Genomic DNA, 266,439 nt, shown 5'->3' with positions numbered 1-266,439 from the left:
TTCTTTCAATCTCAAGTGAAGAGAAGCGCAAGTAGCAGTTAACGACATGTTATCCTGAAAACTGCTTCTCTCTCGTCCCCACTCAAAGATATAAGAACTCTTCCTAGAAACTTCACAACCCAAAATGCGCTGCTGCAGTTTCAGTCTTCCATGTTTCTAGAAAAATTTGAAGAAAAGATGAAAGCTTGACACAATATCCATTTTATATCCATTATGGCTTGTATTGTCGTTGCCATGAGAGGTTGCTGTGTTGATCCCGGAAATATAAAATTCAAGCAAGAATTATATATATATGAGAACCGCTGTTATTACTGCGGGATATCCGTTATTTATTCAACATATATGTATATATACATATATACTTTAACTGTTATTATTACTATAGCCTATAAACACTTGATGAAAATTCTCTCTGTCAATTAAAACTAACCAACAAACATCATTATACATTACGCGTCATGTTTCTTGGCTCATTCCCTGTGTGTGCACTGAAGTTAGTTTCAAAAAGTTTCGATTAGTTAGGAGTTGGAAAAAAATGCAATAAACACGTGACCGAAAAAGTGACTTTTAGCATAAATAGGTCCAACATATGGCTAATGAGTCGTACAGTACTTTATTATAGGCAACCTGGCGCCAACAATGTTTATAAAACCATTTCAAAAGCACGTTCATTGGCGTGGCTAGAACTGCATTTATTGAGGTTTCTTACTTACTGGCAGATAAGATACTTCAATGCGGTCGCTGAAGCGAGGTTATAATCACATCACATGATAGTTATCACACACAATTTCTGAAACAACTTTTCTAGCCTATCGTCTAGATCTTTCGTGGCAAATATCGAGTCTTTGTAAAACACTGTTAATGTTGACGAGAACATTCAACAATAATACATAACGTATATTATTACCCTGAGACATTCCACCTTAGATATGAATTCTATAACGAGTAATTGTGAAATAATCTAATGTTATATATATATTATTCTTTCTAAGCTTGCATGAGGAAATTCTATCATCTCCGTTCACGAACACACTTTATATATCGTCATGCTTGGGTGCATGGCTTGATAAAGATTTGAATAAATATTTTCCCTAAATGTTCTAAACTTTACCTTGACATTAGGAGAAGGAATCTAAAGACTGTCACAATAACATAATACCTCTTGGTCATAAACTTCTTCAACGTCGCCATTGCGGCATTGCCCAATTCCCTCACAATGGTCTGGTCTTTTTGCCTTTGGTCAAACGATAGATTTCTATAATTGGAATCCAATCCAAATTCTATCCCTAGTATATTTTGTTACTCTAATATTGTATCTGTTGTTGAATGCGAATATAATAACCCTTTAGAGGAGAGTAGTTTTGATAAATTAAATATAATATTTATGACACTGCCAGGTATGGGCGATAAAACTGTTTTCATAAAAACCGTCAGTGAAGAGAACTCGCAGTCCTACTGTAAGCGTTCGTTTGTGTCACGACCTTTCAACAACTGATCATACAAACTTTCCAAGAATTACTGACATAAGCGTAAGTCTGAATACCTACCTCGCGGATCTTTTAAAATTTTTATAGCCCTTGGCAGTGTTGTGAAGCGAGGCACCCTGTGAAATCCTTGTGGCTAATCTAGAAGAAGAGACTGGCGTATGTTTCATGATGGTTCTTCGTTTATCAGATAACCCCACTTCGTCGTCTTGTGCGATGAGATTGCATTTAGATGCTGTTGATAATCGAGAGGATTCGATCTTTAAGAGCCTTATGCAGACGTTTCGTCATGCGTGTCTATCGTTTTTGCATGATAAAAGAAACGATGAACACGCAATGTTAATGTATTATTCTCTGTGGATCATTCCTCCTCGGCTTCCTACTGGCGCATCTACCAGACTTTAAAAGACAAACGGAAGTATTTTTAAATGCAAATAAGCACAGGCTACCGCATTTTGTTATGTTATAACCATGAAATGACTTTAAGAGTAAGTTTCATTGCGTGTATGTTCCATAATGCTTGTTTTGTCTCCACAATTTGCATCAATCATTAGTGATGTTTGAAATACCCGTTGACACAATTGGAGCCGTCACGCGATGTAAAAAAATGAAAGATGAGGGAGAATTACAATTGAAAAACATTTTCGATGCATCCCAGCATGTTTTACAATGACCAATTGATTATATTTTTAGAGGTTTTCGGGTTTTTTCAGGCTTCAAGCTTTAATCTTCTTTGCGTGACTTGGATCAGCTTTTCATACTGGAGACAATTGCAACTCGTTATGCAATCACCTGTTTTTTGGCGGAGACAAAATGAGAAAACTTTCAGAGTTGATTGCATCTTTTTTTCATGGCTGTTAAGATAACTTCTAGAATTGCGCGAAAGACCCACACAAGTTCTGCGCTGCCCCAAAAATACCCGTGCAAGAAGTCATCAATAGTACTAAAATCCTTGTGCGCAACATACAAACGAGAATCCGTCGTGGAAAAGGAAGGGAGCTTCATTTCGAAGGGCCTTTACAAAGAGCTATTTTTATTTTGTTTTGTCTACGAATGCATGCAATTTCCACCAAGGAAACAAAGAGACTATAATACCATTATGGCTTGGGCCATCTGTGTTTTCGCTTGAAGATACGAACAACGACGATAGGATACGATCTCCCTGACTCGGGGTCAATCGTTGTGATTTCGGATTTCGTTTTTCGCGTTCGTTCTCACGTGTCGATGATGTGTTGGGAGACCTGTTAGAGTGATTTAAATTTTATATAATTTTTGATTTCTTTTTAAAATGGGCTATCATTTGATAAGTGTTGAACCACTAGTAAATTTGACTGGCCTGGATGGCGCTGTAATACGACTTCTTACTGGAATTTTTATTGGTAAGTTAAAAAATAAAGATTTCACATTGTTTACATTGATGAGACCATGCCGTCCTGACTATTGATTGCTGACGGTCCCGTCAATGGTGTCCTAAAAACAATGCCTTTTTGTCCAAGATACATAGATTTAAGAATAAATATAGAATCCTATAATTTTATTATTTTGGGAAGCAATTATGTTACGCATTATTTTGCGGTTTTGTGTGACCAGGAAGTGCCCTACTTTTATTTTCGACACCTTGTTTGACAGCAGACAATTTTAATCACGAGTAAACACGATTGCTGTCAGTTTCTAGGTCAGAGTCTGGTCAGTTCTTTTGTATTTCGCATGCATTTGTATTTCATTGTGACTAATTCCTGATGCATTAGTGGTTGAGCTGATGAGCTCTAATGGTCCACTACAACCCAACAAGTTGCAAATCACAGTAACAAATTCAATGGTTCTTAAACATTAAACAAAAACAAGTTACTACAAGGCAATCGTTTTAATCATGCACTTAGTCAGGTTAGAGCTTTGCATGAATTAGTTGTTTCATGATTGCATGTGGCAATAATCAAAACATAAACTGTTCATATGTTTTTCCAATAGCTTATCCTTTGGCATTTGTGTATGGTCTTATCTTGTACAAGAAGAATCCAACTCTTCAGGTACCATATGCATATACTTAGTCATTGACTCATTGACCTCTTGTTTATAGAAAACACTGCTTATTGTATATTGCTGAACATTACCAGTTAAATTCCTCTCAAAAGGAGTTGATCAAAATTCTTCTCAAAATGAGTTGATCTTGACTGTGCATATATATAGGATGTTAATTGTCCAATCCTCACCATGCATTTTATCTATTCAACCATCCTTTTATGATTTGTTTTTAGCATTTTTTTCTAACAGTATATGGTGTATTTCTGGCAGTATTTCTATATGGTACTGTACAATATATTATTCACTAATTATGATATCTGATTTTTTGACAAAATTTATTGTAATAACGAATCAAAATCTTTCTCCCATAGGTCTTGAAGGTCTTCATACCGTAGTTGCTATAATAGTACAGTATTTGTTAATTCATCTCATTGGGCCAAACTCTATGATGATTATAGCAAGCTTCGCCTTTCAAATGGTAAGTTTCTAGTACTAGATTAAATATCACTTTGAGCAGAGAGTAATTTGTGTTTCTTTGCTTTTTTTTCAGTGCTACCTGATTATTGGTTATTGGGTTTATTCAACAGATCTATATGATATTGCCTGGACAACAGCCCAATGTATTCTAGTGTTGCGTTTACTTGGTAAGCAACACCTAATACCACATTATTTGCTAGAGATAACCATTTAGAGTGTATACACATGCACAATTCCTTTTTATCATTTTTTTTCCTATAAAGGTGTTGCATGGGATACCTATGATGGGGCTCAAGATTTGGTAAATGAAATAATTATTATCAAAGGCCTTTGTTTAAGCATTATAATTATTAAATTATAATTTATTTAAAATATTAGGAAAAAGCTTCAGCTGATACAAAAGAAATGGCTTTAAGAACTCCACCAGGCTTTTTAGAGGTAAATTACTAAGTACATTACTCCTATAACATGATATATTATTTCTTGTTTTGTTGCATTATAATCTTAGTTGAGTTTCTTCTCCTTTCCTTCATGATATCCAGATGACTGGCCACGCATATTTCTTTGGATCATTTATTGTTGGACCACAGGTAAAGTCATCAGTTGTGGTATTTAGTCAAAGACAAACGATTCAACTTTATAATAATTTTACTTATTTGTTTTAGTTTCCAATGTCTCGATACCTTTCATTCATTAAAGGAACATTAATCCCTCCAGAGCATGATCAGCAAAACATTAAGTATGTATACATACATCACAGACCAAATCATATTGAACAAGTCCTTGCTCAAGTACCATAATAATTTATTGACAGGATTAAGAGAGGTCTTCTTCGTTTGGCAGCTGGAATTGTTTATCTGACTTTTCATGCATTGATTGAGCCTAGTTTTAATAATGCATACTTGGTTTCCAAAGAATTTGAGGTAGTTAGAAATATGTAGAATTTTTTCAATTTTAACAGTAATTATGGGAATGAATACATTATTATAAATTTTGTATATATTTTTTATTTTTTAGACTTTGTCATTGATAAAGAAATTTGCATATATTACAGTGTGGGGTAGAGCAGCTCTTTGTAAATATTTGGCAGTTTGGCTCATTGCAGTAAGTTTAATTTTTCAACTTTGGGTGGAATTCAGTGTTAGCTTATATATGGGAGGGGAAAACACAGGGAGTTGATTGCAAGATAGCAGTTTCAAGAACAGATTCCCATTATTAGAGTTTTACCATGCACACTCTATTCTAAAATGAAGATTGTTTTATAGGAAGGCAGTTGTATTATGAGTGGTCTAACTTATAATGGCAGAACAGAATTAGGTGAAGCACGTTGGGATGCTCTAAAGAATTGTAAGATAACAATCTATGAGACGACAATCACACTGCAAGTAAGTATTGATTGTCAGACGTTAAACAATGTTAATTGGACCACTTCAAAACTGTAGCTAATGTCCATTGTGTATTTTTCTAGGGTGTCATTGATTCATTTAACGTCAATACCAATATGTGGATGAGCAGGTGAATATATTTTCCAGAGTTCCTAAAATGTGAAGTTTTGACATATTACATTTTGTGTTTTAGATATTTATTCAAACGGTTAAGATTTTTGGGCAACAAGACATTATCTCATGTGATCACATTGATGTTCCTAGCCATATGGCATGGTGTATATATTGGGTACTTTGTGTGTTTTTCGTCAGAGTATTTTTACATCAATGCTGAAAAAGAGGTTTGTTTATGAAGTTTAGAATCTATCAGTATATTTTTATTTCGTTTAAAAATGTCTGTTGCAAATTTTATTTATAAAGATTCTCACAGTTCTTGGTCGAGGTGAAGAAAAGATTAGCCCAACTAGTTTGATATTCAAGATAAGATGGGTTATTATGTATCTCCTAAAGGCATTTATAATGTCGTATTGTTTGTTGCCTTTTGTACTTCTTACATGGACCAGGATTTTTCAGGTAGGAAACATGTTAACTGCTTCTGTTAAGTTAATTATAAAGTGGTCTATGTCTGTTTTCAAAGCTAGCTTCTTCAAAATAGCTTTATACTAAATGTGTCGTGCACATAATAAACAGTAAGTGTATTTTATATTTCAGGTTTACAAAACAACATATGCCCTTCCACATCTTTTTGTTCTGGCTTGGGTGATATTTTACAACTTTATTTATCCTTCATTGCGAACTAAGGAATCAAGCAAGAAGAAAGAGTAGTATGAAAAATGCATTTTAGTGATTTTGTTTCCAATCTGAAAGTTACCAAATCTTCTATAACTACAATATGATTATACGAGTTTGTCTTGAGTGCTGTCGAATATCCACGTTAGTGTCTTGACAAATGACAAATGTTAAAAGTCTGTTAAATTATATATTTGATTAGATTGAGGTCTTTACAAAGATTGATCCCCACCAACCGATATCCTGTAAAAAATTTAATAAATATTCAAATATAGACTTCAGGGTTGTAAAAACAGTTTATTAAAAGCATTCTTTTACGCTAAATTATTTTAAACACAAAGTTTTTTAATTGTACACTTTTCCTAGTCTTCTTTGGTCTTGCTTTCATTACGATGATACAGGAAAACGAAAGAGAAAAAGAACAACCCAGCCATCATGGAGAATGCACTGGTGTAATAAGGATAGGCAGAGAATATGAAACGTTCATACTGTGTATGTTGCAGAGGTCGAACTGAAACCTACGAAAAAAAGTTGAATCAACAATTAGGAATCATCCTGAATATTTTGCTAAGAAGAGGAAAACTGCAGTCATGAAATCAAATTGGCATTCTTCTTGGTATTTCTTCCATACCTGTCTGTGACTATGCAAGAAGGAATACCCAACACGTTCATAATCAACTTTAAAGGTAAAAACGCCATAGACATCAGGAAGTTTGAACTGAAGATGGAACTTGTTATCTTGAAAAAAATAAAGATATATTTATATCTTTCAAATATATTTATTTCCCTGAAATATTGCAGAGGTGACAGTACCTTTCCTTTTCAATTTGGTACGAACAAATGGGTCAATTCTGACAAATTCCATCTGGACATCATCTCCTTTGAATGGGATCCACTTTCCATTGACACGCTCTTCTATCTCAATTGTGTAGACCTTAATACAAAATTCACTTCATCTATAGTGCTAGTATTGAGTGAGGAAAACAGGTTAGTTTTCCATTGACTTACAACAACATCTCCAATAGTATATGCAGCAGGTGGGGATGTCTCTCCTGCAAGATGATGTTTTACTTCCCCTACGCGAAGTACTCCACTTTCCTTGAAAACCCAGTTAGCAAGGGATGTTGCCACTTGCTGATTTCCAGATTTAGAAAATCTGAGTAGAGAAATGGAGAAAAGAGGTGAATGATTGGTTTATTTGGACATGTCATTTTCATAGCTTTTGGATTTAACATTGCCTACCTTGCTCCTCCTGTAACTGCAAACTGGACAGATGATTGAAAGTATCTAAGAACAGAGATTGCAAGAATCATCAGATTTTGGTTTGTTGTGAAGTAATGTATTACTTGTACAAGTGTGTGAGAGGCTTATCTGGAGACTTGCACTACAATAATGTGATTTCTTACTCATCACTGAAGAAATCTAAAGAGCCGGCAAACACTACACGAGCATTGTTTCGAGCTTGCATTGCTGTGATCAACAAGGTGCTCTTGCCCACAGCATGAGGGTATTCTGATATGGGAATGTCAATGTGATAGGAATATGACGACGATGAAGCTGTTAGCACTTCCAAGAGAAGAGGATTGTCTGGATCAACAGTCATTCTAAAAGTATATGTTTGAAAATTAAAAGAATTGTCTTTGATAAATTACTAAACAAACCCTGCCAATCAATTTGCTTACCCAACACCTTTAAAAAGAAGTGGTTCTGCTGGGGCTTGTCCAACAATCAGAGGACTTTTAAGAAGGTTTGAAGGAGCTGATAAAATCTTGGTGTGCTGTAAAGCAATGATATAACTCTAGAAATGTTTCTCTCCACAAAAATGTCTTTCACTGATTGCTGTATTTAAGTGTATGTATTTATTCAGCATGTAATAGCTGTACATACTTCACCCTCATCTGAGACATCATAGCTGATGTGATCAATAACAGCTGTTTTTTCCTCATCAAATTCAACACCGCATTCACCAGCAAGTTCTCGAATTGGATCCCCTTGGAAGATCAAATTTTCCATTATGTTAAAACTGAATGAGCACTAGCAAAAAAAAGAGTCTTGACACAAGACCATCACCTACCAATATCAGAGCTTCCAACAACAAGAACATTGCGGCCAGCATCGATGAATTCAGTTATAGCACTCACACTTACAGAGCCTCCAAATTCTAAACATTAGAATCATTTATGGTGAAATACAAATACATGTTTCTGTATAAACCACAGTTTAACAAGTGTACAACTCTTCCACTCTACCTTCAACAGATGGGGACAACAACAGCAAGTGATCATACAAAAATTCTCCATATCTGCTTAGGCTAAGGGCTGCATCATCCGCTAGTTTGATTTTCACCTCAAAACCTTTATCTTAAAATAAAACAAGACGAAAACCTTATAGTTCCTAGATACTATAGTAAACGGAGTAGTATAGCTTACAGCCTCGGATACTATGCAAGCTGTGTTGTTAAATGCACGAATCGCCTTTTTCAATTCCAGCCTGTAGTTTTTATGCAAAGCATATTTGCACTACAATATGCAACAAATGGCAACAAAAGTTACAAAACAGTACACAATAGCATGCTTAAAACTCCAACCTTTTAACGAGTTTAAAAAAATCGAATGTGTATCCTGCGTGTTAATATTATCGACTAGCACAAGGATTTTGCCAGCACTATGGACAAAACTTGCAGAGAAGAGCACGAAAAGGCAAAAAACAGCCAACCCCTTTGTCAAAAGACACGTGTCCTTTCTCGCCATTTTGGAAAAGAACTTCCAGTTTGTACAGACGATCGGAAAATGCCGGAATCTCTCGGAATTTGTCAATTTGATCTCTTTTAAACTGGAGCCACTGGAGCATAGATCCATGCCAGTGAGCTGTAAATATCTGGAGCGCTGCCTCCAAAATTTGCGAATTGCGATACATTTTATCTATGATTTTACAGCTAAAAATTATGAGAAAGTTAGATGATATATCCAAGTTCATCTATATTTTGCTATTTGGCAGTGTTCTTTTTTAGGGCTTGCATGTTCATAGATAATAGTTCAAAACATTTTTTTTCGTTGCGTGAAAAGACTGGACATGACTTGATTCACTTCCGGTCGAAGGTCGTCACACGTGCTTTCTACACACTCAAGCGCAATATGCAGAACATTTCATCATTTTGATATAAAATAGCAAAAGTTTCGTTTATTGTTCAGGATGTCGTGGTTATTTGGCGTAAATAAGCAGCCTGGTTATTCAGGTCCCCCACCTCAATTTCCCCCACCTACTGGTGGTGATGATGGTAATGATAATTCACCAGGGGCAGGGAGTGGTGAGGGTAAGGATGGTGATAAAAATGGCAAAGGTGGAAAGCCCCCTGTATGGGCCAATTTTGATCCAACTGGACTTGAACGGGCTGCACAGGCTGCCAGAGAGTTGGACAAGTCTAGTACGTATAAAAAATATCATATCCGAAGATATTTGTTGTGGATAAATTGTTCAATCACCTCAATGAGTTGAATGATACAAAAGGATAAATTTTTCATACAGGACATGCTAAAGATGCGCTGGATCTTGCTCATGTTCAAGAATCAACAAAGCAGTTGGAAAAACAAGAAAAAATTAAGGTCATTATATTATTGTATTGAATTATTGTAATAATCAGTATAGGTTTGTTGGTATATTTAGGCAATTTTGCTTGTCATATGTAGTTTTATCAAAGTATGTATGTGGTCATTTAGGAGTATGAGTTGGGTATCAAACAAATTGATATTGAGAGAATGCGAGCAGAACAGGAAGAACGGAGAAAGACAATGGCAGAGGAGGCAAAACATAACCAACAGGTAACAAGGGATCTCCTACAGAATGTATGCTGATCATACACTTTATAACCCAGAATCATTAAGCACTTTAATTCTCTTTTTAGAAAGCCCAGTATCAAGATCAGCTGGCAAGGAAGCGATATGAAGATCAGTTGTCCCAACAGGTATTAATGTGAATATGATAGATTGTCCTGTTTTACCTTTCAGTCATACCCACATGTAGATGTGATTGAAATTATAGCGGAGTGTAAATGAAGAGAATCTGAAGCGACAAGAGGAGTCTGTCAAGAAACAAGAAGCTTTGAGAAAAAGTATGAGACAATTTACAACTATACCATAATTTTACGTAGATTTTAAGAACTCGTTAAACTATCAGGTTGTTTAATAATTTTGTTTTCTAAAGAAACAATTGAGTATGAAGCCGAACTGAAACATCAAAATGAAATGAAAAAACTTCAGGCGGAGCTAAAGGGAAAGTAAGTTCTACCATGATCAATGTGTAACATTCATGTTCTTTGAGTAAAACATTTAAAACCTTTACTCAAATGTAATCAACAACCTTGTGTTATGATTAGGGCAAAAATTGAACGTGAAAATCGAGATATTCGCCTGGAACAAATCAAAGTTGAAGCAGCAGAAAGAAGACAAACTATTTTGGAATCTATAAAGTAAGCTCTAAAACCTGACAGACACCTCAACTAAATACATTCTGACCAGAATCCTAAAACTAAAATTCTGCAGCTTGACTATTGCAGCATGCAGTATTGCATATATCAACCAATAAATACCAACTAATGTATTCATGAACATTTGTTAGAACTGCTGGCAGTATATTGGGTACAGGAGTAAATACTTTCATATCAGATTGGGATCGAGTAACAGCTGCAGTAAGATTTTTTTTTCTTTTTATAATATACCGATAAGCCATTGAAGTATTTTTAATACCAAGTGTTGTTATTTTAGGCTGCAGGAATAACCCTTTTTGCTTTTGGCATTTATGCTGCAAGACAAGCTACAGGGGTTGTAGGAAGGTAAGTTCCAAGACATGAAGCATTTTTCAAGTCCACGCAGTTCCTGAGTTTTTCTACAATTTCTATTCTTCACAAGATACATTGAAGCAAGGTTAGGAAAACCATCCTTAATTCGTGAAACATCAAGACTAACTGCTGTTGGGGCAGTCAGACATCCCATTTTGGTAGGTTTTGAAAGCTTATAGATATTATTCACTTGCTGTTGTGACTGGCAAACAAAATAAAAATATATTCTTCGCAAATCTATCCAATTAAGATGATAAAAAGATGGCTTCTGCGACCGCAAGATACGTTGCAAGGAATAATCCTAAAGGTATTGGCATTTTTTTATTTCTTTTTTTTATCGGCAATACTTGCACTACAGAAACGTTCTCTTATTTAGCCCTCCTTAGAAAGCAGACTGCAAGAAATATCACGTGCAACTGCCAACACTAAACGCAATGGCGGAGTTTATCGTAACTTGTTATTTTATGGGCCGCCAGGCACCGGGAAAACAATGTTTGCCAAGGTAATGAGCAGTTATCAGCATATAGCAATTAGTTGCATTCGTCTTCAGCGAATTATTGCGATCATTTTAGAGTCTGGCAAAGCATTCGGGCATGGACTACGCGATTATGACAGGAGGTGATATTGCTCCTATGGGAAGAGAAGGTGTCACTGCAATGCATAAAGTTTTTGACTGGGCATCAAGCAGTGGGAAAGGTGTTTTATTGTTTGTTGATGAATCTGATGCCTTTCTAAGAAAAAGAAGCACAGTACGTGAACTACGAATTGTCTATTTTTGTTGTTGTTTTACGTTTTAGTTTATCATCAGAACCTGTTTTTTCCAGGAGAATATAAGTGAAGATATGAGAAGTACACTTAATGCATTTCTTTATCGTACAGGAGAAGCATCAAGAAGGTAGCCATTAGCAGTGATTCTTTTATAAATCTATGCTATTCATATTAATAATGCTGCCCAAACTTTATTACGGAGTCCGACTGTTTCTTGTAAAAATCACAATGTTTCTTCCCGTAAGGTTCATGCTTGTCCTCGCCAGCAACCAGCCGGATCAATTTGATTGGGCAATCAATGATCGTTTAGATGAAATGGTAGAATTTTCACTCCCTTCAACTGATGAACGAGAAAGACTTGTTCGAAAGTACTTCGAGGATTATGTTTTAAATGCTGCCGTCACAGGAAGAAAGTCAAGGTAAGGAAAGCATAAAATACAAGGCTTAGATTTAGAAGCTAGCTATCAAAGAAGTGGAAGGTAGCTATATTATAAGGAATGGTACATCACCACGGTTTCAATTATTTATCATCTGAAAATGCATAGCTAGCAAACTACAAATAAATCAGTTTTGTTTTACAATTTAGTTCGCCTAGCTTGACTTTCACATCTTTTAGGCGGCTTAAAATCGACAATTTTGACTTCAATACATTGTGTCGAGCAATTGCTGAAAAGACGGAAGGATTATCTGGTCGAGAAATCGCAAAACTTGCTGTTTCCTGGCAGGTATGTTTTGCAAATGATGAAATAAAAAATGGTAAAGAGGCGTCTTTTATTTAATCATTCGTTAAATTCATTCAGGCGAGCGGTTTTGGTTCAGAAGATGGTATTCTAACCGAAGCAATGATAGAAGAAAGATTGGAAGAGGCTATATCACAACATGGCCAGAAAGTTGACTGGCAGAGAGGAGATACAATAGCACCAACTAAACTTATGATTAAAGGTTCTAAGAAAACTCCGAGATCATCCGATGAAACTAGTCTAAATGTTAACGGTTAGAGAGATTCCTCTCTTGAAACCGTGAAAACGTGTTGTGTCAGGAAGATTGGAGAATAGAATGTTCAGAGAAAGAGTGTCCAATCCAGTCCAATCCAACTTCTTGATAGGACAAATATCCTAGATAGGTTTTATCCAAAAGCATTTTAATTTTATTGGTAATATTTAATTAAAAATACACAAATATGGCAATAATATATAAGAATGTGAAATATTGTTATCTTCTAGTCCGCCTCCCTTTTTTTCTAGATGCAGGCGGAGGGTTACGTGCGGGCCGGCGCAGGCAGGGACTGAGGAGAGCTTTAAAACCTGAAACATCTCTTCGATTTTTCACCTGAAAATGAATTTGAAAAATAGTAAAGATAAAAATCTGGTTACATTTACGACGTGTGGAAAGATTAAAGAATATTTGGTAAAATTCGGAAAGAAAACGTAAGGTGATATGGTGGAAAATAATTCGTAGTCGGCAGGATTCGAACCTGCGCGGGGAGACCCCAATAGATTTCTAGTCTATCGCCTTAACCGCTCGGCCACGACTACGGTTGAAGTAAAAAGGTCAAAATTGATGAATAAAACGTAGTGGACACTCCCCGGATAATACAGTGGGGTAATATTTTGGAAAAACTGATGTCAAACATGAAATATTTTGTAACATCTGGCCTGCGATCAGGCAGAATAATATTGTCATGCCGCTTGTAAGCCGTTGTGTGACGTAATACTAATTAGGCGGTCAAACATGCGAGAAGATCGGAAGGAATTTATGTTCATCGGCTTTCACATTTATTTTCCTCCGTAAGATCTGAAATAAACAACAAATAAAAAATGTAAGTACTTTCCTTAATAATAGATCTTTCATTTTGAGCATCTGACATTAAATGCGACGAGTTATCGTCTACCATAAACGATTAAAAAACATGATAATGGTAGCGTGCCACATGAATATATCAGATAGTTCTTGAGTGTATTTAACATCGATTTTGCTGTTGACTATAGGTCGTCGGATAGACTAAAGCAGACACAACGGCAAGTAGATGAGGTGGGCTTTATATTATAATTTTGTTGTTTGAAGCAAAGTTTAGATACAAATAGATTATTGAAACAAGTTACAAGTCTGAACTTGTATGCACCTATAAACTGACCTAAAAAACATTCTATTGTTCGAGCATATACATATTGAAAGTATAAATATATATGGTTTACAGTATGTTGAAATTGCGTATATTGTCAATTAAACGAAATTTTGGCCAACAGGATTCAATTGATTCTTGTTATTTTGGCTTACCATCCCTACCCAAGTGCACTAACCCCACATATTGGTAAATAACTGTTTGGAAATTGGTAATACACTGATTTGTGAAGGCATCACTTCTGTTTTGATAAATAGATTTAATCTTCAATTTTGATGCAATATGTATGCTGCATTGCCACAAGGCATTTTCCTTTGGGAATATCTTCAATATGCAAATATTATGATAGATGTTTACCTATGTTATCTCTAACCAAGTTAAACTCATTTTTACTGCCCGGGCATTGCCAAAAAGAAATGGTATTACCCAAATGATCCAGGTTTCACAAGAAACCATTTTCCACTTCCCTATAAGTGCCGTTATATTGTGCTGTCATTTGAATTGTGAATGAATAGATATTTGTGTTAACTCGTTGTATCTAACTAACCCAATTTGTGCTGTAATTGTTAATCAATTGATTTTAATTATTTGTGAAACAATAATTACAGGATGTGGTTGTACAACAAAAACTTTCAATTTCAATATTAGGTTGTTGATATTATGAAAGTTAATGTTGACAAAGTATTAGAAAGAGATGCGAAACTTTCCGAACTTGACGACAGGGCAGGTATGTAAATTTCAAGTTCAAATATTCCAAGGTTGTGATAATCTCCGCAATTGTTCGCTTTTGTTACCAATTAATTTTTTGGTGCATTTTACAGATCAGTTACAAGCAGGTGCTGCACAATTTGACACAAATGCTCACAGACTTAAAAGAAAAATGTGGTGGCAGAATTGCAAGGTAATGAATTGAAGATGTTTCAAACAAACTGTAGTCTGAGGCGCCACATTCTCGGCTGTTAAGACAGATGGGAAACAGTCAAACTAAAAGTGCTTTGCTAAATAGTACTGTTTCTAACTACAGATGTGGATAATCCTCATTGTCGTGATTATCGTTATAATCGCTGTCATTGCAAGTAAGTATCATTGTGCTCTTTCTATGAGGCTCCTGTCCAATCTTAAATAACCCCTGCATCCTAATAATTCCCCCTTTAGTAAGCCACTTCTCTGTTGACACCCTTTCTAATATGTGCCTAATTGAAAAAGCCTCCTCCTGTGAATCCTTCTCTCAATATTTATTTATTTATTACTTTGCCAATGAACACGTCACTAATAATACATACAGACATAAACACAAACAATTAGCTGGGTACACGCAAGCAATGCCTCACCTCAAATCTGACTCTTTTATATTGCTTTCTAGCCTGGCTTCACTTTTCACAACTGTCATAGATCTGTCACATTAATATATAATACACATGCAAAGAAATCTTATTTATTGTTTGGTATTTCTTGTTTTTAGTTTGGGTTGCCGCCACACAATCAGACTAACATATTCGATGTTTGCCTTAACCTTCAGCTGAGTAAGCAATTTCCTGAATGCAGACATCATCATAGTTTTATTCACATGTACTTAGTTTGATTTATATATTTATTAAATGATAGCATTGTTTAGTACTGGTAGTAAAATGGTATCAATAATAAATATCTTAGAAATGTCACTCCTTTAAATATTCCTCAGAAATGTACTGCCCCAGTCTGCGTTAGGAACTGCATGAATGTCAGAGCTGCAATTGTAAAATGTGTGGGGAGTAATTTTCACCTAAACTCTGTATTAATACTCTCGATTATATGTATAAATAACTGAATAAATAAGTAATAATTATTACAGTTTTTGTTTCTTTATTTCTCCTCATTTTTTAATGCAACGCCAGCCACTGTGGTGTGATTATTGGCACCGAATACTTTTAATACACGCTGAGTCGGTCCACAGTGGTGTGACTTGTGATCCTCAAGACCTCAACCGCAGTAAAATTGACAACGCGGAATTTAATAAACGGAAGTATTGATATAACAATGTAATTAACACGCAGTGCGCAATTTACTAAACACGCAGTATGGTTAGAATAATGCGCGTTGTAACTGAAGAAGGTTTTGACCTGAAAAGTCGTTATAGTGAGATTCAGATTTGACTTTCAGTACGGTTAGCTTTTGTTTGCCTATTGCATTCGTGATGGGTTTCTGATTGTCGCATTTGTTTTGTTCATGTTTCCACAAAGGTAGCGATGATCCAGTCTGACTGAACTTGGCTAACAAAATATTTAGGAAGACAAATCAGTTTATAAACTCAGTGGCCAACTCGCTGGAAGGTCAATATCAACAAGAAAACCTTCAGTCTGTTCCTATAGTAGAAATATTTCTAGACTAGCAAAACCTGTGTCTTAATGGTACTTGTATCTTTCGGGCCCCGCCCACAGTGAGTACCATCGACCAGGAATTATCACCCTCATTTCAATATGCATATTTTTATCAAATTCTTTATTGCATAGTTTCTTGTTTATTAATGTTATTAAGTGCTTTATATCATTAAACGGTCTAGTTAGTGAGCATTGGTTGTACGTTGCTGTATCGCTGTTGAATAATAGTCAAAAGGTGATCTGCAAGGTTGTTAAATCATGTAAGTTTGCTTGTTTTATGATGAACTTTGGTGTGAGGATCACTTGGCCTGAATATTGCACTCATATTTGTAATGCTTGATGAATATGTACAAAAATACTATAGAATCATGCTGACATTGACGTGGGCTTTAGAATCATCAGACAGACGATAAAAATAACAGCAGATATCTTTATTTTTACGTTCAATAATATGCCTAATTATGTGAAGCTGATCACAAACTTTCGTGGCCTTGTGGTTTAATTTAAATCTGTGATAATTGATATTACATACTAACTAGATATTGTCAGATATTATTCGCCGGTGGCAGGGCCTAATAAACATTCACTGAATTGTTGTTGCAAATATCGTGAGAGCTAGAGGCTTGGTTTGTTTTTAGGGAACACGCTGAAATGTTTCAGCGAACTTATAAATTCAATATAAGTTATGTAAGAGAGCCGGTTGCAGTCAATTCAAATTTGCAATCGGGTAGCGTGCTGCAAATAGTCACTTTTGGTATGTATGACCATCAGAACTCCTAAGTAAACCACATGCAATTTTTTTGCTAACTGTAAAAGTGAGTAAACTAAAACACAGGCAATTTCATATGCTTGTGGAGACCAGAACTCTGAAATATTATGCATGACATTTTCAGCGAAAGGTGTTTGTGTTCTTTATACGGTTCAGTTATCACAAACAAAAAATCTTCCATTGGTAATGTCGATGACAAGTGTCCTAGCTCTTAGCCTCTTATAATCTTGTCTTTGAAGGGAGAAAACCAGATTACTTGAAACACAACAACAAATGGATGAGGTAAATATTTGTAAAAGGATGCTATAAAGAGAAGATATAGCTACAATTGTTGAACAATTGCTATGGATGCAATCAAATATTTTGTATATCCTTTGAGTTCAGAGAATGTCATATCATGCAATTTTTTTTCATTATCAACGGTGATTATTTTTTCCACCTTCAGGTTGTAGATATAATGAGAGATAATTTAGACAACATAATAAAAAGAGACGATAAATTGGAAAAACTGGAAAGAAAATCGTGTAAGATAATTTGGTCTTTTTGGCCCGCGTGCAAGGGGAAACTTTATTTTAAAAACCGGATGGGGTGTCTCAGGCAGTAATGGCTAGTGCTGATAAAATTTACTAATGCAAACTCTTCTTCTATTCTCCCTTAAACTTTTTCAAAGAATAAACCATCCGCGAATAATTTTTTTCAACAGGCGTGCGTTCATTGACTTCGGCATTTCATTTTTTGCCCGAGTCCCTGAGGCAAATGGATCCTTTACTAAAAAAGTCAGTCTTTTTCCTATAGATCAGGTGAAAGAAGATGCAAAGATATTTAAACAAAGTGCTGTTGGCATCAAACGCAAAATGTGGTGGAGGAATCGAAAGGTATAGCGATAAAATACAAATCTTTTCACGCTTCTCAGTTTTCTCCGTTTATGACGAAGAAAAGTGATAATTTTGGGAACAAAGAAAATGCCACATTATCTTTTACGAACGGTCAAGAAACTGAACATATCTTCTCCCAAAGTCTACTTGAGAATGGTTTATCCTTTTTTATTTTGTTTATAATACACTCTCTTTATAGATGTGGATAATTCTTATTGTTGTTGTGCTCGTAATTATCGCTGCCATTGTTGGTAAGGACCATAATGAAATGTGTAAACGTTTATAGTTTTTGTGTTCCTAATTTTCGCATCATTCCACTCCTTTTTAGTTTGGTTTACAGCTTTGAAGTAAACTAAGTTGCTCTGAATTCCGTGAATCGGTGGTTAATTTTAGTTGGGTTTTACATAACACCTTCGGTGTTTAAATTATTTAAAACGGCTTACAGTCAACTGCAGAGTTTTTAGACCGAAATCACGGCTCCTTCACAATGAATAAGAAGGAAACAGTGAGCACGTCGGTAGCGTCCGTCGAAACTCTACGGACTATGATATGTAATTGTAGTGAGTAAACTCAGTTTAGCTTGTGCGAAGGTTGTGAGAACTATGGCAATGCATGCTTTTTTGTGGACATCGAGTGGCAATTTCATCTTGTTTGTCTTACATAATTAAGAATTTTTTTCTTCGACTGCTTTTTATAGACAGATTATATATCGCACCTGTATCAATTCGGCCCGATTTTTGATACAGGTCATATTGGGTAACAATCCAGGTATATATAAGCATTATTAGCCAGGGCGGTTATAACAGCAGGGGCAGGATGTGTGTGTGTTTTGGCGACTGTTTTGACCTTCGTCAAAATGCAATTGTGTCAGTAGGGTTTTAAAAAAAACCATTTAGTGGCTCACCGTGGCCCTAGTCCCTGTTGCGGCGAACCTCGGTCATCATATCGCCAGAGCGTTGTGTGACGTCAATTGGTTAGTATTGTTTGAAAAAAGAAAACCGGAATATCACAACAAGGGCGAATCCAAAGCAAGCGTTTTAAGTCAGTACTGGTTAAATTTTTCAATTCCCTAAGTTATAAAACAAACAGTTCCGCGCTAGAGATTTTACTGACAGTTTTTTAGTAAAATTACGTGATAACTATTTTGTACATAGCGTGTATATTCACGAGGAAATAAAATAAATTGTATCTTAGCATACTCACTTCAGTTTTGACCTTAAACACTAAAGTATCATACCAGCATCCTCTGCTCTGTGTCTGCATTGATTTTTCAAAAAATATATATATTGCTGAATAATGCGAATGTATCATATCGCAAGTGGAATATGAAATGATATTGCACGAAGAGACAAGATGATTCATTAACTATTCAAGTCATATCAACCACCCCCCGCAACGCTAGGTTGGCAAGGCCAGATTGGAGACGCCATTGCAAAGATGGCGGAATTAAACAGTAGTCTAACAGCTATGGATTGGCTCCCAAAGCTCAGTGTTGGCGGAGCGATGGGAAACGCCAATGGATGTGATAGTATGGGTCTTCAAAAACCGTCGTTGCGAAAAAGCCCTGGCTCTCCTGTTAATCCATATGCCACACTCACCGAACAAGAAGCCCGCGAACATCAATTGCGGGAAAACAAACCACCGTATTCTTACGCTAACCTCATCACATTCGCAATAAATAGTTCAGATAGCAAGAAAATGACTTTAAGTGAAATATACCAATGGATCTGTGATAATTTTCCGTATTATAGAGAAGCTGGAAGCGGATGGAAGGTGAGAATAATGTAAAGAAATTATGTAATGTATATCAGTACGATTGAACACAATATACAAATTCATCAAGTGCGTTCAAGTATAATATTCTGAATAATCAATTCTGTTATTGTGCTGTTGGATTCGGTTTGTTCACCATTTTATTTGAATATGTATTTGGCAAAATATTCCGTCGTCACCTACAATCTCTCGTGTTGTTTTATAGAACTCGATACGACACAACCTCAGCCTGAACAAATGCTTTCGAAAAGTTGCAAGAAGTAAAGACGATCCGGGAAAAGTGAGTGTTTTAACCAGAGTGGCCAACCATTTATACGATTTCCGATAACGGTATCACCTCTACCAACACATTTCCACATAACTATAATATATATCCGTCAACAACGTTATATTTCCCAATAGTAAACATTAATTTTAATTGTTTTTGTATCCCCAACAACACGTTAATTTGTCCCTACAAGTTTTCAAGCTACGTTACGTAGTGGATGTACGTGAATTAAAACGTATATAGAATAGTTGAATTTTATTTTTTGTAAGGGATCATATTGGGCTATCGAACAAAATCCCTCAGAGGATGTACTACAACCAAGACTCAGCCGTAAACGTGGCCCGAACGGGGTGAGTACAGAGTTCTGATTCTTTTTTATCAGAAAATATTAATCTTCGTTGCGAAATATTGGTCGAGCCGGTTACTATAGAGTACTGAGCAACTGTTGGACCGTAAAAAGACCACAAATTTCAATCGAAAAGCGGTTTTTTACTCATGTGGTTTATAAAATACCTGTTGACATTTAATATTTCATAAAGATTTAAAACCGCAAGTGAACTTCGTGTTATTGTTCAGTATTTACATTTTTGTGTCCGTGTATAAAATGGCCTCATCGACCACGAATTTTGAAATATAAATTCCCCATCGCGAGAAGATCTGTTACTATTTATGTGTTATGAATGTAAACAATCTTTTCCGATTGGTGTCTAGATACGTTCAAAATGGATTTACAATTCGATTATAAAAACCTTCACGAGCTTTGTTTTATCAGAGGATCGTGTGTAAACTGAGTATTTCACTTCTAACGAGAGAAGAGAGAATGTAATGCCTGAATATTTGTTACAAAAATGTTACAATTACGATTAAGAATGTTCCATTTATTGTCGAAAATATTGCAATTATTGTAGCAAGTGTTGCAATTTGCTAGTTTTAATGACGAAGAAACGATCTGAGGGAGGCACGTAAACTTTCAGACAGCTTTTCGTGCACTATATCATAGGCACGGGAAGGTGACATACTATTTCCGGCGTGATTTGAAATTTTTGGCTATTCAATTTTAAAATAGTTATCACATTCATATCTATTGCTTTTATCATATATATCTGTTCATATGATTTCTATGCTCACAGCTGCTGTTATACTATTTAGAATTTTTATTATTTCACTTTGGGTAATTTCACAAATTTGTTCATTGTTCGGAAGTACCCAGTAAATTATGTCATATCTCACATGCCTTCCAAGTATTATTGTCTGTATTGAATTATTTTATTATCAAAGAAACCGTTTACAATTTTTTAAGACATTGTTAACACAAGTTATTTATATAAATTTTTTTGGTACACACATTTGCAGCAGCTTTTTTGTTCTCATTATTATTTTTAATATGTATTATCATCATGAAGACAAGCACTGGGAAAAATATTTGGTATTTTAATAATTTACTTTAGAAGAGCCAATATATCTTTAGGGTAGGAACCTTCCTCAAGCTGTCCTGTGTTCCTTTAATGGGGTACTTCACTGCCATATAGATGCATTATCTCTTTATCTCATTAATTCTTTTCGTGTAGTCATTTGTTTATGGTGATGAAGATTGCCAATACTCACCTGGTGGTATGTCACAAGATGGTATGTCCCCAGACCTCTCACCTATGCATACCTCTCCGATACCATGCGCACCACTAAATCCCTCTCAGTCACCCTACGGCACCTCACCTTCTGCTGCATCACATATGTCCCCAACCAACAACCAACCTGGTAGCGTTCCATTCAACAACAATAACAACAACAACGTTGGTGAGCCCCCAACTAAAGTCATACCTGACATTAGTTTTGATGATTTAAGTGCATCATTTCGAAGTTTGTATAGATCAATGTTTGATGCAAGTCAGAACCAACAAAGTTTTGGTGGTAAGTACTAACACATCACATAAATTGATTCCTAAACTAGTAAATTAAAACTAACAAATGTGCATCACTGGAAGTAAAAACTCTGTGTCATTTAAGGTTCAAGCTCCTCCTCATCCAATCCAATAATCGGTGAAAATCCAAGCCTTGGTAACACAAGTACCAGCCAGCAGTCCCTAAGCTTGGTGCAAAGTCTTGAGACCTTGCTAGAGAGTATGAACTCTGGTAACTGGCAAAATGTTGACTGGGGACAGATGCAATCTGTTATGGAGAACATGCAAGGTTTAGATGCAAGCTCTTTTGGTGTTGACCCTGTCCAGTGGCAAGAACTGACTCAATCATTTAACCAGCTCCTTAATGCCCAAGGCATTCAAAGAAACTTTTTTAGCACTTCTAACCAATCATATTCAAGTAACAGTAGCAGCAGTCACTCAGGAAATAATTTTTCTGGTCGAAGTTTTTTGAATCTTTCACCAGGAAGTGGTGCTCATTTATCAGCGGGTAGTTTTGTCGGTTCTGGAAGTCCTGGTACAAGTGCTGGCTCATATCGTTCAACTGGTAGTGTCCCAGGAATTCGAGTGACACCACCAAGCTATAACATTCCAAGAAGAAATGTAATCGATGAAGAGGAAGAAGAAGACGATTTTGATTGGTCAACAATCATGTAGTTTTCACGGGTTAGTAACAGAGGCTGTCAAGAGGGGCAGGGGGGGGGTTGTAGCAGGGAAGAGGGCAAAATACCCAGGTCCAGGAGTACTCATAGGGACCAGGGCCTGTGTCATGTTGGGAACAAGTTGACATATGTTTCTTAAAATGGCCAAAATTAGATTAGAGCTGCATATCAATGATTGATATCAATAATTGGGTTGGTTGATATCATTGTTTCTTCATAAATGATAAAGTTTTCTTTTTAGGGTTGTTTCCTGTGTGTATATAACTTATTCTCTAATTGGAATTAACTGCACCAAATGTTGATTTGGCTAACACGCAATATTTGCACGTTCAAAATAACGCGAAACTGTGCTGAAGATGCCATGAAAATATGAAGTCGTGGGAAGATTCATATTTAAAACAGAAAATCAAGACCGGCTCTGTTTACAAATCTCATTACGAGAAAGGTCATACGGTATAGTTTGTGTTATTATAGCCAATTATGTGCGTGCTTTCATTTAAAACACTGTAATATGGCTTCCTGGGGTTAAAACCTTTATGTATGGTATTAATCCACTGGAAGATAGAAGGATGTTCAGTCTGAACGACGTTCTACCTTCCTGGCTTCCAGTATCAACTAATGCTCATCGATTTTGAACTGACTTTGTATTACCATTGGCGTTGATGTGAATCTTACTCTTTAGTTGTAAAGTTTGTATATTTATTGCGAAAACAATGTTTTTTATGACCGAGTTGATCTTGGTACCAAGTTGAACTTGATAGTGATTTCATAAATAAATAGGATCTGAATACGCTTTGTTACAAAAACGTTGCTGAAATTGATAAAATACGCGAGTCTTGATGCGTGAACAGTTGCAATAAACACGACGTATTCAATAACTTGCAAAAAATCCCAGTTTTTCAGCTGCCAGTTGACTGTGAATTACTATCTTTTGCCTATCAAACTCAAAGCGCATTCATGTAACTATTTGACACCCATCCTAGTCTTTTTAGATTTTACAATGAAGTTGTACTGAACTGTTAGTGTATTATAATAATAATAGTTTTTGCAACATATGGATTATTTTCGCTAGATTTGTAGCGTTCTGTATTTGTCGATGAAAGTTTTTTTGCTCTACTATGACTGAAAATAAGAACCGAAGAGTATTACCTCTGCATGGCACCACGCGACGTTGGTGATACCGACCTATGGTATGGTATATTTGACCAGTCTTATGATTCTAATCACCCAGTCAAAAATGAATTGAAATAGTTTAAAAGGTATGAAACAAAATGACACAAAAAAATAGTCGAAGGTCGGTGATATTATCGGGGTATATGCATGGCATGTATGAAGTATGGTCGGGAGCAGATCGCTCAGTGCTTGCAACTTGCAAGTATGGTCGAGTACCAGAAGTTGGAGATACCAACTTCTGGTGGTGCCTTAGATGTAGTGTGGTTGCTGCTGGCTTACCACATGTGAGATTTTGGTTATTGTACATCTCACTTCTCTTGGTCTGGAGTCTCTAGACTGCCTCCCCCCCTAATAAGTTTTGGCTTTTGCTCTGTCCCCCCCCCCTAGTACTTCGCTTGGAATTTTGGATTTTGGAAAACGAGAATCAACAATGGAGGAGGAAGATTTGGAAGAAATGAAACAGTTGCGAGGTAAGATATTTGACTGATTATGTGCTAAAGTTAGACCACATATTATTACATATATATCGTATGTAAATGCATTTACACATGTTAGTATGAACTGAATATGTATCTGATCGTAATGATAGTAACCGTAGTGTATTTATTTATCTTATTTAAAAGATGGTAAAGTTACTAAAGTAGCACTGTATGACTTTTATAAACTGTAATAGTTTAATTTGATTGTGAAGATTGTATGTTTTGCTGTAGAAACGAAGCAAAAGAATGTGCCTTCAAATGTTGTATCACAGCAGTCACCAAGTTCTTCCAAAGGTATTAATGTGACATTGATTATCATCACTGGGGAATTTAATGACATTTTAGTAGAGTTTTCTCAGTAGAACTAGAAAGATGCCTGTATGATGCTTATTGACGTACAGAATAGTGTAAAAATATGATAGGCTGTGTTTGATAATGATTGTCAGCCAAGCCAAATGGGTAGTGCAGTATTATGGGTCCAACATTTTTTAAATTTCATCTTCATTAATAGAACAAGATGGAAATGCAAAAGGAGTTGAATCCTTAATGGGATTTTCTGGCTTTGGTAAGTTTTCTTTAAAGTGTTCACAACTTACAAGTGAAAAGAAAGAAATAGGCATAAAATAGTTCCTCTTGTATGTATAATTATAAGGCAACTATATTTGATCTCTGTTCCTCGTTCCTAATTAAAACAGGAAAGAGAGCTCGACAGTTTGATATCAGTGAAATGATGGCGATAGCAAAAAGAAGAGCTGCTGATGTTGCTGAAAGTTCACAATCTAAAAGTATAAACAATTATTCAACACTATGTTTTTTATTCCATGAAATAATTACTCAAAATGCTCAAAATCATTACAATAGAGAGGGGTTAAAATAATACTGTAATTACAACTTTTTTGTAAGTTGAAGATGAGGATGAGAGTGATGATGAAGCTCCATTTGTCATAATGCCACCAGGAAAAGCTACATCTGAAAAAAATGACAAGGTATCATTTCTTAGTTTTAGATGTAATTAGACTGAAATAGTTTAGATTGTAAAGTTATTTTTTTTCATTCAGAGTGCTAAAGAAAGTGGAAAACAAACTAAAGATAGTGATGATGAGGATGATGATAATGATGATGGAAGTGACAATGAAGTAATGAAAAGTAGCCAAATTTCTGGGATTGTTTGAAATTTTTAAACAGTTGCATAATTATATGTACTGTCTGTATTATTGTAGAGCATGGAGTCATTCATACCTTGTAGTCATGAAATAACCCTGGAACATGGTGCAAAGACTGTAAGTTTGTTGAAGTATAAATTGTTACTGAAGTGTGTTTTAATTATAGGCACTACTACAACTACTTGCCATGAAAGTCTCACATCATTTTTTCTTTTTATCTCCAAGGTTTCTGCTTTATCACTGGACGCAAGTGGTTCCCGAGTAATATCTGGAGGACATGACTATGATGTATGTATAACAATTAATTTAACTGTGTTTTAATTGCATGTAGTCTCTTTCATTCTCCAATCATTTGTATCTCATTTCAATAGATCAAATTTTGGGACTTTAATGCAATGGGTGCATCATTATCTGCATTCAGAAACATCCAACCTTGTGGTTGTCATCAAATTCGTTCATTGGAGTACAGCTCAACTGGAGACACAATTCTGGTTTGTTCTGGGAATGCCCAGGTAGGCATTAGGAACTAACTAGAATTTTATTCAGATATACTGGGTATCATAAAATCCTTTTGATTCATACTTTAGGCAAAGATTTTGGACCGTGATGGATTTGAAGCTTATGAATGTGTGAAAGGATATCAATATTTATTTGACATGGCTAAAACAAAGGTGCCTCCTATATTGTTTGTTGTATCTCTCCTTTGGAATAATTTTATCTTGTATAATGTTTCTTTTCTCAATAATTGACTATTTTGCTAAACCTCATAGGGCCATGTTTCCATGTTGAACGGTGGTTGTTGGCACCCTAAGGATCGTGATAAATTCATGACGTGTGGCGATGATGGGTAAGGCTGAAAATACATTGGATTATTGTTGATATCTTTTGTCTTATTTTATTTCATATTTGTAGTACAGTAAGACTATGGGATGTAAACACACCAAAGAAAAATATTGATGTACTGAAAACAAAGAGTATCCAAGGTAAATTGTATTTTTTTTCTATTTATAAGCTTTTAAACATGATTTTCCCAAATTTCCCCAAACAGTCTCAGATATAAACATTGTAATTCAGGTAAAAAGGCCATACCAACTCACTGTGCGTACAGCAAGGATGCAAGATATATCATTGCTGGTGTTCAGGTATGCAATACAAACATTTATCAGCCATTTGGTAGTCTTTACTGTTTTTCACGCTTGCCAAATGCTCAGGTATTGTAAAATAAGTTCACATGTTTTTGTTTTCTAGGATGGAACGATTCATGCATGGGACACAAAGAAACCTTTTGTGAGTGAATTTCCATGTCTAGAAATTTTTTTTAAAATGAAAATATTGTAATGTACATTCTTTCATTTGAGTGAAGGTCCATCCTACATTTTTGATCAAGAATGCTCACACAAATGGAAGTGATATTTCATGTCTGAAATTCTCATATGACAGCAATATCTTTGTTTCAAGAGGAGGTTGGTTAGAATAATACAGTTAAATTCCAGCTCATAATTACAGTCCTAGTTATACTCCAATTAACATTTTCTCAGGAGATGACACAATAAAACTCTGGGATCTTAGAAACTTCAAACGACCAGTGAATGTTGCGCTTAACCTTCCAAATGCTTTCCTGACGTGAGTAGATCTATGCAACCACCGCACTGAATTGAAGAAGTAAAAGAAGAGCTTTTTTATAGGTTCACGACTGTGTTTTTTCTTTTGTAGGACAAGTTGTTTCTTCAGTCCAGATGAGAAACTTATAGGAACAGGAACGTCTGTACGGAAAGGACAGGTCAGCAGTCATTAGCACTGACATGTTCGGTACCTCCGATGAGCTCATTATATACTATATTGCGCTGAAATTTTTAGGGAAATGGGAAATTGGTATTCTATGAAAAATCGACGTTCAAGAAAGTGTACGAGTATTCGGTCACAGATTCTGTAAGAATGCTTTTCTTCAAACATTTTTATCTTTCATTACGTTTTAAGATACAGTTGCCAGTTGGCCTGTGAATTCCAACGAAGCGTGTGTCCTCACTCCTCCTCGTGTGTCCTCACTCCTCCTCGTGTGTCCTCACTCCTCCTCGTGTGTCCTTACTCCTCCTCGTGTGTCCTCACTCCTCCTCGTGTGTCCTCACTCCTCCTCGTGTGTCCTCACTCCTCCTCGTGTGTCCTCACTCCTCCTCGTGTGTCCTCACTCCTCCTCGTGTGTCCTCACTCCTTCTCGTGTGTCCTCACTCCTCGTGTGTCCTCACTCCTCCTCGTGTGTCCTCACTCCTCCTCGTGTGTCCTCACTCCTTCTCGTGTGTCAGTGTTTTTATTTTCTCTTCAGAGTGTTGTGAGCTGCATGTGGCACCCGAAAATCAACCAAATCTTGGCTGGTTGTGGAAATGGAAAAGTGAAAGTCTTCTTTGATCCACAACGAAGTACAAGGTAAATGAGATTTTCCTTTTAATTGATTCACAAATGTTGAAAATATTAAAGATCAGCCTGAACTAGATCAAGTATTTTCCACCGAAACGATTGTCAATTTTTTCCAGGGGGGCGATTATGTGTGTTTCAAAAGCAAAGAAGAAGAGTGAAACTCGTGAAATGAAACTCCCACCAAGGATTATTACACGTATGCTATTTTCTAAGAAATACTGCTAATCACCAGTATACGACAGCATCACTATAGTCGCATTTCTCGTTTTCAGCCCATGCTCTTCCGATGTTCCGACAGAACCAAGGTGGGGCCACGATGAAAAAGGTGAAAGATAAAGAAAGAGCAGATCCGATTAAGTCAAGGAAACCTGAAACTCCATTGACTGGTGCTGGTACGTCCTTCACAACGATTATTATTTAAAACAAGCAATTTTATTGCAGTCCTTCTCACTGGGCATTAATTAAACAATTTATTGTCATTTCATATTTTTAGGAAAAGGAGGCCGTGTTGCATCTGGGATCAGTTTATCACAATTTGTTTCTAAGAATTTGGCCGTGAAGAATCTCGATGACTCGAATCCTCGGGAATCTATCCTTCGCCATGCCAAAGTATGTGTTGCGTATCTGGATGGAATACATCCCTACAGAATTTTTAGATTCGTGCGATGCTTTCCAATTCTTACTTCCGTGTGTCTTGTATTTTTGCAGGAAGCTGCTGAGAATCCTTTCTGGGTGAGCCCCGCTTATTCCAAGTAAGTATTCGTTGTGATACTTCATTGCATGTCTTTCAAACCATCGGCTCCGTTATCCATTGAATCCTCAATATCAATTGCATTGTGTTTTAGAACTCAGCCGCGGACTATTCTTGCTGAAGAAGATGAGGAAGAAGATGAGGAAAACGAAGAGAGTAAAGCGAAGAAATTAAAGCTTTCATAAAACGCCAGGTAAATAAATAGGGAGGCGCAATTGATTGCAGTGACGAGGACTCTTGAAGGAATTGGACAAACATTGTAAGTTCTTATACCAACAACTTGTCATGCAAGAAAGAGGAAAGGATCGCGAACATTTTAAGCAGAACTTAAATTATTGGTAACAATGATTCGTAAGGATGAACACCTCTGGATGGAATACCTAAGACACTCGCAAAGAATCGTCATAGGAGCTGGTTGGTATATCCACGGTATATCGAATTCCCAGTGGGAGGAGTAACCACTTTACCGATACCTCATTGAATCATCCAACTTCTAAAAATCCACTATGATCAGTGAATCTACACGAGGTAGCTCACACTTTTGAGGAAAATATAAAACATTACGACTCCTGTGGGTGAAATGTTGCGATTTTCTCTAGAACAATGAACAGTATAGATTAAATGTGCAGATATGATTAAATAACACTGTCATATTTACATATCCAGGCACTTGTGACACAAACAAAACACGCCTTTATTTTATGTCACTGCGTTTCCTTTGCATATTTGATAGATATTCTTTCACGTCCTCTATACACAATATTAGCAGTTATAAATATCCTACTTTTTAGGTTCTATTTACAGAAGAAGTCGTTGGGTTTTTTAACTTGCGTATAACTAAGACGTTGTACCGCTGTTCAACGATTGCCAATGTCTCTCGCGTATCAATCATAACAAGGTTTATTAGTAAGTACCTGCGTGACAGAAGCGTTTACTTGTGTCACCGCAAGAGTTCAAGGTACAAGGAACATGACCTTGTTCAATCACGCCAGATATCGTTTCTCGAGTTCTTGAAAACACGTGCTGCTAAAACGAGGCTAAGACAAAATGAAATCTGATCGTGGTTAGGAATTTAGATTGTCACTGGGTTTACTTTGTCGGGTCAAGCGTGTCGGGTTTAGCTCTCCAATTACACGGAAGTTGCTTGTTCTTGTGAGTTATATATGCGATTGTGATTGCACAAATACGCTTGTTTTTTACTCGTTCTTTCAATTCACCGTATTTTGGGATTGAGGAAGAGGAATTGCTGGGTCCACAATGCCACCAGCCGCTTTCTTTGGCTGGACATCGCCGAATTTACCGAAAGAACTGACAGTGGATTGCTTCCTACCAACTGGCGTACTGGTTCCCCTGCAATGCAATGTTGACGCAACTCTGGCCGAAATCAAGACGAGACTGTTTGAAACAGCGCAAAACTACCCGCTTTTCAACCGTCTTGAAGCAAAAACGAATTACTGGTTTCTTTGCATAAATGAGAAAGGAAAAAGGGAAACATTGTTGGATGAAAGTTTGAAGCTCACAGATGTCAAGCCATTCCGTCCTGTGCTAAAACTTCTCGAGAAACATGGAGACGACAAAACTGACAGCAAAATTGACGCAAAAATTAAATTTCTAATGCGACAAACGCCAGCGGAACTTGAAGGAAAACAAAACGAAGAAGTAGATAGCTTCAGACAAGATTATTTGCGGATAACTCTCAAAGAATCGCGTGAAAGACGAAAGTCTAGCTGGGAAAAGCGTGCTATGGCAACGTATCCAACTGATATCTGTGAGGACCCGCTCCCTGAACATGTTTCAAAGAAACTACGAAATGGTAAATTCGATCTCATCGTGTATCTACCACCTAGCGATGATTTTGAACGTCTTGATTTGCCGATTGGTACGAATACGTCCGATGCCATTTTTATATTCAGACAACGTTCAGAGGGACGAAAAAAAGCCATTCCAAACGACAATGATTACGTACTAAAAATAGTAGGAAAGGATGAATATTTGTTGAGAGATGTTAACCTGGAATATTATAAGGTTTGTATATTGGTACGTGGCATGTGCGTGTTTATTGAATAATGAATAACCTTGTTTTAATCCATTGTCATTGAATTTACCTGCTTTAAAATACTATTATTGTGCATGCAATTAAATAACAATTATAATGGCAATGTGTCCTGATTTATACAGATCTACATATTAAATTTATATCTAGTTTGTTACTAAATTGATATCTAGTTTTGCTGCAATTTTCAATGATATTTATTGAATATTATGTATCGTATTCCTGACACTTCCTGCTTGAAATTATGCCAACATTATTCGGTGACATGTGGGCTGAGTTCTCAAATACCATTTCTTTTCTTTGTCTAAAGAAAAGAAACGAAAACTGGCATCGCAGGCTTTGATATGAAGCTTCCATGAGAACAATAATTTCCCTCTCAAACTCATCATTTTAAAAAAACGTCAGAACGTCACTAAAATTAGCGCTGCAGAACTTTTGCATTTCGATGAGGTCATTTTTATATCTTGACTGAGGGAGGGGAGGGTCCGTAGCTGATTTGTTCCAAGAAGACAAACACGGAAGAAGAAAGAGTTCTTCCGCTTCAGAGGTATTCAACTAGTCTGATGGTATAAATCATCTTCTAAGTCGATAACCATGGCTCCCGCTATGGATTTTATCGAATGGAACTCTTGCGCAAAAGTCGAAGTGAACTGTTTTCTACCAACTGGCGTTTTAGTACCAATAATTTCCACTGTAAATACAACATTAGCCGATATAAAGAGCCAGCTGTTTTACGAAGCTCGAGCGTATCCTTTGTTCAAGAAATTGCTGGCTCCAACCACGTACAGCTTCGTCTATATCAGTAGTAAAGGCAAGAGAGAAACGTTAGAAGATGAGAGATTGACGCTTCGCGATGTCAGACCCTTTCGTCCATTCCTAAAACTGGTCGAACGGCAAGGTGTTCGTGAGAAAGAAATACAAGACTCCAAGATAAAATTCCTTATGGGCAAGCAACCGAGAGAATTTGATGCAACGGACGACATGCAGATATCGTTGTTTCGTTCAACGTACAGCAACATTGCTTCGAAAATTTCTAGTGAAAGAAAGCAAAAAGAATGGGATCGTCGTTCCATGTGTGCATATCCTCCAGATTTGTATGATTCTGTTGAAAATATACCAAGACATGTCACATCTAAACTAATCGATAATACATTCATTATCTCGATATATAAACTAATCGACCCACATAATAAGGACGATACGCATGATTTTCACGCTCATCGTGACTGGAAAGCTGTCGATGTGCTGGCAAAAGCTTTGCAAATCAGGGCCGAAAAGCTTAATCGCGGGATTGATGATATAACTAATTTTACTTTGAAAATAAAAAGAAAGGAATCATTTTTGTTGGGAAATTACCCTCTATTGCAGTACAAGGTATTATGATGTACTTTATATAGAATGATTTGCCAGTACGCTTATGTTTGTACGATTAATCAATAAGCGTCTCTTAAGAGATTATCTGATTAAAAGAAACAAATCATAATTACATAATATGTAAACAGAATGTACAAATACAATATTGAATAACAATGGAGGGAATTGCGATATCTCTTAGTACTCTTGTAGATTTAAACAGATATTGCAAAAGGTATAATATGAAATCAGTATTTTTAGGGTAAAGTTTGTATTTGGGTAAAAACACAATTTTTTGCCCCAAATTTCTTTAAACAAATACTGTTATGCTGCAGAAATTATTTATTATGATAGCTGCTAGATACCAATATAAGCAGATAATATTGCTATTATTTTACCGGTGCTATATATAAAGAGGAATCTATGAAATAAATTGATATGTTTCCCTTTTAGTATATCCGTGACTGTATTACAAAGGACATCAAGCCAGAATTATCCGTTGTTCCGAAGAGTACATTAAAGGTGGAAGATTATGCGCCAATGGTTGCAGAGGCTACATCTCCTCCTCCAATACCACCAAAGGCATGTCTCACTGTTTGGGATATTAACGCCAGATTCAAGTTTAAGATCACATCAGCAACAAATATTTCAATTGAGGCTGGAACTGAGGTATGTGTAATTCTTTTTCAATTTTTATCATAATCAATCAACAGGCCTAGGTAGTTAAGTGAGTTATTAGCCAAAGCAAAGTAGCTTATGAACATATTCAATCTGAATTAGATTGGAGTTCGTGCTGGTTTGTACCATGGAAGTATGTTGCTGTGTCCCATTAAATGCTCAAGGGAAAAACAAGGACCGTCGCCAGTGTGGAATGAGTATCTTGAATTTGACATTGAAATGTGTGACATTCCACGAATGGCAAAACTCTGTCTTACAATTTATGCCAAAAGAAAGAAGGTATGGATTTTTTATGCAATCAAATGTATTATTAAAAGTTCTGAAACATTAAATTAAAATGGTAGCTGTACCGCCGAAAAATCACAATTACAAAAATAAAAAAATATCTTGGTGAATGGTAACATTTGACGATTTGCATGTGATAAATATAGTTGCTAAAAACATTTGCAAATGTTTATCTAGGACAGCAAGATACCTCTGGCCTGGGTCAACATGACATTGTTTGATTTCCGGAACTACTTAAGACAGGGTGCAATTAAACTCCATGCATGGCCAGTGAAGGATAATCTTCAAGATATTAATCCGATTGGTACGGTTGTGTCAAACATTAATACCAGCACTTCTCCATGCTTGTTAATTGAATTCACACAATATGCAAAGCCGGGTACCAGTGTGGTTTATCCACCATTTGATAAGGTGAGTTAAGGGATAAAATGTTCGAAGAAATCCACTTGTGTTAAATCCACTTATGAAAATTAGGATACAGAAATTATTGTCTGCGTTTTGTGCCCGTAGGTTCTTGAACTGGCATCAACCCTGGCAGTAAATGAGAAGAATGACATATTTGTAAGTTTTTGTTTTCATTTTCCCACAGAATCTACATCGTTTCTATATCCGGTATATGGGTATCTAATATACTATATCTAATTTATATCTTATTCACTGACTACATGCAGAGAGCTGGTGAGAAAACGAACATTGATTTGCAACTGCTAACTCAACGTGAACCTTTGGCAGAGTATACTGAAGAGGATAAGCACAAAATATGGTTTTTCAGGTAGTATATATATTCTCAATATCTCAGATAAATTGCAGTTTTATCCATTTGTCAGTTCAATGTAGGAACAATATTATGTTATACTTCAATTTCAGATTTGAATGCCGTGATAACTTTCCAAACTCATTACCAAAGGTTTTGTTGAGCATTCAGTGGAATCTTCATGAGGATGTTGCAAGGGTAAAATTACTAAAGCTTTTCATTTCCAATGTTTTCCATTTTTTTATAAACAACTAAATACAAACTTGTTTTATTAATTAGAATCACGAATATTATTTGGTCAATACAACTATGGTATGTCTTCCATTTCAGATGCATGCCTTACTTCAATGCTGGCCTCTCATTCCCCCAGAACAAGCCCTGGAGTTGCTTGATTACAAATACCCTGAGAAGGAAGTAAGAGAATATGCAGTGCGATGCTTGGAAGAATTCTCGTGAGTTTCACTTCTTAACATAGTTTTATAAATATATTTGCTATTTATGATAATAGATATTTGAATTTCACCAACTTGAATATACTGTATATTTTCTGTGTAATTATGCAGTTGTAATGGTTGTTAATTTATTTCTAGTGATGGCCAGCTTCACCTGTACTTACTTCAGTTGGTTCAGGTGTTGAAGTATGAGGCATATTTGGATTGTCATTTAGCCAAATTTCTTCTAAAGAGAGCTTTATGGAATAGGAAAATTGGTCATTCTCTGTTTTGGTTGTTGAGGTATATAATTTTGCATAATTTGCTCCAAAAATTTGTGTTAAGCCACTTAATAAAGCAAAAAACCTGTATAGAAGATAATAGAAGAAGTGGAAATCTTTCTATCTATTTCAATAAATCTCAATTGACATTGTCTTATTTTTAAAGGGCTGAAATGCATGTACCAGAAGTCTCAGTTCGGTTTGGTTTGCTACTTGAAGCATATTGCAGGGGATGTGTTGCACATATGCCCTCATTATCCAAGCAGGTAAAAATAGGAAAAACCATTTGACTCTTAAAAACACAATACAAAGTGCACTACTTGACATAATTTCAGATATTTTTATCAAGATATATTATTGTTTTAGGTTGAAGCAATGAACAAACTCAAAGCTATTACAGAACTATTGCAGTGTCAAGCTTTAAAGAAAGCAGAGGTATTGAACAGAATGTTACCACCCAAAATATTTAGACAAATGTGAATTTGCTTTATACATCTGACATAGTATACAGCTGTGTATGGATAAATGAAAATGAATAAGAAATATTTTCTTCTTTTTTTAAAATAGAAAGAGAAATGTGTTGAAACTATGAAAGAATGCTTAAAACAGGTTACTTTTCGTGAGGCCTTCTCTGACTTTCATTCTGTTGTTGATCCTGCCTGCAAGTTGAAAAGCCTCAGGTAACATATCTATGACTTACTAAAAAAATATGTTAACTGAGTTATTCTGATTTAACTTAGCATCATCAAATGTGGTATAACAACTGCCTAAAATAGACAAAACACTTCTCAACGTTTCGACCTGTGGGCCTTCGTCAGGAAAGTCAGTTCCCTGGTTATATTGAGTTATTCTAATTGTTTATCTTTTGATTTATTGTTTTTCTTTTGTATTTTCCAGAGTTGAGGATTGTAAAATGATGGATTCTAAGATGAGACCATTGTGGATGGTTTATGAAAATGATGATGAAATGGGAGAAGCGACAACTTTAATTTTTAAGAATGGGGATGGTGAGTTAACATACATACATACATAATTTATTCAAGATAACATTCACAACAATCTTGAACAGGAAATCGTGAGGTTAACCCTATACTATGACAATTCCCCCAAAAAATAACTTAACTAATTAATAATAAGTTAACTGGTATTAAAATTTTTTGTGAATGAATATTCCTATCATTCATCATGATTTTATAATCCTGTTAAAGATCTCCGCCAGGACATGCTAACTGTGCAAGTCTTCAGAATCATGGATACTTTATGGCAAAGAGAGGGTCTTAATCTTGAGTGAGTAATAATTTATACTTCAAAATATAAATGAGGTTTTTCACCTTGTTATTAACTTGTCATTTGCGAGGGAGGGTATGATATGTATTTGTGTGTTTTATTAGAATGACACCTTATGCTGTTTTACCCACTGGTGATAAGATTGGGGTTATTGAGGTTGTTACAAACGCAACTACACTTGCGAACATCCAGAAAAAGGAAAAGGGTGTGGTCAGGGGTGCTTTCAAGAAAGCAGTTTTATTGGATTGGCTGAAGAAGAAGAATAAAACAGATGAAGAGTGAGTTTTGTAATTTATTTACTGAATACATACATTTAAGAACATTAATTTGCAACAATCTTGAGTATATTTACGAAATTCGTTTACTAAAATTTCCTTTTTCTCAGGTTGAAGCGTGCTGTTGAGACCTTCACCATGTCATGTGCGGGTTATTGTGTTGCGACCTATGTGTTAGGTGTTGGTGATCGGCATAGTGATAATATTATGGTGAAAGATACTGGACAGGTATTCAATCTTAAATACTTGTATTCAATCTTAAATACTCGTATTCAATCTAAAAAAAAGCCAAACCATTAGCCATTTTTCCTTAACTATGATCTCTTATGGTTTTTTAGCTTGTCCATATAGATTTTGGGCATTTTCTCGGAAACTTTAAAGTGAAGTTTGGTGTGAATCGAGAACGAGTACCATTTGTTCTTTCACGTGATTTTGTTTATGTCATAACCAATGGTCAGAAATCTGATGCTGACAAATGTCCTGAATTTTTAAGGTTAGTTTAACAAAGAAATAAAAAATGTAAAAGCAAATTCCACCTCATTAATTGTTTATTATTTTTTTTAGATTCCGAGATATATGCGAAAAAGCATATTTGATCTTAAGAAAACATAGTTCTCTATTCATCAATCTCTTTGCTATGATGCTTTCAACAGGTTTGATACTTGTCTTGTCTTACAAAAACAAAGAAGTAGGATATATTCTCCAGAATTGATGGCTAATATTTTTTAAAACTTTAGGTCTTCCAGAACTTGGTTCAGTCAAAGATATTTCATATCTTAAAAAAACTCTCGGTTTGCGAATTGGAAAAATGAATGCAGAAGAGGAGGAGAGAGCTGCCTTAGAAAAATTTCGAAAGAATTTTGATGAAGCATACAAAAATAGTACTAGCACAAGTTTGAATTGGGCCATCCACAATTGGGCGAAGGATAATAAATAGAAATGACAGCAGAATGAATCAATAGAATGAATGTGTAAATGTAGACGTAGTTTGATAAGTAATCTGAATTGGGCATTTGCCTATTTTAAATATTTTAAATAATAAATTTTCTTATAGAACCTATAGTTAGTGTGTGTGTGAATGCAACATTATTTGTCAGGCCCACCCTACAATATATGATGTGACAAATTATCTGATAAATAACCTTAATGTTAATAAAAAAATGTCTCCTAAAAAAAAGCAATTGTAACGACTAACGTTTTATTTTGAATCTCATTTGTTCACAATAAATACAGTGAAGTAAAAATAGAAACTTTACACTCAAACCTTAAAATATATCCATTTACTTAACATTTAAGAAAAAAATTGTAATAATTTTCTATCTTTCACCACAAATTATTATTCCTCAACTTTTTAATTTGTGTGATTTCAGGTGAAATTAAAGAAATAAAGATTTTTAGACTTATCAAGAGTAATTAAAAGTATTGTAGCTGAATATTTAATATCCAATGATAAGATAATTCCTTTTATCAGGACTATCAAATGAGCTATCAATGGTTTAAAATTGATTGTTATTTCCATCTAGGTTTCTGTAAAAAGTTAGCAGTAGCTAACTAGGAAGCATTTTCCAAAATGTGTTCTGGTTACATATTCTTCTATTAATACTGGTAAGTGCATTTTCCAACTTATTTCTCCACTTCAATGCTTCTTTCTTTTTTTTAAGAGCCAATTTTAATTGCTGCTTTTCATATGCTTCTTTTTGTCTCAGAGCAATCTTTAATTGTTTCATTGCAATAGCCTTCTTTCGTTTGCGGTCCATTTTAATTTGTTTCTTTTCAAATTTTCTATCCAATTGCACTCTGCAGTTTGTGTTTGGTGTTATCTTTCTAATCTTTTCACTAGATGTGTCATTTACCTTTGGTGTGCTGTGGAATAATCGGGGTTTCCTCTTCTTTATATAGTTTGCCTGTTCGAACATAAATGGGATAAATTGTTTGCGGTCTCTCTTGGGCCTTAAAGACAAAGACTTTATTTTGTCCCGGTCATTTCTTGTGTAAAGAATTTGCAACTGTTGAACTGTTGGCTCAATCGAAACCAGTTCAACAATTAATTCTTTCTGTTTATCCTGGTCTGTCAAAATTTTATTGTCAACATTATTGTTAAGCTCCTCCTCAAGTGAAGTTGATGCACTGTCTTCAATTGGGCTCCTACTAGATGCAATACTACATGGCGGAGTTAAATCTAGTTCAACGCCACTGCTATTTCCACTTGTAAGTGGTATTTTTACTTCGCACTCAACTGGCTGTGTAACTCTTCTCCAGTATAACGTAGAGTCATTGTCAATTATGCCGCTTGTTGCCGTATCATCATTCTCTATTGTGCTTGTGATTGGCAAGTCCAAAAACAAGGACTTTGTCATATTCAATGTTTGTGGAGCAGGTTCATGTCCAGTTTGGTTGGAACAATCTGAACTGTCCTCTTTACTGTTAGGTAAGACTGGATCAGAAACGGATACATTCTTATTCTGGCTGTCACTAATAAACTGAATCTCCAAGACCTCATTGCTTGTAATATTTGATGATAAACCTTGTTGGGTATCACATCCACAATTCTTATCTTTACGTGGAACATCTTGCAAACAATTTTCAAGTAAAACAACCAACTTATTCTTTTTTATGGATTGCACAGAGTTAGCACACTGTTTCATGATTTCCTTGCTTGTGGTAGACATTCTTTTATTGTAAATCTAAAAAAGGGACACAAGAAATTTAACCCTTTCTATCTTTGTTCAAGAGGATGTAGTAGTATTTCAAAATATCAACATACTGGTTTTCAAAGACACTGCACCCGTCTGGGTAGAGTTTTGACCAGCTCGTCTGTTGAAGATGTTTATTCTTTTATATGTAGTTTCTTGCCGCACGTGACGGAAAGACCCCCGAGGGAAACTCGACCGGAAAACAAAAGGGTAACGAAAAAGCTTCACAGTGTGTGCATTTTCGTACACATGGAGTAAATATTAGACGCTTCAGATACACTATAAAATTCTATAACGAATGATGTTATTTAAAATAACACCGGGCGATCGGAAGGGTGAAAATTTTTGAACCAACTTTTCATTAATATGAAACCATGCTCTCAAACTGCATATAATATCGTTAGTAACAAACACTTACCAAGTAGATGATTGTGCTATCTGTTTTGTTCTCTCATCGACTTGTGTGATTTGGGGGGAATTATAAGGACGGTGGAGTATATTATTATTCCCTTTGAACAGTAAATATGAATATTTTTGTGATTTTGTTGCGAGATTTGTGGCAGAGTATTAAAAGAATCGATTAACAATTTGCAAAGTACATCCGGGAATTCTCATTTTCTTAATTTATGCAATTACATCATTCATTCAAAAACGATAGGGGAGGGGAGGTAAGAATAAGAATTTTGATATTATCATTTACCATATGATAATGAAAAGTTTCTTGAAAATTGTTAGTAAATTTTTGTGTTGCATGGACAATGTAAATTTGATCGGCTTCTGGTAAAGCAACAAACATTGTTAAAGGCCTATTTGAAACTATATGAGTGTGACTGATGGGGGGAGGAAGCGTGTACCAAATATATATCATCGCTCAATTTCAAGGTGAATGTTATTTGAGAAGTAGATTACACCAAATATAAACCATAATACACGGCAACCATATAGCCAACGTACGTTGCATGGTGGTTTTACTGCGGTTTTTTGAGAGGTTTTTTATCACTTCATTGCAGTCCATCATCAACTAAGGCTGGAATCTCAGTAATCAATCTGGCCAGCGGTGCAAAATAGTATGCGCAGGCGCGCGGAATCAATTTATCAATCAAAACAGAAAACTATGTTTAAAATGGTCGTATATATTTTATGATTTTTATTGCGTTCATAGATTTTATAAATGTAATATACTGTTATTGAGTAATTTGAACATAATTAGTTAGCAAAAGACTTGCAATGGGAGTTCCGAAATTTTACAGATGGCTCAGTGAAAGGTACCCTTGTTTGAGCCAAGTTGTGAAGGACTATCAGGCAAGATATATTTTTTTATCATTTTAGTTGCTTTAGTTCCTCTGCTAGAAATACTCTCTTGGGCAAATATATTATATCGTCATTTTCTAGTAAATGTTTTCAGCAAATTTATTTGTTATTTCATTTGTTATCACAGTCATTTGTAGCAATCCACGTGGCCATTATGTAATAGTGGAGATTACGTATCAAGCCTGCTCCCAGACCCCACAAGGTCTAAGGGTTCATTAGGGGGAAGGGAACTTACCGTTTTATAGTGGGTTGGACAGTGTCCTCTTCAGTACTTTTAGTCTTATAGACCATGTAATTTGATTTGTAATTGCAATTTGCAACTGCAGTTTCTTACAGTTGCAATTATCAAAGCTATTGGAATGGTTGTACTTTGAATGGGCATTGATACCAGACTAATAGTTTGCTGTAGGTTAAAGAATTTCACGTAAATTGTTGCATCTGAATAGTAATATAAACATTTTACAGATTCCTGAATTTGATAATCTGTACCTGGATATGAATGGCATAATTCATCCCTGCTCTCATCCAAATGACGATGATCCACATTTTAGAATCACTGAAGAACAAATATTCTCGAATATCTTTCACTACATTGAGGTATCTTGTTTTTCGGGATAGTCTAAATACCTGGGCCATCATGTAATTTAGTTATCTTTTATTCTCCAGGTATTATTTCGAATTATCAAGCCTCAAAAAGTGTTTTTCATGGCAGTTGACGGGGTTGCGCCCCGAGCTAAAATGAATCAACAAAGAAGCCGGCGATTTAGGTACCATTGATTTTTTAAATGTTGTATTTTGTAGGAGGATCTATTAAGAATCTCCTTTGATAAGTATTAGCAAACATAGAGTACCTCTTGCCAAACAATCCAATTTATCTTTATCCAAAGTTCTACTTAACTTTTGACCGTAATAAAGTTTTACAAACCACACTTTTAAGGTCTGCCCGGGAGGCTGAAGAAAACATAAAGAAAGCTAAGGAAAAGGGACAAACTTTGCCAACTGAAGAACGTTTTGACTCAAACTGTATCACGCCTGGTATGTGTGTATGATATTTGAATGTACTCCATAGTTATGAGTGCATGTTCATTATTTTGGAGCACTTGCTTTTTTGATATGTTTGACATTCAACATTTTAGGCACAGAGTTTATGGTTAGGCTACATGAACAACTTAAATATTTTGTGAACAAAAAAATAAGCACTGATCCTGGTTGGCAAGGTTTGAAGATATATCTTTCTGGTCATGAGGTAATCCTAAGCTCTGAAATAGATGAGGTATTAATTTAATAAACATTCAATAAATAATTTGGCAATTTTGTTGCAGACACCTGGAGAAGGTGAACATAAAATAATGGACTTCATTAGATATGAAAGATCACAGCCAGGTTATGACCCAAACACAAGGCATTGTTTGTACGGACTTGATGCTGATTTGGTGAGTGAGAAGACACCTTCCTTCTCTTTGATATTTCACAATCTATAATTATCTACAATCTTCAAAGAATGCATTGTAAAAAGAATGCTTCATTTGTTTAGATAATGCTTGGCTTAACCAGTCATGATCCACATTTTTCACTTCTACGGGAAGAAATTAAATTTGGCAAAAATGTAAAAAGGTATATCTTATAATTCTGGTCCTCTGCCTTCTTGATCTTTTAGTACCATAAAAGATAAATCTCAATATCCATTTTTTTAGAATAAATAACCCTGAAGATATGACTTTTCATCTTCTACACCTGTCTCTGTTGCGAGAATATATTGATTGGGAATTTCAATGTTTAAAGGTATTGTGCAGTATCCATCTTGATCATCCCAATTATTATAGGTCCTCCTAACTTTAATTTTCTCAACATTTTAGGAGAAAATTTCTTTTGGTTATGATCTGGAGAAGATCATTGATGACTGGATTCTGATGGGTTTTCTTGTTGGGAATGATTTCATACCTAACCTCCCTAACTTACATATAAATCATGTAAAGTCTTATAAAACTATGATGAAATTTATTGGTAAAGGTTATGAATGAGTGGCCAATTCTGAAAATTTCTATTTTTGTTTTTCTATAGGATGCTTTGCCATATCTTTGGCAGATATATAAGGATATTATGCCATCTCTTGATGGTATGTTTACATATATTTTTTGGAACAATAAGCTGGCACTTGCACCCTCAACTGGACTTCATTACTACTGTTTAAATTGAAAGTGACAACTAGAATTAAGTATATGACATTAATTTCAGGATACCTTCATGATGGTGGGACACTCAGTTTGCAGCGTTTTAAAAATTATATTACCACCCTTGCAAAGGTGATGAAACCATTGATGAGACTATGTATTTTACAAACTGTTGTATTCTTGTTGTTTCTCTCAATATTGAACCTCATTTGTTTTGCAGTTTGATCTTGAAACATTTGAGGATAAATATGTAGACTTAAAATGGTTAGAAGGAAAAACAGCACAAACAGATGAACAGGTAATCGTAAAACTTTAGTGTGAAAAAGTAGGGGTGTACTCTTTGTGGACTGTTGATTTCAGCAATAGATTACTTATAACTAAATATATTGAAAGGTAATTCTTCTTGTGTAGGAGCTGTTATCAGAACAGTCAGATGTGGATGGCAATGTAGCATCAACATCAAGTGCATTATCAGATATGTCATTAGAAACTGGCGAAAAGAAGAAAGGAAAATTGCTAGATTATCTTGAAGAGAAAGGAGAGTTAGATGATGAAGAGGATGACGGAGATTTCACAGAAGAACATGAGAAATATAAATTAAAATATTACAGAGAAAAGTTTCAACGTAAAGATGATGATAAGTATGAATGTAGACTGTTGATGATGTGGACTGTTTTCTACTGGCTAAAGAATATAAGAAACAGAATTTTTTCACACAATTTATTCGTAATTTGTTTTATAGCTGTGAAGAACTTGTTAAACAGTTAAGCTTCAAGTATATTGAAGCCATCCAGTGGATTTTACATTACTACTTCAATGGGGTTCCATCATGGGGATGGTAAGCTATCTCAGTTCACTTCTCTAAATCTGCGCAGCTTAGCTGGTGGTTTTTTCTCTACTGCTGAGGTCGTTACTGCTTCTTTTCCGGACTACAGGAAATTTTTGAGAATGTACTTATAAAATATCTGACCATTTATCTAGGTTCTATCCCTTTCATTATGCACCGTATGTATCAGATGTGAAAGACTTTCAAGATCACCCACTCTCCTTTGACATTGGCAAACCATTCCTACCATTTGAGCAACTCCTTGCTGTCCTCCCTGCTGCTAGCAAGACACTTCTTCCAGAACCATTTCATAGTCTAATGATCATGGATAATTCTCCTATCATTGAATATTATCCACCTAAATTTGAAACTGATCTAAATGGGAAAAGGCAGGATTGGGAGGCTGTAGTGTTAATACCATTTATCGATGAGGTATGTCACTTGCCATATGCTGCAAGGGAAATGTTGAATTGGCTATTAAAAACTATTTTAGAAAACATAATGAAATGACCTTTATTTCAAACTCACTTCACTTTTAACATCTTAGGAAAGGTTATTGGAAGCAATGGAACCTTTGTATCCTCGACTAAAAAAGAGTGAAAAAGATCGCAATAAACACAGTTCGTGTTTACTTTATACTCATGAACCTGAAAAATCTCAATGTTATCCATCTTCTCTTCCTGGTGTTTTTCCTGACTTGGAATGTTGTCGTGCAAAGTATGTTTTTTTAAATTAATACTCATGGGATAAAAACATGTTTGTTTGCATTTGTGTTTGCCTTTTTGTTAAACGAAAATTTCCTCATTTCAGTTGTGAAACTATTCCAATTGATAAATATCGACTGCCAAGAAGTGAAATAGTGAAAGGTTGGTTATGGAAGTGGGATATACTTTGCCACATTGCTTTGTCTAATTGATTCTTCTTGTTACTTTTCATATGTAGGTATCTTGCCGGATGTCAAACTGGATGTGTATTTTCCTGGATTTCCCACCTTGAAACATGTTTCACATTCAGTAGGTGCATTATTTTTTAAATGTTTTGAAAGAGTTACAAAGTTGGTTAAAATTTAAACATTTTTTAAAAGGGTGAACTAAGAAAAATTGGTGTGAAAGTTTTCCAAATGCACAGTCGAGGTGAAAGTATGGTTCTAAAGATTGATGAAACAGATGAACTTGTAAGTGAAGTTATTTTGAGAAAATTTTGATAGCAGCTGAAATTGTCCTTTTAATTCTATTAACCATTCTTTGCTATAGAATTTAAAAGAGATTGCAGATTCATTGTTAGGCAAGCCATGTTATGTTGGTTGGCCTCATCTGATTGAAGCTTTTGTAACTAAAGTTAGTGATGATAGTAAAAAGTAAGTCTTAGGTCATTGTTGAAGATGATTTACAAGAATCTTTAAAAAAAAGCTATTAACTTGAGCTTATATTGATTTTCGTAATTAGATATATCATTGTAAAAGATTCACCAGAAAGTAATATCTTCAAGAGGTAACATTAACTGAAAGTGATTCATCTGCTTGGAGAAAGCAAGTTTCTTGTGAGAAGCAAATGTAAGTTTTAACCTCTTGAATAATAATGCAGTTGACATGAAAAATATTACAGTATGTGTACGCATCTTTCACAGGCATATTGAAAGGAAAGGGGTTGACATTGGTATGACTCACATTTTAGTTGAGGCTTGTCAAATACAGGGAAAGAAGTATGTTTGACTTGAAAATATCTTTCTGTTCTACTAGACTATACTTTAATTTCATGTACAATTTCATTCCTTTCTTGATTTCATTCATCTTTCTGATTTATTTTGTTATTTGTCAGATATGTTTGTGGTGCCAAAGGAGATGTTTGTTTAGAGAAGAAATGGTCTGACTGGGCAGTGGCTTATCCTCTTCAAGTGACAGTCAAGGTACTGGGACTGGGGTCATCTAATTCTCCCTTTTCTGAGCCCCTTTAAATACAAATATATATTTAGATTGTAGATTTCCAATTAGACTTTCTGTGTTAAGTAGTCAGTCATTTCTTCCAGGATATCAACGTTTATGATGAGACTGATGCAGGGACTCAATGTGCTACAGTTGCTGATCTATATCCAGTTGAAACAGAGTGCTTTATGATGGCAATTCCACATTATGGATCATCTGGAAAGGTCTGTGGCTTCATTGCTTAGTCCTGAACATTTTACATGTGTATCATTTAGTTTATCCAGTTTTTCTTTGAGCAGGAATCAATTTCATCTGCTTTGCCAATCTTCTGGACTACACTCTATTCTGATTGTTGATCAAATATCTCTGATAGGTTATTGAGGTTGATTCAAAGACTAAAACCGTGTTAGAGTGCAACTGACGGTGATCCCAGAACCAGACCTTGTGTCGCTGATTGTTAATAAAGATGATTATGTTGAAAACTACATACCTGCTCGCATCATGGCCAAGCGCCTGGGAATCACGTCGCAGGCTCTTGCTCAGATCACTGGAAAAGTATTTCTTTCCATTAGCGAGAGAGAAAAGTAAGTTTTTATGACGTTTCCTTTTACGTTATTAGTCGTTAACAACAACAGCAAACTTGTTATCACTTAAACTCATCTTTAAATTTCCATCGTAGTTCCAGCAAAGTTGATATCGGATTGAATTTGAAATTTTCCAAGCAAGATAAGGAGGTAAAATCATTGTTCTCGTCTGCTGTGCATCTGGTACACCGAAGTTAATCTACATTTTGATTCTGTTTTGTCAGGTTTTGGGATACGCTCGGAGACATGACAGTGGCTGGAGTTATTCACCTAAAACAGAGAAAACAATTTCCGAATATCAAGAAAAGTATGCTTCAGTTTTCCAGTTCCTTTTCTTCATCTTTTCACACAATCAACTCCTTTTTAACCTCAAATTTCTTTCGCTAGATTCCCGCAAGTCTTCGATGTTCTTTCAAAGCATTCGTCGGACACACTTAAAGTATCAGACGTGTTTCCTGATAACGAAAAGTACGTTTTAACGAAGCTAATTCCTTGCACGATACTCTTCCTGTATCAGTCATTACTAAATTACTTTTATTTGGTATAGTATGAGGGGCAATACAATTCACATGAAGAAAATCAAACTTGAATTATACGAATTAATCGTTTTCTACTGAAGTGTTCATTAATTGTCGATTCAAATACATTACTCTCGTACAGGTCTAAAACTCTCTCTGAAGTAGAAAAATGGTTAAAAACGCTCCCCAGTCATAAACAGAAAGCTGTAAGTTGTGGAAGCTCTACTCTAGACGAACCAATTGTGAAACAAATCGAGGAAGCGATCGAAAAACTAAAGGTTGGAAAACTCCACTTAAAAAAAATTAGGCTCGACTCGTACAGCACTTGCTGACAATTCCAATATTACAATTTCTTTAGGAGGAAAAACCGACTAGGAAAAATGTAAAAGTTCGAGTAAAACCTTCTGTTTTGTTTCGGGTAAGTTCATAAATATTGCTCTTAATCTATACGGTGGTAAAATGCACAACGCCAGATCTTAGTGGCATTGATATACAGATGCTTATTCAGTATACAAACGTATTTATTCAAGTGTTTATGTTTTAATATTTAGCCGATGAAAGAGTTGGGACAAGTTCCTCCAGATCCAGCTGCTGATTTTGAACTTTTCGATCGAGTTGTTAATGTTCGGACATTAGGAGTAGCTCCGTATGGCTTGAAAGGAACTATTGTCGGAATACATAAAGGTTTGTCGTCTGTTATCGACCTGTCGTTTGTTAGACTTCAACTATTAAGATCCGCACTCAACGAACTTATTGTGTTTTTTTTCAAGAATACTTAATTTGTTTAAAACTGGTGTAAAAGATTGGGAATATCACCTTTTACATCTAGGTAAAGCAGAAAACGAGCCGGTAAATTACGAAATTTTGTTTGACGAGCCTTTCATGGGAGGTCACTCATTAAGGTAAGAATTCCCGCCATGTCTAATTGAAGCACTCTGTAAAAAAGTCGCGATACTCAGTTGTCCTTGAACTTGCATCTTCTAGAGGTTCAAGTGCATTTGAAAACAAATTATATGTGATGCCGGCGTGGTCGTTACTCAATCTTTCATATGGTACTCGCTTGGAATATAAAAAGAAGGGTATTCCATCACCACTAGTCCAAGCTCGACAGAAGCGTCAACATGGTTCTGGACACCACAGCAAGGGGGTACCGGCTGAATACAAGCCTAGTAATAGAGGGGGCTCGTATCATAGAGATTTCTACTCCGCTTGGCAAACGCCACCGACAAACAATGATCGACAACATACGACTCCTAACGAGCGAACTCCGAACAGCAAGGAGCGAGCTCCGAAAGGCAACGAGCGAGCTCCGAAAGGCAACGAGCGAGCTCCGAAAGGCAACGAGCGACATTCAAGTTCACGACCCCGTTTTGCCAGCCCAGAATTCAACTCCTCTGTTAATCGTTCTCGCTTTTCTCCACGATGGAACAGCCCGCGGTATGTTTATAAAAGTTTGAATCTTCTCAATATCGTCCCAAATTAATCCACAAAAATTGATGAAAGAATACTATCCAATTAGACATTTAACTATTTCAGACACCAACCATGACAGTTTAGTTAAATAATTCATAATATATTTTCTTTTTCAGGAACAACCTGGGAAATAATCCACAAAATCCTCAGGTGGGTTTCGCATGCAAGAAAGCGAACATGTTTTGCTTGTTACGTTGCATTTAAGATTCTTAATCGCAATATTTTTTCAGGTTTCTTCTCAAAATTCACGTGGTTTTCAGAAACAGTCACAGCCATCACATGGTAGGTGCAATGAAATACACTTCGAGTTCGAGGGGGATTTCCACTCTTGCAGAGATCAAATGTTTCGCTTAGCGAAATAACCGTGTATTTTCGTTTGACATTTTCCTTGGCTTTTTACTGATCAGGTTTTGTTGTAGATTCTAGTGCGGCAGTGGACCCCAAAGATCAATTATCCGCACAGGTTAATATTTGTGCCTTTTCATTGGCGTTCTCATGTGTATGCTTGCTTGTGTTTTGAAGATTTCTTGTTTTTCTTTTTAGGAAAGTGAACGCGTCATTCGTCAGCTTCTTAACTTGAATGGTTCACAAGGAACACAGTCAACACCCAGTTCATCTCAAGTCGTGTTTAACATGCCGGGTGGGTGAAACACGTTTATAATAGTGATGATAGACTATACAAGCATTCTCTCTACATTGCAATTTTATTTTTAGATAACGCCTTTATGACTCCTTCTTTGTCGCCTGTTTCTCCATTTTCACCATCAAGGTAAACAGAAGTACAGTTTTATATTGCGGTCTGTGACATGATGGACATCTATGGATACCAATGGATACGCACTGCAATTAGCATTGGTCTCAGACCTCAATAGGGTCTGGACCACAAGTCTGGGTTATCGCGTGTAGCTCTACAACTCATCTCATCTGATGTGTAGGGGGAGACGAGCCATGCACAAGGAGATATTGATTTCTTTTCTCTATTCCAGCAACCCCTCTGGCTTGTTAGTATCCGCGTGTCGTCAAAATCGTTGGCCAGACCCTACGTTTAATCATCAACGTATAGCTCAGGTACGATAGCTTGATGTTTCCTGATCTTAAAAAACTAACTGGAGCATTCATGCCATTCGGATGGGCTGAAATCTGGTAACATATGAAATGAAGCCAATTTTACCTGACGTATACTATATTGCTTTCACAGCACGTGATTTCAACAGTTTGCGTGGCTGGGAAGTTATTTAGTGGACTTCCATCCCCGACAATCGAAGATGCAGTAAAGAGTGCCGCGCATTTTGCTTTAGTGGTATTTATGTTTTTATTTCTTTAAATTTATTATAAATCATCATAATGATCCCAATAATACCAGAGTTGGTTTTTCAATGTAGTTAAACGTGATCAAAGAAATTGTCAGTCTTATGAATTATGATATTGTATTTCTCTAGTCGCTCTTTCCCCACCTGAGTTCGCCATTCGTATTTCCCCCATCACCCAATATTCCTCCTTCCACAACGACACACCAGCTGCAGCACACCAGCGTCAACCAACACCACCATGAAAGAACTTCTTCCAAACCAACTCAGGGTTCCGAAAATAGAAAATCAGAAAAGCCTACCAATCCTTCCAGTGGTCAAAACCTTTTCATACCTCTTCAGGTCTGTACACAATTTTTTCAAGTTGAACGAAGCAGTATCCAGAAATGATTGCAATCTGATTTGGCAATGTAGGTCTCATTAAAGAGGAAAGATGCAGTTAGTACCACACCAAATAAAACATCTGAAGGCAATGAGACAATGGAGCAAAAAACATCTGCAGACCAAAATTTAACAAATATTCAGGAACCAATGAATATCGAGCAAGACAGTACCCAAGATCCTGCCAAAACCAAGAATCAGGAAAATGCCCAGGATCAAGGCGATAAAACCCAAGATCCAGATAAAACCAAAGATCCTGACAATGCTCAGGATCCAGGCCATAAAACCCAAGATCCAGGTAAAACCAAAGATCCTGACAATGCTCAAGATCCAGGCGATAAAACCCAAGATCCAGATAAAACCAAAGATCCTGACAACGCTCAGGATCCAGGCGATAAAACCCAAGATCCAGATAAAACCAAAGATCCTGACAACGCTCAGGATAAAGGCAATACAACCCAAGATCCAGGTAAAACCAAAGATCCTGACAATGCTCAAAATCCAGGCCATACCAAAGATCTTGAGAACACCAAAGACAGCGATAAAACTCGGGATCCAGCTGAAACACACGAAGAAACAAACACATTAACAGACATTGATGTGACAAGGAGACCAAACCAGAGCGAATCCCATGTAAATGAACCGAGAACAACGAAAGCTGGCGCAAATAAGGAGAAACCAAAATTACTTGCACCAAGTTTTTTTAAGGGAAAGGAATAACAATTGTTTTATTTTGTACAAAGGGTAGTTATGTATTTTCACAAAGTAGGAAGGGACGGAACTTAATTATTGTTCTTAAATTTGATTTTTAAAGTTTTCACGAACAAATATTTGTCAATTATATAATATATAGAAGCAAAGCCTTATTAATGAACAGTTAATTTTACAATGAACAGTTAATTAAGTCCAGCATAAATGAGATATGGGCACTTTTTTAATCCATACATTTTCTTGTTCATCTCGTTTGACTTAGGTTTGCACCTATCAATTTTCGTCTACAAAAGGGGGGATCTTCTTTGACAATTTTTCTTCTACGGAGAGGGGGACAACAAGGGGAGATATCTTCTTTGCATCCGTCCACTAGCCCCACCCATAGATAAATAATGAATGTTTAAAGAATATCTTCAACTTTTTTTCCCAAAGAAATGGATAAGGGATGCTTTCCACCTCCACCTTACCGTAGCAACGTGTAGCGTATGTCATTCTTTCCTGGGCCCTCTAATGACTTTGAAACAAAGGAATACGCTACGGCTCTCTACTATACAGATGCTACAAAACAGGCAAAAGTCTACGACGTTTTATTTACTTCCGCAAAATTTGAACACTTATTGCAGTACAATCATATACAATATAATTATCGTTTATCAAAGTTTGTTTCAACAGAATCGTACACAGCTGCTTAGAAGAATGTATGAATGTGTCTATGCCAAATTGAAATCGTATATATAGTCCTTCCACGTTTTTTGTGAAACACTAGTTCAATCCACTGTATAATAGAATTTAGTCGTGTTGTCGTTCAGGCTGCTCTCTGTAGGTATGGCGTAAGGATGTTCATGTTTCACATCGCGTTGATGTTGTTTATCGAAGAATTTCTTCTTAATCCACAATTGCACACAGCAGTATGTTCCAATAAAAGATGCAGCGAAAACGAATTCTAATACAACCATGTCTTATTCTTGTTTCGTGAATTCTAGACCAAACAGTCCTCATAACATTTAGTAATGCTTAGTTGAGTATTGTTATTGCAATAAAACCTTCTTGCAGTAATGGCACCTGCGGAATTACATTTTTTGATGCAAGCTGTTATCATGTGTTCACTGGAAGCAGGTCATTGATGCAAATCAGGGCCCTAACAACCCTGACGCCACGCTACTTTTCAGCCGAATATTTCAATTTTTCAAAAGTAGTAAAACTTGTGGGTTGCAATATTCTGGAAGGTTACCTCGTTATGATCATAACGTATTTTTATTTAACTGAGAAATTGGAGGCTACTTCATAGCAAACAAGGATATCGTGCTAACTCTGCGTGTTTATGCAGGTAGCTTGTCATCCATTTTAATTCACTGTGCATAACTTCAGTCCCAAACTCCCCCTCAAAATCAAACTTATTTGCGTCCTAAAAAGTGAAATTTGCGTCGCGTTGCGGCACCGCCTTCGGTCTAAAGAGTATACTGGCCCAAAACAATAGTATCTCTTTGAAAATCAAGCTTTTGCTGGAATTTGTCTCGATGTAACGATTCCCCTTTTTTAGACACCCTGACATGTAATAACATAAAGCTACTATCCAGTGACCAGTTTCCACTAAACAAATTTGTTCGAACTGATTGTAATAAGAGAGAAAAATAGAAATCCTGATATACTGGGAGTGGAGGAGGGCATTCTGCAACGTGAATTGGTCAAAATTTGTTGCTTGTTTTTTTTGTACGATTGTTATAGAATCGTGAGTATACGCAGACTGCGCATGTTTGTAATCAGTTTGCGGTTTATGTATTTCGCATGGTGTGGTGACACCCCTTGGCTGAAATAGGGGAAATGTATCTTGACGTCATTTAGTAGTACTAATGAATAAGGCTGGTCAGACACTCCTTCCGTAAACTATAAATAAAGTTGTTAAAGTCTTTTTGAAAGCAACCATAAATCAATATTGTTTGTTGCCATCAGCAACATAGAATACAACAAATAACATCTTTATTAAAGATCAAGATTAACGATGCGTCAATCACGTCCTCAGAAATAATTTCTTTTCAATTCAAGTCAATAGTTATTGTACAAAGACGCTTTCTAATCAATATGCCTGAAAACATGAACCGTATGTCAAACCCTTGGTATGAACACAAGTTCTCCTGGTAAGAATTTATAAAATCATATCAGTTACCTCTTCTCATTATCCCACTATTCAACTTTGTTATAAACTTTCTATGCAGGCAATATTTTAATCCGCCCTACTGTCTAGTATCTTTTCAAATTCACCAAATCACTTGCTAATGAGCAGCCCTATAACAATGCGTCCTCATAATTGAATGCTAATTAGTACCTCGTTAAGACATAAATGTTTGTTGAAATGCAATATTTCATTTTCCACGTAACAAAGGCAAATAATTACACTTTGCATTTGTACGATTTGAAGCCATTGAACAGAAGTAAGACTGCGTCGGTATATAGACTGATTAGTTACGATATTATGTCTCACTTTTACATTGAAATCAAATGAAACCCTTTCATAATAGGATTCACAACGTGTTATCAGGTTTTTCAATAGCGCTCCAGTCATCGCACTCCCAGTCCCCTGGTCACTACGGGCCATACTGCGGCCAACAAAAAGCACCCAGTGAAAAGCGCGAACTCAAAGACACGAACAGAAAAAAGTTAAGACAGTACTCATCACGTTACTCAGCACGGAAATGATTTCAATTGGAAAAGTCGTAGCAGGTTATAACAGCAACAGCCTGTAGCAATGCGGCAATAAAAAAGCTTCAGCGGGCATGCAATTAAAAAAGATGCGAAGCGTCGAAATGAGTTTGCTTGGAAGCAAAATACTTTTCATTTGATATCGAGCCAATGTTGCTAATTACGGAGGATTAATCCGCTAAATCTTCTTAAACAAGTCCTCCAAAACTCTGCCCACGATAAAAAAAATATTACTGAAAGAAAACAGTGTACCACAGTGCGCAAATGTCACTCAACTTAGCCTTTATTACACCGCATTTTAATTAGTATCTGTTCCATTTAATCCATTACCTTTCCGTGGGCCCTTGCAGAAAGCATCGTCAGTTTCACCAGCGAATGAGCGAAAAAAGCAAGGCTTTTACGTTGCGCAAAACTTAAATATAGCTCTAATCCCCTGTAAGCATTAACTGTTCATAGCTATAATTATACATATATAAAAGATTTACTTAGTTGGTTTGTGGTTTGTCAATTTTAGCAAGGCAAAGGCTCCGAAATAAAGAAAATCAAATAATACTTGACATTTGTACTGCAACATACGGAATGAGCAATTAAGAAGCCACGTGACGACCTTGGCCAATCAGAGCGCGGCATTTTGCTAACCTAAGGTCATAATCAGGCTATTTTCTTGAGCAGAGTAGCTTTGATGATGGCGGATGAAACGAAGATTATTTATCATATAGATGACGAAGAAACGCCGTATTTAGTAAAGATATCAAAAGGCCCCAGCGATGTCACCCTCGGAGATTTCAAGAATATTCTCAATCGGCCAAGTTATAAGTTTTTTTTCAAGTCTATGGACGATGATTTCGGGTAGGTTTGAACCGAACACTTTATATTTCCAAAGGATGCTTTGTTTATCAAATGTTTAGCTTTCGGAAACGCGAATATGCCAGGAAAACCGGTCCAAGAAATGAGGGATATCTTCGGTAATATTAGTGGCAGTGAATTCTACAATTATGGGGTGCTTGACAATTTGAGATCGCCTCGAGACAATGTATTAGTTGCAAGATATTGCGATAAATTTTGGTGACCCCTTTAAATGTAGCCTTGCGTTTTGTACAAATTTCTAAACACATTGCACTGATGCTTTTTTCGTAAACCACAAATGGACTGGTGATCTTCCCAGTTTAAAGCAAAAATCTTTAAAACAGTCAAAGATTACGTTAAGGTCGAGTCGATTACATATAAAACGTTACTTCTGTCTCGATGTCAGGGTTTTGATAGTGCATAATTTTATATCTCTTTGGCATTTACTCTAAATAAACACTGCATATATTCTGTGCTTCATACAGGGTAGTTAAAGAAGAAATAACAGATGACGAATCCGGCTTGCCTTGTGTGAACGGCCGGGTTGTTGCTTGGGTATGTATTGAAATTAACACAGCCTCTTATTTCTTAAATACAATACAATATGAAACAGCTTTATGTATATTTCACGGGGTTATAACTTAGGTCTTTATCGTAAATCTGTCATAAAGTTTGTCTCGCACAGCGATCGTATTCATGTGCATACGAATGATTTGTCATATTTTTGATATGAGAAGGGGAAAGGGCAATGTATTGGCTCACAAATATGACAGTTCCCGTATTGTAGCATTGTGTTGTTTACGCGTGAAAAGTGTGCTTGAGTGTTTTTGGATGATTATATTTCGTTTTGCAAATATCTCAAATTACTCGCGTTTTTCCCGGCTTGCTTATCTCAAAAAGCCTGCACGACTGTTATTTTTCATCGTGAAAAGCACAGAGAGCAAATACTTCCAAGGGAGGTCACTATTCGCCTTGCTTTGCGGCCGTTTCTAACTTGTCCCAAACTAATTTAAAAAGCTCTTACTGTGAGAGACAATGCTCAGCCGTCTCCGGTTCTTTAGATGTAGATATTCCTTTTTTCTACAGGAAATCGTGCCAATAACCTTACTAGAAATTATACTTATAGTCTACATGAATGTATATTGTATTTCGCTAACTAAAAGCGAGACATTTGCTGTTGTTTATACTGAAATATGTCTCATGCTGTTTGTCAAATCATCTATAAAACTCAAACGGTTTGTTTGATTTGTAAAATTGCGTTATATAGGGCACATTCCAAGCTTGCATTAACGGCGTGATTTGAAGGAACTAAAACATTCCAACATTCTGTTACATTCAATGTAGCAATTAACTATATGAGTCTTCTCATTTGTGTTTCGAAATTCCATAGACGCCTTCACGAATATCAATGAAAAATTTATGAGCGATCAAAATGAAATGATTTTAATAATCTATCGAACGATCGTGGATATTATACATGCCTGGGATGTACGTTATTTGAATGAAAAAGTGGTGAAAATGTGTTTTTGGGATTCCATGATGTATGATATGCCAAGTCAAATATCCTTCTATCTAAATGCAGCTTGTTGATTGAGGAACTGCCTAATATGATGGCTGTCTGTATCTCTCAAGTGACCTCAGCATCATATCCCATTTCAACATCTGAATTGCCCTTCAAATCAGCTGTTTAATAGTGAGAGCCCTGTAGTTCTCGTAGACTCTTTAACGCCTAAATTAGACTCTTGCAAGCCATTAGTGGTGGGAGTTGTTATTTTTCTCCTGTAGGGATCCTGACCACCAAATACAATTGTATCTTGTTTGTGTTTATACTGGAGTAGTTTTCATCTGATGTTCGACAAATTTGCATGTGCAATATATTGAATATCTAGGTATTTTAAGTCCCATATTACTTATTACGTACATGGTAATTCTTCACTGATCCTCTTTTGTCAAATTTGATGCTTTGCCATGGTGGTCTTGAGAATTAAGATATCATATTCCAAGATCTGAAAAACTGTTATCAATTCAGACAATGTTGTGGGCAACAAAAAGTTGTTTTTTTACATTATATGTATTCATATGTCTAGGTTATTAGAGCACTGATTTCTAATTGCCAATTGAATTAGCTGAAAACCTAAAATGTCAGATTGTATGCCAATTGAAACACAGTGAAATTTGTTGTTTTCTTCTGTTAAATTTTGTCATCCTGTTGTATAACTTTTAATTCAAATTCTGTCTAGTAACTTATAACCCAAAACATGTTGTATATCTTGGAACTGCCTGATTAGGTAATTGTTTTGAATGTGGTTTCTGCCTCCTCTCCCTTCTCCTTGTGTTTCCCTAAACATATTGCTTCTTCTCATTGTCTTATATTGATCTTGTCTTAATGAGACTATCAGAAAGCCAAGTCTTTTTGCAAACAACAATTTGATTTTAAACACACAGATGATGTTTTACTGCATGCACATTTAGAGATCTATGTGTAATGGTTGCCATATTTTGCAAAGTATCAACCAATGTAGTGTTGTCAGAAGTTTTAGTCGCTAAATCAGTCTGATACATTTCTCAGAGTTCTAAACAGACTTTTGGCACCTATTCCTCTTATTCTCCTCCCTGATCTTCAAATCTTGAAGTAGAGGTTATCCATTCCTAAATTAGAGATTCTGGCACACAGCCTGCCTTAATAAGTTCAGATAAAGAGGTTATCTTTATATCTCTCCAGACTCTCCAACAATTTATCTTTTATATAAAGAAAAAATTTGTCCAAAAAACTAGTGAGATCCATTGAGATTTTACTAACACAATTTTCAAATATTCATCTTATTATGATTCCATAGAGAATGATGGATGCCAAAAATGTAGCTATAATCCCTCCCAAGAATATTTTCTTATAAATCCCAAAAAGATAGCTCTTAAAAATGAAAAGTATTAAGACCTAAAAATGTCTTCAAGGTAGGAAAAAGTTTTAAATGATAAATTTAGTTCTCGTCTTTATCCAGTCTTTAGAAAACATAATTTCATCATTTCCAATTGTGTTATAAAGTGAACGTCTTTCTCAACTTTACTACGATGCCAAAGATCGTTCCTACTTTGGTTTTACAGTTGTTTCCCGGTGACGGTGGTTAAAAGGGTTTGTTTGCTTCGTCAATTTAAAAAAATATCGAAATCAGTGAAGATTACCAAGTATTATCACATTTTGAAATCTCTTTGACCAAATCTAATCGATTTCTGTCTTCATCTTGCCATCTTCAGGAAACATGACAAGCCTCTACTAGACGAAATAAATGTCTTTAAAACGAGGGTTACTATATTGCTTCATTTCTCTACCATTGGAAACATCACCTTATGTTCGTGCGGTTAATTCTTTAATATCACATTGTATATTCACGGGAACAAACAGCAATAACTTTCCAATATCTTTTGGCATTCTTTTATATCTGTCCCACATATATGAACAAAACTAATTACATTTTCTTCGACCTCAAAACTCCACCCCGTTCCGGTTAAAAGTTGCGTTACGTCAAAGTTAAGTCTACATGATATCAAGACTTAATTGTCGCACAAATGAACCGCAGAGGCGAGAACAAATACGCTGTTTACTGTCTTGAACGAAACTCGGCCAACTTTTTAATTAAGTTTAATTTAAAAAATGAATGCACAAAGAATGTCAAAGGATGTGCTAATTTATCTGCATAAAAGCATGTCTTGTGAAGTTATATGAAGTTTTAGAGCTGTGCTGCATGTGTTGAAATCATAAATATAGAGACGTTCGTCACCTTTATTGCGGCTAGTAATATTTCTTAATTTTCCAATATTTCGACGGAAACTATCGTTAAATATATTAAAACCTTTCGAGTCATCTTCATATATATGAAAAAAAAAGATGATGGACAAGTTGAAGACGCCTTGTCTATAGTTAGCTTTTCAAAACGAGAGCAAAGGACACTGAATACCACTCGTTGGAAATGGGGATCTACAGTTTGCTTGTGTGAAAAATGCGCATTATAATATCCGTTGAAACTTTGTGTTTTTCTTTTTACAGAGTTAAAAACTCTGTGAACTATTAACAGCTCTTTTTCGCTGATTGACCTGATCTTATATAGCTAGAAAAAATAGAAAATACTCTAGATTTTTGAAGCCACGTAAAATGCGTGTGGTTTCCGATCATATTTGTGCCCGGGTTGGATGCAGTAAAAGTCTCCAAAGCAACACAGAATTCACGTTAAAAACTGCACCTATATCTTTGTCATGTCAGACTGTATGACGCGACTAATTTGTTATCTTAGCCATAGAGGAATGTTAAGGAGAACGTCCATCTTTTTTATTTATGTAATTGGATGATCTGGAAACGTATCTCAGAATTGCAATAAATCTGTTTACACAATGAGCAACACTTGTAGTAGCTACTTCGCTAGTTATCTAGACCAGCAATTTTCCCACGGAAGCGTGCATGAGTGCTGTCTTGAGTTATTTTCCATTATGTCTACGGCTTTAAACGCACGAGTAGCCAGAATACTCTTCTGTAGAGTAGAATCTAAGTACAAAAATTATGCATATGTCTCAACAGCAGAAAAAAATAATTCGATACTAAGTGGTTTTATATCTTTGTTGGTATTTTAGTTGGTGACGTCATCAGAAGGAAGCGCCAGCGATGTTGGTAGGACGTTCTCAGAATCAGGTTCAGAACCACATGATCAACAGTCTGTTTTGTCGGACCCAGATTCCACAGGAGCGCCACGGACAAGAGGTCCTGGATCCGGTGAATCGAGGCCACCATCTTTTCAGTGAGTCAACATTTTTACGTGTGGCCTGGGGCCAAGATTGTGATTTGGAAAAACCTCCATGAGATCGCTACCGCCCAAAATGTTCTTTACTTTAACATAAAACTGAGGCTTATTGCTTTGTTGCACATGGCCGTCGAATAATGTTCCACTTAAGCATGCCTTAAGGCATGGCTCCACTTACACCAGGACAAAATAAAGGGGCTCATGCCGCCATTATGAAGAAAGTTAATGTTTTCATTTTTCCATAACTCTTAAGCAAAACCTGAAGGTTTCCGGTGAGATTTTCAGTAAAGTAAAGGTCTTGTGGCCTTAAAAGATTAGTTAGTAATTATTGTGTCTAACGATGGTTGGTTATTTTACTGCGTGTAGCGGTCGTACTGGATTGAAACCTGAAAAGAATACCGAGAATTCTGATCTTGAATCCATCAGCTCGAGACAGTCAAGTAGAAGCAGGCCTAGACGTAAGTATGAGACAGACCCGTATCTTCTCAGTTTCAGCTTAAAGTCATTGATCCCCATTGTGTCGTGCAATAAGGTACGTGTACCAATCAGCGTGTTTATATTCTCGTGTGTCTATGTTTTCAGCGCACCGCAATAGCAGTCACCGATATAAAACACCAGCAGATGACAGCTGTGAAGAAGAGTCTTCTATATTCAGCAGTGACCTAGAAACAACAAGCGTGGCCGATTCTGAAGATGACCGTAGAAGCAGGTTTGTGAAGAATTTTGGGGATTTTTCTTTTGTTATTGGATAGGTTTTACATCGTGGTAAGCTCTGCACACGTCTTTACATGCATAAACCACTTAGGCTCACGTTTGGAGTGATGTTTACAAAAGAGAAGATACAATCTTGTGAGACTCAGACACGTCATAGTTATTTATGTTTTCGTTAAGAATCTCTAGCATAACTGACGGATCAAGCATGTATCATGGTCGACATAGGCGACGTCGAAGAAGACCCAGAATGCCACACGTTCAGAGAGTAAGTTGACGTAAACGCCGTAAGAATTTGGTACAAATGACACGGTGATTATCGTGCAATGAAATTCGGATTATAAGCAAAGAATTTAAACCCGTCAAAGGCTTCTTATCTAAAGAATGCCGATATATCTGTTAGAAAATCCAGCTGACCCGGAAAAAACGGAAGAGGACTGGAAATAGTCTTCAAGTATAAATCCATTTTCATGTTACAATATCAAATTTCTATTTTGTGGATAAAGGATATCATAGATTGTCATTTCCATCGCAAAATATTAACATTGTATCACTTAGTTCTTGCTAGTCGCCTGACCCAAATTAGATGGAGATTTGCAGACGTTTGATGTCTTAAATTTTGACATGACATTGCTTGGAGTTGAAAGACGATATTCCGTTGCGATATCATGGGAACTTTTTGTGCTCTAAATTTATCCAACATGCATGCCCATGTCAGGTCTTAGTTTGTTTTGTCGATATTCAGGCATTCGTGAATTCGTCTGTTTGGTAAATTCAACAAAAGAAAGCGTATTAAAAGGAATATTTTCGTGTTCTCAGATTACTCAAACATTTTAAACTGAATATTTCACGAGAGAAAACTGAATATTTTCCTTGTCGATGTTTTGCATGATAGAACATAATATATTTACGATATCGTTTTGTACATAAACATTTTCGTTGCTGGCGTTAAGTGGTCGAAATTTACACCACGTATTTTTCTTTTTTAGTGCACTTCGTTTAGTACCATTACGGAATCAACAATGTCCTTAAATATCATCACTGTCACCTTAAATATGGGTAAGAAATTGTGATTATTTGAAGTCGTCATGTCTTTAAGATTCACATCATGGAAGGAATTCTGCCACGTAACAGCCTTTGCGTTAAAGCAGCTTCCCTCTGGCTCACCCAGTCCTTACTCTATCCCTGGCTGTTCCTAAAGCTTTTTTTTAACCTTACACCACCACTAAACGTATACTAAATATGTATTTCCAACAGATAAAGCGAATTTCTTGGGCATCAGTATTGTTGGTCAAAGTGGAAGCCGTGGAGATGGTGGTATACATGTTGGTTCTGTTATGAAGGGGTGAGACACCATATATTTATTTATCGTGTCTTGAATTTATTATATCTAAATTTTTGTTGTTAATTTTTTAGCGGTGCAGTTGCCTTAGATGGTCGTATAGAACCAGGCGATATGTTGCTTCAGGTGAATGACGTGGACTTTCAAAACATGAGCAACGATGACGCTGTTCGGGTACTCAGGGAAATGGTTCATAAACCTGGTCCAATCACATTAACAGTCGCAAAGTGTTGGGATCCATCACCACAAGGATATTTCACACTTCCGCAGAGTATGATGTTTCTTTTCTTCATATCTCTAGAAGTCTCTTATACAATTGTACAATACGACTCTCGTTTTATTAACGAATCACCTTCCTTGTTCCCATTGAATAGGCGAGCCTGTACGACCGATCAACACCGAGGCCTGGGTTCAACAGTTAGCTGCAATGCGAGGTATAACTTCTTATTTTAATATATTTGATTAACTTAAATCCAACCGCTTCAGGTACAAAAACAGGAAATATGGCATTCGAAGAGATTTCAACCTTCCTGGTTTGGTTCTAGCTGATAGGACCAATTATCTATAACATGCATAATCTGTCATTACAGAGTACCAAGCTAAAGAGATGGTTAATCAATCGTTAGGAACTATGACTTCGACAAGTTCATCATTGACAAGTTCTTTGCCAGAATCTGACCGTAAGTCTAGGCTGTGAGATCGTGTTTAGGCTCTGATGATTCGCACATTTTATTTCAGTGTCAATGTTCTCCAATTAGTGTTGTTAATAAAAGGGTTTCTCCGTAACGTAAAATATGTTAAAGTGCCAAGCATTGTACACTTAATGTGCTGCGTTTATTGTCAGGTTTCACAGAAGATAACTACCTTCAACTTCATGTAAACAGTGATATGAGCCTCGTTGTGAAAGCCTTAGCAAGTACTGATTCTGGTTTGGACGTACGAGATAGAATGTGGTTAAAGATTACTATTCCAAATGCTTTCATTGGTTCAGATCTTGTTGATTGGCTATTTACTCGTGTCCAGGGCTTCACTGATAGAAGAGAGGCTCGTAAATACGCTTCTAGCCTACTTAAGGTAAATCACCAGCGATTGGTTTGTCAAATTCTTATTGCGATTTGACTTATTTGTATATTTTCCTATCTCTTCAGGCTGGCTATATCCGTCATACTGTGAATAAAATCACATTTTCAGAACAATGTTACTATGTGTTTGGGGATCTGTGCGACAGTGAGTATAACTTGTTGAAATGTATTCTAAGTGTGCACTTGCATCGTGTTGACACATCATTCATCTTGTTTATAATCCGTTACAGAAATGGGCAACATGTCAATCAAAGAACACGAAGGAAGTGATCAAGACACCCTAGCCCCTCTTCCTCAGCCTAACAACTGGGCGGGTAATGTCCCACCCCAATATTCCGCAGGGTGGCGCCCCCCTTACCAAATGCCTCAACATTTCCCCGACTTACACCCGTATAATCCAGCAGCATTTGCACCCCCCTCCCAAACAGGCAGTGGCAGTCCTCGAAGTTTAAGCAGTGGTTCTCAAAAGAGTCGTGAAAAGGAAACGGACGTGCAATCTCGAAGTAGTGGGGGTAGTAGTGCCAGTGATAGGAGTGGCAGTAGTAAAGGGGACAGGGCCTCAATCAAAGAACGCCCAGCCACCGTCACACCCACAGTGCGAGATTATGGACGCTTGGATCAAGTACCTGACCACATTGGAGCCAGTAGGAGCAGTTTTCAGATCGCTTTAGCAAATCCTTGCGAGTTGTTCGTAGACGTCATGTAGGGAAGCTGTAAGGTCTAGAAATTTAGTTGCTGATATTTTTACAAATTATTAAACTGTGGAGAGCATGTTGATTTTAAAATGATGAAATGCTATGAAATGAAGTCACCATTAGAATGATGAAGTGATGTTTTTGGTAAATATTATACCACTCTCGTTTTTGGACAGCGGAATAACCTTGAATAAACGAGTTATAATATATCATCAAACGAAGCTTCACAAATACCGAGCCGAATGGAAGAAGCCTGGGAGTTGCTGGACATCATCAATGCAAGACATATGACGCCATTGTCGAAAATGATGGTAAGTCGTAGGAAGCTGATGGACGCAATATAAAGAGGTCAAAGACAACGGTTCGTAATCGATGTACAAGAGTTTTGCCATGATTGTACCTGGAAACGAGATTTACTGTGTCGGGACCTGTACAAGCAAACTTTCTTCAATGAAGGAAATGATATAGTTATTGTATATAAACAAAAAGAACAAACTGTAGTGTGTTGTATATAATTAATTTTTAATAGGTTTTCCCCTGCAACGTTTTCTAACGCGCCAGTTACTTGTCAGTTACTAAACCTTTATTGTCCAGTTAATATATGGACAAATAGCATGTTCTTTTCTCAGAACAAATGATCGTAACAGTTCTTGAAACAGACAATGAACTTGATTTATTCTGATATACAAAGCCAAAGGCCGTATGCGTGTTAGAAAATGGTGCAGAGGGACGCCTTTAGCCTTTCGATATAGTATGGCAACCATCTTTTCCCTTTGTGATATGCAAAGATCTCAAGTAGATTAGTATCTATTTTTTACGTCATTAGTGTGTCTTTGCAATTATCATTTCAAAATACAGTTGTGAATAGAATAAAACACGTGTCCGAGTTTGATTTCATTGTTTTCCTGTTAAGTAGTGCAATTTAGAGAATGCGGTATTCAGAATGTTGAGGTAGACTTCAAGCATTAGACTTTTCTATTGTGTATGCTTAAATGATACTTTTAAAATGTTCTCATAAGAATTGATACAAGCCTGGTAACCTCTGATAATTGCTATCGATTTTCGGGTCTGTTTCGTGTAACTGACTTCGAACTTTGTTTTGAAAACATCAAGGTTGTGTTTGACAGCGTGATCAGCATTTAGGAACGAAGAAAAACGACTCAAATCGTACATCCATCAACAGTAAACCACTCGTCATTCAACGTTCAGTGTTTGCATCTTAATTTATACAAGGAAACGTCTCGATGTTTAGAGCGAAGGAAACAAAGTTGAAAGTTGCTACGCTGCTCTTAGTGGTTATCTTTTAAAACACTTGTGTGAACTCAGTACCGATAACGTCGTAGACACTGTCACATCGGGAAGCTAAGGCTGCAGCGCCCATTAAAATTTTTTTTATTAGATATCACTGAATGTTTTGTTCTACGTCAAATACTTGCGTCAGTGAGTAACATTTCAATCTTCATACTATGTCATGCACTATAATCACAGAGTGTGATATCTCTTATCGGCCAGATAACGTTACTTTTGTACAATGAAAATACGTTGTCTGCATTTTCTTCTTCCCTTGGAATCGTCTAGACTTCTTTGTATCAACTACCTCGTCATGTTTAATGATAACAAGTACTTAAGTGTACCCACTGAGAATATCAGTTAATTTAGTTCTGGATTTTTTATTTCCGCGCATAAAAGCCTCATGCCGAAAGTATTAACAAGTTTTAAGGAATTTGCGGTAAAATACTAGTGAAAATCCCTCGGGTCGTTTGTCTAGAAATCAAATTCTACAACGAGTTGAATGAGTTCTCTTTGAAATCTTATCTAGTCCAGAGGTATTTTTTGCTTGAAAGAATTGAAATGCAGGAATTCATTAAAGAGGTAGATTGTATTTTTCTCATGTAATAATTACTCTGTCTTTAGACAACTGATCTCACCGGACGTAGAGTAACAGTCGGAGGATAACGTAATTGACCGTCATTCCGACATTTACCGAAGACAGTGCGAAATATTGGGGTGGTCGAGCTTCTCTCGCAGGGGTTTACGGATGTAAAGCAGCAGTCACTTGGCTGGCCTATTTTGTAAGCGAACCACTCCCAAAGTTTGAGCCAAATATTTTTGCTATTTTTTCACTTCGATTGCAGTTTGGAAAGAAGAAAGTGCTTTCCTAATACCCTTTGGTTGTTCCTGCAACTATTTACGGGTAAAGGGTGACGTTTTCTCGGTGGAAAATCACTTTTTTCGGGGTAAACCAGTACACGTTTTGAGAAGAGCAAGAGAGAGATCAAAGTGTTACAAGACTTCAACCTCCTTTATACTCGATCGAACAGCTTGAAGACGGCGAAAGATGAGTGGAGAAATTGAGAGGCTTCGGCAAGAAGCCGAAACACTGAGGACCGAAATAAGAGTACGTACACAACGTTTATATACTATTTTTCCTTCTCGATATTTCGATTGCAGATTTAAGCTTCAGCATATATATTGTGTCTTGTGTCTCGCGAATGACAATAAATGTTTCTTGTGTTCCCACGGGTTCTCTTATTCACCGGGCTTGATGATAGCAGTCTTCATTACATTGTGACTGTTTTTAGAACAGATCGACTGTTTCATATTTTTGCCTTACTAAGGCAAATTGAAGACGGTCGACGGTTTCCATAAACAGAACTAGCTCATTACGGATGCCTTGTTAGTTGTAATATTATTGAAGACAGCTGAACGTCGTGTTTTTCTACCAAGGCTATTGAAGGTTTAAATTTACAGTAATTCACTAAAAAACGTTTCAAATCGCCAAGAGAGTGTGTATTGTGGGGTCTGTATCTTCCTTTTATGCCACATTTTGACTGCAAATGTTTGCCGACTTGTCCTTGACTTTGTATTCGATTTTCCTTGTCTTAGCTGTTTTACATATGGAAATAAGGCGTCACTCGGCTTCAATCTGAAATTAAGCCCAGCGAAAAGCAGCTTTGATGAATGCTTTTTTCGAAATAAACCTCGGTAGTGATGTAACATCGCAAAGCGAAGGATTCCGAAGAATTCTATGTACACATTTTGCCTGTCCGATTGGGAAACTTTTTCAAATTTGTCTCAAACGGAACTGCCTTTGTTTTCACACGTCGTGCATTTTGTTTGTGACAGATTGCTGAAAAAATACTCCTTTTTTCGATTTGTGCATAATCAAAGCGTTCCACATCGAATTTCGGTTTTGTTATTGTTTTGAGAAAGTTGCAATTTTCCTTGAGGTAAACGTTCCAATGATGTTTTGGCCAAAAATTCTTACGTTCGTTCATCTTTGATATGTTGCAAGATGCCGCTCTGCGAATCTCAGCAAATTTAAACTGTTTCTTCACCGATATTTCAGCTCAAAATTGCAGAGAAATAGTCTAATATCTATGTCGTTAGAAATAATAAGATTTCGGGTCATTTGACTCATTTCAGCACGTCGTATTTTCTCGGCCTTGTTGTTTACCACCGTTCGGGAAATGCATACCTGCGTTGTTTTTGTTTTACAACAAAAAGTGGCTTTTTGAAAACAGATATTTTAGCGAAGTACAGTCGAAACAGCCTCAGTAGATTTCTAACTTTTTACAGATATTTTCATTTGCAGTAAAGCTGTGTTTACTCTTGACTATTTGTTGCTATGATATTTGAAACAGCGATCGAGAAACGTTGAAGGCCCTCGTATAAGTTGTTTCTTCCCAATATGAAGTTTGCAGTTCAGAAACGATCCGAAAAATTATTTATACAGCGGTATATTCACAGTCGAAGATAGCACACTAGGTGTTTTAACAAAGACCAGATTCTGCAGATGTTCCAATGCCGTTGTTGAACATACTCAAATATTATTTCTTGAAGTAATAAATGTGGGGTGTAATTAGAGTTGATAAAATTTTATACTCAGTATTTGGTCATCTTAAAGGTTCAAACTTTTCAATACTTCATGGATGAACGAAAGTGTCTTCTCAGAATATAATCACCTTTATTTTTGTAAAACTATGGCAACTTATCTCTCTGGATTTTTCCATGAACTTTAGGACAGTACAATTTGATCTCACTGTGTCACTGTGATACTTCATACTCCTAAAGGAAATATTGCCTCTAGCCTAAGCAACGTATCGAAAATTGCATCTTTTTTCAAATCTGGTTGAAAACAATTTAAAAACAAGTTATAGAGATAATACTTTCATCCATATTGTATAGACTAGTTGGTATGCACTGAAAATTTCAAAGATTTTAGGAAAAGATAATTGATTACTTGGTTATCTATTTAGGATGCCCGTAAGGTGGCTGCTGATACAACTTTGATGCAGGTACTTTTGTAATTTTTTTTCTTGTAGTTTTGAAATAGTTTGCAGTTTTTCCACATACCACTTGTATAAAAACCAAACATATGATTGTGTCTGATAATGGTAGGATTATTATCACTAATCACTGCTAAATATGATGCTTAAAAGCATGGCATAGGAAAAAGGATTATTGTCACATTGACATACAGCAGTACATAATTTTCTATAATAGGACATGTCTGGTTGTCTTCATATATTTTTTGATATAATCTAGGTTGCATCTAATGTTGAAGCAGTTGGCAGAATACAAATGCGCACCAGGAGAACTCTTAGGGGTCATTTAGCAAAGATTTATGCTTTACATTGGGCAACTGACTCAAGGTAAGGTGGAAACTTGTAACTTGTGAAATTTAAGACTTCTAAGTGTTCAGTTTGGACAGTTTTGAAACACAGACCAATATGGGAGCAAAATAAACTGAATCTGATCTTTTAAAACAATGTTTCACTTATATATGCTTATTTTTCTCGACATGAAAAACAATGTTTAAAAAAATTTTTTTTTCAGTTAATCGATAAACGAAATCGAATATTTTTTTATAGAAATCTAGTTAGTGCGTCACAAGATGGCAAGCTTATTGTTTGGGATTCATATACAACAAACAAGGTAAGTAGGAAATGAATTCCTAAATAAATTTTGGCATTTATTACCATTGTGCAATGTATCAATAATTCTAATCTTCGATCTTTTCTCTAGGTTCATGCAATTCCACTAAGGTCCAGCTGGGTTATGACTTGTGCTTACGCTCCATCAGGAAACTTTGTAGCATGCGGTACGTAAATTCGAGAATGAACATTAGATATATTACTATGTTAACAAGTGATTGTTGTACGGTATGTTTTGATAAAAAATATATTTATTTTTTTGGCAGGTGGTCTTGACAATATCTGTTCCATATACAGTTTAAAAACTCGGGAAGGCAATGTGAAAGTCAGTAGGGAGTTACCTGGACACACGGGTGAGTAATATATTGATCATGGATTGGGCATTTCCCCAAGATGTAAATTTGAGGTAATCAAATGAATGGCATTATATTTATTTCAGAATGAAGGTGTATTTGTTTTATTCTGATATTAACATACCGGTATATATTATTTTATTTTGTTAGGGTATCTTCCATGCTGTAGATTTTTGGATGACTCTCAAATTATCACCTGCTCTGGTGATATGACCTGGTATGTGTGAAAATAAACTGAATTTCTTGCATTTAAAGTTTGGATTAGGTTGCAAAATGATAGAATAAAATAACATTACATTAACAGATGTTATGTCTCTGTATTTTAGCTGTTTGTGGGATATTGACACTGGTCAACAAACCACAACCTTTCATGGACATACTGGAGATGTTATGTTTCTGTCTCTTGCTCCTGATGGACGGTCGTTTGTTTCCGGAGCATGTGATGCTTCTGCCAAAGTAAGTCTACAATCCTGTTATTAGTTGAGCAATCGATTATTGATAACTTATTATCGGTGCTAAAATTTCTTTTCTAGATTTGGGATATCAGAGATGGGATCTGTACACAAACATTTACAGGCCATGAATCAGATATCAATGCTGTATCGGTGAGTGCTGATTCTCATAGTATAGTGAAATGTATATTTTATGTTATTGTCTAAATATGATTAATATTTTTAGTATTTCCCTAATGGCAATGCATTTGCAACTGGTTCAGATGATGCTACGTGTCGTTTGTTTGACATTAGAGCTGACCAGGTATGTTCTCATCGACTCATATAATTTACTTCCATTCCTTATGTATTTCAAATAAAGACAAACTTTTACATTTCATTTACCATCACATTTACCAACATTTTTCTCTGTTCAATTATAGGAAGTCATAGTCTATTCTCATGACAATATTATCTGTGGCATTACATCAGTTGCCTTCTCCAAAAGTGGTCGTTTACTTCTGGCTGGTTATGATGATTTCAATTGTAATGTGTGGGACACATTAAAAGGAGAACGGGCTGGCGTTTTAGCAGGACACGATAATCGCGTCAGTAATCTTGGTATTACTGAAGATGGCATGGCAGTATGCACTGGAAGTTGGGATAGTTTCCTCAAGATTTGGAATTAACACATTTGGACTGAAAAGCCAAACTTTGAGACTCTGCGACGAGTATATACATTTATTTTGTAAAATGTACATCAAAAAACACTGATCAGTTTACCATCAAAATGCATTTTGATAGTCAGTACATGGAGGTTATGATGGACAGCACAGACAAAGATGACAGGTCATATTGTACATGATATTTAAATGAGAATTTATAGGGTAAAACACTTTACATATTATGATATTTGAAGTTGGTTTTAAGTTGCCATTATGTCGCTTATTGCATGAAAAAAGTCTAAAGAAAATTATGTTGCAGCTTTTTGTAGTCTACTATGTGAAGCAAAAAGTTGTTAACATAATTTGGAGTCGATTTTCTCTGCTGTTATTGGTTATAACCTAATTGTATATGGCTTGCATTAAGTCTTGCCCAGAAATGTCAGGGGCATACATAGCAGTCTCTTAATGGCAATGATGATGGTGCATAACTAATTGTTGTAAAAAATCTGGGGCTTCCTCTCTACATGTCAATGACAGCACATTATTGAAAAACATTGTATTAGTCATCTTAGAATTTCCGTAGCAATTGAATTAAGAAAATTAGTTTTGATGTAGGTAATGGTGTGCTTGATAGTTGATTATCCACTTTATTTAGCCATTTTCAATAACAACTGTGGTTATCTAGTTATCTGATTAAATCACTGTAAGATTTTCCAAACTACTGTAGATTGCTTTTAAAATTGTGGTTAAATGATAGCACTTAGGGCACACCATTAGGGTAAGAGCATGTGTTTGTATTATTTTGGTTAACAAATAACCTTAGTGCAGACATGTATTTGGTAGATATATAGGTTAGTAAATTATCACAAATATGCTGTATTTGAATATAAATGAAAAGATGAGACTTAACATTATTTGTGTCATAGTTCAATTTGTTCCAAGTAATTGGACCTTATAGTCCTTATTTCAACATTGAAAATGCATGTTTTTTACATATGAAAAATGCTGTTTTACTACCATAATTTATGGAGTTTTGTTAAGCAAAAGCAAACAGAGGTATGTTATCAGGAAATAGGAGGAAATTAGATAACAAAGGCTTAATAGGTCAACAATGACTTAGCCAAAAATTATAGTAGCCACAAATATAAGAACGTTCTGAAAATTCAAAGTATAGCTAACAAGACAGGTTAAGTATACAGTATGTGCTAGCCATTTCTTGGGGGTGTTATGCATAGTGATCCAAAATTCTCAATGTTCTGCTAAAGGACCTTATACCAGGAAATTAAATGAGCTTGCAGTCATGGGATCAAAGAAAGAATCTTTAAATTCCTTAGGCCTGTCCTGTTATTGCAGACTCCACCTTGAAACGTCATCTTGGTATGATTACAATAAATGGTGTAATACACCGATGTGGTTGCACCATTCTGTTACAATAATTAGACCATACGACATTATGTCATAACATAATAACGTCATTTTGAAGAAGGTTAATACTGTGGGTATCATATGCCATAGGATTGGGTTTTCCGATCGATCCATACTGTCATACATTCTAGATTTTAGCTTATATCACTCTAGTGTAAACCACAAAAATAATCTATTTGTGAGATGGAAGGAGTTATAAACGACGCAGAAATATCGCCCATTATTGAGGACGAAGTAATTCAAGCAAACCAAAGTTACATGACGAACGCAGCTGTGAATATGGCGAGTGATCAGAGTCCTATAACGTTGACATTCAATAATTTACAAGTTTTTATCGACAATCGAAAGATTCTGGACAATATTAGTGGATCGGTCAAGCCAGGAGAAGTTTTAGCTGTGATGGGACCAAGCGGTAAGCATAAAAACGTTGTAAAACAACTAGCGCAGTTTAGTTTACAGATGAAAGCTTTTATTTGTTTTTTTCCTAAGTAAGAGAACACATTTAACTTGTGTTTTAAAAGCTGATAACTTTGCAAAGATTAGGCTGACAAGTAAATAGTGCACATAAAACCACGTGTGGATTAAAAGTATTAAAATTAATTATATTCATAGCCTATTGTGAAAGTTTGTGTCTGTTTGATTATAGATTTAATAGATGTGTATTTATCTCGTATGTAATAGCGAAATATATGACTTATTCGAATTCGAAAAGGCCTAGTTCTGTTACATCTTGTACAAATTTTGGCCATTTTAGACAACTACTGTAATCAAAAAATGATTTACTTTCGGTTGCTAGGATTCAGTTAGTAGGAGTATATTTTTATTTTGCCTAAAGCCAGGGCAGAGTGTGGAGAATGTCTGTTAGTGCAGTTTTATGTTGGAAAATATTGTTTTGGCAATTCATTAGATAGACTCAGTATTTTTCATTAGTTTGCTAAAAGTAGAAGAATAGAGTAAAAACATAAGTATAAATCATATCAAATATTTCAAACTACAGGTTCTGGAAAAACAACCTTGCTAAACTTTCTCGCTGGTCGCAAAGTAGGTGACACAAAATCTGGCGAGGTCTTGCTAAATGGCCGTCATGTGAATAAGAAACTGAGAAGAAAAATATGTTATGTTTTACAAGAAGATCTATTCTTTGAAAATTTGACATTAAAAGAAACCTTGACTGTAAGTAGGCTCATTGTGCATTTTTCACCAGATATATTATATATCTGATTACCATCAATTATATATCTTATCTCCAATGCAATTACCCTGGTGTGTTTTTACAGGACAACAAAATAGGTTTGGTCCAACTTAACTAAACCTAAGTTATACTTTTTTTTTTCCAGTATTCAGCGTTACTAAGATTACCAGATAAAATGCCAAAAGCAGAGAAAATAAAGAAGGTAGAATTATTTGTTAACTATTGCCATTATATCAAGGCAATTTAGCTATTGCCCTAGAATTTTACATTAAATACTTGTAGACTATATTTTTTATAATTTGGATAGGTTGATGAATTATTGAAATATTGGATCTTACAAAATGTGCTGACACTAGTAAGAATTTCCTCAAATATTAATTTTTTTAATGATTTTTATTTGGATTTGAATTACTTTTTAATTGAATATATATATTTTTAGAAATGGGTAGCTCTCTTAAAAGAGGTCTTTCTGGGGTATGTATTTTATAAAGCTGTCATTGAAGTCGGTGGAATTTTGTGGTCATCAGTATTTTATACTTCTTTCTTTCATCTTTTTTTTTAGGTGAAAAGAAACGAGCAAACATCGGCTGTGAACTCATCACAAACCCGCACTTCTTTTTCTTGATGTAAGAGAAGTATATTTATAAAATATGAATAAGTTTCATAAGCTAAATTCACAAATACAAAAGTGAATGTTTTACGAATTTAAAATTACTCTTGGCATAATTGTTTTCAATGAATTCACTAGGAACCAACATCAGGTCTGGACTCAAATAATGCATACAATCTCGTAAAGACATTGGAAAACCTTGCTGAAAATGAGGCGAAAACAATTGTTATGACCATTCATCAACCTTCGAGCCAAATTTTTCATTTGTTTGATAAACTATTGTTACTGGTAAATGGCCAGGTGAGTGACATAAGCTAAAACAGGAAATAATTTTTAAGTTTATTCTATCGTTCAGTTAATGTGGTTTCAGACAATGTCTTCATTCTCTCTTCAGAATTTTCCAGTGAAATGCAAATCAATCTCACTGGAAATATCTAAGTACAACATTTTTGCTTTAAATAGGTTGCCTACTATGGTGATTCTTCAGATGTTCTTGATTTCTTTGAAAGAGCTGGTTTTCATTGCGAGGAGCATTATAACCCTGCTGATTATATATGTAAGCACATGACAACAAAATATTGATTTTATTATAAGCTTGTGTCCTGGTTTAGATTGCCCATTTCAGTCATCTCAAAGACAATAAGTAGTTAAATGATAATTTAAGTAATCAGGAATAATCTCATTATCTATTGTCTTAGTTGTGTTATGATTTATTGTCAAGTCTTTATTAAGAAACTTAAGTGAGTTTATTATCTTCCACAGTGGAGGTTTTGTCAAGAGGTGCTGAAGTTGAAAAGACTATTGTATCAGCTTGTGATGAATGGTTAGTTGTGTACTCCTTGTTATATCTGAGGTTTTTTTAATGCATACGAAATGACGTTCTCTCCCTCTCGTCCAGGATAAAAGGAACTCTCCCCACCCCTGTATGTGTTGACAGACGAAGTATCGCCTTAAGTAGCGAACGGGAACGGGACAACGACTCTGTCGTATTACCGCTGGACTACTGTTTGCAGAACAGAGCTAGTTTCCGAGAAGACAACGATTCTCAGAATTCCAGTCCTAGTCCCCAAAAAAAGGTTGCGTTATCAAATAACGTCGAACACACAGAAAATGATCTCAGTACTACCGGTGAGAAACTGAATGGATATACAAAGAAATTACCTGCGTCAGAAACTTCTCATTCTTCAGTCGTTCAATTCAGACCAAAACAGGATATATCGGTACAAATAGATACATCTGGGACAAACCGTCACTCCATACGCAGGAACTCTATGGAAGAGATCAAACGCATGATGGATAACACTTCTGAGGATAGCGATGACGATTGTGGACACAACGGGTTTCATTTGGATCACGGGGATAAGTGGCCAACGTCATTTTGGACACAACTATGCGTGCTCAGTCATAGAACCTTTAAACAATCATTGCCAGTGATTTTATCCAAGTTAAATTTAATACAGGTTAGTATGAGTTTGTCTTTCGTTAAAGAAGCTTGCATACACACTACTTGTAAATGAGCTCAGTACCATATGTTGATGACGTCATGCGTCTTCTGTTTAGAACCTGCTGTTAGCCATCATAATTGGCTTAATCTGGTTCCAGTTACCACACAAGGAAGAGACTATTAATGACAGAAGAGGCCTGGTATGTAAAAGGAACTCTTCCCACCCCTCTCTAACATTTTCAAACTTTCCAAATCCCGTACAGAAGGAAGTACTGCATGGGTTTATAACTGACATCCAAAAAGATTTAATGAATAAATCTTTTCTATTTCTTACAACAGCTTTTCTTTTTCATAACGTATTGGAGTTTCACGCCGCTGTTCCATGCTTTACTCACGTGTAAGTATTCGAAGAGAATTGTATGGATGAAACTTGGAATTGAACTGATCCAAACCTGAAATGTGTTTCGTTCATTTTTAGTTCCATCAGAGGAAGTGATCATTAGAAAAGAAAGATCGTCCGGAAGCTATCGTCTCTCGGCGTATTATTTTGGTAAATGTCTCAGTGAAGTTCCACTGGTTATCTGTTACCCCTGCGTGTTTTTATTTGTTTTTTATTGGCTGTGTGGTCTTAATCCAAGCGTGGCATTTCTCGGTCAAGCCCTGAATCTGGTCGTTAACGCGATTTTATCGCAGGTATGGTAGTATATTAGGATATATTAGAATTATGTTTAGAATTTCTCTCTAATCTTGTGTTGAAATTTCAGTCAATAGGACTTGCCATTGGCGCGACTGTGATGTCATTCAACAAAGGAATTGTGGTCGCTGCCGTCACAATGTTAACCTTTATGCTTCTGGGAGGTTTTTATACTGATAGAGTACCATTCTGGTTGGAATGGGTGCAGTATTTATCATTTCTCACGTACTCGTACCAGAATTGCCAGATTATGGAGTTCACTGGAATTGCAGATCAAAGGTAAGAATATTTAACCGCAAAAACCTTCAGACAATAAGACTGTCTCCCCCAAAAAACTGTCTGAAAACTTAGCAAAGTTAGACAGAATGAGAAAGCTCTTGACCAGTGTTTTTTAGTTGTGCTGAAATAACCAGCTTCATGCAGTGCAAGAACAATGCAACTGTCATCACAGGTAGTCAAATTTTGAAACATTTAAATGTGACAAGAACATACGGTGAAAACCTGGCAGTTTTGCTTGGATTTACTATCATATTCAGAGCAATTGGGTATTGTTCATTGAGATTCCTTCATAAACCCAAGTAAATATATAAATTTCATTTGTTCAGTTTGTTATTAAGTACCAGGGTATGGTACATGAGTGGGTACCATCCAAGGTAGGAGAGAAACAAAGAACTCTCTTTAAAGTTATTATGGTGTACAAGATAGTTATTATTTTGTAAATTTGCTGGAGGTGTCTCCAGAAACAGAATGTAGTTAAGTTTGGTTGATTTTTAATGCCAGGTACTGGGTAGTAGGACTAGATGTACATCATTTTCATGGATCAGTTCACAGAGTTTACAGAGAGTCGTACATATAATATATGGCAGAGTTATATTAAAATTATAAGAAATAAAATTATTGAGTTTATAAAGAATGTCTTCAAATATTTGTAATAAAAAATTATTATATTATTTTTATTATATTATTTTCTTTATTCTCTTTTTTCTTTTGATTCTTCATTGCAAGTTTTGTTTATTATTGGCAGTTACAGGTCAAGGTCTGATAGAATACACCATGATAATCACTTATATTTTGCTGATATTATATTTCATACAAATTATTACAATACAAAAGACCATAATTACATCAATCCAATTAGGGTGATTTACAAGACTTTGCCTAACAGATATCATTAATGGCTTTTATAGTGAAATACCAATTACAATCTGGGGCCTGTGTTGATATTGATATGTATTTGTGGCAGCCTTAGACATGTCATCCATAACTTAAATGTGAATTGGTTCTCAATTAAATTTGGCTCAGATTGGAATGGTATTTCAAAAAGAAAACTAGATAAGATGATGGTTTGTCATCCTATTTCAGTTATCCAAAAATTGATGTAGACCTCTTTATACAACACTGATGCTCTTTACATTAATCTTCCTCAAATATACTGTTTTATAACTATGTTATTCAACAATGTTGTTTCTGTGCTGTACCAAGATCCATTGCTTGTTGTTTGGTGAAACAACAAGCATTTACCTGAAACAGAATATTTAAAAAAGTTGGCATGTTTTTGATTTTATTATGGGTTTTCTTTTTCTATTATCAACAGTTGTCATCAGTTGATGGGTTTAGAAAATGACACTGCCTAAAATGATCATTACCTTCCTCATCCCACCAGCCATTGGCGGGGGACTAGGTCCACCTAAACACAGAAATCATGGTTTAAAATTTTTTCATTTATTGGCACAGCACCGTTAATATTGGTACCCATACCACCCAATTTTATAAGTGCTGATAAATTAAGCGTAGTGTAGCTGGACTAAAGTCAGTTATTATTCAGCAAATACCAGATTGGTATCTAGTATAGCTGAATAATAACTATGACTTTAGACCCATTTACACTGGTTGTTACCAAGAAGTTAATAACTACCTCCTCCGCCGCCAATCCTACCCATTCTGCGTCCAGGTGGCCTGGGTGGTCTAAAATAATTGTCAGAAACATTAGTACAAGACTGACACCAAGTCAAAGGTTTGATCTGATAACGTCTTACCCTCCACCTGGTTTTGATCTATAGTCTGACGTCTGTGATACTCCTCTCCTGGTCATATCAGGCTATAAAGAATAAACAAACAAATTGCTTGCGTTTTGGATCTTCGTGTTTTATTTTAGGCATTCATTGAAAATACATTATTGTAGTACTTACTGAAAACATCGTTTGAAAGCTTTAACGTTTGAGGAAATATAAAATAAAATCAAGCAAACACCAATTAATATTTACGTTTATAAAACATTAAAAATATACAAAGTAATCATTTTGCTACGAAATTTACTCACAAGAGTACGACAAAATTTATTATCCCCCAGACCGCATCTTGTATGATCGTTAGCCGCCATATACTGCGGCTTTCTTGTACGTTTCCTAAACGTAGAATATGAGTTGAGAAAGCTTTCAAAAAGTTGTATTTAAAAAGATGAAAATTGTATTTTCATTTACCTCCCGACACGTACGGCATTTTGAAATGTTTTTGTTGTTCCCAGGACCTCTCTCCACAGACAAATAACTACTCAGAGACCACTGATTACGTCATCACCACAACTAAACCTGTATAGCACGTCCCACATTGAATCTATTGTTAGTTTTCTTTCTGAGGAGCAAATTTTTGAAGTGTCTATTCCTGCCTAGCGGCCTTTCGTATTCAACTCTAGCGAAATTAGGTGACGTTTTTATGCAAAATATACCCTGGGCTACGCTTCTATTGTATTCCAAAACGCATTAGAACAATAGTTAATCGCTTGCATGTGCGTCACTGAGCCATTACCACACATCTTTGATGAAGATGAACGTGCATTCAATTTGGAATTTCAACAAGAAGGAAAGGCAACATATGCCTTAGGTTTCGTCGCTTAAAATGCTTTCTTTGCATCATTTAAAAAAGGGTCTTTCGTTCCTCGTTCATACAGCAATCCTGGACGACTCTGTGGTAATTAACTACCCTTATTTCGCCTAATACTCGCGACAAGTAAGTGACTTTTAATTGATATTCTACTTGCTTACTTCTTGCGCTGGGAGCGGGCTGTGCGAAGGCCAGATCAGCTAGTTTCAAACGCTAGAAGAACAATAAAACATTGGAAATGATCCGACAATTGATAAAGAGAGATGCTAAGGTTAAATCTAGGTTATACCAATAGTTGGATAAGGATTAAAAACACTATCCGGAGAATAGCGCTTCCAGCCTTCGTTCAACTGTCTTGTAATAACCTCATCGCCCGTGGTTATTTTCACAGTTTATTTTTTTAATAAATTGCAACATAATTCGACAGAACAATATCATGTCATAGAGAAGAAGAGACACGTAGTTTCCGCGTAGTAAACCAGGCGCACAGGACGCAATTTTTCTCGGCTTTAAACAATATTTTCAGTTGAGATATAGTGTCGGTGATCATTGCATTTCGCTGTGAAATACTCAGTGATTGAACAATCGTTCTCTGAAAGCGAGGTTTAAACTTCTTAAAGTTATATGCCACTTCACAATTTATTTTGTTGGCAAATGCATTACTGTCACTGTCAGGAGGTTTTAAACTTCACCGATGTTTAGACCTGTGAGAAATACATATCAATATACAATCAAAATCAATACGTGAGCGGTCGTAAGCCAACAAAGCATATTCGACTGGCGCTGCAGAGGGTGCAGGACCTTGATAATTGTTTGTTATTCATTACAACTTGACGTTTTTAAATGTCATTGACAGTTTTAAGAGTAATTGATGATCAGTAGTGGTATTGATATAAGCTGTTTTCCTTCCTGATTTACTCTCGAATGAGTGGTCTGTTTTCACCAAAACCCGGTTTGATTTCGCATGATACGAGCCGTGTAGTTTCGCGAACCAGTCTGACTAAAGTCTAACCTACACTGGCCAAGATATTCTGACATCCATCTGAGGTAGTGGTCCATAAAATGCTGAGTTTGATTCGAACAATTGCCACGCCCAACTCCTTAAAGTGCGTCTGTGAGACGCTTGATTTCGAACTCGAGATGGATGAAGTAGCTTATGACCTAATCTGAGTTTTCGTGAAAAAATTAGAATTGATTTTTTTGGGTTTACAAATAAACTTCAACAATTGTCAAAGGGATTGGTATAATTTAGTTTTAAGTACCAAGATTTTAGAGACCCCAAGTCAAGTCTAGGTCATCATTGTAACGGGTTTCAAATTACGACCAGCAGGGTTCGACTGTTTGTCATCAGCTTATTATTCTGGAATATCTACCTAAATAAACGCACACGTATATCACAATATCTATTTCAAGAATCATTTGAGAAAGGAAAATTTTAATTTGTTAAAAAATGGCATTTCCTTCAAGGTCAGGGTAGCCCACATGACTTGACGCTAGACATGCAAATCATGTTGATAAAAGTTTTCTGACCACACGCGCAGTTCAAACCAGTTCTTTATGTATTTCCTTATCCTCTTAAATTCACATATTATTGGTTTAAAACTAATTCTTGTTCATTTAAAACGACAAACTGACAAATTTTATGTTATTTTATTTCCATCCAATATTACTTTTAAAAAGCCAATTAATATAGAACTGATGGCTAACTTTTAGTGACCTTCATGCAGACGCGCGTTATTTTAATTGGACAAGGACGCACAGCACTTCCGCACGCGCGCAAAATAGACCATTGTTAACATCCGAGTGATCTGTCATTAGCTAGCTGGCTGCGTTCGTGGTTGAAAGACTAGAATTGACAGCGTTGGTAAGCAATCCACTTGATCAGAAGTATACTGTATATTCACGCGTGCATTACATTGCGAAGTATACCTTCGATATTTGTGGTGTATTGTCTGGGAGTATAGTCTGCCGAGTCAATAAAGCGCCTCTTATTTCTATCTGTGATAAAGTACCAACAACAAATATTAAGAAAGAATTTGGAGGAATCAAGTTTAGCCGCTTCAGCGGCAGGCCGTATTATGGCAATGTCAAATCTTGGGATTGAGCTATCAGTCCTATGTCTAATACTGATATCAATATTGCATCTCTCCCATGGAGATCCATGCGGACTTGTGAACCTGAACGAGCGCAGTATAGTTCTTGTGGGTGAGGTAAAAGCTGAAATCCGCACGAACTATTCGCATGTACTGCTTATTCGCGTATTGGAAAACGTGTACGGTGAAAACATTGGACAATGAAGTGAACGCATCTCAAGTAGATAAAGCGCGCTCTTGTGGGAATCCGCTTGAGATCGGTGATCAAAGAATTTTTGTAATTGAGACGCATCCTGGCAATAAGAAATACACGCTAGCCGCGTCTCTTCCGTTGGCTTTAAAACATCTTGCAGTGAATGCAAGAAGGGGTAGGTCTTGGTCAATATTTATACTTGATATTGTTTGTAAACAGTTGTATTTTGAAAGTCGTCAACTTTGAAACATGAGACCTGTTGTGGGAATGAGTATTTTTGATAGATAATGTAGAATCGCCTAAAGTTACATTTAAATTAGTAATCTTAAATCAGCAAGAATGCCTCAGAATGAATACGAAATTTGCGCAACTATGTGTACAGCGATAGACAGTGAAGTCCTCTGATATATACTAGTTTATTGTTGAAGTATGTGTTGACAATACAACCTCGGGCCCTATTAGTTAATGCATGCTTTTGCCAAAAGAGCTACAATTCATCAGACTATCATTGAGATCTCTGCAGTGAGTTGAATGTCTATTTGCTTTGCGCCTTTCGACAATTTCGTGATAAGAGATGTTAACGGGAAATGGATGCCTGTTAGGAAGGAAAGATAAGGAGGCATTTAATCTTTCTTTGAACTTCTAGACGCACGCAGCGCAGACATGCAGAGCGAAATTGCGCACAAATTCGCACGCTATGTTGAATGCGTGCGGCCAAAGTAAATACAATTGTTTATTTTGGGAGAATTATATTTGAGACAGCTTAGTCCAAGATACATAACCTGTTATTGGATTACTTATACTACCTTCGAAATACTGCAAGAATCATGATTTAGCTAGAACATCAATGTTGAAAGCGAAAGTATATTTCCCCCCCCCTCACATATGTTGAATTCCCACAGCTTTGAACCGTCAGACTTCCGGAGCGTTGCTGCTAAATTGTTTCTCATCACATCGGAGAACAATTCTTCTCCGTTTTTGATTTTTCTGCGCGTCAATAGTTGCGAAAATATACGAGTTTTAAACGATTCTGTGGTGCTTACAAGGGCGAATAGACTATTTGTTTAGCATGATGTCGCCAACTGCTGAGTATCGCAGTACGGTTCAGGGCGGCATAGTTGACACCTAACTCTTTGGAAGCATCCAGGTCTGTGATGTATCCAGTGGATGTATCTAATCAACGATCGAAGCAAATCGAATCAACATGATCAAACTTCTGGCCTTGGTATAGAACTGCTTTTTTACAACCAGGCTTCCTCAAAGCTCAATTCTTGCTTTTTAAATGTTTTTTCTTCGCCGTGAAATTTTTAGACGCCTTCGACTGCTTTTGATTTGGTCAACAAAATAACAATAGACGAATGAACGTCTAGGATCAGCCAGCGGGTGGGAGGTATAATCTGTGATGGTTAAAGATTTGTGATCATTTGACATTTATCTCAACGGAAACCACAGACTTGTCCAGTCTCAGTAGGGTAATCGTTATACCAGCTATGAAAAACAATTTTCTTATCTCGTCATCAAAGTCAACGCAAATTTACAATTAAGAAACTGCAATTACCAAGATATGGTAAACAACTGGCATGTATTTTGAGACCTATTATATACAAACATATGATGGGAAATGATTGCGCATCAATAAGAACCCTTCCCTATATGTTATTTTTCATCAAACAACACGAAATTCTAGAACTTAAATATTCGTAAATGTGAAGAATTTGATCTCGTGTGATTAAATAAATTTCTCAGTGGGAGAGTGTTACGTAATATGGTACTGCTCTGACATGCGACGTAGTTGTTAAACTAAATTAATTTTCACTCACGTTTTTTACGTTATTGTTTTAGCGTAAGGCTGTTTGTCACTAGTGCGTTTTTTGTATTCAGTTCTATTTATTTATCTCGACACACGAAAATTACAAAAGAGTTCAAATGCTATTATATGAGACAACAAAAGAAATTAATTTTAAAGCATCGACTATTTTAGATGATTTAGTTTCGATGTGATCAGGTTTTTCCAAAAATTAAAACAAGAGATTTCGTGCGTTTACAGATGTATGAAAAACAGATCAGTAGAATTGAGCCCACCATATCCTGGATTAGAAATTTGCGCACGGAAATTGCGCGTATTAATGCAAAAAGCGCATGCTTAAGTTTATAATGCGCAACACACGTGAAATGCCTTATGGCATTTATGGCGTTTTATCGAGCTGTAGAACTATGTCATTTTCAGTTGAAAACACGCATTGTGACGTTCGTTCTCTTATTGTATAATAGCCTCGGTTTTTAATAGAAGATCTTAATTCCAATCTCAGGTTATTTAAAGCATTTTGCGCGATATTTTCCCACCTATTCGTATCAGATAACATCTTTAAAACTATTTTTTAAAGCGTGGAATGCAGAGATCGTTGTGTAAATGTCAAAGAGATGCAGACGGGGCAATTAATGTTTACCACACCAGTTTGTTTTCTTGAAATGCGTTGATTATCAAATTCTCGAAGTTCTAAATCTATTACGTATGAAAATGCGGCTTAATTTAACTTTTAACTTGAAGAAAAGTTTCCCGTTACAGCCAATAAAATAAAAACAAGTACATATGACCTTGGCTCGCTTTTTTTAATTCTGGGCATCTATTTTAAGAGAGATAGGAAAACATGAATTGTCTAATCATATTTGTGGTTAGGCTCGGGACATTGATACGTTCGTATACTTGTCATCACAATCGCCTTCGTCGTTATTTGTTAAAACATGTTTTTTATGTGTTTCACATTATTATTATTAAATAACTGCACAAGACCAAAGAAAAGAGTGATTTAAAGAATCGTATTTTGCCTGGACTAAAAGTCGCTCGCTCTTGTCATTCCCATCATTCCAAATATGCGTGCCCGCTTGACTCCACTCAGAATAACAAATACGTATACACTTATAATAATCTAAATCCTCTATCATTACGTCACGAGTAAGGAAGCGAGGCGAATTCACAAGGGCATGGTTTCCAGGCCAAGTTCACCTGAGCTCAAAAACACCATAAGAATCATATCCGTCATTTCTGGCTCCCTTGAGTTTTTCCAGAAGGTTAAAAAAAAATTAAAAACATCATAAATTATATATAATTATTCTGTCCATCTTAATCGCACGTTTGTTCAAATAACACAACACGTTTTATATATAACCGCAATTTGTTGCATGACAGTGCCGTTTTCAACGAATTAAACCGACCATCGTATATCTTTTAGAAAAACTTGAAAGTCGTGAGGAACTTGAAACGTACTTTGCAGCAGACGATGAATCTGTTTGTAACACTGATTTCAAGTGCCACAATGGGGGATACTGTATTGTTATTCCTACTGGAAAAGCAATATGTCGTTGTCCTATTGTTTGTACCAAGGAATATGATCCAGTTTGTGGCTCAGACGGCAGGACTTTTCCAAATCCTTGCGTCGTGAAGTACGAATCTTGTTTGAAACAAAAGAACATCACTATTGTTCACTATGGTCATTGCGGTAAGGAATCTACTAATCAAGGTTTAGGTTTTATGATTAATCCTAATCATCGGACATTTAGAATATGGCTTAATCTTAATCTTAGGATTAGGTTTAATCCTTTATGTCTAATGCCAATATTTATGCATGGTATACAAATTTTTCAATTCAGTTTAAGGATAGAAATATTGTTGCAATTCTCGATGTACAATCTAGGAGTCTCAAGTTGTAAGGACGTCCTCACGGAAGAACTAGGTAAAGATGACGGGGAATACGCTCTTCAACTTAACCCAAATTGCCAGCTTCCCGTTCGTGTGTACTGCCATGGCATGAACACATCACAACCCAAGGAATACCTTACCTCCCCTCGTGGGACGAAAAATAACTACGCCCATCGTCTATGACAGAAGATTACCAGCCTCTCTGTGAACATGAGATATCGCTGTGATGGAACTCCTGGTGAACACGTATACTCGCGAGCTGGTGTGACACGGTTTAACAAAGTACGCCTGGATACGAAGATGTCCGTGATAACAGATGACTACACCTTCGCTACAGTACAATCTGGGAGATCCATCGAATTCGGTGAAGCTGGAGATTGCTTTTCTGCAAATCCGGACGGTGTAGAAAGGGGAGTTTTAAGATCGATCTTTCTGATACTGGACTTCGTGTCGATAGTCAGGTGGCATGGAGAGCAAATGGGTTTCCACTTGGTATACGAATGAGCAAGATTTCTATAGATCAAGTACTGGCCATGTTATTTCGGCAAAATGTGGAGGATGGTGTGGTCATTGTGGACCTGAAGGTGATCTCCAGTTAACGCAAGATGAGTGTCTAAGACAGGAAGGTAAAAACGAAATGAGAGTGATTCTAGCTGGCTTCAGACAACTAATACCGATAATATATTTATTTTCAGATCCTTGCAAAGCAACTCGTTGTCCTTATTATTCAATCTGTTTACCACATCCTGGCTCTGAGCTGGGATACAAGTGTGTTTGTCCAAGCGCTTGTTCTCAAGCGATTTCGCAAGTTTGCGGGAGTGATGGTCGAACCTATGATAATGAATGCTTGATGCAACAAACAGCTTGCTCTAGTAAAACTATGATCACACTGGTTAAGCTCGGAACTTGTGGTATGTCCTTGGAAATAAAACAAGATTTGCTGCCTTTCTTAACAAAGGAGATATTGACCAGTGTTCGACTGATTTTTCTGTTCTGATATATTTTATTTAGTCAGTGGTCATTCTGTTGACATGGTTTATTTGACGGATTTCAGTGGAGAACAAAGACAAGCAATGCTGACAAAAACATACACTTTCTTTCAAAACTTATTGAACTTTTTTGACTTTTCCTCGTCCCGAAGTCGACTGGGGGTTGTGAAGTACAGCTCCAGCCATTCCTGGGTAAGAATGTTTACCAATGGTCAAGATCTCGCAAGCTTACGATCTTTTATTCAAAATACACCAAACAATCCATATCGCAAGCCGTTGGAAACAATCTTATCAGAGTTACACGGAAATTTTACGACAATGCTAAGCAACGGGTATCCACGCTCAGCCATACCAAAAGTATTGATCGTTGCCAGCGATGGACGATCAATCGTGGATCGCCAACAGTTTGAACAAGCAGCAAAAGCCTTAAAAGATCTTGGGGTGATGATTGTGATATTTGGTGTTGGGGGTAGAAGTTATTTTGATAAGATGAGTCCGGCTGCTTCAAGTGATAGGTACAGATTCTGGGCAAGGTACGAAATACAAGTCCCATTGGAGACAGCAAATGTTGCAAACGCTATTATCTTAGGTGAGTGTAATTCAATAATTACTTAGATATTGTATCAAGCATGTATTTCGTCTGTGGCTGAACAAACTGAGAAGTGAGAACCTTTTTGCCATGTAATAATTTGTCGCCATTTATAGGTTTACAGAGCTGTCAATGGATGAGATGTCAGTATCACAGTTATTGTATTCAACATCGTATTGGGCGAGCCGAGTGTGTTTGTCCACTGGCAGGTGACCACGTCGATCCTGTGTGTGGAAGCAATGGTAAAACATACATCAATAATGAAGTTCTTATTCAAGACTCGTGTCGTAGAAAGACGTTTATTACGTCACAACGAGGAGCTTGTGTTGTAGGTAAGAATATATTAGTTTTCCGGAGGAACTTCGTGCAAACATCATCCAGTCTAACCATGAATTGCGCGCAATTCTATCATAACCAGCACACAATTTTAACACGACCTTATCCCCACCTTCGCCCTTTGTCGTGCGTAACGTAAATCAACCCAAAGCTCGCTGGAATTTGCTTGTGTTTTAATTTACTTTATTGCTCAAAAAGAATTACATTTCTTCTTTATTTTAGGCGCTTGCAGAAGTTTCACTTGCAACCACTATTCATTCTGTGAACTAAACAGCGTACGTGTTCCGAAATGCGTGTGCCCGACCTCGTGCAGTTCACGACTAGAGCTTGTCTGCGGCAGTAATGGACAAGTTTATGAGAATGAATGCGCGTTACGAAGATGGTCATGTCAGAATCAGCTTTACGTCACCGTCGCTTATACAGGACCTTGTAAGTAATGTCCTAGTTTGATATTTTTGTTTCGCGTGTCACAAAATGAATTTCTTCCACTTTTTGTTGTTGAATCTTTACAGGTAAATCGGGTCCAATCGACGTTGTTTTTGCTATTGACGGCTCCAGTAAAACAGATCCAAGTCGTTTCGTACAAATGAAGAACTTCCTAAGAAGCATCGTCTCTTATTTGCCTTTATCAAGATCGGAAGTCAATGTCGGCGTCGTGGAATACAGCGATAAACAGTACGAAGAGATTAAACTAAATGAATACTACAACATGGAGTCTCTACGCGAGGCAATACGATTAATAAAACCTAGCGAAGGTGCCACCTCAAGAATAGGAGAAGTCATCAAATTCGTGCGAGAACAGATTTTCCTTCGAGATGAATCAAGTCGTAGCGGTGTTAGGAAAGTTTTAGTCATTTTGACAGACGGTAATGAGTATACTGAAGACAACCCACAATCTGAAGCAGATTTGATAATGAAATCTGGCGTGAGAGTACTTGGTGTAGCTGTTGGTAACCAACCAAATTTAAAGAGTTTCAGTAGAGTTATTAGTCCAACTGAAAATCTCTATGCAGTCAATCAAGCTGGTAGTTTGGGTCGGCTCGTTCCCTCTGTTGCAAGAGATATTTTGAGAATTACCAAAGGTGAATGTCATGATCACGAAGCATTATATATTTTACTCAGCTGCATGTATACCTCACGTATGATAATCGGTCGCAACCAAGTCGACTCTAATTTTACTGAATTTCGTTTCAGCTGCGTCGGGTTCTCTTCTGGATATTGCGTTTATTGTTGATGGTTCCGGTGACAGCAGTCCTCAATTTGAAGACATCAAATACCTCGTGAAAACATTTGTGTCTACACTGGACGTCGGCAGTGACAAAGATCATGTTGGTATTGTTGAATACGGAAATACAGCAAGAATAGTTCTACCTTTTGATTGGCTGAATAATGTCCAGTCAATCAATCAGTTTATTGACGGTATCCGATATAGCGGTGGCTCGCCGAGACTCGACCGAGCTCTTGCAAAGACCAGAGAATTATTCAAGATTGAGAGAGGGTATCGTCCTGGAGTAAGTAAGGTTGCAGTGTTGGTGGCGAATAGCCAGTTTGATGGCCAAGACACTGCTTTACAGCAGGCAGTGCAGGAACTAAGAAGAGATGGTATAAGGTTGTATGTTATTGGTTCCAACAAGCCAGATGAGAATCGCTTACAAACACAGCTCCCAGAAATGATATCAGAAGGATTACGAGGTTCCTGGATGCAGGGGATACAGTAAAGGAGGTTGTAAAGTACATAGCAGATCAGGACAAAGGTGTGAGATTGAAGATATTTTAGTAAAGGAATCATCTTAGCTTATTTTCTTCTATATTCTTAATAACGTTGTTATCTTTTAGCCAACACTCCTGTTTACGATATCGTCTTCGCTCTGGGTGCAACTGGCCAGTCTCGATCCACCATATTTGATCTGCAGAAAAGCTTCGTAGAAAATGTTATTAACTTCCCTTCAAATGCTGACCGCAATTACGGTCTCATCCTGTATGGTCCCTCTAGCAGCATTATAAGACGCCTTGAACAACCGAAAGATGATCAAGCATTTCTACAAACAATGAACAGGCTTACATTGCCAAACTCTGAAATTACGGACATGATGTCTGTTCTAAATTTGGCTCCAGACCTCTTTCGATCCAGGTCTTCTGATTCCAACAAGATCTTGGTGTTGTTCACGAACAGTCCGTTGCCACAGGACGTCAGTGCCTTAGCAACAGCAGCACGCGGCTTAAATCGTCGTAATATTAAAGTGGTGGTGGTCAATATCGGGTTGCGAACCGATCATTCAAACTGGTTACCAGATCCTACCTTTGTTATCAATGCAAATCCGAGAAATTCCGATCAAAGAAGTACAACTCATAGAATTGGAAGTATCGTTTACAGAGGTAATAAAATTATTTGACACGGTAAGGTAAAGCACGCATTCCTATTTATATTCTTCATTTGAACCTGCCATTTCATCTTTAATTATTCAGCGCCATGTTATGCGTCCACGTGTCGTTATTTTGCTACATGTATCCCTCATCCTGATAGTTCAATTACCTGCGAATGCCCGACATCTTGCCCGCACATACCTGACGTTGGACAGGTCTGTGGTAGCAATGGACGGACGTACGAAAATCACTGCGCTTTAAGAATCGATGTTTGCCGCAAACAGATTGATGTAACCGTGAAGAATACTGGACGTTGTGGTAAGGGCATGCGCTGTGAAAAGATTTAGACAGAATAGCACAACCTGGAAATGATATTAATATTTTCGCGTTGACATCATCGTCTCTCTGGATCATTCATCTTGCCAGAGTAATATATACTATCCAAAACGTCTCCGTAGAATAATCCGTCTTACATTTAAGAACAAATCATTTCAATTCCCATTTGAATTCATTCCATACAGACCGATAATTCGGCAAGATCGTTCATAGTACTTTACAATGTTTCTTTCTTACCGCTTTCTGTTTATTTTGTATATAGTGATTCAAACTCCAGTGGACATTGGTTTTCTTCTCGATGGCTCTGGTAGTGTGGGCAAACAAGGTTTCCGTCGCGTCTTAAACTTCGTCAACCAAGTCGTGTCGGCCTTCAACATTTCTCGTGATACTGCCCAAGTTGGCGTAACTGAATTCAGCAATAGTCCTGTCATTCAAATCCAACTAAACGATTTTCAGAACTCCAAGTTGCTTCAAGACAGAATTACCAACATCGAGGACTCTGGTGGACGGACAAGAACTGATACCGCCCTGAGGATTATGTCTCAGGAATTCTTCAGCCATGACAAAGGATCCCGAGCAGGGGTACCAAAGGTCCTTGTTGTTGTAACTGACGGAAAGTCGACAGGAAGTGAGCCGCTCTCTGAGGCTGTTAAAGGATTGCGTCGAAAGGGTGTGATTGTATATTCAGTCGGTATAGGAAAGCACATTAACATGGAAGAACTGAAGGATATCAGTAGAACGGAAGAAGATGTTTTTAGGTCGAAAGATTTTGACTCGACTGGCTTGCTTGCTCCTGTATTGGTTGAAAAGATTGCCAGTGATCTTACAGGTGGGTTAATAGTTCCTTGCTTTTCGCTTGTATACATCAGTTGTCTCTGAAACATTATTTCTTTTTGTACAGATCTTTCAACATCTAACATGGACGTAATATTCGCCATGGGAGCTTACGGATCTACAGCAAACATTGCGTTCAACCAAGAAAAAGCTATCATGAGCGCCATAGTTGATAAGCAAGGTTCTTCAAAAGTGAAATATGGTCTCATACAGTATGGTATCGACTCAGCTGAAACACTGAAACGTTTATCACAGTTCACGAGTAATTTGGACTTCAAAAGATTTGTTGCGGCTAGTGAACTCAAAACTCGTGGTAGGGCATTAATATCGGCTATGGATAAAGCTAGTGAGGAGTTCTTATTAAGCAGTGCAAGACGGAAGGTTCTGGTCGTGTTTGCGAATAGTTTGCCGTTTGCGTCCTTCAATGATTTGGTGACTGCATCAAGATACCTTCGCTCTCAAGGTGTCAAAGTTTTGGTGGTCTACTCAGGAAACAGTGGAGATCGTACGAGATTGCAACAGATTGTGTCGAATACTAACGATGTATTTCCTTGGAGCTTTGGGACAAGTAGTAGTCTCACTGGAAGCAAGATAGCACTGCAGTTGTTCAAAGGTGAGCTCACAGCTTATTGTCTTGCCTATTATCGCACTAATTTTGCACTGATGATTAATTTCTCGTACTTTACTTGCAGATCCTTGTCATTCAGTCAAATGTCAGTTCAACGCAGTATGTGTTAATCAGCCTGACGACACTGTACTGTGTGAATGTATGGAGAAAGCGATAATGGAATACGCTCCAGTCTGCGCTAGCAATGGTCAAACTTATACGGACCTTGCCTCTCTTCAATTTGCCTCGTGTCGACTTCGCAGACAACTCACAGTGAAACACGATAAAGCTTGCGGTAAGTGGAATGACTGGACAATTCGTCTGATTTAGTAAGCTCCATTTCAGAACGAAATAATCTGTCCGATTCTTCCTTTAATTAGTCTCGTTTGCCGCGATTCCTGCTTTATAGCATGGTTAGACCATCCTCAGCATGGATCATGATCTGCTCAATCAGATGTATAAAAACGAACAGCAGAATCTCACATATTTCTCCTTTCAGAAACAAGACCAATCTTCGATCTTCTCTTTATTCTTGATGGATCATCAAGCCCTGCACAACAACAATTCAAAGCCTACAAGATGTTTATCAAATCCATCATCGATTCTTTGGACATTGATGAAACTTCAACCCGTGTCAGCCTTGTCGAGTATAGCGACAGAGCAACTCTAATATTCCCATTAAATAGATACTATGATCAAGGTGAACTTAAAGATGCCGTTGATAACGTTCAGGCGTCAGGTGGTGAAGGAGCCGTCACCGACCAAGCTCTACAACTCGCAGTTGACCAAGTATTTACCCGCAGCGGTGGAGATCGGCCTGCAGTCCCAAATGCAGTCATTTTGGTCACCGATAGCAAGTCGACTGGAGATGTTTCTCTATCAGAAAGAGCCAAACGGTTAAGGGAAACTGGAACAGATATCTATGTTGTGTCAGTTGGATCGGCTACAGACAATCAAGAGCTTCAAAATATGACCATGGGCGCAAATAGATTCTACGTCGTCAAAAATGTTTACGAACTGATTCGGCTGCCAACACGTTTGGTGAGGAATATTATTGGAAATGCTCAGCGAGGTAAGTGCGAACAGATCTTTCCACTTACTTGAACTTCACAAAAATTATGTAATCGCATCGTCTTTTACCACAGGTCCTTTAGAAAAAGATGTCGACATTGTGTTTGCTCTTGGTGCAAACAATCCTAATGGTGCGCGCGTATTTGAACAAGAGAAAACACTGACCAATTATCTGATCAGTCAACAAAAAGCCATCCCATCCAGATATGGTGTTATCACATATTCTAATATCTCCACCATACGGATTCCGATTCAAACGTCTTCCGATATTTTCAAACTTCAAGATCAAATCCGAAACCTGAAATGGCCAGGAGTTGGTTCAGGTGTTGATACAGCTTTACGCCAAGCAAACGCCGTATTCAAGAACTCCAGACCCGCTTCCCGTAAAGTACTTGTGATTTTCATGAGCGGTATGGCTTCCGCTCCATCGTTAACACTTCGTGAAGCGGTAAGGCCTTTACTAAATCAAGGAGTGCGGGTGGTGCTGGTTGGTTTTGGTGATCAGCTGGACGACGGTCAACTACGAGGAATATCCGAAAATACGAAGAATGTAATTAAACCAAGTGGTGATCAAAATGATGATAGTTACAAGATTTCAACAGCTGTGTTTAAAGGTAGGATGTCTGGACACAAATGGAGACAAGAACATAACATATACCTGTGTCGGATTGTTCATTTTCTTCGACAATATCCAATCCATTCATCAATTTCTACCTCTTCATTTTGTAAAATATCCAACTGCCTGCTTTAACTCTTTCTATAATATGTTTCTGTAGATCCATGTTCTGTAGTAAATTGTCTCTACGAAGCTGTCTGTAGAGTGAACACTGATGATTTGGTATCTTGTGAATGCCCCGATGTCCACCATTGTCCATCAACCAAGAGCACGATCTGTGCAAGCGATGGAAAGTCGTACATCAACGAATGTTATCTAAAAGCAGAAATCTGTCGAACCCAGAAGGTCTTGAAGGTTGTCAATGGCGGACGGTGCGGTAAGTTAGACATAACAGAAATTATGACTGATAGCACTATTGTTCATGGTTATACCAATGGCTGCTCTCGCAGCTTCCATTCCTCACCTATCACAAAGTTTTAACTCGCAATTCCCACTCTCCGCAGGTCTAGTGCAACCATTAGATCTCGCATTTGCGTTCGATGGATCAGACAGCTTGACGGAAGAAGAGTTTGAAAGCCTGAAATTGTTTGCAACATCAGTTGTGGAGTCGTACAATATTTCTCCTCTCGAAACACGTGTGGCTGTTTTGGAGTATAGCAACACACCACGAATGATCTCCAAACTCAGTGATGGCACATCTCTCACTCAAGTCGTACAGACCATAAGAAACATTGCCCCATCACGTGGGACAGGCAGTGTCACGAGCGAGGCATTAGACAAAGCCGTGAGAAACGTGTTTGTTCCACAATCCGGGAGCCGAACAGGTGTACCTAAAGCATTAATTCTTATTACCCACAGCAAGTCGTCAAGCTCAGTTCCAGTTTCTCAAGCAGTACAACGTCTGAGAGCGGCTGGTGTTCGTGTTTATGTGGTGGGTATCGGTTTACAGGTTGATATGCAAGAGATGAAGAGTATTGCAGCAGGAGAGAGTACTATTTATCCCGCACGAAGACCAGACGAGGTTCCTGGAATGGCGAACGATGTAGTCAGAAATATTAATCAGGATATCAGAAGAAGTATGTATCTTATTAAACTATCATATCATGGTTGAAATAATCAGGAAGTAATAGAGCTTGATACAAAGATATACCGTGTTTAACACTATACCTTCTTTCTAATTTAATCTTTTCTTTTTAATGTTTGAAGGGAGTGATGAAAGTCAAATGGACATAGCTTTTATCGTTGGTGCCAGTGAACCTGGAGCCAGGCAATTATTTCAATTCCAACTGGATATTGTAAAAGCTTTGATAGATCGTGAGACACCAGTAACAACCCGCTATGGCTTAATTACTTACGGAAGCCGAGTCAACGCGCGAATGTCTTTCGGTGATTTCCAAGAAAAATCCAGAATGAAGCAAGTTATAGATTTGATACGATGGACGAAGAATGGCGTTGCCCTGGACGATGCTCTTGAGAGAGCTCAAAATATTTTCCAGGAATCGTCTCCGTTACATTCTAGAAAACTTCTGGTTGTTTTCATTACGTCACGAACTGGTGTATCCGTTTCGGAGTTGGAAAATAAATCAAGGAAACTTCGTGAAAGCGGCGTCAACATTCTTGTAGTACCAATTGGTAACAATGTTAATGATGGTGAGATATCTGGGATCTCCACGCGACGTGATTACGTGATTCGTGTATCTCCCGCGGGTGGCACGCAGCCTGTAGTTGACAAGACGGAAGAAATTATTGCGACTGATCCATGTAGTGCAGTGGACTGCGATTACTATGGTATATGTATTGCTGATGACCAACAAGCCACCAGCTGTGTCTGCAAAGAGACGTATCCTGATTCATATCAACCAGTCTGCGGCTCTGATCTCAAGACATACAGTAATCTGGAGGCAATGCAAGTTGCCTCTTGTAAATCAAGAGTGAAGATTACCCAAAGATCTGCTGGAAGATGCAGTAAGTAAAGTTTGCAGCACAAATCTTTTCAGGTCCAAATAAATTTCGTTGAAGATAACTTGTTCTGGGATTGATTTTTGCTACTCTTTTAGATTACCGTAAGCTGAGGGTTACTGACTTGGCGTTTGCTCTGGATGGTTCTCGCAAGTTGTCTGTGCAAGAATTCAACCGGTTGAAGTCATTCGTAAAGACCATAATTCAAAATTACGAGATTTCCGAGCATGGAACTCATGTTGCCGTGATAGAATACAGTAAAGATGCCAGAGTCGTGATTTCATTCAAAGATACCACAGATATCGATAGCTTTAAACGAGCCATTGATCGCGTGAGGCCTTCCCAAGATACTCCCGCATCTGTGAATGAAGCTTTGAAGTTGGCACAAGAAGAATTGTTCAGCCCAATCGGCGGAGGACGTCCAGGAATAGCGAAGGTAAGAATAAATTAGAGACAGTATTACATTTCCTTTCTGCGTCTTCACGACGAAGTTACGTCGATGAACAACTCATCAGAAAAAGCAGTTGAGTTTACATTCATTCCGATTCTTATTGAAGGTTCTGGTGGTTTTGACAACGGATGGAGAAGACGACCCACTGACTGGAGAGACCGCACTTCGCTTACGACAAGATGGGGTTAAGGTGTTTGTGGTTGGTCTTGGAAGGGACCTGGATCAGAATACGTTAAGAAACATCTCTGGTAATAGCAATCAAGTCTACATCGTCCCTAATATTCAAGGATTATCAACTGTTATTCATGATGTGATAACTGATATCGCAAATGGCGAGAAAGGTATTTGAAGAGTTGCGTGGTGTATAGCATGGTTGTATGTGCTGTGGTAGGATTTCATCTCATGATGATTTCCATCAACCTTACGATAAAGCAACCTCTCTTTATTATTCATTTATAGACACAGATAGCAAACTGGACATTCTCTTTGGTCTTGGTGCAACAGGAAGAGATGGAAAAGTTATTTTTGATTTCGAAAAACAAATTGTAAAATACATCATTGGCCTACCAAAAGCTGCCAAGACTCGATACTCGCTGATAGATTATCACAACAGTTCAAGAGTATTGGTTAACTTTGATGATTTCAGAGATGAAAACAAGCTGAAGAGCCAAATAGGCCTCATCACCTGGCAAAGAGATGGAAACGATTTTGCAAATTTACTTATCAAGGCTAAAGAAGTTTTCGAAATGACGAAAGAATCCAGGAAGATTTTCATGATCTTCATAAACGATCAATTAAATACTGATCTGAATGTGATAAGGAATTCTGTACGAATGTTGAACTCCCGTGGTGTTAAGGTGATTGTTGTCCGTATTGGGGAAAGAACGAATAATCAAGAAATATCTGCAATAACATCATCGGCGGTCGTAAGTGCTCCGACATTGGATGACGTAGCAAGAATCGGGGATTTGGCTGGGACGGCGACACTAAAAGGTATCGATTTTATGATCGATTTTACCTTGGTTGAAAAGGACTATAATTATTGATTTAAATTATGAAGAGTCTTGTGGAAGTTGACTTAATCATTTATGAACTTTTTTAGATCCATGTGCTGCAGTGAAGTGTGCTCATCATGGTCGTTGCGTCGCTGAAGCAGATGATTCGTACAAGTGTGAATGTCAGGACACAAACTCCTGTCAACAAGATCAACATCCTGTTTGTGCCACAAATGGAAAGACGTACATCAATGAATGCTTCATGAAAGTCTTCTCGTGTATAAACAAAGTTACAGTTAATGTTAATCATCAAGGAGTTTGTGGTGAGATGATTTTATATAATGAATTATTTTAATTAAAAGCTAAAGGCATTTCTAGCTAGATCCTGCCCAGTTTATGGGACAACCATGCCTTCCATGCAAGTAACCTGATGAATGTCTTTTTAGAGTCAAAAAATGTCGCGGATATTGCTTTTGTGGTAGAAGGATCGAAAAATATCAGTCCAAAACAATTCGATGAGTTTAAGAAGTTTATAAAATCCGCAGTTGGTAAATTCCGAATCTCTGAATCAGCGAACCGTGTGGCAGTTGTTGAATATAGTGATGTTCCTACGATTGCAATCTCGTTAGCTGATAACACGAATTCTGACCGCCTGAAGAAAGCAGTTGATCGGATACAACCCTCACGCGGGGAAAATGTTGCAACAGACAAGGCACTGAGATTTGTAGGAACTGACGTGTATACTTCAGAGCGAGGATCTAGAGTTGGGGTACAAAAGATTGTTGTAGTTCTCACGGGCAGCAAGTCCACAGGGAGTGAGGCATTGAAGATTGCTGCTCAGCCACTGGTGGATCGCGGTGCAAAGGTTTATGTTATTCATGTTGGAAAGAGTGAAAATCCTGAATTGAAAAATGTCACCACCGAGGGTGAAAGTGGAGTTGTAACTGTTCCAGATAGAGATCCACTCACAACACTTGGTGGGAATATTGCAACAAGGATAGCCTCTGATGTTGAGAAAGGTAAAAGAAGCGTCTTCTCCTTTTTCAGTAGACAGGAAAGGATTGAGATTGAAGTTAAGCAGTTCAGGTTTTCTCATACTGTTAGGTTTTTAGTCCGACCAGAATTGTTTTATGACAGGTTTATCTCTTTTGTCGTTAGGTAACAGAGAGAATCTATTGGACATGGTATTTGTGATTGGTTCCAGTGGAGCCAATGCTCGCAGCGTATTTTCGCAGCAAAGAGAACTCGTGAAATCTTTGATTGACAAAGCTAAGCATATGAACGCAGCATTTGGAGTTGTACAGTACGGCAATACCGGTCAAAGGTCCATTGGTATCAATCCAAAATCCTCCAGAGAAGACCTTTGGCAGTCTATTGACAACCTTCAACCATTAGGCGAAGGAACTCGTCCTGATGAGGGTCTAAAGCAAGCAATTGCCATGTTTAATGAAGAAGGAAGAGCAGGTGCTCGTCGTGTGTTAATATTATCCGGAAATAGTCCAATGGCGGTCAACAATGCTGAACTTACAAGAATTGCCCAGTCTTTGGCCAGAGAGAATATTGAGGTATTCATGGTGGGATATGGGTCACAAGTTGACCAAGAACAAGTGAATTTGATTGTCCCAAATGCAGGCAACGTGCATACCGTGCAGCCCGGAGAAACGGTCGAAAATACAGCTGACACCGTTGGCGAAAAACCTCTCACAGGTTTGTGTTTTTTTTGAGGACTAAGAGAACTGATAGCTATTTTTATGCGTGTTTCTCACGAGTGTTTCATGCTTTATCAAAACCTTTTTCATCCCAGATCCATGTGCTAATACAAGATGTGAATATGGCTCTAAGTGTCGTGTCTCAGGGGATCGTTCTGTCTCCTGTGTATGTCCATCTTGTCCGACGCCTTCTGAAGATGATGTGGTATGTGGTGATGATGGTGTTTCGTATGCTGATATTTGTACAATGAAGGCACGCTCATGCACAGATAAGAAGAAGATAAAGATGGCATACACTGGACCGTGCGGTAAGTCTAATATGAAAGGTAGAAATGAAAATATTCAGTTGTCATTTCACAACAATTACCATTACAAACGTGGACGTTTACACGTTAACCACAGCCTTTATATTTACTTGTTCAATTTTATTCACAGCACCTTTCGAGCTGGTTTTCGCTCTGGATGGTTCCGACAGCTTAACAAGATTGGAGTTGAACACTGCTATGATGTTTATTAAATCTATCGTCGAATCTCTGCCAATTTCAAGCCGCGAAGTTCAAGGTGGAATGATAGAATATAGCGATAAACCTAAACTTGAAATTACTCTGAATGAAAGAAACAACAAACCTTCATTAACGTACAGTGTTTTACGCGTCAACCCTTCTCGTGGCAGTAAAGCCTCGATACCTGAGATGATTGGGCTTGCTACACAACAAGCATTCAGTCAGGAGTCCGGTGCTAGGCCAGGAGTACCAAAATACCTTCTTATCATAACCGATGATGACGTCTCTTCAACTAAAGAACTTCAAGATGCCGTGAGGGAGGCTGAGAAAGCTGGTGTACATATTTACATTGTTGATATCGGAGATAAAATTAACATTGAAGGATTGAAGCTGCTTGTCCCAGTCGCTAAGAATAGATACGCTGTGGATGACGTACCTTCTCTGAACGGTATTGTCAAGGATCTTGTGAAAAACATCCTGAAAGACGTAGCTGAACGTAAGTACCCTTTCAATGATCATACTCTCTCTGTTTGTGTCCGCATGTGCGCCAATTCATTGAATTCAACCATGCTTCTTTCTATAACACAGGTAAACGACCCCTTGAGATTGTATTTACCATGGGATCCTCCAATCCAAATGGACAAACTATTTTCAACTGGCAAAAAAATGTCGTCAAAGAAACCGTCAAACGTTATACTCCAGCATCCACTTCTGTTCCACCCAGTTCCTCTGGTGTGAGACCTTTCCAGAGTATTGTCTATGGTATTGCACTTTACGGAGCCGAGACTGTTCCTTTTGTTAACATTAGAGAAATACCAGATGCGAGGAGCTTTTCAACGTTTGTAGATAACTTAAGATGGCCAGGAGATGATACATCATTTGAAGAGGGTTTACAGCAAGCGGAGGAACTATTTGAAAATTCCCCTAACAAAAATCCACGCAGGGTATTGGTGTTGTTTGCGAACGACAGAGCAGAGGTTGAACCATCCAGACTAAAGGCATTAGCTGAACGATTAATGGTGAAAGGAATAGAACTTCGTGTTATCTCTGTTGGTGGTCGTGTTGATGATGGCCAGATAAACGTCTTGACTGGTGGTTCAAGAGATGTTGTTGTTGAGACCTCACATACCGAAGAACCGACGGATGTCGCCGAACGTGTTCGTAGCATAGCAGATAAAGGTAAGTTAATGGGGAAACGTATGTCAGAAATAGAAAAAAAACAAGACCCTTGCTCTGGTATCAGGGATATCATTTGAGGAGGTTATAATAATAATCATTTCAATTCTTGTTCATTTAGATCTCTGTGAGGCGAAGGAGTGCAGATATAACGGTCTATGCCAAGTTGTATCTGGAAACAGCACAACTTGTGTCTGCCAACAAGAACGATCTACGGTATTTGAACCAGTATGTGGAACTGATGGACGTACTTATAGCAATGAAGATGAAATGAAGTTTGTCAATTGTCATAACATGAAAACCACTGAGATTAAACATCATGGAGCTTGTGGTAAGTATGATGTTTGGGCGTGGATTGTTTTGAGACCATTGTACTGATCCTAAACACAACAAAGGAAAAACTATTTTTTATCTTTATCTTCCTTTCCAGTATCATCTCCGTATCCACAACCCAAGAACCCCCTTGACCTTGCATTTGTCCTGGATGGTTCAGACAGTCTGACCAGAGAACAATTTGAAAGCATAAAGAAACTCGTGTCTGATACTTTGAATCGTTACACCATATCACCAAAGGAAACACAAGTCGCCGTCGTAGAATACAGTGATACGCCAACTATCGTCGTGTCTTTGAATGATTTTAAAGATCGGGATACTTTACAAGAAGCTATAGATGCCATTCGACTTTCTCGCGGTGGGGATACTGCTACAGATGACGCATTGAAGTTAGCTGCTGATCAAGTCTTCTCGCCAGAACGTGGATCACGTCCTGGTTTTCCGAAAGCTCTAATCTTGATTACCGATGGTAAATCGACCGGTCTCGAAACGCTCCGTGAAGCAGCGGAACCGCTACGAAAGAAAGGCGTTCCTGTCTACGTCGTAACCATCGGAGACGGTTATGATGATAACGAAATACAGGAACTCGTACCAAGTTCTGATCACGTGGTTTCTGTTAATCGTCCAGAAGAGGTGGAAGATCTCGCGCCAAAAATTACCGACACTATTGACAGAAATATCGAAAAGAGTATGTACAACATGTTATTGAAATAGTGCAGTTTCGCAGAGAATTTCTAAGAATCTTAAGATAATTCTAAATCATAAAGGATTTCTAAGTTGTCTGGTTATTTAGACTGTTTTTGTTTCTTTTTAGGAAAGTCGTCTCACGTTGTTGACATGATCTTCGTGATGGGTTCCTCCGATCCAAATGGCCGTCTTATCTTTGCGAAACAGAAAGAAATATCGAAATCCATTGTGAATCTTCCTAATACTGCTGATCAACGTTACGGTGTTGTACAATATGACAATTATCCGTCAGTACCAGTTCGCTTGGGTTACATTCGAGACAAGGACGCCTTGGAAGGAGCTATAGATAGTATCACGTGGAGACGAAATGGAACGGCATTCCTGCATGCAATACGAAAAGCTGCTGATCAATTTAAGAAGGAAGGGCGTCTGGGTGCAGATTCTGTTCTAGTGTTGTTTAGCGACGGTAAACAAAAGGCAACGAACCAAGAATTATCAGAGATTGGTGCAATGTTACGTAAGCAAGGAATTATGATCAAAATTGTGACCACTGGAGAAGAAACGGATACCTTGAGACCCCTAGCGCCCGGAAGCAACAGTATTGTGACTGTCAATACAACAGATCCTATTTCGGGTGTCGTAATTGGTAAGATTACTGGAGATATACTATCAGGTATGGCGATGATTATTATTATCTTGTACACCCATTATATATCTGATGCTGTTTAAATTTTATTCTACTCGTTTTGTATTTATCCTTTAGATGTCTGTGCGAGCACAAACTGTGAATTCGGCGCAAGGTGTATGAAGCAACCTGACGGTAGTGGCAAATGTGATTGCATTGAATCATGTTTCCAAGACCGCTATCAACCAGTGTGTGGATCAGATGGTAAAACATACAGTAATGAATGTGAAATGAATTTGAAAACATGTCGAGAGAAACTGGAAGTGACTATTAAACATTCTGGCCAATGCAGTAAGTGAAACATCGAAGTGTTAAGAAAAATTGTGTTAAGAATTAAGAAACATTACTAATTTAGGACCATCCTCTTTCCATCATAGTCCCAACGGTCGGCACAAACTTGGTGATCGCTTTGGATGGCTCACGGGATGTCAATGCAAAAGACTTTGCAAAGATGAAAGAGTCTGTAAAAGATATAGTCAACTCACTTGTGGTATCTCCCAAAGATAGTCGTGTCGGTGTGATGGAGTATAGTGATCTAGTGAACATTGTTTTCCCTCTTAAAAAATATGAAAACAACAAAGAAGTCGTGAATGCGATCGATGATATTCAACCCTCACTTGGAAATGGCCGAGTATTAGATGAGGTATAGCGGTAGTTTACTTACCACTTGAGTACGCAGCTTGGAAACGTGCCATTATAAATGAATCATTCACCCTATGAATGTTTAATTGTTGTGTTTCCTTTGTAGGTACTAAAGTCAGGGGCGATGGAAATGTTTACAGTGAAGAATGGTGCTCGTCCTGGACAACCAAACGTATTTATTCTGTTCACAAATGGAAAATCTACTGGCGTCCAACCACTACATCCAGCCGTAAAACAGCTGCAAGAACTAGGTGTGACGACCTACGTCATTGGTACTAGTGATGAGGTCGACCGTGATGAATTGACTGCTGTTGCTCCTGGAAACGACGATGGCGTATTTGTAGTTAATGACGCTAGTGGTATTTTCAGAGTGGTTCCAAAGGTTATCATAGAAATGTTGAATCGTGATCGAAAAGGTGGGGCCAAGTCATTCCTGGATTTTACCATTCTTGTGTTTCACCATTCACGATTCTTCTTCACCACTCACCATTCAAAATCTTTTAAATCTTTTTTCACTCTGCTTGTAGCTAATAATTCTATTGATGTCGTCTTCGCCTTCGGTGCGTCCGGACCCACAGGACAATCTCTTTTAACGCTGCAAAAAGAAATCGCTGAGAACATGATGAAGCAATTGGAACTACTGGATGTGAAGTACGGAGTCCTTGAGTATGACCAGGATGCCAGGGTGTTGTCAGAACTTGGTATAGATTCAACGCAAGTTAAAGATGTGCTAGAAAGAATGTCATGGAGAGGCGATGCAACCGGGTTGTCAAATGTAAGGTTTATCTAACTGATAGCAGTGTAAAGTGACGTCTTTCTTGTAATATCTCTTAAGTTTAAGCAACCAGAAATGACCGTATTTCTGTGCTATTATTAGGTTCTCAAAGAAGCCTTCGTCAGTTTTGATGAAGGATCACGTGAGGGTGTTCGCAAACGACTGATCCTCTTTGTTACAACCAAATCAAACTCACAACCACAAGATATTCAAGATGCTGTTAAGAGCCTGACTGATGCTGGTGTTGACGTCACTGTAGTTGCTATTGGTAACAATGTTATAAACGCCATACCAGAATTAGAAACTGTGACGCACAGGGATAAGATTCTGGTTGTTGATCCAAGTGACTCACCCGAGAAGTCTGTTCCAAGTATAACCGAAAAAATCATAAAAGGTAACAATAGATTGACATGATGTTGCTTAAGGACATTTTATTAAAGGATAATCCTTTCTCTAGATCCTTGTAACACTCTCAAGTGCTCGTTCTACTCAAGCTGTGTTCTTACATCCGCTGACACTGCCACATGCCGCTGTTCCTCTCCATCATCTTCCACCACGCCAAACCTCAATGATCGTTACACTCTGTGTGGTAGCGATGGAAAACTGTATGTGAACAAAGAGGAAATGCAGTACGAATCATGTCGGAAACAAAAACAAATCACAGTGCAAGAATTTAAGAATTGTGGTAAATATTACGGTTTTTACTCCAATATTTTCTGTGTGTCACATCAATATTTAATTATTTATAGTCTGTAGAAAAATGCACTGTCCACAACCGTCGACATTCAGTAAACTGTCAAGATCGCAATTCAACTGTTTAAACACTCTTTATATTTTTCCGATAGATCGGAGTCCAGATTTGTTGCCTGTGGATCTCGCGTTTGCGGTGGATGGATCAGACAGTATGACAACATCTGATTTCAATAAGATTCGCCAGTTTATCAAAAACACTATAAATCAGTTTCCAGTTTCAGCAAATGACGTCCACGTAGCGTTGCTAGAGTATAGCGACAGGATTGATCTTAAATTCGGATTTTTGTCTCACACGAGTAAACCTGAGTTATTGAGAGCTGTAGACAGAGTGACACCATCCGGCGGGCGTGGTATTCTTACCGATCAAGTTCTAGCAGAAGCTAACCAGTTATTTTCACCTGAAGCTGGATCTCGTCCAGGTGTTCCAAAAATATTAGTGGTTATAACTGACGATGAATCATCTGGGACCCGGCCTTTGAGTCGCGTTGCTGAGCCTCTGAAGGAAGCTGGAGTGGAGGTAATAGTGGTCGGTATGGGATCCAGGGTAAACCCCGGCCAGTGGAGAGGCGTGGTGCCGTCTGAGGGTAACGTGATCAAAGTGGATGGACCGGGTCGAATTGGTGGTGTTGTTGATGATATTGGAAAGAAAATAAAACGTGTTGCTGAGTCTAGTAAGTAAAACAAATTCCTTTCACCAATACGATGTTCTTTCTGCAATTTGGGCAAACTACATCTTTATAGTAAAAGAATCTTCTCTTTAATTAGAAATCATCGTCGAAAAAGAAGTTATATTTGTTATTGGATCAAGTACCGCTCAAATATTTGATAAGTCCTTACAAATTGTCAATAAGATTATCGACAAGGAGAGTTTGCCACGAGTGCGTTATGGAGTGGTGTTATTTGACGAAGACGCTTACACAGTTGTCAGTCTGGATGAGTTCCCCAACAAATCAACCTTAATGGGATTCGTTTCTCAGATTACGAGACCGCAAGCTGGAAGAAATTACGAGAAGGGAATACTCAGGGCCTCAGAAATGTTCATTGAGCAAGGGAAACCTAATGCTGAACGTACTATAATGCTTCTCACCGATAGTAGATCTAATGCCAGCCCGAAGGAGATGGAAGATATTAAAAATCAACTGTTGAGGACGAGGACTAGATTGATAGCGGTGGATATTGATGGTGTTGGAGGTAATCTAAGGAACGTTGCACCAATGTCAAGACATTTCCGTGTGTCCGAGAGTAATCCTGATCTAAAAATTAGTGACGATGTCACCAACGTTTTTGTTAAAGGTAATTTTTCCTATTTTTCGTGCTAACAGGATCGTGCAAAATGTATGGTTTGAGACTCGGTTATTCCTTTTCCACTAGATCCCTGTTTCTTGGAAAAGTGTGACTTCTTTGGTGCATGTTTGGCAAACCCTGATGGAACAACTCAATGTACATGCCAAAAAGAATGTACGACAACTCAGAAGTCTGGTTTTGTCTGTGGAAGTGATAATAAAATCTACGAGAATGAATGTGCGCTCAGGAAATACGTCTGTGCGAAGAAGTTAAATGTGACTATAAAAAACCACGGAGTTTGCTGTAAGTTTTGTTAGAAAATTGACGCAAAAATGCAAATGAATGCTGTTGATACATGTCAATCGTGTGGTTAATGTCTAAACATTGACTTGATAGAGGTTTCTTGTGTAAGAGAACGTTTCTATTGGTTTAACTACAAAGCTGCTAACTTCTTATATTTGTTTTCTTTGTTTAGTGTATGAAAAAATCGCTGATGTCTTAGTTCTTTTGGATGGATCTGCAAGTGTTAAAGAACATGATTTCAAACAAGTCAAAGATTTTGTTAAAACTTTGGTGGACTCCTACGAGATCTCTGAGAATGGCATTCGTTTCTCAGTGATTGAATATAGTGATGAAGCAAAAGTTGTTATTCCACTCAACCGATTTTACAATGCCGTGCAACTGAAAGACGCAATTGATCAAATCCAGGCCTCTGGTGGAACATCACAGATTGGCAATGCACTGGAAGCAGCTCGACGAGAAGGATTTAGTTTGGAGAACGGAGCAAGACCTGGAGCTCCTAAGACAATCATTCTTATAACTGATGGAAGATCAACTGGAGAAACATCCGTTGAAGATGCCGTGTTACCTTTAAGACAGAGTGGTATTGTGGTTCATGTTGTTTCCATTGGCAACGAGGCCAAAGATCCCCAGGTGACGTCAGCAGCTACCAGGGATGATTACGTACATCCGATTGACAAACCTGATGACATCACTTCCATTGTTCCTGGCCTTGTTCAGAAGATAAACGAGAACTTGGATAAAGGTTAGCGATATATACCAGGTGTATCAATAAATGGTAACCTAATTTAAGCGCAATATTGTGTGAAAATCTCTTGATTAGCGAGTGCAATTTGTTAAGATTAGGATGGCTCAGGCTTTTTGCTGTTAAATGATGTATAAGCTTCGTTGAAATATTTATTGATGATTGATATATTATTTTTTAGCAAAACACCAACAAACTGATATGATTTTCGCTTTTGGTTCTGACGGCTCTTATTCGATATTTAACGTTCAAAAGAAGATTGCAAAGGAAATAATCGACTCCCACCAGGACAAAGATGTTAAGTATAGTGTCATTAAGTACGGACGGATTGCTCAGATTGTTTTACCTTTCAGAGATGTGAGTAGTACATCAATGCTGAAACAATTCATTCACATTATGCCCTGGGAGAGCGCTGGTTTAGCTGTGGATGATGCAATCAAGAAAACCCTTGAGAATTTCGAGAAAAATGGTCGCCGCCAAGCACGGCGAGTTTTGGTGTTATTTGTGAGTGGAAGAGCAGAAACGGATGAGCGACAATCAAACGAACTCAAGAAATCTCTTGCTGAAGCCGGTGTTAATACTGTTGTGATTGCTTTGAATGTTAATAACGAAGAAAACATAAAGCGTATTATCCCTGCGGGTAAATCTATTGTCACTACTGATCCTGATGCAAACACGAAGGACGTTCTTCCTAATGTAATCAGCGGTATAACCCAAGGTAGGCGCATTTGGCACCGGAACTATAGGAGAAAATTACACTAAACACGAGTTTAGTTTATAATAACACTGCTTTCCTATGCATTTGATTGATAAGGTTTTTGTCTAATTTAACCAGATCCTTGCAGCTCCGCCGATTGTCATACGCTTGCAAAGTGTGTTTATAAAGCATCAGGAGAACCAATGTGTGAATGTCCCAAAGAATCTTCGTGTCCCGAAACGAAGTACACTGTCTGTGGTTCTGACGACAAGTCGTACAAAAATCCATGTGTGATGAAAGCAATTGCTTGCAAGGAGAAAAAAGACATTCAAGTAAAGCAGTTTGGGCCTTGTGGTAAGTTGGCATTGTCGATTTCAGTCATAGTAGCTTTAACCTCAGTACATTATGATCCGTTTGCATTATTTTACATCCTTTTTCAGATCTTCGCTTTCTTCAGGTCTCTTGCGTCCTTCTTCGTGACCTCTAAGATCTATATCAACGCACTATGTTGAATATTTTTAATTTCAGAACCTATCGTGGCATTGGACATCATATATGCCTTAGACGGCTCCGTTGGTATACGCGAGAAAGATTTTGAAAAGATGAAGGACTTCGTTAAGCACAGTGCAAGAGAATACCCAATTTCTGAAAAGGGTCCACATATTGGAGTGATTGAATTCAGTGATAGAGCAGACTTGAAAATTAAACTATCGGATCACAATGATGTTAGCTCTTTCATCGATGAATTATCTAGTATTAAGCAATCTTCTGGTCAGAATACAGTAACGGATGAAGTGCTACGAATGGCAGCCAGCGAAGCATTTAAGTCCACGTCGGGTGGTCGACCGACGGCGCATAAAAGATTGGTGATTCTTACCGGAAGTAAATCCACCGGGTCAGAACCACTTCAAGAAGCAGTCATACCGGTTATCACTAATGGTATTCAAGTTTATGTTGTTGCTGTGGGTAGCGGAGTTGATCAAAAAGAGTTGGAAGGCATCGTGGGGCCGAAAGATGATCGGTTGTTCAATATTCCTGGTGCGAATCAATTGGGTCCATTGGTAAAGAGAATTAAAGACAAGCTAACGAACGAAGCTACACGAGGTTTGTTATTATATTTACTATTTTATTTTTCCAAATAACTCAAAATTACAAACTAGAAATTTTGGATCATTGGTAAGTGAAATACTGATAGTACATTGTTTTACTTAGCTGAACGAGATAGCAAGTTGGACATTGTTTTTGTTCTTGGCGCACGCAACCCACGAGCATCTCTTGACTATGACACGATGAAAAAGTTCACACAAGAAATTCTTAAGCAACCAAGACCAGACAACACCCGATATGGCTTCGTGACTTATGATGATAACGCACAAACGAGACTCACCTTAGATGTACCTAAGCAAATCTTGAAGCAACTTCTAGACATCATCCCCTGGCTGGGAGAAGGCACGAGGATAGATAAGGGAGTCGAAATGGGAATGAAGATATTTAACCAACCAAGTCGTCCTGACGCTGAAAAAGTCCTTGTTGTGTTCACAAACGATAAGACAAGCTCGTCAAATCAAGCTCTGGATGACGTAAGAAGAAAAGCCGACGAAGTAGGAATCAAGATAGTTCTTATCGCGTTGGGATCACGTGTTGATCCTACGCAGATTAGAAGATTGGTTCCAAATAATGAAGATGTCATACTTGTTGATGTCATTGGAGACGACGATGAAATCAAACGTAAAGTTAAGGAAACGGCTGACACGATTACGGAAGCATCAAAGAAAGGTTTGTCACCTGATAAGGTTTCTGTACGATGAAGCAACTTTAATCGTAATGCTTACAATGATTGTTCTGACTTTCCAGTACCATCACCCTGTGAGAAACTAGATTGCCATGTTTATGCTCGCTGCGTAAACGGACGGACTGTTACCTGTCAGTGCCCTCCAAAATCTGAATGTGCAAGCACTTCTGAGTCGATATGTGGCAGTGATGGAAAGAAATACGACAGCATTTGCATCATGCAAGCAGACAGCTGCGAGAGGCGTATCATTGTTACTATGGCTCAACCTGGAATATGTGGTAAGAAGAATTTTATTACTGTATATCCACAGTGGTAGATCCTAATATTCGTGTTTAGTAGCTTGATTTAGTAGCTTCCTCCATTAATGAGACTCTCTCCAACGAAATTACGAAAATATAGATACATTTTAAGTGTGTTTTCCTGTCTCATCTCTAGATGGAGTTAGACCGGTTATTTCTTTCACAACTCCCCCGGAATGGACAGGCAAGTCAGCAACAATTCAATGGAGATCGTCTGTTCCCGCATATTTCAAGTGTTCGCTTGATAATAAGCCGTATAGCTCGTGTGGAGGACCAAGTATGACAGGTCAATGGATTGGAAGCAATTTACTTGAGGGTCCACATACATTGGACGTCAAAGCTAACGATGTTGATGGAAATGAAGAAGGACCAATTAGACATTCTTGGAATGTTGGTAAGACGCAAAATAAAACCATATTGTATCAAAACCAGATATTACTGTGACTCTGGGTCTCCAAGTGTCTCATTTGCTCCTCATCGTCTTCATTCTTTTGCAGATTCTATTCTACCCATTATCCGTTTTGATGATGCACCTTCAGTAACAAATAACTATCCACGATTTACATGGAGCTCATCTGAGCCAGCTGTGTTTGAGTGCTCGTTCAATGGAGGAAGATATGAGACCTGTGGGAACGGAGTGGAGGGTGTTTGGAGTAAAAATAATGTTCGTGATGGTCGCCATGCTCTTCGTGTCAGAGGTAGAGATTCTGCTGGAAATTTGGGCAGACCAACTGAACATTCTTGGACTGTTGGTAAGATATTAAATTGTGATCTTATATTATTATAATTTATCTGAGCATGTATTATGTATTGTCAAATACCACATGCTAACAGATTCCCCTAAATTTACCTTGCTTTAAGATAAGGCTCTTTACTGTAATATATTTATTTCCACAGAAACGGGTCCGGTTACAATAACATTCATACAAGCTCCTAGAAGATTCAACGTAGCAGCACCCGAAATAAAATGGAGGGCTACAGTGAGTATGACGTTTGAATGTTCATTGGACAACGAAAATTACAGATCGTGTGGTGAAGGAACAACTGGGCAATGGGTTGGAAACAATGTTCCAGATGGATCACACAGTTTCAGAGTGAAAGGAACTGACAGTGTAGGTAATGTGGTAGAAGCTGAGGTTACAGGATGGATAGTCGATACTGTGGTTCCAATTATCACATTCACTAATCCTCCGGGGAAAACAAACGGTTCACCAACAATTACCTGGCGTTCATCAGAACAAGCTGACTTTAATTGCTCACTGGACAGAGGACCATATGTAACTTGTGGTAAAGGTATATCTGGACAATGGAGTGAAAATAATATGCGCGATGGTAGTCATCGTCTGTCTGTCAACGCAAGAGATGCTGCTGGTAACGTCGGAAGAAATACCCACACTTGGATCGTTGGTAAGATTAGAGGTTCTCGTGCAATTCATATCAAAGGCTTCAGATATATTTATGTTTTTGAAATTTTGCGATACATAAGATTGTGTGTTAGAAGAGTAGATATTCCATCATTATAACCTCCTTATCTTTTCATCCTTCTTAGATACGATTCTTCCAGTCATCACATTCAACAATCCACCAGCAAAAACGAACCGTTTTCCTCAGTTTACTTGGAAGTCATCGGAACAGGCTGACTTTGAATGTTCGCTGAACAATGGACCATATGAAAATTGTGGTCGTGGAACAGAAGGAACGTGGAGTAAAAATAATCTTCCTAGTGGTCGTCGTTATGTTCTCTCTGTCAGAGGGAAAGACACTGTTAATAACGTAGGAAGACCAACCACTCATTCTTGGATTGTTGGTAAGATTTTATTTTTTATTTCTTATTTAACAGTAAATGATACTGCATTACAAACAATTGAATTTCAACCAAACTGCCTAATAATAGAAAATGTCATGGATTTTCAACGAAGCTGAAAAGCTCTATTATTTTTTTTCGTTTTCGTTATTAAAGGACAATATTTATTATAATATTTGTATTTTAGATGGGGATGCTCCTGTTATCACCCTCAACCCACCCCGAAAAATAAATGGATTCACTGAGTTTAGCTGGAGGTCATCAGAACAAGCTAAGTTTAAATGCTCCGTTGATAATGGACCATATGAAGAATGCGGTCGTGGGATAACTGGACGATGGCTTCGAAACAACATTCGTGGCAGTCCTTATACATTCTCTGTCAGAGGCGAAGATAGTGTTGGCAATTTGGGAAGACCTGCAAAGATTGTTGGTACGGTCTTATAAATCCCAAGTGTGATATCTTATAGTGGTGTAGTTTTACAGAATACTGAATATTTTTCTACATTAAATTTTTTTTATAGAAACAATACCACTGCAAATAAACTTCACTCTAGCACCAAACATTGTCAAAAGTTCGCCTGTCTTTGAATGGATTTCATCAACCACTATGACGTTTGAATGTTCATTGGACAACGAAAATTACAGATCGTGTGGTGACGGAAAAACTGGACAATGGGTTGGAAACAATGTTCCAGATGGATCACACAGTTTCAGAGTGAAAGGAACTGACAGTGTAGGTAATGTGGTAGAAGCTGAGGTCAGAGGATGGATAGTTGATACTGTGGTTCCAACTATCACATTCACTCATGCTCCGGCAAAAACAAACGGTTCACCAATGATCACCTGGCGTTCATCAGAACCAGCTGACTTTAGTTGCTCACTGGACAGAGGACCATATGTGCCTTGTGGTAAAGGAATATCTGGACAATGGAGGGAAAATAATATGCGCGATGGTAGTCATCGTCTGTCTGTAAAAGGAGAAGATGCTGCTGGTAACGTTGCAAGCAATACCCATACTTGGATTGTTGGTAAGATTATAGTATCCCTTGCAATTCATTTCAAAGGTTTTAGTGATGATGGGCTACTATTAATGACTGATTATGAGTTTGATCTAATTCTTAGTATATATCAATTTCCACAGAAACGGGTCCGGTTACCATAACATTCATACAAGCTCCTAGTAGATTCAACGTAGCGCCCGAAATAAAATGGATTTCATCAACCACTATGACGTTTGAATGTTCATTGGACAACGAAAATTACAGATCGTGTGGGGAAGGAAGAACTGGGCAATGGGTTGGGAACAATGTTCCAGATGGATCACATAGTTTCAGAGTGAAAGGAACTGACAGTGTAGGTAATGTGGTAGAAGCTGAGGTTACAGGATGGATAGTCGATACTGTGGTTCCAATTATCACATTCACTAATCCTCCGGCGAAAACAAACGGTTCACCAACAATTACCTGGCGTTCATCAGAACAAGCTGACTTTAATTGCTCACTGGACAGAGGACCGTATGTGACTTGTGGTAAAGGAATATCTGGACAATGGAGTGAAAATAATATGCGCGATGGTAGTCATCGTCTGTCTGTCAACGCAAGAGATGCTGCTGGTAACGTTGGAAGAAATGACCACGCTTGGACTGTTGGTAAGATTATAGGATCTCGTGCGAATTATATCAATTGTTTCGGTGATGTAGTGCTTAACAACTGATCATGAGTTTGTTTTAATCATTCAGATATATTTAAAAACATGTCTTTTTAAGTTTAAAGAGTGTATTAACAGAAAAGTTTTTTAAATATTATAAGCTCCTTAAACTCTGTCATCGTATTTAGATACAATTCCTCCAGTCATCACATTCAACAATCCACCAGCAAAAACCAATCGTTTTCCTCAATTGACTTGGGACTCAACGGAACAAGCTTACTTTGAATGTTCGCTAAACAGTGGACCATATGAAAATTGTGGTAGTGGAACAGAAGGAACATGGAGTAAAAATAATCTTCGTAGTGGTCCTTATGTTCTTTCTGTCAGAGGGAAAGACACTGTTAATAACATGGGAAGACCAACCACTCATTCTTGGATTGTTGGTAAGGTTTCTACGCTGGTCATGCACTACTTCAAGTTTCTACAAAGAATTGATTATTTATGAAAACATGACATTGATCTGAATGTTCGTATTTTAGATGGAGATGCCCCAGTTATTACATTTACTAATCCACCTCAAGAAACGAATGGTTCACCTCAGTTGAATTGGAGGTCGTCAGAGCAAGCAGAATTTACATGCTCTTTTGACAATGGACCATATGAACCTTGTGGTAGTGGAACAGAAGGAACGTGGAGTAAAAATAATCTTCGTAGTGGTCGTTATGTTCTCTCTGTCACAGGGAAAGACACTGTTAATAACGTGGGAAGAGCAACCACTCATTCTTGGATTGTTGGTAAGGTTTTTAAGCTAGTCATGCACTATCTCAAGTTTCTGCAAATAATTTATTTTTTATGAAAAGATAACATTGATCTGAATGTTCGTATTTTAGATAGAGCCGCACCAGTTATCACATTTATTAATCAACCTCAAAAAACGAATGGTTCACCACAGTTCACTTGGAGATCGTCAGAGCAAGCAGAATTTACATGCTCTTTTGACAATGGAGCATATGAACGTTGTGGTAGTGGAACGGAAGGAATTTGGAGTAAAAATAATCTTCGTAGTGGTCGTCATGTTCTCTCTGTCAGAGGGAAAGACACTGTTAATAACGTAGGAAGACCAACCACTCATTCTTGGATTGTTGGTAAGGTTTCTACGCTGGTCATGCACTACTTCAGGTTTCTGTAAATAATAGATTATTTATTAAACGATGAGATTGGTCTGAATGATCGTATTTTAGATGGAGATGCCCCGGTTATCAGATTTATTGATCCACCTCAAAAAACGAATGGTTCACCACACTTCACTTGGAGATCGTCAGAGCAAGCAGAATTTACATGCTCTTTTGACAATGGACCATATGAACCTTGTGGTAGTGGAACAGAAGGAACGTGGAGTAAAAATAATCTTCGTAGTGGTCGTTATGTTCTCTCTGTCAGAGGGAAAGACACTGTTAATAACGTGGGAAGAGCAACCACTCATTCTTGGATTGTTGGTAAGGTTTTTAAGCTAGTCATGCACTATCTCAAGTTTCTGCAAATAATTTATTTTTTATGAAAAGATAACATTGATCTGAATGTTCGTATTTTAGATAGAGCCGCACCAGTTATCACATTTATTAATCAACCTCAAAAAACGAATGGTTCACCACAGTTCACTTGGAGATCGTCAGAGCAAGCAGAATTTACATGCTCTTTTGACAATGGAGCATATGAACGTTGTGGTAGTGGAACGGAAGGAATTTGGAGTAAAAATAATCTTCGTAGTGGTCGTCATGTTCTCTCTGTCAGAGGGAAAGACACTGTTAATAACGTAGGAAGACCAACCACTCATTCTTGGATTGTTGGTAAGGTTTCTACGCTGGTCATGCACTACTTCATGTTTCTGCAAATAATAGAGTATTTATGAAAAGATAACATTGATCTGAATGCTTGTATTTTAGATGGAGATGCCCCAGTTATCACATTTATTAATCAACCTCAAAAAACGAATGGTTCACCACAGTTCACTTGGAGATCGTCGGAACAAGCAGAATTTACATGCTCTTTTAACAATGGACCATATGAACCTTGTGGTAGTGGAACAGAAGGAACGTGGAGTAAAAATAATCTTCGTAGTGGTCGTTATATTCTCTCTGTCAGAGGAAAAGACAGTGTCGGTAATTTCGGACGTCCTACTGCCCATTCGTGGAGAGTTGGTAGGTTTACTTAATATAATTCCCAGCAATTTACTTCGCTCTTAATAAAGCTGTATTCTGTTTTCTAATGTTTAAATTTAAACATTTTAGACGCGGTTGCTCCAATCATTACATTTATTGATCCCCCTGAAACAACCAGCCGTTCACCCGAGTTTAGCTGGCGATCTTCGGAACAAGCAACTTTTGAATGTTCATTTGATGGAGGAAGTTATGAAAATTGTGGTAGCGGAGCGAGTGGAAAATGGACACAAGATAATATTCGTGATGGTAGTCATTTTCTTAATGTCAGAGGAACAGATGTCGTTGGTAACTTGGGAGAAGCAACCACTCATACTTGGATTGTTGGTAAGAATTTAAATTGCAGTATTAGTAAAAGACAACAACGTAACTATTCTAAAAATGATAACTTTGTCATATTGAACTTAGAATCCGCATTGCTCTCATATATTGAATAGTAATATTATCATTTCAGGGAAGATAGTTTTCAACAAAGTACCACAACATTCAAAAAGTGCCCCTGTGTTTGAGTGGAGTGCACCAACGACTATGTCGTTTGAGTGTTCTTTAGACAACGGGAGTTACAGACCTTGCGGTAGAGGAAGAACCGGGCAATGGGTTGGAAACAATGTTCCAGATGGACAGCATAGTTTGAGAATTAAAGCAACTGACAGTGTAGGTAATGTGGTGGAAACTGAAGTTAAAGGATGGATAGTTGATACTGTGGTTCCAATTATCACATTCACTAATCCTCCGGCGAAAACAAACGGTTCACCAATGATCACCTGGCGTTCATCAGAACAAGCTGACTTTAATTGCTCACTGGACAGAGGACCATATGTACCTTGTGGTAAAGGAATATCTGGACAATGGAGTGAAAATAATATGCGCGATGGTAGTCATCGTCTGTCTGTCAACGCAAGAGATGCTGCTGGTAACGTTGGAAGAAATGACCACACTTGGATTGTTGGTAAGATTAGAGGTTCTCGTGCAATTCATATCAAAAGCTTCAGATATATTTATATCTTTTAATTTCACGATACATAAGATTGTGTATTAGAAGAGGAGATATTCCATCATTATAACCTCCTTATCTTTTCATCCTTCTTAGATACGATTCCTCCAGTCATCACATTCAACAATCCACCAGCAAAAACGAACCGTTTTCCTCAGTTTACTTGGAAGTCATCGGAACAGGGTGACTTTGAATGTTCGCTGAACAATGGACCATATGAAAATTGTGGTCGTGGAACAGAAGGAACGTGGAGTAAAAATAATCTTCCTAGTGGTCGTCGTTATGTTCTCTCTGTCAGAGGGAAAGACACTGTTAATAACGTAGGAAGACCAACCACTCATTCGTGGATTGTTGGTAAGGTTTCCACGTTAATCATGCACTACTTCAAGTTTCTGTAAATAATTCATTATTTATGAAAAGATGTCATTGGTCTAAATGCTCGTATTTTAGATGGAGATGCCCCAGTTATCAGATTTATTAATCCACCTCAAGAAACAAATGGTTCACCACAGTTGAATTGGAGGTCGTCAGAGCAAGCAGAATTTACATGCTCTTTTGACAATGGAGCATATGAACGTTGTGGTAGTGGAACGGAAGGAATTTGGAGTAAAAATAATCTTCGTAGTGGTCGTCATGTTCTCTCTGTCAGAGGGAAAGACACTGTTAATAACGTAGGAAGACCAACCACTCATTCTTGGATTGTTGGTAAGGTTTCTACGCTGGTCATGCACTACTTCAGGTTTCTGTAAATAATAGATTATTTATTAAACGATGAGATTGGTCTGAATGATCGTATTTTAGATGGAGATGCCCCGGTTATCAGATTTATTGATCCACCTCAAAAAACGAATGGTTCACCACACTTCACTTGGAGATCGTCAGAGCAAGCAGAATTTACATGCTCTTTTGACAATGGACCATATGAACCTTGTGGTAGTGGAACAGAAGGAACGTGGAGTAAAAATAATCTTCGTAGTGGTCGTTATGTTCTCTCTGTCAAAGGGAAAGACACTGTTAATAACGTAGGAAGACCAACCACTCATTCTTGGATTGTTGGTAAGGTTTCTACACTAGTAATGCACTACTTCAAGTTTCTGCAAATAATTGATTATTTATGAAAAGATGACATTGGTCAGAATGCTCGTATTTTAGATGGAGATTCCCCAATTATCAGATTTATTGATCCACCTCAAGAAACAAATGGTTCATCTCAGTTAAATTGGAGGTCGTCAGAGCAAGCAGAATTTACATGCTCTTTTGACAATGGACCATATGAACCTTGTGGTAGTGGAACAGAAGGAACGTGGAGTAAAAATAATCTTCGTAGTGGTCGTTATGTTCTCTCTGTCAAAGGGAAAGACACTGTTAATAACGTAGGAAGACCAACCACTCATTCGTGGATTGTTGGTAAGGTTTCTACGCTAGTCATGCACTACCTCAAGTTTCTGCAATGAATTGTTTATTTATAAAAATATAACATTGGTCTGAATGCTCGTATTTTAGATGTAGATGCCCCAGTTATCACATTTATTGATCCACCTCAAGAAACGAATGGTTCACCACAGTTCACTTGGAGGTCGTCAGAGCAAGCAGAATTTACATGCTCTTTTGACAATGGACCATATGAACGTTGTGGTAGTGGGACGGAAGAAACGTGGAGTAAAAATAATGTTCGTGATGGTTCTCACGTTCTGTCCGTTAGAGGGGAAGACAGTGTTGGTAATTTGGGACGTCCAACTACCCATTCGTGGAGAGTCGGTAAGTTTTCTTAATTCCAAGTTAAGAAATTTGGTTGAACTACAATGGTATAATTCTTTAATCATAGAAATCATCGAGCCTGCCATCACCTTTATCCAGCCTTTGGCAGTTACAAATCACTATCCAACTGTGAGATGGAGCTCAACAACCAACATGTATTTTCACTGCTCATTGGACGAAGACACATACAAGCCGTGTGGTCAAGGACGTTCTGGTCAATGGACAGGAATTAATATGGCGGATGGATCGCACGTATTGAAGGTTCAGGGAACTGACCGTAATGGAAACATTCTTGTTTTTAAAACTCATACCTGGACTGTCAGTCGAGGTACGTAGGTTCTGTGGGATAGATTTAATATCATAATTTTTGTGAAGGCGACCACAACACTATCATCATATGTTCTTCAAAATCATATTTTTTAGTCAGTACACCAGCTCTTGACCTTATATTCGCACTGGATGGCTCTAGTATCTTGTCTTCACAACAGTTTAACAAGCTCAAGGGCAGCATAAAAAAAATACTGGATTCTTACACCATCTCACGCATAGCAACAAATGTTGGTGTGATTGAATTTAGTGATAGGACGAGCGAAGAAATTCGTCTGACGGACAGTTACGACAGAAATCTCATATACTCCATGATTGATGATATCAGGCAATCCCGAGGCAACCGAAGAGTTCTTGATGAAGTAATCAAGATGACTGCTAACGAGATGTTCGAGCGAAGTGGAAGAGTTGGAGCCTCGCGTGCTTTAGTCATACTTTCTTCAGGAAAATCAACCGGTTCAGAACCACTTACGGAAGCCATAAAACCACTACAGAAGAAAGGTGTTCGTGTGTATGTTGTAAGTATTGGTGACGAGGTCGATAAGGATGAACTTAAAAATGTGGTTCCAACAGAAGACAATATCTTCCCAACAACTCCGGAAAATCCTGATGAAGTTGTTGATAAAATTTCGCAAGTTATCAAGGAGGATGTTACAAAGAGTAAGTATTGTTTATCGTTTCAATTTATGATGAAGATCATCACAATGGAATATACTTAAGTTGTTTTTACCGCAATCAACTTTGCACAAGATGAAGCAAATACATCGAATGTTTTGTGAACGAGGGGATCAATATAGGACGATAACGCTTTTTACTTTGCTTTTTAGGACTTTCCAAAAACTTAGTGGATGTAATTTTGGTGGTGGGAGCTCTCACACAGCCCTCTTTCGATAAAGAGAAAGAAGCAATCCTGGAAATGGCTCGACAACAACAAAATACAAACCTTAACTATATCTATGGCGTTATACAGCATGGAGACGCCGCTGTTGTTAAGAAAAGTTTGAAAGACAGAATGAACAATGAAGATCTACAATCATTTGTTGGGTCATTGGTCATGGAAGAACCTGGTCGAGCGTTTCTAGATGCCATTCGGAAAGCAAAACTGTCATTCGAGCAGCACGGTAGGCCTAAGGCGAAAAAGGTTTTGGTTGTGTTCTCAGATGCAGGAGTCAACAGTTATCCGGTAAACATCCTTCAAGAACCCGGTGAGGAAATCCGCAAAGATGGTATTAAAATTATTGGAGTCACAGTTGATGATTCAGGAGGCGATCAGAACGATCGAATGGAACGATTAACAGGAAAGAAACCATTAAAGATAGATTCAGTTAGTGATGATAATTCTCCCGAAAACACTGGAAAGAAAGTCGCTGAACAAACTGTAACGGGTTAGTAATGAGTTATATCTAGGATGCGTAACATCTTATCAAACCAGAATGATTTATTACTTAACCAACTAGGAAGACTTTCTGCGTGGGAATCGCGTGATTTTAAGATGTAAATTTCCATTTAGATCCCTGTTTTGCTAAAGAATGCAAACCCAATTCCAAATGCCAAGAATACAGTGACGATTCCACCATTTGTGGTAAGTGAAGACATGGTTTTATGTGTAACAAAAGTCCTTCTTTCAGTAAATGTTTTTTATACAATCCACTGAACTTAAGAGAAAATCATAGAACATTTGATGAATTAATGCATTATTATCACATCTTTTTAGTGCCAATCGACGCTCTGGAGATTGTAGTTTTATTAGACGGCTCTAAATCTGTAAATGAGGAAGGTTTTGAAGAGTTAAAGGAGTTCGTAAAGAAGACGATAGACTCGTACGATGTCTCACCAGAAGGAACACACATCGCTGTGATCGAATTTAGCGACCAAGCAACGGTGACAATCCCACTTACTGAGTCGTTTAATCCTGACGTTCTCAAAAGTTTAGTTGACAAAATAAAACCTTCCAATGGTGAAGGAAGAAATGTAGACCGTGCCTTGGATATTGCCAGAGTTGAAGTATTGTCACCTAAAGGTGGAGTTCGTCCAGATATTCCCCGAGCTGTTGTGTTGGTTACCGCAGGGAAATCAACAGGACGTGTCTCAGTTGAGGATGCAGCAGAACCGTTGAAAAAAGATCGAGTAAATATCTATGTTGTTGGTATTGGAGATGATGTTGATCCGGAGGAGTTAGAAAAGATTGTTAAAAATACCAGCAATATCCATCAAGTTGACCAACCGGAAGATACCCCAGAAATTGTCAAGAAGATCGTGGATAACATCAAAAAAGATAAAGAAAATGGTTTGTTTGTTTGTTTCTTGTGTCGTATTGGAAGTGGTAAGGATGTCTTACAATTTTTATATCTCCATTTTTTTTGTCAATTTAGCCGCAAGAGAAGTTACACCAATGGATGTTGTTTTTGTTTTGGATGGATCTGAGAATATTGGCCAAACGGGTTTTGAAGAAATCAAAGATTTCGTGAAGCTCACTATTGATAAGTATGCAATTGGTGAAGGGAAGACTCGTGTTGCATTGTTAGAATATAGTGACACTGCTAGGGTTGTGTTTGACCTTGAAAAGTATTATACAAAACCACTTCTAAAGAAAGCCGTTGATGCAATCCTCCCTTCTCGTGGTCGAACTACGGACACAACAAAAGCTTTGAAGCTGGCGAACGATGCGCTTGACATAAAGAATGGTGGCAGACCGGGAGCAGCTAAGGTTATCATTTTGGCAACGAGCGAAACAGTGAAAGACAGAGAGCGTCTGGAAAGTGTCCTTGAAAAGACAAAGGCAACTAAAGGACGACTTTATGTTATTGGTATTGGAAATGAAAATGTGAATATCGGGGACGATGTGGTCAATGTTGATGATCCGAAAGATATCAGTGATGTTGTGGACGATATTGTGGAAAAAGTTAACAAGGATGTGAAGAAAGGTAAATATCGTCTCGCAGGCCAAATCCCGCTTGTACATAAAAAAACATTCAAAACAAAAAGCTTTGGATATTAGAATACTCTAGATAAACACAAACAAGGATCAAATTCTTACTAGTTACTCCATTGCTCTTATATAGACACCAAGGGTGAAAAGGCTGATATTGTGCTTGTCCTTGGAGCGTCTGATGATGAAAAATTAGAAGATACCAAAAACCTCGCCATAAAACTCATTGACATGATTCCAACGAAAGACACGCGATTTGCTGTAGTGCAATACGCGTCTTCCGCAATGATTATATCTGAGTTTTTACAATCTGATGAGAAACCCGTTCTTATTGAGAGAATTCGAGGAAGAGTTCGGTATGTCCGAGGCTCTAATGTTAACAGTGGAATGTTGCAAGCGAACAGCCTCCTGCAGAACTTCGGGAGATCAGATGCAAAACAGAAAATTGTATTGTTCACAAGTGGTCCATCTTCATCTGGGACTTCGCAACTGAGGAGTATTGCGGATTCTCTTCGAGATAAGAATGTGAAAGTGGTTGTGGTGACGGTTGGAGACAACGTTGATCAAAGAGTAGTAAGCACAGCAGGAACCGACAGCGACGTGGTCAATGTGTTACCTTCTGATGATGAAAATGATAAAGTCAAAACCGTCACTCAAGTTGTGTTAAAAGGTGCGATAAAATACTATTCTATAAAAATTACTTGCTCTGTGATAAAGTCGAGTTTTCTTTAGATACTCCATTTCTATAGCTGTCCAATATAACAGCAGCTTTTGTTTTTTTTTAGATCCTTGTTTCATCACGACTTGCAATTCATTCGAACAATGTGTTGCTTTGGCTAACGACAGCACTGTGTGTGAATGCCGAGAAAGATGCTCTGACTTAAAAGAAAAGTATTTCTGTGGTAGCGATGGCCGTTCGTATAAAAATCCTTGCGGCAACCGTTTGGTAAAGTGTCCAACTATTCCTGGTGTGAACTGGAAACATTCTGGGATGTGTGGTGAGCAATCAATCTCAACATTCAAGAAATATTGCATTTATATATTTTTTGGTAATTTGTTTTCCTTGTTTCTAGTTTCGGATTCCGCAGTTGACATTGCTATTCTTCTGGATGGATCGCAAAGCCTCAGCGAAGAAGATTTTGAAAAGCTCAAAAACTTCACAAAAACGCTGGTTGACAAGTATGGCGTTTCGAGGTCTGGACCTCACATTGCGGTGGTTGAATTCAGTAAGGAACCTGTCATTGCTATCAAACTTGATGATTACTCTGACGCAACGAGCTTGAAGAGGGCAATTGACAACATCAAACCATCTGGTAATGTACAAGTAAAGACAGACGAAGCGCTGAAAACCGTAGTTGACGAAGTCTTCAGTTTAGAATCAGGTGGACGGCCCTCTGTTCCAAAAATTGTCATTCTTGTAACCGATGATGAATCGACGGGAGACCGATCTTTAGAAGAAGTAAGAAAAGATGTCCAACGTGAAGGTGCTCGGGTGCTGGTGGTTACTATTGGACCGAATGTTGATAGAGATGACTTAAAGAAATTGGTGCCTAAAGATGATAATATCATCAGTGTCCCAGATGTCGATGATCTCAATAATATTACATCACAGGTTGTTGATGTTATCAAGACGGACACAGAAGAACGTAAGTAAACCGAAACAAAATTAACAGCAACACAAAGGGTTCGTTTCTTTTAGGAAGTGAGAAAGTGGTCCATTCCCCATTTCACAAGAGAGGGTCAATTTACTACAGATAATCTCCATCATTTAGATTTTATTTCGCCCATGAATCGATTTACAGTGACCAAACTATTTGTTTTAGGCACAGCAAGACGCTCTGCAGAAATTGCATTTGTGATTGGAGCAGACAACCCAGGTTCATTTGACCGTGCAAGAGATGTCGTGATCTCAATGATTGAATCGCCCAAAGATGTTGTAACAAGATATAGTATCGTAAAGTATGGCAAAGATTCAAAAGTGGTTGTAACTCCTGACGGCTACCAAGATAATTTAAAGCTATTAGACATTGTTAAAGATATGGAATGGCAGTCTAGAGGGATTAACATACTCGGTGCTGTGAATAAAGTTAGAAATATATTCAAAGAAAGTGGAAATCCTAAAGCGTTACGAAGAATGATAGTGTTCGTGGACAGTATTGCTGGTTATAACGAAATGAAGAATGTCAAAGAAGACGTCGAGAAAAAAGACGGCATCAAAATTGTCACTGTTATAGGAGATGAAGCAAGAGATGATGTTATCCCAGATGATGTCACCCCAGATGATCCATCCACTGTTATTGATGATCCAAATACTGATCTTGGAAACACTACTCTCCCAATCAGCAAAGTGGTATATAAAGGTGGGTAGATATAAAAGATTACCTGGTACTAGGACGATGGAAAGGTCTTTCTGGAGAAACAGAATTCCAATACCTCTAATTGCTTACCTGTGCTATATATTTGTGTTTATGTATTCTTTGTAAATTATAGATCCATGTTTTACAAGTCATTGTACCGATAGTCATATCTGCGTAGTTTTATCTGACGATTCAACAAAATGCGGTAAGTGTCTAAACTACGATTAATACAGTAAATAATAAAAATGTCAAACGTAAAATGTGTTCATTAACTATTCTTTTTTCCCCAGAACCTCGCGAAGTTCTTGACCTCGTGTTTGCCATCGACGGTTCTAACAGTTTGACTGACGATCAGTTCGATAGTTTAAAGGAAATAGTCAAACGTACGCTCAAAGATCACACTATCTCACGGTTGGACACCCACGTTTCAGTCATAGAATACAGCGATGAACCAGTGGTATCATTCTATCTTAATGATTCGTTTGATGCAAAGAAACTCAATGCAATGATCGACAAAATAGTTCCTTCGAAAGGTGAAAATGCCTTGGTTCACAAAGCAATGCAGAAGGCCGCTATCGACGTCTTTAGTGTCGGCAAGGGTGGAAGACCTGGAGCAGCAAAAGCTGTTGTCATAATAACTGATGGCGATTCCAGCAGTCCCAACGATCTTGACGTAGCTTCAAAATTGTTGAAAGATAGTGGAATTCGAGTATACGTAGTGACAGTAGGAGATGATAAGGGTAAAGATGGCATAAAAAAGATAGTAAATGTACCTGAGGATATATTTCCACCTGTTTCTCCTTCAGACCTGCCAATATCAAATGTTGGAACCCATGTTGGTGAAAAGCTCAAGAATGATGTAAAGAAAGGTAATTGAAATTGTAACAAAATCATAGCTTTGAAACAAGAATCAAGCTGAAGTTATTGAAAGATTTATATTCACTGTAGAATCATGCAGCATATTTATTGTACAGCATTGTTTCTTCACTGCAAGTTTTTGTCTTTTTATAGCGCGCTCATTCAACCTCCTTGATGTCGTATTTGTTCTTGGATCCAACACTCCGGAAGACTTTGAAAAAGCGAAGAATAGCATATTATCAATAGTCGAAACTCAAAGTAACAATGATCCAAATTATGGCGTCATTCAATACGACAATACTGTTTCCAAGAACATACCCATTGACCAATTCACAAACCTAGACCGATTTAAATCTCAAGTTAAGGAGCTAGTGTGGAGAAGCTCTGGGATCGTAGTGGAAAATGGGATTGATGCTGCTCGAAGCATGCTACTTGAAGAAGGCAGGCCTTTGGCTAGAAAGCAGATGGTCGTATTCACCGATGGGAACATACAATCAAATTCCTCTGACTTACAAGACAGTGTGGATGATGTGTCTGGGAATAATATAAGAATTTCTACAGTATTCTTCGGAAAACCAACGGATCAAACAAAAGTCTCTATACTTACTCCTAACGACAAAGATCCATCTGTTATCTTACCGAATGATGATGGTGAAAAGGTTGGACCTGAAGTCACTACAAAAGTCTTCAAAGGTGTGTACGTGTTTCCATGAGAAGAATGATAGCGGGGCCCTTATCATCTTTAGTGAAATGAATGACAGACTATTATAACAGTGTTTTTCATCCTTGTTTCTCTTTAGATCCATGTATGTCTAAAGAATGTGGCAGCGCAAGAAAATGTTTAGTGACTGGGAATAATGATGCTGTTTGTGGTATGATTCTTCATGCTTTCTTCCACCATTACCGCTTTTAGATAGTTTGAGTATATTTATTTAGGCACTCTTTTTGAAGGTGAAATATGAAATCATAAAAGCAGTAATTTTTGTTTTAGTTTCATCACACGTCCTGGATCTTGTCTTTGCTTTGGATGGTTCGGAGAGTTTAACAAAGGATGAATTCGAAAACTTGAAAGAGTTCGTCATCAAATCATTGCCTAGCTACAGCATTTCTCGGGAGAAGACTCGTGTTGGTGTTATTGAGTATAGCGATGAAGTTTCTATTAAGTTGCCATTACACCAGTATTTTACTGTCAAACAAATTACGGAAGCAATAAGAGCTATTGAGCCATCAAGGGGACAACAAGTTGTGACCGACAAAGCCCTAAAAACAGCTGCAGACGATGTGTTTAGTATAACCTCAGGAGGCCGACCAGGTGCTGCGAAAGTTCTTGTGGTGTTAACTGATGATGCATCCACTGGAAATCAAGCAATAAGCGAAGCTGTAGTACCTCTAAAGAAGGCAGGCATACAAATTCATATCGTAGCTATTGGTAACAGAGTCCCACGAAAGGAACAGGAGGACATAACCTCCGGAGATGAAAATATTCACGTTGTCCCGAGACCGGACGAAGTGCCGGGAAAAGCTGGTGATGTTGCGGATGTTGTTGATAAAGCTATCCAAAATCGTAAGTGAAGTTGATTCAGTTATCTACACTGCCGGTTAAGCCTTGATGGCTAGAAGAGAGAGATTTGGATAGTAAAAGATTAAGGAGATAAATATCCTTAATAAGTTAAACAACAATAGCATAACCCGCTCCTTCTATTTTGTAGGAAATGCTAAGAACCTAATCGATATCGTTTACATCCTTGGTTCTAATGGCAACAAAGCTCGAGAGATTTTCAATAAAGAGAAAGATATCATAAATGAAATGTTGGAAAAAGGATCAAATGCGAACATCAAATACAGTATCATTCAGTACGGTCAAGAGCCTGAAGTCAAGGCACGATTTTCGTATTTGTCTCGACCTGAGGACGTAAAGCGTCTTCTTGAGCAGTTAGAGTGGGAAAATGAGGGTGTAAATATCGATAAAAGTCTTAAGGTTGCCTCAGACCTAATCAAATCTGACTCGCGTCGTGATTCTAAGAAGGTGGTAGTGGTATTCACGGGAGAAGCAGTTCAACCTACAAGTGAAAATCTCAGTGACGCAATTGAAAGTCTTGCACGGGATGGAGTTAAGATTATTCCTGTCGTTGTTGGCAGTTCACCAGATCCAAGCACGTTTGACAGTTTGAAACCAAATATCCAACAACCAATCACGGGAGGACTTGATGAAAACCCTAGTAGACCTGCTGATAAGGTTGGAAAAGGTGTATTTACAGGTAAATTTTGGAGACATTAATTTTAGGTTGAAAATCTGATGCAAAATTTGAACCTGGAAGTAAAGTGTGTATTTTTGTGTTCTAGATCCATGCTTTGCGACTGAATGTGATGAAATTAGCGTATGCCGAAATGAAAAATGTGGTAAGCATGAATTTTTTTCTAATATATATCTAATTACCCAAACTTAATTTCTTTTATAACGAAAATGTATGATGAAAAATCTTTTGTAATGTTGAATTCTTTTCATAGAACCAGTTGAAGTTGTTGATGTCGTGATTGCTCTGGATGGTTCATCAGACCTGGATCCAAGTGATTTTAAAAAACTTAAACAGTTGGCTAAAAACATCATTGACAAATACACAATCTCTGAACGTGGTACTCATGTAGGAATCATTGAGTACAGCGATGGTATTCGTGTTAAAATACCTCTTGATGCCACTCACGATCCGACACAGCTGAAAAGACTTTTAGATCATATAACACCATCCCAGGGAATTCAACGATTCACAGCGAAAGCATTATCCAAGGCTGCCAAGCAAGTATTCCCTGCATCATTCGGTGGAAGGCCAGGAGCTCACCGTGTTCTTATTGTGGTAACCGCTGGACCAAGTTCAGACACTGAGGATATTGACAGTTCTATTGACGAGACGAAAAAATCTGGAGTTGATGTGTTTATCGTAACAGTCAGAGAAGGAGAAGAGGATGCTGGAAAGATTGTACCTGATAGTAATCTTGTGGTTGTCAAAACTATTCATGATCTACCATCCGCTGCTGATGAGCTGGACAAGGTTATTAAAGATTCTATAGACAAAAGTAAGTCCAAATTCGGATGTATTCGACCTTCTCTAATTTTTAGTACTAAGATTGGATACACCATCTTCCAAAATGTTTTACATCTTGCATTTATTTTAGGAGAAGAACAAGACCTTCTTGATGTCGTGTTTGTCGTGGGTTCCTCTAACCTTCTATCCTTCTTGGAGTACAGAGACCTCATAATAGCCACCTTGAAAACACCACAGACAAAAGACAATAGATACGGTGTCATAACATACAGTTCATCACCCACAGTTTTTCTCAGTTTAGACGACTTTGTCTCAAAACAAGACTTGATTGACCGCTTAAGAAATGTACCCTGGCTAGGAGCCGGTTCAGATCTTGACGGAGCCTTACGAAAAGCCGACGAGGTCTTTATGAACGAGGGAAGGATACGAGCTCGTAAAGTTCTAGTTGTTTACGGTGATGGTCCTTTCACTGATACTGTGGATGAATTAAGAAATCTAACGGAATCGCTACAAGAAAAAAATATTAAGATAATCACTGTGACGAATACGGATAACGATGACAGCAAAAAGAAACTGGATGAAGTGACGAGCTCTGATGAAGGGCCTGTTATAGTTAATCCTGGAAGACCAGAAGAATCAAAAGATACCGTAAATGAAAAAGTACTGAAAGGTACGCTAGATTCATGAATCTCTGTCTAAACAGTCTTAATTTTATTACAGATATAATAATATTCACTAATGTATTTGGGCATTCTGTTTTTTCCCTAACAGATCCTTGCTCTGCTGGAGTTTGTGGAAACAACATGCGATGTGTTGCAAGACCAAATGATCAAACTACTTGTGGTAAGTCGAAGTTTATCTTACCCGAAGATTTATTTGAAACAAGTTCATTAATATGCTTTTCAACTATGAAAAAAATTCATCTTGTTTAGCTCGGCAAGACGTTGTGGACATCGTGTTTGCATTGGATGGTTCTCGTCCTCTTACCAGTGAACAATTCTCGAAACTTAAAGAAGCCATATTGAACATGCTCAAGAGATACAAAGTTTCAGAGAAGGATACTCATGTGGGAATTATTGAATTTAGTTCCTCTGTGAAAATTGTATCACGTCTAAATAATGATAACACCATTGCAAGAATCAAAGATATTCTTTCGGCATTACAACCATCCAGAGGTTCTGCAAGAGTCACGGACGAGGCTCTTCAAGTTGCTTCCAAAAAGCTGTTTGATATTTCAGCTGGAGGTCGTTCAGGAGCGTCAAAAGTTTTAATTATCCTTACCCATGGTAAATCGACAGGAGATATACCACCAGCTGAAGCAGCCAAGCCCCTCAAGGAACGTGGTGTTAATGTTTTTGTGGTGAACATTGGTCCTAATTCAGATCCTAAGGAGGCTGGAGAGATAGCAACGTCTGGTGGACATGTTATACCTGTTGATAATCCGGACGAGACTCCTGAAGCTATGGGAAAAGTTGCAGATAAACTTCAAAAGGACTTAAGCAAAGGTAAAGTTATCATTCTTCTTTGTGTTTCCATTCAAGATGAACATTTACTGATAAGCTTTATAAGATAGGATAAGCTACGACGCTCACCTATGATCGAAGATTACTGACCTGTGCTAACTTGAAGCTTTCTTATTTGCATAGGAACTAATCTGGTGGATGTAGTCTTACTTCTGGGCACAAATGAAATGAATATACCTCAAGATGATGAAAAATTGAAACAACTTCTTCTATCTTCCATCGACCAACCCTCTAGTGCTAATGTCAGAGTTGCTATTATTCGCCCACGAAATGATAAAATGGCGTTCCGAGAATTCCAAGACTTTAAGGATACCATTGATCTTGTCACCTTCACCAAAACGTTGGATACAAAGAAACCAGACGAAGCCTCGGTTATTATATTCAAAGAAAATGGTCGGCCAACCGCCAGGAGACTCATAATTCTGTTTGTCAACGGTACATCGTTGCCCAGCGAGGAATTGATCACGCAGTGGAATAAAACATTCGTGGAAAATGATGTTGTTGTCATACCTGTTGTGTTTGGTAGTCCTGGTGATGGTGATAGACTTTTACCAATTGCACCTGATAGTGGTATCCATACCTTGGAGCCAGACGACGATCCAGTGAAGAAGGGAGAACAGATAGCACAAGATGTCGTTAAAGGTAAGTTTAGATATTCATTTACGGAACTGATTGATTCGACTTGATTGAAAGATATCAACTTTATTCTCAACCCTGTTTAATTTTAGATCCATGCTTCGCAGTAACGTGTGCTGATAGTCAACTCTGTAAACAAGGCGTGTGTGGTATGTATCATTTGAATAAACATTCTTATAACTCTCTCCCAATTTATGCTTATTCAATTACCGTCTATTTTACAGTTTCTGTTCCCATCGTGGATCTTGTATTTGCTTTGGATGGATCTGATACTCTCACTTCGCGACAGTTTAAAAATCTCAAAAATACAATAAAGAAAATCCTTGATTCTTACGTCATCTCGCGTTCAGCAACGCACGTTGGTGTGATTGAGTTTAGTGATAAGAGCAACGAGAAGATTCGACTGACAGACAGTTACGACAGGAATGTCATATACTCTAAGATCGATGAAATCGAGCAGTCAATGGGAAAGCTCAGAGTTACCGACGAAGCGCTCAAGATGGCCGCTAACAAAATGTTTAGTGTTGATTCTGGTGGTAGACCAGGGGCATCTCGAGCTCTGGTAGTACTTACTGCAGGGGAATCAACTGGTCAGCAGCCATTGCCAGATGCTATAAAACCGCTTGAAAACCAAGGTGTTCGTGTTTATGTTGTCAGTGTTGGGGACAAGGTCGATGAAAAAGAGATTGATTCAATCGTTCCCCCAAATCAAGTTTTCCCAACAACGCCTGATAATCCCCAAGATGTTGTGTTGAGGATCGTGAAGACAATCAACAAGGATGTAGATGATAGTAAGTAACTCTTGAAGTTAAGATTGTTGCTGCAAAATATCTTGTTTCGGCGTCGTAGTGGCAATTCTTTCTGGCGAACTTCATTGTCTCTCTCCCCTAAAGCATTCTTCATTTTTTGATAGAAATTAAAGAAAGCCTCGTCGATGTCATTGTGGTTATTGGAAGCAGTTCTAGCGAAAACTTTAACAAACAAACGGAAACCGTACACGAGGTTAGCAAACAAGAGACGAACTCTGATGTAATCTATGGAGTTATTCAATACGGGGAGAAAGCCGAAGTGAAGAAGAGCTTGCAAGAGAAAATGAATAAAGAAGCCCTACAACAATTCCTACCTTCTCTATCCTGGGAAGAAGCTGGCAAAGCTCTTCTCGAGGGTCTTCAACTGGCCAATGAAACATTCGTAAATTACGGTCGTCCTAATGCTAGAAGATTGCTTCTGGTATTTGCTGATCAACCTTGGAACGACTCTATGGCTGTTGATGATATTGGAGAGAAACTACGGAAGGCAGGTGTCAAGATAGTCCCAGTGTCAGTGGGAAATAGAAGCGATGATAAGATGTTGAGAGAACTGGCTGGAAAGAAACCTCTGAAGGTTAATGAAGACAATGAACCGCGCAGAACGGGAAAGAAAGTCTCCGAAGAAATAATGAAAGGTAATGAACTTAAACAGAACACTTCCTCCTATCTGAATCTTAGAAGAAAAGATCATTCTGGTGTTGTAGTAATCGGTTAGGAATACCTTGATGTACCTCCAATCTCTAAATAGTTAGATTCTCTAAATATCCAGTTAGCCTTACTCACATTTGCCAGGTCATGATCATAGTATATTTTATTTTCAGATCCATGCTTCTCGAAAGTTTGTGGATCAAATTCACAATGCAAACTCGAACCGGATGACTCTGCAATTTGTGGTAAGTCTTTTGAAGTTGTTTATGCTGTGATTTTCAGAGAAAGAGTTGTAAACTCGCGATTTTCGTTAAATATAGTTCCTGTGGATACAATTGATATTGGCTTCATTCTGGACGGTTCTGAATCGCTTGGAGAGGACGGTTTTGAGGAAGTCAAAAAGTTTGTAAGAGATATGATTGACTCATACGAGATTTCAAGCAAAGGAACTCATGTTGGTATTGTAGAGTTTAGCGAGAGAGCAAGAGTTGTAATTCCGTTTGATAAGACGTTTGACTCAGAAGAACTAAAACGTCTTGTAAATGAAACGAAACCCTCGAATGAGAAAGCGAGAAATGCCGACATTGCGTTTGAATTGGCAAAGAAGAAATTGTTCTCTGAGAAAAGCGGATCTCGTCCTAGCGTACCTCGTTTGGTGATCTTTGTAACCTCTGGCAAATCAACTGGTCGTACGCCAATGAGGGACGTCGTTGAGCCGTTCAGGAAAACTGGGATGAGGGTGTATGTTGTTACTGTTGGAAACCAGACTGATCCGGAAGAAGTTGCTGACACTGTGTCTGATGGGAACGGGATTATACCAACAGATGAACCGCAAGATTTACCTAGCATGACTTCTACTGTCGTGGACAAGATTGGCAGTGATATTAGGAGAAGTACGAATGGATATTTTACTTCATTTTTATTTCCTTCTAATTTACCAAAATGTCCATTAACACCATAAGAACTGGGAGAGTGTAAAAGATATGTTAAAACTTCTGTTTTTGTCTAACTTTTAGATAAGAAGAGAAAGGAAAAGATTGACATCATAATCGCATTTGGTTCACAAGGAAAGAATGCACTGCCTCTGATGGAAAAAGAAAAGTCCATTGCCACTGCTAAGATCGATTCTATTGAAGATTCAAGTGATATAAGATATGGTTTGATAAATTATGCTGACTTTGCAGGCATTTATTCAAAACTTGGAGAATTCAAAACGCCTGTTGAAACAAAAGATGCAATAAGGAACATGCCATGGGCGGGTGATGGAACTGCTCTTAATGACGCCATATCACGAGCTACCAACGAATTCCGGGAAAACGGAAGACCTGAGGCATACAAAATATTCATTGTTTTTGTTACTGGTCCAGCAGTTGCAAGTCCTGAAAAATTGAACATGTCTGCTCAAGAATTGTTCGATCTCAATGTTCGTGTAATACCAGTCTTGCTGGGCGATGATAGTGACGAGGAACAAGTCAAGAATATTGTATTAGATCCAAAAGATATTGTCACGTCTCCAGAAGAAGACGAGCCTACTTCTGTTGCAAAAGATATTGATGATATCATTGCACAAGGTACGTCCCTGTTTTGTGCCATTGATCTTATACGTGATTGTTTGGATTACAAACAGTGTTCACATGTTTATTTTCTAAAACGTGTTTCCTTTGCAGATCCATGTGACACTGTAAGCTGCAAGTATTACAGTACCTGTCGTCTCGGTCCAAATCATGCCGCGAACTGCGTTTGCCAGAAATCATGTTCCGAGAGCAAGGAACCTGTGTGCGGAAGTGACGGGAAAACTTACAACAATGATTGCCTCATGAAACAGAACTCGTGTAATAAACGTGTGGATATTCGTCTAACTGTTAGAGCTCCTTGTGGTAAGTCATAGTTTTTGTACTGTTTTGAATGACATCTTTTAAACGTTTCCAAACCTTTTGTTGTGATGCCATTTCGAGGGTGTCTTCACAAGAAGCCAAACGTCGTGAACGTTCTAATAATTTCTTTATTTTTTTTTCAGCATCAGTTCTTGACCTAGTCTTCGCCATCGACGGCTCGGACAGTCTCCTACCAGAACAGTTTAACCACTTAAAGCAAATGATCAAAGAAATGATTGACGAATATACTATTTCTTCAGATGCAACCCGAGTTGGTGTTTTAGAGTACAGTGATGAAGTTAGTGTTGAAATAAACCTGGGCGACTACAACAAAGCGTGGAAACTCAAAGATGCTGTGGATAAAATAGAGCCTTCTAATAACAAGGGTGCTGTGACAGATGAAGTACTACGAAAGGCGGCTGAGGAAGTCTTCAATCCAGAGAAAGGTTAGAATATATTCCAATTACCAGGGCTGGTTGTGTTAAAATGACCTACCCTATTCCATTCTACAAGTTCTTGAATTTTATAATTATCTTCTAGGGGGTAGGGCTGGTTCCTCAAAGGCCTTAATCATAGTCACGGATGATAAATCTAGTGGTAAAGTGCCTGTTAAAGAAGCGGCTAAGCCATTACATGATAAAGGAGTCAGAATTTATGTCATAAACATCCGACCAAAGCCAGATGAAGAAGAAACCAAAGACATAGTACCTGATGAAAACAACATCATGACACCAAAAACTACTGATGATGTTCCATCACTTGTACCTGGGTTAGTTAAAAAGATAACAGATGACGTGAATGACCGTAAGTTCTGGTTATATCTTTCTTCAAACAATATCGCACAAACAACTACTCTTTCTATCCTATTTGCCTCATCATGGTTGCCTCTTTTGCAGGGCTTGGGAAGAAATTGCTTGATGTGATATTTGTGCTTGGATCGAGCGGTCTACGTGGTAGTGATGACTTAGAAACGCAAAAGATGGCGGTAAAGAATTTCATAAATACCCAAAAGATTGCGGATGTAATTTATGGTATTATTTACTACGGTAAAACACCCGTGGTTCTTCTTCCACTAACGGGTAGATCCCGTGATCCCGAACTCAATGACATTCTAACGAGAATTACTTGGAAAGATGAAGGCGAGAGCTTGCCAGAAGCACTGGAAAAGGCCAATGATATGTTTAAGAAGGAAGGCCGACCTCTCTCAAGGAAGGTCTTGGTCTTCTTTACAAATGAAAATCCGCAGCGTCCTTTGCACAACTCCTCGATAGTTTTAAAAGACAACGATGTTAAAGTGATTCCTGTTGCCGTCGGTAATGCAGTTGATCCTGATAGTCTGAGGAAAGCCAGTCCAAAGGATGTGGTGGTTGTTGTAAATACAGGAGGAAAGCCCGAAGAAGGAAAACCAACTATCGAGGAAGAAGCTTTAAATGGTAATTTTAGAATTATAAATATCAAATTCAATGTATACTATGGTTTCATGATATACGTAAAAATATCTTTAAAATCTATTTGAGGTGCTTTGAGGATGACATATTGATTGTAGGAACTAATTCTTTTAGATCCATGCTTTAACAAGAATTGTGAGCTGTACGAAAGTTGTGTTGTTAAAGCTGACGATACGACAATATGTGGTAAGTGTGTAATCGTGAGATGGGATTAAAAGTTGCTGAAAGCAAGAGTTTCGTGTTTAGACTAAATTAAATGTTGTTCATTCTCCTGTAGATGCAATTCCAGTTCTCGACCTGGTCTTTGCTTTGGATGGATCTGATAGTTTAACGGAAGAACAATTTACCCAGATGAAAGAACTTGTGGAGAATATGATAAAGAAATATCCAGTATCGAAGCATGGCACACACCTAGCAATCTTAGAATACAGCACAGGTGTAACAGTGCACGTTCCCCTCGACTCCGGCTTTGAACAAAGTGAACTGTTAGATGCTTTACAAAACCTCCAGCCTTCGCGAGGATCCAGAGTCAACGTTGAAAAACTGCTGAAGGTTGTATCGACTGTATTCAGTTTCAAAAATGGTGGTAGACCTTCAGCTCTCAGGATGTTGGTTCTGTTAACCGATGAGAAACCAAATAAGGACTTAACCGAAGTGGCTAAACCGTTAAAGCAATCTGGAGTTAGAGTGTATGTCGTTACTGTGGGTGATAACGTTTCTCCCGATGATTACGTTGATGTTACACCAGGAGACTCCACAACGTATCCAGCAAACTCAACGGATGAAGTACCAAGCTTATCAGGAAGAATTGAGACTGACATTACTAAAGTTGCTAGAGAAGGTAAATGAAAAAATTATGGTGTCCGTTACACATGATGATGATCATTATCATAACTAATGATCACTTTAATTTATTGAAATTTAGTTCGTGACAGAAGTAAAATTGATGTGATTTTCGTGATGGGTAGCTCAGAACCGGATGCTCAGAATGCATTCAATGAACAAAAAGATATTGTCAATAAGATCATCAGAGATAATGAACCGAAGGACGTCAAGTATTCCCTTATTCAATACGAAAGCGAGGGAAGGAAACTTTCAGGATTTAACGATTTTACAGACGTCTCGAAATTCAAGAGGTTTGTTGAGATTTTGACTTGGAAAGGTGATGCTGTTGGTCTTGAAGATGCCCTAAAGAAAGCGAATAGTTTGTTTAAGAATGAAGGGCGACCATTCTCAAAACGAGTGTTGGTAGTGTTCACAGATGGTCGTGTTGATAGCTCGTCAGCTGCGCTTGAAAAAGTGGTGGAACCCCTGAAAGATAAGAATGTTAAGATTATCCCAGTTGTGTTGAAAGAACCTGTTGATGAATCAATTGTTAAAATTCTGCTTCCCAAAGGCAAGGAGCCTGTAAGCAAATCCAACGACACAGACGACAATGTAAAAGAGGAAATGTATAAAGGTAGAGTTCACTGCATCTTCACTGCATCTTCACTGCATCTTCTTTTTTTTCTAACACTTTCTCTTCGCTCATCTGTGGTTAGATTCTTCTTGTTAGATTTCCTTTTTGCTTTCTAGATCCATGTTTTACCAAATTATGTCAAAGCAATCAAAGATGTGTTGTTTTATCAACTGATGAGACACAATGTGGTAAGTGCTTTCCATTAATAACCGACTAATGACATTTCCATTTGTTATCGTTTCCTTAGAGAAAATAGAGAACATAAATTTCCACTCACTCGTTCATATTTTTAATTTTAGTTCCGGTTGAAGAGATTGACTTGGTTTTTGCTATACATGGTTCTTCTCCTCTAAAGCAAGATGGTTTTGAAGATGTGAAGATGTTGATTAAAAACATCATTGATTACTATGATATATCCGAACCTGGTACTCATGTCTCTATTCTTGAGTACAGCAAGAAACCTGTTGTCTTGTTTAAGTTTGACAAAACATATGAAGTGGAAGAATTGAAGAAGCTGGTGGACAAGATGAAACCTTCTGGTGCGGCTGAAACTGTTACAGGGGATGCAATTGAGAAAGCTGGAAAAGAACTTTTTGGTGTTAAGAATGGTGGTCGGCCGTCAGCCAGTAAAGTTTTGGTAATTATAACCGATAGTTCATCTACAAGTGGGACGCCACCAAGTGAAGCAATTAAACCATTGAAAGAAGCTGGTGTGATCACGTATGTTATCAATATTGGTGGTAAACCTAGTTCGAAAGAAGCTGAAGAAATAACTGAACCTGGTAATGTCATCACTCCAGAGGATAAAGAGAGCATTCCTGATGAGGCAACGAAGATTGTGAAGAAAATTAACAAGAAGATTGATGACAAACGTAAGTTTCTTTCGTGAATAGTAGATTGTTGGTGAGAATGATGTACATTTGTAATCAAACCGTTTATTCATCCAATTTTGTTTGTTTCATTGCTTGTTAAATTTATAATCATTGTCCTAAAATCTATCCTAGGGAAAGAGCCTAACGAGATTGATATTGTATTCCTAATTGGGGCAAGCAATCCTGGTGGAACGCGCCATATTGTGAACGAAAAGCGACTGATTGAGGAGATTGTCCAAAGAAACAGCACGCCAACAACAAGGTTTGCAATCGTCCAGTACGAAAACACCGCAACAATTCGACGGTCGCTGAATGATTACACCAACACTGAGACATTCATCCATATCCTGAACACGCTTGATTGGAGAGGAGACGCCACTAATCTGGAATCTGGGCTTGCAAAAGTGAAGATCCTGTTCGAGAAGGAAGGAAAACCAAACGCAAGAAAAATCTTAGTTGTTTTATCTGACGGAAAATTGCCAGTCGATGTCAAGGATATTGCAGGTTTAAAAAAGCCTTTAGAGGAACAAGATGTAAAGATAATATCAGTTACGGTTGGTGATAATGTTGATGAAGATAAGTTTAATGAACTTTCGAGTAAAAACAAAACGATCCAACACGATGATGAACGAAAATCCAAGGATACTGCTGATAGAATAGACGAGGAGATTTTGAAAGGTTTGTTTGTTTTGAAAACGCTTTGAAGATCCTTTTGCATGTGCTTAGATTTAGAAAGTCTTTTGTTCCGTTCGTCCAAGCTCAAACGTTCCTTCGATTTTCAGATCCATGCAATTCTAAACAATGTGACGAAAAAGAACGCTGCGAGGTGAAATTTGACGATACAACGTCTTGTGGTAAGATTGATTTAATGAATTTCTTCTACCTGGTTTCAATGCATGCCAATTGACCTAACTCTCGCTGTTTGCGTTTTAGCTCCTCGCGAATTCCTAGACATTGTGTTTGCCATGGACGGTTCCAACAGTTTGACCATTGAACAGTTTAACAATCTTAAAACTTACGTGAAAGAAACCATCAAGAAGTTTTCAGTATCAAAAGACGAAACTCATGTTGGATTGATAGAATACAGTGATACAGTCAAAGTTTTATTGAAACTAAATGAGATCTTTGATAAAGATTCGTTGAATGCCCTTGTTGACAGGATCACGCCATCCCGTGGGTCGAGAGCAGTCACTGATAAAGTTTTGGCGGATGCAGCAGATGTGATCTTTAGTGTAAACAAAGGTGGAAGACCTGGGGCTAGTAAAATCTTGATTATACTGACTGATGAGAGTGTACCAGGTAATTTTGTAATGATTTATAAAAATAGCAATATACAATGAATTCTTCTTCAATCCAGTTGTTTGCTGCCCATAATTGTGGTAGATACTTATTGTGGTGAAGTAATTGTTTTGTTTTGTTATTCCCAGGTAAAAAGCCTGCTAAAAAGCTGGTGGAACCACTGAAAAAATCTGGAGTTCGTGTCTACGTGGTTACAACTGGAGATAAAACAAGCAGTGATGAATATGAAGATGTCGTTCCGAATGAGGAGAACGCAAAGCATGTTCCAGATACAAACGATCTTCCCAATCTCGCACCGTCCATTGTAGAAAACATCAAGAAATATATCAAAAAACGTAAGTTTGATAACCGCGTAAATAGCTAAATTCATTAAACAGATTTTCGTGTAATTTTTTGCATAACTGAAAAAAGAATACTTCAATTTGTTTCGTAGGAAAACCTCACGACATGTTAGATATTGTGTTTGTACTTGGATCAAGACCACCAAATGCATCCGAGATATTTAAAGAACAACAGAACATTGCGGATGCGATGATAAATGAGCCAAAGACGGCTGATACATCATACTCTATAGTTCAATACGGTAAGACAGCTGTACTACGGGCTCGTTTTGACACATCGCGTTCAGATGAAGATACTGTAACACTCCTGAAATCGTTGCGCTGGTTTGAAGATGGAACTGCTCTTGAGGAAGGAATTAAAGCTGCGGGTGACGCTCACGATCAAGATGGACGTATTAATGCCAGGAAAGTTGTCGTGGTGTTTTCAAATGGCCCCGTTGCGCCATCAGAAATAAAACTAAAGGATGTGTTGGATCCTTTAGAAGAGAAGGGCATCAAAGTGATTTCTGTAGTACTAGGTGATATCGTGGATCCAAAACTGAACATAATTGAAAAGGTTATCAAACCTCAGGAAGACGAAGAGGATCCTAACGGACCTGTCAAAGAGCAAGCATTCAAAGGTAAGTGATGCTGGGCATATGCGACTTGTAAAGATTACCTGTTTCATAATAATTCCATTGTGTGAAAGAACCAGTGTTCAATTACTTGAATTAACTTCCTCTTCAGATCCATGCTCTGCTGAGGAATGTACACCGAGTGAAAGATGTCATGTGAATTATGGCGATAAAGCATTATGCGGTAAGTTGAGTAGAGAGTGTATGATTTTCTATCTTCACATAGATTTTCATGCATGATTTTCCGGTTATTTAGTTCCAGCCGAGGTTGTTGATCTGGTGATTGCATTGGATGGTTCGGAAACTTTAAAACAATATGGATTTGACAAGATAAAAGAGCTTGCGAAGAACGTCCTGAAACGATTTATGATCTCGAAGCGCGCAACACATGTTGGACTTCTAGAATTCAGCAATGAAGTCACTCGTGTGCTACGTCTGAATGAGCTTTATGATGTAAATGAAATTAAAGGTGTTATAGACCGCATTAGTCCTTCCGGTGGTGATGGAACAGCAACGGATGAACTGCTCAAAGAAGCAGCCAATGAAATGTTTGCAGTGCCTTCGGGTGGCCGAGCTGATGCAGAGAAGGTTTTGATATTGATCACAGACAGTAAGTCAACTGGAAAAGACTCACTCAAGGTTGCCGTGAAACCTGTTCACGAGAAAGGAGTTCTGGTGTATGTTGTGGATATAGGAGACAAAACAGATCCTAAAGAGCTTCGTGACCTCACACCCAGTGAGAGAGAGGTGAAGAAAGTGAAAAATCCGGATGATGCGCCTAAAATCTCAGATGATATTGTCGATGATATTCAAAGGGCTCTGAAAGAAAGTACGTATAATGATTCAAAGAAGTTTCTAAGATAAAATTTTTAGTAATATATGGTTATGATCTTGCTTGTTTAGGAGTTAATGAAAAAACGAAAGACGTTGTGTTCTTGGTTGGCGGCAGTTCAGTCTATCATTACAACACAGCAATGGAACTTCTACCGAAAATTGTTCAAGGACAACAATCTTCAGATACATTGTTTGCATTAATCAGATATGCCAGCGTAGCAAGTCTTGAAGTTCCTTTCCAAACGAAAGATAACTTTACAAGAAATATTGCTGATATTTACTGGACTGGAAAGGGAGAAACCTTGAAGGATGGCTTAGATTTAGTATCCACTGTCTTCGTTGAATATGGTCGTCTTGATTCAGAGAGGGTTCTTGTTGTATTTGCTAGTAATAATGATGAAACTCCATCTAGTGAACTTATCAAAAGCAATGTGAATTTAACGAAGAATGGGATCAAGGTTGTTCCAGTTGTGATTGGTGAACCAGGTAAAGACAATAAACTGACGGACATTCATCCGAAGAAAAAAATGCCGTTGGTTATTAAACCAGGAGATGATCCAAAAGACGGTTCAGATAAAATTAGTGAAGTTGTCTTTAAAGGTGTGTATAATCTTGTCCTGGTAGATGTTGTTTCCTATATTGATATTAGTAGCCGTAAGAGCGGGCTTGTCCATGATGCCTGTGTTCATAATTTCCTTCTCATAACTTTGCATAGATCCATGCTTTGCGAAGAAATGCGAAAACAATGCAAAATGTAAACCATTACCAGATGATCAAACTGTTTGCAGTAAGTACTGTAAAAAGACATGTTTCCGTCACTGTCAAAGTGTTCATAGAAACTCAATCTATGCTTATATTCGTTTTAGTTCCCCAAGAGGCTGTTGACGTGGTGTTTGCTATAGATGGCTCTGAATCTTTGAAGAACGATTTTGATTACATAAAAAAACTGGTGGTGAGAATGCTCGACCGTTACAAGATTTCACCAGATGACTCTCATGTTGGCGTTCTCGAGTTCAGCGATTCAACAACCACAGAAATACGTCTGGATGCGGCATATGATGTGGCAACCTTGAAGAAAATTGTCTCTGAAATTAGACCTTCAGAGGGTGAGAATGTTAATATCGACAAAGCTCTTCATGAGGCGAGGAGGATGTTTACAGTAAAATACGGTGGCAGAGCTGGTTATCCAAAAATATTACTTCTCATTACTGGATCTAAGTCAGATGGAACGGAGTCTTTGAAAGAAGCAGTTCAACTTTTGAAACAAGAAGGAATACAGTTGGTAGTTATTGCTGTGGGAAATAACACCGATCCCGAACTACCTGCAGTTACACCACATGTTGACAAGGTCGATGATCCGGAAGACTTACCAGAGAAGGCTGACGATCTAGTCGATAAGATCAATAATGAAGTGGAAGAAGGTTCGTTGATTGGATCATTTGAATAACTAGTGATCTTGTTTCCCACTCTGCCCCACATCTTTCTGACAGTTCTATACAGCCTTTCTATGAAAATTATCTTTTCGTTTTATTTCTTAGAACAAAAGAAAAAGAAGAATGTCTTGGTGGATGTCATCTTCGCTCTTGGCTCGATGGGCAAGGATGCCGAGTTACTCTTTGAACGTCAAAAAAAAATAACATCGAGTAAGATTGACAAACAAACGTTCCCTGATACCAAATATGGTCTTATTGTCTACGGTGATAGCGCGAAAACGCAGCTGACGATCAATAATGATCTGAGCAACAATGAAGTAAAGAATCAGGTGAAAGAACTCACTTGGACCTCAGCAGGAACTCGACTCAACCTCGCACTGACTAGAGCTTACGGTACGTTAACTTGGTATGACATTTCTATGTGATATTAAGAATTTTCCTTAAATGTTATCGTTGTTATTTAAACTACATTCTCTCTTAGCTATGTTTAAAAAGGACGGTCGCTCAGGCGCACGACGACAGTTAATCATATTCATCACTGGGAAGGACGATACCATAACAGACGAAGTGAGGAATGCCGCCGAGAAACTTGAAGAGTTGGACGTGAAAGTGATCTATATTAAAATGGGAGATGTGGATGACTTCAGTCATCCGCCTAGTAAGAATGTTATCACTGATCGTGGAACTGACGAACCCGATAAAGTGGCCGAATTTGTTTCCGAGAAGTCTGACAAAAGTAAGTGTTGATTGTAATATATAAAGGTACAATCAGTTTGGAAGCAGTATTGGAGTCATTCTCTGTCAGTAACTCAATGAACCGTGCACGATCAAACAATCTTTTATTCATAGATCCATGTGCAGCTGTAAACTGTAAAAATTACGCTGAATGTAAAGTTTCATCTGACGACCAAACAGGATGTTTATGCCGAAAGACTTGTGGCAATGAACCGTATCCTGTTTGTGGTAGCAATCGTGTGACATATCCAAACCTTTGCAGCCTGAAACGTGATTCTTGCGTCAAGCAAGAGCTTATCTCTGTTAAACATTCTGGTTCTTGCAGTAAGTTCATTTTCTGTTTGTTTATAATTACATAAAGTAAATGTGAATGCTAAAACTACTGCTCTTTTACTGCAGAACTTTTACTTGATCTCGTGTTCGCCTTGGACGGATCAGAGAGGTTGGCTAAGAAAGGTTTTGAAAGGATAAAAGATCTTGTTAAAGCAATGGTCGATAACTATACCATCTCCGAAACTGAAACTCATGTTGGTATAATAGAGTTCAGCGATAAAGCTAACGTAATTCTGCCACTTAATAAACTGTTTAAACCAACTTCAATCAAGGATCAAGTCCAACGTATCATTCCATCTGGTAGTAAAGACAGGGTCACTGACGAAGCCTTACGAAAGTCTGCTGATAATGTGTTTGACGCAAAGTCAGGAGGTAGACCTGGAGCTTCAAAAGTTCTAATAATAATTACAGATGGCAAATCAACAGGCAAAGAACCACCTAAACATGCTGTAAAACCTGTGAAAGAAAAGGGAGTTCGAGTTTATGTTGTAAATATTGGAGACGATACTGACAAGGACGAACTGAAGGATATCGTTCCAACAGATGAAAATATTTACCCTGTAAAGAATCCAGACCAAGCTCCGAGTGTCGCTCCTAAATTGGTAGAGGATATTAAGGAAGATCTCAAGAGAGGTAGGTTTTGCATTAATGTTTGCAAAACGATTTTTTTGTCTCACTATTTCAGTATTTTACAAAATAATTGCAATATTCTTTTATTTTACCATCCAGAAAAACGTCTGGATGTTATTTTCGTGATGGGATCTGCAAAGCCACAGGCTGGAGATAATTTTGATGAAGAGAAGGAGATTGTTATCAATCTAATTAAGACACCGAAAGACGCAAATGTTAAATATGGTATTGTCCAGTTTGGTAAAATGGCTGAGACGAAGATTCCGCTCGGCAGCGAAGATGACGAAAGAAAACTTGAGGAGTTTGTGCGAATATTGCACTGGCAGGAAGAAGGAAAATCGTTGGATGAAGGAATAAAAAAAGCTGCGGTGGAATTCAAAATAAACGGCCGCCCGAATGCTCGTAAAGTATTGGTTGTCTTCGTTGATGGAAAGGATGCCAGCAGTAAAGATGATTTAGCTCAAGTTACAAGACCTTTGAGAAATAAAGATGTTGAAATTATTCCAGTTCCCGTGGGAGACATAGATGAGGACAAGATAAAGGTTTTGGTCCCTAAGAACAAAAAACCTATAAAAGGAAAAAATCCAAAGGAACTAAGTGAACAAGTTGCGGAAGAAGCTTTCAATGGTAATTAAAAAGTTCATTTGAAATGATGTTTTTAAACTGTGTTCAGCAACAGAGTAAAGCCATCGATCACAACAGAGAGAATGGCTGCAAGACATAACTAAGAGAAATAATTTCTTTTTTTATTTTTAGACCGTTGTTTCGCTGAGGCGTGTAAATATTGTATCGCTAAGCCTGATGGTTCTACAACATGTGGTGAGTAATTAAGAAAGAGAAGAGTCAAACAAGCCTGTAATATAGCCGGGCAACTTTTAACGATATTTCATCATTATAATCTTTTTAGACCATACCGACATCATTGATCTTGTATTTGCCATCGAAGGAACAAGAAGAATGAGTGAAGATGGTTTTGATGAAGCAAAACTTTTCATTAAGAAGATGATAGATGAATACGCAATATCTGAACCTGGAGCACACGTTGGAATTGTTGAGTACAGTGACGAGCCTTCAATAAAACTTCGTCTGAACGAAATGTTTGATGAAAACTTGATAAACAACAAGATAGATGAAATGAGACCATCAGAGGGAGAGAGTGCCAATCTCGATAAAGCACTGGAAAAATCTGTCGATGAAATGTTTGGTGTTAAATTGGGAGGTCGTCCATCAGCTAAAAAGATTCTTGTTGTTATTGCTGCGAGTAATACGACTGCTAAAGAAGCGTTGAAGAAAGCTGCTAAACCATTGAAAGAACGAGGTGTTCGAGTTTATGTCGTACCTTTAGGGAAAGATTCAGATCCAAAAACTCTTGTTGTTCTTGTACCAGATGAAACAAAGCCTCCAAAGAAAGTGAAGACATCGTCGCTTCCGGATTATTCAAAGAAACTATCAACAGTTGTAGACGATGACGTCTCTAAAAGTAAGTTGAAATTTTTTATGAATTTATCACCATAGGATATTGCAGTTTCGTTTGGAGTTTTGCGGTTTTTCTACCAAATAAATTGTCTAAAATAATATTTACTATTTTACAGAGATAAAAGAAAAATCAGCTGTCGATCTGGTCTTCGTATTTGGATCCAATGGAAAACAGGCTGTGACTTTGTTTAACCAAGAAAAAGAAATCGCTAAGAAAATGGTCGACAACGAGAAACTGAAGGATATTCTTTATGGGACAATTGTTTATGGAAATGAGGCTTCTGTGAAATCGAAATTCAACGATTTCACGGACGAAACGGATGTGAAAAATTTTATTGATTCTCTTTCGTGGGAAGATGATGGGCAGAAGCTAGATCAAGCGCTTGTAGAAGCCAATGAACTTTTCAAAGATTATGGTCGACCTAAAGCTCGTAAAATAACAGTTGTCTTTGTTACTGGCGAGGCAGATGCTACAACAAGTGAACTGAAGAGAGCAGCCAAGAAATTAAATGATAATGAAGTGAAGATAGTCGTAGTGAAGCTAGGAACAGATCCTGATGATGAACAGTTGAAAGTAATAACACCAGAGAAAAATATCGTGAAAGTCAACGAAAGCGATGACCATGAAAAATCCGCTGAAATTGTGGATGAAAAGAAAATGCGAGGTAAAATACTCTAGAGTGTCAGTATATGTCACGGCTTATTTCATTTTTATGTATTACATTCTACTTCTCAACGAATGTTTAGATCCTTGCTTTGCTAAAGATTGTGTGCATGGTGCTCAGTGTGCCGTGAACGCTGACGATACTTCGATATGTGAATGTCTGAAAAATTGTGAAGAAGAAATAATAGCACCCGTTTGTGGATCAGATGGAAAAACCTACCAAAATGAATGCGAACTTAAACACAGATCTTGTTTAAAGAAGATGCCAATTCTAATGACGAAGAAGAACCACTGCAGTAAGCACTTTTGAGTTTTATCATCATCGTTGTATTTATTATTTTTCGGTTATCCTAGTCAATTTAATAGTCGGAGTCTGATTGTTCAAATGTTCACTACTCACACTTCTTCTGTTTTTAGAATTAGTACTGGACTTAGTGTTTGCCATGGATGGATCGCAAAGTATTAGTGAAAAAGAATTCGAAGTCATTAAAGATTTTGTTAAAGCCGTGGTTGCTAACTACAATATTTCCGAAAGTGAAACACATATTGGTCTCATTGAGTTCAGCGATGAAGCAAATGTTATTCTTCCACTTAATGAGCTGTTTGAACCAACTGCAATCAACGATAAAGTCCAACGTATCATTCCATCTGGTGGTAAAAATAGGGTCACTGACGAAGCCTTACGAAAGTCTGCTGATAATGTGTTTGACGCAAAGTCAGGAGGTAGACCTGGAGCTTCAAAAGTTCTAATAATAGTTACAGATGGCAAATCAACGGGCAAAGAACCACCTAAACGTGCTGTAAAACCTGTGAAAGAAAAGGGAGTTCGAGTTTACGTTGTAAATATTGGAGAAGATGCTGACAAGGACGAACTAAAGGATATCGTTCCTACTGAAAAGAATATTTATCCTGCAAAGAATCCCAACGAAATCCCAAGCATAGCCCCTAAGCTGGTTGAGGACATCGACAAAGATATTAAAAAACGTGAGTTATTCTTTATAAAGAATCTGTTTTGTTGAAGGACGGGGTGAAAATAGAGGTGGAGGCATATGTACATATTTAAATTGAATTCTATCGCACATTTAAGAACAATTTATCCTGTTGTTTACACTAAAGTTTACTTTCATTTCAGGACTTCCAAAGAAGCTGCTTGATGTTATATTTGTTATGGGTTCTGCCGAACCAAATAGTGAAGAAACATTGGGTAAGGAGAAGCTTATCGTTAACGATATAATTGGAAAACAGAAGGATGCCCTTGTCGAGTATGGTGTAGTACAATTTGAGAGGATCGGTTCAGTTGTAGTGCCTCTTGGAGTTTATAAAGATGAAAATGAACTCCAAGATCTAGTGAATAAACTACCGTCGAAAGAAGGCAAAGGTTTAGACAAAGGGATGAAGAAAGCCGGAGATGAATTTCAGAAAAACGGAAGATCAAAAGCTCGCAAGGTAATAGTTGTGTTTATCGATGGAAATGATGGCAGTACTAAAGAAGAATTAAAGAACATAACTGAACTATTGAAGAAGAAAAATATGAAGATTATTCCAGTTGTGTTGGGCGACGATGTGGACAAAGAAAAGCTGAAACCTTTGTTAACCGAGAAAACAAAACCAAAGAAAGGAAAAGATCATGAGAAACTGGGAGAAGATATCGCAGAGGAAATATTTGCAGGTAAGCGGTTGAAAACTTCAACTATTTACGATTTTTTTAGGGTGGAAAAAGATTTTAAAGGTAACCTATTCTTTATTAGATCAATGCTTTGCTGCAGAATGCAAAGACTGCACTGCTAATCCTGACGATTCCACGACTTGTGGTGAGTGATAAAATCATTGATTGGAAAGAGTGAGTCGGTACAATTTCTAGTGTTATAATATTTCTATAATACATTGCAAATTCATACCTTTTCAGATCTAGGTGAGATCATTGATCTGGTATTTGCAATCGAAGGAACAACGAGAATGAAGGAAGATGGTTTTAATGAAGCTAAAGACTTCGTGAAGAACATGGTGCGTGATAATTATATAATATCTGAGCCTGGAACACACGTTGGAATTGTCGAGTACAGTGACGAGCCTTCAATAAAACTTCGTCTGAACGAAATGTTTGATGAAAACTTGATAAACAACAAGATAGATGAAATGAGACCATCAGAGGGAGAGAGTGCCAATCTCGATAAAGCGCTAGAAAAATCTGTCAATGAAATGTTTAGTGTTGAATTGGGAGGTCGTCCATCAGCTAAAAAGATTCTTGTTGTTATTGCTGCGAGTAATACGACTGCTAAAGAAGCGTTGAAGAAAGCTGCTAAACCATTGAAGGAACGAGGTGTTCGAATTTACGTAATCGCTCTTGATGATGCAGACCCAGAAGTTCTGAGTGAACTGGTTCCTAACAAGAAAAAGATAAAGAAAGTGAAAGATAAAAAGAGTTTACCAAGTCTCAACGAAGATATTTCTACGCTCATCGAAGACGACCTCATCAAAAGTAATTAATCTGTTTTTTTCTTTTGCGTTCGTGAATAAGCAACATCTCATTTTTCAAACCCTTTAATTTTTATAGAGAGGAAAGAAAAGAGACTAGTTGACCTCGTTTTTGTATTTGGTTCAACGAAACCAACTGCGCTGATTCATTTCGAGAAAGAAAAGGAAATCGCGAAGGAAATGATTGACAATGAAAAAGAAAAAGACATTCTTTATGGTACAATTGTCTATGGAAAAGATGTTTCCGTCAAGTCGAAGTTTCAAGATATTACTGACAAGGCGAAAGTAAAGAAGTTCATTGATGCTTTATTATGGAAAGATGATGGGCAGAAGCTAGATCAAGCGCTTGTAGAAGCCAATGAACTTTTCAAAGATTATGGTCGACCTAAAGCTCGTAAAATAACAGTTGTCTTTGTTACTGGCGAGGCAGATGCTACAACAAATGAACTGAAGAGAGCAGCCAAGAAATTAAATGATAATGAAGTGAAGATAATCGTAGTGAAGCTAGGAACAGATCCTGATGATGAACAGTTGAGAGTGATAACACCAGAAGAAAACATCGTTAAAGTCAATAAGAGTCATAATGCAAAAAAATCTTCTCTTTTCGTAGATGATCAAAGGATAAAAGGTAAAATCTACATCCACATATCTTTAGCTTAAAAACTCATGATTAAAGAAGCCTTTCCTAGCTAGTCTTTGTTATGTCTTTTCTTCAGATCCTTGCTTTGCAAAAGATTGTATGTATGGAGCAGAATGTGTCGAGAAAGCTGATGATTCTACACTGTGTGAGTGCAATCAATTATGTTCCCAAGGCATACGTGATCCAGTATGTGCTTCAGATGGAAAAACGTACAACAACGAATGCGAAATAAACCGCCAGTCATGTTTACAAAGTGAAGCAATAGAAGTTCAAAGAAAAGGACCGTGTGGTAGGAAATGTTTTTCTTGTCTATTCAGTGAATAATATGATTATTTATTTGTTTTCAAATCAAGGATTTCAACCAGATTTATTTCGCTTGTAAGAAGTTGTTCCGTCACTTGTTAATTCTTTCGTTTTTGCACGTTACTTTAGAACTGGTTGTTGACCTTGTGATCGCATTAGATGGATCAGAGAATCTGGCTGAGAAAGGATTTGATAAAATAAAAGATCTCGTGAAAGCGATAATAGAAAATCAAACCATCTCGGAAACTGAAACCCATATTGGTGTTGTAGAGTTCAGCGATGAAGCCAATGTTATTCTTCCACTTAATGAGCTGTTTGAACCAATCTCAATCCAAGATAAAGTCCAACGTATCATTCCATCTGGTGGTAAAAACAGGGTCACTGACGAAGCCTTACGAAAATCTGCTGATAATGTGTTTGACGCAAAGTCAGGAGGTAGACCTGGAGCTTCAAAAGTTCTAATAATAGTTACAGATGGCAAATCAACAGGCAAAGAACCACCTAAACGTGCTGTAAAACCTGTGAAAGAAAAGGGAGTTCGAGTTTACGTTGTAAATATTGGAGAAGATGCTGACAAGGACGAACTGAAGGATATCGTTCCTACTGAAAAGAATATCTATCATGCAAAAGATTCTGATAAAGTTCCAGATATTGCTCCGAAACTGGTTGAGGATATTGACAAAGATATTAAGAAAAGTAAGTTAAGATTATTTCTGCTATTGTGATTTAATCTCCATATTAACAAGCCTTGAAATTGGCGTATTTTAGGACTTCCAAAGAAGTTGGTTGATGTTATCTTCGTCATGGGTTCTGCTGATCCAAATGGTAAAAATACTTTGACTAAAGAAAAGATTATCGTTAACGACATCATTGAAAAACCAAACGATCCATTTGTCACGTACGGCGTAGTTCAACTCAACGACACTGATCCAGTGAAAGTACCTCTTGGCGATTATGTCGACGAGAAAGAATTGAAAGAAAAGGTAAAGAAACTACCGTTTAAAGAAGGAAAGTCTCTGGATGAAGGAATAAAGAACGCGGGAAAAGAATTAGGAAAAAACGGGCGGCCAAAAGCACGAATGGTGATTGTTGTATTTGTCGATGGAAATGACGATGTTACTGAAGAACAATTAAAGAAGGTAGCTGAACCATTGAAGAAGAAGAAAGTCAAGATCATACCAGTCGTGTTGGGTGAAAATGTGGATGAAGAGAAACTGAAACCTTTGTTAGGGAAAAAGAAAAAACCAAAGAAGGAGAAAGATCTTAAGAAGCTGGCAGAGGAAGTCGCTGAAGAAGCATTCAATGGTAATATTTATAATTTGAGCATATTTGAAAGTCTTCGTCCATTATATTACAGCTATTACCGTTTGTTTTATTAGATCAATGCTTTGCTGCAGAATGTAAAGATTGTGCTGCCAATCCTGACGATTCCACGACTTGTGGTAAGTGTAAAGCACCAAGTGATACTTGATTGGATATTCAATATATGTAGTCTTACCCACATAGGACAATTGTGGAAAGTATATTTGTCTTGTTTAGATCTTGGTGAGATCATTGATCTGGTGTTTGCAATCGAGGGAACAACGAGAATGAAGGTAGATGGTTTTAATGAAGCTAAAGACTTCGTGAAGAACATGGTGCGTGATAATTATACAATATCTGAACCTGGAACACACGTTGGAATTGTTGAGTACAGCGACGAGCCTTCAATTAAACTTCGTCTGAACGAGACGTTTGATGAAAACTCGATAAACAACAGGATAGATGAAATGAGACCATCAGAGGGGGAGAGTGCCAATCTCGATAAAGCACTAGAAAAATCTGTCGATGAAATGTTTAGTGTTGAATTCGGAGGTCGTCCATCAGCTAAAAAGATTCTTGTTGTTATTGCTGCGAGTAATACGACTGCTAAAGAAGCGTTGAAGAAAGCTGCTAAACCATTGAAAGAACGAGGTGTTCGAATTTACGTAATCGCTCTTGATGATGCAGACCCAGAAGTTCTGACTGAACTGGTTCCTGACAAGAAAAAGATAAAGAAAGTAAAAGATAAAAAGAAACTACCAAAACTACATGAAGAAATTTCTAAGCTTATTGAAGAAGACTTGATCAAAAGTTAGCTATATTCATGTTTTTATTTTGTAGTCTTGTTTCTTTCCACTTGTCAAGTACTATACACTCTTGCACTTGTTTTAAATTTTCTTTTCTTCTGATAGAACGCAAAGAAAAGGAGATGGTTGATCTTGTGTTTGCGTTTGGTTCTACTGGTAGAGATGCGATACCATTATTCGAAAAAGAAAAAGACGCAGCAAAGGTTATGATCGATAATGAGAAAGAGAAAGATATCCTCTATAGTACGATTGTCTATGGGCAAGATGCTACGTTAAATTCGAAGTTCAATGATACAAGCGACAAGGCTAAAGTTAAGAAGTTTATTGATACACTGACATGGAAGGACGAGGGTCAGAAATTAGATCATGCACTTGTCGAAATAGACAATGTCTTCCAGAACTATGGTCGACCTAAAGCACGTAAAATAACGGTTGTCTTCGTTACTGGCGAGGCAGATGCTACAACAAGTGAACTGAAGAGAGCGGCAAAGAAATTAAATGATAATGAAGTGAAAATAATCGTAGTGAAGCTAGGAACAGATCCGGATGATGAACAGTTGAAAGTAATAACACCAGAGAAAAATATCGTGAAGAAGAAAAAGACAGTTAAACCGAAAGAGTTAGCCGGATTTATTGAAGAAGTTGTCAAAAAAGGTACCATATTTAATCAAAATTTTTCTACTTCTGCAATAAACGATAATTTCATTTTAATTTATTTTTCTATTAAAAGATCCTTGTGCTGCGGTTGACTGTGAACATGGCGCAAAATGTTCAGCTCAAGCTGATGATTCAACTCTTTGTCAATGCGATGAAAAATGTCCAACCACGAGTGATCCAGTATGCGGTTCAAATGAAGTGTCTTATGATAACGAATGTGAAATGAAACGTGATATGTGTTTGAAGCAAAAGCCAATTAGTGTAAAGAGGAAAGGATCTTGTAGTGAGTATTTTATAATTCAGTACAAGGAAGTATTGTATTGCATAGCCTAGAATATTTTTTCTGCTCAAAATCATATTTGTGAAAATGGTAGTCAGCAAGGATTAAATGTAAAATTTATTCTTAAACGTCGCGTTGGTTTCTTGATTAGGTTAGGTTGTTGTCCGTCTACGGTCTATTTGGTATATTCCTGCTTTGTATTTTAGAACTGGTTGTTGACCTTGTGATCGCATTGGATGGATCAGAGAATCTGGCTGAGAAAGGATTTGATAAAATAAAAGATCTCGTCAAAGCGATAATAGAAAATCAAACCATCTCGGAAACTGAAACCCATATTGGTGTTGTAGAGTTCAGCGATGAAGCCCATGTTATTCTTCCACTTAATGAGCTATTTGAACCAACTGCAATCCACGATAAAGTCCAACGTATCATTCCATCTGGTGGTAAAAACAGGGTCACTGACGAAGCCTTACGAAAGTCTGCTGATAATGTGTTTGACGCAAAGTCAGGAGGTAGACCTGGAGCTTCAAAAGTTCTAATAATAGTTACAGATGGCAAATCAACAGGCAAAGAACCACCTAAACGTGCTGTAAAACCTGTGAAAGAAAAGGGAGTTCGAGTTTACGTTGTAAATATTGGAGAAGATGCTGACAAGGACGAACTGAAGGATATCGTTCCTCTGAAAAGAATATCTATCATGTAAAAGATTTCTGATAAAGTTCCAGATATTGCTCCGAAACTGGTTGAGGATATTGAGAAAGATATTAAGAAAAGTAAGTTAAGATTTTTCTGCTATCGTGATTTAATCTCCATATTACAAGCGTTGAAATTGGCGTATTTTAGGACTTCCAAAGAAGTTGGTTGATGTAATCTTCGTCATGGGTTCTGCTGATCCAAATGGTCGAAATACTTTGACTAAAAGAAAAGATTATCGTTAATGACATCATTGAAAAACCAAACGATGCATTTGTCACGTACGGCGTGTTTCAACTCAACGAACTGATCCAGTGAAAGTACCTCTTGGCGATTATAACGACGAGAAAGAATTGAAAGAAAAGGTAAAGAAACTACCGTTTAAAGAAGGAAAGTCTCTGGATGAAGGAATAAAGAAAGCGGGAAAAGAATTAGGGAAACGGGCGGCCAAAAGCACGAAAGGTGATTGTTGTATTTGTCGATGGAAATGACGATGTTACTGAAGAACAATTAAAGAAGGTAGCTGAGCCATTGAAGAAGAAGAAAGTCAAGATCATACTCGTGTTGGGTGAAAATGTGGATGAAGAGAAACTGAAACCTTTGTTAGGGAAAAAGAAGAAACCAAAGAAGGAGAAAGATCTTAAGAAGCTGGCAGAGGAAGTCGCTGAAGAAGCATTCAATGGTAATATTTATAATTTGAGCATATTTGAAAGTCTTCGTCCATTATATTACAGCTATTACCGTTTGTTTTATTAGATCAATGCTTTGCTGCAGAATGTAAAGATTGTGCTGCCAATCCTGACGATTCCACGACTTGTGGTAAGTGTAAAGCACCAAGTGATACGTGATTGGATATTCAATATATGTAGTCTTACCCACATAGGACAATTGTGGAAAGTATGTTTGTCTTGTTTAGATCTTGGTGAGATCATTGATCTGGTGTTTGCAATCGAGGAACAACGAAATGAAGGTAGATGGTTTTAATGAAGCTAAAGACTTCGTGAAGAACATGGTGCGTGATAATTATACAATATCTGAACCTGGAACACACGTTGGAATTGTTGAGTACAGCGACGAGCCTTCAATTAAACTTCGTCTGAACGAAACGTTTGATGAAAACTCGATAAACAACAGGATAGATGAAATGAGACCATCAGAGGGAGAGAGTGCCAATCTCGATAAAGCACTAGAAAAATCTGTCGATGAAATGTTTAGTGTTGAATTGGGAGGTCGTCCATCAGCTAAAAAGATTCTTGTTGTTATTGCTGCGAGTAATACGACTGCTAAAGAAGCGTTGAAGAAAGCTGCTAAACCATTGAAAGAACGAGGTGTTCGAATTTACGTAATCGCTCTTGATGATGCAGACCCAGAAGTTCTGAGTGAACTGGTTCCTGACAAGAAAAAGATAAAGAAAGTAAAAGATAAAAAGAAACTACCAAAACTACATGAAGAAATTTCTAAGCTTATTGAAGAAGACTTGATCAAAAGTTAGCTATATTTATGTTTTTATTTTGTAGTCTTGTTTCTTTCCACTTGTCAAGTACTATACACTCTTGCACTTGTTTTAAATTTTCTTTTCTTCTGATAGAACGCAAAGAAAAGGAGATGGTTGATTTTGTGTTTGCGTTTGGTTCTACTGGTAGAGATGCGATAATATTATTCGAAAAAGAAAAAGATGCAGCAAAGGTTATGATCGATAATGAGAAAGAGAAAGATATCCTCTATAGTACGATTGTCTATGGGCAAGATGCTACGTTAAATTCGAAGTTCAATGATACAAGCGACAAGGCTAAAGTTAAGAAGTTTATTGATACACTGACATGGAAGGACGAGGGTCAGAAATTAGATCATGCACTGGTCGAAATAGACAATGTCTTCCAGAACTATGGTCGACCTAAAGCTCGTAAAATAACGGTTGTCTTCGTTACTGGCGAGGCAGATGCTACAACAAGTGAACTGAAGAGAGCGGCAAAGAAATTAAATGATAATGAAGTGAAAATAATCGTAGTGAAGCTAGGAACAGATCCGGATGATGAACAGTTGAAAGTAATAACACCAGAGAAAAATATCGTGAAGAAGAAAAAGACAGTTAAACCGAAAGAGTTAGCCGGATTTATTGAAGAAGTTGTCAAAAAAGGTACCATATTTAATCAAAATTTTTCTACTTCTGCAATAAACGATAATTTCATTTTGATTTATTTTTTCTATTAAAAGATCCTTGTGCTGCAGTTGACTGTGAACATGGCGCAAAATGTTCAGCTCAAGCTGATGATTCAACTCTTTGTCAATGCAATGAAAAATGTCCAACTACGAGTGATCCAGTATGCGGTTCAAATGAAGTGTCTTATGATAACGAATGTGAAATGAAACGTGATATGTGTTTGAAGCAAAAGCCAATTAGTGTAAAGAGGAAAGGATCTTGTAGTGAGTATTTTATAATTCAGTACAAGGAAGTATTGTATTGCATAGCCTAGAATATTTTTTCTGCTCAAAATCATATTTGTGAAAATGGTAGTCAGCAAGGATTAAATGTAATGTTTGTTCTTAAACGTCGCGTTGGTTTCTTGATTAGGTTAGGTTGTTGTCCGTCTACGGTCTATTTGGTATATTCCTGCTTTGTATTTTAGAACTGGTTGTTGACCTTGTGATCGCATTGGATGGATCAGAGAATCTGGCTGAGAAAGGATTTGATAAAATAAAAGATCTCGTCAAAGCGATAATAGAAAATCAAACCATCTCGGAAACTGAAACCCATATTGGTGTTGTAGAGTTCAGCGATGAAGCCCATGTTATTCTTCCACTTAATGAGCTATTTGAACCAACTGCAATCCACGATAAAGTCCAACGTATCATTCCATCTGGTGGTAAAAACAGGGTCACTGACGAAGCCTTACGAAAGTCTGCTGATAATGTGTTTGACGCAAAGTCAGGAGGTAGACCTGGAGCTTCAAAAGTTCTAATAATAGTTACAGATGGCAAATCAACAGGCAAAGAACCACCTAAACGTGCTGTAAAACCTGTGAAAGAAAAGGGAGTTCGAGTTTACGTTGTAAATATTGGAGAAGATGCTGACAAGGACGAACTGAAGGATATCGTTCCTACTGAAAAGAATATCTATCATGTAAAAGATTCTGATAAAGTTCCAGATATTGCTCCGAAACTGGTTGAGGATATTGAGAAAGATATTAAGAAAAGTAAGTTAAGATTATTTCTGCTATCGTGATTTAATCTCCATATTAACAAGCGTTGAAATTGGCGTATTTTAGGACTTCCAAAGAAGTTGGTTGATGTAATCTTCGTCATGGGTTCTGCTGATCCAAATGGTCGAAATACTTTGACTAAAGAAAAGATTATCGTTAATGACATCATTGAAAAACCAAACGATGCATTTGTCACGTACGGCGTTGTTCAACTCAACGAAACTGATCCAGTGAAAGTACCTCTTGGCGATTATAACGATGAGAAAGAATTGAAAGAAAAGGTAAAGAAACTACCGTTTAAAGAAGGAAAGTCTCTGGATGAAGGAATAAAGAAAGCGGGAAAAGAATTAGGGAAGAACGGGCGGCCAAAAGCACGAAAGGTGATTGTTGTATTTGTCGATGGAAATGACGATGTTACTGAAGAACAATTAAAGAAGGTAGCTGAGCCATTGAAGAAGAAGAAAGTCAAGATCATACCGGTCGTGTTGGGTGAAAATGTGGATGAAGAGAAACTGAAACCTTTGTTAGGGAAAAAGAAGAAACCAAAGAAGGAGAAAGATCTTAAGAAGCTGGCAGAGGAAGTCGCTGAAGAAGCATTCAATGGTAATATTTATAATTTGAGCATATTTGAAAGTCTTCGTCCATTATATTACAGCTATTACCGTTTGTTTTATTAGATCAATGCTTTGCTGCAGAATGTAAAGATTGTGCTGCCAATCCTGACGATTCCACGACTTGTGGTAAGTGTAAAGCACCAAGTGATACGTGATTGGATATTCAATATATGTAGTCTTACCCACATAGGACAATTGTGGAAAGTATGTTTGTCTTGTTTAGATCTTGGTGAGATCATTGATCTGGTGTTTGCAATCGAGGGAACAACGAAAATGAAGGTAGATGGTTTTAATGAAGCTAAAGACTTCGTGAAGAACATGGTGCGTGATAATTATACAATATCTGAACCTGGAACACACGTTGGAATTGTTGAGTACAGCGACGAGCCTTCAATTAAACTTCGTCTGAACGAAACGTTTGATGAAATCTCGATAAACAACAAGATAGATGAAATGAGACCATCAGAGGGAGAGAGTGCCAATCTCGATAAAGCACTAGAAAAATCTGTCGATGAAATGTTTAGTGTTGAATTGGGAGGTCGTCCATCAGCTAAAAAGATTCTTGTTGTTATTGCTGCGAGTAATACGACTGCTAAAGAAGCGTTGAAGAAAGCTGCTAAACCATTGAAGGAACGAGGTGTTCGAATTTACGTAATCGCTCTTGATAATGCAGACCAGAAGTTCTGAGTGAACTTGTTCCTGACAAGAAAAAGATAAAGAAAGTAAAAGATAAAAAGAAACTACCAAAACTACATGAAGAAATTTCTAAGCTTATTGAAGAAGACTTGATCAAAAGTTAGCTATATTTATGTTTTTATTTTGTAGTCTTGTTTCTTTCCACTTGTCAAGTACTATACACTCTTGCACTTGTTTTAAATTTTCTTTTCTTCTGATAGAACGCAAAGAAAAGGAGATGGTTGATCTTGTGTTTGCGTTTGGTTCTACTGGTAGAGATGCGATAATATTATTCGAAAAAGAAAAAGACGCAGCAAAGGTTATGATCGATAATGAGAAAGAGAAAGATATCCTCTATAGTACGATTGTCTATGGGCAAGATGCTACGTTAAATTCGAAGTTCAATGATACAAGCGACAAGGCTAAAGTTAAGAAGTTTATTGATACACTGACATGGAAGGACGAGGGTCAGAAATTAGATCATGCACTTGTCGAAATAGACAAAGTTTTCAAGAACTATGGTCGACCTAAAGCACGTAAAATAACGGTTGTCTTCGTTACTGGCGAGGCAGATGCTACAACTAGTGAACTGAAGAGAGCGGCAAAGAAATTAAATGATAATGAAGTGAAAATAATCGTAGTGAAGCTAGGAACAGATCCTGATGATGAACAGTTGAAAGTAATAACACCAGAGAAAAATATCGTGAAGAAGAAAAAGACAGTTAAACCGAAAGAGTTAGCCGGATTTATTGAAGAAGTTGTCAAAAAAGGTACCATATTTAATCAAAATTTTTCTAGTTCTGCAATAAATGATAATTTCATTTTAATTTATTTTTTCTATTAAAAGATCCTTGTGCTGCGGTTGACTGTGAACATGGCGCAAAATGTTCAGCTCAAGCTGATGATTCAACTCTTTGTCAATGCGATGAAAAATGTCCAACCACGAGTGATCCAGTATGCGGTTCAAATGAAGTGTCTTATAATAACGAATGTGAAATGAAACGTGATATGTGTTTGAAGCAAAAGCCAATTAGTGTAAAGAGGAAAGGATCTTGTAGTAAGTATTTTATAATTCAGTACAAGGAAGTATTCTATTGCATAGCCTAGAATATTTTTTCTGCTCAAAATCATATTTGTGATAATCGTAGTCATCCAGGATTAAATGTAAAATTTATTCTTAAACGTCGCGTTTGTGTCTTGACTAGGTTAGGTTGTTGTCCGTCCTCAGTCTGTTTGGTATATTCCTGCTTTGTATTTTAGAACTGGTTGTTGACCTTGTGATCGCATTGGATGGATCAAAGAATCTGGCTGAGAAAGGATTTGATAAAATAAAAGATCTCGTGAAAGCGATAATAGAAAATCAAACCATCTCGGAAACCGAAACCCATATTGGTGTTGTAGAGTTCAGCGATGAAGCCAATGTTATTCTTCCACTTAATGAGCTATTTGAACCAACTGCAATCAAGGATAAAGTCCAACGTATCATTCCATCTGGTGGTAAAAATAGGGTCACTGACGAATCCTTACGAAAGTCTGCTGATAATGTGTTTGACGCAAAGTCAGGAGGTAGACCTGGAGCTTCAAAAGTTCTAATAATAGTCACAGATGGCAAATCAACAGGCAAAGAACCACCTAAACGTGCTGTAAAACCTGTGAAAGAAAAGGGAGTTCGAGTTTACGTTGTAAATATTGGAGAAGATGCTGACAAGGACGAACTGAAAGATATCGTTCCTACTGAAAAGAATATCTATCATGTAAAAGATTCTGATAAAGTTCCAGATATTGCTCCGAAACTGGTTGAGGATATTGAGAAAGATATTAAGAAAAGTAAGTTAAGATTATTTCTGCTATCGTGATTTAATCTGCATATTAACAAGCGTTGAAATTGGCGTATTTTAGGACTTCCAAAGAAGTTGGTTGATGTAATCTTCGTCATGGGTTCTGCTGATCCAAATGGTAAAAATACTTTGACTAAAGAAAAGATTATCGTTAACGACATCATTGAAAAACCAAACGATGCATTTGTCACGTACGGCGTAGTTCAACTCAACGAGACTGATCCAGTGAAAGTACCTCTTGGCGATTATGTTGACGAGAAAGAATTTAAAGGAAAGGTAAAGAAACTACCGTTTAAAGAAGGAAAGTCTCTGGATGAAGGAATAAAGAACGCGGGAAAAGAATTAGGGAAGAACGGGCGGCCAAAAGCACGAAAGGTGATTGTTGTATTTGTCGATGGAAATGACGATGTTACTGAAGAACAATTAAAGAAGGTAGCTGAGCCATTGAAGAAGAAGAAAGTCAAGATCATACCGGTCGTGTTGGGTGAAAATGTGGATGAAGAGAAACTGAAACCTTTGTTAGGGAAAAAGAAGAAACCAAAGAAGGAGAAAGATCTTAAGAAGCTGGCAGAGGAAGTCGCTGAAGAAGCATTCAATGGTAATATTTATAATTTGAGCATATTTGAAAGTCTTCGTCCATTATATTACAGCTATTACCGTTTGTTTTATTAGATCAATGCTTTGCTGCAGAATGTAAAGATTGTGCTGCCAATCCTGACGATTCCACGACTTGTGGTAAGTGTAAAGCACCAAGTGATACGTGATTGGATATTCAATATATGTAGTCTTACCCACATAGGACAATTGTGGAAAGTATGTTTGTCTTGTTTAGATCTTGGTGAGATCATTGATCTGGTGTTTGCAATCGAGGGAACAACGAAAATGAAGGTAGATGGTTTTAATGAAGCTAAAGACTTCGTGAAGAACATGGTGCGTGATAATTATACAATATCTGAACCTGGAACACACGTTGGAATTGTTGAGTACAGCGACGAGCCTTCAATTAAACTTCGTCTGAACGAAACGTTTGATGAAAACGCGATCAACAACAAGATAGATGAAATGAGACCATCAGAGGGAGAGAGTGCCAATCTCGATAAAGCACTAGAAAAATCTGTCGATGAAATGTTTAGTGTTGAATTGGGAGGTCGTCCATCAGCTAAAAAGATTCTTGTTGTTATTGCTGCGAGTAATACGACTGCTAAAGAAGCGTTGAAGAAAGCTGCTAAACCATTGAAAGAACGAGGTGTTCGAATTTACGTAATCGCTCTTGATGATGCAGATCCAGAAGTTCTGAGTGAACTGGTTCCTGACAAGAAAAAGATAAAGAAAGTAAAAGATAAAAAGAAACTACCAAAACTACATGAAGAAATTTCTAAGCTTATTGAAGAAGACTTGATCAAAAGTTAGCTATATTTATGTTTTTATTTTGTAGTCTTGTTTCTTTCCACTTGTCAAGTACTATACACTCTTGCACTTGTTTTAAATTTTCTTTTCTTCTGATAGAACGCAAAGAAAAGGAGATGGTTGATCTTGTGTTTGCGTTTGGTTCTACTGGTAGAGATGCGATAATATTATTCGAAAAAGAAAAAGATGCAGCAAAGGTTATGATCGATAATGAGAAAGAGAAAGATATCCTCTATAGTACGATTGTCTATGGGCAAGATGCTACGTTAAATTCGAAGTTCAATGATACAAGCGACAAGGCTAAAGTTAAGAAGTTTATTGATACACTGACATGGAAGGACGAGGGTCAGAAATTAGATCATGCACTGGTCGAAATAGACAAAGTTTTCAAGAACTATGGTCGACCTAAATCTCGTAAAATAACGGTTGTCTTCGTTACTGGCGAGGCAGATGCTACAACAAGTGAACTGAAGAGAGCGGCAAAGAAACTAAATGATAATGAAGTGAAAATAATCGTAGTGAAGCTAGGAACAGATCCTGATGATGAACAGTTGAAAGTAATAACACCAGAGAAAAATATCGTGAAGAAGAAGAAGACAGTTAAACCGAAAGAGTTAGCCGGATTTATTGAAGAAGTTGTCAAGAAAGGTAACTTTTGATACATCGGATATCCTGGCCATTTAGGGTGTAAAACTTAGATTTTTATGTAAACTTGATTCTCCCCTTTTTTATGGTAATAGATCCTTGTGCGGCTCGTGATTGCGAACATGGTGCCAAATGTGTCGCAAACGCGGATGATTCTACAATTTGTACTTGTCCTGAAACTTGCCCAACGACTAGAAAATCTGTGTGTGGTTCCGATGATGTCACATACAAGAATGAATGTGAAATGCTTCGTAAAATGTGTAAAGAAGGAAAATCTGGAAAAGTGAAGAAGATTGGCGCTTGTGGTAATTAAATTGCGTTTATTTAACGTTTATTTAACGTTGAATTTAGTGGTTGTATATTTGAACTTGTGTTCAGATACGCGCCATTCAAATTCTTAACTTTCAGACTAGCATATTTTCACCTTTTTTAGTTTTCAAAAAACCGCTTGACTTGGCCTTCCTGATTGGTTCCGCTGGAAAGGACGCCGAGAAATCTTTCAACGATAGTAAGAAAATACTCAAGAAAAGTTTGGAGTCATTCGAAGTTTCAAAACTAAAAACACATGTGGCTGTTGTCGACTACAGTGGTAAACCCGCTGTGAAGATTCCGTTTAAATCTGGAGATGATCTTGTTGCTGTGAAAGAAAGTGTTACAAATCTTCCTCTTGGGAAAGGTGGAAATCTTGAAGATGGTATAAAACTAGTGGCAAGCCAACTCTTTACTGCAAAATATGGTTCGCGACCAACAGCGAGGAAGAGTCTGGTAATAATCACCAACCAAGATGATATTCCTGCAGTTGAGAAAGAGAAGAAAAAACTTAAAGACAAAGGTGTTAAGGTGGTTGTTTTGGGGCTTGGCGACAAGATTAAACCTGAAAAGGCCAAAAAGCTACCGTCCACTCCTCATTTGTTAGAAGTGGCTAAGTCGATGAAAGAGAAACCAGAAGTTGTTGATGAGTTAGTTGAGAAAGTAACGCAAGGTATTGTATTAAAACGGCCTTTTTGTTCTTTGTTTGCAGAGATTGTTCAGGTCAACTAAACATAACTAAAACTTTTTAGAGTTCAAGAGTTGCAAGGACGTCAAATCTAGTGGTGCAACTGAAGATGGCGTATATTTACTTCACATCAGCAAAAAATGCAAGGACCCTATTAAAGTTTATTGTCATGGTTTATCCGGGAATGAACCTAAGGAGTACCTGGATCTTCCTGCCGGTGAGAGCAGAAACTATGCGATCGTGTACGATCGACAATTACCGACATCTCCTGTTACAGCCCGATTCCAGTGCGATGGAGAAGACAGCAGCAACGTTTACCGTAACCACGGCAAGACATATTTTTCAAAGATAAGATTAAACGTTGAAGATCTTACGGTTATTCAAGACGATTATGAATTTGCGAACAGTTCTGTTAGCGGTAGATCTGTACGCTATGGTACGGCTGGTGATTGTTTCTCAATGAATCCTGGGAACTGTCGTAAAGGTAGTTTCTTGATTGACCTGTCGGGTACTGGTTTAAAGGTTAATGACATGGTAAGATGGGATAACCAAGGGTATCCTTCAGACATCAAGATACAGGAATTCACGAAGGAAAAACATGGAATGATTATCTCAGCAAAATGTGGTGGATGGTGCGGTAGATGTACCCCGGTTGGTTCATTGGTTTTACAACAAGTCTGTAGCATTCCTGAAGGTAAGTATTAGATCTACACTCACTTATCACCTCGAATAAATCATTGAAAATAAATAATATTTTTTATTTCTTTTCCTTACTAGCTTGCCAGGATCCTGTTGACCTTGGTTTCGCCCTGGACGGCTCAAGTAGTGTTTCAAGCTCCGAATTTAATTCCATGTCGCAACTTGTGTCCACCACAGTTGGATTCTTTGAAATATCCGATCTTTCAACACGCGTTGGCGTTATGGAGTACAGTGAAACTGCGAAAGTCTGGATCAGGTTAGAGATGCTGTTATCATCATCATCTCCGCTTACTCCTCCTGCTCCTCTTCTCACCTGCTGCTCCTTTTTTCTTCCCCCCGGTCCTTCTACTGCTGCTCCACCTCACTCTCTCCCGCCTCCCCCCTCTCCTGCTGCTCTTCCTGCCTCTCCTCCGCCTCCCCCCTCTCCTGATTTTCCGCCTCTCTCCTGTTTCTTCAGCTGCTGCTCCTGCCTCTCCTCCTCCACCTTCCTCTCCTGTTCCTCCTTCTGTCCCTCCTCCCTCTCGTGTTATACTCCTGCTGCCCCTCCTCCCTCCTCTCCCCTCTCCTGTTCCTCCTGCTGCTGTACTTCCCTCTTTTGCTCCTCCTGCTGCTCTCCTCCTGCTTCTCCTGCAGGATATTGAGTAATTAACATTTAACAGGCTATTTTATTGTGCTGTGGATCAAGTCTATTGACTTAACTTTTAACCGCATTATTTTTATAGATTGAATGACCTTTATAATAGAACTGAGTTTAAGGCTGCTTTATCAGAAATCGTGACCACCAATGGAGCAACGCACTTCGAAAAACCTTTGAAGGAAGCCATTTCAATGTTCAGGCCGCGCAATGGTGGAAGGGATCATCTTCCAAATGTGTTCACACTCTTTACAGATGGAAACTCAAACGTTGAATTCCAGGAGGCAGCAAATGAATTGAAAAGAACTGGTACAACAGTAATTGTGGTTGGAATCGGCAAGTATGTAAGAGAAGATCAGTTGAAAATTATCGCTAGCCCTGGATATGTCTTGAGAACTTCGTCGTTCAAGGAACTGGCAGATATTGCTGGTCAATTGTCATCGCTGGCGTGTAAAGGTGGGTTAAGAGTCAAGCTCTTGTTTGTATATTGCTTTCTAAATTTGCTCCACATGAGAGCTACAAGCCAAATTATAGTGAAACAAAACAATTGTTCTCAGAAGCAAATCGGGAAATACTATAAACAACCGAACTACTTGATATAGATCCATGCTCCACTGTCCATTGTGACTTCTACGGCGAATGTTCGGTGAATAATGATGGAACGACTGCCTGCAAGTGCCCTGTTAAATGTCCAAAGAAAGTTGATTACGTATGTGGCAGTGATGGTCGAAATTATGAAAACGATTGCTTATTACGTCTTGAAGCTTGTACGAGAAAGAAAAGATTATCCGTTACCAATCTAGGCAAATGTGGTAAGTAATTCAAAATATTACTGCTATATGTGAAAGAGCTTCCATAGATTTTCCTACTCGATCATCTAATTGATCGTGAATTAAAACAACAAATTTGAAGATTACACAGTACGTCTATTGACGTTATATTCTCCTTACTTTAGGATTGTGTTCAAACACATCTTGTCCAGTTTATTCTAAATGCGCATTGAAGGATGACGGAACAACGGAATGTATCTGCCCAACATTAAGCAATTGTCCAAAAGAAATGAAAGCAGTCTGTGGGAAAGACGGAGTAACCTACATAAACGACTGTTTCCGGAAAGTTCGAAGTTGTAAACGAAAGAAAGATATTCGAATGGCACATCCTGGAGCATGTGGTATGTACAATGAATTAATCAACTGGAATTACTTCGGGAAGATGGTGTATGTTCCCAATTTCCATTTCATCTTTTCTTATAACTCCCTATCATCACTCATTCTGTGTAATAACTTGTATCTCTAGATATATGCAAGGCTAAGAAATGTTCGCTGTACAGTAAGTGTTTCGTTGACAATCAAGGAAAACCAAGATGCAAATGTCCGGATGAACGCGCTTGTCCACAATTCGCTGATGCAGTTTGTGGTACGGATGGTGAGACATATCTCAACGACTGTGTGATGAAAGCAAGATCTTGCAAGAAAGGTGTTTTAGTGGAGAAGACTAAAGATGAAGCATGTGGTAAGAGTTAAGCAGACTAAGCTCACCAACATCAATATCAAATAGGGTTAGGTCTTGCATTTTTCCTCACAATCCTTCAGAATCCTCGTACTCCTTATCCTTAACGATCCTCATCTTAACATTCTGACAACGTTTAATGCTGAGTGTTGTGCTTTTAGATGTATGTACGTTTGTAAAGAGCTGTAAAAACTACGCTAAATGCGTGGCGAATGTTGACAAGACTGTGAAATGCGTTTGTCCTGTGAAGGAAGAATGTCCGCCCTCTGTGAGGAAGATTTGTGCCTCTAATGATAGAACGTACGAGAGTGAGTGTGCAATGAAAGTTGAGGCATGTAAGAAGAAAATACCATTGACGAAGAAGCATGATGGACCGTGTGGTAAGTTGGCTAGTTTCTCAGTCGAGTCCAGTCCTATCTATAGCATGACTCGACATTCCAGGTTCAAAAAACTTTTTTCTTTCGTCAGGCGAATGTCAGTCAACAGATTGTCACAGATATGCCACATGTGAGACGAATGACGATGGTAGCGCCGTATGTAAATGTCCAGAGAAATCATCCTGTCCACTGGAATCCGATCCAGTGTGTGGTACTGACGGTCAGACTTACCCCAACGAATGTGAGCTGAAGGCAGCAGTTTGTAAGAGTGGAAAACCAACTTTACCTCGTCATAAAGGGAAATGCGGTAAGTTCAGTTAAAAGAGTTCTTGCAAGTCCCAGAATTGTACCTAACATCGTGGAGTGATGCACATTTTCCTATTTGTAGGTTTGTGTTCAACGATGAACTGTGAAGATTATGAAAGTTGTAAAGAGGTGAACGGCAACGCTGTGTGTGGATGTGCTTCAGTTCAGTCTTGTCCTCGAGATGTGAAAATCGTTTGTGGCAGCGATGGGAAATCGTATTTGAATAAATGCAGAATGAAACTCGAAGCTTGTAAGAAGAATATTCCAATTGTAAAACGCCATGACGGGGTTTGCGGTAAGTCTAGCTCCTGTATAAAGTCGTAGGATCAAGACAAGGATATCATCCTAAAATTGTGTATCTTTACTAGATCCATGCGCAGTATCCAGCTGCAGAAACAATGGAACTTGCAGCCTTAAAGAAGACGGTTCAACGACCTGCGCATGTCCACTTGCTGAAGATTGCCCTGAAACTACGAGACAAGTGTGTGGAAGTAACAGACAGACATTCAAGAATGAATGCCATCTTCGAGTGACTGCTTGTAAATTAGGAACACCGATCTATGTGAAGAAACCTGGAGTGTGCTGTATGTAGATAATAATAATTCAATCTCGAGTTGATTCATTTTAGTATACACCCATTCATGACAATGCTTAATATCTGGGTTCTTCTTTTTTCTCATTAACAGCGCCATGCGCATTTGCAAGCTGTAAGAACAAAAGGACATGTTCTGTAAAATCTGACAGAACCGTAGAGTGCAGTTGCCCCACTAGCTGTCCAACAACAAGAAACCCAGTATGTGGAACTGATGGCAATACATATCCAACTCAATGTCATCTCGAGAAGAAATCCTGTGAGAAGAAAGAATTTTTGGAAGTGGAAAAACAAGGAGAATGCGGTATAGTTTCAGTATATTTCACCTTTAGAAAGCTATAGTGAATGCAGTCTGATCCGATTATTAATACAGCCAGTCTCACTGAAACGATTCTAGGTATCTATTAGAAGCTCTCATGCGCACAGGTCTGATCAAACTCTCTCACGAAATTCATTCGTAAATACCCGACAATCATAATGTTTTATCAAGATCAGTTTTTTGATGCGAATATATTTTATTTAGATGCTTGTTCTAAAGTGAAATGTCACAGTGATTCGGAATGCGTCGTTGAGAACAATGGTAAGACCTCATGCAAGTGTAAAGAACCAAGCAGATGTCCAGCGACCGTCAAGGAAGTTTGTGGTACGGACGGCAAAACCTACAAAAACAAATGTTTGGTCAAAGCTGCCTCGTGCAAAGGACCAAAACGAATCAAAGTGGCTAGAGATGGACCTTGTGGTACGTATAGGGTTATCCTAATACTCAGTCTTTGATCCCCAAGTGTGCCGGGAAATCTATCAAGTGAATAAGTGTTGCGCAAAGTATGCAAAATATTTTTGTTTTTTAGGGTTTATCGAAGGCTTCTGTTCTCTTAAGAACTGCAAACATGGCGCTCATTGTAATCCCAAAGGGAAGTGTGCGTGTCCTAAGATGGACGACTGTCCTCCTGACCCACGAAGCGTTTGCGGAACTGATGGAAATACTTATAAGAACCAATGTCATCTTGAGGTCTCAGCCTGCAAGAAACAAATCCTTATTGAAGCTATCAAAGTTGGAGTCTGTGGTAAGATATTATTACATTTATGTGAAGACAACGACGAGGTTTCGTCTTGGTGTCTTCTGCTGCTTCAACTGCTTCAATTACACCTTGGTACCACTTGTTGTTATTTTCTATTTTAGATGCGTGTTCCGATAAGAATTGTTCAAACAACGGTAAATGTGTGGCAATGCAAGGAAGTGAATCAAAATGTAAATGTCCAAAACTGAGTGACTGTTCTCGTAAGATTGAGCTCCTGTGTGGCAAAGCAGACGAAGAAACGTATATTAATCATTGTGCGCAGAAAGTACATGCCTGTCGAAAGCAGAAACCATCTGGTGTCCTGGTAGAAGACTATTGTTGTACGTTGTCTCTTGCACTAAATACTAAGAAATTATCTCTTTGATCCAACAAATGCCATTAGATACAAACAAAAGCCTTCAGGATTTGTTTGTCGTCAGTTTCTTACCGGAGAGTGTAGAATGATGATATTATATCTCACTATTTCTTTAAATTTGCTATTTCATTAGCTGTCTGTTCTTTGGTGAAATGTCCTTTCAACGGCGTGTGTACTCCGATGGAAAATGGTGGAGTGAAATGTTCCTGTATAACGGGATGTCCCCGAATAAAGGATGTGGTCTGCGCTAATGATGGAAAGCAATACTACAGTGAATGTGCTATGAAGAAGTGGAGTTGTGAAAACAAGAAGCCGCTTAAGATTGTGCATAAAGGATTTTGTGGTAAGAAATATTAAAATTACACCAAGTCAAGACAGCATATTTGAATACAATTGCGACGTTTTCATTTCGTTTTGTTTGCCGTAACTATCGTTATTTCTTCCAGGAACGAAAGCCAACTACGATCTGAAATTCACAGGCAGGAAAAAAGATTTCGTGGAATTCAAGGACTTGCCGAAATTGAAAGAAGTTACTGTTGCATTCTGGGTGAAGACAAATGATCAAACGAAGAAAGGGACGATATTCTCGTACTCAGTTTCTGGAAAACGTAATGCTCTGAGCTTGGCCGATTCAAATGCTTTGCGACTCTATATAAATGGTGATGACAAAGATGGAGTACACAAGTAAGTGGTGCCAAAAATTAGTCATTTAAAGATCTCTCAAATGATGATTCTGTTCCAATATCTGATGCCTATTTTCTATAGAAAAACCGGCGTGATGGTCAATGATGATATATGGCATCAAATAACAATGACCTGGCGAAACAGTGACGGTTCATGGAGATTATTCAAGAACAGCAAACTTACTGCAAGCGGGCGTGACTTCCAAAAAGGCGTGGTCATCCCAGCTGGTGGTATATTAACACTCGGTCATCAGCAGGAGGAACCTGGGTACCGCTATGATCTAAATTGGGCCTATATTGGAGATATAAGTCATTTCAATGTTTGGTCAAAGGAACTACCGCTGAGAGAGATTACTGCTTTGGCGGAGTCCTGCGGAGCAGTGAGACGTGGTGATGTAGTCACGTGGTGTGATGCAAAGAAGATGGTGTTTGGTGACGTTAAGTTGGTTGCACCATCAGTTTGTCCGAATAATACAGATGGTAAGCTGAGTGATATACCATTTCCAGTGCATTTATCATTAGTGATATCAAACACGACTCTTCATATTCTTAAGGAATGTGTAACTATTTCATTTTTTCCCGATAGACCCTTGCTGTGGTGGAACTTGTTCTCAATTCATGAAGTGTGCTGTAAGAAACGACAGTAGCCCCGTTTGTGTTTGTCAAGATATGGATGACTGTCCTGAAGATCAAGACTTGGTTTGTGGAAGTGATGGAAAGACTTATGGTAACAAATGTCTTATGAAAACTGCGGCTTGCAAAGAAATGAAAGCGATTGAAGTCGTCGCTAACAGAGAATGCGGTAAGTAGCAAACGTTCTGTTGGTAATATATAAAAAAATGTTTGTGCTAGGACAGGTATTATCTCTCAACATTATTACGATTCTCATCACGTTATTTGTCACCATTAACACCTTCCTTCAGCATTACCATTGTAATTTACCATCACATAGATGCATGCACTGAGACCAATTGTGAATTTTACGCGTCGTGTGAACTTGGGGTGGATGGAAAACCTAAATGCGTTTGCCCGAAAATAGAAGACTGTCCAGCAGTAATCAAACCAGTTTGTGGTAGTAATGGCAAGTCTTATATCAATGAATGTCGTCTGAAAGTTGATTCCTGCAAAAAGAAAAGGAACATACGTTTGGTGAAGGAAGGAATTTGTGGTAAGTTAAATAAATGATTTTATACATCTCAGATATTTGTTCTATATATTATTTTATCACAATGGAAGGTACAGTCGAAGTATATATGACATTTGAGCAATTGTTCTATAGATCATTGTATGCTTAGCAATTGCCCATTCTACGGCGCGTGCACAGTTGATCAGCAAGGCTCGACCCAGTGTAGCTGCCCAGAGTCATTTTCCTGTCCTGGAGGAACAATCTGTGCCTCGAATGGTCTGACTTATTCCGATGAATGCAAAATGAAGGAATATTCCTGCGCAAATGAGCAAGACTTGGTGGTTGTTCATAAGGGAGCTTGTGGTAAGTGACGTGTGGTTAAAGCGAGTGTCATACACAAATGATTGTACAATTGAGTTGATAATAGCTTTGATTCCTTCGTTGTGGGAAGATTTATGATGATTTTTTCAATGTCTTTATTTAGATGCTTGTTCAGAGCATAAATGTGAGGCGCTTAGCAAGTGTAAAGCTGTGGACGGTCAACCCAAGTGTGTCTGTCCTGAAATCAAAGACTGTCCAACATCAGGACCAAGTGTTTGTGGGAGTAATGACAAACCATATCCAAGCGAATGCCACCTTCTAGTTGATGCTTGCGTCAGAAGACGAGCCTTGTATGTTGTTGGCAATGGAACTTGTGGTGAGTATGCTTCATGTGAATGCTTTGATTTACTAATCGTCATAAGTCACCAAAGCACTGATTGAGTCATCAATTTCTAACTTTTCAATTTCTTATCTTTAAAGATCTTTGTTCTAAGAAAATGTGCAAGTTCTACTCTAAGTGTGAAGTGGATTCTAGCAACCAAGCTCACTGTGTTTGCTCGAAAGCAAAATGCCCCAAAACCCGAGAACCAGTCTGTGGAGACGATGGCAAGACCTACGACAGTCTTTGTGCTATGAAGGGTGAATCGTGTTCAAAACAGAAGCCTATTAAAATGAAGAATCAAGGAGTTTGCGGTAAGCAGTTGTTCAACAAAATTTCTAAAAGGCCTCCTAGTTGTATGGTTTTATTGTACCTTGAGGGGCTTGAGCCTTTGCTAGCGAAACTTTGTTAATATTTTTTCAGGAATCATTGAAAACTCGTGCACGTTGAAAACTTGCAAACATTACGCTGTCTGCAAGAAAGGTAAATGTGAATGCCCGAAAACTGAAGAATGTCCGCAGTACTTAGAACGCATTTGTGCTAGCGATGGACAAATTTACAAAAATGAATGTCATATGAAGACTGAATCATGTAAACTGGGCAAGACCTTGATTGATGTGGGCATGGAGAAATGCTGTAAGTACATTAGCATTGTTTTGTGTGGTTTTTTTACCTGATATTGTTTTAGCTACATAACGTTAAATCCTTTTGTTAAATATTTTTCATTGTGTTTTTTTCCAGCGCTGTGTCTCTTCGCCAGATGCGCCCTTAATGGTTTATGTGTGTCGAAAGACGATGGAACAACAATCTGCCAATGTCCTGATCCGAAGTCATGTCCTGCAGAGTTCAGTCGAGTTTGCGGGACAAATGACAAGACTTACAACAACACATGTCATATGAAAGTTGACGAGTGTCGAAAAAACCAAGTTATTGGTATTGCCAAACGGGGCCCTTGTGGTACGTACCTTGTGCATGGCTTGTGGTAGATCTTGTTACTTTTAGAAGAATTCTCTCTTCTTCTGCATTTAAAATTCAGATATTCTCGCCAACTACATTTCCACATTGCTTATTTTTAACGTTCTCTTATTTCTCTTTTATTTTCTTCACTTCTCGATCGACAAATTTGAATCTCACAGAAAAAGGTACGTATGCTTATATTTTTAAGGTAATCCACATATAAGATCTTTTATGCTTTTCATGAACCCGTCAGTCGATTTATCAGTTGACGGCAAAACTACATTTATCTCCTGGAGTCATTTATTAATTAATAAAATATTTGTAAATAAAGTCTAGCTAACTACGATCAATTCATCTTTTATCTTTGCAGTTGTCAAGTACTTCAAAGGAACGTCATACATGCAATTTGCTACACCACTACGAATGATTGGAACCTTAACCAATGTCGAATTTAGCATCAGACCTCTGCAGGAAAACGGCATTTTGTTTTTCGCCGACGATAAGAGAGTCGATGATTTCATTGCCCTGGTCTTAAATAACGGATATCTCGAGTTTAGGTAAATAATATATAGGGTTGTAATTTATAGCGTACCATATAATTTATGGTGCATATGGTATGGTACCTACTGCAACATATTGTTTTTTAAATATCAAAACAGAATGAATCTTGGTGATGGACTGGCGAGTAGGAAGAGTAAGAATCAGTTGGAAATGAACAAATGGTACCACATTAAAGTAACAAGAAAGGACAAAATCGCAGAAATTTTGATCAACGAGAAAGATAAAACAACGATCATTGCTCCAAAGAATTACACAATCCTAAACATTGGCGATAAATTGTATTTTGGTGGAAAAGACAAAATATCAACTCGGTAAGCAACAGATATATCTTGTGTTTTGAAGAAAACCACTGTCGGTACAATCGGCCTCGACAATTCTTGATATTTAACGGGATATTTATAAAACAACAGAGGGTATATTCTTTTCAATATTTTTCAGCGCAAAACGCAAACTCGGCATCACAGATGGTTATGTTGGTTGTCTTAAAGACCTAAAGATAAGTTTTGTTGAGTATGATCTTCTGTATCCCGGAGCACACATTATAAAAGAAAGAAACATCGAAAAATGTCCTGGAGATCCATGCAACACTCGACCATGTGAAAGCTCAGCACAATGCAAATATGATCCAAATATGGGAGACACTTACATTTGTTTGTGTCCAGAGGGCTTTGTTGGTAAAAGATGTCAAGCGGAAGGTGAGTTTATTATCTTAGCATCGTCATTATGTAATTACCAATGCCATCAATGAATACCATCACCGCCGTTTTATTAAATTACAAGACTTATATTTAGCGAGCATCTGATGATTTACGTCTTCTCTTTCATTCAGACAAACCTGTGCACTTAAATGGAGCAGATTCGTTTGCTGAGTTAGACGTATTCCGAGATAAATCGAAGTTTGCAGTCTCGATGAATATCAGGCCCGACACGAAAGACGGAATGATACTTTATGGTCAGGACGTAAAGTCGTCAGACTTTGTCAGTATCGGCCTCAAAAATGGTTTTGTTGAAGTGAGGTATGGGTTATCAAAACATTTTATTTTATGAAAGAGTTAGCTTAAACATTTTTTTAACATTTTTCTTTTTTTGTTTAGTCTCGATGCGGGACAGGGAAAACTGACAGTGAAAAGTAAACAGGTCGTCTCTTTATTGGACTGGCATACCATTAAAGTAACTCGTAACAAGAAGTTAGTGAGGTTGATTGTTGATAAACAGGATGTTGTCGAGGGCACGTTACCAAAGACGTTCTCCCAGATATATCTGGGAACTGCGATGACTATTGGCGAACCGAAACAGCCCGTAATACGGTATGATTTTTGGCTGAGGTTTTGGAGGCAGCAGAAATAAATAGAAGGAAATAGGAATGAGTGAGCTTTTTTTCATACTGAAATAACATTTGTTTCATTTACAGAATCTCTGCTCGAGAACGCAGTGGTTTGAAATATGCATTCTTTACTGGTTGTATAAAAAATTTGGTGATTGACGATCATTCCATTAACTTTAACGCAACCAATGGAGATACACTGGATCAGAAAAATCTTCTCCCATGCTCCCCCTGTATTGGCAATCCTTGTGGTGACCATGGGACATGTATACCACGGGCTGATCATACATTCACCTGCAGATGCGATGGTAGATACTCTGGGAAATTCTGTGATAATACAGGTATACTTCTAGTTATATGCATTATAAATTAGTAAAAGACCTATCATTATAAGAAAGGTCTATCAATCTATAAATTGAAAGAGAAAACACGAACATATATCATTTTTTTTCTATTCTAGAACGAGTTGCATACTTTACAGAAGAAGGTTCAATGTTAGTGCTTGGAATAAAGAAGGGATATGTTGATTTTGATATGTCCTTTAAAATCAGACCTCAAGTTAAAACAGCTCCGCTTGCAATTGCCTTCGGGAAGACTGATTATATTTCCATTGCAATAAGAGAAGGCGTCGTCGAGGCGAGGTAAAATTAGAATAATAATTAGAATAATTAGCGTGAAGGAAAAGAGGTTGTGAGTAGAATGGCAATTAGAACAGTCTGAGAATTACTGTATTAGGGTAAAAAATATATATTATTCAAAGGTTCTCTATCATTCTGTAAAGTAGACTCATACTGAAAGTGCTATATATTTATCTTTTTAAGAATTAACGCGGGAAGTGGTGAAAGTCTTGCTACCAGTTCTAACTCAATTGATTTGCATAAATGGCATAAAATCCGATTGGCGCGGGACTCGAAACAAATGCAACTTTATGTCGACGATCAAGAGGTTGTTACTCAGCCAAACGCGGGCAAATTCACGAACATTAATCTCAAGGAAATAATGTATATTGGAACTGTTTATACTGATGACGAAACCCTGCCTGACAGGTGAGTTGTGAGAACATTCAAGAAGTACATCATAACAAATATTAATGAAATGATTTTGTTTCGCGTTCAGAGTCAATGGCCGTGATCATTCAGAGTTGAAAGAAGACTTCCAATTCATCGGCTGTATGGCAAATGTAACGCTGAATGGAAAACGTCTGGACTTAAGTTACCCTGGTGATGACGTAAAGAAAGAAAGATTAGTAACTGAGTGTACCTCGTGTTCACCATCACCGTGTAAGCACAATGGAACGTGCGTCCCCCAACCTGGTTTAACCTACTCATGTCGCTGTACATCAAGCTTCACTGGCTCAGTTTGTGACGTTCCTGGTATAAAGATTTGTATACTATACTTTCAAGTTCCAGAACAAATCAATTGATAACTGAAAATGCACTGCTTTAAGAATACTTCCTAGTTAATTTTTACACCAGTTAGACCGAAATTCTCTCTCTTGTAATAAAGGAAATTTCTTTCGTGCGTTTAGGTTGCGCTGTTGGGGCTCTGGATCTAGCCTTTGTACTGGACGATTCAGGAAGTGTTGACGATAATGAATTTAGTGACGTCATCCAATTTGTTACATACATGATCGATGCCTTCCCTGGGATCTCCGCGACTGGTACACGTGTAGGCGTGGTGATGTTTAGCACCGACGCGGAAATTGCAATTTCTTTTGATCGCTACTATGAACGCAGACAACTTATTGATGCTGTGGAAAGCCTCGCAAGAATACGTGGAAAGACGTTCATCAACGAGGGACTTGATAAGGCTGATGAGTTATTCACTTCGGCACGAGGTAGTCGAACGGATGCCTCAAAGGTTTTAGTGCTTATGACAGATGGTAAAAGCAAAGGAAATGTCGTTCCACCTGCACAGCGGTTAAGAAATAAGGGTGTTCGTATCATCGTGGTTGGTGTCGGTAATGTTGATCCAGCGCAGCTACAACAGATCGCTGGAGTAGAAGAAAACGTGTTTATTGTACCAACTTTCAAGGGTTTGGAGCCAGTGATAGCGAAACTTATTCCTGCGTCATGTCCTCGACCTAATAGGTGAGTACTTTCCAGCCTCGTTTCCAGGCAGTTTATAGTTACTCAAAGCCCCCTGGTACGAGGCTGGTACTTTGCTAGAACATGAAGTGACTTTCGCTCCATTAAACATTCGTCCTTCATTTTTAGCCAAATTTTAACTGCATCTCACTAATTCACTGAATATATTGTTTATTTGTAGGCCTTGAATGAGCCAAGCAAATCAAATATGAAATTTAGTATAGTTAAGTTAGAATAGACGTGTTTTGCATTACGTTTCCTTTGACCATTGCTATTTAAGTATTATTAAGGAATAACACTAAAACATACAAATACACTTAATTTTCACAGTTGTTAGAATCGTGTTGTATTTTATAAAAGATCATTTTACCAAAATATAATGTGTGTACAGTCAAACCATAGTCAAACACTATATACTCGCTAGTTTATACTACTATATCAAGGCCACCCTCTTACAAAATATACCTTCATTTTCAAATGATGAATGTCGGCAAATCGATATGAAGTTTGTTTCTTAACTTTTTATTCTCATCCTCTTGGAATAACGCACGAAACATAACAATAAACAAAACATGTATAAAAATATTTATACTCTAGTCTACAACGGTCTAAATACACTTAATTACATACAGTCTAAGTGCAACGTATTTTAAGTTAAATTTCTTTCAAAAACGAAGGGCCTGTACACAGTCTTTTCCTAGGAAAACATGTATGAAATCACAACATGTACCACTACTACAATACTTTTACATGAAGAAACTAATTTACACTTTAGTAATTTGTTGTATTTACATGCTGTTCATAAACAATCCCAAAGCTGGGCTGGATGAAAATGAATAGTTTTTTGAGAGGAAATGTGCATAGGTCATTTTGAAGCAAAGCGATTTACGAAGATATCCTCTCTCAAGCTTTACTCCACGTACAACACATGCAACTCAATAATGCCCAGAATTTGAGATAGCAATGTTTCCAAACCAAAACGTAATAAAAAAATTATACTACCCTATACACTACCTTGTAGATGTGTGAAACTCGTACAGGAAAATACCTAGCATGCATACACCACACTACATGTATTGAGTGTACATAATAGCGGTCTGTAAGACCTACAAACTAATTACACATTGCATAAACAGTGTAGAATGGACGGTTACATAAAAATAGTCAAAAACATCCGTTTTGAATAACGAATATCTCTACAATCCTTCAATTTAAAGGGTATAACTTATAGAAAACCTACAAAGTTTAATAAGTCCGTTCCTAAAGCGAAACAAAAAATCTCAAAAACAAAACAATCATCCAACTATCTTTGCAATGCATTTTGAAACAAATGTTTTGATATCCTTGCTCTAGTGAAAGACACTTGACACAATTTGGGGATATTTGCTTAGTAAAACGTACTAACAATAGTAGAACTTTGTTACACTTGGGTTGCTCAGTTATTTCAACTGGTAACATCAGCCCACCACAATTTTTCACTCCCTTGCACATCGCACCATGATTTCTAAATATTTTTCGCCATCGTCTCTTGTAGCAAGACAGATTTCGGAACAGGGGAAGTCTTTAACGAGATTGTTCGCTTCATTGTTATCATCTTTGCGCTGTACTCCGGAAAGGCTTGTGTTGCGGAAGACTGGGACGAGGCGTTTGATGATGAACGACTTAATTGTGAAAGTTCCTGAGAAGACTGGGGGCTAACATCACACTAAAAAACAATCAATAACATGCGAGTTTTGATATATATCAGAGCACTCTTTTCAATACTAGTGTGCAAAACACGCGATCATTACTGAGAGCGATCGGAAGTTTATCCTGTAAAATATCCGGATGTCTTGCTTGTCAGCCTTTCCCAATTTGTTGTTGTTCTTTCTGATTTGCGTAAAAAAATTGTTACCTGTGAAGGGTCGGCCTTTTCCTTTTTGATGTCAATTGAATGTACTTTTGGTTGAATTCTTGTGAATTCTTGAGAAGATTCAATGTCACTGTTAGCATACCTAAGAAAAAGTACAAATCTTTAGAATGTGATACCTCTACATTATTTTCCATTCTTTTAAGTAATATTGTCGATCATTTGAAGTGTCCTGAGGGAAAATATTTTCGTGAATGCCTGTGTATCTTATTGGCCAACCTAGCAGCATGATTTACTATAGACGCTACAGGTTAGCTGTTTTTAAAAATAAATACTGACCTGTTAGAATTTAAAGCTGGCACTTTGACGTCATCCATCATATGTAATCCCTCATTGATTCTCTGCATTATTTCATAACGCTCTCGTCCACGGATCTATAAATCATAACGGCCTATTACTACATTTCCTTGCTACAAAACTGTGTTTCATCCTCGCATTACTGAAGATTTTTACTGAAGATTGAACGCCTTCACTCGTTGCCGAAAACGACTCACCGCAATGGTAAACACTTGGTCGTCATCTGTTGGGTCAGTTGCATTTCCGTAAGATTTCTTCACCTTCTTGAAAACAAAGCCTTCCGTACCTACTGGATATTCTACAAAGAAAACATATTATACTTGCTTAGCATTACTTGTGGCGCACTTTTTTTACTTTTCAAAAATGTTAAGACTTAGAGCGGCTGTAGAACCATTAAAATTTCTCACAATTCTACTTCACTCATTAAGGCAAAAGCCTTTGAATACAGGAGTATAGAAGTCATATACTACATTGAAAAAATATCGTACTTTAAAAGCTTCAGGTTGACCACAATATGCTGCATGTTAAAATGCTCAGCGAAACCATTTTATAGACACAACAAGGTGGAGCAACTTACGACGTTTCGTCGCCTGGTTTTCACTGACAGCAGGAAACTGAAAAGGCTCTGGGGCACTCGTGGGATCTTTCCTTGTTGACATTAATACACTTGCTCGGGGAGGATATGCGGTAGTAGGGGATGATCCGGGTGATTGTGCGCTAGAGAGAGGCATTGGAGTGATGATGTCTGAGGTAGAAGTAGGTTCGTTACGTTTATCGGTATTTTTCGTGTTCTTTACATTCGTGCTTGGCTCTTTTTCTGTACTATCTCTGCCTGGCGAGGCGCATATTCGTACTTCCCTCACAGCACGCCCATAAATGGTTCCTCTGTCATGAAATTGATAAGAAAATTTCAAGAAACTGTTCCAAAGCAATTCATACGTAATTTTTTACTGCTTTAGATTACATACCCGCATTCAAGCCTAAACAACAAGTACGTTGGGCGTCTGTTCATTCCACCGACACAGGAGTTGAAACAGGTGAACTTGAATAGTTCTTTAAAATAACCGCCCCCTTCTGTGGAATAGAAACAGAGAATATGCAATGATTTTCTTTTCATGCAGTGGGAAAGATAGCGATTAAAACCTCTGTAAGACTAAGAGTTTGGCATACCAACAGTGTTGACAGCACTGAGCGGTAGGAACAAAGAGAAACGCTCTGTCTTCGGGCATGTCTGGTAAATTGTACTCGGATTTTCACATCTCATTACGTGGTCTTGATATGACATGTCTAAGAGAAAACACAACACTAGTCAGTAGAGTTCACTGAATCTAGTCTGCAGATATCAGAGGATATGGTCGGTTAAGATTGCTGCCCTCTATAAATGTGGAGACAGGAGTTCAAACAAGAGCTGCACTATTGGATGAATGCTTTGTTATACAGAAAGAACAACGACAACAAAAGCATGGAAAACAAGTTGCTTATCATTCTCTAGGACTAGGTACAATATTATCGTCTGTGCTCCGATACAATTACGAACCTTCTTTACACATATTCTTGTGATTTGGACAGCGTGTAACGATATCCTTGTAGTGTTCAGGCCGTTTGTACATCAATATTCCACGAACACCAGTGCCAGGGGGAGGGTTACCTAAAATCATTTCAAAACTTCGTTTTCAATATGAACTATAAGATAAGTTCAACTAGTAAGCGTCCGAGAAAGTTTTTTGATAACATATCTTTTTGAAATGAAAATCGAGTCTTCAATATTCATTTATCCCGTATATCTTTTAAAATATATCGAAGTAAAGTGGATACAAGTATGCTTTTTTCAACCATACTCTTTCGGAGCAAGGAAATTTCATCAATGGCCTCGTACCGTACCTCGAATATAAAAGAGTATTGGACAAACGCATTGCATTTTTACAAATAACTTTTGGCGTTCGGTAACGTAAACCCAGGGCGTGGCTTTCGTGATGGGTTCGTTATTTGTTTCGAAGCCAATCTCAAAATTATATTCTCCAGGATGGCCCTTGTTGGGAAGGATTGGTGGTAATTCAACCGGCTCGCATATTCTGTTGTTGTTTGACAATGTACCCTAATTGGAAAGACAAGACTTGGTTAGCATTTTGTGTGGCATATTTTCACACGTTGAACATAAACTAATGGTTTATTCATTATTGAAATATTGAATTTCAGGAGAGGGGGATTGGTGGAGACTGAAGAGAGATTTTACTTGCTGTTTTTACAAGTTAATGGTGGATCAATGCCTTGTGTTTACTGTAGTTTTTGGTTAACATGTTTATGCAACTGTTAAATATAGATGTTCTTCTCCAGAGTATGCTTATAAAGATTGTAGTGGGGAAGCTAAAAAGTGTTTAGAAAAGGATTTATAAATAAAATAGTCCAAGATCTGTAAGACTTACATTAACTGATACTGCAGCATGACCATTGCTGGTATTTGAAGTATCGAGTGGAGCTGGTGATTGTAGCAAGTCACAGAACTGCTGTGAAAAGGTTGGTGAATTTGGCTAAAAAAATAATATTTTTACAGTTTAAATAAAAAAGCTAAATTATATTTAAATTCTAAACTACCCTGCATTCTCATAATATTCTATGGATGGTTTAATCATTGCTAACCTGACCATATCTTTTGAATGTCCTTTCTTTACAAACTAGTTCAATATTGTCTAAAAATTCACATATTAGCATTTAAACAAAAGTAATATTTATTGGATCATAGTCACCATACTGTTCAAAGACATATTATACATTCTAGCTATGAAATAGCTAACAAGTCAATAATTCTGTATAAGGATATAGATCTATGTTGATCAACTGTGAAATCTCAAGTGCTACTTGAGAGAAAGAATAAATTATGATCAATCTTCCTGATATTATGTGATTGGGGCATGAAATTGCCAAATACAAACACGAAACACGTGTAAGACAGAAACAAAATATAATATTTGTCATGTTACACATAACATACAAAAGATGAATGAATAAAGCAAACATTATATTTCTTTTTTTTAAAAAGTCAAAAATTTCTTCTTTTTTATGCTGTATGATATGAATAACTGAAGTTCAAATAACAGTAATAACATAGGATATGTCAACAATTGTGTGGAAATAGGTAAGGCACTGAATCTGACATGCTGGCCAAAAGACGCAACATAATGTGAGGCCCAATTAGACTAGACCTAACTAATCAGACTGAATAATATTGTTGCCATGTTCTATTTATTGACCACCTGCCAGCATTATTGTGAATAAGAACATAATAGCCCAGCATGGCATCTGAATGGAATGACGAGCGAACAATATATCTAAACCGTATAAAAATTATCGTGAATACGACAGATCACAAGAAGAAACTCTGACAACCTCATGTTTTCGTTACATTAGACATAAATACAACTAGGATTATAAGAAAGGAGCCCAATCAAGCAATGGATGTTAAGACAGAGCTCTTAAACCACAGGAACTTCTTTATTTACCAAACTCCTTTATTTCGCAAACAATTTTATATACTTATGTGCATTTAAATAGAAAAGAAACTTATATACTCACAATAAGGAAATATAGATTCATACATAGTATTTAGATATAAATACAATGCAACCAAATGTAAAATATGACTGCAAACATGACTACTGGTGATTGTTGAAGCAATATATATGTAATTATAATATATACATCAAGCTACGTCAGTCTATAAGGGTGACGTGCCACATGGATAGTGGACGTTTGTTGCATTGCTTATGATTTTCGATATATGGTTTTGTAAAAGAACGATATAACCTTGTATATGTGTATACTCAACTGCTCTATGTAATATGAAAATTCTTAAATAATGAAGTAAATACATATTGATAAACTAATAAAATTATAGGCAAATCAACCTGAGTACACAAGAGTTAAAAATATTCAACCCACAAAGAGGAGTTTACATGGTTGAAGAGAATCGACACAATTAAGGTATAATAAGTTTTGTCCTCAAGTTATAGCCTTTGTATCAGTGTTCTAAGAACATAGTAACATTAAATTAGGCATTGCAGGAGTCTTATAAAACACACAATGCTTTAGAATGTCGATGAAGTCAATTGGAATTGTGATGACGTGTCCCTCGGCAACAATATGGCCGTAAAGAATGTGTGGGCTGTTTGTATTTGCAGTCTTTCTTCAACAAGATCTTTTGAAAAATTACCCCTCATGCTGGTTTTATGGATGTGTGATCAACAGAGAGCATCAATTTTAACAATTTAAACTGTGACATGCGTAATTTGTATTGTAAATTGCACTGAAAGGATCGACACACACTGTGAATTTTACGTCTTACGGAATGTCAACATTAAACTGAAAGCGCTTAAACCTACCATATGGCAATGATGTACTATCTTCCCATGGCCATGATTTGGGCCACATCCTTACAAGAAGCAAGTCAAGAACCAAAAGGCCACTCAAATGGAAGCAAGAAACTATATACTAAGGGTGTTACCAAGAAGGCAACGTCACCACGTCAATCACTTCAGGATCACGCCATGTCACGTGGTTATCAGACAAAGAAATTGTGACGTAAATGAAAAAAGACAACAGAACGGAAATACGAACGCAGACCTAAACAGCAAGACTTAATATGTCTCAACATATGTTTGCATATACCTCAACATATGTTTTATTGAGTGTCCCTACACCTAGTAGAATAGGTGAAGACCTCGATTAGTACATTATACAAAACATATAATTTGCTTCTCACCTTGTATCTGAGAATCTTTGAATTGAACTTCAAAAGGAATCTCATCAGTCACAATACTACAACAACAAAAGCAAAGAACATATGAGATGTGAAAATTCATATGGTTATACTATTGTGGTCAAATGAGGTGAGAAAATGTAATGATTTATTAAGTTTTATTTTTACCCTTGAATAACTTTATCTGGATTGGAGAATGTTCGTCCTAATGATTCCCATATTTCCTCGAAGGAACCTTGAGAATAAATCTCTTGGGTATCAGTTGAAGATTGTGATGACGGTTCTGGTTGAGACATTCTAAAGCAGGTAAAAAAGCCATATTGAATTGATAATCTTTTTCTATATTTTTAGTACTGTAAAAAGCTAAAGACTATGGCATGTGTTACCAATATAGGTACCTTCAAAACCAATAGATTTTAGTTTTTTTAGGAAATTAAAGTGGAATAATCTGAATAGGCCTTGCCATTCTGAAAGACATGACAGGGCAAGGCCTTACCGAAGTCTGTTTACACTACAAAAATAAAGCTCACTGCTAGGTCTAGGTCCATAGTCTAAACACAGTTTAATAGTAAATATGCACCATTGTAAAAGCTTGCAAAAATTGCATTTGGGGTAAGTATATAAGCATGCTTAACTGCCTAATGATTGAAACATGGGAGTTTTAAATGGTAATAATTCTATAGAACCTTATTACCATTTTTTAATTAATATTGATGTCTCTGAAACAAGTTGCAAATGTGATTGGATTCATTGAAAACTGTTATGAATATATTATAACCTAATCATGCGTAAGAACCATATAGACTAGGCAACAGCGATATTTTAAAAATAATTATGCATAAATTATCTGACCTCTTGATAAAGGAATAAATTATCACAGTATGCCATTAGAGACTATCGATATTAATAAAGGACTCTTGTTTTTGTAAATTCCGACAACGTAGAGTGAGCAATATAACTTCACCTATACCCATATATTAAACATAGTTAAAAAATAGGCCTCATCTTTGTTAGATTTCTAGAGTACATGTGTTAAATCAAAGTATGCATTGCCTTTTAGGTGTTAAGCCTAAGACAAACTTTATGTGAAAAACAATGTCCTAATAGTCTGAAATTAATCATAGGGATAACCATGATATGCTTCACTGAGAAGTATTCTTAGGGTTTGACACCTGATCTATATACCATATGTTCATTGTCAATCATCAATGCAATTAATATTCCCCCATGTTATCCTCATAATGAAATTCCATGTGTTTGCTTTAAGTTCCTTTTTACAACCAACCCATGTGTATACATACAACTGTATTTAGTGTGCTACTCTCAAAAAACACTGTCTAAATACCAATAACAAAGCCAACTAGTTGGTAGTATAATGAGCAGTCAAGTGGACCACACTTAAAATGCTAACTGTCCTAGACAAGTCTGATTTACAAAGGCATGCAGCAACATGTCCGCTATTTAGAACCACGGCTCGAATTTCGGGCAAGATTGAACAAGCCATACGGTCGATAGTAGACGACCAACTAAGCGTAGTAATTTCATGGACCCACGTGTCGTGTTAATTCCATACCGTTAGACAGGATTTGATTGCATACACTGTATATAAACAATATTTTTTTATAAAATTTTAAGCTATACGTTAATAACCGCACAGACATCCCGTTTCCCTGTAGAAATCGAAAGCTACATACTTCGATTTCAATATGCACAAGGTCAACAAGCGCGCAGTCGTCGTTCTTTTCGCTTTTGCCAAAACACAGGAAAGCAATCACCTTTACGAGTTTCCTTTGGGGAACGCGCAAGCATGCCGTAATAAGGCAATGTAAATAGGGCATCTCATATACAGGGATTACCTACATTATAAACCATCATACTTTTAAGTTCACACCACGAATTGACCTAGAGGTAATCTGTATAAAAATCCGAGCCTTTTATGTTACTTTAGTCTACACAATCTAAAATTAAGTTCAATATGTTTCCATACTGTGTCGTCCGGTAATCATCTCTGCAACTTTGCCATTGATCACCAAGTATAGTGATCAGGACAGAGAGATAAGACCATAATACTGCATACATATAGCTATACATCACATAAATCTACTGCACAATGTATGCGTAATTGGAATAACCATGAAAAAAATTCTCTTTACTTACTATGGCACATGAAGAACCCTCAGGAAGCGTATTTTTGATGGAGTGTAGTTAGTTTATCATGGACACCAAATTTAGTGGCTAGACCGAGCAAAACATACGTATACTTATCATATACAACCCTCTAAATATGTATTATATGTACCGTGCTTCGGAACTTGGCCAATAACTGCTGAAATAGTAGCGTTCGGTTGTCAAGATAGACCAATCAACGGCCGCAAAAGTTCGCTGAGATTATGTTACATACACACGTGGATGCTGTTAACTTCTTTGCTTTGGCTATTCCCGCTTTCGACGAACGTTAATGCCCATTTTACTTCCTGTCATAATTATACACTAACCCTCAAGCAACTTTGTTGTTTTGTAAGAATCAGAATTGACGATCACTTTTGCTTTGTTTTTCCTTTTAGTTTTTTCCTCTTTACATAGTCGTGACAACTCACAATAGACGAGTGTTTAAAATGGTGCTTATGTCTAATCATAAATTCAAACAACTGATCGAAGATGAACCGAGCGTTAAGGCACGGAAAATGCCCTACAATACCCACCTTTCGTCACAAAAGTCCTTTGACTAAAAATTTATAGTCACTAAATGGTAGATCTAAAATGCTTTTACCAACGTTTATATCCTCTCACAATAGTATTCTACATTCAAACATTCTGGGCAAGTTTAGGCAAGTATATAGCTACCCAGAGTTCTTTGCGGCTAATACGGCGGTAAACATGCCCAAGCACGTCCAGACATGCGACAAAATATATTAACCTAATATGGCAGTTATCAATCAAGCTTTAATATTCAACATATTTGGCCAATGGGTTTAGGTGGGAACTCCCCCACTTATGTAAAAGTATGGGTACCATCGTATTCAGTCTTCCCACTACTCTCCACTTCAAACACAAATGAATAAAAAAATTCTTCAAAATTCAATGATTAATTATTCAGTTTGTCAAGAGCTAAGATATTGTATATTGATTATCCACTTTTATGCATTATTCTACTTTTATTTGCTTATTTATTTGAATTTAGCCATTTAAATTTTTGTAAGACTATAGCGTTTGATTAGCTATAGGGCGATAATCCTCAGTTTGTTTATTGGAACGACCACAATAACATAGAACTTGTGTTTGGTTTATCGATGCCAAATAACCCGAATATGATTATCATCGTGGTCCGGCGTTAATGAATGCTGCGGTTGCCACAGGCGAAACGAAAACGCGTTTGTATATAATTCACTTTCTGACGCAAAGTAAATAGAAGCGAAAACACTTGTTTTGAAGAAGATAAAGACGTGGAGTAGTTTTTCCTCCCTGTACAAAAATGAGTTCAAAAAATTTGAGTGCGACAGAACTTGCTGGTTGCCAACGTGGAGAAACACAGTGTTTGCTTCAAACATGTACTGAAGACACGGAGGAATTTGTTTCTCAGGGAAAAATGAAGAATTTTCATAAAGGCAAAGAAATGGTAGTTGTGATTGGCGAACAATTGTCAATACTCTTTCATTTCCACAAATCTTGCATGCATACACTTTCATCAATCATCAGTACAACTCCTAAATTAAAATGTTGTATTCATTCATTTACAGCTTGAGCAGGAACCTACGGGATGCACAGAGGATATCGTCATATTTGTAAAAGAAACAGTTGAGTCTGAGAGGAATGAACATCCAGAACAGGGAGATGAAAAACTCAAACCCATGGAAACCAAAGAAGTCGCAAAAGGTCAGGAGGAAATGGCAGACTGCAGATCTAGATTAGAGGACGAAGTGACATTTGCAGAAAGATACCCTAGTTTGGCTGAAGCAGAAGAGAGCGAAAGTGATGATTGTCTCTCAGAACCCATCAAACAAGAACAAGAACGACTTGTCCTTCACGAGAACCACGGGAACGTTGTGGACGAATCGTGCGATATATGCTTTAAGATTCTCGAAGATAACAAAGATCAATTGGCAAAAATATGCTGCTCGGGGGAAACATGCTGTTTGAATAAGCTGTCTTTGCAAAAAATGGATACGTTCGATGATGAAATAGCAACGCTGAAAGAGAGCGACAGAACACCGGGTAATATAAATCTAATCGCAGGCGGCGGTTCAGCCCATGCAAGTATCCTCAGTCTATCAACCTGCCACGACTCATTACCATCGTCTAGACGAAGTCCAAGCAAGAAAGATCTTTATTTGGATCTGGAGTGTCGTATCTGCCACGATGTTGAAGGGCATGATCTTATAAGCCCTTGTCACTGCGCAGGAACATCCAAATGGGTGCACGAGTCATGCATTATCAGATGGATACGCCATACAAAGACAAAGCAATGTGAGATATGTACGTGCCCCATCACCGTGAAACGGAAGAAAAAACCCATAGATCAGGTAGGGAAAATTTAGTTCACATTTTCAAATATAATGGTCCAGTATATATCCTATCAAAATTCCCAGTCAACATTTATGTTTGAAAGAACGAAACAAAGCGTTTAATTTGACTCATCTTTTGGAGATTGTTAAAGTCAGAAGCAGAGAATAACCAACAGAAGACTACGCACTATTTGCCTTTAACTAAAACCGATAGTACTCTCATATTGACAAAATCTGGACTCTCTGATGCACATATTTTTCTATCAGCCAAGAAATGAATGAAAAAACTTTCAACCACATCTGATAATGTGCGTGTTTTCGGTAAATCGCCTCCATGTTTTTAATGAATGTAATTTATGGGGAGTGAGAATTTTGTTTGCGTGGCTACTGGTACCTGCTCAAAATTAATCATCTCCAAACGTTGGAACCTCTTTGACTGAAAAAAAGGCGGACGCGGACTGACAGACACGGACTTGCGGACACCAGATGTGAACTAGATAATCGACTTACAAAGTTGCTACCATGTTTATTATAACATTTACCTAGCCTTTTGGTATTTAGATTTACAAATACACCGCCATTTCGTGTCCATCATCTTAACTTGTCTTATATCTAGTAAAATGCGTTGCCGCTAGTTTAACGTTAATTGGTGATCGTCATCGATATAATTAGAAACTACAACGTATACGTGGTCAAGGGAACCGACTGTCATGTTTAATTTTAGCTTATAACGATAGTTAGATCATCCCTATTAATAGCACAATTCGATGGATCGAAGACTTTTAAGCATTGTTTATATAAACGACCTACGAGGTGATTGCTTTAAGGTTATTAACCTCGTCCAGGACCGCATCTGTAAAACAGTCGTTTTTATACGCATAAATAGGGAGCAGAGAGTAAGAGTCTAAGTAGTAAGTAGTCCAAGCATAGACTGCTGTATGGCATAACACTATCATGAGATATGTAATTAAGGCAAAGATTCCCATGCAATGGTTAACACATCATCCGATATCATTTGGTAAAACGTTTCCCTTGATCCCTTCATTCATTCATTCACCATTTCAAATATACCCAACAGATTTTAGTTTTAGCGTCCGTCTTCAGTTGTGAATGTGATATTTTTCTGTAATTTTGCAGTGGACCCGTCCATCAGCGTCTTGTGGTCCTTGTAACAAGCTTGACATATGGTATTGTTTCGTCCTTGCTTTGTGCATCCTCATCATCATAGGTTTCGTTGTTCTACAAAGTCATTATGATGTGACGGATCAGGTTGAGACCACAGTGATTTTTGCGTCAATTTACGTTCTCTGTGGCATGATTATTATGATGAAAGCGAGGTATTTCTGGACGTGGTTCGTGCAGAGAAGTTCCTTCTGGGGAAATTGGAAAAATTTGAATGAAGAATGGAAAATTGTTGAGGCGAACGACGCTAATGTCCAATCACCTGTTTCGCCTGTCTGACTTAACTGACCTTGATAGGAACTTCGACTTCGGAGGAGAGGAAATTGATGAAGATATTTAAACCTTCTTTATTACTGTAGTTGGTTGAATCTATACTTCCATCGCTTTCGCGATGCCAACCATTTTATATGGTATTAAAGCTATTAGGTTTTCCTACTGGATGCAAACTGTACAATCTCATGAAGGAAAAATACACACAAATTAACGTTTCCTTATGAGATGGAGCTCAAGAAGAAATTTTAACTGACAATAGTCAATTTCATGAAATGCTCAATTATCCATTCTACAATCCATGTGCTTTATATTAGTGCCAACTAAATTACCAAATGTTGTTTTAAATTGTAATTTTTTCAGTAAGAACAATTATAATTTTTTTGCCCCAAACTTGGCTCGTTGTGAGGGTTTTCACCCGATGACCGATAGGATATAAAATCGTAGTGAGACTAAACTCCGGTATATAGAAATCTACAACAAAATGGCGGACGACATCAGAGCAGGTAAAGTACTCCTTATTCCTATTTTGTTGCAAGGAAATTATTTTTTAAAGGCTTTAAAAACAAACTACTTATGCCATTTATCTTAAAGGCGGTGATGAAGAGAAAGGTATTCCTGTACTGGCTAAGGATACGTTGGTAAGGTTCATATTCCAAGTTCAAGGAGTGACAGTTTGTATTTTATAAATAATTTTACTCTGATTTTATAACAGAAATTCACGAGTTGTTTATATTTTACGCCAGGATGTCGACCTTACACACAGGCAAATTGAAAAGATTGAAAACATAGGACACTTGGAGAATATAGAGGTATGTTTTAAGAGGAGATAGAGTAAAAGTTTTAATACTTTTTATTTGTAGCATGATCAAAATAATTATCTGTTCATGTTTGCCATAGACATTATGTTTTCGACGGAACAAGATAAGCAAGATTGAGGGCTTAGAAAATTTGATTACTTTACAAGAGCTGGACTTTTATGATAATGAAATTCAGAAGATTGAAAACTTGGAGTTACTTGTTAATCTGAAGTACGAATCATATATTATTTTATGAATACATTTAATCCAACATTTTATACTTGAATTCCTTTTAAATTCAACTATTTTTCTTGTAGGATTTTAGATCTTTCATTCAACGCAATAAAGGTGGTGGAGAATCTTTCAGCTTTAGTTCAATTGCAGAAACTATTTTTGATTGAAAATAGTTTTACTAAAATTGAAAACTTGACTACATTGTCATCCCTAACTATGCTTGAGCTTGGAGCAAATAGGATTAGGGTAAGTCAGGTCCCTGGCAAGTCAGGGAAATCCCAAGGCCTTGTAGTGCTTGTCGGCCTTGTCTTGTTCACCAATTTTTGCTGAATTTGCTACAAATAGAGCAATTGATTTTACCAGGTCATCGAGGGCTTAGATTGCTTGGTAAATTTGGAAAGCTTATTTCTTGGTAAAAACAAGATCAGTAAACTAGAGGTTTGTATGTTTCTGACGTAACAAAAGCTCTCATTTTTCCTGCAGAGTTTATATTGAGGACATAAAATCAATCTTTTTTAGAATCTTGATAGTCTGAAAAACCTGAGACTCCTCAGCATTCAAAGTAATCGTATCACGAAGCTTGAAGGTCTTGATAATCTGGAATGTTTAGAGGAATTATATATTAGCCATAATGGGATTACTGCCATTGAGGGACTTGAAAAATTGGTAAGAATTGTCCTGTGTCTCTTCTTTTCCCTACTTTCCTTCATTCGAAACCAGTGTGAGTTTGAAATATTTACTTGCATCCAAGGTCAATCTCACAACTCTGGACTTGGCTTCAAACAAAATCACAAGGATTCAGAATGTTAGTCATTTGACTAAACTAGAAGATTTTTGGGTAAGTTGAATGTGTCTTGCAATTTTTCATCCTTATCAGTGAAGTTAGTTATTCCCTTTCATATTTTAATTATAGTTTAACAACAATCTTTTGGAGTCATGGAAGGATCTTGATCAATTAAAGGAAATAGAAACTCTAAACACTGTTTATTTCGAAGGCAACCCCATTGGTAAGGATGTCAATTACAGAAGAAAAGTAAAACTAACTTTACCATCTGTTAAGCAGATCGATGCAACTTTAACAGGATAATAGAGCTGTACTGTATAACTTTGTAAATTATGTATTAATAGTTTAATTGAAAATATAGAAAGCACAACTACGATCAGGCTTCCATGTGCCAAGAAAAACAACAATTGGTAGATATAGGAGTTATATATTTCTGTTATATATATATATTTTTGGCAATATATATTTATGTTATTTAGAAATAAGATTTAGTGGCTGGTAAAAAACACCAATTATACTGATAATTCAGGATCACAGATCCCAGGAGACTAATTTTTAGATAAATTATTTTTTGTCATTTATCATATAAATATTTATTTACTATCCTAATATCAATGTCTCCAAGAGGTGGAACACCTCCACAAGTTCTGCCATTAGCTTGTAATTCTTCAGGTGCTTTTCGAGAAAATTTGTCTAGTATAAGAACCAAAAGATTAAGATATGAAATTTTACTTAACATAAAGTTTGCAGCAATTTGGACTTACCAGTCAAGGTGGAAATTGAGTCCAATGGAGGTGTTTTAAGAAAATTCCAAAAGACATAACAGAAAAGGATGAATAGCAATGTTACACAGCAATACAGTGGACCAGCAAACACCCAAAAACTAGGATATAGATCAAAGGTCTTTGGCATAAGACTTCCATGGGTCAGGGGCAAGTGTTAGTAAAAGTACTAAAGGTGTCCACAAACCGTTGAGGGAGATATGTAATACCCAGCATAGTCAACCAGGACTCTGGCAAGTATGCCCATGAAATGTACAAACCTAAAAATGCATAATTATTAATAGATATGTCAACCAATCAATTCAATGTAGCAATTTGTAATGTTTGTATTAATAAATATTTTTACCAAATAACATGTAAGTTGCAACGTAAAGAACAAATCCATAGATCGCCCTTTCAGGAGTCGGTGAAGGGGAATGTTCGGCCATTTCTCCAAAAAGCTTACAAGTTACAACTTGTACTGCCTGGAATAAGGGAATTTAATTTTTTGGTAGCGCTATTATAAAAGGGTAAAGTTTTATGTTCAACAGGTTATCTGCGCCCCATTCGATTGCAGGCTATAACTCGATCATCTGTCACTATAACCGAAGATTGAGAGTTTCACAGATGAATTGATAGAATTGACTGAATTATGATCACTAATATCTGTGATCATGCTTTGCGAGAATAATCAATACAAATTTTCTTCTGCCGACAAAATTGGCGGAGAATATTCGCCCATATGTTTGAAATCTTTTTTCGGGATTATTTTGTCGTCCGTGGTGAAGTTTTTGGCAGGCGGAAGGGAGTTGACTTGTTGTCGTTTTGTATTTTGCGAAAACTTACCCAGAAAAAGAGAAAAGAAAATGGTAAGGTGTTAATATACAAAGCACTAATTCACTTAGAAACTGAGTGTAGCTTGCAGGTGTATAACCTCCATGTACTTTGAAGATTTTTTAATTTCTATACCGGCAATTCCTAGTTGTATTTTAATAAATTATTGTTTATTTTATAATGTAATCCTTCGGGTAATAATCGCCGATACATGCATTCATTGTCAATATAATAATTTTCCTGTGTCCTTTCAAGTTCTGGTGCTTAGTTTAAAATAATCAGATAAGTCTACGCGTTAAACCAACTTGAAATTGAAATATAAAGTTTGTGAAAGATTGATATCCCTGGAGTAAATATTTTGGTACAAAAGTTTTACCGTCTTGAAACAAGTGTGGTGTCAAATTACTGATCTGACAGGCAGAGAAAGATACGGAAATACAAGTTGGTAGTCAGTACAGAATTATACCTGTTTTGTTTAATTGATTATGGTAAACTAAATCAATTCATTCTTCAAAGGAACTTGCTGTCCTTCCCTGATGTAGTTCCAACTTTGTTAAGGATATAGGTTCATATAATCTTACAATGTTGTGCCATACCGATTTAGTAATTGGTCACTCTTGGTTGTACTTTTAGACGGAACGACAACTGGACTATGCATTGGATTTAATGCGAAGACTTCCTCCTCAACAGATTGAAAAGAATCTTAGTGATTTAATTGATTTGGTAATGAATTGATGGAATTGTATTTTTCATTTACTTAAAGATACAGAGAGATATAATTTCATTTTTAGGTCCCGGATTTATGTGAAGACCTATTATCATCTGTTGATCAGCCTTTAAAAGTTGCTCGAGATAAGACAACTGGAAAAGACTACCTGTTATGTGATTACAACAGAGATGGTGATTCTTACAGGTGCACTATATATAGAAAGTTAGATTTAGCTTTAAATGACATCCAATTGATGAGCAGTTTATATGCTAATTCCAATTGCAGATCACCTTGGAGCAATTCATATGACCCACCATTAGAAGACGGTGCTGTACCATCGGAAAAACTCCGGAAACTTGAGCAAGAGGCTAATGTAGCGTTTGATCAATATAGAGAAATGTATGCATGGTTAAATTGTAAATTTGAAGTTTCTCTCTTCACCTCATGTGGCAATGCCTAGTGTAAAAAATATCTATCTCTCTAATCATAACTACCAAACACAGTTCATTTACTATTACTTCACTTGATATAATCCCAGGTATTTTGAAGGAGGTGTTTCGTCAGTATATCTTTGGGACTTGGATCATGGCTTTGCAGGTGTAATTTTGATCAAAAAAGGTACATAATATGTCATACAGATTCTCCTGTTTTTAAAATAGAAATGTTTAAATTTTATCAATTCTTTATAGCTGGGGATGGATCAAAGAAAATAAAAGGTTGTTGGGATTCAATTCATGTTATTGAAGTCCAGGTAGATTCATAAAAGATTTTCAAATTCTTCGTTATTTCTTGTGGTACTCTTGAGGTAATGAAGGTAAAATACTAATTCTTACATATAGGAAAAATCAGGTGGACGTAATGCTCATTACAAACTCACATCAACTGTTATGCTGTGGCTACAGGTTAGTTTTAAGGTGCTTTTCTTTCAAATAACATATAATACTATAATTACATATTCTTAAACTATTATTTTTTATTTCCATGTATATGTTATGATGCTGATAATATAAGTACATTTTTTTTCCAAATAGACAAACAAACAAGGTTCTGGAATTATGAATCTTGGCGGAAGTTTAACACGTCAGGTATGAATGAATGCTCAGCCTCAAGTTAAAAGTTTCATTTATAAACTCTCATCAAATAACCAAGCTTCGTTATTAACTCAAATCCCAAATTTATAGGTGGAGACAGATTCCCCTATCTCTGAAGCTGGCTCGCATATTGTGAACATGGGAAAGTTGATAGAGGTAGGATTGATTTGATTAAATTTTGGTTAAAGTAAATTAAGTTTACATATGGATTAGGATACAATAGCATACCAATAGATGGGTTTTGATTTCTACTTTTCTAATGTAGGATATGGAAAATAAAATGCGTAATACACTCAATGAAATTTACTTCGGTAAAACAAGAGACATAGTCAATGCTCTCAGGTACAGTAATGCAATGTTTCATCCATCTCAATAATGAAATATCTAACTTGAAGACAAGTTATTACAGTATCCCAGTAAAATCATTGACAAGTTATTCTCTTTCATATAAAGGAGTATTCAGAGTTTGGAAGATGCTGGAAAAATGAAGAATGTCCAAGCGGAATTATTCCAACGTCTGCAGAACAGAGGGAAATAGTTTTCTACTTTATTTTGATGCATTGACATAACCAATATAAACTATTTGTATATGATTATACTTGGAAAATCTACCCAATATTTTAAGTGCAGTTGGTCAATTTTATTTTGCAAATGAAGTGCAAATAGTCTCTCATCATCATATTCATTAGATCAGAGTCAAATGTACTGTAATAAGTTTGAATTTTTTGTGTTTTCCTAATGATGATTGAGATTTTTTTGTTTTGAATGAACTAATGTACTGTGTCACATAAAGTATGAGATAAATGGAACCCCTGTAACCATTTTTTGTTATACAGTAACTTCTAAGAAATTTTATATTTTGAAGTCTTGGTATTGCCTAGTCAATGGTAGAAAAAGGTTTGAGTGACGTCAATAGACCTTTCTTATAATGACGTCAAACACGGGAAGTTTGATGTTACACGATATTTAATTGGCTCCACAAAACTGTTGAGCCAATCAAACTTCGTGTAACATCAGACTTTCCGCGTTTGACGTCATTATGAAAAAGGTCTATTGATTTAGGTTTACAATGGTTTACCAAACCCACCCCTCTCCTAGGCGGGGTCAAGCCGACTTCCGGTTTTTGCCGAAGTTCAAACATTTCCGACAGATTCCGATTGTCCCAAGATTAGAAAAGCTTAAAAATTTTTTAAGAAACCAAAATAAATAGTTTTATTATAAAGAGATTTACAGTCATTAATTGTTTCAATGGTTCTCGCTACCCCAATGGATGATCTGAATACGATACCAGTCAAAGCATTTTATGATCGGTAGGTTTTTCTGTGTTTATAATGGCAAAGATTTGCGCTTGAATTTTTAAAGTTTGGGTTGGGTAGGTGACCACAAAATATGTAATCATCGTTGACTGTATCCATTGCCTCTTTCAATGTATCTCTGTTGGTATTTAATTTTCCAGATCTAATTATCAAGGTTTTAAACTCATGTAATGTCATTGTAAACATATGTATTCCAAAATATTCACCGTGTTTTCCTAAATATTCAAATTATAGACCAACGTACACTTATCATTATACAGCAATATTCTATAAACAGAGACTAATCACTGGCTCATACAAGGTGTTTAGTCTGTGATATCCGTATTTAAACATGTAAACCAGTGTTAAAACCCCACTGGTATTGTTTCATGATGCTGCAGTGATATAAGTATGGCCATAGTACATGTAAAATAAAAGAGTCACCAATTTCATCCATGCATGCCAAACCAAAAATTGAGCATACCAGGTTCAAGTGGACCAGCCATACTGATATTGAAAATGCATTTTATAACTACCATAAAAGAGGCCTGTCCTAAACCTGACCTAGGTAGCTTTTAATGTGAAAAAAGCCCAAGTTTTGTTTCAAGTTTCAAAGTACAGCAAATCAGAAGATTCGTAAACTGATTTTTGGGTTCTTATTTTGATTTAGTGATATGATATGTGCGAACATGGATCGTGGGATGAGTGCAGATGAATTACCAAAGTATGTGAAAGAGTTATTCAAGTTTAAACCAACAGATGAGCTAACTTTGAAATGGCTGGATGATGAGGGTAAGATATATATGACAGGAAAAATAGACATCTCAACCTAAGGGTCAACTTTGTCAGGAGATCCACAAAATGGTAGACATCTTCAGTAAAAACATTGAGAAGTTTTGTCTGTTTGAGGCAGTTGTCACACAAAACTTGTTGAGAAGTTATTTGGAGACAATGCTTTACAGTTCCTGGTTATAATGACAGGAAAGAATTATGAGGACAAAAAAAATTTGATAATTTTACCATTTTTATAAATTTTGATATGCACAATTTTAGGAGATCCTTGCAGCATCTCATCTCAAGATGAGTTAAATGAAGCAATAAGGTTATTTGATGTGAACAAAGAAGCACAGTTAATACTTCATGGTAAGTAATTACAACATGCTTCTAAACACAGAATTATGAGTGTTTGTAAGCTAAATGATTTCAATTAAATGACTACTTTTTGTTGCCTTAGTTTTTAAGGGAACACCAGAAGAGCCAGGCAAACTATGTGAAGGAGAAACAAGTAAGTCCTCTTTAAGTTATTTCTCAATATTTCTCAAGTCAGTATACATCACCATCTTTAAGTTAGATCATAAACTTGTCCAGTTCAAAGGTTTAAAGCTACCCTAAAGTTTGCTCATTATGACTATAAGCTCATAGCCAGCTGCCTTTAGTTACATTGTTAGCTTTCAGTTCAAAGGTTCAAAGCTACCTTAAGTTCTCATATGACTTGACTTATAGTTAGCCACCTTAAGTTAGATCATCAACTATTCAGTTCAAAGGTTCAAAGCTACCTTAAGTTTTCTTATCACTTGATGTATAGCCAGCCACCTTAAGTTAGATCATCAACTATTCAGTTCAAAGGTTCAATGCCACTCTAAGTTTGTTTAGGATTTTCAGCCAATAGATAGCTAGCCAGCTTGTCACTAAAATAGGCTTATTAAAATCATAGGATTATTTCCTGTATTGTAAAGGAAAATTTTTTTAAACACCTGCGATTGCTATTCTGACCCAGTGAATTTATTATCCAAAGTGATCATAAAGTCTATCTTGAAGTTCCAGAACATTTTTTAGCTAATATAGAACACAAATACGTTGCATTATTCATAATATTCATCACCTGTTCAAAAAGCAATATTTCTAACCATACATAATTAATATATGTTATTATTTTCTCTTATTCTGTGGTTGAAACTTATCCATTGCTATGTGGGCAGTGCTGTATGTGTTTGCAATAATATTGTGTCAAGAAATAGTATTTTTGAGATTACTTTTGAAAACAAAGTGTTATGTCATTAGATACGCTTCGTTAGGCGCTCTTCAATTGCAAGAACTCGCTAGACCTAGTTAGCTATCGCTGGATGATCGCCGTAATTTTATTTTTCCGATCGTGAAATTGAAAATACGACTTTGACAGCTGGTTTGAATTAAAATAGAATGGATTAGAGAAAAAGTGAAAATTGATAGACCCTATGCCATGCCAAAGTTGTTATTGTGGTTATTGCTGTTTCCAGCAACGCCAGCTATTGTCGTAAATAAAGTATAAAGATTGATCATCCGTGATGTACTCTCTCGTGTATTTGGACCTCCAAACTTCAGGAAACACTTTGTAAACTGCCATCTGCATATCCGATTTTTGTTTAATATTTGAACTGTGTGAGATCGATTAGTTTACCTAAGTTCTTAGCTAGAAAAAGCAGTGTTTTGGAGTGAAATCGCTATGGGTTTCATGCTTTTGGAATGATCGTCTGGAGGTTTTTAAACGCACTATGGTTCACGTGAAAATTTGATTAAAAGATCTAGGAAAGGGAATCGCAAGGCTGTGGCACTGGATCTGCTTTGCTATACGAAGCAATCTTTGGTATATCATTGTGCAAGGCTTCATGTTTGCATGCAGACGATAATATATAATATTCTGAAGGAACGTAATGGTAGGAAAGAATAAATTGATGTTTAATGAAAGCAACGAAAGCATCAGGAGTGAATTCACCGTTAATCTGAGAAGATATTCAACTGGGTTGACTGACGTTGAATATTCACCGACATTTCCTAACACGTGGAAAAGTTTTCAACAGTTGACGAGATTTGATTCGAGTCGACAAAAGCGATACACGGTTGCCGTTGGTTCTTTTCCAACACCGAGTTTTGAACAAGGATTATCCTCGTCCAGTGAAAGCGACGAAGCTGTCTTTAATGATGAACCAGCTCCGCCTTTGGCGAAAGACGGAAGCAACAGCACATCAAAAAGAAATCGTTTTTCTTCGGGTTATATCTTAGGATTCTTTCTGAGGAAGCAAAACTTAGCAGAGTGTCGGCAAGAGAACGTGTCCAGGAAATATTCTCAACAAAATGCCAAGCAATATAACGAAACAGCGAAACGAACTCCAGTAGTAAACACCTGTGAGAGAAAGAAACAGCAGCGCTTGCATAAAATACATTCTGTTCCCAATATACGAGCAAAACCTAGTCCACAAACCAAGGGTAGTGCGTTCTCGTCTTTAAGCAATAAATATAATATTTGATGTATAATTTTTTTATTTTGCTGCGCAGTGGGAGATCGACGACCCTTTAGAAGCACTTAGCATAAGGATATAGAGTGCATTAGGCCATGAAATTTGCATCATGAAATCTTGATGAGGTGATATTTATTCATCAAGGTGTCAGCTGTGTGTAGATATGGCCAGGGTCCCCTTTAGGCATGTGCAATTGAGGCTTTCTTTTGGCTAATTAATTTACATTAAGTATGAACGGTTATCGTAGTATGCGCATCATATTATCAAGAGAGAAATACCCAAATACGCAGCTCTAGACTAATTAGCCCTATTAGCGTAACGGTCGGCGATTTGACCAGAGAGTCAGTGAGTTACCTGTGTTTACACAGAAGAGTCTGGGACTTGCTATCAGCGTATCTAAAACCTTTGTTTAATTAAGATCTTAATATTTTAAGGAAATATTTATCGTCGAGGGGCAAGAAGATGGAGAAAAATTTACAAAACTAACGGACATTCATTCGTCGCCAGACGATTTAGTCGGGTAAGTATTTGATATTCTAGAGCGCTAGTTCAATCTAGTGCACATATGAAGATCAGTGGCTAATCCTCACCTTTTTCCATTAGCTTGCACAGTGCGAATGCTGTACTGATATCATCTGGGGTCTTGGTCGACAGGTATGCACTATTACTAAATCTATCAACCATTGACCAGTTATGTTGAATATTGCGTTGGGCATGGAACGAAGATGAGAGATTCATCAGAGTTTGATCGTCGTACTGCTCTCCTTTTCAGGGTTACAAATGTTTAGACTGTCGTGTTATAGTTCATAAGAAATGTCATCGACTTTTGCGCAACAATTGTGAACAAATCCGGGTGAGTGCGTCGTCTTCACAGTCGTCCAGTGTATCCAGGACTCATCTACGTCATCGTGATGTCTCATCCTGTCTTGAATCTTTATTAGAGCCAGAATGCTGCGTACTCATCGTTGCCTTCAAACTCTGCGGTCGGGAAGACAGGAAAGGACAGCGACCCTGGTGTTAAGAGAAGTCAGTTGAACGTCATTTTACTCATAAAGAAGTTTTTCTTCATTGTAGGAAGTTTCTTAATTATCTGTTTATTTTCTTCAGCTAAAAGTGACAGCCCACAACGACATCGCAAAGCTCTCCTGCAAAACGCGTACAATAATTCCTTTGCCTCATCACAAAGTGTAAGTAACAGCAGCAAGTCTCGTTAACGACACAAGCTTCAAGCAAAACTCTGCTAAGATTCAACTTGTATTTTTTTCAGGCCTTGGAAACGAGTAAATCCCATGTAAATGTGAACGATTTTGATTTTCTTCGTGTCATTGGAAGGGGAAGCTATGCTAAAGTCATATATGTGAGTATAATAACAGATATTAGTCTTCTTTTCATACCGATATGTTGAAAGTTAATCGTATCAAAATTGTGTCCATTTTTCAGGTTAGTCACAAGAAAACTGGCAGAAAGTACGCGATGAAGATTGTGAAAAAAGAACTTGTTAATGACGATGAGGTTAGCATTTCATATTTTTAAAAAGAAAGCCATCCAGATTGCGGAAGCTGGCGGTCAGAAAAAAGACTTGCTTGTGAAGGTGTTCTGATCTTGCAATTATCACTGGAACGAGGTTTCTGCCAATGTTTCTTACATACCGTTGTATTTCACAGGATATCGACTGGGTTCAAACAGAGAAACATGTATTTGAACAAGCCTCAAATCATCCGTTTTTGGTCGGTCTGCATTCGTGTTTTCAGACGGCCAGCAGGTTGTTCTTTGTGATCGAGTTCGTGGCTGGAGGAGATCTTATGTTTCATATGCAGAACCAGAGAAGACTGCCCGAGGATCACGCAAGGTGCGGCAAAACAAAGTTCTGGTTTGAGGGTCTACGAGCCTGTACGCAGACTGTAGGGTGTACACTACGAGACTGTTTCTATGCCTTCCTATTTCTTGTTAAAACATGTCAGGTTTTTGAAAGTTGAAATATTTTATAATAGGTTTTACTCGGCGGAGATTGCGTGTGCTTTGAATTATCTTCACGAGAATGGTGAGTTTTGCATTTGTTTGCAGAGAAGGATATGAAATGTTATTAGATAAACCAACTTCTTTGTTTAGGAATTATTTATCGAGACTTGAAATTGGACAACGTTTTGCTGGACAAAGATGGTCACGTTAAGCTAACAGATTATGGCATGTGCAAGGTATGACGTTATGGCGGTATCAGTTTATGTTATGACAGCCACGAATAATTATGATTCTGACTTCTGTGTTTATTTGATAACAGGAAGGCTTAAGGCCTGGGGATACAACAAGCACATTCTGTGGAACACCAAACTACATAGCACCAGAAGTCCTCAGGGGAGAGGATTATGGTATGATATCTCTGTATCATTGTTGTTCTCTTTTTCAACGCTGTTCATCGTTTTAATTTGAACAATTTTGAACAGGTCTGAGCGTAGATTGGTGGGCGACTGGTGTACTTTTGTTTGAAATGCTGGCTGGTCGATCACCGTTTGATATCGTTGGCCATGCGGATAATCCAGATCAAAACACAGAAGATTATCTCTTCCAGGGTAAGTTTCTCCAGAACACATTATTGTTCAGGACATTAGAAACGCCCATCGGCCACACCGTACCTTAACTCTCTAACTCCCTACTCTTACATACTAGCCTTACACCCAAACTTTACTCACTAACCAAGTTTGCATCTGCTTAATACAGTTCTTGACACGTCTTCCTTCTAATATTTTTCAGTGATTCTTGAAAAGTCCATCCGAATTCCAAGATCGCTTTCCGTGAAAGCTGCATCGATCCTTAAAGGATTTTTAAACAAGGTTTTGCTCTTTCCATTACATTGTTTCATAAAAGAAAAACTGAATAAACACAGAACTTTTTGAACCCTGTCTTTTTTCGTATTCAGAATCCAGAAGATAGACTTGGTTGTCATCCACAAACAGGATTTGCAGATATTCAGTCGCATTTATTTTTCCGGGCTATAAACTGGAAACAGGTACGTTGTGTGCTGTGTCCCCCCCCCCCCTCTCTCTCTCCCCGTGCACGCGTAGCTTGAAGTGAATATAGAAACAGAATTGACAGAGATTTGTATGCTATATTTTCGTGTAGCTGGAGGCTCGTCAGGTAACGCCTCCGTTCAAACCAAGGGTAGAAGAGGGACAAGAGGTTGACAATTTCGATCCACAATTCACGGCTGAACCAGTCATACTTACACCCGATGATCCGTAAGTATAGAAATACAACCTCGATAATATTATGATTTTATTTGTGATTCCTAACTGAGGCGATAAGTTTTAGACTTCTCGTTGTTTCTAACAGTTTTCTCAACTCTTTCAACTGTGAGTTAATTGTACCGTCATTTATTAACTTCTAGGAAATTATTAGAAACAATCGACCAATCAGAATTTGAAGGATTTGAATACGTAAATCCACTTTTAACATCGGCCGAAGAAGTTGTTTAAATATGCAATGAATGGAAAGACAAGTAATCGCAAACAAATAATTTACATTCATATTACTATAAATATCACAAGTTGTGAATGTTCAGTATATTCTGACGTGCTGCTGTTCACTGCAAATTATTTATCTACGCGCATGCTCGGTTGTGATTCCTGCCATTTCCAAGATGGCTTTGTCAGGATTCTCATCCCAGGCCCCGGGAAGTTTCACCTGGAAAAATGTGAGAAGCGTTATGTATCAAAGTTCTTAGACGGAAACTGATAAATGACACAAACTTCGAGAAAGCAAATATTAAATCATAGCGAATCAGTTTACCTTTTGTAATTGTTCAGCCTGTCGTTTCTCCCAATTTTGTTGTTGTTTTTGATCAGTTTCTGCCCGTAGACCAGCGCAGCCAAAAACCTAAATAAATACGCGTAGGATTTGATTCAAAGAGCGGATATTTTAAATCTCTTTGCATTTCAAAATCACCTGTATTCTTTGTACAGAGCTTTCCTGTCCGCCCAGATAACCAAGTGATACAGTTGTTAAGCCATCAAGTAGCGATACTTGCGGCTTACTTGGGTTATTTCCTAAGATAAGACCAACAGGAAGACCTCGGTTTTTTTCGTTAAATAATACGATATTCTTATCTGCAATGAAAAGCATAGCAGTTGTAGTGTGTTTGGGAGAAACCTACTAAGGAAATGCTGATCTTACCAGCAAGAATTTTAAACTCTGGATTAACTTGATATAGACGGGTATCACTGCTCCCAAAGCATCGTGAGGATTCTCTCCATTCTGTATCCATTGCTAGCACAAGTTTTACGTTGTTTTCCAAGAAAATTGCCATCACAGTTGGTTCGCGGTATGAAAAACAATGATGTTTAAACCTTGAAAAATTATCAAAATGCAATTGCAAAAGACAGCATTCAGTCTCAGAAGCAAAAAATTTGGATTTCAATTACCTGTTATGACTAAGTCCATGCTCATTGCTATCGTAAAGTCTTCGCCATTCACTCGAAAAACTTTCCTCCTTAAAAACAAAAATTACGCAATTTGCCTTGGGTCAACACTGTACTCACAAAAGGCATAAAAACAATGGATAATCAGTTGAACTACTACATTATTCATTGTTTTTAATGCACTCTGGAGAAGCAGCCTTAGCTTGAAGGTCCACCGGTGCAAATGGAAATCAGTCTTGTAATAAGCTGTACTTACGTGCTTATCCGTCTTTTGGTTGATCTTTAAAAAAAGTGATGGAATTGAAATGGAAAGAAGCCATAGTTCAAGTGAATCCAGTATTTCATTAGAATCTGAGGAACTTGGGCTCAGCAGTTGTATTCTTGTACACCTCTGGAAATTTTTAAGAAATGGAAGTGGAGAACCCTTTAGACTTTGGTGGGTGAGTTTTGACCATAGAAAACAACTAAACCTTACTTGTTTAGGGAGAGCTATTTCACTTGAACTTTGTTTGGATAATGAACTCAAAATCCAGCAATGAATGGGAATAAATATTCTTGGCCATAACTGAAATACTCCATTTACAAATTTGTCTGTGTTCACGTTGTTCTTTCCTTGGTTTAACTAATATGTGATGATACAGTATTTAAACTCTATATATTATGCTCATAATTGCTTCAGTATTTGACCATTGAAAATAGACTATTGATGTGATGCATCATATTTACCAAATGTTTTGCAAATGCCTGAAAATGTGGAGCATGAAGAACTTTATCTTTGTGTTGAAGTGAATAAGTAGTTGACAGAATGGTTGCTATATCTAGTGAAGAAATTATGGATGATAGGGGTGTGGAATGCTCTCAATGCTTGTTCTGGTAGATCATTGTTTTCAACTGCATATTATACCTTGACAGTCTAATTTTTCTTTTCCATCACTAAGCATCTCAACATAAAATGTCACCATATCTTGAGAACCATATTCTGAATTTGATAGGGATAATCAGGCAGGTTACAACTGTTGAGATTATCTGAGTTCTTAGTGCAGAGCAATGCATGTAGCCTCTAGCCCTCTACTCAATGCATTATGCCAAGCATTCCTATGGACATTATCACCTACTTGTTTTCCTAATTATAGTGCTGCTACAGGCTGCAAAAGTTTACCTAATTTTAGCAGTTTGTCAAATCCTATGATAAAGGATGGTTTATCCAACTCCTGGCAAGGAACATTCCCTGCTATGGCATTAAAATATTTGAAAAGAAGTTCAATGATGGTCACATTTTCATCAGGTTGAAATATCTCCTATATTTTTACAGAAATGGTAATCTTGTTAATGATTAACTTAGAAATTATCAAGTTGTCAATCAAACACACCAACAATTGATCACCTTAAACCCAGAGATTGTACCAATTTGTGAACCATCTTTCACTGTTGAAATATCCTAATAAAACTCAAAAATTAAATTGAAGGCTGCAATTGTGGACGGATCGCAAAAACAGTATAAGTCAGATTAACTTACCTGAAAAAGCTTGGCAAGAAATGTGAAATATGGAGAACTTTTTAAACTATCTGGTATATTCGACTGACTATAACTATTGCCCATTAAAATATTAGACAGATTTGGAAGTCTTAGTGCAAACCATCAGCACAGTATAAAAATAGTTGGTACAAACAAAGAGTATTATATACTGTATAGAAAAGTATTTGTTACATATTGTCTTGCGTGACGCCCCCGCGTGGGTACACGAATAACAGTGACACGAATTGTTTCAACAATACAGCTGCAGTTTTATCATTGCAGAGATGCTTTTTTCGTCGATTTTTTTGCGCTTTTCGTAGACGTTTAGAGAAAATGAGCACTGCTAACACTAGCACGGATAATAAACTCAACAAGGAAGCGAAGTAAGTACAATAAATAGTCATTTTTGTATGTTGAGTCACCGCTTCCATTTTCATTTTGTTGCTATGGTGCGTTTCAACGATAAAATAAAATTCATTTTATATTTTTGTATTAAATAGATACCCTATAATTTCTTGCAAGATCAGCCCTTGCTAAGCTAATATGTGCAACGGCCTCAATTATCTCCAATAGAGTAATGAAAATCCAAACTAATCTTTATATTAATTTTCAGCCACTATTAATTTTCAACCAAATCCTTGCATTGATATAGCATATGGCTTGATGCCCACCATGATCCGGTGTCATCCCTGCATACATTCACATCTTGCTTATCTCTCGCCGATCTTCATGCAGATGGCGACCACAAACTTTTGGTTGCAGACCTGGGTAACAAAACGCATGAAATGAAACTGAAAGTTTTCAAAGGTACCAATCTTATGGTGGAAAGTTCCATCATTGATCTTCCTACTGGTCTTGCCACATTTTACATGGACACAAATGAACCACGGACACCAGCAGTCGCTGTTGCTTCAGGGCCCTACATTTATGTCTACAAGAACCTTCGTCCATATTTCAAGTTCACTCTTCCTCCATTAGAAGTGAATTCTGTTGAGCAAGACCTTTGGAATCAAGTAAATGATGAAAAAATTGATGTTAAAGTATTGAGAGAAATGTTAGAGAGTTTGCAGAATGAAGGCAGCGAAGGACTTCTCACTGTCCGCTCACTTCGTTTTCTCCAACTAGAAGAAGATGAGCTTGAATCATTTGCAGCCCTCTACAAAAATGCCCCATTAAAACGGCAGACAGTGATCACATGCATGACTACGATGAAGAAAACGATGCCAGACAACGATGCTATAAGCTGTCTTGTTGTTGGAACTGAAAGCCATGATATATACATCCTTGATCCTGAAGCCTTCACCGTTCTTGCAAAGATGAGTCTACCTAGTGTTCCTGTGTTTGTATCTGTTTCAGGATTGTATGATGTGGAGTTCCGTATTGCAATTGCGTGTCGCGATGGTAATATCTATACAATAAAGAAAGGTGGGAAAGCCATACGCACCTGTGTCGAAGTTGGCTCGCAGATTGTTGGTCTTGAAAGAATTGGAAAAACCCTCGTTGTTGGTTGCATGAATAACAGCCTTGTTTGTTACTCTTCAAAGGGACGTAAACTTTGGTCTGTGTATTTACCAGAAAGCATCACCACCATGACCAATCTCAACCACAAAGCAAAAGGCTTCAAAGCTGTTCTAGTCGCCCTAAAGAATGGTGAAGTGCGTTTGTACAAAGAGAAGTTTTTGTTGAGCATATTGCAAGTTGATGGTCCTGTCACTGCAATGCAGTTTGGAAGATTTGGTCGAGAAGAGAGTTCCTTGATCCTGGTGACGCAACCTGGTGGAATGTATGTAAAAATACTAAAGCGTACAGCCTCATTTGAAGAGAAAGATACAGCATCAGGTCCACCTCCAGCACAATCAATCAAGTTAAACATCCCAAAGAAAACCAAATTGTTTGTAGATCAATCTTTACGAGAGCGAGAGAATGGCACAAGTATGCATAGAACATTTCAACGAGATCTGTGTCTGCTTCGTCTCTCAGCTGCACGGTCTTATGTTAGCGCACTGGAGAAGAGTCTCAACCCTGTGTCTACATCAGGTGAACCAATCAAAGTCTCTGCCCATATTCAAGGATTTGGTCCAGCATTTAAACTGACCATCAAGCTCCAGAACACGTCATCAAACACGCCATCCACCAACCTTCTCATTGCCTTCCAATTCCTAGAAAGTCTGTACAATCTCAGCCGGCCTTGCATTCCAGTTCCATTGCTTATTCCAGGAATTGAGTATGTGTTTGAAACGTTGGTAGAGTGCATTAGTGATAAAGGAATTGCAGATTCAATCAAAGTATTTGTGGTTCACAAAGGGAAGAGTGTTCCAATAATCACAGCTGTTATTAATATGCCTGTCAGTGAAGCTGTGGTTGCTGTATAGTAGTTGTACAAGTTGGTTGATTTTACTTTGCAAAGATAATACATTGATAATACATGATTTCACCTAATTCAAAGATGAATCTGCCCTAAAACATTATCTTTGTCCTTCACCGTTTGTATTGTTAATAATTTAGAAGATTTATCATTATCTTTATTAAACGTCGTTGTAATTCTTCATATGTACTGATAATAAAATGTTTATTAATAACAAGTTGTAGACATCTCGCAGGCTAATATAGCCACACTATTGACACAAAATTTTACATACAATTCACTTTCCTTTCATCCCAGCAGTTCCATGCTTTCTACATAGTTTATTTGAAAAATTTAGTATTTATTCATTTCCTGAACTTAAGTTTATAGGTTATAATTATTAACGTCGTAATGAATGTAGTACATGGGGCCTATTGATGAGAAAACGTGTATGTTCCAGATGAAAAATGTTAATACAATGCCACGTCTCGTGATAATGTGATTGTTTGACTGGAGTCATTCTCATTAGTTTCACTTGATCTTATTCTAAATCCGCGCTTCAAGACTTCCTCCATGAGAGCGCCTTTAAGAAATGTCATGCTGTTATAGCTGCTCGTTAACTTTATCTCCATACTACCTCCGAGTGAAGTAATCGTGCGATGCACATTGCGTGGGGATTCTGCTTGAACAACGTCTCTAATAGGTCGAAGGATTTCACTTGGGCCACACAATGAAACGCATTTTGAAGATTTATTCACTTCTAGATACACTAACTGTTCTCTTTTATTTTGTACTTGAGCCATAATCACACAGGGACAGTTTAAATTAAGTCACCAAAATTACCAACAAACTCGATTTGAAAGAGAAAAGCAAGCGTTTCAGAAATTCCTACAACATGATACCAGTGGCTGTCATTTACATAACTTCCTGGAATCTTGCCAGGGTTTCTTGTGCAAGGTAACCCTGCTGTGCTCTCAGCATAAATCCGAATCAATGATTTACAAAGGGGTTTTAGCGGTTTACAGAGGGGTCCTAAAAACGTTGACTCGATCCGTAAAAATCTCCACTTTTTGTCACTCATTTCTCAAGATTGACTGATGAAGATGATTATTCAAATCATGGCAAAATTGTGCAAAGAATTACTAGTTCGCCTAAACCTTTCACCAAATTTTGATAGCCCTTTGGTTTTTTCTACAAGCTCTCTAAATTTTCCTTCCTGGAGTATCACAACGCTGTTGGAGGGCTCAGGGCCGACCGGCAAACGCGTGACGTACCAACGTACGTACCACGTACCAATAAAATATGTGCATGTCTTATTAAATTCAATGGCGACTGATATCCCTAACTCATTGTAATATGACACTTGATTATAAAAACTACAATAGTATCACTCGTGGTATCCTTGAATAAAAGACTTTTTAATTAAATTAAAGTATATTTCTATTCACTGTTCAAAAATATTAATAATGAAGTGCTCGGTCCACTCAGGGTGCTCTTTATTAATAGTGTTATAACACAGAAACGTCTATACGTTTTATAGCTTGAATAATTTGAAAGTCTGTGTCAATGTCTCGTGCGATGTCTCTTTAAAAATCTTTTCAATCTTCGTGAATCAAAATGATAGAATCGTCTTTTGCAGTTTGCATCGCCTTTGGCGCATATCTGAGTTGTAAAGCTTCGTTTAGAAGAGCCATTTTCAGAAATGTCGGGCTGTGCATTCGTTCATCGCCAGTCAGTCTTATCTCTGTAACACCTCCGAGGCTACAAACCTTGCACATCACACCAATCTTGTTATGGAAGGCGCTCCCGATGTCACGCAGGACTTCATCTGGTCCACAAAGCGAAGCACACGGCGGTGATTTTGACACTTCTATGAACAAATACTTATTCTTCAATTGAGACATTTTAGTTGATCATGCATAGACATGCAAATGGTATGGACTATTGCATGCCTGTGTTGAGTCTGTTGATTGGTCACATCAACCAACCTTTGATCTAATACCTAATGTGTGTGGGGAGTTTCACTTGTTTCCATCTTTCAAAATGATTTAATGTCTTTTCGTTTAAATTAAAACTCTTTAATTTCGTTCTTGAATTTTCTCAATGAATTAAGTCGCGCTATAATTTGGTTAGGGTCAGTTACACCCCGTGGTTGCACCGCCATTCAATCTTGAAATCATGACATGGTTTTAATCTTGAAATCATGACGTCACAGATTACTACGTATGACGACATTGGGACAGTCAAGAGCGATTTCTTTAGTCAGGATTGATGCACCCAAAAATGCATCCAGAAATGGTAGGAATGGTTCCACTCGCTAGCCTAATATTTGCATAATTTCTTTTGAATTTTAACTGCATAAATAAATTAGTTCAACTTGATTGTATTCAATTCAAAAGTGAATATGGAAATATTTCGATAGCAAACAATTTATCTGCAAGTGGAAAACGAGGCTTAGTGCCTTAGTCCGGTGATTGACCGCTCCATGTGAGAAACAGACACTGAGCTTGTTGAATACGTGAATTCGAGAAATACGAGCATTAAAAGAAGTCAACAATTTCCAGAAGAAGAAGATAACATATGTTGATAAACTGGGTTAACTGGCCGCCAGCAGAAGCACAGGATCATGTGAGGTAAACACTTTCTCGCTTCATTTACTTCACTAAAATTAGCCAAACCTACAATCCGGACGTCTCGTGTCTCTCTTCAATTTATGTTTGACTACAGACACGATAAAGAAAACCAATGATTCCACTACTGCATCGTTTGAACTACAGTGGCGGGGGGTTTTTTGACACTGTAAATTATACCACTGACTGTGCAGAGGATTAACCACTCACAATCTCACCTTTGCCGAGTTCTCCACAATTCAACTACGCAATGGGCCGGTCTCTGTCAAGTAATAGTCAACCTGGAGGAACCAGGTTAAGTCTCTATGCTATATTTTTTAAAGCAGATTCGTGCGATACGGAGGGTATCATTATTTCTCCCCTCAGTTGGAAAATCAAATGAAAGCGATGTTCAGTTTAGCAGTTTAGCCTGCTTCGATTGAAAGCAAAGCTAAACGATGCAAAGCCGGACCGAAAATCAAGCATAATTATTCATGCAAGGTGTGTGAATAATTAAGGTTGTGTGTTGACCTTGACAGGGTGTGGCCTGGGTGTTAGTGGAAATTGGTAAGCCTGTGAAGTTTAAAATGCGTGCTGTTGAAACACGTTAGGTTCATTGACCTACGGTTTATACAGTTATAGGTCAATGGCTAGGTTACATTGGAAGTGAAAAACCGAGTAAACCAATCTAGCCTTGTATTGCATAGAAATCAATTTATTAATATGACAGATCCGTCTAAAATTATTTCCTTATAATAACCCATGTCTCTGCTACTCAGTGCTGATTTCGTATTTTGGTGACACGACTCACCACATCTCCGCTGTTTCTCTTGAAATTGATCCTGTGTTTATATATAAGAAAACAATATTTGACATTCTTTTTCGAGATGACCATATTTAGTCATGGGTGAAATACATCTGCGCTGCGCCTCGCGACCCGCATTTCCAAAATTAAATTCCAAAAGTACTTGATGAAAGATTGATCCCAGAGCTTGTTAAGAACGCAAACCCTCACGTAAGCCTGAAGATAAAAACGCAAGATTCTCAGCTATATCATTCTTTACTGGAAAGCCTTCTGTTCAACGGTTCAGCGTATCAAACTGCAAAGAAAATAAGTTCTGGAGCACAATCATCATCATGCCAAAAACGATTAATGTCGTCGTGGAGATGGCGTAAGTATCTTGTTTTTGATTTGTGTTCGTTATTCACTGCATGATTAAATGCACCATCCACCAGGTATCGTTTTATCTGTCAAAAAAACAGTAAATTTTCTTGTTTGCTTTATTATTAAGTATATTAGTAGCGTATTGTAGCTATAAAATATACTGATCTTTATAAATGTAGGAATAGAGTAAAGAGATATAATACCTAAAACTCAGTTAATTCAATCGAAATGTCAAATTAACGAAATTATAACATTAGATTCAGTTTGCTTTTCACATGGTAACGCACAATTGTACTATTTTGCCTGATGGCTCCTGTGTAACAAAACCAGGATGTAAGATACGCTATTCTTTCGCTTCAACTTGAAAAGTGCATAATCAAGATCAGTATATGCGATGCAAATAATTGTCGAATATTAACATACAACAGATTAATTCGGACTGCTTGGATTGAAACTGATAAAGACCGTTAGAAAATGGACAGGATATCCTTTAATAGATATATGAGGTGGGGTTACTGGTGTTAAATTTTTTTTGGAAGCACGCAATTTATACATTTCCCGGCAATATTTGTTGGATCAAAATAAGCACTTGAAGTGGTTGTTGAAGGATATCCCTCGTAGGAATATTTTGACGGCCCCATTTGTTTGTCCGAATACAGTCACGTTAGTTGTTGATCGTTGTTGTGGGAAGGGTTGCTTATCCTTGAGATTTAGAAGACATGCCGAAAACCGTGAATGTTATCGTTGAGATGAGGTAGGAATGAACGTTGTTAAGATTGAGGATTAAACTGACTTTTTACTGATATTTTATTCTATATTGAGCAAATGTTTTACCAGGGAAGGCGTAAAGAATGTGATACGTGCATGAAATTGATAATTTTGCACTTCTCAATCTCAGACTCATTCAGTGATGGGTGTTGTAATTGGGATTGTTATTTCCTAACCTAAACTAGCGTGTTTTGCGTTGAAATCTTTCGCTGATTACCCAGAAACTAACGTTGGGATTCTCTGAGGGAATACGCTCAACATTTTTGCTGTGTATCTGAGCTACGCATAAAACACAGTAGGAATGACAATCAAAGATGACTGAGAAACTAATTTCAAGTCAAAGTCAGACACAACTATAACTGTTTGCAATGGTTTTATTTTACAATGTCTTGACCTTGTTGTTTCCTGCTGTGACGTTCAGACGCTAGACCACTTTTCTGTAGATAAATAATATTGATAGCACGGTATATCTGTTCTAATTTCAAAGAATCGTGCGTATAGTGATCATATCTTGTACGAGGATTCATAATTGTCTGAGCAAAAGCTCCAAGCTAAACAGATTTATCCCAAACAAATAAATTTGCCAAGCATCACAAGTTTGCTCTTCCTCTGCTCTTGGGTATTGTTATTATACTTATACTCACAATCTTTAATTAAATCTTCAAATTTATATTTATCCTTTGTCAACAACTACTGTCATGTGCAGTGAATAGCCGAAAAACATCACATTAAAGTCATACCGAGATCCGAACTCATAAGGCTCATTTGCATAAATTCCGTGCAGTATTATCACGAAACTAAAGCTAGTGATCGCTGTCGTGCTACAGATGATCGTTTCAAAGCCAAATAAGGAAAGATTGCATCCGCTTGTTTGGGCACAGAGAAAACAAAAATATCATTCATGACGTTTGTTTATGATGTTGGAGTTGTTGGAATACTTGTTATCTGATGGAAATAATTATGAATTATCATGAAATTGAATAACCTTCAACACTAAATTGTTCGTGCATGGCACCACAACGGTACAGCCATAAGTGCTGTGATGAAAACAAAGAGATACGGAAGAATAGTATTCCTAAAAATAGCGTGTCGATCAGATATCATGTCGTGATAATGAAGTACCGCTGTATACCGTGGCTGTGATTGTTGAAAACTGTTGCGTGCTAAAATTGTACATAATCGTTGCGTGATGTCGTGTGTCGCATGTTTTTGGCAAAGTTAGATAAATAAATAAATAGCATAAGAAAACAATTAGCGAATAGAGAGTGTCGAAAAATATATATCACTGTAATCACACTGATTAAATAAACCTTTATTGCTGTTCTATAGCGGCGAGAAAGCGTACCAGCTTCTCTTCGGAGAGATGTCCAGCTGGGTTCGACGTAAAACGCCTCAGGCTGAGTGTACCGGAAAGACTGGACCTTCAGGTAGATGCCAAGTGCAGGCATTTTTGTAATTCTAATCCTCTTGTTACCCAAGTTTCATATTTAAACCATCAGCGTTGAACGTGTTTTTTATTCTTTCAATTCAGGTGCATTTGAGATTTTTGTGGATGGTCACAAAGTTTTTTCCAAGTTGGAGAGAAATGGCTATCCAGTGTTGAGCGAAGTGAGGAACTTTATATATAGATCGTATGATATAGATTAACAAAGACAAGGTCTCGGGTGGTGAGTGAAGTTAGAGTTTTTTATTCTAAGGTTGCAACTGCAATTGAAAATTACTCCAAGGGCAAACCTGTGGTGGAAGTGACGAAAATCGCTCGCAAAAGATGCAAATGCCCTCACAACGATTGCGCATGTGGAGTAAGTACTACGGTACAGAAGGCAGATTGTCCGTGTGAGTGCGCTGGACAGTGTCACTGAATAACACATGAAAGTATTCTGGACAGTGTCACTGAATAACACACCAAAGTCAAGAAATAATAGTTTGTTTGGTTGTACAATGATGAATATTATCTAGTTATAAGTTGTTTGTAAAGTGAATATTAATAAATACACTGTTGAGATTTATATTTTGAATGTTTACTGGAAAGTTACATGCAATACACTGACATGGTAACAGAAAATTGCATGATAACAGCAAGTATCGTATATTAAGAACACGTTCAAATAGCAGGTCTGCATTTATAGTCATGAACCAACCTTCTGACCGATGTAAAATAGTGTTGATATTAATATGAGATCAGGTTTTGCTTACATGCTCAAACGCCCAAGGACGAAACACCCATATTTCATATTGTCATATAATATTTCATGACATATGAAATACTTAATTGCTTTAAAGCTTTATCACAAATTAAATTAGTATTTATATCATTATATGATTGGCTTGTGTGTATTGCAATTATTATTCTTTTTCAAATAAATAAGTTTTGTCTAAAATTAGTCCATTTCATGGTTTGAATTCATCCTCAGACAACATTTTAGCTGCTTTTATTGATTCCCATATCCAAGATGGTTTCACCCAAAACTGAGCTGGAGTCTCTTGGCCAGTCTGAAACAGATGAAGGAACTGAGTTAAATATCTGACCCTCATCAGAATAACACATAACCAGCATAACATATGACCAGCATCATTGTATCAGAAGAGGAATCACGTCAGAAGGTCTGTTAAAACAAATACCTTTTCAGATACAATATGAGTAGCCTGGCTTCTCTCGTATTCACACATCATCAGACCGTCATAACTGAGGAAGTTTAGTCAAGAAAAATAGAACGGTTGACCTGCTTTTATTCTAAGATATCTAAATAGCTAAGTGAGATAACTGACTTTGTATAACTGACTCAAAAGTATGTTTAAATATCCTAACATCAAGGAACTTAGGATACGCCACAATGTATCTCTTCAATTTTCTCGTATCTTTAACATCATCTTCGATGAATATTTTTGTTCCATGAAATATGGATGGCAGAGTCTAAACAAGAAAGTTTCAACATTTCGTCATGTGATATTTATCTAGCTGTCAATCAGAAATGTCACGTGTACTTCTCGTGACTAACCACGTCATCTTTTCTTTCCTCGTCTTCGCTGGCTTCATCGTGGATATAAGTTTCTCTGTGTTTGCGACTTTTCTGATAGCATTTTGAGCCGTACATACACATTGGTTTTGCCTTAGAAAATAATAATCCAGTTTCATTTATAGTAGGAAATAAAACAATAAAAACTCCTTACCTTCTTGCTTGACGTTGCCCCATCATCAGTGCCTTCACTTTTTCTCTTCTGTCCTCGACATCTCTCATCATCCCCAAACTCTCCACTTGTCTCAGGTTCTTCCGTTGTCTCCATTACGTCATCATCCTTTACTGTACTTGTCGAAGATACTGTTTTCATTTCTAAGTCAAATTTCGTCACATCAAAAATAGTTATAGAAATTCATCTTACGTTTATTCTCCAACACACCAACCCGAAGTCTCTTTTGATGCAGCGACAAGTTTCTATAAAAATAAATTCATTGGGGATTATAAAAATCTGGTGGATTTGGGCGACATGTAAGTCGAATCTAAGCGACAGCGTCGGACACAAGTTAACACCTTCAACTCTTGAAGATTAGTTGCAGTTGCCCAGTCTTTATCTTCTCTGACTTTTGTCACTCTTGGAAAACGAATTGAAATACCATCAGCAGTATGGGTTGTTGATTTACTAAACTCCGCTCCAGTGATTTCCCATACAGGCGCGGCCTTAAATAACGGAGGGTATCTCATGAATGAAACATTGAGTACCGGGTAATATTCAGAAAGATAATACAAACACAATAACTTATATTCAGTTATAAAATAACCTTTGGGTCTTCAACCACAAAATCAGGAAGAAGAGTCTTGTGAACATTCAGCCATAACGGAACTTTAGAACTCTCCTGTTGTGACAAATGAATTCTGTTATCTGCCTGTCCATTATTACAATAACACTAATTACAATAACAACATAGCTTTATCCACACACTGACCTTACTAATTTTAACCACTTGTAATTCTTTATTAATTTTCTCCAAGGTTTTATCATCGTGACCGTTACCACACTTGGCAACTGTACACCATTTTTTGGTAAACTTGTTGTAGGTTCCCATCAGGAAGACAGACATCATTCCACCTGCAAAAAATAGATTTATAATTTACAATTGATATACTAAAAAGTTCTTGTTCTATCCAAAAGGATTACCTTTAGATCCTGTGCCATAATATGCACCTAAAACAACCAGGTCAGCAGTGTCTGCCATGGAACCTTCCTCCAAGTAATCCTTCTTCATCTTAACAAAAATTGTTACATCGATATTTCACGTGAGTGCGGTTAAACAAAAATAATGAAAATCGTGCATACCTTCAACCAATGTCGTTTTCCAGGCTCGTAAATACTCTGTGAAATACAAAGAAAAGATCTGAAAGAGTCTAAAATAAGGTTATATTGATTCTTAAATTCTTGATCTACCTTGAGGTCTTTCATAACCAGTCCTTCCAACCCTTCGTCAATAGCTTTCATCATCAGATCGGACAAAGCAGCTTTATTCTGCGTGTGAAAAATCAGAATATATTTTATCATGCTTTATATGATGGTTGAATGCAACGAAATCTCGGGTAGTACCTGAATAAGTTTCGTTTCTGACAACATGATGTGGTTTTTAATCTCTTTTACATTTCGCTCAAGAAGTTTCCTGCGTTCTTCCATGGGTCTGAAAATTATTGTGAAAATACGTCATTTTCTAGATACAATTTGCAGCGATATTTGATGTAAAGGAGAGACACTTTTCAAACGTACTTTTGCATCAAGTTTTTATCATTGAATTGAAGACAGTCAAAAATAAACAGACAAACACTCGCGTCTTTGAACGATGATTTCTTTAAATGAAAACAAAAGTAAACCTAACATTAGAACCTTGTTCCAAATCGTACTAGGCAAATTATTCTTCAAACCAACCTTGTGGATACCAAGTGTACCAAAAGGCAATGGTTTGCCAGTTTTATGATCGACAAGAAGCACCTTAATGAAATTTGTATCTGGTAAATTAAAATAAAGACAAGTAAAAACTGTGGTGTGCAGAATTAAACACTCACCTCACTATCAAGTATGAGGTCGTTTCCATGTGGACATGCTTTAGGTAAATATTCCTTGATTTCAGCAACCTAAAAGGTGTAGAATATTTAAAGAAACATAATTCGAAATGGTCTCAGCCTAAATCATTCAGCTATACCTTGTGTGGAATGACGGGTTTTAAACTTCTACTGAAAAACTGAAAATCGTTTCCGCTTTTGTGGACCTACGAAACACATCAATTCATTTGAAGCTCTACATCTTTCGCACTTTATCATTCAGCAGTTTGATTAATTAAACTACAGTGATGAAATTAACAAACCTGCACTCGTTCACCGTCATATTTGATCTCAGCAAACATCCCTTTTGGACATTTTTTCATGGCAGAAGCAAAGGATTTACACGCTTCGGCCTACAAATGATGCCACACAGATACTTTACTTTACAAGTTTCGCTTGAACGTGACGTGAGTGAAACGTACGTTTACTAGGGTTCCGCCAGGCACTTCCTAAAAGCCTTAAACTCACCAACATTGGTTTAACTGGTGTCATTACTCTTGTTTTGATGCTTAAGTTTCTTGTCAATCCTGGGCCATCTTTCCTCTTTAAGCAACGTTCAACCACATCTTGAAGATTGTGAGAGGCGTGGAAGGCTGCATATGCATTTGGATCTAATGCTTCGAGTCTGAAATGTGTCGGTGAGAAAGAATACGTTAATGTCTTGGTGCATATGTTAATGTCAAGTAGTTTCCAAAATAATAATAACCTAACTGACTTACACGTGCTTGGCTCCAGCATTGATTTTCAAATCATGTTTGATCAAACGAATAACGTATTTCAGGTCGTTGGAAGTGCACCTTAAAACGCGAAACCCATTCTTAAACCATTTTGTATACTTCATGTATATACGAGTGTCGTTTCAAATCCTCCATTTTGTTACCTCTTTGTTATTTTGGTTAACTCGTTTTGTTGTTCGTCTTCTCTCGTTAAAGTTGACATTTTGTCAAGAAAATTATCCACCTTTTTAAAGAAAAGAATCGTGTTGCTACGTGTTTAAAGAATGAACTACAGAAATAAAGTAACAGGAAGGAAATGGCTGAACCTCTTGTAGTGTTAAAGTACTCTTCTTTGATGGTGTTTTGTCGTGACTCTCCTCAAAAAACTTTTTCACTGTTTCAGAAACATCACCCTTAATTCACAAAATATTTGCTGAATAAATATTACAAAAGAGACTGAGTTGTACCACGTACTAACCTGGTTCAAGTCCGCAATCATTTCCTCCAAACTGCAATCAAATATCTGAAAGATTGAATTCATTTTTAAATGAGAATGAACGAGCATATAAAATCATACAATTGTTAATGGTTTACCTGGCTGAATAACTTCACAAGTTGTTTGTTCTGCAAGTTGTAAATTCTTTTCACAGCTCCCGGGAGTAACAATTTGACGACCAGATAAACGTCTTGATCGTCATCCCGAACTAAAATAACAGTGTACAGTGAGGATTTTAAAACACTTTAGTAAGTAATCATGGAAGATGTAGAGTTTTTTTTTAACAGATATTGAGAGCTTGAGCACGCCTGCTCATTCGTCAAAGTACTGCGCTTGAATCACAGACAAGGAGGTTCGGGTCCCATGAATTCACACTTTTATTCACCTCTTTTTTAACCATCCATGAAGAACTCTCTAAATATTTATTACTCGGCATTTGTGGTATAATCAAAGTCAGAAAAGATTGTGTGAAATTTTGCGTGTACTTTTGGATTTTTGTTCATATGTAAACAGCAGTAATTCCAAGGCGGAAGATAAATCTTAGTAGCAAAGCGGATGAACAAAACGGTGTAGCATGCACAAAACTGCGCTGAACGACTAAACAATGGTTAAAGAAGCATCTCGATATCGATTTTTTATTTTTGCTGCGTTGACCGCATGAGGACGGTGTTTGAGGGGACTTCGTGCGACTACGCTTTAACTAGACTTAGTAGAAATAGAAAACGATCTCTGTCATACACGAATACAAACATAATATGAACCTTTATTTAGAAACATTTTCACAATGGAAGTTTTTGCATTATAACTCGGTTCGTCAAACAACTTGGAACACAGTTGGCAAAAATTGTAAAACGATGTTGACTTGATTGGTTTCTCAGGGGATTCTATCTCTTTGCTCGACCCCTCGGATTGTTTCTTGACATCTTCTAAACAAATAGAAATATTCACTTTTAAAGTCTATACATTAACTTGCTTACACAAATCCTCGTACCCAGGTAAGGCCTAGTGATAATTGATAAAGCATAACGCTTTCTAAATAAAGGAGTATATTTCTGATTTTCAACATTACTTTGGCTTGAAGTCCCAGGTTTTGATGCAAAAGGTAGTTGCGTTTGTTTCTTTTTCTTAGATTGAGGACTTTGCTTTCTCAGTTCATCCAAGTCTATAATGTACGTATGGGAGCATAGATTGCCATATGAGTACATTGACCGTGCGTACGTCATTGTTCAGCCATGCAATAGAAGACATAGACAAAGTTAACTAAGGGACTAGAATACTACATTGAATGGAAAAGCAGAACACAGCATACCAGCAATGTATTGTCGAATTGATTTTTTGTCATCGTCAACTAAATCCGTAAATCCATCCAGTTCGTCTGTGGAGTCTATTCGTTTCGTTGTACTTCTTGCTCTGCTGAACTTATCAAAAATACATTTCGTATGATACCATTCCTTCATCATGCCTCCATCGTCACTGAAATGGTTTGGTACGAGCTTACCAATTCTTAAACAACTTTTATCTATTTTCTCCTTACAATTCTTACATTTCGCACGACCTTGTTTGGCGTATTCGGCAAAGAATTGGGGCTCTCCCATCGTGAAAATTTGACAAGAGTATTTTAGAAAGAGTTTAGTTTTGAAATAATAACGAAAACGGGAGATCGAAACAATGCGAAGCATAGAAATGCCAGAAGTAAAACAAATTTGTTTGCATTTTGCTTATTTATATGCCGCCATATTGAACAATGACGTCATGGGCTTGCCCAATCAAGGCCTAATCTAGTCAGTCATTACACGAAGATCCTGACAGCCAAGTCAACTGTTTTCCCCATGAAATATTTATCATTGAGCATTAAAATTGCTGCGAACGTTGTCTTAAATAAACTGCTCTTGCTTTTCCAAAGCAACAAAATGAGAAATCAAGTTCAAAAAAAGGCCCCGGCAGATGAGCTTCAGGCAAGTTTAGATGATGTCATTCCATAGGCTACACTATTTTATCAGTGTATTATTACTATATTAATAAATTATATTTATAACTTATATTTTCCTTCATATTTTATATCTTGCTTACGTATTCTGGTACGTACGGAACTTCTTGATGGGGTACAAAGTTCCGTGCACACAAGAATGAAATAGAATAGAGAGTGAAACTTCTGGTATAATATATACTCTGTGTGATTGCAAAACTTCATTTAAATACACTGATCTCAGTGTTTCAGTGTTTGATCTTTTTGTTTGAATGGCAAAGTTTACGAATATAGTCCATATAATTACCTTGTTTCCACGTCACAGAAAATAGCATTTTCTGTTGAGAATATTTCCTCGTTTGCTAACCAAGCTGTGCAGTATATTTTTTGGAAATCATGCACTTCAAGATCAGTACAGTCAACTAGATATTAACCATGGTTCTGCGTCGACATAAAGCTCTCTGGCAAGCTTTGCTTTTGCTCGTAATTGTTGGGGCAATTTTGAGGTTTTCATACAACTACTACAAGGAAACTGAACTCAAACTGAAAGCTGCAAATATAAGACATCATGAGTTGATGGAGGATAGAAATCGAATGAGTCGAGATCTTGACGGTAACTTTATAGGCGTTCAAGAGAAACTGATAAACAAATTATATTTTCACTTATAAATAATTAAAATAAGGATAAATTATATATGAAGTATTGTGTAAACTACATCTACACGCTCAGCTAATATTTTACCCTTTAATAGGCGTGATGGAAAGCAAAAACAATTTGGAATTTTCTCTTAGAACCAAAGTGCAAAGTTTTGCAAAAATCAAAGAAGGTAAAAATGACATCTTTATTATATCATCATTCAGAATCCACCGGAGTGTTCTTATGCATTCTCATTCAAGATATCATTGTTCTAATTCACCATGATTATGTTAATTGACTAATTGTAATTGAATACATTTCTTCATCATATTAACAACTTATTAGAATGGGATAATGAGAGAGATAAGTTACAGAATCGAGTGAATAAGGATAAGGTAAATATGATGCTATAATAATTTAAGAATTTTCTGAGTTGAGATGTGTTGAATGTCCCAATTTAGACTAGTTTTGAGAGGTAAAGCGTTGAATGTTCCATTTTAGACTAGTTTTGATGCATTGGACACAGAGTATCGGACACTCAAGGTAAGAAAAATTTCTCAAATCTCTATTGGATGTAAATTATGTTACAAGCTGTTTCCAAAGATAGAGAAAATAGGTTATAATCATTTCATATCATTCCACTTGGATTAGGCAAAGAATGAAGATCTTCAAACTGAATATGATCATATGAAGAAAGGCTTTGATCGTCTCACAAATGATCACAAAAAGTTAAATGCTGAACATCAGAATAATTTTAATGAACTTAAACGGAAAGATGAGAAAATCATTGCTGCTTTGCAAAGTAAGTATATATATAACTGCATGTAGATAGTATTTGGCAATGAGCTCTTTTCATTTTGCTATCAAAGTTTGGGACTAAAAAAGAATATCACTGAGTATTTTTCCTTTAATTTAAAGACCAAGTTGAACATTATCAACAGCAAACAAATAAACTAGAAACCAAAGTTGAAGATTTGAAGGGAAACTTAGCAAAATATCAGGTTCTATACTCTTTCATTTTTGAGTGCAATGTCATCATTAGTGAAGTTTAAGTATGCCAATTCTTCTTCTTTAAATCATTTATTAGACTGCCATAGCAAAGTTACAGCAAAAATTAAGTCAGACTGAAAAAGGCAAACAAGAACAAGTTCCAGGTATATACAGACTACAGTTGTAGTAAATTTCTATAGTCGGACTTAATTTATGTCATATTTTCTCTTTTTACATTGCAGAGGTGAAAAATGATCATAGAGTATCAAATGAACCTGCAGCCGCTAAACAAAAATCCCATACAAGAACAAAAAGACGGTACCAGTATTTCATTAAAGTATTTTTGGATAAGTCAGTGAAAGTGTTGAAATCATTTTTAAAAAAGATGGTATTTCATTAAATGTTTTTGGATAAGAGTATAAAAGATGTTGACAGCAAGTTATGTTTTATCACTCTTCAGGAGAATACAACATTCCAACCCAACAATTGCTGTGATGAACAAGGTTGATAGGGATGTTACCATTCCTGTTAGTGATAACAACAAAGCTCTAAAACACAAACAATTTCTGCAGGTTTGTTTTATTTCTATGTAATGATTGGCTATCTTGATTTAATATCATTGAAGTTTGATTACTTTTGATAAAGAATTTAGAAAAGCTGGCAGAGGCAAGTCCAATGAAACAGGGAAGAAACAGCAAGGTTAGAATTGTGAAAGAAAATCATGAAGTTCCAAAAGTTGGTGGCTATGAAGTTAATGTTGTTCAGAGAAATCTAAGGAAAGATATTGATGACAGCAGAAGGAAAAATAATGGTAATGAAGGACAAAAAGAGGATCAAAAGAAAAATCTTGATGATGATGAAAAGAAAGATGAAAGTCATGATAATATTGAAGTTATAAGCAAGAATGGCAAAGGTTATTAAAATAGCAAACTATAAATGTTTTAGGGAGATAGAAAAATAATATAATCTTCCTAATTAAGTCACTCATTTATGTGGCCAATATTTATTCTTCCTGTTATTTTAATCAATGTAAACACAGAGGAGGGTAACTTCAATCTTGATGAGCAATCAGAGACTAAAGAAAATAAGGAGGGACAAGTCAGTCTTAGTAAAGATGAGAATGGAGAAATTCAACTGAAACAAGACAAAAGTAATGCAAATGAACAAATGAATGATGATCAGAAATCTGATGATGAAGAGATTGCTTTACAAGAAGGTAACTAGATAATATACTAGATAATATTGTAATTAAATTTTACCTACACTGGGTGATTACTAGATAAAGTATTCTGGTAAAACACAAATAGAAATAATATGAATGTTTTAGGGGATAGTGAAGATGAAAATGAGGAACATGAGGTATTAGATCAACCAGAGAACCTCTTGAAGAGAGAAGAAGAAGGTAGACAAACATAAACAAAATGCTTTTACTGTGATGGTGCTACTCTAAGTTACCAACTTAGCGTGACTTGACGAGGGGTGCCGGAACCACGGGGGCAGCTGCCCCCCCCCTGCCCTTTGCTTACGGGGGCAGCCCTGTGGCCTTTGCTACCATATAAAAGTATCATAAATTCAACATTTAATGATGATGCCCACTTTTCGCATAAAAACTAACCGGTAATATTATTTAAAATGCGTTCTCCCGTGGATTTGCAAGTTCACATGTACTTGTAAATTCGAGTTTCCTCTTCGTGTGGTTGCTAAGGTAGAATGAATATGCTCTTTTGTAAAACTCAGCCCCCCCCCCACCCTAAACTGCTTCCGGCGCCCCTGGACTTGACCATGGTGAGATTAGTTCATTTCTCACCTTGTAATGTTGGTAACTCAGCGACAGCGTAGCACCATCACGATGCTCATTTACCTGAGTCAAATACGCAAACATACTTGTCAACATCCTTAGTAATTTAATTATCTAATGTATATAAATATATATCTCTTGTTTTAATAGCACAAGAAAGAGAGGAGGTTGTAAAGTGATGAAAATCTTCAGTTATTGGATATACATTTTGATGCAATATTTTCAAATCTGCTGAAAGAGTGTTTATAAAGCCTTTCAATAATTATACGTCACTTGCTTTGTGAGCATTGCTTCCTTGAAAGTTAGCCAATGTTCAGTTCTTGTGTACACCTTGAAAGCTACGCTTTTCTACTGAGCTATTGAAACTTGAAAGTGAGGTTCCTTAATTGCCAACACATAAGTGTGACGTCATTATTGACTATTACGGTATTAAAAATGTATGTATATGTAAACATACGTTTCTACATTGTAGATAATACCATTATAGTTCAGTATAAACTGTAATTCACATACACTTTTTGTAGCATATCCTCAGGCTCACACCTGTTATTTCTTTCTAATCATGAAGTATCACGTTGTAAGCATTACATCGGCAACAATAATCTAGCAGCGTGATTTTGAATTTACCTTGTACATTATTAATTAAGAAAGCACACAAATGAAGTTTTATTATTTGCCTTTATTTAAAACCTTTCACAAGGCTCGTGCGAAGAATGCCGAACCAGTTGCGATATACATAGATTACAAGCTAACCCAGCACTTGACGAAAGGACAGTTGCTATAAGAAGAACTCCCTCCCCCATTACTCACATCTTAACGGCCGTCTAAGGGGGAGATGCACTACGGCCCCCAGACCATGATGTACGTGCACCTAACCGTTACGTCTCAGTGAGAAACAGAGTTTGCTTTGTAACCCGGGTCAAATTTTTTTTTCTGGGGCCCTATGACGTCATGGTTTTAAATTTCTGCCAACCATAAAGTACTTTAAAGCGTTGTGCAAAAGTTTTCCAAACAAATTTTTTTACAAACATTATCAACCAATTAAAATAACAATCACTGTCACTCGTACTCTCGACTAGTGTGCAAATAATACACCGAGCCCAACATTTTCAGTCTGCCGGAAAACGGCGTATTCGACAATGGTCAAGTCTACCCGAAAATGGCAAATACGACCATGGTCATATTCGCCGGAAAATGGCAAATACGACCATGGTCATATTCGCCGGAAAATGGCAAATACGACCATGGTCGAATTCGCCGGAAAATGGCAAATACGACCATGGTCGAATTCGCCGGAAAATGGCAAATACGACCATGGTCGAATTCGCCGGAAAATGGCAAATACGCCCATGGTCGAATTTGCCGAAAAACGACTAATTCGACCATGGTCGAATTCGCCGGAAAACGACTAATTCGACCATGGTCGAGTTCGCCGGAAAATGGCAAATACGACCATGGTCATATTCGCCGGAAAATGGCAAATACGACCATGGTCATATTCGCCGGAAAATGGCAAATACGACCATGGTCATATTCGCCGGAAAATGGCAAATACGACCATGGTCGAATTCGCCGGAAAATGGCAAATACGATCATGGTCGAATTCGCCGGAAAATGGCAAATACGACCATGGTCGAATTCGCCGGAAAATGGCAAATACGACCATGGTCGAATTCGCCGGAAAATGGCAAATACGCCCATGGTCGAATTTGCCGAAAAACGACTAATTCGACCATGGTCGAATTCGCCGGAAAACGACTAATTCGACCATGGTCGAGTTCGCCGGAAAACGACTAATTCGACCATGGTCGAGTTCGCCGGAAAACGACTAACTCGACCATGGTCGAGTTTGCCGGAAAACGACTAACTCGACCATGGTCGAGTTCGCCGGAAAACGACTAACTCGACCATGGTCGAGTTTGCCGGAAAACGACTAACTCGACCATGGTCGAGTTTGCCGGAAAACGACTAACTCGACCATGGTCGAGTTCGCCGGAAAACGACTAACTCGACCATGGTCGAGTTCGCCGGAAAACGACTAATTCGACCATGGTCGAGTTCGCCGGAAAACGACTAACTCGACCATGGTCTAGTTTGCCGGAAAACGACTAATTCGACCATGGTCGTTTTCGCCGGAAAACGACTAATTCGACCATGGTCGAATTAGCCGAGAAACGGCAAATACGACCATAGTCATATTCACCGGAAAATGGCAAATACGACCATGGTTATATACGACCATGGTCATATTTGCCGGAAAATGGCAAATACGACCATGCATGGTCATATTCGCCGGAAAATGGCAAATACGACCATGGTCATATTCGCCGGAAAATGGCAAATACGACCATTGTAATATTCGCTGGAAAATGGCAAATACAATAAATTTTTTAGGTGCTTTAATTTTAGGTTCTTTTTTAAGTCGGGGGCGCTCTCAGGTTTGGGGCCCGGGGCAAAATGCCCCCCCCTGCCTCCCCCCTCTCGGCGGCCCTGTTTATGCCAGAAGCCTAGCGCGTCATAGACGAATCAGCTGCAGTGGCGAGCCTTGAGAGCGAAGATAAATTCGGTCTCTCTTAACTAGTGAATGCATAGAAAATTAAGAATAAGACACATGCTTGGAAATTACAAGATCGAGACATTTTTATAGTGTTTTGATATTCTTTTGGTTTAACGTCAAAATAGTCATTATTCTCGAAAGGAAACTGGATATAAATGACAGAACGGCTTAGTTTGCTGAAAAAAATTGTTAAAAAAAGTAAGAAAGTGAAAAAGTAATCGCTTGTTAATCGTCAATAATCGATATTTCGATATTTTTTTCAAAAAGCAATCGTCCACCGTTACAGAGAAATCCGTCAGGGAAGTACGAGTCGGGGGTAATGGCGGGCTATGCGATAACAAATTAAAGTAAATTGAAAATTTTCAATTTTGTGAGGGTTGTTGAACGGAGAAAGAACTATTCTTCGCGCAAATGGCCAGTACTTCACGTGATAGTCCCAGTAAAAGAGCTTTGGAAGCCCCTGAAGAAGAAAGGCAACAAAAGAGGCCAAGATTTGTATCCGATATTTCAGAAAACTCCGAACAAGAAGATATAGAAAGTGGCAATGTTGGTCAGTCAGAGGGTAATTCACCGGAAGTTATTTACCAACTGAGTTCTGATAATGATGAGTCATTGTGTGAGTATACATCATTGTATGAATAGTTTTTAGTTAGGTGCAAAATCGGATGAAAAAATAATCAAATTCCCAAGATGTATATTATAAAACGTCAACATGACGTCGGCAGAGTGCAAATGTCTTGTGTGAAAAAGGAAGGCTTCAAAGCTCTGTTGAAAATCTTTTGCTTTTTATTTGTAGTGAATGCACTAGAGGAACAGAGTTCAAATGATGAAAAATCAGAAGTAAATGTTGGGTCTAAACAAGATGATAGCAGTGAAGAAGAAAGTGACGATGGAATGAAATCAGAAAGCAATGATGATAGGAAGGAAGGTTGGAATGCCTCGATAGATTTTAGTGGTGCACTAAATTGGTTTTTTTACCTGGTCAGGTATCAGACTGCCTGAAGAATATCAGGCAGTACACAATCTATATTATCTGGTGATAATATATTTCCTTGTACTTGAATTATTTGGTTTCAAGGAAGGATGAGAAATCATAAATTTTGTTGCTATCATTAGTTAGTAGTTTGATGACATCTATTTAACAACAGGTACAACTCAGAGAGGATTTAAAGAAACCAAGGGAAGAAAGTTATCGCCTATTAGCATGGACGAACCAGATGTTGGTACCTCCAAGGACACAGAAAAACGAAAACGGCTTGAATCAAGTGACTACACTGCAAAAACGATGGAAGATCTTGAAGATCTGCAAGAGGACCTTCACAAAGAACTTGCAGAAATTACAGGACTTCACAAGCGTAAACACAAGAAAGCAGGTTCGTCGAGCCATCGAGAGAAACGACACAAGGAGAAGACAGCATCAAGGCATAAAGAAAGAGAGAAAGGAAAAGATGCAAGGAATAGTGACCAAAGGGATAGGCAAAAGGAGCGAGGAAAAGAAAGAGAACGAGAAAAGGATATAAAACAGAGAAGTGGTGAAAATCATGGTGACTTCAAAAGAGAGGTACACTGTTTTGTATGGTTCTACCTGAGATAGAATGTTTTTCCTTACATCTATGTATTTTGCCAGGTATCACTGAGTGGTCGTAATGATCATGATAAGGGAAGAAAATATCATGAAACAGATGACAAGCCATGGTCGTACGACTCCAGAAAAGCGAGATCTCAAAAGGAGGAGAGAAAGGAGCACCAGGAGCGACATTGGATGGAAACCCGCCTTGAGAGAACATCAAGTAGATCAGAAATGAAAAGTGTTGTGGAAAGGAAAGTACGAAAAGAGTCAAAGGCTCCAAAAGAGGTTGAATCCAAAGCGAAGGAGACAAAAACAGTACAAACGTCGAAGGAAACAAAAACAGGACAGAAAGAAACAAAACAAGGACAGTCTTCAAAGGACCTAAAAACAGGGCAAACATCATCAAAGGAAACAAGCAAAGAGCCTATAAAGAAAGGAATAATGAGTGAATCATTGAGAGAACTTGTGAGACAAAGTATTAAAGATAACAAAGATCTTGCTCAAGAGGTTGTCGAAGAGGAAGAAAGTGACGCGGATAGCCCTGGACCGTTTTTTCCGGTATTTGCCATAAATGTTACATTGGGTTTGTTATTAATTGTTTAGAATTGTTAATATGATGGAATGGGTGTTATTTTTTTAGGGTGAGACTTCTGATGTCAGCTCAATCTCAGCCACTGAAGGAGGTGACATTGATGATGATGATAGTGATGATTTAGATGATTTGGATGATTTGGATGATGATGATGATGATGATAAGCCCGTCAAGAAGGAAAAGTCACCTGAACTTCCTAAATTACCACCATATCTTCCTGCAATTCGCGGCTGTAGGAGTGTTGAAGAATTTCAATGGCTCAATAGGATTGAAGAGGGTACTTATGGGGTTGTGTATCGTGCAAAAGATAAACGAACAGGTGAGATTTTTTTCTTAATTATGTTGTGTTAGTAGCTTAATTTTTTGACATATAATTTTTGGCCACACTGGCTAATTGATAAATACTTCATAAATTGAGTAAAATATGGGTAATGTATTTGCAAAGGAATTCTGTTGCAAGTCAGCATGAAAACTCAAAAGAGACACTTTTTGATTGAATATTTTGTTCCTGCAGGAGAGGTTGTAGCATTAAAGAAATTAAAGATGGAAAAAGAAAAGGAAGGTTTTCCTATAACATCATTACGGGAGATCAACACTCTGTTAAAATCACAGCATCCAAACATTGTTACAGTACAGGTTTGATCAACTATTTTGTCTTTAAAACCTTTGCTTCGACAAGACTTTTCAAAAAGCTTCATGTTTTGTGTGATAATCTTTAAGTGATAATCCTAGAAAATTGAGGTCAAATAGCAATTAATCTCAAACTTATTCTTCACTTATATTTCTACCCACTAGGAGATTGTTGTTGGAAGTAATATGGATAAGATTTACATTGTGATGGATTTTGTTGAGCATGATTTGAAAGCATTAATGGAAACCATGACCCAGTCATTTCTTGCAGGTATGGTACTCTTGGTAGATATCCAGGACAATTCCCTTTAGCCAGGGCTTATACAGTTTTTATTTTAAAGGTGAAATTAAAACAATAATGATTCAGTTATTACGAGCTGTTAACCACCTTCATGACAATTGGATCCTTCATCGGGACATAAAGACATCAAACTTATTGCTGAGTAATAAAGGTATTCTCAAGGTAATTTAGGTCTCTATCTATATTTTACTTACTTAATCCTTGTGACAAAGTTAACTGTATCATGTAATACACCCTTCAGGTGGGTGATTTTGGTCTAGCACGTGAATATGGCTCACCATTGAAACCTTATACCCCTGTTGTGGTTACCCTGTGGTACAGAGCACCAGAATTACTGTTAGGAGCAAAGGTAATGTGTCTGTTTTTGTATTGTTTTCAGAATCTTTTCAACATTACATTGTGACAAAATAAAGTAAAATTGATAAATTGAAAAGGCTACCTCACCTAATACAATAATTATATATTTATAAATTAATTACAACAAATCACCCGCATCAAACCTTGAGAAAAGACTATCATTTGAAATACCATTTCTCCTTAAATTTTAGGAATATTCAACACCTATTGATATCTGGTCAGTTGGTTGCGTTTTTGCAGAACTTCTGACAATGAAGCCTTTGTTTAATGGTCAATCAGAGATTGGCCAAATCAATAAAATTTTCAAAGAATTGGGAACACCAAGTGATAAGATCTGGCCGGGTCCACCAGCCTATTCTGAACATCCAGCAACAAAGAAAATGAATTTTGCTGAATATCCTTACAACAGTCTGCGTAATAAATTTGGTGCAACTCTTACGGATAATGGTTTTGAACTGCTGAACAGGTAGGCAGTAGCTTTCTTTGTATCGCACAATACCGCAATTGTTCTACTGCAAAACAGTGGTTTCTCTACTCTATGATTTCCTGTGGGTAAAAATATAGAACTATGTAGCCTTATTTGAAATGTAGAGTTAAGCATCTACTTTTCTAATTAGTTTTTTGACGTATGATCCAAGTCGGAGAATATCAGCTGAAGATGCACTAAAACATGAGTACTTCAAGGTAGTTTTGTTTTTAAATTTTAATATTATTATATCAAGGTTGATATTTTGTTTTGACAAACAACCTGATATACCTATACATCCCTTAGGAGTCACCAAGTCCTGTGGATCCATCATTGTTCCCTTCTTGGCCTGCTAGAAGTGAAGGTGCTAAAAGAGCGAAAAAATCCAGTCCCAAAGCACCTGAAGGGGGAAACTTCTATAAATCATTGGTGAGTGTTATTTTATTTTCAATGCTGGAAATTTGATTGTTTTTGTTTGACTTCATATACATATAGATTGAGTTTATCAATGTAGGTTGACACTTGCTTATCTGAATTCCCACATCCTCATATATGTTTTTATTTATTTAAAGTCAGAGGATGGTGATGGTGCATTTTACATGCCAGCTGATAAATCCCAGGGTGCTGCTGTACCTGGATTTACACTCAAGTTTTGATGAAGCTCCAGCTTTTCTAAGGTGAAGTTTATATCTATTAGATACGACCAAGAGTCTTGACTTGTGACACAACCTCATATGGAATCCATGTTGTGTTTCAATTACATCTATATCTGGCAATAATTAAGTTTAATTCACTGAACCTTGTGGAAGAAAGGTGTGAATATCCCTAGCTGTATATAAGTTATGTACGATTAACATGTTGTATCAGATTAATAGCACTGATTTTTGTCAAAACATGTTAGCATCTTTTGTTTATGTAAATTAATATTTGTATATTGTTGCACATCTATATGCAGAATAATCTAAGTGTGCACCATGTCCCAAATTTTATCAAATGTGTGAATGTACTGTTCACAATGTATGCCAATTATACAGGAAGTGTTTTTGAGACTGTTTTCATCGCTGCTGATGAAACAAATCTTGACATCATTTTCATTCCAGATGTTCCACCAGGGATATAGCTTGCAATGTACCTTAAAGTATGAACAAATGTTTTTAGTTCTGATACTCATTCAAACACTTTGGAGCTGTAGCACAATTAATATACATACCAGATTAAAGTTATAACTTGTATGACTGCACAGAACAATGTAAGTAATGTACTTTTCATCTATAAAAGAAAAAAATACAAATATTTAACTTGTACTGATGGACTTGAAAAATTAGAAAATGCCCCTGTAGAAAATATACTCACAAAAATAGCTACATATAATGTTGCTGACATTGAACCAAAATATGTCACAGTGAATGGTAGTCTTTCAACACTTAGTAGATGCTTCAAATGATGATATGGCCCCCATAACAGTGAAAAACTAAATTAAGCATATAAAGATTGAGTTATGTAAGATGTTCCATTTGTCAGGTGAGGTTTTAGCAAGCATATTGTGAAAGAAGCTTATTCTGTACCAACCTTCCTAAAGTGAATACACTTCCCATGGTATAAAGAGCTACAAATTTTCTTGACTTAAGGATTATGAAAGGTATTAACATTGCTGCCTAAAAAAATCATGTTAAAGGTATATATAAATCCCACTGCGTATCAGGGATAATTTTCATGTCTACAAATCATGAAAGTTGTTACCCCCTTACCATTCCAAAACAGAACATTCCTAAGAATAAAAATAGAAAGAAGCCAAGAATTCTTTGTGTTTTAGTCTGAAAAAAACAATTTTGATCATATTTAATACATGTACTTTGAATACATTGCAGCTTAATTAAAGTTTATAACCGAAGAATCCTAGAATAGGCAAGTTCTCAAGAATGCTTGCCAAGGTCTTGTTTAGATAGGATTTTTCTATATAAACACTTCATCCTGGCTAGCTGAGATAAGAATGCCTTCTATGTATGGCTAAGATCTTATCCAGCTTAGGAATGAGGTTTGACAGTGCCATTCTCGCTTGGTTAACAGGTATAGAGTAATATATAATGTATGATATGACCTCCTCCCTCCCCCACAGGCTCTGTTGGGTGGGCAGGGTCACACTAACAGGCTCTTATTGGAATATACACTATAAAGTTTAACCAACATATTATATTTATGTAAAATGAAGTACCAATCCAGGTAACCAAGGGTCTGGTTCTTGTGCTTTACTGGAAAAAGATCCCCACCAACTATTAGCCTCGGAATTGTTGGCAGATGTTTCCTGATAATCATTATTATGAGAACTTTCCCTGTCGTCTTGCGTGCTCAACTTTACATAATTTTTTAAAGACGAAATTTTCGTTTCAAGATCCATTTCAAAACTGGCGAGGAAACATTCATACAAGAAAGCCTGGGGAGAGAGAGAGTAAATAGTCCACAGAAAACTTAGTTGCCGGAGTTTTCACGAAAAGTTTCACAAAGTAAGTGTCTTTGTATTTCAAAATTAGTTCGTCGTCTTATAAGTTATAACCAAACGCTGGCAAAAATACAGAAATTAGCCCATTTTACTGAGAAGAATAAAATGTTTTAAGGGGTTACATGACGTTTTTCCGCAATTGTATTTTATGTACCACGGGCTCAAAATTGTGGTGACCAGCTGAGCTCTATGAAATACCTGGAGTACTTGCCTCTAGTTTACTGAGGAGATGACTGCAAAGGATACGTCTCAGAATTCAGAATTAAGCAAGTCATCAAATGTTACTTACATGAACTCAAACACATGTTTTTTACAGCATATATTTACACACTTTTACAAGTAAATCCAAAATATTTTGATACAATCAAATAGTTAGTTCCCTCTTTCCCTTTTTTGTCGTCAACAAGATAAAGTCCACAAAAGCCGTAACTAATGAAATGAAAAACACGAAGAGGTCTAGGGAGCTAAATCTTGGTGCCGAGACAAGTGTTAGAAACGGCAAATATGAATCTATCCATTATCAACCATTCTTGAAAAACTGGATGGTGATGAGAAAAGTTTTTCATTTCTTCTTGCGTTTACTGGCCGCCTTGTCATCTGAGCGGGCTGATAGAGGCGGACTTGTCTTTTTCGGCTGAGCTTCTCTACGATTAATCTATTAGGATATATTAAAAAGTAGATCAATTCCAGAATAAAGGGAAGATATAAGTTTTCCAAACGTTTCCTATGTTATCAAATAGTTACTTACACTTTTCATGATCTTATTCTTCAATTCTTGCGCCGTCATTGGTCGACATTCATCGTCGCTTTCCTCCGAACTTTCTTCGGTTTCATAGTCGTCGCCGGTCGTCGGAGGTACGATAGCTACCGAGCCTGCAGCAATCTGCGGACCACCGCCTAAAAGTCCTACCGGTCCGAGTTCAGCACGTTCTGTTTCCTATTCAAATACACAAATTTCGTTTTTAAATGAGTGACATAAAGGCCAGTTCACATTGGCAATTTCCTGTTGCGATTTTCTTCACTTACTTTGGCATTCTTGTAGGCGTACGTTTGAAGTAGTTCATTTGTCCTTTGTTCGATAATGCCCAAATACTAGAAGAGAAAAAAATCGTTACCATTTCTTTTCAGTAATAATAATTAGCTTACAATTACATCATCATATGATCTTGGTTTTAGACTGAAAATATTTACATACCTGCATCATATTTCCTTCAGTTACCCCAGCCACTCCTCCCAACATATCACTGATTGCGGATTTATCACAATTAATCTTCTTAAACAGCGAGTCCACACCTGGTTACAAAATACTCTTGTTACAAATTTCTCTACGATGGTATGGGAACTTATAATGCTGAGTTAATGGGAATCACAATATCTGTACTGTTTGGGTCAAAACTTTCAATCTGTTAGAATACAGTTTTATAGTTAAATATGAGTCTAAAGTACCATCTTTGAGTTGCTCAATAATTTTATGTGTTCCCTTGTAAGCATCGTCGTACTCCTCGCCAGTCTTAGATGCTTTGTTCAGATCATCTTCCAACTTCCGTAAAATTGCCTTTCTTTCTTCTTCAACGTCTACTCCTTCACTTTTAAACTGGTCAATATCCCCTTGAACCTGGAAAAGATGGCAAAGAATACAGCAACAAAGCAGCTAGCTGGTGATGATATTGACATACACACTTGTGTTAGAGAGCATACCCACCAGGTTTATCTGTTCCTGCAATATCTCAATATCGTTGTTCAACTCGTTCACGTAATTAAATAACGCGAAATTCTTGTCTTCGACTTCAATGAATTTGCTGACTAACAGGTCAATATCTTCAATCTCCGTCGCCTCCTTCAGCTTCTCAAATGCCTCTTCGTAGGACTGAGTAGAGTTGGAAAAATTAAAATAGAATTTCAAATATATATTCTTGAATTAAATAACAATCTAAGTAAAATACTCTTTTAATTTTTAGTGATGGTAGTAACAGCCCGTGGAGTTGAGTACGTATCGGTGTTCGTTGCTTCTCAAGTCCTTCCCTAATACTAAACTGTAAGTATCTATATTCTATGTCTTGTGGTAGTCAAATCAATGGGTAGTAATTTAGTTTCCAGGTGAAAAATTATCCCGCACTACCTCGACAGTCTCCTCACGATCCCCTTTATCTCTTTCGGACTCTCTTTTGCGCTGTTTCATTCCCAATTCCCTATCAGCCAAATCAGCGCGCTCCTCTCCCTTCACTCGCATGAATTCCTTGAGTTTGCGATCATGATCAATAATTCTTATCAACTCCTTGAGCTCCATATTGTACTGAAGCAGATCTTTGTCCGCTTTCTCTTTCAAAGCAATCATCTTTGACTGGGCCTCGTCCCTACGAATTGTAGAGCAAAAACGCCAATATGTCATAAATGCTCGGAAAGTCCGTAGACTACGATTCTAGGAACTTTGTTTCTCACCTTGCGTCGTAAGCTGCTGAAGACGTTTCAATAACTTCACCCATCTCTTTCTTCAACTCTGCTAGGTTTCCTTCTAGCTTTCTGTATTCCCCTTCAAAGATGGTACGCACCTTTCTTGCATGGTCAATTTCATCTCTCAGTTTCGCGTTCTTCGCAAGAAAGTTATTAAACTGCGTCGTTTTCTAGGCAGACAAATAACACTTCATCATTACTTGGTCAATATGATATCCTTTCTTAGGCCAAACTACAATTCAGTGACAATGTTCATCATTATTCTGCCCTACCTTCCTTTCACAAACATTCCCTCATTTTTAAGACATAATTACCTTGTCAAGACGATTTTCCATCACTCTGGTTTGCTTTCCCAATTGTACTTGGACATGATGTTGCATATTTGTCCTAGTAATTCAGTTTGGAGAACAATTCTTAAACCACAAACCTCTCAGCGAGCAATATGGTGCATATATAATAATTTATATCAAATATCCTACCCTCCCATGCTTTGCCTTTCTCTGCTTTTAGTTTGCTCCATTTGCTTTATCTGGAAAAAAAATAGTTTTCTGGGATTGAGTTGGCTGCAGATTTTATCATGCCTGGATTTTAAGGAGAGGTGTACCTCCAACCATTGTACTACCTCCTTAATTACTTTCTCCGTTTTTTTCAATTACCTCTCTGTTAAGATCTTGTATCAGTTTCTTCTCCTCTTCATATTGTGTTTTAAGAGTGTCTGAAAGTTTAAAAAAACAAGTCATGATAGAATTGAAGAATTGACGATTCTATGCAAACTTCACTATAAACGTACATACAGCACTGCATTTATATTATTGATTAACCTACTTTGTTTTTCAAGCAATTTTATAAGACTGTCCGTGTTCTTGTTATCCTAAAAAAAGCATGTTCATAGTTAGATCTTTCATGAACAAAATCTTAAATCTATGACATTTAATAAAACTAATATAATTTGAGAAAAATTCTTCCAACCTTTTGATAATTCTGTTTACTTCCTGCCAGGTCTAGTTCTTTCTGTAACTCACGCATTTCTTGATCCAACTGAGCAATTTGATCTCTAACAGATTAATGTTAGGTAAAAGCAGCTGTAGATGTTATATTTTAAACTTACTTTGGCAGTGCCTTACATCAACTAAAGATACCGTGTAAATTAGCCTGGTTTACATCGTATGACAGCAGTGAGCTGCTAACCTGTTGTCACTAGCAGACAAACCATACTTTTGAAAAGAATTTATGCGTCAACCAATATGAACAATATAAATGCAGACATAATCGACTCAGTCATATTTGAACTAGGCTTAATCCAAAGACCAAAGTAATTTAAATTGTATTTTGATGTTAGCACATACTGCTGCTTTCTGATGATATTTTGTGATTCTTCACAATATGATCTCCGTTCCCCATCCATAACACGATACTGTCTTTGGAGTTTCTCCAATTCCTGTTCAGCTAAATCATTCATATTGCATATCAGACTAATACATCTATAAAGCTTGCAGGTAAAATATGAAATTTGTACAAGTGAAATATTTTGTACCTAAACCATCCATTTCCATGTCACTCACAACAGAATGTCTACTTTGATTTCGATGCATTTTGATCAAATACTATTGCTAAAGTAACGATAGATCCTGGATATTAAATTTTAGTTGAAGGTACGAGATATCTGTATAATATATTATATATATATAACTTCATAAAAAATATCACGGCAAATATAAAACTATATAACATTGATATTCATGATTCGAAGAAGCAAATAAGAGTATTGTATGTGATAACTCTTTACCTCGTTATATATAACACACGATTCTTGCAGGATAAAACAGTTTCTCCAGTATTTGATCACAAAATAAAAATACAAAATATAGTTACCTCCGTAACCATAGCGACGGGTATTATTTGTGGGTATTATTTGTATCGATTCCTTCGATTCATATGCCTGAAATTTCAGGCAATAACACCCTGACATTGCCAGGCGGGCAATAACTATCATAACTATCAACGACAATCAAGGACTATCCACGATAATCCCAATAAGTCCGTCTGAATCACTGGTCTGAAAATTCGAAAATTATATTCCATTGAAATTGGAAATAAAGTACTTCCTGTCTTCGAAAATTACTGGAAACTGTTATTTCACGGTGTAAAAAAAGTCGCAGTTTTAATTATGCCTGGTCCAGTTACAATACCACTCAAGGTTGGATATTTTCACTACAGAGATTATACTAATTTTTATGAGAATTTTCCAATGTTGAAATGTCAGTCTGCCGTTGTTCATGTCTCGTGACCCTGATCGATCATCAAATTCACGTATACCATACTTTATTTCGTAGATCTTTATTTTACTGCATTTTATGTTTACCTCATGGTAAGTGCATAACAAATATATTACATCCGTGTTAAGATAATAATTTGTTTTTTCTTACTTATTCTTCTAACTTTATGTGTTCTGCAGGGCACTTGCTGTTGATTGGTTACCATTAGGGTACTTGTTTTGTCATTTGATGATGTTAATATTTGGTATTTGGGTTGTCATCCAACCATCTAGTCATGATGCTAACCAAGTGGTAATACATTGTATTAATTCAGTATAAATATAACTTATATAACCATTATTAAACATTGCAAATAGGGACCTAGGAATTGGAGAGGGGAGGACATATGACCTCCCTAAAATTCTAAAAGCAACTGAAAGTGTCCTTTTGTCGGATTAAAACTGCTCTTTTTGTCGAAACTTATTTTGCTGTAAATTATCATCCAGGAACTTGAAACCGTGCAAGTGTCTTAAATTGGCAGAATACTCAATTCTCCAACCCTTCCTATACCCCAGTGTCATGAACAACACCACAACATTAGGCATTATTTTCTTCATTGTCACTCTAATTATTGCTACATTTACAATGTGAAGTTTTATTGAATGTATATAGTTCCTTATATCAGTCCTGTTTGCTCTGTTGAATGATTGTGTTTTGATTGGAATCTATTATCCAGCATGTATGTAATTAACATTGTTATTTTACTTCCAATTCTTGTTACATATGGCATTTGATTTTCCTGTTATGGGTTTAATTCAACTGTAACATAATTTTTTTTAATTATTTCAAATTGTAGCATGGACTTCAGAGAGACGATTTGCTGTAACGTATCCATTCAGTCTGTAATATTAATATCAAAGTTGATCAAGTCATGTTATACATATACTGTAAAGAAATCTAGTTTTATCCTTAATTCATACAAAATTCAGGTTTGCTTTTTTCAACCTATTTTTGAAGGTAATTGAGTTGTCTTTGATACTCTGAACTTGAAATATATAATATTCCATTCAACCAAAACATGTTCAATTGAATATTGTGTATTGTTTAGCCTATTACGATGATTTTTATTACACTCGGATATCAAGAACATGGAGGTTCATTTGATTATAGCAGAGTTTCAGGGGCATTTAGCTCGCCGCAAGGTAAATTGTGATGCTGTAATCTTACAGATAGAGATGAATGTTCCCTAAATATATATTTCCTCCTCTTAACAGGTGAACAGGAATATCAAGGCATACCAGAACCTAAGCCTAGTCAAACAGAGCCATCTTATTAAATGCCAAAATAAACTATTCTTGGAAATTTGTGCCACCAAGGTGTGAAATCCATTCATTTTTTTCTCATTGTCTTTTCTCTTTGCTATTCTATAACCTGATTTTTTTTCCTTTAATTTTTTTAGAATTTGAAATGTGAAGAAGAGTAATTAAGATGAATGAATAACATCCACAATAGAATGTTTTTGGAAAGATTTAAACACAAATAAACAACTGAAATCAACGAGATTAATTGACTGCATGAAATATAAAAGAGAGCTTAAGATGAGATGTATTTAAGTCCATTATTGACACAGATTTCGAACATTTATAACTTTAGAGTTTTATAGACTGAAATAAAATGATTAATTTCATATGCACTTATGGTTATCCAAGGCCTTGACCTTTGATAACACCAGGAAGCAGTTTATGTGAGAGATATCTGGCACGTCTCTTGGAAATAGATTTATTTACAACCATATTTGAAAGGATTGTTTGTTTCCGCTCTGCTGCTCTTTCCTTTCGTTGTCGTTTTCTCTCCCGAAGATATTTCAAGGCTTCCCTCTTAAATCTGTCTCTCTTCCTTCTCTTCTTGTACTTTTGACAGTTCATTTTCCTGCGACGCTTTTTCAAGAGGCTTCCCATCCAGTAGGTATTTTCTGCAATGCCTGGTACTTCCTTTTGTAAGCAGTCAATCTTGAAACCTTTGTCATTAGTTTTTCGCAGGAATTTCATATTGTTTGTGGTAATGTTCTCCAGGTTCAGTAGAGAAAGATTCAATCTAGTGTACTCGTTTAAATATTTAGGGAATTGTATTTCTTTGATGTTTTCATAGTTCAACACAAGATTGGATAGGCATGGAAATATATATGGCTTGGTGGATGGACTGGATGCTGTAATTGTTTTGTTACCTATAATAGAGCAAGAAATGATAAATGTTGCTGTATTCGGTAGAACCGGCCTGAACCAGGCTAACAAATAATCTGTATAATAAAATGAAGACAGAACATATGCCACATACCTCGTACAAATTTTGGCAGAATATTACATTTCTTTGAAACAATATTAAAGGTGCAGCCTGCTCTACACAATACCTTAATTGGGCTAAAACCGCACATAAACATGTCTAATTTCTACAAATTTACCAGATCGTTTCACCGTAAATAAAAAGGTAAAAAAAATAAAGAAAATGGCCACCTTTTAAGGGGAGAATCCGCTGATAACATTCCTAAAAGGCTGCTGGCACAATTCCATCAACTTGTCCCGTGATTGGTTACTTGATACGCCCTGTGATTGGTTGATACCAAAGAGCGGGGAAATATACTTTCAAAATACTGTGAGTGAAGTTTTGTTTATTAAAAAATGTTATGAAATAATCTTAAATAAACAAGTTAATTCATTGTGGCATCATAAAAATGAAGTAGCTTATATCTTTCATCTTAAAATTACCTTATATTTGTCGGTTACGGGTATAGTCTCAATGGTCCCACTAAGGTCTTGACTATTTATCTCGTAAAGGCTAGGTTATAACATCATCAGTATACAGGTCTTTGTGACTAATGTAAAACGGCAACCACTTGAGACAAAGCTTTGCCAACCTTTGCAGACAGACCTTTCCTCGATATACAATCGGAAAAGCTCTAGATTGCTTTTAAAATAGACGAAATAATTTGTGCCGGCATTTCAGCTTAGCAATCTCAGACTCAGTTGATCGCAAATCAAAACAATCCAGGTTACCATGCAATGACTGAGTGTCATTGTCCTCATTATTGTACATCACTAATGATCAGGCTGGATGTATAATCTACAAAAACTCGACCCTGACTAATGACATTGCTAATCCTTTGTGTATTTTAAACCCCGATGGCATCTAAAACTGTTCAGCTCAGCCAATATCGCGATGGCAAGAACCATGCTAAGTACACAATAAGATAATTAACTGTCGCTCAGTGCCAGAATTTTTGAATGAAGAGAGAATAATTAATGTATTTGAAACGAATTAAAAGTTCAAAATTTTTGTACTCTGATTGCATATTCAAGAAGGCGATAATGGTTTGAACGAATGGACTGTGGTTTAAACGGTTCTAGATGATTTGTTGGTTTATGTCGCTCTGAGAGTTTTCGACTGGCATACTTTGGTTACCATGCATTGCTGATTATCCTGGTAAACCATGATGACCTGTTCTGGTTATTTTCAAGTTGTTTTGACAACGAATATTTCCATTTTAAAGATGTATTCGCAGGTAAATATACGCGAGGGTGTGAAATCTGTAATCTGCGATAATGGGATGTGTGTTTGTACTTGAAAAACTTCGCAGTTCAACCGAATATCGTTCACGCTTAAAATAATGCACGCTTAATGCACTATGAGAACGCCTTTGGTTGCAAAATTGATATTACCCTAGTTAACTGAATATTCTCAATGAAACTGTCAAGACACACTGTTAGTAAAGGTTATCTAGATCAATAGTTTTTCTCCCACGGCTGGCCGTCAAAATGAAGGACGTTTACAAGTACAAAATGTCTGGCTCGCATAATGTACAAGCAATACGAACAATCCTCACATAATATGAAATTGAGATGTTTTAAGAAAGATTTACCCACAGCCATTTACTGTTCAGTTGTTTGAGATCAACCAGGCCTAATAGTTCGCCTATAATGATAGTCATTTTATTGTTTTAGTGATTGATCTTTCTACCTATATAGTGGTATAATCTATAGCGTGCAAACCAGAGCCGGTAACATGTTTGGAAATAGCGAGAAAGACGACAAACTTCTTAATGAAAATTACAATGAAATCATTGAGTTTCTTGATGAATATTACGGGAAGCCACAATCTACACCAAAGCCAGTTTCCCGTTACAGAGTAAGTTGGACTGATTAATTTAGTTCAATATAACGTCATATCCTTATAGTTCCTCATAACACCCGTTCACACGATCAACTTTGTCGGATCCAATTCACTTCTGACATATGGAATGTAATTTGTTACTGATAAAGCAGTACTGCATTGGTTTTACTTGATTTGCTGCCCGTATACATTACAAGACAACGGACTATAAAACATCCATCAGAAGTGAATTGGATCAAACAAAATTGGATCGTGTGAACAGACCTTTAGAATTAGGTTGAGTAGAAAGATTGGATGGTTAGTCACAGCACAGGTGTTGGCCTAGAAACTTCGAGATTATGAGAACAGTCAGAGTCGAACCCAGGGAACTGAGATTCCGGCGCAGCATTCTAATAACGTGCAGAGAGCCGTGTCAGAATCCAGTGGTAAACTGGTTGCTAAACTTACCATTTAATCCATGCAGATGTACGGGTTATATTAGGGCTAACTCTGATTAGGGCAAACTATGTATAGAAACGAAAGGTGTTGCGAATTTTAGTCGGAGAGATAAGGAATATTAGGACTGCACCCAAACAGCACGGAGCGTTCTCGTAACTCGTCGTCATGACTCACCAAAGGCTGGTTTCCACCGAGGAAAATTTTCCCTTCACCTATTCGAACAGTATGGTTCCCTTTGTGCTTAAGACAATTCAGTTTTGGTTGAGAACACTTGAATAAAATAAACTTTTCTGCTCGATACGATTCGGAGGGAATCAGGGAAATTATCCTGACCTTCCGGGAAACCAGGCTTTGCATAGAATTTCATTTCGAGTCGTTTTACCAGCAACCTTTAGTTTGCCAGTTTGGTCGAATCTTCCATTTTACGTTTCTATTCTGTTTACCACCCATAGTTTTTCCCTGAATTTTTTATTAAAATTCGGTGATATTGCACATTATCATTACAAAAAGAAAAAGTGTATAAACACTATTTACGGATGCCTAGTACTACATTTTACTTAAAAAGTTAGGAATAGCTTCGGGTTGATCAAGTCATGACTGTCGTTATAAGTCGTCTTCTAGTTGTAATACTGGTTATATACCTAAGCTAGTCATACTGTGTTTGCTAACATCTCAAATGAAATCCGCAAATCGTTATGGAAATTGAAACATAACACCAAGAGTCTTTTCATTGTCAAGTTTCAATCCGTTCAAAATTTGCATTCAACACAAAAGGCGCGATCATGCCTGACCACTGAAGCGCTTTTGTAGACAAGGTTGTCTAATGTTGCATGAACGAATGTTTCGGAAGACATAAGCGACAGTATTCGTTTAAAATGGTCCTTTCATCCTGGTAGTAGAGGCTGTTAACCTGATAATAAACTCGTGCTGATGTCACCTTTGTATGGGGAAGCAAATTAACTAGGAAGGTCTGTTACAGGATCTAATTGTGTCAAAAGACCAGACTACTCCCTCGATTAGGAATGTCGGTAGGTTGTATTTATCATGTCTATAAGCATGTATGTCTTCAATGAAATATACGTAATGTTCACGTCGATTTCATTATCATGCAGTATTGCGAATGATTACTAACTCAACGTCAGTGTATGTTTGATGTTTGAAATGCAACATTGGCAGAGTCATGCATGGTGTCAATATGGTTGTTGCGATACATGAAAATATATTTATGCAAATTCATATTCGTATATCTTTCATTATGTAATTGCTTTGACAGTTTGACTTAACGGTACACTCCTCGCGTTAGTTTTGCTGGATTGTTGGTAGGGATTATTTTAGAAGTGCTGTCATTATTTAATATCAAGCGATAAGTCAAATACTCTTGTTGTAGTCGTGGGTATATTATAATGAAGTTCATAGTTCATAGCACTGATATATGAGATATGAGAATAATGTTTCAGTGTATCGTAACCAAAGCCTGCTTATAATGTAATAGTATAGCGACTGTGCGTTAGGTACATTCAAGTAAAGTTATGTATCTTGACATTTTGTCCTGGGTTTACTTCTTCTGTAACAAAATACTCATGAACCGGTTGCGTTAAGATTTGTAATATGCAGGATTTCTGATATGAGCTTCACTTCACTTCGATATAGTCTAACTGAAATGTAGGGCATTTCAGCCACTGGCAGAGTGTTCTTGATTCACTAACCTCAAGGTTTCTGTTTCAATGTGCAAAGGAATTTTACTTCGATTGTTATTTTAATGTTTTAATCTGATCAGTTTTGTCAGGAATTTTGCTCTTAATAATCTCGGTTATTCATACTGCAGTTGCAGGGTGTAAAGGTGTATAGCTACTTATAGTCTTACAATAAATAGTTTTTTAAAAGTTATACAATGTGTCGAGATAAGTAAGAAATTTCCGTTGGTAAGATCTTCTGGATTTCTCTAAGATTCATGATCCGTGACACACTCTGCGTGTTACGCCCTCTTACGAGTATAGAGCAGAGTTCTATTTTTTCGTAAGATTTCAATACATCCACGACCCAATTTCAAAATTTGTTATTGGTAATTCATTCTGAAAACGCTGGTTCGTCATATGACCATCTTACGGTTATGATACAGTGAGCAAAAGGCTCACTTACGCGAAAAAGAATATGATGAGATAATGAACCACTTAAAAATTTCTGGCATGCTTATTCAAATGATGATAATAGTTGTGTCATTAATATGTGATCAGAGTACCTTTCGATCCTTCTAGCCTGCATGCAAGTGTATGTTTCTGCTTATTTGTTTTTTTCTCTCGTGAATCACAGTCCTTCAGTTATATTAAAGTAATCTTTTTCGATCCAGATTAGTGATGGTTCTTGCTACACAGTGCAGTGTTTTCACAAAGATGCTTCGCCATTTAAACGATTTCTTTAGTCTTTACATACTCGGTTTCATAACGGTCTGTTTTAAATTATTCTATTTGGGTTTGTTACTAAAATAATACACCCAACAGGTTTTGACGTATTAAGAAAATGAATTTGGCTATATAAGATTTAAACACACCAAAAATATATATTATAAACAATGCAAAGTATATTTGGCCAAGTTCTATAGCTTACTCGATACATCAGTCTTCACAAATGACTACTTTGTGGGAAAGCGTGTTTTTTCAGTGTTAACTAAAAGACCTTTTGTGTATCTGATATCTCTGTGTATCATGCATTTGAATAGCCTCGAATTCCGATTTTCGTTTTGATGTAAATTGTAATCGATGAAGGATGTAAAAGATGCATGCTTTCTATAGAATTATCAAGCTGATGCATAGAAAATGAAATTATAAATAGATACTTGATGAGATTGATGCAAATACGCATTATTCTATAGAATTCGTGATAATTATTTTTCAATGGCTGGTTTAGTTTTTATTGCTTGACTCTGAGCCTGCATGCAAGGGGTCAGTTTCAACAATTATAAGTGAGCGATGTGTCACATTGATGACGAACGACCAGGTATTATCAATACTTCATCTGGATTAATTAGCCACGAACGTATTTACTGCTAAACCTGGTTGCATTGCTGCTTCAAACGATACCAGTATAAATTCATCTCAAATTTATTGGTCTATCTACGCCTTGTAAGCCAATAGGAAGCGGTTACAATACCTGGTACTGGTTTAAAACAAACTGCGATAACAAAAAAAGTTGCTTGTTGCTAAACTCTACCTCTAGATGTTCTTAAACACCGTGTCCAGGTTTCATTGTGAAACGTTGTTGAGTAGCAGGCGTGATAATAGACCAAGGTGCAAATGAGACCAAAATCCTCGACTGATTGCTGAGCAACATTGGCATAGCGTTCATGTTTAACACTTTGATGACACTGAGTGTCAGAGTTTCATTTTCACCGTCATGCCAAATTAGACGGAACATTTTATTGAGGCGTAGTTAGGTCATTGACAATGAATTCTACAATTGAAAGGGAGCTTTGAATGCTGTGACAATATCTTCCCTCTCTCATTCAATGCACGCGTGTGCATCGTTTTAAAGCCGATTCGTGGATCAATTTGAGCCAGATTGCATGCACAAACTGACTATAGAATATATAAAAAGATTTAATATTCGGATAGGATTTATTCTCAAGTATCATTGAATAAAATATCGTACATAACCTCGTAGGAGGATGTTGTGATCATTTGTTTATAAGAAATGCAGGGTTATTATAGTTTTAATTAAACCTGCAGACATTATCTCCATGTTAATCTCACAATAATGACTCACAATTTTATAGCCAGCTATTCAATTAATTTTTACTGTGTATAGAATAAATTACATCCCCGCTGTCCTTTTAGAAAGCATCAAGTTTTCAATCATCATCATATATCGTAAATATTACGTGCAGCATTTTCTTAAATTGTGGGAATTGCACTGTTCTGTTACTTAAAGTTTTACTGGATTTTAAAAGGAACATTCTGTTACATGAATACAACTGGCGTAAAGATTTTACAGTTTATTTAAATATGAAGAGGTCACAATGGGAGAGTGAATACTTTGTCATTTTATTTGACGGTTGAAGAAGCTCGCATGGGAACCGCAAAATAAAGATTTGTAACTTATGAAACGTACAAGTGGTAGAGATGATTCTCAGACTGACTATCTGTTTAGCCTTTATAAACAAATTCAGGTTAGAGATTTAAGGTTTAGCTGAAAATGTCAATGTTACCGAGTGATTGTGATATACTAGCTTTATTTACTCTTGTTTAATGATGAGAAATTCAGTAACGACAGTAACGAATGCCGTGGAACGTTCTGTCATGAAGACATATTTAACCATTAAAACCAAATACATGACTTTTCAGTGCTCTGATATTTCAACTCGATGATATTAGTGATAAATTAACTTTTAATCTAAAAATACACCGAGTAACTCGGTAACGAAATCGTTGGAAAATATTATTTTCTGCGTCCATATCCATCGACACAGATTTTGTCAAAACTCTGGCTAGTCTTCATCGTAAAAACTTAAACTAATTTTAACTGACGTTGCATGTTTGAGCATATCTTAGCTTTGATTGATATTTTATCACAGTTTGACATAGACTATTTTTTCTTCGTGATTAAGTTAGCGACGTCAGGGGCACTCGAAGAAAGCTCTGATTTGCAGTTGAAGAGGGAGTCTAAAAAATGCTGGCCTAACAATAATGTTCTTCATCCTGTTATTTGGATTTCGTTTTTTAGAGCCATGGACCTTCAAATTTATTGTCATAAAAAAGTGATGACTCTCCGGGGGTCCTGCACCATTAGAGTAGTTTTTGTCCATTTAATACGCTTGGCTGACTTGAACTAATATATACAGACTATCGTAGCGACAGCTGCGTATTTTTGTCAGTCGTGTATAAAAATGTATTCCTCAGAAGTCATATGTATTTAGTCATAATATCCATCGTTATAAACAGATAAACTGCGTCTTTGTTGCCAAATAATATCCTTATTATTTCTTTAGCATTATCGTAGTATGCAGAGCAGTATTATGTCAGTACTATACCATAAGTTAACCTTAGGCTGGAAAACCATGCATTGTCTAAGCAGTATCGTAGTAATATGTAGCTTCATGTCTTACCCTCTTATATGTTTCCTTTAGGCTGGGGAACTGTCAGATGATTCCCAAATCTACGTCAAGGCAAACAAAGCACAGCCTGTGGGAACTGGGCACAAGAAGCTTATCGAACTTGTAAAGTCGGTACCTGAAGGTTGGTTCGAGAAGCTCTGAGAGTAAATTAACTTTGAAGTTTCAAAGGCTTTGCTAACTTCCAATTTACTTTTACTAACTTTTCTAATTAAAATTTTGTAGCAAATTATGGCTTCAATCTCAAGGGTGGGTTGGATCGACCTGTCATCAGAGAGGATACTGGGATATTCGTCACAAAGATTCGTCCAAAAGGAGTGGCTGCAAAGCATGGTGGACTAGCCCCTGGAGACAGAATCCTTGAGGTTTGATACCCACAGCGTCTTCTTATCATCTTAGCAGACATTATACATTAATGTACAGCATCATACAGTACTTAGCAGTACATTACATTACAGAACAACAGTATATTGTCACCATGCAGTACTATACGGTACTCTATGGCCAGTATTTTCCTTTCCAATTACTTCAGATAAATGACAGAGATTGTAGATTTGTAAAACGTCAGGCGGCTTTGGATCTGATACAAAACTCAAATGAAAAACTAAAATTACTGGTAGAGAAGAATGCAATCCAGGTGTGTTCATAATTTGTTTTACTTCTGTGTATCGGATGTACTTTGCTAAAAGATTACATACAATTAAAATTCAACAGATTCGTATGAGGCCCAAGGACCTAAGTGGTAATATTATCGAAGTCTCGTTGTCCAAGAGTTCTTCAGGTATTTTCTATGATACACAAGAGTGCGAATTTAGGCGTAATTTTGACTTAAAATGTTCTCCGTAATCGTTGTAGATTCTGGTCTTGGTTTCAACGTCCGCGGTGGTGTGGATCACCCTCATCTTAGTTACGATCCTGGGATATTTATAACGACAGTAAAAGAAAATAGCATCGCTTCAAAAGATGGTCGACTTCAGCCTGGCGATAAAATACTTGAAGTAAGTTAACTATAGTGAGCATTTCTTTGCTGGTTTATACTTCGCATCATGAATCTCCTCGGTATATTTCACTTTTTTTTCCCTTTCAGATAAACGGAATTGATGTGAGAAGAGTTCCTCGTGAATCTGTCATTGATTTAATAAATGATTCGAAAAAGATTGTTCATCTAAAATTACTGAAAGATGCCCTAAAGAATCTTATCGTAAGTCTCTTGAGTTTGGTTTGCTGTAGATTTGAGTGTCCATCAACACATGCAGCAGCGCTAGGGTGCACTAGGTTTTTAAAAAACGAATTGCAGCGCTAAGAGACGTTTTTACTGACGAATATCAAATATTTTTCACAGAAAGAGAACGAGGAGGGGAGTGTTGATGTCCGACGTGGTCCTGTTGTTGTCATTGAGTTGAATAAAGGAACTGAAGGTAGAGGATGAGTTTTCGTAACATCCGAAAACGCGATTGTCTTGGATGAAACTAAATTAGTATTTTCATCTTTTAAGGTCTTGGTTTTAACATCCGTGGCGGCTCTGACGCACCATTTCTTCCTGGTAATCCTGGTATCTTTGTTACCAATATTCGTCCAGGAGGGGTTGCTGACCGTGATAGAAGGTTGAAAAGAGGGGACAGGATCTTAGAGGTATAGTAACGTCTCAAACTAGCTCACATAGGAATCCAGAGGTGTAATCTTATATCTCTCTTGTTAAATCTAAACTTCAAACCCAGTTAATTATTTACTGTGAGTTCGACTGTCGTGATGATTTCCAAACATTTCTGTGTTTTATTCAACTATAACACCACTCGCAACTTTACCTTATATTTGTCCAAGCTATTGTATACATCAATGCAGATTTATTGCTGGAGTTTGGATCACGGACTCGGGGAATTCTAAACACGCACGTATTGAAAATAGCTATGATCAACGTTTATCGATGTGAAAACACATTTTGGTGCTCACTTTAGCCCACTTGAAATTTAAACATGTCAAACTTCAAGTTCGCCTTTGGTTTTTGCTGTTAACCGCGGCTGGAATCAAACTAATTGACACTGAAATGAACAAACAAATAACTAACTTAAGTAAAAGCACATAAAAGTTGAACATGCAGGGAAAATTAAAAAGTTTATCTTCTAGATCAACGGGGTTGATGTGAGGGATGTTTCCCAGGAAACAGCTGGTCTGTTAGTCCAAAGAAATTCAGGAAAAATCTCGTTACTCGTTGAAAAAGAAGCGGAAAAATACTACAAGTTATCAAACCAATTCAAAAACGTAAGTCAATATCATTAAAAATAACATCCCTTCATTCCACACTCCCCCGCACATTTCATGTGGATCTCGTCGATATATCATTATTTTGTTTTAAATCCATTTTTGGTCATTTATTCCGTTTTCGGTTCCATCCTTACACCGTCTGTGATAGCCGTGCTTGCGTTGTTTCAATATCCCTGCGTTCAATGTAACTGCGATTACAGTCTCAGTTCAACGTTATAAAATGAACCATTGCATCAAATGTAAAAATGCAATTTCCAATCAACACATGCATCCACGCAATGAGTGGGATTTAAAACATCATTAATATTGCAAAAGTTTGATGCCGCTATATTTTATATTTTACTAAAACACGTTTGGGAGCATACAGTATTTTGCATAATTTTTTTTCCTGATCTTTAGCTCATGAAGCGATATACGCAAAAAAAGTTTTCTCAAATATATTTGTCAACTATCTTGTGTAAAACTTAAGCGATCTCAATTTGATCTTATGTGAACACCTGCCTTCGACAAATCTTCTCTGTGATTGGATGATTTAAACAATTACTGCCCAAACCTTAATTTATACATACTATGTATTGGCGACTGAATATTTATCAAGTTCAAAATAAAATCTGTCTGAAATACGCTCATTTTGCTCCGGATTTTGTGTCGGTTTGGGGTTATTCTCGTTTCTCTATACTGGAAAACATGGCGCCCAGCTCTTGCGGGCGATTTTTAAACTATCAAGAAGGTTAACTAGGGGTTTTTGGGATCTGATTATAATCTGTGATCGTCTGGGTTCAGAGGATGGAACGTGTGTCAAAAGCGCCTTTAAGAAGAAGAAATAGCGATAGTTTGGTATTGTACTGGCTGTGTGTTGTGTACTGTGTTGTTGTGTTTCTTCTATGTCCGTGTGTTTATCGTCTGGCTTTGTGTTGCTGTGTTACGTCCTGTTGTATAATCCGCGAACTCATACTTGCATCTCATATTTAATATTTAGGATTGTTTTGGTAGTTGCTTTTCACCGTTACTGATGCTGTATTTTCAAATATTATGAATTATTTTCATTTATTATTTCACTTGTTTAACATGAACCTTTAAAGACGAGCTAAAAGCACAGTCAAAATTTAGCTATAACTTTACGTACACTCAGGTGTGATTAGGAGGTTTTTCGCTAAGAACGCATCGTGGATTCTATATAGTAGATTATGGATCATTTATTCATACGGGGTAGATTTGATTTGAATATGTCAAATACTGGATCGCCCTCCAATGTGACTTACATGAAGACTCACAATGGATACACAGACTATATACATTTTTAACAATTTCATACAAAATTATGAAACACTTCAATTCTCAGAGTCTGTGAAACGGTTAAAAAAAAGAATGATTTCCTGTTTTTACTTGTTGAGAGCGATGCATTAATTTAATCAACGGTTGAGAGGCAGGGAGAATTGAATATTTTTTAAGTTGATATAAAACCGTTTGTCTTAAAGCAAACTTGCTATAGTGTTAGTAGCAATGTTGGTGCATAAATAGGTGCACAATGTTCATAACTTGTACTACGAATGTAAATTTTCTGACCCTCAATACAAGAATAACTCCGCCAGTTGCATGCAAAAACAGTAAGATATCAGCATAAATCACGCTAAGAATTCTTGAAGTACTCATGATTTGTGCAACTAATATTAACCAGGCATACACTGTGTTCAGGCCTAAAAGAGAAAATCCAACACATTTTCATCTGTTAAGACCTCTTTAGTTTGTTAATGACAATTTAAAATGTGTCGATATTTTCAAAACCAACCATTTCATATCAACCGCCAAGCTGTATATTTTCAAGATGGCCAAACTCGTTGTCAACAACACATAAGCATAATAGGAATTTGTTTTGTAATTCGCAGTGCGCGAATTAAAAATAGGATTTTTTGTCCTGAGATAACCAAGATCGTTTTTGGTGATATCGTTATAAAAATATACTTGATATTCCAGTTTTAACTTCTAGAAATTGTTATCTGCGATTACGAACGATTAATATGTGGATTAAACAAAATTAGGAAGAGTTAAAAATGACATAAAATAGCAATGAGACGAACACCAGAGAATATTGAATTAAACAAGGACAATTATAGAAAGGTATCTGAAAAGTGGATTAAAAGGAATTATATATTGGGCTGGTCAAGATATTGAATATATATATATATATATATATATATATGTATATATAGGATACGGTAATTATGTTTTCTTCTTGAAACGTAAAATGATAGTCTATTCTTTAATGAATGATGAAACTATTTGAAGTGAATATATTTGTACAATACACGTATAAACGTCTTGTTCTAACCAACAGTATGGCGCTGTCCTACCTGAATGACTGAATCATAGATCATAGGGTGCAATATTTTCCGTGTAGCTAAATGGAAAAAGTGCAGTATTTTCTGTGATAAATGATGCTACAGATAAAAGCCAAATACTGAAAAAATAAACAAGTCCATCTTAAATCATTTGAAAGTTCATTGCTGTTGACGTTTTAAGTATTTGGTCAAAAAATTTCTTGTAGTTTATGTTATAAGAATCGTTTTATTTCAGTCGAATATCCTAGTTTATTCATCGACCTTTTGTCCTTTTCGGATTACAATTTCATTGATCCTGCCACTTATAAAGTGAAATATACCCTTGGTTTGGTTTTCATGTTGCAAAGATAAAATTATCATCCAGTATACGGTGTGGACTCCGTTGTAAGGATAATTAGATATACTAATGTTTGGCAAACATATTTCAGTGGCAACATTCAAAGCAACAAGACATTAAGATTTGATGCTTGACTGCACTGTAAAATTAACGTTTGAAATATGCGCATATGTCTTTGTCTTGAAGCTAACTTGACAATCCAAGCATAAATCACTGTCTATAAAATGGTAGTTCTATAATCATGACTTCTCGCTCTCGTCTGAAACATCGAGAAAGAAAGAGTCCGTCTAGTAGTAGCTACACTAGCGAGTACGAGGATTCTACTGGTAGCTCAAAGGTAAAATATAAACAAATAAATATTAAATGAAGCGGCCGAAGTGTGAACTTATAATGCCTTTTCACTGAACTTTATAACACAGTTAAGAAAACGCTATATTTACGTTTGTTGGCTGTTGTTTGTTCTTGTTTGTGACTATGAAACAATTTTACAATGTTATTGTTGTGTAAAATGGTGTAAAAAGACTGGATTAGCTCTCGTGGGATACTATATTTGATGATGTCTGATGAATATAGCGAGGAGGAAGATAGTGGTTCTGAGTACGATTCTGATGAGGTATAATTGTTACATTTACATGCATTGCTACACTAGAGTATGTAGTGTATCTTATATTACAGAGATAAGAGAGAGATACAGCGTCGTACTATGGGTTGTTTAAATGAAAAATTTGGTCGGTTTTCACAACCTGTTGATTTTTATCGTGATTACTATATATTCATATGAATTGCTTGATAACTCACACATGACTGCATGTTGTTACTGCTTGACTGGTCATGCATTTATGATGGAATGATCCACGGTTTCCGTAGAATTGTTACATTCTCTTGCTACGTTCTACCATAATTTATTCCAGTTGAAGTTCCATTCATCATGTCCGTGCATAGTGCCATAGTTACCTCAGAACCAAATTTGACGCAACGTAATACTCGAGGTGAATATTTATAAAAATGAAAGATTTTTAAAGAATGTTTGCTTCCAAACAGCAGGGTTCCAAAAAAAACCAGCCGTTTAGGATACACGTCTTAAAATATTTTGTATTTTGCTTTCTCGATCGATCATCAGTTCCATATGGATTAGTTTAAATTTGCAATTTAGTCGGTACTAGTCTTCCGATATACCAGCGATTCATCCTCAGGCTCAGTTGAAAAATATTTGTGCCACTGGGTCGAATTTTGATGCCTCAGCGTAACAATTACTTTGCAATTAGTTTTCCTCTGACAAGAATGTCGCATATTAGCGAAAGAAAATTCAAACAAAACTGAATGATTAAAAATTCATAAAACATTATAAATTGGTTTAGAGTCAACAATTTAGACAGAGAAAATTTGCAAATGTTATTAAATGTGTCTTAGGAACGTTTTAATTGCTTTTGAAGATGTGATCTTGCTCTCCTAAGCTGTATCGTTTAATCCTTTTCAGAACTATAGCCTGTGCACAGAAATATACTAGTTCATAGTTTTAATCACACTTTAGCTTCTTCTATCTTCAAAAATATCCATTTTCACCAAATAATTATTCAAGGTCTGTTCAGTGTCATTTATGAAAATGCCTGTAGACAATTTTCGTTGCTATGATTTTAAATGTTAATCAGTAAAACATGCTTAAAGTTGGTCGTATCCAAAGCAATATGTCTCGCAGTTCAGTGAAGATCTTCCAGTACTACTTCAGATAGAAATGAAGTTTTTCTTCAAATCCAAACCGCCAAAGGTAAAATCGGTATTAGCTGCAAGCTTTATTTAAAGCATTTTAAGATAGCATTTAAAGAAAGTTGGGTAGTATTTTAAAGCATTTTAAGATAGCATTTAAAGAAAGTTGGGTAGAATAAGTGTTTTGAGTAATAACAGGGTCCTTGGGTATTTAGGTATAGCGGCAGTTGTTTTTTACCAATCCGATCTATCAAAGCCTCGGTGGTCATTTTTCTATACTTTGTAGTTGTTAATGTATTTTTCTGGTGTATAACAGTTTTATTCTTGAAATATACCAAGCGCATTCACTAAAGTTTCATCATGACGACACGGATCTGATATTAAGTGTGAAGCATTGATATATCAACAGAGCAAAGTTTTTTACCTATTACCGGATGCTTAAATGTTGCTTTGTTTTAAAGTCGTCCTGTTTTATTTGTATGTGTTTTGTTTTGTTATTCATGTATGTGTATTGCATGTATTCGTGTTGTTGTGTGGTTCATCGTCAGCCATATTGCTCTCGGTTAATCGTCGGCTTTTGCATCGTCGTTGTCCGTCGCAATTGGTCTTCAGTGTTAATTCCTATAACTTGACGGATGTGCGTATTCATTCCAGGAACTGATACCTAAATACAACACATTTGACGTTCATAACAATAGTTTTTACAAGGTTCTTAACAATTTTCCATATTTCCCTTTTTTTTTCTCCTGCTTCAGATTATTATAACTCGGGCTATTTATTCATGACCAAAGTTTTTTCTCAGATATCTACATTGGTTTAATTTAAACATAGACAGAGATAAAACTTGAATAAAAAAAGGAAATTGTTCAACACTTGGGCTTGAACTTTTCATGTGACGAATCGAATGCAAATAAAATTAAACAAAGATTTTAGCTCATTAACATTTACATCAGTAGAATCACTTCATGAAAAGTTCGACGTCTGAAACGGGTCTTAGAAAAGCGAAGGCCATTTTTAGTAACATATTTATTCACATATATATTTCATCTTTTTCAAATTTGTAGAATGTTGACGAAGATGATCTTAGTGGTGAAAGAGGTTGCTTTTTCAAAGATGGCAAAAGAAGAACAGGTTTAAAAAATATTTCTTTGTTTATATCAGTGCTTGATGGAAAACCTGACAATAATAATGCTCTAAAGTGTTTGAACGGAAGGATTTGTTTTCTAAATCATTGTATTCCGTTAAATTGTATACCGTTAAATTGTATAATTGTATAATTGAATAAAGTTGGCGGGGTTTTTTTTCATTTCAGACTTCGTGTTGGTCTACCTCGAAGGTGATAAACCTCCACCGCCAAGACATGCTGAGTTCAGACAAACGTTCTTAGAAAATCTCGCGAAATCTCAAATAGAATTTGAAGAGGTTAGTGGGAACATTAAGATCGCTTTTTTACCAAAAAAATGTGTTATTATAACCGTGGATGTGGTGCGTTGATCAGCAGACCCCCCTCCCTCCCCCCCCCCCTCCCCTCTCCTCTCCTCTCCTTTCCTCCCCTTACGACTTCAAGCAGGTCTTCTATTTTCCTCAAGATAATTGAACCCAGACTCTGATAACTGTTTTCATTTTCAAGGATGTCACCCAAGACAGAAAAACGAAAGTTCATTTCATCAAACTTCACGTACCATGGGAAGTCTTGCTGTTTTACGCCGAAGAATTGAGTTTTCGTGCTCCTCTAGAGGTGAATATAATATCAACTTAGTTTCCTCCTCACATCAAGTGTAGTCTGGGGCTCTCGATAGAAGATCTCACGCAATAAATCTTTACAAGGACGGGTACACTCCTAGGATTGTATACTCTTGTAGTATTAGATATTTATCAAAACATTGAGCAAGAGGTGCCTGAGATACCAGCAGGTCTATCCCTCAATCAAGAGTGGTTATGAGTGGCTAACATGTCATACATGAAGTCATAAACTAACCTCTTTTCCATCGCCTAGGTGCGAGATTCGAAGAAGATTAACTGGAGTGACAGAATGATGCAAAAATTTCACCTTCCAAACATATTTAAAGATGAAGTACCCAATCAACCTGATGATTATTTCACATGTGAATTTCAAGCAGCTAAACTGGACAAGTAAGACGTTCTAAGTTGATAATGATCAATCTATACTCTGGTTATGTATTGTATGTGATGGTAACGGTATGTGATGGTAACGGTATGGCTTTTTTCTAGATTTATTGGTAGTGAAAATCCTGATACGTACTTCAAGGATACAGAACGCAGTCGTATTGTAAGTTTTTTTTGGGTATTCAAGCAGACAACTCGATGAAAATATCATAGAAGAAATGCTGAGTTTTGATTTATTTAACAGGTGTATGAGATTCTGGAAACTGCTCCTTATGGAAAGAAACAGAGGGGTGAAATAGGTGAGATATTTTAAGTGGACTCGATCAGATCAGCATTATCATCATGACCATCATAATTAACGTTATTACTCCACTTACCTGATCATTATCACCATTAAAATTACAATGTTTCTTCCATTATCTTCATCATCAATTTTATTCTCTCAGGCGTTGAAAGATTGGTCGAGGAAGAAGTGTTTGTTGCGGCGTATCCTCTTCATGTGGTAGGTGAATCATCTGGAAAAAAACAAACGAACTTTATCACTACAACAGTATGACAAATATGTAATGCAGAATATAAAAGAAATCGTTTGCTTTGATTCATTTTAGGGACCTTATGAGCTACCACGAGAATTTAAAGATGGACCAGATAGCCCCGAGGAGATTAAACTCAACCAAAGACAGGTACGACACTGAACAAAGCATCTTATTTCAAATCTGAGTGAAACCTGATAAAAAGTATTTGTTGCAGTACTGCTACGATGCAGGCTATTTCAATATATAATTATTTCTTAGAAAATAATATGAAGGGAAACTTTGTTTAGGTTTTGAAAGAATACTGGGCGAGATGGGGAAAATGGCTGAAATATCAACCATTGGATCACATAAGGTAACTTGGAAGATGTGACACAATTATAGCGATAAATAATGAATCTCACAAGTGAATGAAAAATTACTTGTTTTAGAGAATATTTTGGTGAAAAGATAGGAATATATTTTGCCTGGCTTGGTAAGAACCGTTAAAAGAAATGCTAGTTCCTAGTTGTATATCAGCAATGATCATTCAGTTCATTACATAAAATATATTTCTTCAACAGGCCAATACACGGCTTGGTTGCTTGCTCCATCATTTCTTGGAATGCTTGTGTTTCTCTATGGTGTTGTTACAATGCATGGTCCCGACAACAGACCAGCGTAAGTAACAAATGGTTCAGAGGTTATATTCAATGAACATAAACTTCATAATTGCATTTAAAACGTATCTTTCAGTTTGGAAGTATGTGAATACCCCGAGTGGACGTTCAAAATGTGTCCGTTGTGTGATGAGGATTTGGGATGTAAATATTGGGATTTGAAGATGAGTTGTGGCACTGGAAGGGTAAGATGACCGGCTCATGGTCCACTTCATCAAAAGCTGTTTTATACTTTCTTAACTTATTTATTTCATTCACTTTTCTTTGATTTTAGATTGCTTATCTTTTTGATAATGCATCTACGGTTTTTTATGCAGTATTTGTGTCATTTTGGGGTAAGTAGTGCCGGTGTCTCCTGATCAGGTACAACGGTGACGAAAGACAATATCTTTACGGGGAGAAATTTGGTTTGGTCAAGACTGTAGGCTGCTCGTTGCATGCTATTTCGCTGTCGTTATTCAGGATTTTTCATGATTTTTTTAGCTGTTTTTTTCCTTGAATTCTGGAAGAGGAAGGAAATCACACTGGCCTATCATTGGGACGTACTGGAATATGAAGAAGCTGCGGTGAGTTTGATCATTTCTGGTTTAAATTTAGATCAACCTCAGCCAGTTCATTTGTCCTGCGTGTCGAGTCTAGAGAGTGAACGAACGTTGTTTTCTCTTTCTTGTTCTGCTGTAGGAGAGACCTCGACCAACTTTCGCTGCTTTAGCCCCAACTGTTGCTCGGAATCCTGTGACTGGAATCATGGAACCTCATTTCCCAGAGGAAAGACGAACACATCGCGTATTTTCAGGAATCGCTGTTGTGCTTACAATGGTAAGTTTCACAAAGAAATACCTTGTTTCTTTTCATGTAACAATCGTTAGTCATCGCCAGGTAGAAAGGTTTCGTATATAACGACAGATATATTCAGTCTGAAACGTTTGTATCAACGAGTAAACAAGAAAAGAATGAACAAAATGAAATATTACAAACTTCTTTTTTCTTCAAGGTATCGCTTGTATTGGTCTTCATGCTGGGGGTGATTGTGTATAAATTATTAGTGTACAGACCGCTTGCAAAGAATCCCTCAACGAAAGCCAAGGCTCAGCAGATAGCAAATATGACTGGAGCGATGGTTAATTTAATGACAATTATGATTCTGAGCAGGGTATGTAGATCACGCCGGTGTTTCCTGATCAAATCTTCTCGCGTTCACAAAATATTTAGAATAGATCAACTAATATTTTTTTTCCCTTCAGGTGTACGAAAAGGTTGCGCTTGCTCTCAACCACTGGGGTATGTCTTAGTTCGAAGAAACGTTCTTTCTTTTGTAATCCTTCGTTGCAAAAAGATGTTAAAAATATCTTTATCTGTCCTTCTTAGAAATGCATCGAACGCAAACAGAATATGAGGACAGTTTGACGTTCAAAGTTTTCTGTTTCCAATTTGTGAATTTCTATTCCTCCATCTTTTATATCGCCTTCTTCAAAGGAAAGTAAGTAAACCATTGATACTCTAAACATCGCATGAGAAATATCCTACAAGTATTATTAATACACATTCGGATGGGATTTTATAAACGGGATCTCTCGTCCAATAGTACATCACATTAAGTATAACATTGTGCACAGAATTCTAGTTCATTAAAATGACTAATGCCGTAATTCTGTTTAGAATGATCGGATACCCAGGAAACTACAACAGACTAATGGGTTTGAGACAGGAAGAGGTAATATACAACTATATTATTGAATAATTGCCAATGACCCAAAGAATAATAACGGCTCAATGTATATCGGGTATATTCCTGCTGTAGTGCGCCCCAGGAGGATGTCTTATGGAACTTGCTCAACAGTTGGTGATCATTATGATTGGTAAACAGTTGATTAACAACGTTCAAGAAGTCATGATTCCGTGAGTTGATTTGACATTTGACATAGATTTTGTGCACACGTCAATTTCCTTTTGTGCTCAATGTTTTCCATTGAAATTGACTCTTCAATGAATATACCTTAGTGTGGTGAAACAGTGGATTGCAAGGAAGAAACGAGGTAAAAGTGGGGATGAGATCAAGCCACGTTGGGAACAAGATTATGAACTCATACCAAATGAAGGACTCTTTGGCGAATATCTCGAAATGGGTAAAACTCGTGTTGTTGTTTTCAAAGAATAGCTTGCTCGTAAAGCTCTTATGAGAACAGTCTAATCAACTCGTGTGTTTTTCTTTTAGTTCTTCAGTTTGGATTCATCACCATTTTTGTCGCCGCCTTTCCGTTAGCGCCGTTTTTCGCTCTCGCAAATAACGTTTTTGAAATCAGGATCGACTCTGATAAATTTGTATGCGAAGTTCGTCGGCCAATTGCCGACCGTGCTCAAGACATTGGAATTTGGTTCAATATTCTTGATACGGTCGCTAAGATAGCGGTCATAAGCAATGTAAGTAGTTATAACTAACACTATATCTTAACTGTCCTGGAGTTATCTTTACTGATCCATTCAATTCTCCCCAGGCTTTTCTCATCGCTTTTACGTCATCATTCCTGCCCAAGCTTCTGTACAGATACTCGGTTTCACCGACTGGTTCTCTTGATGGTTATACAAATTATTCACTAGCTTGGGCGCCTGCCAATACTACTAAGGAACCTTGTAGGTAAGTATAAGCAACCATTGTTCCTCATTGTACCTCTATGCATGAACTCAGTCATACTATCCAATGATATCATTGCTTGTACTATAGATAAGTTTTATGTTATATTCAGGTATTTGCAATTCAGAGACAATAGAGGTTCGCACACAGCATTTTATTGGCACTTACTGGCATTAAAATTAGGATTCGTCATTATGTTTGAGGTGGGTTTTAATGATCTAAAGTTGACAGATTTTTTAGAAATTCGATGCAAATTTCTGTCTTCGTTATTACTCTGTAATTTTGTACAATTCTGAATGAACAACCGTTAGTTATATCCTTCAAAACATACCAAATGTTCTTCTCATTCCCAGCATTTCGTTTTCTTTGTGTCCGCAATGATCGATCTAATGGTTCCTGACATTCCAAAGGATCTCGACATCGTGATAAAACGTGAGGCATACCTTGCCAAGCAAGCTTTGGCTGAACATCAAGGAGGAGGTATCACAAAGAGTGATGAGAGCCCGGATGAACTTGATGACGATGGTGTCTAAAAAACCATCGACATTTCTAAGTAATGAAAGGAACTCTCACCGCCCAACGAAATTTTCAAATTTGGAATTCTGTGTCGAGCAGGCACTTAAAATAACTACGCGCTGAATGAATTGAAGCTCTAGAGCTTTCTACGTAAATATGAAATTATTTAAACCAAAACTTTTTAGGTGTTTAAATTCTATATATAGCAACAAGCTGTTCATATATTTAGCTATAAATGTGCCGTATTTTACCAGCTCGTATGCGGTATAGTTGTGCTTGAGATGCAAGGATTTCGACATTCAGTAAGTATATCCATATTCCACGATGGCAAGATATTTACAAAAAATATATATTTATGACTTCGCTGATTTATTTTGCTAAAAATAATAGTAATATTGTGCTACAAATACAACAGAGCTTGCATGCTTTGAAATATATTACAATATCAATAAAATTTACATTTAGATGTCATAACGTCTAAGGTAATGTAGTTTGATATAGAATATGTTTCATCGAATCAGAAAAGGAAATAAAGTAGTATAATCTCAGATTCCTGTTTACAAATAGTACGAATTAAATGTATTTAATATAGATGCATGTATAAAGCCCGGCGATAGTTGTTTCTTTGTTCAAAAAATTTGAGCAGAATTTCAGCTTGTCATATGCAGGAAGCAATTTACTTTTAAAGCTTGCCGCCCTTTATCGAATATCGGCCAATTTTAGGGAAGTTTATCTGATATTTGATCAAAGTCGTGCACATATATTCTACAAATGTAGATAAAAAACGAAAATTAATTGAGCCTTTCGGAAAATGGCGCCCTTGCTTATTAACAGTCTGAAGAAACACTAGACTCCTTTCCGACAGCAATTACGAAAATACAAATATTGATGATCGATAAGCATGAATAATTCCAAAGGCAGGAAATTGTCAGTGACTATACTAAGACTAATTCATGTACTGTGAATTCTCATCTAACAAAAGCGAACACAATGATAGAATTGACATTTTGACGTTCAATCATAAAATCATTTTACCATGTGTAAATACATTTATCCACAAGCAATAGAGTTATGCATTTTATAGGCACAGATTAATCCATCTTCCTCAGTCAAATCCGAATTATACGCATGGAATATACAAGGTTTTGTCTCAAGGTTTCAGTACGCCGTGTTGACTGGATGTCTGTATCTTAAGCAAGATTATTGGCGATATATATATTTAGGGCGTTTTTCAATCCCATTAATCCGTCATTATATCAAGGTACATGCATTGAAAAGCTTTTGTCGTCTTTGTTTAGAGAACGGGTTAAAATTGCACGCGCGCACCGCTGGAATTCAGGCAATATCCGTAGAGGAGTTTGTGTTTGTTTGCAGTGCTTAATTAAGCTTTGTATACCAAAGCAGCATGAACTGAGGAGTCGGTGCTGTCTTCTTGTACAAATTTGGAAATTTCATGTAATAAATGCTAGATATTGCTCTCTGGGGTGATTCAACCTGGGGCACTTAAAACTTCCTGTGAAAAAAAAACTCCACTTCTATAAGAAAAGTGAATAGCACGCACGCGAGGCCGAAGAAAATCTTCAAGAATCTCCTTCTAAACGAGCAAAAAACCCAGGTTTCCACAAGAGTTTGAATAATAATCATCTCCCGTTTTTTTAGCATTTCCTGTTTGCATTTGCGTATTGTGACAAAAATAGCCCTAGAAACTTTAGCAAAAAACTTTACTGGGAGTATTTGGTGTTCCAACACGAGAAACGAAGGAACTGTGGATTCCCTGCGGACATATTATAACTAACAAGCACCCTACTGTCACTTTTGTTCAAAAGTTACACTCCCTGCAGTTTCCCGCATAAAGAAGAAGATTTGAACGCTCGATAGTGCAGCTTAAAAATATATCTTTTGAAAGCACGCTTGGCAATAGATACGTTTTAAGGGTTATTATACCTTAATAAATATATGCAAAGCCTTAAGTACCATTGACTAACACTCTTTATTATGATTTAGACATGCTTCGTAGCTCTTGCCACGGGGTGAAGTTAATTTAGAACTGGCGTGGCATGTTCACCATAATTTTCTGTGGATGATTCGTGTTTTGACCATGTGGAAACTTGCGAAAGTACTTTGCGTTCTAAGTATATTGCTGTGTTCTACTGAAGGAAACGTCGTTGGCAAAGATGTTTCAAACTCCAAAGGTCAGTCTTATACCTAGAGTAAATTTACATTAAACTTGATTATGTTAAGGTCAAATCATGGCAGTAAATATGTCTTTCAAGATAGTTTCAAATTGGATCATAGAAAGTAATTAGAAGTTACGAAATGCCGCAGTGATATGCAGATTCTGCAGTCTTCTGAAAGTCAAGCCATGTAGACAATTTGAACACGTTAACTTGATCATGTTTCATAATATTTGGATATGTTTCGTTCACACGCGTGTTCCACAATAGATGATGAAAAATTCATAGCAAGGACTTCAAACCACACATGTCGTTATATATATATTATAACGCGTTCGTGTGCTTGATATAGCATAAGGTGCTGTTAAATGAAGCTTGTATGTTCACCAGTATCTGTCGTTTTTAAGTATGCAATGTCAGAGTTTATTTACAGAAGTTATCGTTTCCATAAGATTCATGAGTTCTCTAGAGTATAATGCTGGTTAGAATTCTATATATTTAAAGGAACTTCGTTATGACATATTATATATTCGAATTGATAGTCTATATAAGGAAGGATTGGTGCATGGTTTAAGGCCTAGGTTGAAATGTTGTTCACGTAGCTCGTGACATATGTCTAAGTGTAAATAATGCTATAACCTGACCACAGATTCGATATGAAGAATTCATGATTAATAATTACGGCGTTAGTCGTATCAAGATACCAAGGCAAGTTCAACCGGCAAGACTACTCTCTTCACGACCCATCAATTTAAAGTAGGATTATTTCTCTATGGGTTTTTTTTCGCACTTACGTTGTGCGATGAAAATTGGTAAAATCAATGAAGCAATTTAGCAATCTTTTGCATGAAGGAAAAATCCTGGCATAATTAATGGAGCATCAGTATATCTCAGCGTGAATCCGTCAGAAATGTTTTGGATCGGAAATCTAAACTGTTTTTCTTCCTGTAAACTAAACTATTTGAACAACCCTTTAAGATGCTTCGCAAAACTTTACATCATTTTCAACATTGCAGATTAAAACTAACACGATTTTCTTCCTTGGTTCTAAAAAGAAATATTCAGTTGACATCTGCGATGGAGGGGAAAGAAAAATATGTTTAAGACTTGTTAAAAATATAAATAGCTATTATTTAGAATAGTCTGTTCTTATTTGCTATATAATCATTCATTCATTCTCCTTGTTAAGAATTAGCAATCTCATGCCGTATAGACTAATAAGTATTGTTAATTGAAGTATATATGGTTTCCAGAGAGTACTTAATTATAAACCTTATGCATCAAGATATGATTTCACTGATGTACACTAGACTAAGAATAGAGCACATACGTTTGTCGAGTGATTTCTTTTTCATCCCGAATCTGGAATATACTTAGAAACATATTTGGTAATCAAAAATGTTTCCGTCACATATATTGGACTACACTGACCTGCATGCTTGGCTCTGATAATATTAAATCATTCGTTAAGGATGTCTTCCGGAAGTGATAAGAAAAAATACCAGAAATTTTTGCATAAATCGTACACGTTGGGTCCAAAATTTACTATTTAGTAATGATAGAAATGATGCTACATGGGCAAGAAATCAGTTATACACTAATTGTATGAATATCTTGCGAAATACACTAACGAAATTGTAGAACCTCTTAAAAGGATACATGAGTCATTTTTAAAAATAACCTGGGATGATGTAAAGAGCATAATTGTAGCTCATTTGCATCTTGGCTGAACCTGGTGGAAAACTTTATACTCATTAAGCTTCTTGAATACGTTATGACGTATCTTGTTGCAAGTCAAAGTTGTTGGAAACGATGATATGACCTAAAATTTATACATCCTCACAGAAATAAGGAGAATATTCGATAATTCTTTTTTCTTCTTCTAGACATTTCAACCAAATGCTATTTCTGCATTGGGGAAAAAAAGGATGGCAACAACATTGAACTTTGTTCCACTGATAACGATCTTGAAATTGAAGAATGTGAATTAGAAGATCATTTTGATAAGTGCATTGTCATCCAGGCCTTCTCTCTCAGCAAGAACACAACAATCTTCAAGAGAGAATGTTCATCTCGAAGGTTCTGCGAGGAGAGAAAAATTTGCGCGGATCCTGACTACTCTGATTGTCGCTACGAGTGTTGTACGGGTGATCTCTGCAATGATTTTGACTTTGCCGCTGATGTTAGTCCAACTGTATCGCAACCAACAGTTGGTTTGACGAGGGAAACTTTCCAAGATCAAGATGTGCAGAGCAGGGATTCTGTGCGCAGTACAGTTGCAGCAGTGCTCACAGCACAAGCCAGGGAATCTAACCAAGGTTTGACCTCAACTTGTGTTAAAGATCTTTGTAGATTAAACAACTGTGTCAAAGACTGCGATTCAAGTCTTAAGCCAGAGACGTATGTAGTGACGTATTACTAAACCCCAGACATACAGAACTAAGTGTTATAATTTTGCCTTTGCCTTTGTGTAGAAAAAGCCCAAGAAATCGAACCAGTCGTTGAAGAAGGTAACTTTTCAGATGCAATGAATTCATGCATGTATCCAATAAGTTTATCAAGAAACTAAAGGTTTTCGACAATTCCACACGAAAGTTACATGCAAAGAATTGATCACTTTTTATTTCAGCTTGTGAGGATTTGGACACATTCTGCCCTACATATGTGGATGATCCATCTCACTGGCCTATGTTCTGTAAAGATAATGATAGATATACGTCAATTGCTTGCAGAAAAACATGCAAGTTTTGTGTTTCAAGCCATGAAGGTATATACCTTGTTAAAAGCACTTCATCTGTGCTATCATAAAAGTCATGCAGCTTTGATAACTTTCCTGCATGTATTAACATTTAGTTACAACTATACCGACGCAACAAACCACTGAAATTACGACAACAAGTTCGGCTGGGCTAAATTCAAAAGGTATGAAATCATTTTACGGTTTAGTCTTTTGACTTTTTTGTTGGAAAATCTTTCAAGCTCTCTCTCTCAATGAAATTCTGAAATGAAATCTCTTTATATTTTGAAAGATTGCAAAAATCACAGATCAGACTGTAAAGAGCTCGGAATTCTGGAATACTGTCGTAAAATGCCTATCTTTATGAAAGAAAATTGCCCAGAAACTTGTGGATTATGTTCAAAGGGTGAGAAGTAATATCACCACTTTAGAGTAATAGTCTAATGTTGCCAAGCCAGCTTTCGTTTGCAAGGGCCAGCCTATATTATGATATTTTAGGCACGATCATTTCTCCAATAGTATGACAGACACAGTTATTTTATTTTATGTAGGGTAGTATACAATACACTTACGGCCAGTTTTTACGTTTTAGAAACTACTACGACTAAAGTGGTCAAACCGTTAGAATCAGGGACAGAAGAGGTCATAACGTCAGAGCCAGTTGCCACTAAACCAGCTAGAGTCATCACGACAGCGTCAGAAAATACAGAAAGGATCACCACACCTAGGCCTTCACCCATATCCTCAGATAGAGTACAATCTGGCATCTCCGTCGAATCAACAGTAGAAAATGAAGGTAAACAGCCTTTAATATATTTTGTCAAGACGTCCACAGTTGTTTCCTGAAAGGCGTTTCTTACATTGAATTTTTTAGAATGTCAAGACAAGAGAGACAATTGTCAGGAGTTGAAAGAAATTAATTACTGCAGACTTATGCGTTTGTTTATGAGTGAAAGTTGTCGCAAAACTTGTGGATTTTGTTACAACGGTAAGTTGTTTATTTGCTATTTTAGTATGTGTCCAATTTATAACCATACACATTGCATTCATGGTGAAAAGCTGATGGTAGATAAATCAGCAATTAATCCGAATAATTATGTGAATGCCTCAACCACATTCAATATATGATTAAAATATATCATTACGTTTGATATTTTATGGAACCTTACTAGAAACTGTTGCAACAGGAAACGTGGTAGACAATATCACCACCTCACAACCAGTGACAGAAAAAATCACCACCTCAGAACCAGTAACAGAAAAAATGACCACTTTAGTAGAACCAGTGTCCGAAAACATTACCGCTACAGAACTAGTGACAGAAAAGATCACTACCTCAGAACCAGTGACAGAAAAGATGACCACGTTAGAACCATTGGCCGAAAATCTCACCACTACAGAAGTAGTATCAGAAAAGATCAACACCCCAGAACCAGTGACAGAAAGGATTACCACCTCAGAACCAGTGACAGAAAGGATTACCACCCCAGGACCAGCGACTGAAAATATTACCACCTCAGAACTAGTGACAGAAAGGATTACCACCCCAGGACCAACGACAGAAAATATTACCACCTCAGAACTAGTGACAGAAAGGATTACCACCTCAGGACCAGCGACAGTAAAGACCACCACCTCAGAACTAGTGACAGAAAGGATTACCACCCCAGGACCAGCGACTGAAAAAGTCACCACTTCAGAATCAGCGACAGAAAATGTCACCAGTACACAACCAGAGACAGAAAAGATCGCCACTACGAAAGCAATGACTGAAAAGATCAACACCTCAGAACCAGTGACCGAAAAAGTCACGACTCTGCAACCATTGACAGAAAGGATCACCACTTCAGAACCAGTGACAGACAATACCACTACATCAGAACCATTGCCAGAAAAGGTTACCACGTTAAAACAAATTACCAGTGAAAAGAAAAAGAACTTATCTACAACAGTTCCTGTGATCACTTTAACTCCAACGACCTTCGAGAGAGATCAGAAAACATCAGAAGTTGTCATCAAAACTTCAAATACATCTTCAGATACGAAAAAACCGACGGTTACAGTTAAGCCAACCTTAGAGAATGAAGGTAAATTTGTTCACTTTTAAGGAAAAAGCTGGTGTGTTCTGAAGAAATACTGTTTTGTCTCGATTTTTTCAGCTGAAGATGTATATTTTCATTTATTCACACTTTCTAGAATGTCAAGACAAGAGAGATAACTGTGAAAATCTCAAATCTATGGATTATTGCAGACTAATGCGATTTTTTATGAAAGAAAATTGTCGTAAAACCTGTCAATTTTGCTCGAATGGTAAGTTAATTCAATACAATGTATGCAGCTTGATTGACACGATTGAAAACAACCACATACTGACTTAGTTTTTACATCTTCTAACAAACGAAACAGACAAAATCAATTTAACATTTGAATTCAGGTCAACCAAGTACACTAAAGTCAAAAACAACAGAAAAATCAACATCATCACAAGTGATTTCAGAGAAATTGACGGAGCCCTCGCCTGAACCGACCTCAGTGTTGACATCATCGGACACGTCATCAGTGACGTCATCAGATACGGCAGTGACGTCTTCCCAACCTCGAACAACCGAAGCAATAACGAAGTCTAAAACTTCAACAACAACAGCATCAACAACAACGGCAAAAGTTTCTTCTGAATCAAATGTTTTACCAACATTTAAACAAACCACACCGGATGTAAATCCAACGTCTGATAGAAGTAAGACAATCATTTTGAAAATGTAGCTGTTATATCGCGCGCTTTGGCACATAAAGCATTATCTAAGCGGAATGTAACGTGCAATACTGTAGTTCTCATCAACAAAAAAATCCATCATTTCTAGATTGTTTTGACAAGAGAAAAAGATGTCGGTTATTTGCCAAGCTAGATGACTACTGTAATTACCATCGTGATTTTATGGAGAAAAACTGTCCAAAATCATGTGGCTTCTGTTCCCAAGGTAATGAAATATGCACGCTTTGGATGTAATATTCCGCGATGGCACCATCTAGGAATCCTAATCAGTTTAACCAGAACGTTTTCTCCAAATGGATAGATTTCGTGTTTTTAAAAGGACTAAAATATTCCACTATTCCGATGGTAGATGTTGCAGGTGGTCCAACTTCAAGAAATGTGATACCTTCACCCGTCACTACGGCAGAAACAACACAAGAAAATACAGAAAATATAACACCAAGTACCATACAAACCCCTCCTGATGGAACGTCCACTCCAGAAGAAGAGATCACAAAAACAACACCAAGTACCATCATAACCCCTCCTGATGGAACCTCCACTCCAAAAGAAGAGATAACAAAAACAACACCAAGTATCATCATAACCCCCTCTGATGGGACCTCCACTCCAGAAAAAGAGATCAAATCCACACTTCAAACCACTGAGGCTCCATCAACCCCGACAGAACCCACAGAAACCACAGCTAAGACCACAACCCAACTCCGAGCAACTTCAAAGTCGAGCATAATTGTTGTTAAAGGTGGGTGGGCAATAACCACGGTGATAAATACGACACAGATCCTGTTTGGTTTCACAGAAACGTAATGCAGTTTATGCAGTTTTCTTCCAATCTTTTAGACTGTGTCGACAAACGAAAAGAATGTGCCAAGTTTGCAGCGTATCCTGGATATTGTGATTATAGCAGAGAGTTTATGTTAGAACACTGCGCTAAATCATGCGGATTTTGTACCGAAGGTAAGTTTTTAGTTGGTCTGTGGAAAGACTATGACCAGGTAAACGAGAAGAAGTGTAATTGTTTGGAATAACTGTCAAAGAAGATCGATCTTTCACAAAAACTATCCGAACAGACCAACTAAAGAAACTCTGTAGTGAAAAGAGTTAACTGAATATGTTGCTTTTACAGTGGATTCCATACGGCGAAGGTTCTCAGCATCTTTTGTGTTTATAAAGGTGGCGATAGTGGTCGCGTTTCAAGTACTCAGAAACCAATGGAAACATCAACTCTTATGAGAAGTACTTTGGAAACAACATCCTCCATAGTTACAGAAGAACCAACGGCAGAACCATCGGCAAAACAAACCTCAACAATAAAACCATCTGCCGAGCCAACCTCAGCATTAACACCCTCATCCTCAAGCCAAGGTAAACAAGATATCTTATGCAACTACTATTTTTTTATCAACTTGATGGATCATGAAAGTAATCCATTTTTTCTTCCAATAGAACATGAAAAATACGACGTTGTTTTGGTCGTTGGTGCAAGAACTCCAAACGCTTCAGATTCGTTTGTCCAACAAAAAAAAATCATTCAAAATATTTTGGAAAATCCAAAACTAAATAACGTTAGTTCTCCTATTATAAACTACGGTCTTGTCGCATACACTAAGGAAGCTCAAGTGAAATTCCGAATCAACAGCGATGTACCCATGACTATCTTACAATCATCATTAAGCCTGCTCACCTGGCAAAAAGATGGTTCGCGTGTTGACAAAGGAATAGAAAAAGCCATGGAACTGTTTGAAAGTCGGCCTGAGAGAAAGAAACGAATTGTTGTGTTCATAGACAGTCCCTCAGATGCGTCATATAGTGAGTTGAATGAAGCCGCGCAAGAGGCCGAGAAAAGAGGCATTAAACTAGTCGTTGTTGCCATGGGTCAAAAATATGATGCAGGAGAATTTTTGATAATGGCTCCGAGATATCAAGATCGTGTCTTGTTTGATGGAACTCCACCGAGTAACGTCACAAGTAGAATTAAAAAGGCTGCCGATGAGACAATAGCTGCAATTATGCAAGGTAATGAATTAATTATACGTGCATGATAATATCAATTATTTATAGAATAATTATTATAGAAACGATTGATTTTACCAGTTTCTTGATTAATTGTGTCATTATATGCAAAGAAATTACAAATTTCGCTGTGTAACACAAGCAACTTTGTAAACTAAATATCCTTCATTTTATTAATATGTAGAATATGAAGAAACGAAGAATCAAGGCGAAGGACAAGCAGGTTACTAACAGAAATATCTTCATCAGTAATCAATAAATGTTTATGATATCCATTATAATACATCTATAATGTTTCAGGCGTCCCTGTGGTGGAAGATCTTGGACCTTTCAACCCTGAGTCTGCCGAGTTCGGTAAAAATATTTTATTTTTTCTCTGCATTTTTGTCCGTGACGTTACGTTACATGCATCTAATGACTGTCTAATTATGCTCTATTTTTCGTAGGAGATAAATTAAGATGGAAGATATGGCCATGGAGCGAGGTTATATGACTACTAAAAATACATTCATGCAGATTTCCATTGCCTTTATAAACCAAGCAAATAATTCCCAGACCCAAGTTTATATTATGAAATGACTTCGCTATATAAAGGTAATTTTCGTTTACAATAACTTTTTTTCCTTGATAGTGCGTCAATGGCAAACAAAGCAGAGTGGTTCGATGTTATCATTTCCATGAAGAGAAAGACTACCATGTCACAATTAAAGCTTGTATCAAATATGTCGCCCCAATGCCCGAGAAAAAACGAAATTGTTAACAGCATGCTATGCAAAAAACGTTCAGTTTTACCACAGGACGGATTGTAACTTTTTTCGATATATATATAGAATTGAAATTCACAGAAGTTTAAGACGAAGCCTTTCTTAATCGCAAAGAGTTTTAAAGAGAGGAAAACTGATACAGTCTGTATGGAATGATTTGTTTTTCATTATTGTCTATATCTTATATGTACGAAATTTGACAACAATCAAGGCAAAAACGTATTGTCTGACACATTAGTTGTCTATAATAGCTAGTCAGTCGTAATTTTGTATTCTTTTTGCATCTCACTTCGTATAACAAATATCACTGCATAACTGATTAGTCATGCAGTAAGGAAAGTGTACGCTGTTGATGAAATATTTTATATTTTGTATTTTAATTAAAAAGGTAGCCTATCAGTGTAATTAAACTACATCACTCAGCTCCTACTGTAGTTCGCAGCTCAGTACTCGCAAAAACGAGCCATGAAAACAAGCCAGGTTCTTCGTATTAGGAGCGGCAAATCTAGCTAGTGTTTAATGGATGTTCATTGATAAAAACTGCCTTTATTCATATGCCAATATATGTATATGTTTCCTTTGGCAATTTAGTTATTATAGTCAAAACGTGCCAGTTTACTTTTATCATTTCGAAAAGTCAATAGTTGTTTCATATATTTACCAATTAATAGTGGGTGACTGGGTTGGTTTCACATCCGCCTACGCGAAAGTTATGATTGTCGCTGAAGTTGTGTATCCTGAGGTGCTTTATGCATGGAGCTTTCCATCCATGAAAAAATTTAAAAAACAAATACATATATTAGATAATTCATCTTTCTAATTTCATTAACCACGGAATAAAAAAGTTTGAGCTTTTTTTTCTTAAAATTTCCTCCATGAATGCTGCATGTTTCAGCTTGCAGTTAATCATTTGAAAAGCCTCGTAACTATTGTTTTTATTGTTCTGACAGATACGAATCATGCTTGACGTTTGAAACAAGACATAAGCAACTATGCTTCAGGTATCAAATATGACAGGTGTACAAGTAAAATAGCAATTATTCAATATAGAAACTGTTTTGGAAGACAATTATGTAACTAATTGAACAAATTAGAACTGTATGATCATGATATTTTAAGAGAGAAATTAAGACTGAAATC

General features: G+C 37.1%; 35 protein-coding genes, 2 long non-coding RNA genes and 1 other non-coding gene across 46 annotated transcripts; 28 read left to right on the top strand and 10 right to left on the bottom strand.

Annotated features, from left to right (window-relative positions):
• The first annotated feature begins 2,412 nt into the window (after nucleotides 1-2,412).
• On the top strand, nucleotides 2,413-6,420 carry LOC114518273 (lysophospholipid acyltransferase 5-like). The gene is made up of 16 exons (XM_028538236.1): nucleotides 2,413-2,863; nucleotides 3,453-3,511; nucleotides 3,740-3,788; nucleotides 3,878-3,984; nucleotides 4,057-4,150; nucleotides 4,247-4,284; nucleotides 4,362-4,421; nucleotides 4,526-4,573; nucleotides 4,649-4,722; nucleotides 4,798-4,906; nucleotides 5,001-5,087; nucleotides 5,249-5,368; nucleotides 5,452-5,498; nucleotides 5,562-5,709; nucleotides 5,789-5,941; nucleotides 6,080-6,420. Exons 1-16 carry the CDS (start codon nucleotides 2,773-2,775, stop codon nucleotides 6,191-6,193), a joined length of 1,398 nt encoding a protein of 465 aa, XP_028394037.1. The 5' UTR covers nucleotides 2,413-2,772; the 3' UTR covers nucleotides 6,194-6,420.
• Nucleotides 6,421-6,439: 19 nt separating this feature from the next.
• Nucleotides 6,440-8,924, bottom strand: LOC114518274 (dolichyl-diphosphooligosaccharide--protein glycosyltransferase 48 kDa subunit-like). Its single transcript, XM_028538237.1, has 11 exons — nucleotides 8,745-8,924; nucleotides 8,407-8,517; nucleotides 8,232-8,318; nucleotides 8,045-8,148; nucleotides 7,840-7,934; nucleotides 7,564-7,761; nucleotides 7,400-7,444; nucleotides 7,166-7,313; nucleotides 6,971-7,091; nucleotides 6,789-6,895; nucleotides 6,440-6,675 (listed from the first exon to the last, which is right to left on the bottom strand). Exons 1-11 carry the CDS (start codon nucleotides 8,905-8,907, stop codon nucleotides 6,520-6,522), a joined length of 1,335 nt encoding a protein of 444 aa, XP_028394038.1. The 5' UTR covers nucleotides 8,908-8,924; the 3' UTR covers nucleotides 6,440-6,519.
• A 357-nt stretch (nucleotides 8,925-9,281) lies between these two features.
• Nucleotides 9,282-12,947, top strand: LOC114518132 (ATPase family AAA domain-containing protein 3-like). The gene is made up of 17 exons (XM_028538067.1): nucleotides 9,282-9,581; nucleotides 9,683-9,759; nucleotides 9,874-9,975; nucleotides 10,059-10,118; nucleotides 10,196-10,265; nucleotides 10,358-10,430; nucleotides 10,530-10,622; nucleotides 10,772-10,841; nucleotides 10,918-10,985; nucleotides 11,062-11,149; nucleotides 11,242-11,298; nucleotides 11,368-11,493; nucleotides 11,564-11,740; nucleotides 11,816-11,886; nucleotides 12,005-12,178; nucleotides 12,376-12,484; nucleotides 12,560-12,947. Exons 1-17 carry the CDS (start codon nucleotides 9,350-9,352, stop codon nucleotides 12,755-12,757), a joined length of 1,845 nt encoding a protein of 614 aa, XP_028393868.1. The 5' UTR covers nucleotides 9,282-9,349; the 3' UTR covers nucleotides 12,758-12,947.
• A 265-nt stretch (nucleotides 12,948-13,212) lies between these two features.
• Trnas-aga lies at nucleotides 13,213-13,294 on the bottom strand. The gene has a single exon. It is a non-coding gene; the product is annotated as a tRNA-Ser (tRNA).
• Nucleotides 13,295-13,490: 196 nt separating this feature from the next.
• On the top strand, nucleotides 13,491-15,706 carry LOC114518173 (vesicle-associated membrane protein 3-like). Its single transcript, XM_028538117.1, has 6 exons — nucleotides 13,491-13,578; nucleotides 13,748-13,790; nucleotides 14,530-14,608; nucleotides 14,703-14,782; nucleotides 14,906-14,957; nucleotides 15,344-15,706. Coding segments are annotated over exons 1-6 (285 nt in total). The 5' UTR covers nucleotides 13,491-13,576; the 3' UTR covers nucleotides 15,373-15,706.
• A 670-nt stretch (nucleotides 15,707-16,376) lies between these two features.
• On the top strand, nucleotides 16,377-18,551 carry LOC114518174 (vesicle-associated membrane protein 3-like). Its single transcript, XM_028538119.1, has 6 exons — nucleotides 16,377-16,498; nucleotides 17,247-17,289; nucleotides 17,453-17,531; nucleotides 17,803-17,882; nucleotides 18,082-18,133; nucleotides 18,211-18,551. Coding segments are annotated over exons 1-6 (279 nt in total). The 5' UTR covers nucleotides 16,377-16,496; the 3' UTR covers nucleotides 18,234-18,551.
• Nucleotides 18,543-23,574, top strand: LOC114518172 (forkhead box protein J2-like). Its single transcript, XM_028538116.1, has 6 exons — nucleotides 18,543-19,655; nucleotides 19,861-19,935; nucleotides 20,193-20,273; nucleotides 21,492-21,831; nucleotides 21,928-22,505; nucleotides 22,743-23,574. Exons 1-5 carry the CDS (start codon nucleotides 19,320-19,322, stop codon nucleotides 22,494-22,496), a joined length of 1,401 nt encoding a protein of 466 aa, XP_028393917.1. The 5' UTR covers nucleotides 18,543-19,319; the 3' UTR covers nucleotides 22,497-22,505; nucleotides 22,743-23,574.
• A 484-nt stretch (nucleotides 23,575-24,058) lies between these two features.
• On the top strand, nucleotides 24,059-29,186 carry LOC114517979 (WD repeat-containing protein 70-like). Of its 2 annotated transcripts, XM_028537836.1 has the most exons (24): nucleotides 24,059-24,144; nucleotides 24,385-24,447; nucleotides 24,665-24,718; nucleotides 24,849-24,938; nucleotides 25,057-25,139; nucleotides 25,212-25,289; nucleotides 25,374-25,433; nucleotides 25,542-25,604; nucleotides 25,688-25,828; nucleotides 25,904-25,987; nucleotides 26,087-26,163; nucleotides 26,229-26,299; nucleotides 26,391-26,458; nucleotides 26,565-26,603; nucleotides 26,680-26,779; nucleotides 26,855-26,939; nucleotides 27,030-27,096; nucleotides 27,174-27,245; nucleotides 27,637-27,737; nucleotides 27,845-27,924; nucleotides 28,001-28,120; nucleotides 28,222-28,337; nucleotides 28,437-28,480; nucleotides 28,574-29,186. In XM_028537836.1, the coding sequence occupies exons 1-24, from the start codon at nucleotides 24,105-24,107 to the stop codon at nucleotides 28,662-28,664; spliced, it is 1,887 nt and encodes a 628-aa protein (XP_028393637.1). In that variant the 5' UTR covers nucleotides 24,059-24,104; the 3' UTR covers nucleotides 28,665-29,186. The 2 variants fall into 2 exon arrangements, with proteins under 2 accessions (XP_028393637.1, XP_028393638.1); XM_028537837.1 differs by lacking the exon at nucleotides 24,385-24,447 and having other exon boundaries at nucleotides 24,109-24,144.
• Nucleotides 29,187-29,264: 78 nt separating this feature from the next.
• Nucleotides 29,265-37,113, top strand: LOC114517978 (phosphatidylinositol 4,5-bisphosphate 3-kinase catalytic subunit beta isoform-like). 2 transcript variants are annotated; one of them, XM_028537835.1, is made up of 19 exons: nucleotides 29,265-30,504; nucleotides 32,339-32,554; nucleotides 32,666-32,842; nucleotides 33,026-33,259; nucleotides 33,359-33,409; nucleotides 33,520-33,620; nucleotides 33,716-33,800; nucleotides 33,933-34,054; nucleotides 34,193-34,336; nucleotides 34,481-34,580; nucleotides 34,681-34,749; nucleotides 34,882-34,994; nucleotides 35,212-35,321; nucleotides 35,523-35,601; nucleotides 35,706-35,879; nucleotides 35,987-36,104; nucleotides 36,215-36,369; nucleotides 36,441-36,529; nucleotides 36,614-37,113. In XM_028537835.1, the coding sequence occupies exons 1-19, from the start codon at nucleotides 29,737-29,739 to the stop codon at nucleotides 36,811-36,813; spliced, it is 3,105 nt and encodes a 1,034-aa protein (XP_028393636.1). In that variant the 5' UTR covers nucleotides 29,265-29,736; the 3' UTR covers nucleotides 36,814-37,113. The 2 variants fall into 2 exon arrangements, with proteins under 2 accessions (XP_028393636.1, XP_028393635.1); XM_028537834.1 differs by lacking the exon at nucleotides 29,265-30,504 and adding an exon at nucleotides 30,931-31,906.
• A 21-nt stretch (nucleotides 37,114-37,134) lies between these two features.
• Nucleotides 37,135-39,155, bottom strand: LOC114517981. Of its 2 annotated transcripts, none has more exons than XM_028537838.1 (2): nucleotides 38,988-39,155; nucleotides 37,135-38,560 (listed from the first exon to the last, which is right to left on the bottom strand). In XM_028537838.1, the coding sequence occupies exon 2, from the start codon at nucleotides 38,543-38,545 to the stop codon at nucleotides 37,424-37,426; it is 1,122 nt and encodes a 373-aa protein (XP_028393639.1). In that variant the 5' UTR covers nucleotides 38,546-38,560; nucleotides 38,988-39,155; the 3' UTR covers nucleotides 37,135-37,423. The 2 variants fall into 2 exon arrangements, with proteins under 2 accessions (XP_028393639.1, XP_028393640.1); XM_028537839.1 differs by lacking the exon at nucleotides 38,988-39,155 and adding an exon at nucleotides 38,641-38,937.
• Nucleotides 39,156-39,562: 407 nt separating this feature from the next.
• Nucleotides 39,563-50,086, top strand: LOC114518166 (5'-3' exoribonuclease 1-like). The gene is given in 44 exon segments (XM_028538110.1): nucleotides 39,563-39,871; nucleotides 40,346-40,477; nucleotides 40,547-40,647; nucleotides 40,818-40,915; nucleotides 41,017-41,126; nucleotides 41,203-41,313; nucleotides 41,415-41,494; nucleotides 41,575-41,662; nucleotides 41,737-41,850; nucleotides 41,942-41,996; nucleotides 42,116-42,183; nucleotides 42,272-42,349; nucleotides 42,463-42,692; nucleotides 42,794-42,889; nucleotides 43,033-43,309; nucleotides 43,425-43,594; nucleotides 43,688-43,743; nucleotides 43,820-43,890; nucleotides 43,962-44,051; nucleotides 44,131-44,238; nucleotides 44,271-44,314; nucleotides 44,349-44,429; nucleotides 44,504-44,578; nucleotides 44,695-44,782; nucleotides 44,903-45,022; nucleotides 45,172-45,195; nucleotides 45,198-45,382; nucleotides 45,478-45,532; nucleotides 45,607-45,689; nucleotides 45,770-45,850; nucleotides 46,043-46,178; nucleotides 46,259-46,318; nucleotides 46,452-46,584; nucleotides 46,730-46,802; nucleotides 46,885-47,337; nucleotides 47,490-47,523; nucleotides 47,604-47,655; nucleotides 47,781-47,836; nucleotides 47,917-48,013; nucleotides 48,088-48,142; nucleotides 48,360-48,441; nucleotides 48,572-48,673; nucleotides 48,813-49,022; nucleotides 49,095-50,086. Coding segments are annotated over 44 exon segments (5,274 nt in total). The 5' UTR covers nucleotides 39,563-39,796; the 3' UTR covers nucleotides 49,782-50,086.
• A 3,022-nt stretch (nucleotides 50,087-53,108) lies between these two features.
• LOC114518125 (segment polarity protein dishevelled homolog DVL-3-like) lies at nucleotides 53,109-62,824 on the top strand. Its single transcript, XM_028538053.1, has 14 exons — nucleotides 53,109-53,318; nucleotides 53,801-53,870; nucleotides 57,936-58,099; nucleotides 58,469-58,560; nucleotides 58,685-58,811; nucleotides 58,994-59,081; nucleotides 59,803-59,872; nucleotides 60,071-60,158; nucleotides 60,230-60,426; nucleotides 60,530-60,589; nucleotides 60,746-60,835; nucleotides 61,000-61,229; nucleotides 61,304-61,382; nucleotides 61,468-62,824. The coding sequence occupies exons 1-14, from the start codon at nucleotides 53,152-53,154 to the stop codon at nucleotides 61,941-61,943; spliced, it is 1,998 nt and encodes a 665-aa protein (XP_028393854.1). The 5' UTR covers nucleotides 53,109-53,151; the 3' UTR covers nucleotides 61,944-62,824.
• Nucleotides 62,825-63,957: 1,133 nt separating this feature from the next.
• On the top strand, nucleotides 63,958-69,232 carry LOC114518103 (guanine nucleotide-binding protein subunit beta-1). The gene is made up of 11 exons (XM_028538029.1): nucleotides 63,958-64,330; nucleotides 66,192-66,230; nucleotides 66,481-66,587; nucleotides 66,807-66,870; nucleotides 66,961-67,036; nucleotides 67,136-67,222; nucleotides 67,373-67,439; nucleotides 67,549-67,678; nucleotides 67,756-67,827; nucleotides 67,901-67,978; nucleotides 68,097-69,232. The coding sequence occupies exons 1-11, from the start codon at nucleotides 64,271-64,273 to the stop codon at nucleotides 68,340-68,342; spliced, it is 1,026 nt and encodes a 341-aa protein (XP_028393830.1). The 5' UTR covers nucleotides 63,958-64,270; the 3' UTR covers nucleotides 68,343-69,232.
• Nucleotides 69,233-69,505: 273 nt separating this feature from the next.
• LOC114517929 (ABC transporter G family member 21-like) lies at nucleotides 69,506-71,501 on the top strand. The gene is made up of 6 exons (XM_028537781.1): nucleotides 69,506-70,155; nucleotides 70,741-70,916; nucleotides 71,081-71,137; nucleotides 71,243-71,290; nucleotides 71,375-71,409; nucleotides 71,498-71,501. Exons 1-6 carry the CDS (start codon nucleotides 69,927-69,929, stop codon nucleotides 71,499-71,501), a joined length of 549 nt encoding a protein of 182 aa, XP_028393582.1. The 5' UTR covers nucleotides 69,506-69,926.
• Nucleotides 71,489-74,594, top strand: LOC114518440 (ABC transporter G family member 9-like). Its single transcript, XM_028538429.1, has 10 exons — nucleotides 71,489-71,561; nucleotides 71,684-71,845; nucleotides 72,008-72,101; nucleotides 72,308-72,368; nucleotides 72,444-73,005; nucleotides 73,106-73,189; nucleotides 73,329-73,386; nucleotides 73,468-73,682; nucleotides 73,754-73,962; nucleotides 74,079-74,594. The coding sequence occupies exons 2-10, from the start codon at nucleotides 71,774-71,776 to the stop codon at nucleotides 74,263-74,265; spliced, it is 1,542 nt and encodes a 513-aa protein (XP_028394230.1). The 5' UTR covers nucleotides 71,489-71,561; nucleotides 71,684-71,773; the 3' UTR covers nucleotides 74,266-74,594.
• Nucleotides 74,595-83,069: 8,475 nt separating this feature from the next.
• On the top strand, nucleotides 83,070-86,121 carry LOC114517927 (collagen alpha-6(VI) chain-like; the record flags this gene model as incomplete). The annotated part of the gene is made up of 7 exons (XM_028537780.1): nucleotides 83,070-83,172; nucleotides 83,242-83,457; nucleotides 83,558-84,124; nucleotides 84,241-84,456; nucleotides 84,683-84,889; nucleotides 84,973-85,542; nucleotides 85,655-86,121. Coding segments are annotated over exons 2-7 (2,088 nt in total), but the record flags the coding sequence as incomplete, so codon positions are not given.
• A 21-nt stretch (nucleotides 86,122-86,142) lies between these two features.
• Nucleotides 86,143-171,554, top strand: LOC114517926. Its single transcript, XM_028537779.1, has 152 exons — nucleotides 86,143-86,214; nucleotides 86,297-86,836; nucleotides 86,927-87,142; nucleotides 87,423-87,989; nucleotides 88,062-88,607; nucleotides 88,687-88,896; nucleotides 89,101-89,673; nucleotides 89,747-90,286; nucleotides 90,449-90,664; nucleotides 90,792-91,364; nucleotides 91,495-92,253; nucleotides 92,346-92,683; nucleotides 92,805-93,039; nucleotides 93,158-93,691; nucleotides 93,801-94,016; nucleotides 94,140-94,712; nucleotides 94,852-95,400; nucleotides 95,498-95,710; nucleotides 95,838-96,401; nucleotides 96,494-97,084; nucleotides 97,203-97,412; nucleotides 97,512-98,102; nucleotides 98,229-98,774; nucleotides 98,865-99,077; nucleotides 99,164-99,429; nucleotides 99,535-99,844; nucleotides 99,956-100,203; nucleotides 100,306-100,597; nucleotides 100,661-100,888; nucleotides 101,049-101,627; nucleotides 101,722-102,249; nucleotides 102,328-102,543; nucleotides 102,716-103,285; nucleotides 103,467-104,003; nucleotides 104,121-104,336; nucleotides 104,511-105,086; nucleotides 105,195-105,758; nucleotides 105,837-106,052; nucleotides 106,210-106,467; nucleotides 106,571-106,825; nucleotides 106,971-107,480; nucleotides 107,623-107,880; nucleotides 108,065-108,307; nucleotides 108,399-108,905; nucleotides 109,019-109,525; nucleotides 109,713-109,967; nucleotides 110,064-110,318; nucleotides 110,415-110,669; nucleotides 110,766-111,020; nucleotides 111,117-111,371; nucleotides 111,468-111,722; nucleotides 111,813-112,067; nucleotides 112,195-112,689; nucleotides 112,831-113,088; nucleotides 113,185-113,439; nucleotides 113,536-113,790; nucleotides 113,887-114,141; nucleotides 114,238-114,492; nucleotides 114,560-114,820; nucleotides 114,916-115,479; nucleotides 115,647-116,204; nucleotides 116,330-116,401; nucleotides 116,534-117,106; nucleotides 117,192-117,743; nucleotides 117,882-118,418; nucleotides 118,534-118,746; nucleotides 118,822-119,394; nucleotides 119,572-120,108; nucleotides 120,239-120,310; nucleotides 120,396-120,974; nucleotides 121,117-121,656; nucleotides 121,764-121,835; nucleotides 121,955-122,527; nucleotides 122,673-123,221; nucleotides 123,307-123,363; nucleotides 123,472-124,035; nucleotides 124,135-124,674; nucleotides 124,776-124,847; nucleotides 124,937-125,509; nucleotides 125,651-126,169; nucleotides 126,256-126,312; nucleotides 126,388-126,954; nucleotides 127,077-127,607; nucleotides 127,794-127,865; nucleotides 127,941-128,513; nucleotides 128,637-129,191; nucleotides 129,288-129,497; nucleotides 129,638-129,940; nucleotides 130,035-130,298; nucleotides 130,391-130,927; nucleotides 131,057-131,128; nucleotides 131,220-131,783; nucleotides 131,868-132,401; nucleotides 132,518-132,589; nucleotides 132,701-133,273; nucleotides 133,406-133,951; nucleotides 134,056-134,127; nucleotides 134,207-134,572; nucleotides 134,701-134,907; nucleotides 135,006-135,533; nucleotides 135,640-135,711; nucleotides 135,784-136,356; nucleotides 136,431-136,961; nucleotides 137,077-137,148; nucleotides 137,228-137,782; nucleotides 137,900-138,187; nucleotides 138,276-138,530; nucleotides 138,644-138,853; nucleotides 138,929-139,495; nucleotides 139,592-140,119; nucleotides 140,249-140,311; nucleotides 140,400-140,972; nucleotides 141,085-141,572; nucleotides 157,110-157,170; nucleotides 157,263-157,472; nucleotides 157,601-158,149; nucleotides 158,229-158,858; nucleotides 158,942-159,119; nucleotides 159,586-159,953; nucleotides 160,100-160,309; nucleotides 160,453-160,668; nucleotides 160,794-161,009; nucleotides 161,168-161,386; nucleotides 161,475-161,690; nucleotides 161,772-161,984; nucleotides 162,058-162,273; nucleotides 162,376-162,585; nucleotides 162,805-163,020; nucleotides 163,130-163,345; nucleotides 163,462-163,680; nucleotides 163,849-164,058; nucleotides 164,162-164,399; nucleotides 164,481-164,878; nucleotides 164,985-165,200; nucleotides 165,351-165,566; nucleotides 165,678-165,887; nucleotides 166,009-166,221; nucleotides 166,326-166,538; nucleotides 166,648-166,860; nucleotides 166,966-167,181; nucleotides 167,361-167,366; nucleotides 167,552-167,738; nucleotides 167,841-168,053; nucleotides 168,181-168,437; nucleotides 168,572-168,758; nucleotides 168,837-169,049; nucleotides 169,154-169,407; nucleotides 169,527-169,707; nucleotides 169,888-170,112; nucleotides 170,183-170,439; nucleotides 170,595-171,156; nucleotides 171,335-171,554. The coding sequence occupies exons 2-152, from the start codon at nucleotides 86,509-86,511 to the stop codon at nucleotides 171,339-171,341; spliced, it is 51,726 nt and encodes a 17,241-aa protein (XP_028393580.1). The 5' UTR covers nucleotides 86,143-86,214; nucleotides 86,297-86,508; the 3' UTR covers nucleotides 171,342-171,554.
• LOC114518241 lies at nucleotides 148,804-148,997 on the top strand. The gene is made up of 2 exons (XR_003686461.1): nucleotides 148,804-148,868; nucleotides 148,939-148,997. It is a non-coding gene; the product is annotated as an uncharacterized LOC114518241 (long non-coding RNA).
• On the top strand, nucleotides 149,354-149,744 carry LOC114518240. The gene is made up of 3 exons (XR_003686460.1): nucleotides 149,354-149,470; nucleotides 149,545-149,607; nucleotides 149,705-149,744. It is a non-coding gene; the product is annotated as an uncharacterized LOC114518240 (long non-coding RNA).
• On the top strand, nucleotides 149,757-153,391 carry LOC114518238 (collagen alpha-5(VI) chain-like). The gene is made up of 7 exons (XM_028538201.1): nucleotides 149,757-150,275; nucleotides 150,377-150,925; nucleotides 151,003-151,212; nucleotides 151,416-151,982; nucleotides 152,055-152,591; nucleotides 152,666-152,728; nucleotides 152,826-153,391. The coding sequence occupies exons 1-7, from the start codon at nucleotides 149,798-149,800 to the stop codon at nucleotides 153,287-153,289; spliced, it is 2,868 nt and encodes a 955-aa protein (XP_028394002.1). The 5' UTR covers nucleotides 149,757-149,797; the 3' UTR covers nucleotides 153,290-153,391.
• Nucleotides 171,555-171,565: 11 nt separating the features above from the next.
• Nucleotides 171,566-180,500, bottom strand: LOC114518239 (tumor protein 63-like). Its single transcript, XM_028538202.1, has 14 exons — nucleotides 180,412-180,500; nucleotides 178,281-178,409; nucleotides 178,116-178,171; nucleotides 175,997-176,046; nucleotides 175,783-175,887; nucleotides 175,241-175,454; nucleotides 174,897-175,007; nucleotides 174,530-174,646; nucleotides 174,328-174,433; nucleotides 173,937-174,244; nucleotides 173,557-173,657; nucleotides 173,342-173,436; nucleotides 173,048-173,147; nucleotides 171,566-172,858 (listed from the first exon to the last, which is right to left on the bottom strand). Exons 2-14 carry the CDS (start codon nucleotides 178,406-178,408, stop codon nucleotides 172,658-172,660), a joined length of 1,692 nt encoding a protein of 563 aa, XP_028394003.1. The 5' UTR covers nucleotide 178,409; nucleotides 180,412-180,500; the 3' UTR covers nucleotides 171,566-172,657.
• Nucleotides 180,501-181,301: 801 nt separating this feature from the next.
• LOC114518395 lies at nucleotides 181,302-184,092 on the top strand. The gene is made up of 3 exons (XM_028538382.1): nucleotides 181,302-181,728; nucleotides 181,850-182,632; nucleotides 183,752-184,092. The coding sequence occupies exons 1-3, from the start codon at nucleotides 181,585-181,587 to the stop codon at nucleotides 184,073-184,075; spliced, it is 1,251 nt and encodes a 416-aa protein (XP_028394183.1). The 5' UTR covers nucleotides 181,302-181,584; the 3' UTR covers nucleotides 184,076-184,092.
• Nucleotides 184,093-184,460: 368 nt separating this feature from the next.
• On the top strand, nucleotides 184,461-186,477 carry LOC114518397 (protein phosphatase 1 regulatory subunit 7-like). Its single transcript, XM_028538384.1, has 9 exons — nucleotides 184,461-184,572; nucleotides 184,661-184,707; nucleotides 184,813-184,878; nucleotides 184,967-185,097; nucleotides 185,184-185,346; nucleotides 185,464-185,538; nucleotides 185,620-185,766; nucleotides 185,852-185,938; nucleotides 186,014-186,477. Exons 1-9 carry the CDS (start codon nucleotides 184,551-184,553, stop codon nucleotides 186,185-186,187), a joined length of 912 nt encoding a protein of 303 aa, XP_028394185.1. The 5' UTR covers nucleotides 184,461-184,550; the 3' UTR covers nucleotides 186,188-186,477.
• LOC114518398 (phosphatidylinositol N-acetylglucosaminyltransferase subunit P-like) lies at nucleotides 186,381-187,353 on the bottom strand. Its single transcript, XM_028538385.1, has 4 exons — nucleotides 187,013-187,353; nucleotides 186,854-186,926; nucleotides 186,649-186,767; nucleotides 186,381-186,577 (listed from the first exon to the last, which is right to left on the bottom strand). Exons 1-4 carry the CDS (start codon nucleotides 187,092-187,094, stop codon nucleotides 186,459-186,461), a joined length of 393 nt encoding a protein of 130 aa, XP_028394186.1. The 5' UTR covers nucleotides 187,095-187,353; the 3' UTR covers nucleotides 186,381-186,458.
• Nucleotides 187,305-190,143, top strand: LOC114518396 (F-actin-capping protein subunit beta-like). The gene is made up of 11 exons (XM_028538383.1): nucleotides 187,305-187,514; nucleotides 188,113-188,202; nucleotides 188,271-188,392; nucleotides 188,474-188,587; nucleotides 188,727-188,806; nucleotides 188,878-188,939; nucleotides 189,028-189,090; nucleotides 189,220-189,273; nucleotides 189,370-189,435; nucleotides 189,545-189,621; nucleotides 189,733-190,143. Exons 1-11 carry the CDS (start codon nucleotides 187,320-187,322, stop codon nucleotides 189,815-189,817), a joined length of 1,008 nt encoding a protein of 335 aa, XP_028394184.1. The 5' UTR covers nucleotides 187,305-187,319; the 3' UTR covers nucleotides 189,818-190,143.
• Nucleotides 190,144-190,282: 139 nt separating this feature from the next.
• LOC114518391 (protein kinase C iota type-like) lies at nucleotides 190,283-197,626 on the top strand. 2 transcript variants are annotated; one of them, XM_028538378.1, is made up of 20 exons: nucleotides 190,283-190,589; nucleotides 191,245-191,366; nucleotides 191,628-191,717; nucleotides 191,809-191,859; nucleotides 194,284-194,369; nucleotides 194,453-194,503; nucleotides 194,622-194,702; nucleotides 194,791-194,875; nucleotides 194,957-195,036; nucleotides 195,117-195,206; nucleotides 195,290-195,361; nucleotides 195,514-195,698; nucleotides 195,841-195,890; nucleotides 195,959-196,044; nucleotides 196,128-196,215; nucleotides 196,291-196,416; nucleotides 196,598-196,677; nucleotides 196,764-196,853; nucleotides 196,967-197,082; nucleotides 197,232-197,626. In XM_028538378.1, the coding sequence occupies exons 1-20, from the start codon at nucleotides 190,528-190,530 to the stop codon at nucleotides 197,317-197,319; spliced, it is 1,779 nt and encodes a 592-aa protein (XP_028394179.1). In that variant the 5' UTR covers nucleotides 190,283-190,527; the 3' UTR covers nucleotides 197,320-197,626. The 2 variants fall into 2 exon arrangements, with proteins under 2 accessions (XP_028394179.1, XP_028394178.1); XM_028538377.1 differs by lacking the exons at nucleotides 190,283-190,589; nucleotides 191,245-191,366; nucleotides 191,628-191,717; nucleotides 191,809-191,859 and adding an exon at nucleotides 192,199-193,817.
• On the bottom strand, nucleotides 197,420-199,963 carry LOC114518394. Its single transcript, XM_028538380.1, has 12 exons — nucleotides 199,778-199,963; nucleotides 199,646-199,699; nucleotides 199,421-199,559; nucleotides 199,166-199,240; nucleotides 198,988-199,079; nucleotides 198,737-198,883; nucleotides 198,518-198,652; nucleotides 198,265-198,332; nucleotides 198,017-198,189; nucleotides 197,789-197,949; nucleotides 197,633-197,719; nucleotides 197,420-197,527 (listed from the first exon to the last, which is right to left on the bottom strand). Exons 1-12 carry the CDS (start codon nucleotides 199,859-199,861, stop codon nucleotides 197,441-197,443), a joined length of 1,302 nt encoding a protein of 433 aa, XP_028394181.1. The 5' UTR covers nucleotides 199,862-199,963; the 3' UTR covers nucleotides 197,420-197,440.
• A 22-nt stretch (nucleotides 199,964-199,985) lies between these two features.
• LOC114518393 (Bardet-Biedl syndrome 1 protein-like) lies at nucleotides 199,986-202,326 on the top strand. The gene is made up of 2 exons (XM_028538379.1): nucleotides 199,986-200,160; nucleotides 200,430-202,326. Exons 1-2 carry the CDS (start codon nucleotides 200,111-200,113, stop codon nucleotides 202,147-202,149), a joined length of 1,770 nt encoding a protein of 589 aa, XP_028394180.1. The 5' UTR covers nucleotides 199,986-200,110; the 3' UTR covers nucleotides 202,150-202,326.
• Nucleotides 202,327-205,692: 3,366 nt separating this feature from the next.
• On the top strand, nucleotides 205,693-208,668 carry LOC114517976 (migration and invasion enhancer 1-like). 2 transcript variants are annotated; one of them, XM_028537833.1, is made up of 4 exons: nucleotides 205,693-205,902; nucleotides 207,993-208,090; nucleotides 208,195-208,271; nucleotides 208,361-208,668. In XM_028537833.1, the coding sequence occupies exons 1-4, from the start codon at nucleotides 205,868-205,870 to the stop codon at nucleotides 208,523-208,525; spliced, it is 375 nt and encodes a 124-aa protein (XP_028393634.1). In that variant the 5' UTR covers nucleotides 205,693-205,867; the 3' UTR covers nucleotides 208,526-208,668. The 2 variants fall into 2 exon arrangements, with proteins under 2 accessions (XP_028393634.1, XP_028393633.1); XM_028537832.1 differs by lacking the exon at nucleotides 205,693-205,902 and adding an exon at nucleotides 206,356-206,649.
• Nucleotides 208,669-208,695: 27 nt separating this feature from the next.
• On the bottom strand, nucleotides 208,696-214,729 carry LOC114517974 (DNA ligase 3-like). Its single transcript, XM_028537829.1, has 27 exons — nucleotides 214,266-214,729; nucleotides 214,026-214,118; nucleotides 213,718-213,882; nucleotides 213,055-213,164; nucleotides 212,939-212,983; nucleotides 212,787-212,873; nucleotides 212,625-212,704; nucleotides 212,464-212,541; nucleotides 212,213-212,369; nucleotides 212,008-212,097; nucleotides 211,846-211,911; nucleotides 211,709-211,777; nucleotides 211,572-211,634; nucleotides 211,413-211,492; nucleotides 211,239-211,326; nucleotides 211,086-211,163; nucleotides 210,978-211,013; nucleotides 210,819-210,906; nucleotides 210,607-210,749; nucleotides 210,442-210,516; nucleotides 210,194-210,340; nucleotides 210,067-210,097; nucleotides 209,835-209,995; nucleotides 209,663-209,773; nucleotides 209,492-209,577; nucleotides 209,286-209,349; nucleotides 208,696-209,156 (listed from the first exon to the last, which is right to left on the bottom strand). Exons 1-27 carry the CDS (start codon nucleotides 214,633-214,635, stop codon nucleotides 209,055-209,057), a joined length of 2,763 nt encoding a protein of 920 aa, XP_028393630.1. The 5' UTR covers nucleotides 214,636-214,729; the 3' UTR covers nucleotides 208,696-209,054.
• A 393-nt stretch (nucleotides 214,730-215,122) lies between these two features.
• LOC114517975 (glutamic acid-rich protein-like) lies at nucleotides 215,123-219,166 on the top strand. The gene is made up of 13 exons (XM_028537831.1): nucleotides 215,123-215,535; nucleotides 215,675-215,749; nucleotides 215,905-215,954; nucleotides 216,061-216,102; nucleotides 216,211-216,361; nucleotides 216,478-216,560; nucleotides 216,647-216,713; nucleotides 216,792-216,867; nucleotides 217,010-217,121; nucleotides 217,195-217,462; nucleotides 217,589-217,765; nucleotides 217,877-217,951; nucleotides 218,498-219,166. The coding sequence occupies exons 1-13, from the start codon at nucleotides 215,358-215,360 to the stop codon at nucleotides 218,524-218,526; spliced, it is 1,383 nt and encodes a 460-aa protein (XP_028393632.1). The 5' UTR covers nucleotides 215,123-215,357; the 3' UTR covers nucleotides 218,527-219,166.
• Nucleotides 219,167-220,947: 1,781 nt separating this feature from the next.
• On the top strand, nucleotides 220,948-226,096 carry LOC114517984 (cyclin-dependent kinase 11B-like). Its single transcript, XM_028537846.1, has 14 exons — nucleotides 220,948-221,520; nucleotides 221,701-221,832; nucleotides 222,053-222,465; nucleotides 222,532-223,032; nucleotides 223,115-223,385; nucleotides 223,581-223,702; nucleotides 223,862-223,967; nucleotides 224,038-224,159; nucleotides 224,239-224,346; nucleotides 224,546-224,820; nucleotides 224,972-225,038; nucleotides 225,127-225,249; nucleotides 225,393-225,497; nucleotides 225,921-226,096. The coding sequence occupies exons 1-13, from the start codon at nucleotides 221,316-221,318 to the stop codon at nucleotides 225,474-225,476; spliced, it is 2,529 nt and encodes an 842-aa protein (XP_028393647.1). The 5' UTR covers nucleotides 220,948-221,315; the 3' UTR covers nucleotides 225,477-225,497; nucleotides 225,921-226,096.
• Nucleotides 225,825-227,315, bottom strand: LOC114517989 (protein transport protein SFT2-like). Its single transcript, XM_028537851.1, has 6 exons — nucleotides 227,033-227,315; nucleotides 226,569-226,634; nucleotides 226,390-226,475; nucleotides 226,174-226,291; nucleotides 226,031-226,089; nucleotides 225,825-225,952 (listed from the first exon to the last, which is right to left on the bottom strand). Exons 1-6 carry the CDS (start codon nucleotides 227,213-227,215, stop codon nucleotides 225,847-225,849), a joined length of 618 nt encoding a protein of 205 aa, XP_028393652.1. The 5' UTR covers nucleotides 227,216-227,315; the 3' UTR covers nucleotides 225,825-225,846.
• A 318-nt stretch (nucleotides 227,316-227,633) lies between these two features.
• On the bottom strand, nucleotides 227,634-231,680 carry LOC114517985 (coiled-coil domain-containing protein 63-like). Its single transcript, XM_028537847.1, has 16 exons — nucleotides 231,555-231,680; nucleotides 231,303-231,378; nucleotides 231,115-231,214; nucleotides 230,738-230,822; nucleotides 230,594-230,639; nucleotides 230,425-230,483; nucleotides 230,248-230,297; nucleotides 230,083-230,155; nucleotides 229,757-229,938; nucleotides 229,437-229,671; nucleotides 229,020-229,184; nucleotides 228,764-228,932; nucleotides 228,513-228,610; nucleotides 228,344-228,409; nucleotides 228,066-228,254; nucleotides 227,634-227,972 (listed from the first exon to the last, which is right to left on the bottom strand). The coding sequence occupies exons 2-16, from the start codon at nucleotides 231,358-231,360 to the stop codon at nucleotides 227,880-227,882; spliced, it is 1,668 nt and encodes a 555-aa protein (XP_028393648.1). The 5' UTR covers nucleotides 231,361-231,378; nucleotides 231,555-231,680; the 3' UTR covers nucleotides 227,634-227,879.
• On the top strand, nucleotides 231,617-233,817 carry LOC114517990 (type-1 angiotensin II receptor-associated protein-like). Its single transcript, XM_028537852.1, has 9 exons — nucleotides 231,617-231,965; nucleotides 232,102-232,136; nucleotides 232,224-232,335; nucleotides 232,696-232,762; nucleotides 232,880-232,910; nucleotides 233,013-233,040; nucleotides 233,132-233,225; nucleotides 233,298-233,399; nucleotides 233,483-233,817. The coding sequence occupies exons 1-8, from the start codon at nucleotides 231,936-231,938 to the stop codon at nucleotides 233,357-233,359; spliced, it is 459 nt and encodes a 152-aa protein (XP_028393653.1). The 5' UTR covers nucleotides 231,617-231,935; the 3' UTR covers nucleotides 233,360-233,399; nucleotides 233,483-233,817.
• On the bottom strand, nucleotides 233,606-235,057 carry LOC114517987. Its single transcript, XM_028537850.1, has 3 exons — nucleotides 234,786-235,057; nucleotides 234,358-234,623; nucleotides 233,606-234,247 (listed from the first exon to the last, which is right to left on the bottom strand). Exons 2-3 carry the CDS (start codon nucleotides 234,458-234,460, stop codon nucleotides 233,724-233,726), a joined length of 627 nt encoding a protein of 208 aa, XP_028393651.1. The 5' UTR covers nucleotides 234,461-234,623; nucleotides 234,786-235,057; the 3' UTR covers nucleotides 233,606-233,723.
• Nucleotides 235,058-235,198: 141 nt separating this feature from the next.
• On the top strand, nucleotides 235,199-255,264 carry LOC114517983 (anoctamin-7-like). Of its 4 annotated transcripts, none has more exons than XM_028537842.1 (36): nucleotides 235,199-235,579; nucleotides 236,043-236,202; nucleotides 241,745-241,853; nucleotides 241,955-242,094; nucleotides 242,262-242,366; nucleotides 242,444-242,510; nucleotides 242,585-242,727; nucleotides 242,817-242,930; nucleotides 243,072-243,147; nucleotides 243,225-243,361; nucleotides 243,854-243,988; nucleotides 249,436-249,502; nucleotides 249,684-249,793; nucleotides 250,002-250,109; nucleotides 250,368-250,504; nucleotides 250,604-250,661; nucleotides 250,743-250,797; nucleotides 250,945-251,000; nucleotides 251,107-251,181; nucleotides 251,322-251,386; nucleotides 251,463-251,506; nucleotides 251,595-251,691; nucleotides 251,767-251,875; nucleotides 251,965-252,025; nucleotides 252,174-252,256; nucleotides 252,372-252,509; nucleotides 252,685-252,843; nucleotides 252,935-252,971; nucleotides 253,059-253,170; nucleotides 253,350-253,404; nucleotides 253,492-253,589; nucleotides 253,692-253,816; nucleotides 253,906-254,111; nucleotides 254,186-254,325; nucleotides 254,435-254,525; nucleotides 254,676-255,264. In XM_028537842.1, exons 2-36 carry the CDS (start codon nucleotides 236,080-236,082, stop codon nucleotides 254,853-254,855), a joined length of 3,615 nt encoding a protein of 1,204 aa, XP_028393643.1. In that variant the 5' UTR covers nucleotides 235,199-235,579; nucleotides 236,043-236,079; the 3' UTR covers nucleotides 254,856-255,264. The 4 variants fall into 4 exon arrangements, with proteins under 4 accessions (XP_028393643.1, XP_028393644.1, XP_028393646.1 ...); XM_028537843.1 differs by having other exon boundaries at nucleotides 236,019-236,202; XM_028537845.1 differs by lacking the exons at nucleotides 235,199-235,579; nucleotides 236,043-236,202 and adding an exon at nucleotides 237,365-237,653.
• Nucleotides 255,265-255,456: 192 nt separating this feature from the next.
• LOC114517982 (mucin-5AC-like) lies at nucleotides 255,457-266,077 on the top strand. Its single transcript, XM_028537840.1, has 21 exons — nucleotides 255,457-256,099; nucleotides 256,843-257,030; nucleotides 258,899-259,330; nucleotides 259,487-259,522; nucleotides 259,642-259,779; nucleotides 259,866-259,934; nucleotides 260,042-260,155; nucleotides 260,342-260,545; nucleotides 260,624-260,737; nucleotides 260,922-261,836; nucleotides 261,946-262,059; nucleotides 262,184-262,486; nucleotides 262,611-262,727; nucleotides 262,872-263,264; nucleotides 263,363-263,479; nucleotides 263,696-263,887; nucleotides 263,969-264,538; nucleotides 264,720-264,758; nucleotides 264,836-264,889; nucleotides 264,982-265,019; nucleotides 265,167-266,077. Exons 2-21 carry the CDS (start codon nucleotides 256,919-256,921, stop codon nucleotides 265,293-265,295), a joined length of 4,200 nt encoding a protein of 1,399 aa, XP_028393641.1. The 5' UTR covers nucleotides 255,457-256,099; nucleotides 256,843-256,918; the 3' UTR covers nucleotides 265,296-266,077.
• The last annotated feature ends 362 nt before the right edge of the window (nucleotides 266,078-266,439 follow it).

The sequence above is a fragment of the Dendronephthya gigantea genome, unplaced genomic scaffold (assembly GCF_004324835.1).
Source record: "Dendronephthya gigantea isolate DGI-Jeju-01 unplaced genomic scaffold, DenGig_1.0 000010F, whole genome shotgun sequence".
In the NCBI taxonomy this organism is placed as follows: domain Eukaryota; kingdom Metazoa; phylum Cnidaria; class Anthozoa; order Malacalcyonacea; family Nephtheidae; genus Dendronephthya; species Dendronephthya gigantea.
This window is presented reverse-complemented; position numbering and strand designations above follow the sequence as displayed.

Bases quoted from the DNA above. Each gene is read 5' to 3' on its own strand.
- LOC114518273 (XM_028538236.1), top strand. From the start codon at position 2,773: ATGGGCTATCATTTGATAAGTGTTGAACCACTAGTAAATTTGACTGGC. The intron at 4,574-4,648 runs GTAAAGTCATCA...TATTTGTTTTAG, and splicing joins CATTTATTGTTGGACCACAG to TTTCCAATGTCTCGATACCT. The intron at 5,369-5,451 runs GTAAGTATTGAT...GTATTTTTCTAG, and splicing joins AGACGACAATCACACTGCAA to GGTGTCATTGATTCATTTAA.
- LOC114518274 (XM_028538237.1), bottom strand. From the start codon at position 8,907: ATGGCGAGAAAGGACACGTGTCTTTTGACAAAGGGGTTGGCTGTTTTT. The intron at 8,518-8,744 runs GTTGGAGTTTTA...TTTTATTTTAAG, and splicing joins TTTTTTAAACTCGTTAAAAG to ATAAAGGTTTTGAGGTGAAA. The intron at 7,935-8,044 runs GTATGTACAGCT...ATTGCTTTACAG, and splicing joins ATGTCTCAGATGAGGGTGAA to CACACCAAGATTTTATCAGC.
- LOC114518132 (XM_028538067.1), top strand. From the start codon at position 9,350: ATGTCGTGGTTATTTGGCGTAAATAAGCAGCCTGGTTATTCAGGTCCC. The intron at 10,623-10,771 runs GTAAGCTCTAAA...AACATTTGTTAG, and splicing joins ACTATTTTGGAATCTATAAA to AACTGCTGGCAGTATATTGG. The intron at 11,150-11,241 runs GTAGGTTTTGAA...TATCCAATTAAG, and splicing joins CAGTCAGACATCCCATTTTG to ATGATAAAAAGATGGCTTCT.
- LOC114518173 (XM_028538117.1), top strand. The intron at 13,791-14,529 runs GTGGGCTTTATA...TTTCAATATTAG, and splicing joins CACAACGGCAAGTAGATGAG to GTTGTTGATATTATGAAAGT. The intron at 14,783-14,905 runs GTAATGAATTGA...TTCTAACTACAG, and splicing joins TGTGGTGGCAGAATTGCAAG to ATGTGGATAATCCTCATTGT.
- LOC114518174 (XM_028538119.1), top strand. The intron at 17,290-17,452 runs GTAAATATTTGT...TTCCACCTTCAG, and splicing joins CACAACAACAAATGGATGAG to GTTGTAGATATAATGAGAGA. The intron at 17,883-18,081 runs GTATAGCGATAA...CTCTCTTTATAG, and splicing joins TGTGGTGGAGGAATCGAAAG to ATGTGGATAATTCTTATTGT.
- LOC114518172 (XM_028538116.1), top strand. From the start codon at position 19,320: ATGGCGGAATTAAACAGTAGTCTAACAGCTATGGATTGGCTCCCAAAG. The intron at 19,656-19,860 runs GTGAGAATAATG...GTTGTTTTATAG, and splicing joins AAGCTGGAAGCGGATGGAAG to AACTCGATACGACACAACCT. The intron at 21,832-21,927 runs GTAAGTACTAAC...GTGTCATTTAAG, and splicing joins GAACCAACAAAGTTTTGGTG to GTTCAAGCTCCTCCTCATCC.
- LOC114517979 (XM_028537836.1), top strand. From the start codon at position 24,105: ATGGAGGAGGAAGATTTGGAAGAAATGAAACAGTTGCGAG. The intron at 25,829-25,903 runs GTAGGCATTAGG...TTCATACTTTAG, and splicing joins TTTGTTCTGGGAATGCCCAG to GCAAAGATTTTGGACCGTGA. The intron at 25,988-26,086 runs GTGCCTCCTATA...TAAACCTCATAG, and splicing joins TTGACATGGCTAAAACAAAG to GGCCATGTTTCCATGTTGAA.
- LOC114517978 (XM_028537834.1), top strand. From the start codon at position 31,127: ATGGCTCCCGCTATGGATTTTATCGAATGGAACTCTTGCGCAAAAGTC. The intron at 32,555-32,665 runs GTATGTGTAATT...AATCTGAATTAG, and splicing joins CAATTGAGGCTGGAACTGAG to ATTGGAGTTCGTGCTGGTTT. The intron at 34,995-35,211 runs GTAACATATCTA...TGTATTTTCCAG, and splicing joins TGCAAGTTGAAAAGCCTCAG to AGTTGAGGATTGTAAAATGA.
- LOC114517981 (XM_028537838.1), bottom strand. From the start codon at position 38,545: ATGTCTACCACAAGCAAGGAAATCATGAAACAGTGTGCTAACTCTGTG.
- LOC114518125 (XM_028538053.1), top strand. From the start codon at position 53,152: ATGATGGCGGATGAAACGAAGATTATTTATCATATAGATGACGAAGAA. The intron at 59,082-59,802 runs GTAAGTTGACGT...TTTCTTTTTTAG, and splicing joins GAATGCCACACGTTCAGAGA to TGCACTTCGTTTAGTACCAT. The intron at 60,836-60,999 runs GTAAGTCTAGGC...GTTTATTGTCAG, and splicing joins TTCTTTGCCAGAATCTGACC to GTTTCACAGAAGATAACTAC.
- LOC114518103 (XM_028538029.1), top strand. From the start codon at position 64,271: ATGAGTGGAGAAATTGAGAGGCTTCGGCAAGAAGCCGAAACACTGAGG. The intron at 64,331-66,191 runs GTACGTACACAA...TTATCTATTTAG, and splicing joins CACTGAGGACCGAAATAAGA to GATGCCCGTAAGGTGGCTGC. The intron at 66,871-66,960 runs GTAAGTAGGAAA...TCTTTTCTCTAG, and splicing joins ATTCATATACAACAAACAAG to GTTCATGCAATTCCACTAAG.
- LOC114517929 (XM_028537781.1), top strand. From the start codon at position 69,927: ATGGAAGGAGTTATAAACGACGCAGAAATATCGCCCATTATTGAGGAC. The intron at 70,917-71,080 runs GTAAGTAGGCTC...TTTTTTTTCCAG, and splicing joins CATTAAAAGAAACCTTGACT to TATTCAGCGTTACTAAGATT. The intron at 71,291-71,374 runs GTAAGAATTTCC...ATATATTTTTAG, and splicing joins TACAAAATGTGCTGACACTA to AAATGGGTAGCTCTCTTAAA.
- LOC114518440 (XM_028538429.1), top strand. From the start codon at position 71,774: ATGACCATTCATCAACCTTCGAGCCAAATTTTTCATTTGTTTGATAAA. The intron at 71,846-72,007 runs GTGAGTGACATA...TGCTTTAAATAG, and splicing joins TGTTACTGGTAAATGGCCAG to GTTGCCTACTATGGTGATTC. The intron at 73,683-73,753 runs GTATGGTAGTAT...TTGAAATTTCAG, and splicing joins TTAACGCGATTTTATCGCAG to TCAATAGGACTTGCCATTGG.
- LOC114517926 (XM_028537779.1), top strand. From the start codon at position 86,509: ATGAACAGGCTTACATTGCCAAACTCTGAAATTACGGACATGATGTCT. The intron at 99,078-99,163 runs GTAAGTGAAACA...TTTCCATCATAG, and splicing joins TAAACATTCTGGCCAATGCA to TCCCAACGGTCGGCACAAAC. The intron at 133,952-134,055 runs GTTTGTTTGTTT...TTCGATTTTCAG, and splicing joins AGACGAGGAGATTTTGAAAG to ATCCATGCAATTCTAAACAA.
- LOC114518238 (XM_028538201.1), top strand. From the start codon at position 149,798: ATGGTGCGTGATAATTATACAATATCTGAACCTGGAACACACGTTGGA. The intron at 151,213-151,415 runs GTGAGTATTTTA...TTTGTATTTTAG, and splicing joins AAAGAGGAAAGGATCTTGTA to AACTGGTTGTTGACCTTGTG. The intron at 152,729-152,825 runs GTAAGTGTAAAG...TGTCTTGTTTAG, and splicing joins TGACGATTCCACGACTTGTG to ATCTTGGTGAGATCATTGAT.
- LOC114518239 (XM_028538202.1), bottom strand. From the start codon at position 178,408: ATGTCTCAACCAGAACCGTCATCACAATCTTCAACTGATACCCAAGAG. The intron at 176,047-178,115 runs GTGAGAAGCAAA...GTGAATTTTTAG, and splicing joins CAAAGATTCTCAGATACAAG to ACAATATTGAACTAGTTTGT. The intron at 175,008-175,240 runs GTACGGTACGAG...AAATGATTTTAG, and splicing joins AATACTCTTTTATATTCGAG to GTAACCCTCCCCCTGGCACT.
- LOC114518395 (XM_028538382.1), top strand. From the start codon at position 181,585: ATGAGTTCAAAAAATTTGAGTGCGACAGAACTTGCTGGTTGCCAACGT. The intron at 181,729-181,849 runs GTAGTTGTGATT...ATTCATTTACAG, and splicing joins TTCATAAAGGCAAAGAAATG to CTTGAGCAGGAACCTACGGG. The intron at 182,633-183,751 runs GTAGGGAAAATT...GTAATTTTGCAG, and splicing joins AGAAAAAACCCATAGATCAG to TGGACCCGTCCATCAGCGTC.
- LOC114518397 (XM_028538384.1), top strand. From the start codon at position 184,551: ATGGCGGACGACATCAGAGCAG. The intron at 185,347-185,463 runs GTAAGTCAGGTC...TGATTTTACCAG, and splicing joins TTGGAGCAAATAGGATTAGG to GTCATCGAGGGCTTAGATTG. The intron at 185,539-185,619 runs GTTTGTATGTTT...AATCTTTTTTAG, and splicing joins ACAAGATCAGTAAACTAGAG to AATCTTGATAGTCTGAAAAA.
- LOC114518398 (XM_028538385.1), bottom strand. From the start codon at position 187,094: ATGGCCGAACATTCCCCTTCACCGACTCCTGAAAGGGCGATCTATGGA. The intron at 186,927-187,012 runs GTAAAAATATTT...ATGCATTTTTAG, and splicing joins TGCAACTTACATGTTATTTG to GTTTGTACATTTCATGGGCA. The intron at 186,578-186,648 runs GTAAGTCCAAAT...TTCTTATACTAG, and splicing joins CTCAATTTCCACCTTGACTG to ACAAATTTTCTCGAAAAGCA.
- LOC114518396 (XM_028538383.1), top strand. From the start codon at position 187,320: ATGCTTTGCGAGAATAATCAATACAAATTTTCTTCTGCCGACAAAATT. The intron at 189,091-189,219 runs GTTAGTTTTAAG...TTTTCCAAATAG, and splicing joins CTGTTATGCTGTGGCTACAG to ACAAACAAACAAGGTTCTGG. The intron at 189,436-189,544 runs GTAGGATTGATT...TTTCTAATGTAG, and splicing joins ACATGGGAAAGTTGATAGAG to GATATGGAAAATAAAATGCG.
- LOC114518391 (XM_028538377.1), top strand. From the start codon at position 193,265: ATGGTAGGAAAGAATAAATTGATGTTTAATGAAAGCAACGAAAGCATC. The intron at 193,818-194,283 runs GTAGTGCGTTCT...TAATATTTTAAG, and splicing joins ACCTAGTCCACAAACCAAGG to GAAATATTTATCGTCGAGGG. The intron at 196,678-196,763 runs GTTTTGCTCTTT...TTTCGTATTCAG, and splicing joins TTAAAGGATTTTTAAACAAG to AATCCAGAAGATAGACTTGG.
- LOC114518394 (XM_028538380.1), bottom strand. From the start codon at position 199,861: ATGGGCAATAGTTATAGTCAGTCGAATATACCAGATAGTTTAAAAAGT. The intron at 198,190-198,264 runs GTAATTGAAATC...TAATTTTTCAAG, and splicing joins CATGGACTTAGTCATAACAG to GTTTAAACATCATTGTTTTT. The intron at 197,528-197,632 runs GTAAACTGATTC...ACATTTTTCCAG, and splicing joins AGGCTGAACAATTACAAAAG to GTGAAACTTCCCGGGGCCTG.
- LOC114518393 (XM_028538379.1), top strand. From the start codon at position 200,111: ATGAGCACTGCTAACACTAGCACGGATAATAAACTCAACAAGGAAGCG. The intron at 200,161-200,429 runs GTAAGTACAATA...GCATTGATATAG, and splicing joins AAACTCAACAAGGAAGCGAA to CATATGGCTTGATGCCCACC.
- LOC114517976 (XM_028537833.1), top strand. From the start codon at position 205,868: ATGCCAAAAACGATTAATGTCGTCGTGGAGATGGC. The intron at 205,903-207,992 runs GTAAGTATCTTG...GCTGTTCTATAG, and splicing joins AATGTCGTCGTGGAGATGGC to CGGCGAGAAAGCGTACCAGC. The intron at 208,272-208,360 runs GTGAGGAACTTT...TTTTATTCTAAG, and splicing joins GCTATCCAGTGTTGAGCGAA to GTTGCAACTGCAATTGAAAA.
- LOC114517974 (XM_028537829.1), bottom strand. From the start codon at position 214,635: ATGCTTCGCATTGTTTCGATCTCCCGTTTTCGTTATTATTTCAAAACT. The intron at 214,119-214,265 runs GTATGCTGTGTT...CGTACATTATAG, and splicing joins AATTCGACAATACATTGCTG to ACTTGGATGAACTGAGAAAG. The intron at 213,165-213,717 runs GTTCATATTATG...CTGTTATTTTAG, and splicing joins GAAAATGTTTCTAAATAAAG to TTCGGGATGACGATCAAGAC.
- LOC114517975 (XM_028537831.1), top strand. From the start codon at position 215,358: ATGGTTCTGCGTCGACATAAAGCTCTCTGGCAAGCTTTGCTTTTGCTC. The intron at 216,561-216,646 runs GTTCTATACTCT...ATCATTTATTAG, and splicing joins GAAACTTAGCAAAATATCAG to ACTGCCATAGCAAAGTTACA. The intron at 217,952-218,497 runs GTAGACAAACAT...TTGTTTTAATAG, and splicing joins CTTGAAGAGAGAAGAAGAAG to CACAAGAAAGAGAGGAGGTT.
- LOC114517984 (XM_028537846.1), top strand. From the start codon at position 221,316: ATGGCCAGTACTTCACGTGATAGTCCCAGTAAAAGAGCTTTGGAAGCC. The intron at 221,833-222,052 runs GTTGGAATGCCT...ATTTAACAACAG, and splicing joins CAATGATGATAGGAAGGAAG to GTACAACTCAGAGAGGATTT. The intron at 223,386-223,580 runs GTGAGATTTTTT...TTGTTCCTGCAG, and splicing joins TGCAAAAGATAAACGAACAG to GAGAGGTTGTAGCATTAAAG.
- LOC114517989 (XM_028537851.1), bottom strand. From the start codon at position 227,215: ATGGATCTTGAAACGAAAATTTCGTCTTTAAAAAATTATGTAAAGTTG. The intron at 226,476-226,568 runs GTAAGGGGGTAA...TGATTTTTTTAG, and splicing joins GAATGTTCTGTTTTGGAATG to GCAGCAATGTTAATACCTTT. The intron at 225,953-226,030 runs GTATGTATATTA...TCATACTTTAAG, and splicing joins CAAGTTATAACTTTAATCTG to GTACATTGCAAGCTATATCC.
- LOC114517985 (XM_028537847.1), bottom strand. From the start codon at position 231,360: ATGCATCGAAATCAAAGTAGACATTCTGTTGTGAGTGACATGGAAATG. The intron at 230,823-231,114 runs GTATGTGCTAAC...TTAATCTGTTAG, and splicing joins AATATCATCAGAAAGCAGCA to AGATCAAATTGCTCAGTTGG. The intron at 230,156-230,247 runs GTAGGATATTTG...CTGAATTACTAG, and splicing joins GAAAGGCAAAGCATGGGAGG to GACAAATATGCAACATCATG.
- LOC114517990 (XM_028537852.1), top strand. From the start codon at position 231,936: ATGCCTGGTCCAGTTACAATACCACTCAAG. The intron at 231,966-232,101 runs GTTGGATATTTT...TTTATTTCGTAG, and splicing joins CAGTTACAATACCACTCAAG to ATCTTTATTTTACTGCATTT. The intron at 233,041-233,131 runs GTAATTGAGTTG...TGTATTGTTTAG, and splicing joins TTTTCAACCTATTTTTGAAG to CCTATTACGATGATTTTTAT.
- LOC114517987 (XM_028537850.1), bottom strand. From the start codon at position 234,460: ATGTTTATGTGCGGTTTTAGCCCAATTAAGGTATTGTGTAGAGCAGGC. The intron at 234,248-234,357 runs GTATGTGGCATA...GCTCTATTATAG, and splicing joins TCTGCCAAAATTTGTACGAG to GTAACAAAACAATTACAGCA.
- LOC114517983 (XM_028537842.1), top strand. From the start codon at position 236,080: ATGTTTGGAAATAGCGAGAAAGACGACAAACTTCTTAATGAAAATTAC. The intron at 251,876-251,964 runs GTAAGATGACCG...CTTTGATTTTAG, and splicing joins TGAGTTGTGGCACTGGAAGG to ATTGCTTATCTTTTTGATAA. The intron at 254,526-254,675 runs GTGGGTTTTAAT...TCTCATTCCCAG, and splicing joins GATTCGTCATTATGTTTGAG to CATTTCGTTTTCTTTGTGTC.
- LOC114517982 (XM_028537840.1), top strand. From the start codon at position 256,919: ATGATTCGTGTTTTGACCATGTGGAAACTTGCGAAAGTACTTTGCGTT. The intron at 257,031-258,898 runs GTCAGTCTTATA...TTCTTCTTCTAG, and splicing joins AGATGTTTCAAACTCCAAAG to ACATTTCAACCAAATGCTAT. The intron at 265,020-265,166 runs GTTATATGACTA...TTTCCTTGATAG, and splicing joins AGATATGGCCATGGAGCGAG to TGCGTCAATGGCAAACAAAG.